Source organism: Labeo rohita, chromosome 2 (assembly GCF_022985175.1).
Source record: "Labeo rohita strain BAU-BD-2019 chromosome 2, IGBB_LRoh.1.0, whole genome shotgun sequence".
NCBI lineage: Eukaryota > Metazoa > Chordata > Actinopteri > Cypriniformes > Cyprinidae > Labeo > Labeo rohita.
The window spans coordinates 34,120,297-34,361,992 of NC_066870.1; the positions used below are offsets into that span (position 1 = coordinate 34,120,297).

General features: G+C 34.0%; 5 protein-coding genes and 1 long non-coding RNA gene across 11 annotated transcripts; 3 read left to right on the forward strand and 3 right to left on the reverse strand.

Annotated features, from left to right (window-relative positions):
- Positions 1–2,900: 2,900 nt before the first annotated feature.
- kcnj9 (potassium inwardly rectifying channel subfamily J member 9) lies at positions 2,901–23,526 on the reverse strand. Of its 3 annotated transcripts, XM_051135497.1 has the most exons (9): positions 23,378–23,526; positions 17,533–17,918; positions 17,043–17,256; positions 14,935–15,136; positions 11,489–11,681; positions 11,146–11,343; positions 10,933–11,063; positions 7,795–8,092; positions 2,901–3,414 (listed from the first exon to the last, which is right to left on the reverse strand). In XM_051135497.1, exons 2-8 carry the CDS (start codon positions 17,825–17,827, stop codon positions 7,817–7,819), a joined length of 1,509 nt encoding a protein of 502 aa, XP_050991454.1. In that variant the 5' UTR covers positions 17,828–17,918; positions 23,378–23,526; the 3' UTR covers positions 2,901–3,414; positions 7,795–7,816. The 3 variants fall into 3 exon arrangements, with proteins under 3 accessions (XP_050991454.1, XP_050991446.1, XP_050991462.1); XM_051135489.1 differs by having other exon boundaries at positions 2,901–8,092; XM_051135505.1 differs by lacking the exons at positions 17,533–17,918; positions 23,378–23,526 and adding an exon at positions 17,334–17,500 and having other exon boundaries at positions 2,901–8,092.
- Positions 23,527–23,686: 160 nt separating this feature from the next.
- LOC127181034 (uncharacterized) lies at positions 23,687–32,555 on the forward strand. The gene is made up of 4 exons (XR_007829722.1): positions 23,687–23,810; positions 28,717–28,781; positions 28,908–28,991; positions 29,735–32,555. It is a non-coding gene; the product is annotated as an uncharacterized LOC127181034 (long non-coding RNA).
- A 4,500-nt stretch (positions 32,556–37,055) lies between these two features.
- cdc34b (cell division cycle 34 homolog (S. cerevisiae) b) lies at positions 37,056–49,751 on the reverse strand. Its single transcript, XM_051136430.1, has 5 exons — positions 49,031–49,751; positions 44,587–44,673; positions 42,854–42,951; positions 40,662–40,796; positions 37,056–38,790 (listed from the first exon to the last, which is right to left on the reverse strand). The coding sequence occupies exons 1-5, from the start codon at positions 49,214–49,216 to the stop codon at positions 38,577–38,579; spliced, it is 720 nt and encodes a 239-aa protein (XP_050992387.1). The 5' UTR covers positions 49,217–49,751; the 3' UTR covers positions 37,056–38,576.
- Positions 49,752–52,325: 2,574 nt separating this feature from the next.
- Positions 52,326–58,702, forward strand: abhd17aa (abhydrolase domain containing 17A, depalmitoylase a). The gene is made up of 5 exons (XM_051122251.1): positions 52,326–52,513; positions 53,600–54,091; positions 55,956–56,150; positions 56,240–56,419; positions 58,158–58,702. The coding sequence occupies exons 2-5, from the start codon at positions 53,625–53,627 to the stop codon at positions 58,375–58,377; spliced, it is 1,062 nt and encodes a 353-aa protein (XP_050978208.1). The 5' UTR covers positions 52,326–52,513; positions 53,600–53,624; the 3' UTR covers positions 58,378–58,702.
- An 11,583-nt stretch (positions 58,703–70,285) lies between these two features.
- sema6ba (sema domain, transmembrane domain (TM), and cytoplasmic domain, (semaphorin) 6Ba) lies at positions 70,286–221,980 on the forward strand. Of its 4 annotated transcripts, none has more exons than XM_051134614.1 (18): positions 70,286–70,999; positions 108,030–108,234; positions 152,268–152,391; positions 158,181–158,295; positions 162,610–162,670; positions 162,810–162,872; positions 179,796–179,894; positions 181,857–181,947; positions 182,262–182,381; positions 184,402–184,490; positions 186,505–186,722; positions 199,515–199,646; positions 201,541–201,690; positions 203,072–203,251; positions 207,982–208,122; positions 209,609–209,686; positions 211,277–211,335; positions 217,233–221,980. In XM_051134614.1, exons 3-18 carry the CDS (start codon positions 152,286–152,288, stop codon positions 218,147–218,149), a joined length of 2,619 nt encoding a protein of 872 aa, XP_050990571.1. In that variant the 5' UTR covers positions 70,286–70,999; positions 108,030–108,234; positions 152,268–152,285; the 3' UTR covers positions 218,150–221,980. The 4 variants fall into 4 exon arrangements, with proteins under 4 accessions (XP_050990571.1, XP_050990555.1, XP_050990564.1 ...); XM_051134598.1 differs by lacking the exon at positions 108,030–108,234 and adding an exon at positions 150,663–150,797; XM_051134607.1 differs by lacking the exon at positions 108,030–108,234.
- A 15,130-nt stretch (positions 221,981–237,110) lies between these two features.
- Positions 237,111–240,671, reverse strand: gpr35b (G-protein coupled receptor 35 b). The gene is made up of 2 exons (XM_051126507.1): positions 240,571–240,671; positions 237,111–238,487 (listed from the first exon to the last, which is right to left on the reverse strand). Exons 1-2 carry the CDS (start codon positions 240,571–240,573, stop codon positions 237,609–237,611), a joined length of 882 nt encoding a protein of 293 aa, XP_050982464.1. The 5' UTR covers positions 240,574–240,671; the 3' UTR covers positions 237,111–237,608.
- Positions 240,672–241,696: the final 1,025 nt, after the last annotated feature.

The following is a 241,696-nucleotide window of genomic DNA, read 5'->3' on the forward strand; positions in this document are numbered from 1 at the left end:
AAACTACGCGAAGAACTTAATTCAGAAAAAGAGAGTTAGAAAACCATCAGTGTTACAGAACCCAGAAACAATGCTGTCATATGAAGAACCTATAATCTATCACACATATATATATTTACATACACTTGATTCTTAATACTGTGTTGTTACCTGAATGATCCACAGCATTTTTTTTAGTGATAGTTGTTTATGAGTCGCTTGTTTGTCCTGAACAGTTAAACTACCTGCTGTTCTTCAGAAAAATCCTTCAGGTCCCACAGATTCTTTGGTTTTTCAGCATTTTTGCGTAATCCAACCCTTTGATGACTATGATTTTGAGATTCATCTTTTCACACTGAGGACAACTGAGGGACTCATATGCAACTATTACAGAAGGTTCAAACGCTCACTGATGCTCCAGAAGGAAACACAATGCATTAAGAGACGATCAGGGTAAATCTAACTTATTTTGTCTTCTGGGGAACATGTAAGTATCTTCTGTAGCTTCTGAAGGGCAGTACTTAATGAAAAAATAAGATATTTAGGCAAAATAAGAAAAATGTGCACATCTTCATTCTGTTCAAAAGTTTTCACCCCCCAGCTCTTAATACATTGTTTTTCCTTCTGGAGCATCAGTGAGTGTTTGAACCTTCTGTAATAGTTGCATATGAGTCCCTCAGTTGTCCTCAGTGTGAAAAGATGTATCTCAAAATAATACAGTCATTGTTGGAAAGGGTTCAAATACAAAATGCAAATTTTGTGGGACCTAAAAGATTTTTCTGAAGAACAGCAGTTGTGCGAAATATCTTATTCAGGTCAGTATGAAATAAAAAGTAACATGCATTTTGTATGATCCCTCTTATTTTTTGATTTTTTCAGATTCTGCAAGGTGTATGTTGACTTTACAGTATATATATTGAATGCAAATAAAGAAATTAATAAACTAATATATATATATATATATATAAAGATTTGTTTATATATATGTATATATATAGATATAGATATATACATATAATACATACTAATACGTGTATCTGAAGAATCTGTAATGTCAAGAGCTTTATTTATCTCCAAAGAAGTAGAAAAGAGATCTTTATTAAACTTTTACATTCATGCATTTGGCAGATGCTTTTATCCAAAAATGCACTTACAGTGCATTCAAGGATTACAGATTTACACATTAGGTTCAGACTGACTGTCTTTGCATGCATGTAAATGACTTGCTACCAGAAAGCAGATGACATTATATAATATTCCACATGGACAGACAGAGAGAAAGTCCAAAGTACTGTGCGTTTTGAAACTGCCCATCTGAGCATGGAAATTCTGATGTCTGTCTCTCTTGTGTATATAACACCATACCCATTGTCTGAGGGACCGGCCCACTCTCACACACACAAACACACACACACACCCACACCTCATCACCATGGAACACTGACCCAGAATTCCCGGTGCTCTTGATCAGATCAGCACGGTACGAGCGCTATCCACAATGACACTCCGTAGAGATGCTAGAGGTGAAGGGAGAGAGAGAGAAAGAGCCTGGATGTTGTTCACATGCAAACCTCCCAGCAAGCCCTACATGAGGGGTGTCAATTACAAAGTATAAAAAATAAAATACAAGTCTAAGTTTCTTACATTATACAGTAATAATTAATATTATGCAACTACAGTGTGTTGTCAGAATAAACTCAGCTGCACAAACCATTTAAACAGACCACAAGAGTGTGTTGCACGAGGCCTCTGTAGGGTTTCACAGCCTCATGTTTAAAAAAACTATGTCAGTATTGTAATGAAGAGGAAAGGCAAGGAGGGGCGTATTCAAAAGAAAAGAAAGAGAGCAGTGGAAATGCAAAGGAAGATATAAAACAGAAATGTTCTATGTCCTGCACTGATTTTGAAGTTATGGTGCAATGCGTAAAACAGAACTGAGGTAAATAAATTCTTACTCTTAACTAAAAGGACAATCACACTACTCAAAATATTTCATAATAAGCAACAAATCTAGCATTTTAAACATATTACATTGTTTAAAATGGAACTGAGGAAAATACATCCTTAATGACAGCAGAAAGCACTCCAAATATTTCATAAACAAGGTCAAAGGATGTGCAGAAGTTTGTGAACGGTGGGCGTTTCAATTCTGCTGATCTTCCTGTAGAGTGCTGCGGGCGCAGATTCGGTGTAGGCCTGGCTATAAGCTGTTCAAAGACAACCCCACTGAGCTTTGGGGCTTAATACAGATCTGTAGGTCTGTTACTATGTAGAATAGTGAAATGATGAATCTGTGCACTAAGCCTCACTGCAGCCACTGCCCTCTAGTGGCACTTCCAGGCCTTGCAAGGCAACTAAACTGCAGAGCTGGTCGTATACAGCACATGGAGACTTCATGCGATAACCTTGCGTCTTAAAGGAACAACGCAAACGTCTATTTTTAAATCAACAGTGTGCTATAAATACAGCGAAAGGAAACGGATATGGTGAAACACTGAGGCGAATCGGTGAAATAGAAAGGAGCATAAGGAAGATGACAGAGGACGAAAGAGTCAGAAGGTCAGAGAACAGTCAATACGGTAACATTTACCCACAATCTCCCTGGGTTAAGAAGAGGATGCTTTTGTGCATGTGAACTACCCGTGAATCCCACACAGGAAGTGATGATGAATATATTCAAATATTTAGAATTGGAACTGAAAATAATAATAAAAAAAAAAATGTATCTAATTAGCTCAACAGTTCACGTAATAAAAAAAATTATCAGTATAAGTGAGTTTGGGGTGGGACTGTTTAGCTATTCTGTCCCGCATTTCCGATTGGTGCCACTAGTGGCGCCAAATTACTTGACCTTAGTGTTTTTTTTAAAGAAACAAATAAGTTCATTAAATATTCAGTGTACACATCTTAATCACCAGACATTAGGTTGAATATAGTTTTATTAAGACTTATAATACAGAAATTGTAAAGCTTAAAATCATATACTTTTAAAAATGTCAACAGCAGCAAAAGCAAGAGGAGAAACCTGCATTAAATCAGAGTTTGTGCTTATCGTATGTGCTAAAGACATTCATGTGAGCTACAAATCACATACAAGACAGCACACGCTAAAACACCTGGGGAAAACACACACAGTTTCTCTCAGTCTGTTTCAAACACAAGTTTTAAAGGTGCACACAGTAATTTTTCTTTTATTTAAAAAAAAAAATACACAAATAAATATGTTGGAATTTTTAAAAATAAGGTTGAAGCGGTTTTGTGGACCAACATTATCTTGGTTACCCCTTATTATTGGACACATATGTAACCCTGGACCACAAAACCAGTCATAAGGGTCGATTTCTTGAAATTGAGATTTATGCATAATCTGAAAGCTGAATAAATAAGCTTTCCATTGATGTATGGTTTGTTGATACAAATCTGGAAATCTGGAATCTGAGAAAAAAAAAAAAAAGCAAAATATTTAGAAAATTGCCTAAAGTTCTTGGCAATGCATATTACTAATCAAAAACTCAAATTCGTAAATATTTAAGGTAGGAAATTTACATGATCTTTCCTTATCCTAATGATTTTTGGCATAAAAGAAAAATCTATAATTTTAACCCATGCAATGTATTGTTAGCTATTGCTACAAAAATACTCATGCGACTTATGACTGGTTTTGTGGCCAGGGTCACATATACTGTTCAAAAGTTTAGGCTCGGTAAGATTTTTAAAAAATATTTTTATTCAGCAAGGACACATTCAGTTGATAAAAAATGGCAATAAATATGTTCACAATATCAACAATATAATAAATCAACATTGATAATAATAAGAAATGTTTCTTGAGCAGCAAATTAGCATATTATAATGTTTTCTTGAGGATCATGTGACACTGAAGACTGGAGTAATGATGCTGAAAATTCAGCATTGCATCACAGAAATAAATTACATTTTTAAAAATATATTAAAATAGAAAATTTTAATAATATTTCACATTATTACTGTTTTTTCTGTATTTTTGATCAAATAATTGCAGCCTTGATGAATAGAACAGCCTATTCATCATCCACAAACCTTTGAACTTTTAGAATAATTTTATCTTGGATGTTGGCAAACATTTCTACACTGGCACTGATAACTGAGAACTTTAAAAAAAATATTACTGAGTGGACCTTTAATTCATTCAAACATGAACATTTACCCTTCTGAAGTGAGTATATTGAAATAGAATTGAGTCTTTATGATGATTCATTGAAATCTTTCATTAATATGTCACATAAAGATCCATGTAACATACACCACACACACATTAGTCTACACAAACACACATCAGTGCATCGCTCATGACAGTGCTGTCTACATCACATGTCAATCAGAGGATTTTCAGCATAATTATGTAAAAAGAACATAAAACAGATCCAGGATCAGTCTGGTTTCAGTTGTGTTAGGGATCACTGTTTTAAACCCAAACCATTAAACATTTCCGTTGACCATAGTGTCTAAATAAAAACCACAACTGCATTTTTATGAATTATATCTACAATTCTATGTTAAACTTTTTTGGTATTGAAGAGACCATCCAGAAAAAAAAATATTTTAGTCTTGATATTTCAAAATCTTATTTCTTATTAAAACTCTTGTAAAAAATAACACCTGCAAATGTTCCCTTCAACTCAAATGTTTCAGTGAATGTAAAAAAAGACCCTGTTTACTTGGCAATGTTGCTGTTTATATCTTTTTTCAATGTTATGCTCATTTTGATACTTATTGTATGCATGTGGAAAATATGGAGAATTCATTGGTCTTCCTATTTTTTCAGGCATGTTTTCCTTGAACAGCACACTCTCAAATACAGCATATGGGGAAGAAAAAACTCTTGCAACAAAACCTCTTGACTAACTTAAAGGAGAAGTCCACTTCCAGAACAACAATTTACATATAATGCACTCACCGCCATCCAAGATGTTCATGTCTTTCTTTCTTCAGTTGTAAAGAAATAGAGTTTTTTGAGGAAAACATTGCAGGATTTTTCTCCATGTAATGGACTGATTTGGTGCCCGAGTTTGAACTTCCAAAATACAGTTTAAATGAAAATGATCCCAAATGCGGTTGTAAATGATCCCAGCCGAGAAAGAAGGGTCTTATCTAGCGAAACGAATGGTTATTTTCATAAAAAAAAAAAAATACAATTTAAATACTTTTTAATCTCAAACGCTCGTCTTGTCTTACTCTGCCTGAACTCTGTGTATTCTGGTTCAAGACAATGTCGAAAAACTCTAATCATATTTTCTCTCTCAACTTCAAAAATCATTTCAAAATCATCCTACATCGCTACAGAAGTACCGACCCAGTCTTTGCAAAGTGGACATGCAAAGAAGATCAAACACCCTTAAAGGGGTCATCGGATGCAAAGTTCACTTTTTCATGTTGTTTGAACATTAATGTGTGTTGGCAGTGTATGTACAACATCTACCCTATAATGATAAAAATCCATGCAGTCAGTTAATCTGTAAAAATAATATCCCCTTTTTCAAATCGAGCCATTCTCAGATGCCTGTCGATGTGGCGTGTGGTATAATAATGAACGTAGTGGTCGTCATTTACTCCCGACATCTGAGCCGCTGAAGATGCAGTGGATTACATTTGTTTGTGAATGGAATTCACCTCCCGATCTACATACATCCGTCTATGTTCGCGCAAATCATTCGTGATCCAGCTTCACTTACAGCAGAAGTGAGTATAAGGGTTTTTTAATGAATCTTTGCGATTGCCTTTCCTAATAACGTGTTAGTTAGCAAGTTTAGCGGATAAACATGGCTAAATGCGACTAAAGTAAACAGGCTCTTCACTCCACAAAGAAAAGAGAGGGGCGGGGCGAGCAGAGCTCATTAACATTTAAAGCAACCTCGACCAGAACAGGATGATTTTTGCAGAGCTGATTTTGGCAAGGTAAAAAAGGTGTTATTTACACTACCATTGAGAAATTTTAACCAAAGCATGATATAGACTTTTCATTAAGACCCTAAAGAATCATATCAACTGTTGGAAAATGGGCATCCACTGACCCCTTTAACAAAAATGTAAAACGGCGATATACAACGATTTTGAAGTTGAGGGAGAACATGAGATGGGAGTTTTTCGACATACCCTAACTGAAATGAACCGGAAAAAACAGAGGTCGGGAGGAGGAAGACAAGATGAGCATTCGACATTAAAAAACATGAAAATTGTATTATTTTTATGAAAATAAACGATTGTTTCACTAGATTAGACCGCAACCCCATTTGGGTTTGTTTGAAGCCACATTTAAACTGCATTTTGGAAGTTCAAACTCGAGGCACCATATCAGTCCATTATATGGAAAAAAAATCCTGAAATGTTTTCCTCAAAAAACATAATTTCTTTAAGACTGAAGAAAAAAAGACATGAACATCTTGGATGACAAGGGGGTGAGTACATTATCTGTAAATTGTTGTTCTGGAAGTGAACTTCTCCTTTAACCTTGGTCAACCAGCTTCACCAGTAAGAACACCCAGCTGTTGTTACATCCCTTGTTGCACTGTGTTAGATAATATGTCAAAAATAGCCTGTTGATGTGTTGAAAATATTCACTGACTAATATCTTTCCTTTAATGCCCTCTTTAAAATCTCTCTCTCTTATTTCATCTGCAGTTGCAACTGAGCAATGAGTTATCTGTGTCTATGAACACATTTGAATTCAATAAATAAGAGATACAAGGAACAGCAGTGTGTTTGTATTCAGTCGCACACAGCTGATCAATCACAGGATGATGTTAACTTCTACACTGATTTAATTAGGATGTTAAAAAAAATGTTGCAATGACCTAATAGCATTCAATATCTCTCTTAGATCCACTTACATAATCACATGGATGCAAACCGAATGACTTTCCCAGGATAATTTCTGTTTAGCAGTCATGAGAGTGTGCTAAGTTTACCACCGGCTGACTCTTAAGAAACTAATGCTAAACTCTGCTGTGATGGTGCAAATTGGAATGTAATGTCGCCATAGTAACACGTTCACTTCTTTTTCAGGTACATGTGAAACTAGCCAACGTGACTGTAAACAACTTGCACTGACTTGTTCTAAAAGACTGTTTTAAAAATAGTACCGCTCTGGCTGAACACTTCAGAAAGAAAGGCAGTGAAACGTTAAAGACGGTTAAGTCGACTCAAGTGGTTGGTACTAATACAAATCAGACATGTCAAACCTAGCGAGTTGCCTATCTAGACATTGTGTGTTCAAGGGTTAGTTCACCCAAAAATTTGTTTCATGTTGTTCCAAACCTGAATGTGTTTCTTTCTTCTGTTCAACACAAAAGAAGATATTTTGAAGAATGTTGTTAACCAAATAACTGCTGGTACCCATTGACTTCCATAGTAGGAACCGGCAACTGTTTGATTGCTCACATTCTTGAAAACATCTTTTCTGTTCAGCTGAAGAACAACATGAGGGTGAGTAAATTATGACAGAATTTTCATTTTTGGGTGAACTATCCCTTTAAGACAACACCTTATTTTAATTAGGATGATACCTAAGTAGACGGCAGACTCACTAGAGTTTTAAACCAAGCTGTTGTGTGATTTCAAAGGCAGTGTTTTCATGAAACATCAAAAGTTAAGATCCGACTGAGAACACAGCAAGGAGACACTAGGATTTCCCCCTTGGGGAAAGTATTCTATGCTAGGCATTAGCGACTATACATTTAAAAATCTAACTCGAAGAAGGCGGCTTGGATCGCTGAACAATCCAGTCTAAAGTTAAATTTACAACAACTGTGGGCTCCTTTGAACAACATCCATCCGTACCTTTTTACATTCCTGCATCCTTTTAAGCCTCAGACTCTGATTGGTCAGTGGTCACACTGCCGTTCTGCTCTCCTACAACCGATTGGTCCTGGGTGTTTGTAACTCCGCCCACAGTAAATGTTGGCCCGTCCCCCTCCCTGACAGATTCTGAATCAGTCGACTTCCCCGTTTGCTCAGTCAGATTAGGCCCCTCCCATTTCTCTTCGTCAAGCCGACTGGAGATCGACCAATAGAGATGAGCGTCCAAACGGGCGGCAGCCAATGCCAGCTCTCTCGCAGAACAGGAGGGCGTGTCCACCTTTGAAAGATCACGAATAGCTTTAGTTAGTGTATTTAACGCATTTATCTGAATTCACATTCTGTGAATGACAGCTAAAACAAATAAATCCTGCTCAATTACAAATATACATTTTGTACAATTACACACCCATATATTAAATATAAAAACAAATACATAAAAGTTAGTGCTGGGCAACGATTAATCAATTAAAATAAAAGTTTTTGTGTACATAATATATGTGTGTGTACTGTGTATATTTATTATGCATATATAAAGACACAAATACAGTATGTATTTACATGTATATATTTATATTCATATAATTTATATTTATATAAATATACTTAATATTTAAGTTTTTTCTTAAATATATACATGCATGTGTGTGTATTTATATATACATAATAAATATACACAGAACATACACATATCATGTACACAAAAACTTTTATTTTGGATGCACTAATAAAAATATAAATATTACTTTAAAATTAAAAATTAAACTTATCTAAAATATTTTAAAATAAAAATATTAACAAATGATCAAAACCATTTCTTTCTAAATGTTTTTTAATGGTTTATTGTAGCTTTACATAAAAATATCTCTACAAATTAAATATTAACTACATATAATATAATATATAATATAAAGCTATTTGTTTAAATAAATTAAAACGATTTATTAAATACAATTAAATATTAACTAATTACTTAAAATATTCTATAAATATTAATCACAATATTATTTATTTATTAAATATAACTTAAAATGATTTATTGTAGCTTTATAAAAAAAATACTCTTTGGCTGAAGGATATGATTGTGTGAGTAGTTTTATTTCTTCTGTGCATTTATGACTCATCTAAAACTACAGCAACACTTAACACAGAATCTTTGATCAATTATGCACATAAAATACCATAAGTAAAGAGAGAAATCTCTGATTTTGCTCTATAATAACATCAAATCAGCCTTGCACAGGCAGATGATTGTTACAGAGCCTTTTAACTAGCTAATACAGTGGTTTCAACATTATTTAATTTAAAAACTGTATATTTGTACAGTTTGTTACTTCTTTTTCTTAATTATATTAAGAAGTTTATATTAATACAAATATTTATATGTAAATATTAGTTTAATGAAATCAAATATTACCTGAAAACCTCAATATTATTTCTTTTCTTAATATAACATAAAATGGTTTATTATAGCTTTATACAAAAATGCTGCTTGGCCGAAGGACAGAGAGTGAGAATGTGATTGCGTAAGTAGTTTGATTTCTTCTGGTGATGTACATTCATGACTCATCCAAAACTACTGCAACACCTGAAGCAACCTGAATCAGAATTTTTGATCGATTACGCACATAAAATCCCAAAAGTACAGAGAGAAGTCTCTAGTTCTCCTCTATAATAAAGTGCTGGTCAGCCTTGCACAGACATATGATTATTACATAGCCCTTGAAGCTAATACGCTAATATGGTGGTATCAACATATCTTAGCTAACTGACCAATTTGTAAGGGATCTAGAAGAAAATTATATAAGAAATGATGGAAACTGCTAAATGAAACCCAGATATGGTGATACAGCTACTTACCAAACAAATAAATACATGCAAATAAAACTGATTTAGTAGGGGATAGTTAACCCATTCTGTCCTTAATGACTCACCCTTCCAAACCTATAAGACCGTTCATCTTAAGAGCACAAAGTAAGATATTTTTTATGAAATCCGAGAGCTTGCTGACCCTGCATAGACAGCAACTCAACTCACACGTTCAAGGCCCAGAAAGGCAGTAAAGACATCATTAAAATAGTCCATAATTTTCTGAAGCTCTGAGAATACTTTCTATGTGCAAAGAAAACGAGAATAACGACATTATTAAATAATTTCTTCTCTTCCATGTCAGTCTTTGATGCACGTTCACATTCACAGTTGCGTTGCTGTCTTTGCACGGTCAGAAACCTCTCGGATTTCATCAAAAAATATCTTAAGTTGTGTTCCGAAGATGAACAAAGGTCTTATATGTTTGGAACGACATGAGGGTGCATAATTAATGGCAGAATTTTCATTTTTGGGCGAACTAACCCTTTAAAAATAAAGACTCCGTAACCATAGAGTTTCGGTTCAGTTTTTAAAAGAAGTAGTTCACTTCCAGAACAAAACTTCAAAGATAATGTACTCACCCCCTTGTCATCCAAGATGTTCATGTCTTTTTTTCTTCATTCGTAAAGAAATTATGTTTTTTGAGGAAAACATTTCAGGAATTTAATGTAGCTGACTAATGTTTACAAATGAAACTTTAATTTATGAACTTTAATATTTCTATTTAGCTTTATTTTTATTTACGTTTTAGACATTTTAGTCCTTAATCTTCAAGCTACTTTTTTTCAGCTAGACTGAAAAAAAATTAACTGTCATGAACCGGAAAAAAAACAGTTCAGGCAGAGAAAGACAAGACAAGCGTTTGGCATTAAAAGTATATAAATTGTATTATTTTTATGAAAATAACCAATCGTTTCGCTAGATAAGACCCTTTTTCCTTGGCTGGGATCTTTTACAACCACATTTGGGATCGTCTGAAGCCCATTTAAACTGCATTTTGGAAGTTCAAAATCGGGGCACCATATCGGTCCACTATATGGAGAAAAATGCTGAAATGTTTAACTCAAAAAACAATTTCTTTATAACTGAAGAAAGAAAGACATGAACATCTTGGATGACAAAGGGGTGAGCACATTATATGTCAGTCTTTGTCTTGGAAGTGGACTCCTTTAATAGTGCATACTAAAATATTTGGCCTCAGAACCTTAAACTGACCAATTAGAAATTCCCATTCTATGCCACATTCAGTACCTCAAATGTGTGGTGAAAAGCTCCATAATCCACGTCAAAGAATCCCTCGGCCAGTGACATCATGGGACTAAACCTGTGACCCCATAACACCTCTTCAGCCAGGTAAGAGCTCCTCGCCTGACAGGTCATACCTGTCGATCAGAATATATCTGACGATTACTAAACACAAACGAATACAACACATTTCACATATCTGAGCACTGGCATATGCACCTGTAGCTTCTACCATCCCTTCCAAGATGACCACAATCTCAAAGTCCTCTTTTTCCAGCTGAGATTGTGACATGTCCCAGAATGGAGAGCGGACATCGATCTCGTGAGAGATCACCAGCGGAGACACCAGGAAGAGACGATCGTCCCCCGTCTCGAAACCCACGCTGATATCCGTCTGATCCAGTGGAATAAACTCGCCTAAAGAGAAAGACAACAAAACAACGGTCCTGATTGTCACTGTAGACTATAACCACCAGGTGGTGCCACTTCAACACTTAGTAGGTGTATACAAGGATGCTGATGTTGTAGATGAGGCTTGTAAAGGTGGTGAACGCTGTCTTACCCTCCTGTGTCTGTTTGGATTTGATAAGTTTGGCTCTCATGTTAGCGCCCACAATGTGGGAGGATCTCAAGTCTCCGACACGGAACATCAAACAGAGCTTGTCGTCCCGCAATGAGATGACAGCATTACGAGAGAACACCAACGTCTCTGCACGCTTATTCGGCTGGGAGATCTTCACAAACATACAGCCAACCTAGTGAGAGATGGAGAGAAAGAAAAAAATCTGATTTTTACATTTCCTGAGTGCTGCTCAGTGTTGTTGTAGTATTATTTATAAACTATTATGCACATTTTTTTTCAAATAAAACAAAGATTATTGGAGCATGTTTTCCAAGAAAGTACAATTTTAGTCTTTCTAGTTCAAAATTTCATGTTCAATTCTTTGCAACTATTTGCGAAATTTACTAGAAATTTCTGAGTGAAAATTGTTTCTATACTTTTTTTCAGTGTTTATTCATATATCAAATGAGCTTTTACTTTTATATTTTCAAGCTGTTTTTGTTTTTATTTTTATTTTAGTAATGGGCTCTTATTATTTTGTATTCGTTTTTTGGTAACACTTTACAATAAGGTGTCATTTGTTAACATTAGTTAATGTATTAACTAACAAACGAACAATGAACAAGACATTTATTACACTATTTACTAATCTTTGTTAATGTTAGTTAATAAAAATACAGTCGTTCATTGTTTGTTCATGTTAGTTCACAGTGCATTAAAGGAGAAGTCCACTTCCAGAACAACAATTTACAAATAATTTACTCACCCCCTTGTCATCCAAGATGTTCATGTCTTTCTGACTTCAGTCGTAAAGAAAGTATGGTTTTTGAGGAAAACATTTCAGGATTTTTCTTCATATAATGGACTTCAACTGTGCCCCTGATTTTGAACTTCCAAAATGTAGTTTCAGTGCGGCTTCAAAGGACTTTAAACGATCCCAGCTGAGGAAGAAGGGTCTTATCTAGCGAAACGATCTGTCATTTTTTTCAAAAAATAAAAATTTGTCTCTCGGGGAGTGATTCGTTCAGTCGCGCATACGCAACATCCTATTAGGTTCTGTACTGGAATTAGTTCACCTGTTTCGAGTCTTCGGGTTTTTCGAGTCGTTCGTTCATCTCATGGGGCTGCCACGTGATGAATGAATGATTCGAACCCGAAAACTTGTCAGATAAAAGGTGAGGTGAGCTAATCATAAACTAAAGACCCAGGTAAACAATGAATGAATCTTTTCTGTTTCTTATAGCATTATAGTTTTGTCTTGTTTGTAGTGTGATCAACGTTTGTGTAAGCAGTAGATGTGTTAGGGAAGTGACATGTAACATTTTAATTATATTTTGCTAAAATGAAGGAAATGACTCGAAAAAAGATTCGTTCATTTTGCTGAACGAGACTCAAAGGTCTGAATCAGTAAAATGATCCGAACTTCCCATCACTACTACAAATTACGTCTAAGCTCATCGTCGGTGTACTCCGGCTCAAAACCGTAGGGAATGACAAAACACTCCATCTTATTTTCTCCTACAACTTCAGAATCGTCCAACATCGTTGTAACTTTTTGTTTGTAAACAGAGTTTGACTTACTTGCACTTTCTTAGTCTTTGCGCGTTCGCTTTGTAAACACTGGGTCTGTAGGTCTGTAGTGTGACTTTCCAACGTGATTCAATAGTATGTGAATGCGCATCCCAGAGCCTGTGCTGCACAAGCTTATGTGCTTAAAAAGTAAACACATTTTAATTTTTCGAAAAAATTACCGATCATTTCGCTAGATAAGACCCTTCCTCCTCAGATGGAATCGTTTAGAGCCCTTTGAAGCTGCATTGAAACTACATTTTGGAAGTTCAAAATCGGGGGCACAATTAAGGTCCATTATATAAAGAAAAATCCTGAAATGTTTTCCTCAAAAACCATAGTTTCTTTACAACTGAAAACAGAAAGACATGAACATCTTGGATGACAAGGGGACTTCTCCTTTAAGATTATTATATGCCAGTGTTTATCACCAAATAAAAATGTATACAGATTCAAGTCTTTAACCTTAAATATGAGCAGTAGTAGTGATGCTCACCTTCACAAACCCCACTAATTACAAAGAAAGTGTGACATATGAAGAAACAGGTTTAATGTGTTAATCTGGGTTTGGAAAAGCAGATATAAGAGGACGTGGCATTTAGAGAGTGTGTGTGTGTTGTGTTCAAGTGTGTGTGTGAAACACAGCCCCCCGGGGCAACATTTAAACCAGGACATAGAGATATAAATGAACTCATCATAACCACTAAAATACATCAAAATAGGCCAGAAAAGAGATTAAGAAGGGGGTTGAATTTGGCAGAGTGACAGAACTAGAAAAGGAGAAAAGGAAAGACAGACACGGGAACAGAGGCAGAGGGTACACACATCTGTGCTCCAAAACGCATGACTCATTTGCTCTTGGTTATGGATGATATAACTCAGTAGAGCACAGATCAACAAACGAAAGCCACGTGCAATGAAAAAATACACTGCTTTTCCAGACCCCATCGTACATGGGAATCATGGAGCACTTTCTACAAAAAGGTGGAAATAGTACTTCAAATGTACCTCAGAACAGAAAAAAATATCTGGCCAGTAACCTCAAGAGTGTAATTAAATATTTTATGTGCTTTAATTTTCTATTTATTTAGTAAATAGTAAATACAAAAATCTGAGACAGGCATCCATCTGTGTGATTTTATTATTTTCCGGAAATAAACAAATAAAAAAAATAAAAAAATAAAATGATTTAATTGATAAATAAATAACATAGAATAAATAATAAATAGGGACTTACCAAACATATATATATATAGGGACAAACATTTGAAAATAAATAAATAAATGTAATGGTATAATTATTATAATTATTATTATTATTATTATTATTAACATTATTTTAAAAATAATAAAAAATATATATAAAAAAAGTAAATAAGTAAAAAAAAAATAATACAGTTGTAATATGAAGTTAAAAATATATAATACATTACATGTAATATACGTAATTTTTATTTTTTTTTTAAAGTATATTTATTGACCAATTATACATGGGAATCATGTGGCACTTTCTATAAAAAGAGTGCAAATAGTACCTGAAATGCTTAAAAAATAATTTTAAAGGTAATAAATATCAAGTATTGATATTAAAAATATAATAATAATATTAATATTATAATAATAATATAATTATTAATAAAGAGGTAATATAACATTATTAATAATATAAAAATAACTTAGATGTAATATTTTTGTTGATAATCTTATAATGGTTGGGCTTGATTAATATCGTCAGTATTACAATTTGTATAAAAATATCATTTTTTAGATTTCACAGCAAAAAACATGGGACTTGTGACTCTTAACTGTTTTTTAAAAGTAATTTGATGCCAAAGTGTACTATATTTTTGTGGCATGTAGCCTGTGTTTGATCTTACCATGAATGCATTGACCATAGATCCCAGTATGGCCTGTAGCAGGAGTAACATGGTGCCCACTGGACACTGGTCAGTGATGACACGGTGACCGTAGCCAATGGTCGTCTCCGTTTCAATTGAGAAAAGAAACGCAGAGATGAATCCATTAACATTATTCACACATGGAGTCCACGCCTCGTCCTCCAAATGATCCAGATCACCCCTGCCATAAGAAAGAGGAAGGGAGAGAGCGCTATGGAGATGTTTTGTTTGTGAAAATGCGTCCTTGTCTTTTTTTAAATCACACAGACTTCTTTAGTAAATTGGCTCTTGCATCTTACAGCGCAAAGAGGGCCGCTTGTTCTCAAGTGTCCACCCACACAGATTACTTGTGTTCATATCTAGCGTGGACGAAATTGATAGAGTGTGGACGACACAAATGCACTGCGTCTATGAGCAGAAAACTTGATTGAAAAGTATTCCTCAGGGAAGAAGTGTTATTTTTTTATTTTGCTAATATCAAAAAACATGTAATTAAAAAAAAAAACAAATTACAAAAAGACTGCAAGTAACACATTTAATTAAACATGAAATTTTGAAGTAGAAAAACTGAAATTTTTTGTAAAACTTTTTTTGTTAGTAATTTTAGTTTTAGTAATTTATGCGCATTTGTCATGTCTATCTATCATCTATATATCATCTATCTATCTATCTTTCTTTATTGTGCTTGTTTTAATATTTCTGTTTAGTTTTCATTTATTTTTATTTAAAAGTTACTTTTAGTCATTTTTAGTACCTCAACTACAACTGTTTATTTTTTAATTAATTAATTAATTTATTTATTTATTTTTGCTTTTTAGTCATTTAAATTAATTTTATCACATATATCTACATCTATATCTATCTATGTTTCTTTACTTATTTAAATGTGTTTGGTTGTGTGTGTGTGTGTGTGTGTGTGTGTGTGTATTTTAATAATTTAGTTTTCATTTATTTTTATTTAAATGTTAGTTTTAGTCATTTTAGTACTTCAACTAAAACAATGATTGTTTTTTTTTTCAAATTAGATTTAATTTTTATTTTTTTTGCTTTAGAGTAATTTTAGTTTTACTAATTTTTATTGCTTTTGCCATATATATGTATATCTATTTATTTATTTGTTTATGTGTGTGTGTGTATTTTAATATTTCTAATAAGTTTTCATTTACTTTTATTTTTTTATTTAAATGATAGTTTCAGTCATTTTAGCACTTCAGCTAAAACTACGATTATAGTTTATTTTTCAAATTAGATTTAATTTTTGTTTTTTATAGTAATTTTACTTTTAGTAATTTAATATATTGTATTATATTATATCTTATCTATCTATATTTATTTATTTATTTATTTATTTATTTATTTATTTATTTATGTGTGTGTGTGTGTGTGTGTGTTTTAATATATACTTTATTTAACCCTTTAACTGTCACTCCAATGCACTATTCATGAATAAAAATATTTAGTAATATGATTTTGATGTACATTTTCCGTGGTAATGCAATGTCTGATTTTAAAATGCCTTTCAAAGGATGAATTTTGAGATTTTAAGTTTTGAACTGATATATAATTTATTATGATTTCTATTGCGTGATAGGGAAAAAGGCAACGAAGAAAGTCTTTAGCGACAAAGGTCAGAACTCATGTTATGATGTAGATTTTTTAAGTTGCACTCTTGCCATATATTAATCTGTTACTTTTCCTACATAATTTCTACCACAGAAATATAGTAAAATATCTATTTAGGAGTCTTAGACCAGTGATGTATAGTTTGTCATTATTAGATTAGGATTTATTTGTTTTATGACGAAGTAAACTTAAATGTTAGTTTTAGTTATTTTAGTACTTCAACTACATATATGTACACATACACACACAAACACACGTATATATATACAAACAAAGGTACAACCTACGAATTTACATGCTTCAAAACACATGTATAGATGTTTTATACATATGTATATTATTATAATGTACATCAGTGTCACCAATTTATCCCACATTCTTAATTTACTGAACAAAAAAAGATTATGACTCTTTTTAAAAGGTTAAAAGATATAAAAATGTGTGTTTGTGTGTGTTATTCATACCTGCAGTATGCGATGAGGTACCAAATTGCTCCAAAGAAGAGCCAGGTCACTGCATACGCCATGACAAAAACCAGCAGAGAGCAGCGCCAGTTCAGATCCACCAGAGTGGTGAAGATATCCGTCAGGTAGCGGTACGTCTCGCGCATGTTACCGTGCTGCACATTACAACGGCCGTTCTTCTCCACATAACGCTGTCTCTTACGCTTGTTCCGTCCTGGAGAGAAAGAAAAAAATTAGAGCGAGTAAAAAAAGACACAAAAAGTAGGCAAACACCACCACTGAGCAGCTTACCACAAGCCATTTTAAAAAAGACGACTGACTGAGGTAAAACTGAGTGTGGCGCATCCAAAAACTAATAAAAGGCTAAATTAACAAGTGGAAGAACATTAACATGGTGTTCCAGTAGGTCAGTCTGTTTCATTACAGGTAAGCAGAATGTAATCTTGACAGCCACCGACTCCTACAGCATCTAAAATGATTTGAGTCTTACCCCATCCGAACTTGCCCCTCTCTTGCCCCGCCCCCTGAACTTTCTTCCTAGGCTGATTGGCTTGCGCCTCCCTCGCAGCCATCTTGTCCTGGAAGGACATGTTGTTATTGGATGGTGGCAGAGTGGGCGGGGCTGTCTCCGTAGTTACGACGTGCCCCAGCTCCTCCAATGTGTTCTGTACATCGGTAGGCGGAGCATCCTTTGGGGCCTCCTCCACAGGCTCCTCCCCTTTCTCTGGAACTGGGAGGGACAGGGATTCAGGGCACGAGGAGAAGCCGGTGTTGTCTAGTGCCATTGTGTGTGTGTTATGTGAATTTGTGTAATAAAAATGTTTGAAAGTGCCTTATTCTCAGTTGCAGAGTTTCATTTGTGCCTTCGTCTGATTTCTGCAAAAAAAGACAGTGAGAGAGACACTGATAAAACCAAAAAAAGACCTAATTAACAAGTTTTACCAATGGGCTGAGAGTTTTATAACATCCTCTGATGACATTCTCAGGATTTCAAAGTAATTTGCACCTTGCAAAAATGAAAAAAAAAGCTTTATTTCACTGCTGATTGTTGCTTAACATTAAATACTGCCCCCACTGTGCATTAAAAATCCAATTAACTGCCTGAAATGAACATAAGTAGATTGCGTTGATGACTTCATGCAGTTCAAACTTAAAAAAATAACATTTTACATATCAAACATGCTGTTGATAAAAGCTGTTCAATGCACAGTCAAACATCCGATCTGTTATCAGAAGGGCTCTTAGCTAAACATACAAACCCAAAGAGCAGACTGATATATGGACATCTAACTTGACTTGATTTAGCCTCTGGGATCAACAGCTAAACACATTTTCACAAGAAAGTGATCAGGCAGCTAGAGGATTTAGTTCACTTTGTAGTGCATTTAATCCACAGCTCTGATGCCCACACAAATACAAATGCACCCAGGAACGGGCAACCGTCCATGTGATGCTTAAAGGGGTCATCGGATGCCCATTTTCCACAAGTTGATATGATTCTTTAGGGTCTTAATGAAAAGTCTATAATATACTTTGGTTAAAAATTCTCAATGGTAGTGTAAAACAACACCCTTTTTACCTTGCCAAAATCAGCTCTGCAAAAATCATCCTGTTCTGTTTGAGGCTGCTTTAAATGTTAATGAGCTCTGCTCGCCCCGCCCCTCTCTTCTCTCTGTGGAGTGACGAGCCTGTTTACTTTAGTCACGTTCAACCGCTAAACTTGCTAACTAGCACGTTATTAGGAACGGTGATTACAGAGATTCATAAAAAAAACCCTTATACTCACTTCTGCTGTAAGTGAAGCTGGATCACGAATGATTTGCGTGAACATAAACGCATTTATGTCGATCGGGAGGCGCATTCCCTTCACAAACAAATGTAATCCACTGTATCTTCAGTGGCTCAGATGTCGGGAGTAAATGACGACCACTATGTTCATTATTACATCCAGCAACACAACACCTCAATCGCTCAATCTGAGATATTCTTGTCTAACTTACATCCCTGCTTCCGCATCGAAACAATGGAGGTTGGACTGTTACAGCTGATCTTAGGTAAGACGCTCGTGTCAATCAACTATCGTGGGAGCGGCCTCTGTGGGTGTGACGCCACAACGACAGGCATCTCAGAATGGCTCGATTTGAAAAAGGGGATATTATTTTTACAGATTAATTAAAAACCACTGCATGGATTTGTATCATTATAGGGTAGATTTGTACATACACTGCCAACACACATTAATGTTCAAACAACATGAAAAAGTGAACTTTGCATCCAATGACCCCTTTAACAGGCAGGTCTGAGTTTCCCAAAAGCATTGTAAGCTGATCATAAAACCATTGCCACCAACTGTCTCTAAAAAATGAGTACAATTAAAGGATTGTTTGAGGTTCAAAACAAGTGAAGATCTATGCCAAAGATGCTGCTCATTACCACAGACAATAATTTTGATTTGTTTCATTGTGTTTACTGTAATGTACTTACAATTGAAGTCTATAGTCTGTGAATTTCTGTGAAAGCCCATATTCATTTTTCTCCATAGAAATGTGCTATTTGAGCTATAAAGGTGTCTAAATCATCCTTTTAGCAGTGGGATTACTTATCAAGGGGGATTCCAGTAGATGGATTTTTTACTGTGTATTTCTGGGATATTTCTAATGCAAAAGTCATGAAAAGAGAAAAGTAGATGTAATGTTGAAAACGCAACGATAGTAAGTGATTTTATCTGACCAATCTCATGTTATCAAGCGATATTTTGACAGTTTTCCTTGTGCAACTATCAACTAAAACTATACAAAATGGTTTTGTTACTTGAAATAAAATAAACTCAGGTACTTCCCAAGACATTTTCATTTAGTTTAAACTGATCAACTAAGATAACTAAAAAAAAAGTTAAAAAAATAAAATTACTAAAACTTTAACCAAAATTAAACTGAAACAGAAAATATTAAAATATAAACCAATTCAAAATAATAGTAAAAACCATTATAGTATCTCAGTGATACTAAAATAAAAGCCAATAGAGCTCCTTAGTAAGCAGGGTTATTATAGTTAACTAAACTAAAACCATGAAAACAAACTGTTACTTGAAATAAAATAAATATTAACCAAAATAATAAATAAATATAAATAGATTAAAAAATAAATAAATAATAATCCATATTAAAAAAAAATACATTTCTCATTTTCATTAACTTTAACTTGATGTAATTAACTAAAACTGAAATAAAAAATAAAAACAGAAATGTTAAATTAAATAGAAACCATATAGTTATGTTTAAAAAAATCAAAAACACACCACATAATTACTAAAACTTTAATCAAAATTAAAAAGAAAACATAAAATATAAATAAATTCAGAATAATAATAAAACCATAATAATATCTGTGATGCTAAAATAAATGCCTAGAGTTCCATAGTGAGTAGTTATTATAGTTAACTAAACTAAAACCGTGAAAACAAACACTGTTACTTGAAATAAAATAAATATTAACCTAAATAAATAAATAATAAAATAATTTCATTTCAGCTAGTTTCCAAGTCAACTTTTCTCATTTTCATTAACTTTAACTTCATGTAATAAAATAAGTAAAACTAAAATAAAAATAAAGAAATATTAAATAAAACAAAAACTATAGAAATTATTTAAAAATAAAAAATAACAAAAATGTCAAAAAATACACCACAAAAACACCCTTAATCCAAAATAAAACAAAAACAGAACATTTTAAAATATAAACCAAAATGTATTTTCAAAAAAATAATTAAAACCATAATAGTATCACAGTGATACTAAAATAAACACCCAAAGAGTTCCATGATAAGCAGGGTTATTATAGTTAACTAAACTAATCCCATAAAACAAACACTGTATTTGAAATCAAATAAATAGTAACCAAAATAAAATACAAAAATAAACATTTTATTTCAGCTAGTTTCCAAGACAACATTTCTCATTTTTTAAAACTTTAACTTGATGTAATAAAGTAATTAAAATAAAAGTAGATAAAATAAAAAGTATATAGAAATGTTTAAAAATAAATAAATAAATGAAAATAACAAAAACACACCACACAAAATTACTAAAACTATAAAACAAAAAAGAAAATATAAAAAAAATGAATTGCAAAAATAATAAAAACTCTAATAGTATCTCAGTGACAAATAACACAATAAAAACAATGCTTAATGATTTTGCCTCTGCGGTCATTTACGTAGCATAACTGTGAGTTTAAGCATCCTGACCATCGTAACTGTCTCATCCAAGACCTTGAGTATCTGCTTGTGTTAAGGAAACCTGTTTGAAAACAATGCTTCTGCCTCAGAAATCACACAGTCCATTTAAACTTATAAACAAGCCAAAATGTTCTTTTATAAACAACACAATGTGCACAAAACAAAAGCCTCTATCTATTCAGAAAGATAAACAAAGCCAGCTCCCTGTGTCATCACAGCACTAAAAACCGCCTTCTTGCTTTCACTGCACAGATATCCAACATCCCGCTTCTAGAATCACATATCACATCATTGTTGATTCATCTATAATGGCATATTTCACTGCTGCATCATCTCTACAGTAACGGTAACATCTGTCAGACTGAGTGCGATCCTCTTCGCTGTGTTTACACAGGGTGTTAGGGTGCGAAGTCCGGCGAGACGCTATATTTAGCTCTGATAGTCTGGCAGTAGTAATCACGCCTACCCGAAGATTGATCATGATCTGGCTTCTTGGTCTGGGCCACATTTAGACTCATGAATCTTTCATAGATTGAGTGGATCTTGTGGAGACGTGCTCGTGTGCTCAACACAAAATACTGGAGTAACCTTGCAGAGCCTGAATAGGGGATTGTCAAAAGAGACTGCATATCTCGGACTGCCATATTTCAGGATTTGCAGGGCTCAGCTAGGGCACACAAACACACACACACAGTCATACACGCACAAAGAAATCAATCCTACTTGAATTAGACTGAATGGAAACATGACCTGCATTGTGGACAAACCTGCTGTGTGTGTTTGAATAGTGCACAATAAACAGTAAAATGGTAAACTATTGTTTGATATATACCATGCTACGCCTACATAATTAATATTGCATACTGGTTCTGAAAGTAAAATGGAGAAAAAGTGTGTGTACATCCATGTATTTGTGTTTGTCTCTGTTTTTCGGTCTGTTTGTGTGGGTGGTTTGTTCACAGTCCTGATGGAAAGTGGGATTGTCATGTTTTCTAATTTTGGTCTTTTGGGAGAAAAGAGTGTCAGATGCAACACAAAGCTGCAATCACACACATACATGTTCACACACACACAACCAGTGGTCTATGTTTGTCTGGGAAACCACAGGATCACTGCCTGCTGTTTATATGAATATTACAGCCTTACTGGAATATGAGCTAGTGGAAAAACACAAGTTTTTTTTTTTTTTTTTTTTTTTTTGCAATTGAACGTTTTTAAGTACTATCAGAGAATATCAGTGTGCTACTTGCATATTAAACCTTTTAATTTTTACATTTAAAACAATATTTACACACTGCTTTGGGATAATTATTATTATTGCAAATATTTTTTATTGTAATTCAGTCATTCACAATCTATCACCCCTAATAAATACAGCACGTACTTATATGTGACCACAGACCACAAAACCAGTCATAAAGGTCAATTTTTTGGAAAATGAGTTTTATACATGATCTGAATAAATAAGCTTTCCATTTATTTACGGTTTGTGAGGACAGGATAATATCTGGCCGAGATACAACTATTTGAAAAAATGTAAATATTGAGAAAATCACATTTAAAGTTGTGCAAATTAAGTTCTTAGCAATGCATATTACTAATCAAAAATTAAGTTTTGATATATTTACGGTACAAAATGTACAAACTATCTTCATGGAACATGATCTTTACTTAATATCCTAATGATTTTTGAAATAAAAGAAAAATTGATCATTTTAACCCATACATATTGTTGGCTATTATCAATATGCTACTTATGACTGTGGTCCAGGGTCACATATATTCCACTCTCTTGCTTAAAATACTTTTAACATATTTTTATATATTTTTATAATAATAACAACAATTATGCATTTAATTTTTTAAAAGTTTTCTTATGTATTACTGTTGTTCTCCTTTGTGCAAGCCTATGTTGTTGTTTTTTTAGCTCCAATTAGTATTTAAAACACTTGCAAGCATCATGCAATAACATCAAGCAAGAACCAAAACGTGAAATAAGCACATAATGCATGCACACTGATGATATTTATCTACTAACGAGTCTTGATCAGAAAATAAACATTAACCAGTATACGTAGTACCGTACAACTAAGCCTACCTGCCACTGAGGCGTTCTCCAGCACGTTAACTTCAGCGTTTTGAACACTTGAGATCTTCAACAGCCCTGCGGGTTTGTTAGTCTAGATCTGTCATGTTGGGCTCTTCGATCCGACTCATACCGGCGACGATGATGATGATGCTGATGATGATGTTGGTGATGTTGGTCTACAGCGGGTGGGAACAGCGTCGCAGCATCACTTGAGCATCATTTCACCTCCAGGAAACAAAAGAGAGCCAGCCAATCCACACGGAGCGCGAAGGAACTTGTGAAATATTAATCGAAACGCAATCTCGCGCTGCAGAAGACGGCAATGAATCTCTCTTTCCACCGCGGAGAGTCTGCTGATTAAAATGGAGGCGATCTGACTGTCAGGATGGATGAGAGATTGGAGAGCGAAGCGGCGTCGGCGTGATTCACCGGCTCTGCGCAGGTGTTAGTCTGTGTGTGTGCGTGCGTGTGTCTGAGAGAGAGAGAAAGAGACACAGAGGGGGAGAAGAGGTAGAAAGCGTAGAGAATTGGGCAATTAGAGGTGGGATGGAGATGGGGGAGAGGGGAGGAGAAGAGGGGGTGGAGATGAGGTTAGTGTCATAAAAATATCTCTCACACACATCATAAAAACATGAGCCACTGTAATGATTTACTACTTTAAATATACATAAATATATTTCATGCATTTAATATGTATTTTTTTTTCTCTCGAATTTTTTAATGTAACCAAATTTGTAAAAAATAATATTCAAATGCAATAAGGAATATAGCTGCAAGCACTTAAAGGAGAAGTCCACTTCCAGAACAACAATTTAATAATAATTTACTCACCCCCTTGTCATTCAAGATGTTCATGTCTTTCTTTCTTCAGTTGTAACAAAATTATGTTTTTGAGGAAAACATTTTCAGCATTTTTCTCCATATAATAGACTGCTATGGTGCCCCGAGTTTGAACTTCCAAAATGCAGTTTAAATGCGGCTTCAAACAAACCCAAATGCAGTTGTAAATGATCACAGCCGAGGAAGAAGGGTCTTATCTAGCATAACGATCGGTTATTTTAATAAAAATAATACAATTTATATACTTTTAAATGCCAAACGCTTGTCTTGTCTCACTATGCCTGGACTGTTTTTGTTCCGGTTCATGACACTTAGGGTATGTCGAAAAACTCCCATCTCATGTTCTCCCTTAACTTCGAAATCCTCCTATATGCCTGTTTTACCTTTTTTGTTAAGGGTGTTTGATCTTCTTTGCATCTTCACTTTGCAAAGACTGGGTCGGTACTTCTGCAGCGATGTAGGATGATTTAAAAATGATTTTTGAAGTCAAGGGAGAAAATACGATTGGAGTTTTTTGACATACCCTAACTGTCTTGAGTCAGAATACACAGAGTTCATTGAGAGAAAGGCGAGACGAGCATTTGAGAATAAAAAGTATTTAAATTGTATTTTTTAAATGAAAATAACCGAGCATTTCGCTAGATACGACCGTTCTTCCTCGGCTGGGATCATTTACAACCACATTTGGGATCGTTTGAAGCCGCATTTAAACTGCATTTTGGAAGTTTAAAATCAGGGCACCATATCAGTCCATTATATGGAGAAAAATACAGAAATGTTTTTCTCAAAAAAATAATTTCTTTACGACTGAAGAAAGAAAGACATGAACATCTTGGATGACAAGGGGGTGAGTACATTATATGTGAATCTTTGTTTTGGAAGTGGACTTCTCCTTTAAGGCATTTAAGTACAGTAAGGAAAAAGTAACTGTCTTAACATAGCTGTATAGAAATATGATTTTTATCATTTATGACTGTTATAGTGCCACCTATGGTTGAATATTCATTAAATGTTGCATGCTTGTGTAGAATCTTCTATTGCATATGCTCGACCAGTTTCTTGAGGTTTTGGGTTTTTGTTTAGGATTTATAGGCTTTTGGGTATAATTTAAAAATGACCTTATTGTAGCTTATCAAAGGGTAAAGTTCAATAGTTTTTGGATAATTATGGATCTAGAGAGTCCAGAGAATTGCACTGCAGTGGCTTTGTTGAGATTGAGCGAAAAACCTAGGACTAGTTTGCAAAAGTAGCCTTTTTGAATATTTAATAAACGATTTGATTGACAGCAGTGGTTCTAGAGGCAAAGTTGTCTGAAATATTGCACGTATGCACGAAAAAATGCACAACATACAATCATTTACTTCCCTAAAAAAAAGTGATATCGCCCCCCAATGGCTGATTTCTTTCATATCTCTCTCAGACCTTTGGGGCTGTGAGTCGAACATGTCGACCAAATTTTGTTCCGAACGGCCTCAGTTAACCTTGTCTAACAGGTGCTCAAAATTTGTCAGCCATTTGTGGCCATGTTTTTTGAGATTCGCAAATGTGCTTATAGACACTTGCAGCACTTTGGACCAAGACTGTGACAATCGTTTTTCATGTTGATAGGACAAATGGTTGTGCAGTTCTAGCCATTTTTAGTTTTTTTTCCCTCTTATAGCGCCACTAAGTAGCCAAGTTCCGTGTTTCCCCCCCCCGTTTTTTCCTACCAAAACGCATTTCTGGCCAATCAGCAGTAAGGGGTGTGTCCACTATGATGGGGGAGGTGCCTGTTGCATAGCATGTTCGTTGATTTGGGGGTGGGGCTATCAAAATAGAGGTGTGTTCTTTTTGCATAGGGGCATGTTTGTTTTCCTCGTAAATGCACGACGAGGACTGGCTTGGAAGAGAAGAAATGGTTGAATAAGCTCGATATTTTTTTCCTTTGCATACAAAAAGTATTCTCGTAGCTTCATAAAATTACGGTTGAACCACTGATGTCATATGAACTATTTTAATGAAGTCATTACTACCTTTTTGGGACTTAAATGTGTCAGTTGTGTTGCTGTCTATGCAGGGTCAGAAAGTTCTTGGATTTCATCAAAAATATCTTAATTTGTGTTCTGAAAATGAACAAAGGTCTTACGGGTTTGGAACGACATGAGGGTAAATAATTAATAACAGAATTTTCATTTTTGGGTGAACTATCCCTTTAAATATTAAATAACAGTGCTTGTTAGTTAAAATGTGCTTTAAGTATGCAATTTGATTGGGCTTAATCTGGTAGATTAATTACATGCTGTTGAATAATTTAATGCCAATTTGTCTGCTAGTGTGAATTGCAGCAGTCAGGAAACAGATACTAAATTAGTTAATAATAATTAAAGCTATAAAGCAAAAATATATTATGCACATTGCAAACAGATAGTATAAGGGAATATATCCTGCCCTCTGCTGGCAGATGTGTTTCACATTCTAAACTATGTTCTGAAAACTGTAAGCTGTAAACATAAAATATTCAAATATTAAACATTATGATATTACTATATGTAGTTTGTAGTATTTATAGTTCAACTGTATTGTCACAACCATGTGACATCCAACATTCAGGAAAGTCCTAAACATGTTCAAAAACATGGTAATGGTACCATGGTACTTTATTGTAAGTGAAGTGAGCCCATCATAAAATGGTACACCTGATGGTTTAGTATCTGCAGATTCCATCTTAAGAATTCAAGAGCTACTAAAAATACAACCCTGCTGTCACCATGCCGCCTTTACACAAGACTCTTGAGTAGTTTCAGCATTGCAATTAGTCTGCGGAGAGCTTCCTTTAATGGGGAAACATCTTATAAATGCAAAACTGGTCTCTTTTAGTCTTTTAATGTTACTCATGTGGTCTGATTACCAATCAATCCAATCGACCTAAAAGGTACTAGACTCAGGTGAATATAAAACTAATACTCATTTGTGAGCTTGTCATAAGAAAAGGCCAAAGAAGAATGTCTTTATACAGTGCAGAATGTAGGACAAATGAAAATAGTTTTTATTTTCCTGCTGATGGCAGTTTTGTTTGGTAACACTTCGTACATGTCAGTAGCAGTTAGGAACAGAGAGTCTTCTCTCTCAGCCCTAGAGAAACATATCCTTATAAACATCCTGTTAGAGTTTCTATATTCATAACAATAAGCTATGAGTGTGCCGAAGACAAAATTATGCCGAGCAAAAGTCCTTTTCTTGGCTAAAAATATCAGTTCTGTTTTGTGATAATGACCATCACAGATACCACAGAAGACGATGGTCATGCCTTCACCGAATCTTCCAGAAACCTAAAACAACATGAGAATAAACTCCAGCTCACAGCCTGAACAAGAACACTGACATTAATACTAATCTAGGCAGAATGGCAAGAAAACAGAAACAGATGCTCCTGCGACATCAATGTGCCAAAACCACACATTTACTCAAACTATTAGTTGTACTGATATGCTTTGCCCAGCTAAAATTAGGCATTTTATATTTAAAACAGATTGTGCTGCTAAAATTCAGCCATCGGGTATGCTGGGAATGGAATAATGCATATTTTGCAGTATATGCCTGCTTATGATATTTTGAGTTTGGAGAAATTTAGCATTACATCTCTTGCTCACCAATGGATCCTCTGCAGTGAATGGGTGCCGTCAGAAAGTCCACAATAATCCACAAGTGATCCAAACAACTTCAGTCTATCAATTAACATCTTGTAAAGTGAAAAGCTGCAGGTTTGTAAAAAAAAAAAAAAAATCCATCAAAACATTTTAACTTTAAACTCTTCCATAAAAACACATATTCACCTCCAGTGAAAAAAAAACTCATCCCCTATTCTCCTCCCACATCAAAATCCCCCCCACATAAACTGTTTTCACTTGTAAAATGTGCTTGATTTGTGCATATTTCTCTCCTGATTCAAATAACACGTTTTTACAAACTGTTTGGACTCTCATTTCGACGGCACCCATTCGCTGCAGAGGATCCATTAGTAAGCAAGTGATGCAATGCTAATCTGTTTCTCCAAATCTGTTCAGATGAATAAACAAACTCATCTACATCTTGGATGTCCTGAGGGTGAATAAATGTTCAGTATATTTTCATTTCTATGTGAATGATTGCTTTAATCTGGGTAGAGAACAATGGCATGCAATGCACAGTATACACACTGCACACTTCAGATAGTAGTATGCATTAGTAATGATAGTATGCCATTCTGATCATACCCTTTGTCAAGGTTTTAGACTTAATTTGCTCTTCGAGCACAGTATTATCTGATTTGCAAAGTGATGTGTATCTTTGTGTTTGGAGTGTTTGAGTACTTGAGTTTTTAATTGGCAGTTTTGAAACATCTTGATTAAATGAGTTGTGTGTTTCTTTATTCTGCTAGTGGATCATTTACGTTGATTGAGTTTTGTCTGGGTTTGATTAAGCCGTATTGCTGAAAGCTAATGAGTTGCTTTTATGTTCTGCTCCTGTTTGGCCATCTGGATGCATCTGAGATGAAACAGTCGCAGGCTGAGCTGGGAATGGACATCTCTAATGAGGATAAGAACATCTTAGAAAGGTTGTCCACTGACAGTGTCATATTACATTTCTTTTTGAATAAATACAGTCTATTTTTGGTCTGGGATCTGCACAGAATGTGTTCGTGTTCAATTACCCATCTCTGATTTCCTGGTGTCTTCTTCAGAGAGGGGCTGACAGAGGACTGGAGGGGCTGTTTAATTCTGCCACTGACCTGAAAGAGATCATCAGACAATGAAAACACCTTTCTGTAAATACATGCTTTTTTTTTTTTTTTTGGGGGGGCAAATTAATTAAGACATACTGTATTGTATTACTGGTTTTTGAAAACCTCAGCTGGAAAGCTGACTGAAATTGCCAATAATAAATAAATGTAATTAATTATAAACATATATATATATATATATCTATATCTTTAATATAAATATTGCATTTTTGGCCATTTCAGTAAAAAATGACAGCCAGAAACTTAATGCTTACAAATGTATAATTAATATTGAATTCAATCTTTTTGTCAGCTTGTTTTCATTCAATAGGACAGGTTTTGTATTTCTTTTTGGAAGTGATTGATCATATGCCTCACTGATCAGAAGTTATGCACCTAAATTTTTAAGTAAAAAACATTGATTTTGGATCATTTTGGCCCTGTTCACTGTGCAGTGTATGTGGGATGCATAAAATCAGAACAATGAGGCCTACAATTAATCGGTTCCAAAAACAAATACAAAATCTGTGCTCATTGAAAGAAAACAAGTTGACAAAAAGATTGAATCCTATATTCATAGTTATAAAATACCATAATGGCAGAATTGCATGCAGATTTTTGACCTGGGAACGCTAAATTAGGTAAACGACAGCACAAGGGGTAGTGATGCAATGCATGGCTCAAAATATTTTATGCTTTTAAAATGTCTAATGTTTATACTTATATACTTATATAACAGAAATAGTATCTGGTTCTAAATAGCTGATGTGTCATTTTTGCATTTGCAGCAGGTGCTGGACTTTGGCGACAGGCTTGTCATTCCCAATGAGTACACAGAGGAGAAGACGACCTCAGGGACTTGGTGGAAGCAGCTGGTTGCCAGAGCAACTACAGGACTGGTATGCAGGACAGGAATCTTTTTGGCCGAACTACAGTTTCGTTTTATGCAAGTGCATCATTAGCATTTCTCAATAACAGACTGACTTTCTAGTCTGTTTCAACTGTTGAAGTGATGCTGAAAATATCACATGATATACCAGATATTACTGACTTTTAATAGTTTCATAAGAAATGCACTGCACTGTGATTAATTCGGTTGATGTTGTGACTGGGTTTCAGGTCCATTCTTTCCGATAAAACCAAACAAACAGATGTCCCTGTGGAAATGAAATGTAATCATGTTAAAAATTGCACCAGAATCCACCATGACAGGCAGGATCCTGAATAAATATTTGAGCATAAATGACTCAGTCTTAGTCTGATATAAAAGGATTTCCAGCAAAGAATAACCATAGACAATTGCATATTATGCACTATGTGCATGTGAAAAAATGCTTGGAAACGTCACGATTGAAGACCTACCATTAAACTTGAACTACATTCATTACTTCACCATGGCAACAAGGCAGAAAATAATGTTTTAGAATAAAAAAAATTATTACTAAAAAAAGATTGCATCATCAGCTGTTGGATATATAAAGACATCCAACTTTACCCAGTGTATTTGTGTAGGGAAATATATAGTAAATCTTAACGGCTTGATTGCTTGTATCACATCCAAATGTAAACTATATTATTGCAAAGCTCTAACCTGCAAACATGATTTTCTGTAAAGCTGCTTGAGTTGACATCACTGATATTATATTTTTGCAAGTACAAAGTATAGTTTAACCCTTTTAAAACCAACACATCAACTAGAACCAGCAAAACCAATAGGGAAATGGAGGCATAAAGGCCTTTTATACAGGCTACATCCCCAGCATCCTGGGCATTATTCCATATACAGCCATCGATCTTGGCATTTATGAGGTACATGCACAAAAAGCACTTGCACAATAAGCAAGTGGTATTTTATGGCATCATACCTATAAATAAATATCTTGTAATGGAATTGGCTTACCATTTTATCCTTGGATTGTTTCATTTGTAATCGACTCCATCGGACTGTACTTCCACATCTCTGCCGGTTGCCTTATTGATTCCCTGTAATGTAATACACCTCTGTAATGCTGTCACTAAATCATACAGGAATATATGAGGCTGTGTTTCAGATATTAACACTGACGGCCACTTGAAGGGAAACTCTCAATGAGGATGATTGATTTATAGGTAGCGCCAGTGTTTATCATTGTCATAAACCGTGGTGCTCCTCAACATCACAAATATCACATTAAAAACTACTTAAGTCTCATCAAATGCTCTCCGTGGGATTACAAATAATGCAATGAGCCTATAAATTGCTGTCTGGTTTTAATTAACATTAATAATAAAATGTCACTTGCATACAGTGCGGTATAAACACTCTACTATTAAGTATGCATTTTAGGTGGGAAATGGTTTTGTACTTCTATTCCAATTTTTAGTTAAAATTTCTGAATCTTTGGAAGTCTGACCAAATAATGAATCAAGAATGAGTATACTCCTCTTTATGCATATAATGATATGGCAGAAATAGTATGTTGTATGGCTGAATTCAAAGTTGAGTCAGCAAGTTTTATAAAATATTTCTGAAATAAGTATATCATGCTCACCAAGGCTGTATTTCTTTAATCAAACATACAGTAAAAACAATGATACTGTAAAAAATTATAATAACTCTTATATTTTATTTTAAAATGTAATCATTAGAAATCATTCTAATATACTGATTTGCTGCTCAAGAAACATTTCTGATTATTATCAATGTTTAAAACAATTGTGCCACTTAATATTTAAGTAGAAACAGATCATTTTTTCAGGATTCTTTGATGAAGAGTTCAAAAACAGCATTTATCTGAAACAGAAATCTAACATTAGGAATTAAATTGTATTAATTTAATGAATCCTTGTTGAATAAAAGTATTTATTTTTATGCATGTTATGCATCTAGCTATTTTCAGCTGTACAAAACAGCTTGTTTTGCTGCTTGATATTCCAAATTGGTGTGTCCTAACATGTTGTTAATGCATTATTATTAATTATGAACACACTGGTTAAGTGCAAACAGTTTTACCATTTACTGCACGTTGTTATTCTCTTAATAATGAACCAGAAGTCTGGCCTAGAGGCTTTCTTCCGTATTGAAGAATATAAGGTAGATAGTGATGCTTTAGTAAACACCACGAAAATAGTAGGAGTAGTATGGTAATTAGCTATTCTAAACAATCCCTTAATCAAAGTCAGTAATTTCTTTCCAACTGAGCCTTAAAAACCTATCTTCGCTACACTAAAACACAGTACTAACCCCGGCGTCCGGTTCCTGCTGGCCCGCGGGACATTCTCTAGCATGCGCGGGCAGTTAGCCAGCTCTCCCCGGGCACTGCTGCGCACCCGTATGCAGGCACAAGCTAGCTCTGTGCTCCTTGAGAGAATCCCTATCAGACGCTCTTTATGTCTTAATTGAGGACAAATCTGTTAGCGCAAGGCCAGCGTGCGTGCGTGGGCTCCTCGCTGCTGTCACCCGAGCACAGATGAAATGAATGGAGAGACTTTTAAATGTGCTGAGCTGAGCTGGCAGACGCTGGATGTTGAGATGGTTTGTTTTTACCTCAAAGCAGCTTAAAGTTTTTGTTTGCAGTGTGATTTATTGATTGTAGTGTATTTCGCTAAATGGTATTAAAAAGATGAAGTCATTTTATGTCCATCAGGCGTATTTTCAGGTGAAACTTGCATATTTTGCTGATTATTGCTGCTAAAAAAGATCAATTATTGCCATGTTTTGGGCTGTACTAATTGTTCGGACCAGGAAAAACATTTGGAGTACTATAGACTGCCAAACATTAACAAATCAAGAGGAGTGCAAAAAACTGTCTGAGGATCAAAAGGCATTTGTGGTTGGCCAAAATGAAACAGGATTTCCAGGGCTTTCCAAATCTTGACAACATTCATGTTTGTTCTTATCAGTTCTGGTCATGTAGGTGAAATATTAGGCTAATATCTTAATTAATACTGCTCCTACGTATCTTTAACACCTATAAAGTTTAGTTGTTCAAAAAACTGTCCTTCTCTATATTATTTAGCAGCTTCCACAACGTATTCAGTAGTACATTAACCATGCATTCCATGCTGTTCTTTACATCTTAGTATTGCCAATATGGCCGCGCATCTGGGTAACTGACCAAATTGTGACGTAAGTGCAAACCCTCTATTGTCAAATATTATTACAATTTAAAATAATTTTCTATTTGAATATATTTTAAAATGAAATTTATTTCTGTGATCCAAAGCTGAATTTTCATCAAATCATTCTAAAGTTTAGTTAATTGCATTTAATATAAATTTAAATTATAATACATTTAATTTAATTGCAGTTAACATGCAGTTACGTCTCTGAAAACACTACATTTAGTTTGCACTTATCTGTCCACCTTATTTTTCCTGTAACCCCATGCCGCAACAGCTAAAGTCTGTTTACACTGGACACGACAAAGCGACTGTTGCAAACCATTTGAACTTTGTGTGAGCATGTCATAAATAGAACGTGGTAGCAGTTTACTGTTGGAGATTTGTCGTGTCGCGCCGCATCCAGTGTAGACAGCATCAATGATTATAATGGGTTCTACTGTATTTTATCACGTCACGTCGCACCGCGCCGCTCACGTCCGGTGTAGACACGGTGTAAGAGTGGGTGCAGCCATTTGTACATTGTATTGGTCTGGCTTCCGGTCTCATCTGCGTCTGGCTATTGTTAGCTGTACAAAACAGCTTACCATATTATTTTATTGTATTATCTTAATTATGCACACACTGGTTTGTAGTGCAAACGGTTTTGCTGTTTACAGCACGTTGTTGTTATTCTCGTTATATCCCTATAGCGGCTAATGAATCTAGAAGTCTCACCCATAGGTTTACTTTTGTGTGGAAGAATAAGGTGGATAGCATATGTGAGTAATAATGTTATGAATGATTTATACTGTCTAAAAGTAAACTGAATTGCACCTATTCTTAAACTAAAAGCTGTTTTGTATTTTTCAGCATCCCTGGATAAAGCAGGCCAGCTGTGGCTGAAAGCACTGGTGCAGACCATTTCTTTGGACTGTACTGTGGCATTTGGCCAAACTTCATGCAAGTCACTCCTGCTGTTAGCAGTTGCACAGATACACAAAGACAGGATAAAGAATGTCAAAATAAGGGTCACTGACTGCCTTTGTGTCCCTCTATCCTTAACGTCCTAAAGCTACAAACCAAGGAAAAAAACAGATTCCTCCAAGCACCAGATAATTACAGTGCTTAACCAGAAGTACAACCAAAAAAGTTAACCAAGAGTGTGGAGTTGAGTAAAATCCTGTTTTTCCATAAAACGTACATCCGAAAAGTACAATATTAAAAAGCAAAAAGTAGAAAGAAGATGATATTTTGACAGCTGTAGGGTGTAGGCAAGCAGTTAAAGGTAGCCACTGACTTCAGTAGTATTTTTCCCCAACACCATGGATGTCAATGGCTGATTATTCTCTGTAATGTACCAATATTAGAAACATGCCTCCTTTTTTATTCTTACAGTGTTCGAGCCAAACACTCTTAGCCAGATTACCATGAACCTTTGCTCTGTAAACAGTATCAGCGCTGTAACTGCATCTCACTGGCGCCCCTCATCTCTGTATGTTCATTGTGTAGCCTGTGAGCTCAGATTGTCTGAATAAGCCTAGAGCACAGTGTTTCCAGGCAAACCCTGAATGCCTGTCGAAGGGTTGTCATGGCAACAGAGTCAGGCCAACTGCACTTTGGAATGCCTGGAGACCCTGAACACTTCAGCTGGGCCGAACATCTTATCTGGTAACCAATGTCATATTCAGCTGTGCATTGAAATCAAACCCTCTCATGTCCGCTTACCCTGAAAAATGACAGATCTAACAGGAAAGATAAATAAGAAATGAGATCACTTTAAGATCTCTATAGATTCCCTCACAGCATAGAGATTAATTAGCGAGCAAAGGGAGGACTTTGCTTTTAGATAAAGAACACAGTAAGCTTAAATATCTCCTCTGGAGATTTTTGAAAGATCTTAATGTCTTGCACTGTAGTCAGATTTGCCAAGATACAGTAAAAAATTTCAAAGTAAATTCTTCTTTTTAAAATTCCATTTTAAAGGACTGGTTCACTTCCAGAACAGAAATGTACAGATAATGTACTCACCTCCCTTGTCTTCTCTCTTAAAGAAACATTTCAGGATTCTATGTTGCCCCCAGATTTGAACTTGCAAAATGCAGTTTAAATGCAGCTTCAAATTGCTCTAAACGATCCCAGCCAAGGAAAAAGAGTCTTATATAGCGAAATGATCGGTTATTCATTTATTTAATTACAATTTATATACTTTTTGACCTCAAACGCTTGTCTCATCTAGCTCTGTGTGAACTTGGTCATGACAGTTAGGGTACGTCTAAAAACTCCAGTCTCATTTTCTCCTCCAATTTCAAAATCATCCTACATCGCTGCAGATGTACAAACCCAGAGTTTACAAAGTGAACATGCAAAGAAGTTTAAACACCTTTACAAAAAAAAAAAAAAAGAAAGTAAAAACTGCGATGTAGGATGATTTTGAAGTTGGAGGAGAAAATGAGACGGGAGTTTTTAGATGTACCCTATCTGTCATGACAGGAAAAATAACAGTTTGTACCAGAGGTTTAAAGGAACTCCACAGAACAACAATTTACAAATAATTTAATTTACTATTCAGTCGTGAAGAAATTATGTTTTTTGAGGAAAACATTTCAGCATTTATCCCCATATAATAGACTGATATGGTGCCCCGATTTTGAACTTCCAAAATGCAGTTTAAATGCAGCTTCAAACAAACCCAAATGCGGTTGTAAACGATCCCAGTTGAGAAAGAAGGGTCTTATCTAACGTAACGATCGGTTATTTTAATAAAAATAATACAATTTATATACTTTTTAATGCCAAACGCTCGTCTTGTCTTACTCTGGACTGTTTTTGCTCCTGTTCATGACAGTTAGGGTATGTCGAAAAACTCCCATCTCATGTTCTCCCTCAACTTCAAAAATCTTCCTGTATCGCTGTTTTTCCTTTTTTGTTGAGGGTGTTTGATCTTCTTTGCATGTTCACTTTGCAACGACTGTGTCGGTACTTCTGCAGCAATGTAGGATGATTTTAAAATGATTTTTGAAGTTGAGGGAGAAAATACGATTGGAGTTTTTCGACATACCCTAACTGTCTTGAACCAGAATACTCAGAGTTAAAGGACTGCAAGGCAAGATGAGCGTTTGAGATTAAAAAGTATTTAAATTGTATTTTTTTTAATGTAAATAACCGATTGTTTTGCTAGATAAGACCTTTTTTCCTTGGCTGGGATTGTTTAAAACTACATTTGGGATCATTTGAAGCCGCATTTAAACTGTCTTTTGGAAGTTCAAAATTGGGGGACCATACCAGTCATACCACCATATGAAGAAAAACGCAGAAATGTTTTCCTCAAAAAACAATTTCTTCACGACTTAAAGAAAGACATGAAAATCTTGGATGACAAGGGGGTGAGTACATTACATGTGAATCTTTGTTTTGGAAGTGGACTTCACCTTTAACATTGTCCGTCATTTTGACTGACAGGGTCGAAAAAATTCTGTCATAATCTATTATTACCTGTCATTTTAATTTTTATATTTTAATTAGAATAACACATTTAATTGCTTTAATTTTGTTCACATTTTCATTTTTAATCATGAGCCTACAGGACGCCAGCACAGTGTTTAAAAACAACAAAATACGCTAGGGCTGGGTAAACATTTTTTTTAATAGATTCTCATTCACAATCGATCTTTTGGTCTTTTAGAAAAAAAGAAAGATATGAACATCTTGGATGACAAGGGGGTAAATACATCATCTGTAAATTTTTGTTCTGGAAGTGAACTAATCCTTTATTTAATTGAAACCCCTGAGAACCATTATGCAAAGAAAAGTTTTGTTTGTAAGACTGACTACTTTGCCTATTTAGTTCGATTTAAATGATTTTTAAAGTTTAAATAGAACAAAAAAAAAACCAACACAATTTCAGTCTACTTTAAAATTTCACATTTAATTTGTAACCTGTTGCATCTTAGTAATTATTTGTGAACATTTTCTATCAATTTCTGAGTATCAAATCAGTGTAGTTGATAAAAAAAAAGAAATGAGAAATATTCTAATAAAGATCTTTATTCAGTTTTAAATAGGCCAACAAACCGTAAAAATACATACAGGTCAATAAAATGACAAATCAGCTCCTTGTGTGCATCTCAGCCTCTTGGGATACGGTTGTAAATTGTCCTCAAAACAATATGGAAAACATGGATGACTTGCAGGTGTGAAAAAAAGTACTTTTTGTTGTTGGTAGCTTTATTCTTTTTCCAGATTGGTTGATCCTGAGAGTCAGTCGGTATGAGACGGACACCAGCACTCACTAGCCTCCAGGCAGCGTAAAAGGAAAGTCCAGATCATGATATCACAACGTAGGATGTGCCGTCAATTTATGGAGCGGTAATGCAAAAGAAACGGCACCAAAAAAAAAAAAAAAAAAAAAAAAAAAAAAAAAAAAAAAACATTTAACAGTCCAGAAGTCACCTTATATCCCAAACAAAACAACAAATGCTTCAGTGATGCAAAAAAAAAAAAAAAAAAAAACAACAGATTAAATAAGATTCACTTAGGAGGACAACACAGGAATATCAGCATTGCTTAAAAAAATATTAAAATAAACTCAGCTCAACAGAAAAGACGACACCAACTCGCCAAACTACCCGATTACGTCTGACTATTTTGATTTTCTGATAAGCTCCTATATTGTGGAACAAGAAATACATAATTTCAATAATTTAAAGTGACACTATAAGTTAAATAATGCAGATTTTAAGCACATTGTAGAATTTAGGCCTCAGCATATTTTTGCAATGTTTATATTTTTGCATTGTAAAATGATTTTAATATCATCCTTCCGTCTTTTTGCTTAGGGCTTCTTAATAGTTCTTCCAAAAATGTCATTTACTCCCCCTAATTTGTTCCAAATCTGCATCTTGAAGAATTTACTTCCATTTCTTAAAACATCTTATGTTTCACAGAAGAACGTCAGTTATACACATTTGGAAACAACATAAGAGTGAGTAAATCAAGGCAGAATTGTCATCTTTTGGGTAAACTGTTCCTTTAATGTAATTACTACTCAAATGATGGAGAAATGAAAACCGAAAGCTCACACCTTGCACCTTGCAACGTTTTATTGCTGGGCTGCTCAGATGTGCTTAAAGGCTGAAAAAAAGTGAGCGTCTAAGTGATCATATCTAAGAAAACTCAAAAGATCAGTGACATAATCAGCATTATTCAACACGAAGCCTCATTCAAAGAATCACTCCTTAATTCAGTCAAGCTCAATTGGGTTTTTTTTTGTCCTTTTTTAAGTAACTTTCACAAAGCTATCTGAAAGCGCAAAGCAAAGAAATAATAACATAGTAGATTGGAGAGAAGCCTGAAGGCCAGCACAATTATGACACGGAGGGAAAACAACATAATGCTTAATAAAAAAAAAAAAAAAAAACTCATTTTAGTCCTTTAAGGAAACAAAAATGGCCATCTGAGTGAGTGTAAATGCAGGGCGCATGCCTTAACGTTTCCACTTTCGGGGTGATGCTGATGAAGACGAGGATGAAGGTGACAATGGGAATGTTGTCATGATTCCTCGTTTCCTGAGTCGTCCTCGTCATAGCAACAGTCCTCGCCATCCTCATCCTCCAAGTCCTCATCGTCATAGTAATCGTCGTATAACAGGTCGGACCCCTCGTCCAGCGCAGGGGCGCGTGTGCGAACGCAGTATTCCGCCAGGGTGGTGGGAACTTTGACTCCGTCCCGTTCTGCCTCGGCTTTAGTGGCCAGGACCTGTTTTCTGTAAGAGACATAAACACTTGAAATTAATCTAAAGAAATATTTGGCTTCACATTCGTGACCCTGGACCACAAAACCAGGCGTAAGTAGCACGGGTATATTTGTAGCAATAGCCAAAAACACATTGTATGGGTCAAAATTATCTATTTTTCTTTTATTACAGAACTCATTAGATATTAAATAAAGATCATGTTCCATGAAGATATTTTGTAAATTTCCTACCATAAATGTATCAAAACGTAATTTTTAATTTGTAATATGCATTGCTAAGAACTTCATTTAGACATCTTTAAAGGCGTGTTTCTCAATACTTTCATTTTTTGCACCTTCAGATCACAGATATTCAAATAGTTGTATCTCAGCCAAATATTGTCCTAACAAACCATGCATCAATGGAAAGTTTATGTATTCAGCTTTGAGGTGATTTGTAAATCTCAATTTAAAAAAAAAAATAGACCCTTGCGACTGGTTTTGTGGTCACATTTGTGCTTTTAAATCTTTAGGTTACACTTCAATTGCAAGTACACTACCAGTCAAAAGATTTTTAATGTTTTTAAAGTCTCTTCTACTCAACAAGCCTGCATTTATTTTACCCAAAGTACAGCAAAAACAGTAAAATTGTGAAATATTTTTACTAGTTAAAATAACTCTTTTCTATTTGAATATATTTTAAAATGTAATTTATTCCTGTGACTTCAAAGCTGAATTTTCATCATTCTAATACTCTGATTTGCTGCTCAAAAAAACATTACTATTGTGCTGAAAACAGTGGAGTAGAATGTTTTTCAGGTTTCTTTGATGAACAGAAAGTTCAGAAGACCAACAATGATCTGAAATAGAAATCTTTTGCAGCATAAAAGTCATTATCATCACTTTTGTGCAATTTAAAACATCCTTGCTAAATAAAAGTATTAATTATTATAATTCTATAACCCCCCCTTTTTTTTAAATGGTATAGTGTATAAACCTTTTTATTTCAGATCAATGCTGATCTTTGAATCTTTCTATTCATGAAAGAATCCTGAAAAAAAAAATGTACTCATCTGTTTTAAATATTGATCAAAATAATAAAAATGTTTCTTGAGCAGCAAATCAGCATTATACAATTTCTGAAAGGTCATGTGACACTGAAGACTGGAATAATGATGCTGAAAATGTATCTTTGATCAAAGGACTAAATTACATTTTAAAATATATTCAAATAGAAAATAGTTCTTTTAAATAGTAAAAAATATTTCTGAATTTTACCGTTTTTGATGTACTTTGGATCAAATAAAGGCAGGCTTGGTGAGCAGAAAAAAAACATTCATGTAAACATGTTTTCCATTTGCTTTACTGATATTACAGTTTGTGGTAATCAACAGCATACCATAGATTCTGCCCAAAGAGATTAACTTTGCTTGAAATGCAACTTTATACAGATGAAATTTTAACCATGTAGCTTCCATAAGACTCATCCGTCTTAGGCAGTGGGACATATTGACATTTTATGTCATATTAGTTCTTAATATGAACTCTTGCCCTGAGGTTTCAAGAAGCAAAGGCTGAGAAATAAACAACCAATGTCCTGAAGGAGGAAATCTGATGCAAGTCGAATTTTCCGACTCAGATGGTTGAAAACATGAATTGCAACATATAGACAGATTGCCAAGAGCAGATAAACAGTCGCTCCTGTTTCAGTGACTCATTCGACCACAAGAGGGCACCGCTGATTCAGAAAATAAATCAAAATCTTCACAGAAGGGTTTTCCATTAGCTAAAGTGTTGCTTCACACCAGGCCTTCTGATAAAGCCATTAAAATGTAACCAGATTTAAACACATAAACATTAAGGAGGCATATTCTGTACAGTATTTTTGTACAATTTTGTTACCTAATGATTTCTGCATATTCCCGGTCTTTTCCTTTACTGTCTCTCCATTTGCGGTACATGACGGAGGCGTCCACGTTGGCTGGAGAAAACGTGTTGGGTTCGTTCAGTAGAGAGATGACGCTCAGCAGTATAGTTCTGAAAAACACAAACAGACACTGTGTTATAATGCCATTACCTTAAAGCTCATCAGCCGCAAAGCTGCTTTGTGTTGCATTTTCCTAAAGATTTCAGGAGGTTTTACACAAGAGGATCAGTGTTTATCTATTGCTTACAGCTACGCTGGCACACTCATATTTGCAAAAGGATGCACAGTATTTTCAGTCACCAATTTGGCAAAAAAAACAACAGTGTTCACAGGGAAGGTAATTTATTTTTAAAGCACTGTTTGCATAATCATTCTTATAGCCATTAATTATCAAGTGAGCAAAGTGTTTTGGACATGATGTAGTCCAAAATGCAATTTCAAATATAAAAAAGAAAAGAAAAGAAAAAAAGAAAGAAAGAAAGAAAGAAAAGAAAAATATAAACTAGACCAAAAAAAAAAAAAAAATGAGAACAATTATTATTTTAATAATAATGGCATAATTATTATTTATTATTTATAGTTATGATTTACAGTCTATTCATATATTCATGTGATTTTTTTTTTTTCATTATTTTAGTTTTTAAAAATGGGTAAAAAAAAAAAAAAAGGAAAAGGATTAAAAAAAATAGGTAAAAATAGGTTCTGCAAATAAAGTTTTTTTTTTTTTTTTTTTTTTTAGAACTTTTGACAAATTAATTACTTTACATATATCAATATTAAAAATGTGCTTTCTTTAAAAACACAATCTGGATAGAATAGCTATTGTTACAAAGTACACAGGCATTCTAAATTTTGGGATCAGTAAGATTTTTATTGTTTTTTTTTTTTTTTTTTTTTTTAAAGAAACTAGTTTCTTGTGCTTACCAAGGCTGTCAATTTGATCAAAAATACACAAAAAAAAAGTAATATTGTAATATTGTGAAATAATATTATAGTTTCAAATAAATATATATTTTTTTAATATACTTTAAAATATAATTTATTACTGTGATGTAAAGCTGCATTTTCAGCATAAATACTCCAGTCTTTAGTGTCACATGATCCTTCAGAAATCATTCTAATATGCTGATTATTATCAATGTTGCAAACTGTTGTGCAGCTTAATATTTCTTGGAACCTGTGATACCTCTTACAGGATTATTTGATGAATAAAAGTAGTTAAAATAATAGAATTTATTCAAAACAGAATTTTTACTATTACTTTTTATAAATTTAACACACCTTTTCTAAATACAAATACTAATGTCAAATAAAGAAAGAAAGAAAATTTACTGACCCCCAAATTTTGAACAGTAGTGTATATTGTTACAAAACATTTCTATTTTGAATAAATGTTGTTCTTTTTAAATTTTATTCCTTAAAGAATCATGAAATATTCCATATTCCAAATAGTCTAATATTAAATATTAAACATGAAAATTATTCAAAATCTTTTGAACAATATGTTGTGGTTATTACAAAAACACAGAAACCTTTTTGAAGAACAAAGAGACACATTTTACAAAGAACGATTTTCAGATGTTTTAGTGTCCACAGATCTATTCTGACATATAGTATCAGATTTTTTCTAAATTTGTTTTGCACTCAAAATAATTAATTAAAAGGAACATCTGAGCAGAGGCACGCAGTAGATTTTGACAGTGTACACATGCAACATTCAGTCTGGGGTCAAAACATGCCCATCTCTCTCTGTGTACAGCGACAGGTGCTCTTTAACAACAGAAATGATTAACATGTGCTTCCTGGAAGACACTAGCTCTTCCACAGAAGCACAAAGCCCAGTGAAACAGGATAGCAGACTAACTAGAACACAGATCAGACTCGGGGGAGGAAACACACAAATACCCAGATCTCCACTGAGATGCTTTCCATAAAGGCAAGCAACAGGAAACTCATCAACACAAAACCTGCTTGGCCACTCTTGCTATAATTCTGTTAGTGGGAAAATACAATCACTCTTTGTGACAACGACTGATGAAGATCTAGCCATGGATCCCTGAGGGGAAATTCATTTGAAAACAAACCATTTCTCTATGGAAAGTTGTCAGAATAAGCTGTAAAGTGGACCAGAGTTTAAGGGTCTGGCTGTTAAGAGATTACTTCATACCTGACGTTCTGTGTGGGGTTCCACCTCTCTGAGGGAAGCTCTCCGCTCTGTGGATCATCTACTGGAGGATGCAGAATGGAGATGCACACGTCCCCGTTCTGTGAAAGCACAAAGAGATTCATCAATCACAGGATCGTAATGCTTTCATGAAGCAAAACAAGCATCTGAGTGAACCCCTCGCCTCCACACCACTGCTGTGAGTACTCGAGTCAGAGCAAGATGTGTGAAAGAGAGAAGAGGAGAAACAGCCTGTCAAAAATGAAGGACAGTCTCTGAAGAACAACAACAAAATAAAAAAAAACCCTCTGAAAAGCATCTGATCTCCAATTTGAGGAAATATACTGGTGCATGAGGTAGGCGGTATGACTACAAACTTAAATCAGAATAATGGTATATCAAAATAGTTGTATATAAATTTTTATATAAATACATTAATACGTAGCAAAGCTTTTTTAATAATAATCCAATAACAAAAGCACCAATTAAATGTTTTGCAATTAAAAGATATTTCGTCCTTATTTCGTACTTAATTACTGCCTTTTTTGTCTGTAACTTGAACTCAAACCAAAAAATATATATATATGTTCATAAATTAATACATCTGGTATCAAAACATTATGCAACAATGCAATTCTGCTTTAAAAAAAAAAAAAAAAAAAAAAAAAAAAACAGTATAATAATTATAATAATAACAACAACAACAATAATAATAATAATACATAAAACAATAAATAATAAAAAAAAAAAAATATATATATATATATATATATATATATATATATATATATATATATATTTATTTATTATACACACACTTTTTAAAAATAGTAAAAGTAAAAAGTAAAAATAACTAAAAAAAAAAAATACAGCTAAATACAGTTACACAAAAATAAAAACAACAAGCTCATTATTATTAATTTACATAAATATACACAGCACACACACATATAGTATGTAAAAAACTTTTATTTTGGACGCGATTAATCGTGATTAATTGTTCGACAGCTCCAATTAAAAAATTAACACATATGTGACTGTTTATCAGTTGAATTCAATATTAATGTGACAAAAAAATTACACTGCATGCCACCCATAAACAATATACAGTTCCACTACACTGCTGATGTAACCAAATGAATAAACACCTAAATTAGTAATACTAGTGCTTTAAATGTTTTTAAATTACTTAATTGTCTTAATTGTCTGTTCTTCACACACAAACACTAGAATATCATGCATGATTTGTAGGAGCCAATTTTATGACAGTTTTAATCCTTTATGGATATCAGACAGTCCACCCAGGAGTTCACTGAACAGAAAAAAACAGGGTAAGAAAATAATGACAGACCTGTACAGTGGCTTTTGCAATTGTCATGCTTAGCATTTCAAACCCGCAAAATATAACCTAATGTTTTTTAGGTCACAAACAGGTCTGAACTGCAGGTGAACCACACCTGTCCGATGAGAGTTACAGTTCTTCCTCATTTTTAAGAGTTCAAATAATATACTTCCTTACTTTCCCTACTGGCACAGTGCAGCTATTTATATTCTATTATATCAGGAGCTCATATAATGTGTTGCTTTTCATATCTGTTCAGTGGCCAACAAAGGTTTGTGTTTGCCTGCTGCATTACCACAGAGCTTAACTGAGAAGGAAATAATGAGGAAGTCCAGAACAACAGACAAGCCACATGCCACAGTACACAGCGTGAGAGCTGAAACAATCCTCTTACCTCATAGATGTTGGGGTGCCACATCTTGGTGAGGAATCTGAACGTGGGTGGGGAATAGGGGTAATCGATCGGGAACTTGATGCGAGCCTGCAAAACAAGACAAAAACAATGGTTAGGAGTATCAGGACACAGTTTGACTCATGCATGCTTGTTTATGAAGTATTACAGCTAAATTGATTAAGCTTTCAGCTGCCAAAAAGGCTGTTTTCACACTTGCTTCAATGTTTGTTCTGAACTAAGGTTTGATTTCAACCCCCTCACCCGCTGGTCTCTTTTCACACTGTACTTGTGTTTGTCTGCAACAGATGTAGCACAAGGGATGTGAAAATTCAATCTGCTTTATTTAGAAATGAAAATATGAATATTAATATAAAATATGAATCAGCAGCTATGCATTTACATGTAAAAATCCACTCATACTGTGGAAAAAAATAAATACGTAATATATTATCTGAAAAATATCTAATTTGTATTCAATTTTATATTTTTTACCCACAATTATGGTACCTTTTTACAAACCTATAAATCTGATGAAATTGTTTTCTCAGTTTTATGAATTTTTTAATATTATATTTTAAACACTGTTTACTACACATTTCCCCAAAGCAGCTCCCATTTCCCTAAAGCAAACCATGTTGGGAAACTGCTTTCACAACAACCAAACCCTGACATTAAATGGACTTGGGCCTGCAACAAAAGCTCTAGTGTGAAAGTGTTTTACCATGTTAAAAACGATTCTTCAGATTCTCCCACCCCCCCAAAAAACATTCTAGTGCTGCTTGACAAAACAATCAACATCACAGTGCTGTTGGCCGGTTTGGCACAGAGAGATTTCTTATATACAGAGGCTTTGGAGGATTCTGTCTTGGGGTGAGCACAGGACAGCTGCTCTTAATAGGATTGGAGACGCATCACATTGCAGGAGAACAGTGCAGATGGACAGGAGAGAAAATCTGAGAGAAAACACACAAATGGACCTCGAGATGGAAAACCAGGAAGTGGGACAAATCATTTTTTGGCACGAAAACAACTAGGTTAAACAGCCGTTACGCAAGAGATATGCCCTCCATCTCGATTCAATACAGACCTAATTATTTTCAAGTCTCGTGGCAAAACTGCCCTTGAAACATTTTAGACTGCTACTACTGGAAGTGGACATACTGACTTGTGCATTCGACTACACTAATTTAAATCGCTGTATTGACAAGGATTAGGTCATTGACTCAGTCTAATGTTATTCCAAAACTGTATGACATTTTTCCATTAAACACAAAAATCTCAATCTAAATGGTCTTCTGACCCATTCAATACAAAGTATTACTTAAAGGAGAAGTCCACTTTCAAAACAAAGATTCACATATAATGTACTCACCCCCTTGTCATCCAAGATGTTCATGTCTTTTGTTCTTCAGTCGTAAAGAAATGGTTTTTTTGAGGAAAACATTTCTGCATTTTTCTCCTTGTAATGGACTGGTATGGTGCCCGGATTTTGAACTTCCAAAAGGCAGTTTAAATGCAGCTTCAAACGATCCCAGCTAAATGATTGCTTATTTTAATTTTTTTTTTTTTTAAATACTATTTAAATGCTTTTTAATCTCAAACGCTCATCTTGCCTTTCTCTTCCTGAATTCTGTGTATTCTGGTTCAAGACAGTTAGGGTATGCAAAAAACTCCAATTGTATTTTCTCTCTCAACTTAAAAAAATCATTTCAAAATCATCCTACATCGCTGCAGAAGTACCGACACAGTCTTCGCAAAGTGAACATGCAAAGAAGATCAAACACCCTTAACAAAAAAGGTAAAACAGCAATACAGGATGATTTCGAAGTTGAGGGAGAACATGAGATGGGAGTTTTTCAACGTACCCTAAGTGTCATGAACCGGAACAAAAACAAAGTTCAGGCAGAGTAAGACAAGACGAGCGTTTGACATTAAAAAGTATATAAATTGTATTATTTTTATTAACATAACCGATCGTTACGTTAGATAAGACCCTTCTTTCTCGGCTGGGATCGTTTACAACCGCATTTGGGATCGTTTGAAGGCGCATTTAAACTGCATTTTGGAAGTTCAAAATCGGGGCACAATATCAGTCTGTTATATGGAGAAAAATGTTGAAATGTTTTCCTCAAAAAACATAATTTCTTTACGACTGAAGAAAGAAAGACATGAACATCTTGGATGACAAGGGGGTTAGTAAATTATTTGCAAATTGTTGTTCTGGAAGTGGACTTCTCCTTTAATGCTTTTGAGTACCACAAACAGACAACACCACCATAAAACAGTCCTGCAGACACCAAAGCCATAGCTTTTGTGTAAGGAATGAATTAAAAAATTTGCTTACTTCCAGCATAGCACTCAAATGCAATTTGCTTATATTCAAATACAGTAAGTAAAAGGTGTGACGCCAGGTTTGTCATCAGTGATGCCAAATGGAATTATTATATTCATAAGAGACAATAAGATTCGAGAATTACAGCAAAGGAACAAATTTTTAGTCAAAAATTTCATTCCTCTCACAAAGCCATTGTATGGCTTTTAAAGACTTGAAATACAGCACATACAAAGTTCAAAAGTTTGGGTTTTGTACGATTTTTTAATGTTTCTGAAAAAAGCCTCTTTTCATTCAAGCCTGCATTCATTTGATCAAAAATACAGTAATATTGTGAAATATTATTTCAACTTAAAATAACCATTTTTCATTAAATATATTTTGAAATATAATTTATTCCTGTGATGTAAAGCTGAATTTTTTAGCAGTCATTACTCCAAATTTAAGTGTCACACATGGTCCTTCAGAAATAATTCTGATTTCTTATTACTGTCGATGTCAAAACCACCATTCTTTTTTTTTTTTTTTTTGATTTGATTTGTTGATGAACAAAAAGTTCAAAAGAACACCATTTATTTGAAATAGTCATCTTTGGATATAAATGCCTTTAACTGTCACTTTTGACAAATTTAATGCATCCTTGCTGAATTAATTTCCTAAGACAAAATCTTATTGAAACTTTTGAATAATAGTCATATGAATGACTGCTACAGTGGTTTTGCTCACTCAACAGCATCCATCAGCACTTCCCCTTTTGAGTTCCAAGGAAGAACATCAGTCGTAAAGATTACACCACATGAGGGTAAGTAAATTACATAATATTCATATCTAGCTGAACTGACCTTTCAAAGGAAGCACGTAACCATTTCTAATAAGTTTAGCACGACTGGTATCAGGTTCTCAGCTGACTACGAGATTTTGTAAATGTGCCAGCAGAATACTCAATAACATTGTTGTTCCTGTGAACAGGCAACGTCTGTGAATAATTTCCCCTTTCAAACAAAGCAGCAAGTCTCTGTCATGCAAATACACTCTCCACTGATTTATCCTCAAGCAGGGAGCAGTTACAGGTTTGAGTACCATGCCTTCAGGCTTCGCCAGGCTCGAGAATACAGTTCTGACATTAATCAGGTTTCAACACGAGCTCACATCCTGACACACCAGTGAACAGTGACGCCACTGTATCTGCCAAACCCACTGTATGTGTGTGTGTGAGTGCTCTCGCTGTAAACAAAGGCAAGAAAAGTCATTGACCTACTTCAGATCGCTACACAACAGGCCAGGACCTTTCTTTATAATCTAGAGAGGAACTAACATAAAGATGAATAATTTAATAAAGCTTCTGACATTATTAAGGTCATTAATTATAAACCATTCAGACTGGTGTGAAGGAACAGGTTTATCTGCTCTGATGGAATGGGGTGAGACCTCCTTACAATCATCCTTTATCATCACTACTCTATTTTTATAATCACCATAATAAGGATAAAAGAGGTCAAACGTCATGTCAACAATTAATACCAATTAAATGGCTTCTAATAAATGCCTGGAATGTCATGAATATTATATTTTCAAAAGTCAAAATTGTTTTTTTTTTTTTACACATGCCTGATTTCTGTAGAATTGGAAATTATCTCAAACACTAATTTTTCTAAGTCAATAATGAATAAAAATATAATCATTCAAATGAGTAATGAGCTTAAAAGTGTATTAATAATATGATGAGATCAATTATAATCACATTTAATTGTAATATTAATAATATTCTTTGTACAAAGTTATGGAAATCATCTCATCCTCCATCCATCAGAATCACAATGAGTCAATGAGGAACAAAGAAACCAAACAAATGAGCTCCATTATCTCCAACAAAGACCCCAAAATCACATCAAACCGACGTCTGATGGAAAACACAAGACCTTAGATCATAATCAGACCTTAAATCAATTAAAAACCTTAATTATATCCAAATAGGTCTAAAGAAAACAGATACAGAGGCACATAAAGAGATGGTGCTATCTAGAGCTGGTTCCAGTTCTAAATATAGACCATAGCCATCTGTTCCTAAAAATAACACACATTTACCCCTTACAAATCAACCCCAGTCTTTACCTTGAAATAGCCCCCTTCATAGTGAGTGTTTGGGGGTCCAAAAATCGCCACTTCCCAGTTGTAGAGATCAGCTTCATCCACTAAAGTGATCTTGAAACCCTCCACTGGTTCCTCCTGTAGAGACTTCATCTCCAGCATTAAAGCTTTCTGTGAGCTGGCGACCTGAGCACTGCTCTGCTGGGCCATTTCTGCTTTATTTCTACCCAACTAGACTCAAAAAGTGGGTTTTGTTCCTCAAAAAGGGCGAAAAGTTGACAAGATGTGATGAGGCGATGAAAGCTGCTTTTCTTTCTTTGTCTGGAGTTGCTAGCTTAGCGAGGAAATGACAATGTCCTCAAAAAAAAGAGACTGTTTTCGATCAAATAAAAATTGTTTTAACTATAAAGCATTATAAGTGTTTTTTCGTCGTCCATGAAAGTAAAAAAGGTTGTTTGGTGGTTTCTACGCGGAGTTTTGCCTGTCAGAAAAACAAAAAATCGCGCTCCGGGTTTGTTGTTTTTTTCGTAGCTGAAGGCTAGCCGTGAAAATCCACTTCGACTCAACACTAATCCTCTCTAACGGGAGGTTTTCGTTAAATAAGTAAATTCAGATGTCTGAATGTACAAAAACAAAGTCTACGCTTGAATTGTGTGCCAAGCTGATCCGTCGAGAAGCAAAAATTGGCGTCAACTAGTAAACGTGTAGGAGAGTAGCGAGTTATGAGTCGATGTCCTGGATGCGTCTTTCCTCAATTCCAATGGGGGCGCGGTGCATCATGGGTGCTGTAGTTTTACCCGCACACTTTACACTGTAAACATACTTACATTAACAGACAACATTCCAGTTATTTGACTGATACCAACCACTTTTGTAATAAGTCTGACTAAATAATTAGCTAAATGTGTTATTTCTGCGTATATTAGCCTATTCGTTATATTATTTATATTATTTTCTATAAGCCTATAGGAGAGAGTGGGCCTCTCTGTAACTTCCCTGAAGTCTTGGTTTCAGCTTTTTAATAAAAATGTGTTCTGGTATTGCTGAGCAAAATGTATTAAACACAAGCAGAAAATATGCTTAAATAAACCAAACAAATAAATCTTCATCATCAAGACAACAAATGGGATGAAAACGGGGCATGACATGATTAAATCAGCCTTTAAATCAATCATAGATCTGAATTATTTCAATATATCAGAAATTCAGTTAAGCAACATTGTTGCAGAACTCTGTAATGCAGAAAAGGTGAAAGTAAAGTTTGTTTTATATTTTGGATGAATACTTGAGTTCTCATTGTTTATGATCATAGATCACTCAGGTTTACAAAGAACCTTTTAATTCTTTTCAGGAAATATTTAACTTCCTCTATCAGTATTTAAAAAGAAAATGTTTGTTTATTTGGCTCCAGTGAGTGTCCAGCAATGTCTAATCTAGGTAACAAACTGTCTCTCTCACTCTGATTATATTTACTGGTGGTTTATTATTAATCTCTGTTACATAATCAATCAAATCTACTGGCTTTTGTCCAGAGGTAAGGCAGTAATGATAAAAGTCATCCAAGACCAGCTGCCGCATACATGCATTTATACATGGCGATTAGGGAACTAACAATATTGATCTATTCAATCTAAATCTCATCTGAAGTGAATAAGGCACATTAGATCAATCGTCATTACTCTTATGTTTCTCTTCATGTGGAAGAGCCTGAAGCGACTATCCCTCTGACGTCTCTGCTCCTGATATGCTGTCAGTTATCTGATACAAGTGCAAGATAGCATGGCATCAGGAACTCACTGGATAGTCTGATTGGATAGTCAAAGGACAGTGTGTTAGTCCCTGATGATTAAGCTTTGACGTTAAGGAATTTTATAATAAGTAGGCCGTCCTGTATTACACATCAGTACATTTGTCCGTAACATGATCTATTGTGGGATGCTTTTAATGTACTGTATGATCAAATGTAGTCTTATAAAGAGTAGGTAATCATTAAATCATTCAACTGATTCATTCATACAGCTCATAAATGGGTCACTGTGTCATTGATTATTAATCATTGACTCACTCGATTCATTCAGAACGCAAGTTCATTCAGTAACTAAACACCACTGTATTACTGATTAACAGTGCTGTGCATTGGATTGGATTTATTTTCTTTGGCGAAATAGAGCAAAAGCAAATATTGTATCATAATTACGTAATATAAACTGTATCAATATTTTGTTTGCGAGTGCTCTAATATTAAGAAAAAAAAACCCACCACTCTTATTGGTGTGATATTGCTTATCTACATCAACACACTTGTTGCTGGTAGTGTTTAACTCAAGGGCGCAATGCTGATAAAATGCAATTTCAAGGACTCTGCGGGTCCTGAATCAACCTTATTAAGGCTCAACCAACAACATTTATGGGAATTTTTAGTAGTTATTACCACAATAAACCACTCCTAGGTCACATTACAGAAATGCATCTAAATACACTAAATTTGTCACATTATAAAAATTGCTACTCATAAATATGAGTGCACAGTATAGGAAAAGCCCCATTATTTGCACGTCTCAATTAAACTAAATTAAATCAAACTCTGTCATATCCGGATGTGAATAGATATTTATTTCTGCCACATCTGAAGTTGCATTGAATTTTATAGGTCCTATTAAAATGTAAGTATGTGCTATAGTCTTAGACAGAAATGATCTCACATTAATATTGACATATGTTGTGATATTGTGATTAAAAATCTTATATTAGTATTTTAACAAATGTAGGGCTTAAAAACAAACAGTTCAGTTCTATCTTGGAAATAAAATTTAGAGTAAAGCCACTTTGATTCTATTTCATATCTGGTCATAAATTTATGTATAATGTAGTATCAGTAACAGTAAAGACATATACTAGATAAGGTAGTTATTTGAAATGAGAAAGGCCTATAAAAGAGGCCCAACTTTTTTTTTGTATTGTTTTATTTTCATCATAAATAAAATGTTTAGTGAACTATTGTTTGTTCATTTTCTTCTCACACGTCACAGAATGATTTTGAATTATTTTTTTTGTCCTTGAATGATCTTCAAAAATAAAAACTTTGAATAAACTATTTTATTTGTGATTACAAGATCATAACCATCAGTGCAAAGCCAATAAAACAAATGTTTAATACATATTTAATAACAATATTAAATTAGTTTTATTATTTGTTATATTTATACGTAGGCTATTTAGTATTTTTTTAAATGTGATTATCTTTGAAGTGAACTCTGTTTTGCGTAGTAAACTTTTCCGGTTAAAGGGCTTTTATTGTGAAATGCGGCACATCCGGCGCTGCCTTCGTTTTTTTGCTCGACAGATGAAAACATCAGTGTTGGGTGCTAATGCCGGGCTGATTCCTGCCACAATCAGCAAGATGTTTGTCATCCTACTGCCTGTTTTCAATCAATACGGATCAAACTGTTAGCATTTAATGTATCTGTAGGTAGTCAAAGCCCATTTTGTATTACTATACCCTTTTTGGTAAGTGATGTCTTTGATTATTTGGCCAGAAATCCAGCTAGTGCTAACTGATTAGATATTCATACATATTAGCTGGATTATTCTTTAGAAATACGTTATTTATGATAATGTCAAGAGTAAAATAGTGCATTTTTCTGCATCATTTGGATACATTTGATGTGCAGTTTTAAATACACTTGTGCAATGGATGCCTATTCGTATGATGTGTAAATGGTGTTGTGTATGTTTCGTATTTGTATTATTTAATATTTATTGTACTGTAAATTGTACCATGCAGCGCTGCTAATGCTATCTATCTATCTATCTATCTATCTATCTATCTATCTATCATTTAAATATATTTTATATTTCTCATTTTATTTTATTTTTTTTATTTCATATTTCCATGTAAATTATATTTTTGCCTTCATGCATTGCGGTCCAAAGGTCAGTCTGAGATCACTATTGGATTTTTTTAAATTAAATTAAAATGTTAAGATATCTGAATACATATGTACTTCTGAATAATTACATTAAATCGAAAGTTAAAAGAGATAAGTTAAAATACATAAATTTTACATTTTTTACTTTTTTGTGTTTGTTGACATAATTTCTTAAATGTTCTTTTCTAGGTTAAAATTAAAGTGTTTTTTCTATTTTCTATACACACACACACACACACAAGAAAATGTAGTAATTAATATCACTTCAGGCAAGCTTTTACAGAAGAAGCACATTCCCTATTTTCTTAATATTAAGTCAGCTGCTGTATGCATAGATCATTTTTTTCTAAATTAATATGTGATTAAGTTAAATGTTGAAATCTGATCTGTAATTAAGTTTTGTGATTATATGGGCAGCTCTCCAGACATCATCCTTGCTGTAGTGATGGACCCGCATGCAGCTTTAATTTCTGTGCCCCGTTAAAATGTCTCTAAAGGTTAATCGCACTGTCTTGCAATGACCAAATCAACATTTCCCTTTAATCTAAATGTCAACCCTCCTTAACATTAAATGACATTCTCACTTGGCTGGATTGCTTTGTTGGCATTGGCTTATGTGAATGATGTTGAAATATGATAATTAAACCCATGCAATCTTTCACAGGATCTCTAATTTCCAGCAGAAGAAAATGAACGGCTTATCCATCAGCGAGTTGTGCGGCCTGTTCTGTTGCCCGCCCTGTCCGAGCCGGATTGCAGCGAAGCTGGCCTTCCTGCCCCCGGAACCCACATACGCTCTTCTACCAGACCTGGAGTCCACCTCACCTGTGACCTCTAACCTTGGAGCCTCAGGTTTGCGCTCTCGCTTGGGTGGAGGTGGTGCTGGAGGTGGTGCTGGAGGAGGTGGTGGTGGTGGTGGTGGTGGAGGAGTAGGAGGAGGAGGAGGAGGAGGAGGAGGAGGAGGAGGAGGTGGTGGTGGTGGTGGTGGTGGTTTTGGTGACAGGAGTGGAGAAGGTCGATGGAAGCTGCATCTCTCTGAGCGAGCGGAGTTCCAGTATTCCCAGAGGGAGCTGGACGGAACCGAGGTCTTCCTCACTCACTCCAGCCGTGGCAATAGAGTGGGATGCATGTACATCCGCTGTGCCCCATCCGCAAGGTGAGGAAGGATCAGCTTAAGATGTTAATGTAAAAAGCCTTCTTTAACGGTAGTCTTCTCACCCAGGCCTTTAAATGGTTAGTTCATCCAAAAATGAAATTGTCATTAATTACTCACACTAATGTTTTCTCAAACCTGTAAGACCTTTATTCATCTTAAGAACACAAATTAAGATATTTTTGATGAAATCCGAGAGCTTTCTGATCCTCAATAGACAGCAAGGGTTCTACCACGTTCAAGGTCCAGAAGGGCAGATCAAAGCACATGCATACATCGTGGTGCTCTATCCAAAATGACGACAGGGTGACATGGAGATGCATTGTTGAACAAAGTTGTTGTTTTAATTTTTTTGAGCACAAAAAGCATTCTTGTAGCTTCATAAAATTACGGATGAACCGGCCAGGGACTGGAATTAGCCGTTTTTTCAAATCATCAGCCGTTTTGACGTCACACTTACGGTGACTGATGTATTTGTGCTGTGCCAGATGAGGCTTGCGTATGTGAGAGGGACTCGTGCAGAAATCAAAACAAATGAGAGTAACAGCACTCATAGAAAGTCACAGATGCATAGTGCAGCAGAAAAAAAGATATTTATAATATATGATTTAGGTATGCAACTTTGCATATCCCCAAATATCAACACAATTGCAATGTGACACTGGTTTTATACAATAGTGATCAAATAAACAAGACTTTAAAATTAAGTGACTTACATTTTAGACATAATATTGACTGATCAAAGCCACAGCAGAACAGTAGTGTGTCTACAAGCAATACAGCAGTGTTTCAGTACTGAATGAATCCACATTTTTGAATGAATCAAGTGAGTCAATGATTCAGAAATTCATAAAAGACAGTCAGTTGCCATGTTTCTAAATGTATCACAAATAGGTTGAATGAATGACTAAATGACTCCGTCATTTGCCAATGCCTACTGGTGGTTTGGTTTCATATTTGAAAGTATCATTGCATTTTTCCCAACATCTGCATGTTTAAAACAAAAAATTTAAAATCTTAATCTTATTATTTATGCATTTGAAATGTTGCAGTGTAAATGCATTTACAGAGAATATCTGTAACTTAGTCCAGATTGGGGGAATTGTAATGTTTAATACATTTTTTTTTTAATTAATTTTTTTGTATATGCTGTCAATTATAGTTCTTAGAAAGAAAATTGGAATCGGTAGGGCACACTTACAAAATAAATCGGAATTGGCCAAGAAAATTGCAATTGGTGCATCTCTAGTTTATGGTGCTATTCTGGACCTTGAACATGGTAGGGCGTTTGCTGTCTATGGAGGGTCAGAGAGCTCTTGGATTAATATCAAATATATATAAATATATATATATATATATATATATATATCCAATAATTATCTATATCAAAATATAATGTATATCAAAAATATCTTACTTTGTGTTCCAAAGATGAACGAAGGTCTTACAGGTTTAGAACGACATGAGGGTGAATAATTAAAGACAGAATTTCATTTTTGGTTGAACTATCCCTTTAAAGGCCAATTCATACCAGGAACTATAATGATAAAGATGAAGTTTTAAAGGGATAGTTTGCCCAAAAATGAAAATTCTGTCATTAATTCCTCACCCTCATTTCGTTCCAAACCGTAAGACCTTTGTTCATCTTCAGAGCAGAAGATATTTTTGAGAAAATCTGAGAGCTTTCTGACCCTGCATTGGCAACGATGCAAATACCACGTTCAAGGCCCATAAAGAGGCCTACTTCTTTCAAAATATAGTCCTTAGGCTGATTTAAACTACTTTTATGGTTATTTTGTGACCTTCTTGTGACCCTGTGAGTACAGTTTCCCTGGAAAAAAATCTGTCTCTATTTTGTGCACTACAGGTACACCGTACTCTTCTCACACGGTAACGCTGTGGATCTCGGTCAGATGAGCAGCTTCTACATTGGCCTTGGCACTCGTATCAACTGCAACATCTTCTCTTATGATTATTCTGGTTATGGGGTCAGTACAGGGAAACCCTCAGAGAAGAATCTGTATGCAGACATAGACGCTGCCTGGCACGCTTTGCGCTCAAGGTTTGTCGGAATCCTAGGACCAGAAAGCTTGCAATTCAGGTGTGTTTGGTGTTTATTTCACGTGTGGAATCACTTCTGTGTCGTCTCAGGTATGGCATCAGCCCTGAGAATATAATCCTGTATGGGCAGAGCATTGGTACCGTGCCCACCGTGGATCTGGCGTCCCGCTATGAGTGTGCTGCTGTGGTACTTCACTCGCCCCTCACCTCAGGGATGAGGGTGGCGTTCCCTGACACCAAGAAGACGTACTGCTTTGATGCCTTCCCAAAGTCAGTGAACATTGAAAACCTTTTACTTTGCATGACAAAGATGTGCTTAGCACTGCACTTTAGAATATTAGAATACATTAAACCAGTTGGCCACTCAAGGTCATGCATTAATATGGAACTCAATTGATGTGCGGTTGTGGGTATGCTTATATTATTCATTTTACAAAGTCTTCAAATATGGCTCATCCATTGAGATTTAAAGGGGACATTGGATGCAAAATTCACTTATACATGGTGTTTGCATATAAATGTGTCTTAGCAGTGTGTGGACACAACCAGCCTACAATGATAGAAAATTCATTTACTCCTTTTTTTTAATGCCCAAAAAACCTATACCGTCTCAATTGACCCTTCGCAAAAACCCGCCCACATAGCACTATTGCTATGTCCGACAAGCAATGCTGCTCTCACGCTACATATGATGGTCTCATACAGAAAAAATACAAGGTCTCCGCTTTGAAATGTTGTCATTTTTTTTTTTAAGAAATTCAAACAATAAATACCATTTTGTGGCTCTTTAATGTGTTGTGACAGATCTCTGGATTGCCTTATTAGATCAATTGACAAGTAAACTGATCATCGTCTTTACACTAAAAAAAAATGGCCAGAACAGGACAGAATGGCCAATTCAGCGTTATGATTGGTCAAACCACCTGTCAGTCAAACTTTTGCGAACGGTCAATTATCAAGCCGTTTTGATTTTCGAGCAGTATGACATCATACTGCACAGAATATACAAAAAACTGAAGCGGGGGTGGAGCGAGCAGTAGCTCATTATCATTTAAAGAGACAAGCACCGAAATGGCTCACTGTGAACCGAGCTGTGAACCTTTGACAAGGTGAAAAGTTGTTTTACATGACCACTGAAGAATTTTAACCAAATTTTAGACAGCAGAATAGTTCAGTTGTGGAATCTTCCAGTTTTATTTACACTGGTCTGCTAAATAAAAATATTTTATAACTTCTTCACTAATCAAAGGGATAGTTCACCAAAAAATTATGATTGTCATCATTAATTCACACCCATGTATTTTTTTTTTTTTTTTTTTTTTTTTTTTTTTTTTAATTCTGTTTGCAGTCAGTAAGACTTTTAGAAATTGATATTCAGACTGAAACTATGCATTAAATTGATTAAATAGACAGGAAAAAATCTATATATTGTTACAAAAATACTGTTATTTTGAACTTCCAAAGAATCTTGAGAAATATTTGTTGCAGTTTTCATAAAAATATTAAGCAATGCAACTTTTTTTTTTTTAACATTGAAAATAAGAAATGTTTCTTGAGCATAATATCAGCATATTAAAATTATTTCTGAAGGATCACATAACAGTTTTTTAAAAGTTTCATAATATTAATGTTTTTACTCAATTTTTAATAAAATAAAAGTCTTAAAAGAGCAAAAGAGTGTAAAAAAAAAAAAAAAGCTAATTTTGATGAATCTTCTGATCTGTTCATAACCCAAAGCTACTGTATGATTTTTAGAATACAGTGCTTAGACTGATATAAACTACTTTTATGGTTATTTTCTGACCTTTTTGAATGCTAAAAGCACCAATTCCCTAAGTACAATTGCCTTGAGGGGAAAAAGACAAGTATGTTCTTGCAAATGTCCTTTCAACATCCACAGAAGAAAACAAAATCATACTGATTTTAAACAACATTAGAGAAAGTAAATAGTGGCAGAATTTTGTAGACTGTTTCTTTAACGGCTCGTTGTTGTCTTATTCTCTCTTAGCATTGAGAAGGTGTCTAAAATCACGTCTCCGGTGCTGATCATCCACGGGACGGAGGATGAAGTGATTGATTTCTCTCACGGTCTGGCCCTGTTTGAGCGCTGCCCGAAGGCCGTGGAGCCGTTGTGGGTGGAAGGAGCCGGGCACAACGACATCGAGCTCTACAGCCAGTACCTGGAACGCCTGCGCCGATTCATCAGCCAGGAAGTGGCTGCGCAGTAAACGCACCCTTCATTACGCTCGCGTCAATAAATGGTCGACGTATGTTCAGAACAAACATACAGAATTCGGTTCTGGAGGGTTTGTTCTTCTATACATTTTCAACTCTAATGTTTCTATCAGCCTGGAGCTGAGTTTTCTACTGAGAAGACCCCTCGACTTCACACCGGAAAGATCTGAATGTGTGAGCGTCGGTCTCAGGACCTCAGTTCATCTGAGGCACTCGCTCAAAGTTGATTTGGCTTGTGATTTTTGTGACCAGGACAAATGAAATGTCATTTGAACAGGACTAATGTCTAATATCTCTTTATGAAGCTCTTATCTCGTTGGTGTTTATGTACTTTCTCTTTTGTTAGCTCTCATGGATAAGCATAAGACCGGTGTGTTTTGAAATACAGCATCATCAATTTCAGACAGGAACTCTCTGCTGGACAGATTATGTGTGTGTCTGTGTGTGTGTGTGTGTGTGTGTTAAACCTTTTTTAGACCATCCGCTGTGTGTGTGAATGTGTTTTGATTGAAACCACCTTTTCAGATCAACTTCATCAGGCATCTCGAGATACACTATCAGTCAAAAGTTTGGACACACAGAGTTTGTTTTTCATAATCTTAAAAACCTTTTGATTTGTAGCCAAATATGCATTGTGCCTACTTATAAATTAAAATCTTCATGAATTTTCTCTTTTTAATGGATGTGTCAGGCCAGATAGTGAAGCAACCAGCAAACTTCGATACTGTTCAAAAACCTTCCCAGGATGCTGCTCATGAAGTTGAATGTCCAGAGCTGGAATCTAGACAAAGCTCAAATGTGAGACTGTTTTGAATTAACTTTTATTTTTTCGGTCGATACTTACTTTTCATGACTTCACTATTATTGTGAAATAGAAAATAGTAATGATAAAAGATAAGTCAAAAGTTTACATACACCTTGCAAAATCTGCGAAAAGTTTGCATACACTTGATTCTTAATACTTTGTTGTTATCTGAATGATCCACAGCTGTGATTGTTCATGAGTCCCTTGAAAGTCCTGAACAGTTAAACTGCCTGCTGTTCTTAGAAAGATCCTTCAAGTCCCACAAATTCTGTGGTTTTTCAGCATTTTTGTGTATTTGAACCCTTTCCAACAATGACTGTATGGTTTTAAGATCCATCTTTTCACACTGAGGTCAATTGAGGGACTCGTATGCAACTATTACAGAAGATTCACATGCTCTTTGCTGCTTCAGAAAGGGAAACAATGCATTAAAAGGGGGGAGGGGGTGAAAACTTTTTGAATTTAAAATCAGGGGTTGAAAAAAAGATGAATTTAAATGGGGAAAAAAAAGATATTTAGGTAAAATTAGAAAAATATACACATCTTCATTCTCTTCAAAAGTTTTCACCCCCGAGCTCTTAATGCATTGTGTTTCCTTCTGAAGCATCAGTGAGCATGTATTGTCTTTTATGTAAAATATCATATTCAGGTCAGTACTAAATGAAAAATAACATACATTTTGTATGATCCTTCTTATTTTGGAAAAATAATGAACATTTTGCAGATTCTGCAAGGTGTATGTAAACTTTTGTGTCCAACTGTAGTAGTAGTTTCCAAACTTTTGACATGTAGTGTAGGTCTCTATATGTTTTGTGTCTCCAGATTCTTTATTTTTCTTTTAGCATATTTCCATTTGCTTCCCTGTCATTTAAAAAAAGGAGTTTGGGACCCAAACACTGTTTTTGAGGATCTGGGAAGAGCTGTGCTGATACAATATGGATATATGGAAACACACACTGCTGTTCCAAAGTTTGGGATCAGTATGATTTTAATTTTAAAATGAATATTTTTAGTCAGTAGGGGCACCTTAATTTGATCAAAAGTAACAGTAAAGTCATAATGTTCCAATTTTAAATATATGCTGTTCTTTTGAACATTCTATTCATCAAAGAATCCTGAAAAACCACAAAGATTCCACAATGTCTTTAACACTGATCATTTTAAAAAAATGTTTCTTGAACAAGAAATCATTTTAGAATGTTTTCATCTAAGACTGAAGACTTGGATTGAAAATCAGCTTTGGCATCACAGGAATAAATTCCATTTTAAAATAGAACAGTTAAATTGCAATAATATTTTACAACATTACTGTTTTATAGTATTTTACCTTTATAGAGTAAAAGAAAAAAAATCTTACCAACCCCAAACTTTTGAACAGTTGTGTATCACTTTTTTTTTTCTCACCATATTGCGTTAATCCTTGTAACACTATTATTCATGTGTTCATTAATTGTGCTTATCTGATTAAGAAGAAATAGACTGTCTAAATAAGCAAAAACTCTAAAACCAGAGCTGCTTCTATAAGACAAAAGTGACGTAAAACATGCAGGAGAGATTAAAACTCTTCCCTGGTCCAGTTGATATGATATTGTGATGCATCGATGTATTGAATCACAATGAAGTAGCTGGCATTTCCAGACCCTAAAATGGGGGCTGTATTTGTAAATATTTAGGTTTGTGATCCTTTTTCCCCACTTTGCCCCTACACGCTGAATTGTGGCCAAGGTTAATAGACGTGAGTTTGCCCACTGTGAGCACCTGACCTGAATGACAGGAAATCTCACGCTACACCCGGAACATCACACGTTCTTCCCGCATTCAGTTCTCTTATAGCTCGTGCACGTCGATGTAATGATGCGTAAATGAACTCGACCCCAGACTGACGTTTGACTGTGATTGACAGTTTTCTGAGCCGTCTCAGAACGGGTTCGTGACCTCCATCCACTCCTGACCTCTTGTCTGTGTTTATGTCTGCGAGAGGAAGAACCGTGATGGGTTTTTTAATATTACCGCATGCCAGGTCATCAAATCACATTACCGCCATTTTTGCTATTTTCAATCGCAGTTTGTATATTGGGCTATTTATAGCAGTCGGCTCTCTCGCAAACAGCCTCGCCGTACTAGACATGCTCTTATGTGGTCAATGGATATTCAACATGAACTTCCAGATCTATTTTTATAAGGTTGACAAGTCTTTGCTATAATATGAACAAACCTTTCACTGTTTAAGAGCCATTTTTAAAGGGATAGGTGTGTCTTTGTGGCCTGGACATGTAGATTGTTTTATTTTTTTGGACTTGGAGTGATAGTTCATCCAAAAATGAAAAACTGTATGACGTAATTTCTTCCGTGAATTAGTGAATAACCATTTAGTCCAGCCAAAAATGAAAATTGTCATGTTGTTCCAAGCCTGTATGCTGGTAGCCATTCAGTTTTGGTTCCCATTGGCATCCATTGTATTTTGTGTCCAAAAAATGGAAGTCAGTGGGAACCAAAATGGTTTGGTCATCAACATTCTTCAAAATATCTTTTTATGTTCCAGAAGAAAGAAAGTCATACAATTTTGGAATGATATATGGGTAAGTAAATGACAGAATTTTCATTTTTGGGTGGACTGTCGCTTTAAATTGTGAGGGCCAATCAATTTTAGGGTCTTCAGAGCATCTGGTCACTATATGCTTTCACTTTATCAAAAAGCAGCTCAGAAATTCTTCAACGCAAGACGTCTCAAGAAGTGTTTTTTTTTAACACCATGAGGGAGAGTTTTTATTTTTTGGGTGAACAATTGCTTTAAAATGACATTGCAACCTCTTTAACATGTAGTTTGCTATGCATCCCTTAAGGTCAGTAGTTTTTTATCTTGACGTCTGTAGTTCAAAGGACGGTTTTTAAAACTTTGACATTTTTAAAACCCCAACTCTTGTAAAACAAAGCAGTGTGTACTCAGGAACATTGCAATTTTTTTTTCTTTCGTTTGGCTGACAACACACTGCATATTTGTCCTCAAATGCTGCCAGTAAAACAACATCATAGGAAGCATAGATTGCATTTTTGTCATAGTGAGCATAGCAAACTTTGTGTTAAAGCAGGTAGTGTGCCACTTTCAGCATGCATGTAATAGATAAGATATGAAAAGAAAACGGACTAATTATAGCGTGCAAATTTCAGTGTATATTATATGACTACGAGATTAAATAGTTAGCCTAATATATATATATAAAAAAAGGATGTTAGGATGTTTTTTTTTCACTTGCGTTTTAGAGCTCTAATGAAAAGGGTTAGTATTCACATTTCTGAACAACCTAGCAATAATGTCAAACGTTTGACTGTGAGAGCTGGATGAATTTGTCAGACTCTCACAAAACTCCACATGATGATCATTTGAAGGGTTTACACTTTCAGTGATGCAGCACAACCTTATCTGAGAACTCTAGAATACTCTATGCTGTCTCACAATTTTGTATAGCGATATAAAGCTAATTTGCTGTATTTCTAGTCACACTAAGTCACATATCTGTATTGAGATTTGCAAGAAAATTCCTGTATATTTCCAGGTACACGTCTGTATAAAGAGGTGATGGTGTGTCCCCCTATGATGTAAGATGCTTTGTGTGTGTTGGGTAATGCTTTCTTTTTTTAGCTGGAAGATGTGATGTACTGTGGTTGAGTAATAAAGGAAAGCTGTAAAGTTACAGTGGTATTTTTGACTATTTTTATAGTGATTAGTGGGGATATCAGGAACCATATATATATATATGACCACAAATGAGATGTTCACTAAAGTAGCATATACTTCACAATCACTATCATAATCAGACTTCAAATTTTAAAACAGAAATTTAGCCACTTTTCCATTGGCAACACTCGAAAATACTCAAATATTACCTGATTGACTGAATATTGTCTTTTAACAAGGTTATATTTTACAAAATATAGTAATGTAGCAAGATAAAAACCACTGGTGACTACAACAGTTGTATGTCACATTATTCTGTGCACAAAAATTTACAGTTTGTAGAGTAACTTGTTTATACAGTTTGTAAATGCAGTAATCAAGGCCCATGTACTAATGGGAAGGCCAATTCATTTTAGTGAATCAGTTAATTCAAGAAAAATGAATATGTGGCATTTTATAGCAGTTTTGTAGAAAAATGCTTAGTGAAATACTGTTCTTTTAACATTGATGTTATTTTTGTTCTTTTTATAATTGATATTTTGAATTTGTTATATATAATTTTTCTGTTTTATTTAATTTTGTAGTGTATATAAATTAATATAAAAATATTTAAAAATATATATATAAGAAATAACAATTATTGCCTTGGCATCTAGTTAAATATTTAAGGCTGTTTCTGAAATGGGAAATTAAAATAAAAATAAATTTAATAAATAAATTAAAATAAATATTTATCAAATATATAGTTTCAATTTCTGTTAACTATTATAACCCTGGTTTATTGCAGTGTTTTAGACTTGCTTGTATAATTAGAATGTTTTTTTTTGCTTGTTTGTTTGAATATATTTGGTGTAAATTAATCATTTTTAATTCTATCACTCTAACTTATATTTTGTGCCAGGTAAATGTTAATCTGACTGCCAAAAACTATTTATATAATATAACAGTTACAAAATTTAAGAAGATTGGTGTATTCTGCCACCCCAGCATATAACAGCCAGTTCTATATTTTGCTAGTAACTTATAGCTTAACTATCTCACAAACAGCTCGTGGACAAACTAGTTTTAAAGTCACTTCCCCAGACATTTCAGTGATGTTGACATGTGATTGCATTGATTGACAGGTCGATCTAACATATACAAAAGTTTTGCACAAAGCTAGTATCTTGTTCCTTGTGTGTGCATCTCGGAATAAGATTCTCAAAGACCTTCTAGGAATCAAACACATTTGTGACCCTGGACCACAAAACCAGTCATAAGGGACTTTTTTATTATTGAGATTTATACATCAAAGCTGATGTATTGTTTGTTAGGATAGGACAATATTTGTCAAATATTTGTAAATCTGGAATCAGAGGGTGCAAAAAAATCTAAATATTGAGAAAACTGCCTTTAAAGCTGTCCAAATGAAGTTCTTGGCAATGCATATAACTAATTAAAAATTAAGTTTTGATTTACTTATGGTAAGAAAATTTACAAAATATCTTAATTGAACATGATCTTTACTTAATATCCTAATGATTTTTGGCGTAAAAGAAAAATCAATATTTTTGGCTATTGCAACAAAAATACCCGTGCTACTTAAGACTGGTTTTGTGGTCCAGGGTCACGTTTATGAACGTTCGAGTTACTGCAGTCACCCACGTCAGAATCTGCGTCACTATTTACGTCCACCACTAGATGGCAGAGTCCCTCTGTCTTCAACACACTGCAGCAGCACTGCCGTGCAATGCTCACCTCTCAGCAATTTACACACACCCCACATCCCAGTCAATAAACCTGTTTGTGATTTCAGTGCCATCTCCAGGGATACCGTAATATGTGTCTAATTTTACCCGCTCTGTTGCATTATGTATTAAAATGGTTTGAGACTGTTGAAGATGAAAAGTGGTTAGATTAAATGGCTCCCTTAAAAAATGCTCAAAGCTACATCATAGTTTTTCTGTTGCCTTCAACCATCCCAGCTTGATGTGCACAGTCAACGTTAAGCAAGCTGATCCCCAGAACGTGTAAAACGTGATTTTTGTGAATTATTGTTTTGTTTGTTTGTTCATCCCTACCAGCTCCACAAAGCAACGGTGCCTCAAACAGATGTGAGTTTACATTGATTTGCAGACGCTTTTATCTAAAGCAGCTCCATCAGTAAGATGTTTTTAACCTCAGATTGTTGCTTCCGGCTAAACTATGAGTCCTTTATCATTAATATTGCTTTCTCCAGTGAAAACGTTTTCTTATCTGGATCAGGAGAGAAATTGGGGTTTGCACGCCAGTCAGGGTTTGGCCAGTTACCCGGATGCGCGGCCACGTTGGCGATACTCGGATGTAAGCAACAGCATGGATTGCACGGTTAATGTACTACTGAATACGGTTTTCTGCTAATTTATGCTGTCTAAACATGGAAAAAACGTGTGGAAACTGATAAATCATGTAGAGAAGGACTCAGGAAAGGGCGCAATATTTTGACAAACTATAGTTAATAGGTGGTAGACATTCGTACAAGCAGTATTAGTTAAAATATTAGCCTAATATTTCACCTACCTGACCGGAAATGATAAGAACGAACACAAATGTTGTCAAGATTCTTGTACTGGAAATCTTGGTTCAGTCTGGCCAACCACAGACGCCTATTGTTTTTGCACTCTTTACCTTGATTTGTTATAACTTTTAGGCAGTCTATAGTACCCCAAATGTTTTTTCCAGTCTGACCGATTAGTACAGCCCAAAACATGACAATAATTGACTGTTTTTAGCAGCAATTTTGAGCAAAATATTAGTTTCATAAGGTTCAGTGGAATTGTTTTTGTAAAAAAAGACTATATCCACAGATCAAGCACTGTTAAAAGCCAAAAAAACAAATATGTTGATGGATTTTGATGTTAGAGGGCAACAGACAATGGACTTTTTTATTTACTGGTGGAAGCATTATTATTGATTATTTAAACTGAAGCAGTGGTTTAACGTTAAATTGCTTTAAGATGGATTTGTTTCTTATAAAAATGGATCTCTTCTCTTCACAAGGTGTTAATTGATAGACTGGAGTGGTGTGGATTACTTGTGATGTTTTTATCAGCTGTTTGGACTCTCATTCTGACGGCGCCCATTCACTCCAGAGGTTCCATTGGTGAGCAAATGGCGTCATGGTACATTTCTAAATTTTCAAATGAGATTTGAGAGCTTTGGACAGACTTTTCATTTTAGGTGACCAATTTTATTGACATAAATTGCTACAGTGTTGTGGTCTGGCCTGCTGGCTTCTGTGGTGATTTGGCACATTTCACACAGAGGTTTTCCATTTTGCAGGATTTGTGCTAAAAGCACTGGCGTGATTTGCTACTGACCTGTGTCCAATTTGTAGATGTCAGAATCGGATACTTTTCCCCCGTTCCATATCAAAGCAGCATCTGTTTCAATACTTGCCTAAAAATATCAGCGTAATGGTTTCCTGATGCTCATCTCCTCAGAACAGAAGCAAGGGTGATGAAAACCTGCCTGACAGGAATATTACTAAAAAGTGTTCCCCTCTCTTTCTTTTTTCTCTTTGATCGCAGTTTCTTTGGGGGATATCGGGGGAAAACTGGGCTTTCAGAGTCTTGTTTTCAGGCCTGAAAAAATATTTGCACTGTGCCCTTGCGAAAGGCTTGTTTTTTCTGCTTTTTTCTACAAGTGAAGCTTTGTTTTATTATTTATTTAAGGAGTACATGCACTGAGTGTTAGTAATTTGCTAATTTGTCTGATTTAAGCATTGCTATTTGATGTGAACAACCCTTGAGAAATGCATGCATGTGCTTTTGATCCTGTGGTTCAGTGCGTTTGTAGTCATTTGAGTGCATTTTAAACTTTAATGAGTCACATCGTACTGGCGAATATCAGACTCTGAAACAAAAATCCCACACATCTTGGTGAATCAGCTGAGAATCCATCTGGAAAATCTGTTCAGTGTGTGTGACAAAAAGAGAAAAGCAGTACCATCTATGCTGCTGAGTCACCTAAAGTGTTGAAATGGCACTTACATGCATTCTCTATGGTTTTAGATATGAAATATATAATTAGACTGCTTGGGTTATTTATACATGCACTTCATTTTGTGGACCGCTAGTCCAAAAAACATTTTTTGACTGCAGGTTCAACCTAAATCATGAATATCGGTTATCTTGGCAGCACGGAACGTAAACAATGCCACTGAAACAAATGAAACCTGCATATTTTGCTGATTATTGCTGCTGTAAATGATCAATTATTGTCATGTTTTGGGCTGTACTAATTGGTCGGACTGGGAAAAACATTCACAATCAAGGAGGAGAGTACAAAAAAGTCTGTCTGAGGAACAAAAGGAGTTTGTGGTTGTCCAAACTGAACCAGGGCAAGAATCTTGACAACATCTGTGTTTGTTCTTATCATTTCCGGTCTCGTAGGTGAAATATTAGGCTAATATTTTAATTAATACTGCTCGTATGTATCTTTACCACCTTTTAACTTTAGTTTGTCAAAATATTTCGCCCTTTCCTGCTTACTGAGTCCTTCTCTATATGATTTAGCAGCTTCCACATTTTTTTTCTGTGGTTTAGACAACATAAATTAGCAGAACAACGTATTCAGTAGTACATTAACCATGCAGTCCATGCTATTGTTATTATAATATATTACAAGCTTTGTTTTGGTATGTAACATCATGTAACAACATGTCTTATCCATAATACATATACTTCTGTGTGTTATTTTTAAATAAATTAATACTTTTATTCAAGGAGAATGCATTAAATTGATCAAAAAAGACAGTAAAAACATTTATAATTTTACAAAAGATCCTCAAAAAAAAAATCCCCAAAAATAAATCAAGTGCTTAAATTGTAATAATACTTCACAATATTACTGTTTTTTTTTTCATCTAATAAATGCAGGCCTTTAAATATTTAAAAAAATTAAAATATAAAATTTATTTTCTTTAGAAACAAAATGTTTGTGACTTTAATGTACGTTTTCCAACAGGTTGTTGTAATCCATGTTAAATTACACACTGGTAGGTAAATAGGTCATTGGTGAGCCGGTCTGTGTCATAGCCTGTGTTTAAAGTGAGATCACAATGACAGATTATTGCTCATTAACTGGTTCAGTCTATTGATGTCTATTGTTGCTTCAGCAGGTGCGGCAGTCAAAAAACAAACACAGGTGGTCTAAAGATCTGAGAGGAGCCTTTGTTGTCCATGCGGTGGTGAGAATTCTTGCTTTAAATAAAATGGAATTAAATAATAAAAGTTAGACACATATCCTGGAGTATGTTTAGTCCCTGTGTATTAGTTACATACATCTCCACACATAATAACATGCATAGTTTTTCAAATGTTTTTGCTTATGTAAGGATTCTACATCTGAAGTGTGTAAAACTGCATTTCTTTTTTCTGTGGAGCACAAAGGAAGAAAAACAAAGTGAACCAAACAACATAAGAGCTCACTGACGTCCATTGTACACACTTAAAAATAAAGGCTCCAAAGGGGTGTTTTTGCAGTGCTGGGATAGAAGAACCATTTTTGGTTCCCCAAAGAACCTTTCAGTAAACAGTTCTTAAAAGAACCATTTTTAAGAACATTTGAAAAATCTAAAGAACCATTTCTGCATTTGAAAGGTTCCATGGATGTTCAGTGTTTTTCATGGAACCATCAATGCCAATAAAGAACCGTTATTTTTAAGAGTGAATGGAGAAAAATAAAACACTGCAACTTTTCTCAAAATGTCTTTTATGTTCTACAAAAGAAAGTCATGCAGTTTTGGGACAGCATGAGGGTGAGAAAATGATGAGAGAATTTTAATTTTTGGGTGAACTGTCTCTTTATGATCTATGGATGGATTCAGTCAAGAAGCCCTTTTTCACTCCATAGGATTCTTAAGTTTTCATATGTGACCCTGGACCATAAGGGTCATTTATTCATTTATTCTATTTATTCAAAAGCTGAATAAACAGGCTTTCATTGATGTATGGGTTGTTAGGATATAGGACAATATTTGGCCAAGATACAACTGTTTGAAAACCTGGAATCTGAACAAAAATCTAAATATTGAGAAAATTGTCTTTAAAGTTGTCCAAATGAGGTTCTAAGCAATGCTTGTTACTAATCAAAAATTAAGTTTTGATAAATTTACGGTAGGACAAAATATCTTGGTGGAACATAATCTTAATATCCTAATGATTTTTGTCATAAAAGAAAAATAATTATTACAATGTATTTTTGACTATTTCTACAAATATACCCGTGCTACTTGAGACTGGTTTTGTGGTGCAGGGTCTCATGTGTGTTTTTGTGTGTGTGTGTACTTGTTTTTGCTACATTGTGGGGACCAAATGTCCCCACAAGGATAGTAAAACCTGAAATTTGCGGTCCCCACAATGTCAAAAATTTTGGTCAGTATAAAATCTATAGAAGTCTATGGAAAGTCCCCACAATTCACAAAAACAAACGTGTGTGTGTAATATTACAGGTTCTTTAGATCACTCTATATAGTTGAGAACTAGAAGTACATTTTCATATTGGAGAACAAAAACATTATTTAAAAAAAATCTAATTATAATATTAATTTTTAAGAGCGTAATCATAATTAGCTCCATTTTATAGCAAAAGAAGTCTAAGGAGGGTGCTCTCGAGTAGCTATTAAAAATCATATTGCTTAGAGGTTGGTCTTTCATATCTCAGAAGACTTAATGAAGATGTAAAATACATTTAATTCAAGCACTGAGATGTTTCTCTTGAAACCAAAAAAGACGCAAACCAAATATGTTTGAAATTGAGATTTATACATCATATGAAAGCTGAACAAATACGCTTTCCATTGACGTTTGTGAGGATAGGACAGTATTTGGCTGAGATACAGCTATTTGAAAATCTGGAATCTGAGGGTCCAAAAAATTCTAAATATTGAGAAAATCACCTTTAAGGTTGTCCAAATGAAGTACTTAGCAATGCATATTACTAATCAAAAATTCAGTTTTGATATATTTACGGTAGGAAATTTACTAAATATCTTCATGGAGCATGATCTTTACTTAATATCCTAATGATTTTTGGCATAAAAGAAAAATCGATAATACAATGTGTGTTTTGGGCTATTGCTAAAAATTTACCCGTGCTATAAGACTGGTTTTGTGCTCCAGGGTCACGTATGTCAGTTCATATTGAAATGTGATATTGAAGAGTGCCTTCTGTACAGTTTGAGACACTGTTGAGATCTCCACTAAAATCTCAGAGGATGTGTGAAATTAATAGGGTGTTTTTCTCTGGGGAATATTTCTTCTCTCTATTTGCTATCCATTTAATCTATAGGAGAAACAGTTGAGATATTAATTAGGCCTAGATCTAATTATGCGAGTGTGTACACGTTGCCTAACTGAATGTATGTGTGTGTGTGTGCGTGCGTGTGTGTGAAGGAGAGAGAGAGAAAGAGAGAGAGAGATCCATCCCCCCTCTTGGATGGTTAGGTGCCTCAGTCTGAAGCCCGCGGATGAAGCTGGTGTTTACGCAGCGCTCTCACCGTCTCACCGGTGGATGTAAATATCAGTTTATAGACAGCAGAACGCACAGTCTGATTCATGTGCATCGCCAAAGGAACCACTGGAGAGTCGCTCCGCTCCAGACTGCAGGGGGATGCATGGCGTTATTAACCATCCCCGAAATCATTCAAGGATCCTCAGACATTGATATCTTCATATGCACGTGAACCATCTGCATCTGAAAGGCTTTCAGCGGGCGGACACACACACTGCGCTGTGCGTCTTAACGCAGGACTGCTCTTTTGGACCCGTGCCACGGTTGTCTGTCTCCGTCCGATCACCCAACCACACCTACCCGTTATATCCTCGCCGAATTACAGCATTGGCGCCCGCACACCGGATCCCGACAGATCCCGTCGCGAAAGGGACATTGTGTCTGCGTGAGCGGGTAGAAGAACGCGGATCCACTGCGCTATAAACGCCCGGTGCGCACCGGACCCGCTCAAAGACGCCCGTGTCGGACCGATATGTCAGCCCGGTGCCTGTGATCGCTTGGGAGGAAAGGCAGGTGAAATTATCAGCTTTGTCCCGCATCCTGCGCCAAGAAGGAACGCATCACCTTGAGGATTTAAACGCACCGACATCCAACTTACTAGGTGAGTCGGTCAATCATCTTAACGATTTAACGCACATCAAAGTCAGAATTTAACTTTTTTTTTAAAAAATTATTGTTAAGTAATTTAGTTCCCAAAGGCGTGATTTCATCACAAACACTTAATATTAGCTCTGCGGATGTGCTGAAACCGTAATTACTGGCCTAAAATATTAGGAATGACCAGTAAATATGCGTCTTTTGCCTCTAAATATATGGAGTTCTTTGTCACTCATCCATGCATTTTTTTGTCTTGATCTCTTGTTAATTTCTGACCATGATGCACATTTGATCTTGTAGAAGGTTCATCAAGTCAATACATCCACCCTAGTCATAAAATCCTGGAGGAATATCTATGAAACAGCATTAAGGTTTTTATCCAAACTTAATGGGATCCAGTAAGAATCCTTTAGGAATCAAACCCAAGGATAAACTAAAATTCCTCCAGGATTTTTTGGGATTAAACATGTCTGTTGTATATGAGCGCTCTACTTATTGTAATGGAATAACGTCTTGCTATTGGGTGGTTGAAGGAAATCACATGGAAGCTAAGAGGTTGTGAAAGATTTTCCTTACATTCCTTTTTATAAAGGCATTGGTTCTGTTGGCGATGTAAAAATCCTTTTAGTAACCATCGGTTTCTGAAAGATTTTGGTTAATCAAGTAATATTTAGTTAATTTATATATATATATATATATACACACTAGTCAAGGAGAAATATATAGTGGATATATATATTGGAATATTGTCATTCGAAACCAGTCTTAATAGGATCCAACAGGCTTTCCGGGATTTTTTTAAAATTCTTAGAGTCTTTATTGATATTGTGTAATCTTTTTCAGAGCTTTATATGTCTTGTACTGGAATGATGTTTTGCTGCTGGACATTCAAAGGAAATCACATGGATTTGTTCTGATTCTATAGGTGGTTTGGAAAATCTAGTGTTTCATTTTTGATGAAAATTCCAATTGGAATCCTTTAGATTTGCTTTGAAATCATTATGAAATTCTGTTCACATCCCTTTAGGAATTCTAACCAGGTGTAGCTGGTTGATAATGCTTTTTTCATCTCGTTCAGGGCTTGTTGGCTGTTGGCTTTCAGTAGCATGTCTCGTAGTTCATGCATGCATGATCCATATCTTGCAAAACTGTTTAGTTTGTAATTTGCTCACGTGCAGGGGTGAGCGATCGGATGCGGTGTGGCTTTCATTGGTTCGTCATTCTATTGTTGTGAACGCATACATGCACACTCCAGGCCCGCTGATGCTTCATAATTCTGCGGCTCTTGCCGGTAATAAACAAACCTCTCCAGTGCCAGGCTTATGTAAAGCACGTTTCGCATGTCAACAGAGTTTCTGAAGACAAAAGCTTTCATGTATTGGCTTGGAGGATAGGGGATCATTTCACCATGTGCTTTGGGATATACATGCATGACTGAAATGCAATCACCACCTGAATTTGGCTTTTGTCCCCTGCGCTCTACATGTGATGATTGTTGAGTTTGTTGCTCTAGTAGTTTTGCATTATTTATAAGCAATTGGTTAAGATGAACTGCTTATCTTGTTTCCAAGGTAAACCAGCCAATTTAAAGGTAAACTTAACTAGGAACGAACTTTAAAATGCTTTTATGGTGGTACAATGGTACAGTGAGGCTGTCAGAAGGTGATACCATGGTATACAATGGAAATGTATGACTACCCTCACAAAATTTTTAATGGATTTAAAAAAATAAAAATTATGACAAATGGTGTCAAGTTTTTTTATTTTTGGGGCTAAAGGTACAGTCCATGAACATCAGTTAATGTTCATTTTATTTATTTTTTATTTAATTTAACATTTTATTTTATTATTTTATTTCATTTATTAAAACTAAATAAATAAATGTTACAAGCAATGCCAGTTTCAAAAATATTTATTTTTTTATTTATTAAAAAAAATTAATAAAATTAATTAATAAATAAAATGTATTATTATGATTTGTTTTCTAAATAAATAAATGTCATGAGCAATCCCAGAGTCAAAGATATTTATTTTATTATTATATTTATTTTTTATTATTTTATTTCATCAGGAACAACACACTTTAATAACCTGACTATATTTAAATTATTATTATTATTATTATTACTATTACTATTATAAATAAATAAATGTCATGAGCAATCCCAGGGTCAGAAATAATTTAATTTAATTTTATTTTATTTTCAGAAACCACACACTTTAATAACATGACTATATGTAAATTATTATTATGATTTTTTTTTTTTTTTTTACTAAATAAATAAATGTCATGAGCAATCCCAGGGTCAGAAATATTTTATTTATTATTATTTAGTTTTTTTTATTATATCATGTGTTATTATTATTTTATTTTTTTAGTACTGCAAAAAGGACTAAAGCAGCTACATATAATATACTCATGATGGCTGAAACGGTAAACCGACACATCTCAAGAATGACAGAATTGTCCTACACCAAGATGTTGTAAAAAACTAGCTTGCCTGCAACTGCCTGTTGTTGTGTATTTTTTGCTGACGTGCCGTCTTTGCCCTCTTAGGCGCTGCATGATTTATTTATATTATTTATTTATTTTTACCCATAGGTTCCTTGACTTTGAAATATAAATCATATGTAAGGACAGTCTGGAGACGTGCAGGAGAGAACACAATGTTTAGATAGTCGATAACATCTACAGATAACAGTGGAAACATACGCTAGCTGCATGTTGTACAGATGACTTGAGCTGAAATGTTTGTGTTTACAGTGCACAATAAATAACAAAAAGATTAATGCGTTATGTTGCTTGTCTGTGCAAAACTCTTCACCACGATGCTAATGTGTTCTGGGCGGTTGCCAAAGTGTTGTTTCTTTTAAAATGTCCAATATTAATTGTACTAATTCCAAATTATGTTACATTTTTTCTATTAAAACAACAAAAAGGCTTTTGCATTGTAGAATAGAGTTTGTGTAAGTGCATTTATTCAGCAACCAATTGCAAACAAGATTTGCAAGATTCATGGTCGGATGGATCTGTCGGATGGATCTGTTATGCCTAAATAATCAAGAGAAGCTGTAATAGAGTAAAGTATTCAGCCCTAATTGAAGATCTAATTTATATCAATATGCATAACAAAGTTGTTTTTTTTTTGTTTTTTTTACCCAGACTTAGGTTTTTTTTTCTAGGGTTTACTCTCTGTAGTGGTGAGTGGAAGCTACAACAAATATAATTTTTCTTCTTTTCTTCTTAATTCCTGTTCCCTGCTTTCCTCTCATTGTTAATGCCAGGGTAGTACAGTTTTGTAAATGTACATTCATTTTAGTGCTGTCAAACGATTAATCGCATCCAAAATAAAACATTTTGTTTACAAAATATATATGTGTGTACTGTATGTATGTATGTATGTATATATGTGTGTGTATATATATATATATATATATATATATATATATATATATATATATATATATATATGTATGTATGTATGTATATATATATATATATATATATATGTGTATGTGTGTGTGTGTGTGTGTGTGTGTATATATATATTTGTATAAATATATATATAAATATATAAATATATATATACATATATATATATATATAATTTTTTTGTATGCAATTAATCATTTGACAGCCCGAATAATACACATATACAGTATATATTTTGAAAATATTTACATGTATTTACGTGTATATATTTATATTCATATAATTGATATTATATATAAATATATTTAATATATAAACATATTTTTCTTAAATATATACATGCATGTACACATACTCAAATGTTTTGAAATTGAGATTTATATATCATTTGAAAACTAAATAAATAGCTTTCCACTGATGTATGGTTTATTAAGATAGGACAATATTTGGCCGAGATGCAACTATTTGAAAATCTGGAGTTTGAGGGTGCAAAAAAATCAAAATATTGAGAAAATCGCCTTTAGAGTTGTGCAAATGAAGTTCTTAACAATGCATATTACTAATCAAAAATTAAGTTTTGATATATTTACGGTAGGAAATTTATAAAATATCTTCATGGTACAGGATCTTTACGTAATATCCTAATGATTTTTGGCATAAAAGAAAAATCGATAATTTTGACCCATACAATGTATTTTTGGCTATTGCTACAAATATGCTACTTAAGAATCCAGGGTCACATATATTACGTAAACAAAACTTATTTTGGATGCGATTAATCGCAACTAATTGTTTGATAGTGTTACTTAATTTCTATTTAAATGAAAATGACTAGATTTGCTTATGTTTATAACTGTGGAAATGCGCCACCGCAGTCTGTGAAAAGAGTCCATAGAGAGAAAAGGAGTGAACGATAAAACCCAGAGAGAAGTTGGATGTGGTCTATATATACTTGTGAATCCAATTATGCATTTGTTGCTTGCCGATTGCGAGATGCTTTGTTAGAATGATTGTTATTCACAAAACTGGAAACGATAACAAGATTTTCCGAAAAAATGCTTCCTTTTCCAAGATCAGCTGGCTGCGGTCTGCAGCAGACAGACTGAATGAGCGTGTGTGTGTTTATATGTGTGTGTGCAAAAGAAAGACATAAAGATACATGGAGTGAGCCAGAATTGCTTGAGAAGGATTGATGGTGCATTTGTGTAAGAGTTGTGTCAGTGTCTGTGTGTTTGTTGGACAGAAAGGCAGGGTAAACAGAGCAACAGAGCAGGTCTCGATGTGTGTGAGAGTAAGACACACATACACACACAGAAAGTGAGACAGGGCTTGACTCTCTCCGACTGACTAGCTGTGAATAGCCCCCCTGTTATCTCTGCAGTGCACACAGACAGCAGCGCAGCAGGCCAGCCAGGCAGGTGCTGCACAAAAATAGCAGGTGTCTGTTCGGGTTAATACACATAGTCCCCCCTTCCCGTCTCTCCCGGGGGCCGAGCACCCATAGCTAGGGTGCGGCAGCACAGAGGAGGCCCTCCTCCTCCTCCTCATGCACCGCAAGCACGAGTGACCAAGGGTGACGTCTCGCCTGTTGTCCGCAACTTGTTGCGTGTGACGACCGGCCTTGTCCGCTTTCGTGGTCCACAGACCGAAGGATTGCTCTCGTCTTTCAACAATAAGGGAGGATTTAGAGCTCAAGGTGTTTTTTGGATGTGTGCGCATCTGTGTGTGTGTGTAACTCAGCCGGAGGATGTATTTTTATTGCTCAGACGTTGCTCTTTCATCACTCAGGAGACTTAATTGAGTTCTCAGTTGTGTGCCATTTAGGTTTCAAGTAGTTTTGTGAAAGAAGACCCAATAAAAGTAGACAAATGAGATGTGCTTTATTATTCATTGAGCTGTTATAGCTAAGATAATTTCATTTTAGAAGAATTTTATGTTTTTTATTGTTTAATGATTTCTTTTGAAACTTTATATGTGACCCGGGACCACAACTTTTTTTTTTGAAATTAAGATTTATACTTCATTTGAAAGATGAATAAAAAAGATGAATGGTTTGTTAGAATAGGACAATATTTGGCTGAGATACAATTATTTGAAAATCTGGAATCTGAGGGTGCAAAAAAATCTAAATATTGAGAAAATTGCCTTTAAAGTTGTCCAAATAAAGTTCTTAGCAATGCATATTACTTGCAATGCATAAAACTTATGTTTTGAAACATTTACGGTAGGAAATTCACAAAATATGTATTTTTTTATATCTATTTTTTTTTGTTGTTGTTGAAAAAAAGTATTACCTGAATGTGGAATCTGTCAGACGGCAGATGCTGTGCAAGCGCTCAGTACAGTAGGACATAGCGGTGAATCAGAGGTAAAAAATTATATAAATACTGTTCTGTTTCATTTCGTGTCTTAGGACATCAGTGTATCGTCACAAGTTGCAGGGTTTAATTTGGTTTTGTTTGTGTATGTTTTTTTTTTTAGTTTAGTCAACTTGAAGTTTACTTAATGTTAATTTAAGTGACAACTGGAATATTTTAGTTGACTAAACTAAAAATTTTGAGTCAGCAGGGTAACAAATTACGGTAGGAAATTCACAAAATATCTTCGTAGAGCTTTTCATATCTTCATGAGCTTTCCTCAATATCCTAATGATTTAAAAAAAAATAAATAATTTTGACCCATACAGTGTATTTTTGGCTATTGCTACAAATATTACATTACATTTTGGCAAAATCACACTGAAAAAATAATGTAGGAATAATATTCACTCATTTTACGATTAATTACAAAACAGAAGTAATACATTAAATTAAACATGAAATTTGGAAATAGAATTACTGAAGCAGTATTTTCTTATAAAACAAACTCCAATTATCTTTGTTGTTTTATATATAACTCATTTTTATAAAAAAATGTTTTTATATAAAAATAATTTTTGCCAGTGTCTAATATGTTACTACTTGCACATTTTGAAAATTTTTTGTCATTTTAAATCTGTTAATTATTGAAAGGTAAAGAACCATCATCCTAGTCAAAATGTTAAGCTTTTTTTCTGGACTGCACAGATTTTTAAGTAAATAGACTAGGTTTTATTATGCTTTTAAGTCATGTATTTTTTGTTGTTGTTGTTGTTGCTGTTGTTGTTGAAAAAAGGTATTACCTGAATGTGGAATCTGGCGCGTGACATTTTTTTCAGTGTGTTAACAAAAACAAACTAGAGTTAAAATGCATTTGTTAAAGCAGTCAAGTCATTTTAGTTTGCTTCTAGAAGATTTTCAGCTCTTTTTGGTGACTCATGTTTCACTGGACTTGCAAATGCAATGCGCACCGGGTGAGCTTACATATGAAGTCTGTTATGTGATGCAAACTTAATGTATTACACAGAAAAAAATGGTGTAGGATTTACTTTGAAACTATTTTTACTCACAAACTTCTTGTAGATTTCACAAATAATAACAAAGAAATAGCTAGTAACACACTGAATGTGAAAATTTAAAGTAGAACTTTAAAAATAGTATTTTTTGTAAAGCGATGTTCAGTAATCTGTTTTATTTACAACTTTCAAATTTTTTTTGACGTTTTAGTTTTTTTACAAATGTAAAAATGTTTTTGTGATAAAGTATTGTGTAAGGAACCATGGGAAAAAATGTTGACAGTCCTTTTCAAAATCATATTTTCTGTGACCGGGAATGGGAGTTGTTGGAGTTTTATTTATTTCACCTGGAAACTGCAGTGAATTGTGCGTAGGTGTCTTTTTTTTTTTTTTTCTTAAGTTTTGCAGAAATGTAGATAGAGTCATATTGTAGACAGAGGCATATTCTCAATTCTTTCCTGGAGAAGTAAACAAGATATTAAAGAGATGTCATATGTGAGTAGATTCTTGCTTTTGAAAACTTCAGTATTGCAGTTTGAAGTCTCTATTTGCTTTCCATTTAATCTCATAGCTGTCTTTTGCTAGCAGTAGCAATATTAAAGGCATGTTTTTATTTTTTATTGCAATTCATAACTTTCTCCCTCTGAACGCTTCGGTATTTTTCAGTTTAAAAAAAAAGTAAAACTGTTTTCTGTTCAAACGCTAGTTATATTTTAGAAACTCTTGCTTTCGAATCCAATATGTTTTCGGTGTCAGAGGCCAAGAATGGACTGATATTAAATCATTAAGTATTGACAGACTGGAGTCACAGGGAGAGATACAGAATTATGGGAGTGCATCAAACACATTTAGAGAAAATTCATTTGACAGTCTATTGATCCTCAAAGACTTTGTTCTCTCTACTTCCTAGAGATATCGCAATTGGTTAACTGCAAGGCAGTGTTATTTTCCCTGAGAAGAAGTTAGGCACGTAAAATATCCCCCATTGTTCGCACAGCTTTGAATTCTTCTTCCAAATTCACACTACATGTGCTCTTGTGTCCAGTGAGGCGCTTCACATCCAATTGATGTTCTTAAAACAGTATCCTACTTGCCAGCACAGTTGAGAGGGCTTCAATTATCTCTACGTGCCGTTTGAAAGTTCACATGGGTCACCTTGAGTCATCTGTGCCGCTAACAACGAGCTGAATGTGAGCTAACAAGCTCCGCAGACACAGATAATTCAAGCCAGTCACCGAGTAAAACCGCGATATCATAACAACAGAGTGCACAGGAATCCACAGAACTGGCTGTTAGCAGTTTCCTGACAGGAAATGAAAGATGGTAGTTCATTTTTGAACAAATTAGGCTTGTGAATGACAAAATGGGTGAGAAAAGCTTGGCCAGTATGGTTAACTACACCTTTGGATCTGCTGTGAACATTACTGGATAATTAAGTCTAATGCCTGCTGGCTTTATTTGGTTTCTTGTAGAGGTGGGCGGTTTGACCAAAAATCTGTATGACTGTTTTTTTGGGGTTTTTTAGGATTCCACTGGTTTTCCCTTACTGTGTCTTTATATGAATCAGAATTCATATGTATCAGAATCTAACCACAATCCAAACAAACATGCTACATATAGCATGAACAGTTTTGATGTAAATTAGATTATATATTATATATTATGTATATTGCCTATATGTATATAGTTTCTGGCTTGTACAAGATGAGTCATTAGCTAGTTTGGTGACTGATGTTGTCATTGCAAAAACATTTTCTTTTTCAGTGTTTTGTGGTAAAAGCAAGATCCTTAAACTCTGATTTCTAAACTTAACATTTTACACATAAAGATATTTTGAAAAGTGCAAATGCAAATAATTGTTATTATTATTATTATTTTGTCTATATATTGCAATCAATGTTTTCCAAAGTTTTTTGAACACTAAATATGTTTTAAAATATCTTTTTGTATGTTCTATGATCCTTCAGAAATTATTCTAATATGCTGATTTGCTGCTCAAGAATCATTTTTAGCAATATTTAAAACAGTTATGCTGCCTAATATGTTTGAAACATTACAAATGCCTTTACTGACTGTTTTGATAAATGTAACATCTCCTTGCTGAATAAAATAATCAAATTCTTAAAAAAACAGTAGTAGTAAGTCTTTTTTGCCTATACATTGCAAGTCAATGTTTTTCAAAGTTTTTTGAACTTGACTAAATGTTTTAAAATATCTTTAATATCTTTAATCTTGAAGCAAATCTCTGTAACTTAATGCAAGAAATATATGACGAAGATCGTTTATTTTGACAGAATAATAATACACAAAATTCTGCTCACCAAAGATGCATTAATTTGACAAAAAATACAGTAATATTGTAAAATATTATTAGAATTTAAAATAACTGTTTTCTATTTGAATATGTTTTAAAATTTAATTTATTCCTTTGTTGCAATGTTGAATTTTCAGCATCATTACTCCAAGCTTCAGTGTCACATGATCCTTCAGAAATTATTCTAATATGCTGATTTGCTACTCAAGAAACATTTTTAGCAATGTTGAAAACAATTGCACTGCCTAATATTTTTTTCAATTTTTTTGAAACATTACAAATGCCTTTACTGACTGTTTTGATAAATTTAACATCACCTTGCTGAATAAAATAATCAAATTCTTAAAAAAAAACAGTAGTAGTAAGTCTTTTTTTGCCTATACATTGCAAGTCAATGTTTTCCAAAGTTTTTTGAACACTAAATATGTTTTAAAATATCTTTATGTTCATAAAAGAATTTTGAAACTATATGAAGGAGAGTAAATAATGACAGCATTTTGTTATTTTGTTATTTTGGGACAAACTATTTTTAAAAGAATATATAAATGTACTTGAGAAGCAAATCTCTGTAGCATAATGCAAAAATATAGGAAAAATATCATTAATTTTGACAGAATAATAATACAGAATTCTGCTCCCCAAATCTGCATTAATTTGGCAAAAAATACAGTAATATTGTGAAATATTATTAGAATTTAAAATAACTGTTCTCTATTTGAATATGTTTTAAAATGTAATTTATTCCTTTGATGCAATCATTACTCCAAGCTTCACTGTCACATGATCCTTCAGAATTTATTCTAATATTCTGATTTGCTGCTCAAGAAACATTTTTAGCAATATTGAAATATAGATTTTTTTTTTCAGAGTTTTTTGAAACATTACAAAAGCCTTTCTGACTGTTTTGATAAATGTAACATCTCCTTGCTGAATAAATTAATCAAATTCTTAAAAAAAAAAAAAAACAGTGGTAGTAAGTAGTTTCCTAAAGAAAATGTATTTTATTACTTTATTTTAGTTTTCATCTTGATCTAAGCATAGGGTTTACTACATATGCTGTTTACTAATGGTGCGAGAAAAGCATTTTCTGAGAACACATCTTAATATGTCTTGAATTAAGTTTATGTATTTATTTTTTTCAAGATGTGTGGGTTTATGACAGGCTATTAACACAGGAGATAAGAGGAAGCTCTTGAAATGTATCATGTTGTGATGTGTATTCCCCAAAGCCTCACCGCATAAAAGAGTGCATGCAGGTCTGTGAAATCAAATAGACACAACTGGTCATAAGGGGCTCATTTAAAAGCAGTTAGCCACCAATTAGCTCTTAAATTTCATCAGCGGTTAAACACACAATGTTCCAGAATTAGCCTCCCAAAACTCTCGCAATCTCTTTATTTGTACTTTAGATAACCTTGGCTTTATGCAACCCTGTAGGTCTGTGTTTTTCATTGTTTGTTTGCAGAACCCACAATAATCTACATTTAGCACATCCTAGCATTATGTACTGTCATTTAGGAACATTACATTCTGACCAGTGAGGGTTTTGCAGCACTCTCATAATGTTTTGTGGTGAACAAGGAGACCGTAACAGCCTGTGTAAGTCTCACCTCCCTCTTATTGGAATATAAATTCATGCCGTGCGGCTGGCGGGCGTTGGATAAACAAATAAAATGCTGTTAAAAGTAACCGAGTGCTAGCAGTGATGCGAAACAGAATATTACTCCCTCGCCCGACTTCCCAGCATGGCTCTATTGACATCGGTGTGTCCAAAACCGCAGGTTTCAAATTGTGTTTTTGGGGTTTCACCTATCAGGACGTTTCTTGGCTGTTTATATATGACTGTTCATACTGTGTGTGGCATTTCTGGATGGATTTCACCGCTAAAAAGTGAAATGGAATGATTTTAGTCTATCTTATACATATTGGAATTTGCATTCATGCGGTTTATTGAAATGCGTGGCAGGGAGTTTGTTTAGGGTGATGCTGACTGTAGATACATGGAATAGGACAAAAACAAGGCGTCCCAAAGGAAAACGTTATTCTCCAAGGTTTTTATCGCATAGATTAAGAGAATGAATGAATAAACTAAGAAATAATCAAACAAACAAATAAACACATAAACTGACAAAGAAAACAAATATGTATTTTTTAAAAAAAAATAGGGATTTTAGGCATAAAAACGTAATGTAAAAATGGTTGTTTTCAAAGGGGTCCAAACAAGTATCACGATCATTACAAAAAAGCAAAACAGAAAAAAAGACAATTATGAACATATAAACAAATAGACAACAAACGCATTTAATCTGAAAACATTAATAAAGACTTTGTAAGTGTGGAACTACAAAAATCATAGCTCTAGATGGATAGACAGATATATAAATAAATAAATTCTATTTCTAAATAATTTCCAGTAAATACTTGTCAATTTTTGGATGTAAAATTATTAATGTTTTATTTAAAACGAATAAACGAATAAATACATATTTTCTGTTTCTAAGGAATTTCTAGTACATATACATTTTTAGATGTAAAAAATGTATATATTTTTTATTATACAATTGTTTTATTTAAAATAAATAAATAAGGAAAGAAATATTTTCTGTTTGGAATTTCTAGTACATACTTATCCATTTTTAGATGTACAAATTATATATATACATATCGATTTTTATTAATGTTTTATATAAAATTAATAAACAAATAAATAAATATTTTCTGTTTCTAAGAAATTTCTAGTACATACTTATCAATTTTTACATGGAAAATTATATATACGTATGTACATACCTTTTTTTAGTTTTTTAATAAAATAAATAAATAAATATAAATAAATATTTTCTGTTTGTAAGGAATTTCTAGTACATATCCATTTTAGATGTAAACATTATATATATGTACATATAGATTTTTATTAATGTTTTATATAAAATAAATAAATAAATAAATAAATAAATAAATATTTTCTGTTTCTAAGAAATTTCTAGTAGATACTTATAAATTTTACATGCAAAATTATATGCACATATGTACATACAAATTTTTATAAATGTTTTTTATAAAACAAATAAATAAATATAAATAAATATTTTCTGTTTGTAAGGAAATTTTAGTACATATGAAGTTTTAGATGTAAAAATTATATATATGTGTGTACATTTACATTTTTATTAATGTTTTATTTAAAATAAATACATGTTTTCTGTTTGTAAGGAATTTCTAGTACATACTTATTGAATTTTAGATGCAAAAATGATATATACTTATGTACATATAAATTTTATTAATAAATATTTTCTGTTTCTAAGGAATTTCTGTTGAAACTCCAGAGGAGAAACATTTAATTAATGGGTTCTTTTTCTCAGGAGAAAAAAATCTACAGTGCTGAAAGACTTTGGCAGTAGTCTCCAGTTACTTTCTGTTATTCTCATTTCTATCTAGGAAATGCAATTTATGATTTTTATTTCATGTGGGGCATCAGAATGTTTAAATGTAAGCCTGGGACAGTGTTCAATGACAGTATGCTATAATATGATGTTTTAATATTAAACATGGCACATGATTGTTTTCTCTGTCAAATACTGTGAAGTTCTTAAAAATTCAGAGTTGTTTTCCCCGCAGTGGCTCGTGATCTGTTAATGCACGCTGAGAGCAGCTCCATCACCCAGTTATGACATGGACATGCGGAATGCTGGATGTCCTACCATGCTATTGTACGCCTTTTAGAAAGCGGGTAATGCCCCTTTGAAAAGCGCCTGCAATGTGGCAGTATCTGCGAAGAAGTAGATCACACAAGCTCGGCTGGAGAGGGGCATCAATCCCCTGACCTGCTCCCCGAGACACCAGACATGCAGGCGGCGGGGGGTTATTCTTCAGAGCGCACATGGCAGAGGAAAAGAAAGAGGCGAAAACTAACTCGGGTCGCTTTGATTCCAGTGTCAGTTCTGAAGCCATAACTTGATTAATGAGAGTTGGCTGAATGGGCCTTTGAAAAGAAACGTCTTGAAATTCATCTTCGCGTTGTCAGATGTCGCAGGAACGTTTAGCTTCGTGACCCCCCCAGTGAGGAAGAATAAAGTGAGAGGAATTAAGACTTTCAGAAGTGTGTGATGTTGTTTAAGTGGCGAGGAATGCAGGAACATCTCTTAGGGAAAGAGCACGATGTGATTTCGGAGAAGATGATTGCCAAAATAACTGTCTACCTTTCTCTCGCTCACAGTCTTTTTGTTCTCTTTTTTTCTTGGGTGTTTAGCATTGCTTCATTCTTTTCTTTTCTCCCTGTGGTGCATGATGGGAAATCTGTCAGGAGCAGTCAACTCTGCAAACAGACGGCTTGCAATTTATTCTCATTTTAAATGGCAAAACCAACACCGTAGGACAAAGCAGGCGCATCCATAACATTCAGTCTCTTGTAAACAGCAGGCATCAGAGCGTATACATAAACTGCTATTTGATATTTTAAGAGGTCATATGGTACATTTAATTATTTTTTTTTAATTTACCTGAGGTCAACTTATTAGCAAAGTTAAAGTTAAATGGCAAAAACATGCATAATATATATAATATACAGTGCTGTTCAGAAGTTTCTGCTCACCAAGGCTTCATTTATTTGATTAAAAATACAGTAAAATCTGTAAAATTGTGAAATATTATTGCAATTTAAAATAACTGTTCTCCAGTTGAATATATTTTAAAATGTAATTTATTCCTGTGATGCAAAGCTACATTTTCAGCATCATTACTCCAGTCTTCAGTGTCACATGATCCTTCAGTGTTGAAACCAGGTTTTCTCCTTATTTTTTTGAAACTGTGGTCTGTTTACATATGACTGCTCAAACCAAATAAATACAGTTGAAATCAAAAGTTTACATACACCTTTCAGAATCTGCAAAATGTTAATTATTTTACCAAAATAAGAGGAATCATACAAAATGCATGCCACTGAGGACAACTGAGGGACTCATATGCAACTAATACAGAAGGTTCAAACGCTCACTGATGCTACAGAATGAAACGATGCATTAAGAGCCGGGCGGTGAAAACTTTTTGAATTTGAAGATCAGGTTAAATTTAACTTATTTTGTCTTCTGGGAAACATGCAAGTACCTTCTGAAGGGCAGTACTAAATGGAAAAAAAAGATATTTTGGCAAAATAAGAAAAATGTACACATCTTCATTCTGTTCAAAAGTTTTCACCCCCGGCTCTTAATGCATTGTTTTTCCTTTTGAAGCATGAGTGAGTGTTTGAACCTTCTGTAATAGTTGCATATGAGTCTCTCAGTTGTCCTCAGTGTGAAAAGATGGATCTCAAAATCATACAGTCATTGTTGGAAAGGGTTCAAATACACAAAAATGCTGAAAAACCAAAGAATTTGTGGGACCTGAAGGTTTTCTCTGGAGAACAGCAGGCAGTTTAACTGTTCAGGACAAACAAGGGACTCATGAACAGCTATCACTAAACAAAAAACACAGCTGTGGATCATTCAGATAACAACACAGTATTAAGAATGTAAACTTAAGTGTATGTAAACTTCTGAATATAGGGTCATTTTTATGAATTCAACTATAATTTTCTCTTGTGGACTGTATGTAAACGTCTTTTATGTGAAATATCTTATTCAGGTCAGTACTAAATAAAAAATAACATGCATAAAATAAGTAACACTTTGCAGATTCTGCAAGGTGTATGTAAACTTTTGACTTAAACTGTATATATATATACACATTATATATATATATATAATATATAGATAGATAGATATTACATAAATTGATTTTTTTTTTTTTTTTATCTGTTCATTTTTAAACAAGGTCAGCACAACGCGGTCCATATTCATCTGAAAATCACAGAAGAGATAGACTTAACCTTGGAATTGCTAGATGGTTTTGCAGCAATCTAACACGTATCTCACAGGAGACTTAGTGAATATCAAACCTCCATCTAATTGAAAGAGAAATGTCATTGAAAGACCCCATATAGACCCATTCATTTCATCTAAACCAAATTCATTATAAGAAAAGCCATTTATATGATTAAATCAGGCTTTTTGTGCAATCTGGTCCGCTACCCGCCTCTTGATACTTTTTATTATAGCCTTGATGGGAAAAATGCAGCCTGTCTTCAACACATCACTTGTTGTGAGGCATCTTAGGCCACATGAACTGCTAATTATGCGTGTTTGATCATTTATCGATTAATATTTTATACAAATCACTTTCATCATCCAGCTGCATTTACAGCATATAAACTTTCCCTGAATTTAAAGGAATTATTCACACCAAAATTAAATTTTACTCACTTTCAGGCCATCCAAGATGTAGATGAGTTTGTTTCTTCATCGGAGCAGATTTGGAGAAATGTAGCATTGCATCACTTACTCGCCAATGGATCCTCTGCAGTGAATTGGTGCCGTCAGAATGAGAGTCCAAACAGCTGATAAAAACATTGCAATAATCCACAAAATATCCACACCACTCCAATCCATCAATTAACATCTTGTGAAGCCAAAATTTGTAGAAACAAATCTATCATTAAAGGGGTCATCGGATGCAAAGTTCACTTTTACATGTTGTTTGAACATTAATGTATGTTGGCAGTGTATGTACAAATCTACCCTATAATGATAAAAAATTCATACAGTGGTTTTTAATTAATCTGTAAAAATAATATTCCATTTTTAAAATCGAGCCATTCTCAGATGCCTGTTGGTGTGCCTGATCTACATATATCCGTCTATGTTCGTGTGAATCATTTATGATTCAGCTTCACTTACAGAGGAAGTGAGTATAAGGGTTTTTTTATGAATCTTTGTGATCGCTTTTCCTAATAATGTGCTAGTTAGCAAGTTTAGCAGCTAAATGCGGCTAAAGTAAACAGACTCGTCTCTCCACAGAGAGCAGAGAGGGACGGGGTGAGCAGAGCTCATTTGCATTTAAAGCAGCCTTGACCAGAATGAGATGGTTTTTGCAGAGCTTATTTTGGCAAGGTAAAAAGGGTGTTGTTTTACACTACCATTGAGAATTTTTAACCAAAGTATATTATAGACTTTTCATTAAGACCCTGAAGAATCATATCAACTTGTGGAAAATGGGCATCCAATCAAATTAATTTTAAGCCAAATTATGAGTCCGAAATCCATAATAACGCTTCCTCCAGGAAAAAAAAAAAAAGTGCATCCATTGTTGTCTTCTCACATAAAAATGCACCAACAGATTTGTTTTGGACTGTTTTCACTTGTAAACTGTGCTTGATCTGTGCATATTTTGCTCCTGATTTAGCCAAAATGACTTTTTCACTGGTGTATAAAGTAAAAAATGTCTTAATGATGGATTTGTTTCTTACAAATATGAAGAATATTGCTTCAGAAGATGGTACTTGATAGACTGGAGTGGTGTGGATTACTTGTGGATTATTGTGATGTTTTTATCAGATGTTTGGACTCTAATTTTGACGGCACCCATTCATTATCCATTGGTGAGCAATTGAGGTAATGCTACATTTCTCCAAATTTGATAAAGAAACAAACTCATCTAGATCTTGGATGGCTTAAGGGTGATTACATTTTCAGCAAACTTTCATTTTTGGGTGAACTATTCCTTTAGTAGTAATGTTTGCTAGAGTATCACTATTACTTAAAATTGAATTGAGCCAGTAAGAAACCACTGAAAATAATACCTAAACACACCCTATAATCAGGTAATTGACTTTTGCATTAAAAAATATACATAATATTTCCATAACCCTCTCCACCCAAGCTGCCATTTGATTTGCCGGTAATGTGTTTGCTGGACTGTTTTCACTTGTAAACAGTGCTTGATCTGTGCATATTTCGCTCCTGATTCAGCCAAAATGACTTTTTCACTGCAGAAAGCATGTGTGTAAAGTTAAAAATGTCTTAACGATGTATGCGTTTTTTTTTTTTTTTTTTTTTTTTTTTTACAAATATGCAGTTTTTGCTTTGGAAGATGTTAATAGATGGACTGGAGTGGAGTGGATAACTTTTTATTAGCTGTTTGTATTCTGACGGCACCCATTCACTATCCATTGGTGAGCAATTGATGTAATGCTACATTTCTCCAAATTTGATGAAGAAACAAACTCATCTACGTCTTGAATGGCTGAGGGTGATTACATTTTCAGCATACTTTCATTTTTGGACAAACTATTCTTTTTATAGTATATAATGTTTGCTATAGTATCACTATTACTTAAAATTTAATTGATCCAGTAAGAAACCACCAAAAATAACACCTAAACTCACCCTAGAATCAGGAAATTGACTTTTGCATTAAAAAATATATAATATTCCCATAACCCCCTCCACCCAAGCTGCCATTTGATTGGCCGGTAATGTGTTTGCTATGTGCTCATTAATCATTTTCATGGGTCTGATGTGTTTTAATGTGCAGGTGGTTTGTAATCAGAGCATTTAATCAAGTCTCTCTCGCTCTCTCTGTGTGTTTTTGAAGCTGTAATGCTAGTGCCCACTGCATTGATTCGGCCTCCGTTCTGGTTACCAATTCATTTTGCCGATGGCAGGTCCCCTGGGGTTTGAAACCGCATCTACTCTGGTCATCAGTCTCCCCCCTCGAGCCCTGCGGTCTATGCTAATGTCAGCCCATTGAAGCCGGGGGCCTTGGAGAATTGCATAAGCTGACATCTGTACATTAACCTCTGATTTGAATTTCCTGTCCTGTCTTTTTGACGAGTGATGAGGTGTCGGCTATGTCTCATTACATCGCTTCATTCTTCATGTTGGGAATCAGTACAAATTTAGACACTGGCGTACAAACACTGGTGTACTTGATTGCACAGTTACAAGGTCGTGCAGCAAACTGCTGGTATCATTTGTTTTGTGCATCGTGTAGCTTCATTCTAGCTGGTAAAAATACAGTGCCATTCTGAAGCGTGCTTTTGACCCATTTTTGTTGACCTTTTTTATATAAATGTTAAGAATATCTTGTATTAGAAGTGTTATTTATCATTCATACTTATTTTTATAATTTTGTTTCATTTTAATGTTTATTTTTTAATGTTTGTTTTAAAGAAAAAATAGAATAATAAAAAAAAAAAACTAATTACAATGTACATATATAAATAAGGTGAAGTAATTTCTGTGATTCACTGGTTAAGTATAATAACGATAAAAAATCTTTATTGAATTATTACATTTTTATTTATATATGTAGATTTAAAATGTTTTATATGAAATAAATACATCAGATAAATACATAAGATATTGTAAAAAAATATAAACTTTCATATAAAAAGACTGAACTTTTATATTGACAGACTGAAGTAGAACTTATCAGAAGTTATATGGTTTTTAATTTTTTTTTAATGAATGTAAAACTTCAAACAAAAAAAAAAACTAATGTTATAAAAATGTATTTAAAACCTAAAATGTATCAAATAGTTTTCTTTTATTATTGTTTAATACAATTATTATGCTTTTTCACAAAAATATTTCAAATATATTTTATTACTAGTTACTAACATTTTTGTGGTAAAGAGTAATTTTAATCAACAATAAATGGGAAAAACATTTACATGAATAAAAATGCAACAAAGATGAGTTCATTTCAAACATTTCCAGTGAGTTAATACAGTAAGCAACAAATGAAAGCTTTTTTATGGCACGTTGTGGGTATTTTTTGTGTGTTTTTTGTTAGATAAAAATATCTTACCAATGGGACAAAGCACTCCCTGCGTATTTACCACTAAACTAGGCAGCGAATTGCGCCCCAGCACTCTCTCGAAAGGTCCAGCGCTCATGCATGGACGCATTAGCAGGAATCTGTTAGGAGTCAGGCTTTTTCCAGCACGTCTGCGTGTGCCAGCGAGCCGTAGCTTAACCTCAGCCTCTATCTTCCAGCCCTTTGCAAAGAGCAGCAGCGGCACGTTTGTTGATAACAGTGCCTTTTTCAGCACTGCTGACCTCACGAAGTTTCCCCGGCCCAGACATCATTCTCTCTCTCTTTCTTTCCCGTTCTTTGGCTTTGCTTCTTTTTAACCTTTAAACGGATGCTGAGGCTGCTGCTGCTGTTGATTTGTGCTGTAAATGGAGCGTTTCAGACGCCACTGTTTGCGGTGCAATGACAAATGCGTCCTCTATTCTCACCTCCAGAATTCAGCAGATTTTCCTTTCACACAGGAGTCTATAAATGCATTCGAGAAAGTCATCAATCATTTTTACTCGTCGAGAGAATTGGAACAAAACATGAAAGCGTTATTGCCGGTTTAATGTGTTTTATTACTCAATTTGATTGTAAGCTAGTGTTGCTGTTAAAAATGAGTGGCTTTGTGCGTTTTTACACTGTTATTGTTGTTGTTAATGTGCCATTGTGATTTTTCCTGCACAATGCTGTTCACATTACTAGCGTGAATCATTCTTCTTTGTTTACACCGTGACTTGGTGTTGCATTTATAAAAACTAAACACTTGGAAAATATAATTATGAACTTCTATAACTTTCTAGTGTCAGACAGAGAATTACATCAGCACATTATCTGCTGGTTATGATGTTTTATGGGTTAAGAAGCAACTATTAGTGCAATAGTCTTGCTCCTCTGTATGGTGTGTTTTAAATGTGATATATGTGATTCAGCTATTTATATGTGATTTGTATATGCAGTATACACTAAGCCCAAGTAAAAGTCCCCTTAAGGTGACAAAAAGTCTATCGTATCGTATCATATCATAACGTACTTGACAACACATATTTCCAAATGCCAGTCCAGTGTTCAGAAATATTGTCTGCCCCTAAAAAAAAATAAAATGACCTAAAAGAAAATGTATTTATTTATTTGTTCGTTCATTCATTAATTCATTCTTTTTTCCCCTTGATTTTTCACATTTTTATTTATTTATTTACAGTATTTATTAAAAATACAGTAAAATTAACTGTTTTCTATTTTAATATATTTTTTATGTTTTTTTTTTTATTTAAAAGTGTGCATAAAAAAACTAAATATTTAATCTTGTTTTAGTGTTCAATATATTAAATGACTTCTTTAAATGGAAAATATTTATTTATTTATTTATTTATTTTCTTTCTTTCTTGATTTTTCACATTTTTATTTATTTTTATTCTGGTGAATTTGGTTAATATTTATTAACACTGAAATGTTATTACAATTTAAATAAACTTTTCTATTTTAATATAAGTGTTTTTATTCAAAAGTGTACATAAAAAACAAAATATTTAATGTTTTTTTAATGTTAAATGTATTATGACATTTAAATTGAAAATATTGTTTTGTTTGTTTGTTTGTTTGTTTATTTTCTTGATTTTTCACATTTTTATTTATTTTTATTCAGGATGGATTTAGTTACAATATAATACTGTGAAATGTTATTAATTTAAATGAACTGTTTTCTATTTCTATTTTAATTTATTTTTTTAATTCAAAAGTGTGCATAACAAATATGTAATCTTAAAAATATGTAATCTTTTTAGTGTTCAAACGTGTATTAAATGACCTCTTTAAATGGGAAATATTTACTTGTTTATTCATTAATTTATTTCTTTTTACACACATACATGTATTTATTAATTCATTTGTAGTTTATGTATTTGTCTTTATTTTACACTGTTTATTTAGTACTGAACTATTTATATATTTATATATTTATTGTTGTAAAATAAAAATTTATTTAATATAGCAATTTTTTAATTATTAATACAATTGTATTAATTTATAGTTATTAATTAGAAAGTAATGATTAATTATTTATAATTATATATTTTTAAATTAATGAATTTATTAGTGTATTGTTAGTTACATATCAATTTCCGTTATCACAATTAGATTTTTCAGCTGTACCTTTAATACTTCTAAGTTACTGGTGTTTTCTTTGCATTTGTCTTCTTTGCATCGATCAAATATAGCGTAGTTACATTTTCCCATGCTTCATTTATAGTTGGTTTACATATGTTGAACTCTTACTTTAAAAGAGCAAGGAAAGTTGTGTTTTCCATGAAGTGACCTCTTTCAAATCGGTCTCTGAATCAAATGAGTTTGAGGAAACTTTCAGGTCATTTTCAGAACATTATGCAGGAAAAATGTCAGCTTGTGGATCTACAGATTGTTCCCATCATCTGTAATGCTGTATTACAGCTCGCGCTCCTCTTAAACAGGATATGATGGATTTGTTTACAGTGGTGTCTGGCTGTGATAAGACTGCAGTCAGTCTCAGTTATCCTGGCATTCACTCTCTATGTGTGTCGATGATCTCAGCTCCTTCTAGCTTTCCTTCATCTCCGGATCCTGACAGATCCTTTGAATGTCACTCTGTCTGTGGTTTATGTTTCTGAAGAAGCAATCAGAGAAGTTAATTTGTTTTTTTGTTTTCTTGCCAAATGTTTTGGTTGTTTTTTTGTTAACCAAAGACTGAATGTTTATCTTTCTATCAGATTAAAGCGCATTACACCCCTGACAGTCAGAGCAGGGAATGTTTTTCATGAAACAGACGTCTTTAAGACCTTTTCACTCTTCTTGAAATAGACATGTTTATCTGACTGCTTTAACTAAGTCTAGATGAATGCAGCCTTTATGCAAGAGTAATGGATGAAGTTTATTGATCCCAAAGGGGAAATTCATAGACAGTCTAACTACACTCATTTCTGCTTCGAGAGTCTGGAACGACATGGATATTCCCAGCAAATCTAAGAACAACCTCAGAAAGTTACCACGTATGTTTTTAATATATGGATTTGGCATTAAAAAAAAAAAAAAAAAAAAAATATATATATATATATATATATATGTATATATGTATGTATGTATGTTGTTTTTTCCTCCACTATTTTTACTTATATTACAAAAAAAAAAGGTTCCTTGCTTACCCGGGATGGATTTATTCTTTATTTATTCAAAAATACAGTAAAAACAGTAATACTGTGTTTCTATTTAATTTCTGTTTAATATATGTTATTTATTTAAAAGTGTACAAAAATGTACTTTTATAATAACTTTGGCAGCTGAATCCCTTTGACATAAAATATTGACATGCAGGTAAACATTTTTGATGTTCAAGTGTTGTGTTGTTTTTATATTAAAATTACATTATGATTTAATTAAATTAATAGCTTTTCATCCCCAAAAAGTCTGCATTTCTGTAGTAAAACCCAGTTTGGGAAATCATGACATAATATTTATAATTTTATTTTATTTTATTTTATTTTATTCTGTTTTATTTTATTTTATTCTTTTTTTTTATTGTTACATACCACACTTTTTATGTTTACTAGTATAAAATTAAAAAAAGTATATAATATATATAAAACTTATTAAATTAAAAAATATATATTGTATAATTAATAACTATATAAAGTAACTGTTAATTATTTATTAATTATATTTATAAATCTTTTAATTAATGAATTTATTAGTCTATTGTATTTATTAGTGTCACTTTTTTTTCTCTCTATAATAGTGACTAATACTTTCTTATAAGTTGCTGGTATTTTAATTATCTTCTTTGCATTGATCCAATATAGTGTAGTTACATTTTCCCATGCTTCATTTATAGTTATTTTCCCCTTACTTTAGAGCAAGAAAATTTGTGTTGAATAGAATAAAATAGAAATTTTCACCTAATTCAACATAAAAATTTCTTTAGAGTTCTTCTATAGTCTGGTGTAAAAAACATTTTATTGTATTTTTTTAAACATTGTATATTTTATTGTATATTTATATAAAAAAATATTTTTAGATAAAACATTTTACATAAAATACATTTATAAATAAACAAAAAATGCAAAAAAAAACTTTAAAACATTTTAAGTATTATCAGTTAGCTGTCATTTCAGCTAATTTAAAATATATTCTTGTATAAATTAAAAAATGTTGAAGCTGAAATTGGTTAAATTATTCAAATCCAATCTGTGGTAAACAAGTTCTGAATAATCTAAAAGCAATCAAAAACTCATCAGAATACATTATCTGTCTCATAGATTGTAACTACAATCTTCATTGTGTAATTTGTAATCAGTAATAAAGTACAAGTTGTAAGTAATCCACCCAGTTCTGTTTGTATGTTTTATATATGGGTAGTTTTGGATGAACGGATGGATGAAAGGACGGACAGATTGATGGAGTGCACTGTGGATGATGGAGGGATGGACTGCCAGATTGATGAATGGATAGTTGAATGAACAGATAAACCTCATTACGTCAGTGCGGTAAACACGCAGGTGCCAGTAAAAGCAGCGTGTGTCTGGTCTCGGGGCTGGAGGGAGGTGATTGCTAAATGCAGTTCACCATCTGCTTCCTCCTTATTCTCCTGGCAAACTGCTGCGGCTGTGTGAAACTTCAGAATATCAAAAGCATTTAGCACCTAGTACTTCCTGTTTATTTTCTGCGTTTACAGTGTGAAATACTCATTGTAAATGCGATATTGTGCGCAGCCAATATTTATGAAGTGTTGCGAAGTCACTTCCACCTACCATTGTCAAAATTAAAGCGGATTTTCCGCACTCTGAACGGACAGCTGTAAAAATCAATGGTACTTGTTATAGGCAAGAAATATTTTTTCCTTCTCGCTTTAAAGGTGGAAACCTAATATGAACATCAGCCTATAAGCCATAAATGACAGCAGGGACACGCATTCGGTCCCCTCGCATGTTTTAAAGACCTCCTGTGGGGACTAGTCACCTTCACAGTGGAACACACTGGCTAAATTTAGCCTCATTAAACAGGATTAAACACACAGAAATGTCAGCATCTGAGGAGCGTTTTGTCCATAATGCTTTTCAGCCGCACCAGAGGACGCTGGTTACAATGCGGATGGACAATTAAGAATAGTTCAGCTAAAAATGAACATTTGCTGAAAGGTTACTCACTTTCAGGCCATCCAAGATGTAGATGAGTTTGTTTCTTCATCAAATGCAGCCATACATCACTTGCTCACCAATGGGTCCTTTGCAGCGAACGGGTGCCGTCAGAATGAGAGTCCAAATAGCTGATAAAAACATCACAATAATCCACACCACTCCAGTCCATCAATTAACATCTTGTGAAGTGAAGAGCTGCATGTTTGTAAGAAACAAATCCATCATTAAGATATTATTTTTCTTCCATTTTACTTAGGACAGTGGAGACAAGACAGGAAGTGAGTGGGAGAGGGGGGGTTGGGATCGGGAAAGAGGTCTACGAGGTGAGATTCGATCTCGGGACACCCGAGGCGCAACTGCACCATATGTCGGTGTGCTGCCCACAAGGCTATTGGCGTTGACAAGATTTTTTTTAACATGTGCTTTCTCCAGTGAAAAAGTGATGTTTTTACACTGTAAAAAGTTGTTTCAACTTACAGTAAGTCTTCGTGCTGCCTTACAATTTTAAGTTTAGTCAAAATGAAACGTTAAGTTGTACTACATGAAAACGTGGATATTTGAGTTGAGTGAACTTAAAACTTTACTCTAAAGCAACGACTTGAAGTTTAAGACGTCTTATTGCATATATATGCAGCTTTTGACTTCACATGACATTAATTGATGGATTAGAGTGGATTTCTTGTGGATTATTGTGATGTTTTTATCAGCTGTTTGGACTCTCATTCTGACGGCACCCATTCACTGCAGAGGATCTGTTGGGGAGCAAGTGATGTATTGCTGCATTTCTGAAATCTGATGAAGAAACAAATTCATCTGCATCTTGGATGGCCTGAAAGTGTGTAACCTTTCAACAAATGTTAATTTTTAGGTGAACTATTTAACTTTAAACTGTTGCTCATGGCCAAAATATGAGTCTATAATCCATAATAACACAAAGTCCATCCACTGTTGTCCTCTCACATCAAAATCCACCAACATATTTGTTTAAAACTGTTTTTGCTTGTAAATGGTGCTTGATATGTGCATACTTCTCACCTGATTCAGACTTTTTCACTGGAGAAAACAGTATTATGGATGGAGAAAGCAACGGTTTGAAGTTAAAAACGTCTTATTGATGGATTTGTTTTTTTCAAATATGCAGCTTTTGACTTCACATGACATTAATTGATGGATTGGAGTGGATTTCTTGTGGATTGTTGTGATGTTTTTATCAGCTGTTTGGACTCTCATTCTGACGGCACCCATTCACTGTAGAGGATCTGTTGGGGAGCAAGTGATGTATTGCTTCATTTCTCAAATCTGATGAAGAAACAAACTCATCTACATTTTGGATGGCCTGAAAGTGTGTAAACTTTCAGCGAATGTTTATTTTTAGGTGAACAGTTTAACTTTAAACTGTTGCTTATCACCAAAGTATGAGTTTAGAATCTATAATAACAAAGTCCATCCCCTGTTGTCCTCTCACATCAAAATCCAACAACATATTTGTTTAGAACTGTTTTGCTTGTAAACAGAGCTTGATATGTGCATATTTCTCACCTGATTCAGACTTTTTCACTGGAGAAAACAGTATTATGGATGGAGGAAGCAACATTTTGAAGTTAAAAACGTCTTAATAATGGGTTTGTTTCTTAAAATATGCAGCTTTTTGCATTTCAAGATATTAATTGATGGACTGGAGTGGTGTGGATTACTTGTGGATTATTGTGATGTTTTTATCAGCTGTTTGGACTTTGATTCTGACGGCACCCATTCACTGCAAAGGATTCATCAGTGAGCAAGTTTGTAATGCAAAATTTCTCCAAATCTGTTCTGGTGAAGAAACAAGCTCATCTACATCTTGGATGGCCTAATGGTCAGCAAACTGTCATTTTTTTAGTGAGCTATTCCTTTAAAGGTCTATCTCAGTTGTTCCTTCAATTTCATGCCTTCTGCAACATGGGTGTCTCTCCATAGTTTTTGCTTTGATTAGCTTTTTCTGTGTGAGGGATTATGGGCGGATTAAGTTGAGCGCTTCAAACGGTGGCGTGCGGCTCGGAGAGCATATGTGTGCTGCTGCTGAGAAGAAGAGAGAGAGCGAGAGAAAGCTGGCAAGGTGTCAGACTGTAAATGCCAGCTTGTTCATAATATCTGTTTGGGGGAAGGCTGTTTTAGTTGGAGCATGCACAGACAGCCTCTCTTTGATGATTTTTTTGTCACATTCATAAACGGGCTACAGTTTCCCAGGCCTTCGTGTTCATTAAAAAGCCGTTTCATTTAGGTCCGTGAAGGTTTTCATTCATCCCGGCTGTCGTAGAAATGTCGCACAACTGATGCAGTCACTTTAAAGTCAATCTATCATAGAACAACAACATTTTTCATTTTCTTTTAAAATAAAACTATGTGTAGATGTACTTTCAGAACTCAAAACACCCAAAACACCCCTCCCAGACCAGAAAGAGGTTTGAAAGTTGCAAAATCGTATTATTTTAAAAAACTTTATAGTTGTGGCATGATGTATGATGACAGCCTAATAACATTTTCTACTTTATTTTTGTCAGATTTAAACTTTCATAATCTTTATTTCCCTTTTTATTTATTACAGACACTTATGTTCAAAGTTTGGGGTCATTTTCAACAAAAATAATAAATAGCTCTTTTCAACATTGATAATAATAATAATAATAATAATAAATGTTTCTTGAGCATCAAATCAGCATATGAGAATGATTTCTGAAGGATCATGTGACATGGAGTAATGATGCTGAAAATTCAGCATTGCATCACAGAAATAAATTACATTTTAAAATATATTTAAATAGAAAACAATTATTTAAAATTGTAATAATATTTCCAAATATTACTGATTTTACTGTATTTTTTACCAAATAAATTGAGACTTAAAAAGAGACGTCTTTTAAAAAACACAGAAAATCAACATTGAAAACTTTTTTTTTTTAACAAAATAATTATTATTTTTTATTTATTTATTTACTTTTACAGACTTTTTTTTGCACTAGAGCAAATTTCCTTCAAATGAGTACCTTATTATAGAATAGAACCATCTTGAATTCCCTGTTTTCTATACACAAATTTATCAAATCATGCTTTTTTGGTGTTCTTCTTGTCCTTTTTTGGGCTCGACAGCTCACTAGGGACATCGTTCAAAGATCTGTTTAAAAATTTGTGAAATTCTCATTTTTGTTCCACAAAAATTACCAGGTTTAAAAGGTTAGTTTACTCAAAAATGAAAATTCTGTCATTAATTATTCACCCTTATGTTAAGCTTTGTTCATCTTCGGAGCACAAATTAAGATATTTTTGATGAAATCCAAGAACTTTCTGACCCTGCATGTGACATCAGTGGTTTAACCTTAATTTTAGAGAAGAAATTGTTGACTAAAGTCGTCATTTTTGGTCTTGGCGCAAAACAAAATCTCTTGTTGCTTCATAAAATTACGGTTGAACCACTGATGTCACATGGACATTTTATCAATGTCCTTACTGCCTTTCTGGACCTTGAACGTCGTAGTTGCATTGCTGTCTATGCAGCATCAGAAAGCTCTCGGAATTTATCAAAAATATCTTAATCTGTGTTCCGAAGATGAAAGGTCTTACGGATTTGGAATGATATTGGGGGAATAATTAAAGACAGAATCTTCATTTTTGCGTGAGTACAACATGCGAGCGTGCAAATAATCTTTAATTTAAGGTTTTAAAATGGTTATAGATGGTTGCTACAGCCATGTGTAATGAACTCCTGGGGAAAACTCTAAAACGATACAGAAATGTAGATTATTTGTCTTTAAATTAAATTGCAAATATGCATTTTAAGGTAATTTTCCCTTTCTAGGCCTAAAACAGGTTTAAGAAAGTCCATGTATTTCAATACCACTGGGTGCATTCTAGCAAACACACACAGCAGCGCTGCATCCATTAACCAGAGCTGCTGTTTAATAGATGCTTGCAACTTATAAGTTGTAGGAACTCAGAGCTGGGAAACAAGTTGAGGTTATGACTCTCCAGTGGGACTGTGGCAGGCGGGAGAGAGTCATTATCAGGCGGTGAGTGAAATACACTTCTATTCTCTCGCATCGACTTTGAATGAGTCTCGCTGTGAAGTTTAGTCGAGCGACTCACTTCATTTCCAGCTCCTTACGCTGAGACATTTGCGACTAGGCTAGAGCGGTGCCCGGAGACCGCGAGATGGAAATGGGTCTGCGGATGTCGGAGCGGTTGTGACGGTGAAAAGGAGCAGTTTAGCGGTTAGCTGATAGGCTCCGGAGACGAACGGTCCCTGGGCCGCAAGGAAAGCGGCAGAGCATCGCGCCGTTGCCTGGAGACGGACCGGCTTTCCGCAGGCGGTTTGAGCTCAGATCAGCTGCTGATGCTTTGCCTCTCTGAGGATTTTGAGGTCATGAAAGTGTGAGACAGAGATGCAAGCACAAGAGACACTGTGCTTTATGAGTAAAATGTCACCATGCATACGCCTGTCAGCAGGGTTGGAGTCCAGTGCATTTCAATCCCAGGCCATCAAGATGTTGAACTGAGTCAGTGCAAGCATTGAAATATTAGTAAATTTCAATCAAACAGTTCTCTGATGTTGACCTTCATGTCTGTTTAAATGTAACTTCGAGTGTTATGAAAGGAGTGATGACTCAGTCTATAGTGGGCTGGAAGCAGAGATCGTTTAGACAGAAAAAATGACTTCTGGTTTTGTTTTGATACAAACAGGAATTTTTTTTTTAATATTTTGTGTGTCAGTGCTTAAGTGCTACATTAAAATAATAAGGAAAATTTAGAGAAGTCATAACGTTTTTAGAATAATCTCTTAGTAAGACTTTTATGAGAATAAAGTCATAACATTGCAGGATTAATGTAGTAACATTTTGTTAAAAAACTAGGAGATTGATTTCATAGCATTACGTGATTAAATTAGTAGGGAAAGTAACATCAAATTCATGTGGTGGAGAACAGCAAAGTCAGACAATTAATCAAAACATTAATATTTTATTTTTGTAATGCTGTGAGTTTATTCTCAAAACTAGATTTTTGATTTCTTTTTATTTTAATGTGATGCTTAAACACTGTCATAATTTTCTGGATGCCGTTTACATAAAAAAATATTTTAATATTTTCTGAAGAAAAGTGATTTTAAGCTGCTTACACATGCAGAACGTGCCTGCAATGCAAATTAATATTTTTATAGAACAAGGACACATTTAATTGATCAAAAGAGGCAGTAAAATAATATATGATTCTACAAAAAATTGTATTGCACATAAATGCTGGATCTTTTTTTGGATTAAGATATTTATCAAAAAATGTAACACATTGTTTTCAACAATGATAATAATCATAAATGTTTCTTAAGCATCAAATCAGCATATTAGAATGATTTCTGAAGGATCATGTGACACTGAAGACTGGAGTAATGATGCTGAAAATTCAGCATTGCATCACAGGAATATATTTCATTTTAAACTATACTAAAATAGAAACCATCTATTTTAAATTGTAATAATATTTCACAATTTTACTGTTTTTACTGTATTTTTTATCAAATAAATGCACCTTTGATGAGCATAAAGGCTTCCTTCAAATAAATGCAGATTTTTTTATTCATCAAAAAAATGTAACACGTTTTCAACATTGATAATAATAAATTAATTAACATAAATGTTTCTTGAGCATTAAATCAGCATATTAGAATGATTTCTGAAGAATCACGTGACATTGAAGACTGGAGTAATGATGCTGAAAATTCAGCTTTGCATCACAGGAATAAATTACATTTTAAACTATATTAAAATAGAAATGATTTTACTGTATTTTTATCGAATAAATGCACCGTTGATGAGCATAAAGGCTTCTTTCAAAACATTAGACAAACAAAACATTTACCCCAGTCTTTTGAACAGAAGTGTAGTTTAAGTTAAAATTAACAAAGTTAATGCAGCACTTCTGTTTCTCCACCAACTCACTTTTAAAGCTGCGCTAGTCAGATAAACTGAGACATGCACGCTAGTTGTGAGCTATTAGTATTTTAAAGCACCATGTTGATTTCCAGCCATCCGGAACGCCAGACAACTGAGAGCTCGGCGGTTAATTAAGTGATTTTAAGCTGTAAGATGCCAATCAGTGAGTCAGACGGTAACGATTTATTCATCAGAGGGAGCATCAGCAGGAGATATTCTCAGGCTTTGAGTCGTACGTAAGACTGTAAAGCTTGGAGAACTTTTGGATGGCGTTTGATTGTGTGTAGGAGCCCAGACTCATCTTTTATGTCTGTTGCTCTTACGTTTAGGAGACTTTTGCATTATTCTGTTTGTTATAAAGAATTTTCAAATGTTAGCCTGATGAAAATTTTGGTTATCATTATACTTCCAAGTCAGCTTGTAAAATGTTTTAGCTGGCATATAATAGCATACAGATGACCTCAAAGCAATGAAATTTTGATTTAATGAAGTTTTTAAATTGTAAGTGTGATGACACTCTTATGTTTGTTCTTATATTGTTTGAGCTGCAATTAGAGAGCTGTTTGAATGCTCTCACCTGTCAGATCTGCTCTCTCCAAGGTGGGTCGCTTCTCACCAGCCCCCGAAATTAGCCTGAGAACATTGCATATGATTATAGGTTCCATAGCTTACATTAATACTCTTGCATCTCTCGTTCTCGGCTCGTCTCTGGCTGTCTCTTTCTCGCTGCTCTCCCGCTGTGATTGTGTATTCATAAGCACAGCTCTCTGTTCATTCGTAATAACACGCTGATCCAAACAGATCAGGAAAAAATGGGCAGAGTGCAAGGAAAACAGCTGTTATGTTTCTAACACTCAAAATCCATATGTCAACAAACAAACAAAGTGTTCGTTTAAATGTTTAAACTTTGCGATCTGTCAATTGGAAACTTTCACAGTTTGATGAGATATTGTGAACGGAGGCTTTATTTACTGTCAGTTGTGAGTTTCACAGTTTTCTATTTTTTGTTTACTTTTTTAAAGGGATTTTTTGTTTAATATTTTAATCATTAGAATTTAAAGTTACACCATCTTTACACTGTGAGCGAGCGTCACAGCTCGATGCATCGGAACAATAATTGAGAAAGTTACATGGCAGTGTTGCCAATTTTCCATTGTGGAATAAAAAATAAAAAAGGTAATTGTGTCTTTTTATCTCACAATTCTCAGCTTATATTTTGCAATTCTTCAACTCTTACTCATAAACTCAGAATTGTGAGAAAAAAGTCAGAATTGCAAAATATAAATAATTCTCACTTTTGCCTCACAATTCCAAGTTTATATCTCACAATTCTGAGTTTATATCTTTAATTCTGACATTTTTCTTACAGTTATGAGTTTACATCTCAGAATTATGTTGTTTTTTTCTGCCATGGAATAAAATAAAAAAAATAGGTCATTGCAACTTTTCATCTAAATCCTGACGGGTTTTTTTTTTTTTTTTTTTTTTTTTTTTTTTGCAATTGTGAATTAATATCTTAGAATTCTGACTCTTCACATGTATATCTTGCAATTTTTTAATTCAGAATTGTGAGGGGAAAAAGTCAGAATTGCAAAATATGAACTCAGAATTCTATTTTTTTTCTCACAATTCCGTGTTTACATCTCATAATTATGTTTTTTTCTGCCACGGAATAAAAAAAAAGTCATTACGGCTTTTTAATCTTAATTCTGATTTTTTTTTTTTTTTTTTTTTTTTTTTTTTTTTTACAATTTATAGTTAATATCTCAGATTTTTATGTTTATATACCACAAATCTGAGTATATCTATATCTATATCTTGCAATTCTGTCTTTTTTCTTAGAATTCTAAGTTTGCATCTCATGTTTTTTTTTTTCTGCCACAGAAATAAAAAATAAAATTGTGAATTGATATCTCAGAATTCTGACTGAGTTTATATCTCCCAATTCTTACTTTTTTCCTCAGAATTGTGGGAAAAAGCATGAATTGTGAGTTATAAAGTCAGAATTGAGAAATAAATAAACTTTTTTTTATCCTGTGGTGGAAACAAGCTTAGACTGGATATTAAAGGGGTAGTTCACCCAAAAATGTAAATTCTGTCATTGATTGCTCACCCTCATGTCGTTCCAAACCAGTAAGACCTTTGTTCATCTTCAAAACACAAATTAAGATATTTTTTATTACATATGAAAGCTTACTGACACTGCATAGACAGCAACGTCTATGCAGTCCAGAAGGGTAGTAAGGTCACAACATAACGTCATAACATTATAGCTGAACCACTGATGTCACATGGACTATTTAATCGATGTACTTACACGCTTTCTAGGTCTTGACTGTGGTAGTTGCATTGTAGCAGTTCTTATGCATTCAGTTTAGTTCTTTGTGCTTGTGTAGCCCAGTGATGTGGATTAAGAGAGATCAGAATGAAGCCTGCCAAGGATACCTTTAAATGGATAACATTTGCCAAATGGCTACGTGTTACAGCTCAGAGCTATGAATTTGAGGATAGATATGCAAATGGGGTAATTAAGAGCGCAAATGTTATGTTAATAAAAAGTTAAGTGTTCTCATTGGCCCTCTGGAGGCCTCAGGGGTCCTGCCATCATTGTATCAGAGAGCTTCACGCACACAGCTGGACTGGAATGGAAGGTACAGGCAGAACTCTGATGCTCAGAGCTAAATCTGTTAAAAGCAACATGCGTGTGGAATAATTTGGACCTTAAATTTGAAGTGTGTAATTTCTGAAGTGGCACCAAACTGAATTGCAAAAAAAAAAAAAATTAATAATTTACAGCTGAAAAAGGAAGTTAAAGTTACTGCCGCTGTGTTAGGGTAATCTTGGAATGTCATGCGGTTACTAAAGTAAGATTTTTTTTTTTTAGCATGTTGCTATGTGGTTGCTAAGGTGTTCTGTTTTTTTTTTTAAACATGTTACTATGTGGTTACTAAGGTCAGCACTTTTTTTTAGGTGAGTTCTAGGTAGGGAGTTCTGTATGGTAGGGCATTCCTAAAAACTCTTCTGAGTAAACTCTTCCTCTTTTAGCATGTTGCTAAGGGGTTACTGGGTGGTCTGAGTGTTTTAGCACTTCACAGGGTGTGTTGCAGTGCATTATATATGGTTGTTAGGGTGTTGCTATGTGGTTACTAAAGTGTTCTGACATTTTTTAGAATGTTGTTATGACATTATGTTGCTATGGGGTTATTAGGGTGTTCTGGGTGTTTTTAGCACCTTTCAAGGTGAGTTTTAGCGAGTTAGAAATGGTTATTAGGGTGTTGCTATGTGGTTACTAAAGTGTTCTGACATTTTTAGCATGTAGCTATTATGTTACTAAAATATTTTGTTTTTTAGTATTTTGCTGTGGGTTTGCTTGGGTGTTCTGAGTGTTTTAGCACTTATTTTTCTAGGTTGAGTTCTAGAGAGTTATATACATGTGTGTATATATATATATATATATATATATATATATACACACATTACTTAGGTATTCTGTTGCTAGGGTGTTCTAAGTGTTTTAGAGAGTTACATATGGTTGTTAGGGTGTTGCTATGTGGTTACTAAAGTGTTCTGACATTTTTAGCCTGTTGCTATGACACTACCAAGGAATTCTGTCTTTTAGTACGTTGCTGGGTGGTTGCTAGGGTGTTCTGGGTGTTTTTAGCACTTTTCAAGGTGAGTTCTAGAGAGTTGCAGATGGTTGTTAGGGTGTTGCTATGTGGTTACTAAAGTGTTCTGACATTTTTAACATGTTGCTATGACATTTTAAAATATTCTGTTCCTTTAGTGTGTTGCTATGGGGTTGCTAGGGTGTTCTGAGTGTTTTTAGCACTGAGTTATATATGGTTGTTAGGGTGTTGCTATGTGGCTTATAAAGTGTTCGGACATTTTTAGCATGTTGCTATGACATTACTTAGGTATTCTGTTGCCAGGGTGGTCTGAGTGTTTTTAGCACTTTTCAAGATGAGTTATAGCAAGTTACATATGGTTGTTAGGGTGTTGCTATGTGGTTACTAAAGTGTTCGGACATTTTTAGCATGTTGTTATGACATTACTTGGGTATTCTGTTGCTAGGGTGGTCTGAGTGTTTTTAGCACTTTTCAAGGTGAGTTATAGCAAGTTACATATGGTTGTTAGGGTGTTGCTATGTGGTTACTAAAGTGTTCGGACATTTTTAGCATGTTGTTATGACATTACTTGGGTATTCTGTTGCTAGGGTGGTCTGAGTGTTTTTAGCACTTTTCAAGGTGAGTTATAGCAAGTTACATATGGTTGTTAGGGTGTTGCTATGTTGTTACTAAAGTGTTCTGACGTTTTTAGCATGTTGCTATGACATTACTAAAGTATTCCATTTTTTAGTGTGTTGCTATGGGGTTACTAGGGTGTTTTAAGTGTTTTTAGCACTTTTCAGTGTGAGTTCTAGAGAGTTACATATGGTTATTAGGGTGTTGCTATGTGGTTACTAAAGTGTTCTGAAATTTTTAGCCTGTTGCTATGACACTACTAAGGAATTCTGTCTTTTAGTACGTTGCTGGGTGGTTGCTAGGGTGTTTTAAGTGTTTTTAGCACTTTTCAGTGTGAGTTCTAGAGAGTTACATATGGTTGTTAGGGTGTTGCTATGTGGTTACTAAAGTGTTCTGAAATTTTTAGCCTGTTGCTATGACACTACTAAGGAATTCTGTCTTTTAGTATGTTGCTGGGTGGTTGCTAGGGTGTTCTGGGTGTTTTTAGCACTTTTCAAGGTGAGTTCTAGAGAGTTGCAGATGGTTGTTAGGGTGCTGCTATGTGGTTACTAAAGTGTTCTGACATTTTTAACATGTTGTTATGACATTTTAAAATATTCTGTTCTTTTAGTGGGTTGCTAGGGTGTTCTGAGTGTTTTTAGCACTGAGTTATATATGGTTGTTAGGGTGTTGCTATGTCGTTACTAAAGTGTTCTGACGTTTTTAGCATCTTGTTATGACACTACTAAGAAATTCTCTTTTTTAGTACGTTGCTAGGTGGTTGCTAGGGTGTTCGGGGTGCTTTTAGCACTTTTTTTTTGGACAGTACCACGTTACTGTTGTTTGTTATTTGACAAGTCAATCTTTAAATACTGTAGTAGTTATTTTTGCACATTAAATAAAATTTCCTGTTTTTTTTTCCTGTTATTTTGACATGACATCAGCTTTAATTAAAAGAAGAGATGACAGCATCTCCCAGAGTTTCAAATGTGTTAAATTTAGTGTGAGATAAAAAAAAAAAGGGTTGCAACTTCCTGATTGTTGTTAATTCATAATTTATTCAACACCTTCATTGAGATTTTTTTTTAAGTTTGCAAGTTTGAGTATCAGGTGGTATTGCTCTTATTATCACTTTAATTCACTGTCAGTTGTGTCACATCTGTCAGAATGTCTCACCTTTTGAATCAAACTTGATATCTTCCTTCGGCTTAATTAGTCTGTCGGCACCTTTCTTTTTCTTTCCTTTCTAGTTTTAGACTTCGTCCATCTCTATCTATCTGTCATTCTACTGTATGTATGAGTATTTGTCTCATTGGTCTTTCTACAGAGCTCATTTCATCACTCAATATTGTGTTTTGATGGAATATCACAGTGTTGTGGTCTCTGTGACATGGGCGGAATATTGCGAGGCCTTTACTGTGCTGCGGAAATGTGTTTCTCCCACTTTGGAATGACATTATTGTGACATTGTCGTGCTGTTGGGGAGACTGATCTTATGGCACACTGTCAGTTTTTTCTGATGGCTGATTCTGATGATTTGCTGTCAACGTTGAAAGACAAAGTGCAAGAGTGTCTTATCTTTTGATGGCGACTGGGTTGGGAACAGGCCGAATTGACATAAAGGAACATTATGTCAGGGAAGGTCTCAGATTGTCAGATGCGCTGTAATTGCAAAAGCATTTTTAAAATGACAAGCTCCAGTATGATTGGCTGTTTCTTTTTTTATGCAGAGTCAGGGTGCACAGGTCTTTATCAAATTTGTATTAATTGATGCATGCAATTGTTCAGAAGTAAGTTTTTACAAAATATTAAGCACCATTCAGTTCAGCATATTAGAATGATTTCTATAAGATCATGTGATACTGAGGACTGAAGTAATGATGCTAACAATTCAGCTTTGCATCACAGAAATAAATTACATTTTAAAATATATTCAAATATAAAATGGTTATTTTAGATTGAAATAATATTTCACAATATTGCTGTTTTTACTGTATTTTGTCAAATTAAATGGTTCATGCATGTGTTTTGAGTTAAGCATGTTGCTGGGATGTTCTAGGTGTTTTTAGCATATTGCTATATGGTTGCTAGGGTGTTTTTTTTAGCATGCATTGGTGAACATTTCAGAAGAAAAACTAGTCTTTGCCAATCTTGTGAGGATTAGGGTAAGTTTTGTTTGAGATACTTTTGTTTGAGTAGCAAATAAACATAATATCCTTGTGCATACTAGTAAATCCCGCTTTGCTTTTAGAGTTATATTTGAGTTCAGATTTAACATCCCAAAAGGAAAACACGTCATCGGAAAACTAAATCCAATGTGTGGGAGAAAATGAACGAATGACTGGGTGATAACCTAAAAAGTACAATTATTTCGTATTGGATTTACAAAACTGTTAAAGGGATAGTTTACCCAGAAACCCATATGCAAATGTAATGTATGTACAGTAGATTGATGTAGGTTGATTTAACTTAAAAATGTTAAGGCAGCTGCCTAACCTAAGTTTTTGAGTTGAAACTGGTGAAAACTTTTTACAGTGTAGAAATCCTATAAGTTTTGACGGTAGCCATTGACTTCCATAATATGAAAAAAAAAAAAAAAAAACCTATGGAAGTCAATGGCTACCGTTAACTGCTTGGTTACCCACATTCATTAAAATATCGAAAGAAAAGAAAATCATGCAGGTCGGAACAACTTGGGGTTGAGTAAGTGATGACAGAACTATCCCTTTAATTGCCACACACTCACTTCACATGTCAATCAAATGGTCTCTTCCTGTTAAGTGGGAAGTTCTTGGCCACAATAAGCTGCAGTGTGGACTAGACTTGCTGATATGTCAGAGGTATCTGTGATGGCGTTCTAGTAAGAATTCTGAACTGGTTTTATTTGCGGTGTTCCATAGAGATAAAGAAGGTGAGAGGAGGAGAGAATACAATGAGATACTCCGAGAAGGCTACAGATACTGAGCTCTCCTGCCCCCCGACAGCGATCCCATTCCAGCAGCCGTGAAAAGAGCGTCCAGACCCAGCTACACACTCGCCATACCAAGCAGTTCTGTCCTGCGAAACCGCCCCGGGAGAGGAGGAGAGCTGGAGAGAGGTGAAGGGGTGGGTTTGCGCAGCCATGTTGAGCTGTTCGTCGGCCCCTTTAATTACACAGAAGGAGAAAGAGAGCAGAAAATCACCTGATCGCCCTGCCGTCTGCCAGCCAATCTAATGGAGATGTACCCTGCTCATTAGCATATAAATTGGCCAGAAAATTGAAAAGTGCATTACGACATTTAGCTTCCACCCCAATAAAAAAAAAAAAATCCAGTATTGCCTTAAGTCTCTTTACAGAAAAATGGGCAGAAAGACAAGCTCTTAAGGAAAGAGCATATTATCCAATAAGGCTGTCTATGTGATAAAATAAAGATGTGATTCATTCATCAGCTGGTAATGCAGTGTGTGTGGGTATGTTCTGAATAGCTTTCTATTTTAGCAGCATATTTATACCATTGCATAGTATGAATATTTTTATATGCATGGAATAAAATGATGACCTATTACAATTGTCAAAATGTGCAGTAAACAAGTAGATTATAATGATTGGAATATTGTATCCCAGGATGCAATGCGCTCAACTTGATTTTGAAGTGTTCTGTTATTACTTTTCCAAGTGATCTGACTTACAATCAGTGCTGGGAAAAAGTTACTTTTATTTATTTAAATTAATGCATTACAACATTGTGTTACTCCATAAAAAATTAGCTAATTAATTGCGTTATGTTAATTATGTAACTTTTGCGTTACCTTTTGTCATCTATGGGCTTGCTCATTTGTTTTTTAAAAACAAAAAATTATATTTTTAGCAAATGTAAAAGTGTGAATAATAAACCTCTAAAAGGAAGTGCCTGACTCCCAGTTTCCCTCAACACAGTGACAGATTAATTATTTTATAAATAAACACCTTGTGAACAATTTGTACGTTTTTTACGAGGTGGCTAATTCGTACGAATTTGTATGACCTTACTCGTATGATTTTGTATGATTTATCTAGATCCCAGCGTCCGGTGGGTTTAGGGGCGGGGTTAGAGTAGGTAATTTGTGCAAATTCATATGAATTTGGGAACTTGTAAAATATGTACGATTTAGCAAAAATCTTATGAATTCGCATAAGTGAGGTTGGACTAATTTGCATGAATTAGACACCTCGTAAAATATGTTCGAAATGGGAAAACAAAGTAACTTGCATTACTTACTTGAAAAAGTACCTGAAAAGTAACAAAAAGTTACTTTTTGATATTTTATTGCAAATTTTAAAGTAATCTGATTATGTAATTTGCGTAACTTTCTTTCATCTACCGATCTATCTATCAATCTATGTCGATCTATAATTTCTTTATTATTCGTTATATATTATTATTCATTGATATATTATCATATGCGACTACTAAAATTTTGGTTGACCAAGCCTCTTCTCATCGACTAACGCTTAGTCGACTATTAGGGGGCAGCCTTTGAGGATTTGAATATTTCACCTACCTGACCGGAAATGATAAGAAAAAACAAATGTTGTCAAGATTCTTGCCCTGGAAATCCTGGTTCAGTTTGGCCAGCCACAAACGCATTTTGTTCCCCAGACAGTTTTTTGCACTCTTCTCCTTGATTTGTTATAACTTTTGGCAGTCTGTAGTACTTCCACTATATGTTTTTTCCTGGTCGAACCGATTAGTGCAGCCCAAAACATAACAATAATTGACCATTTTCAGCAGCAAAATATGCTAGTTTTCTTCGGTTCAGTGGCGTTGTTTACATTCAGTGCCACCAATATGGTTGATGGTTGATGACGACTGATGGCATGTCGTGAAAACACTCTGTAGTAGTTTAAATGGTAAACCGGTTTGAATTATGCCAACCGTATAAATTAAAAAAACGCCTTTAAAAAAAGTGCCTAAGCAACTTACACAGCGTCATTTATTGAGAGGAGATCCTTGTTAACTGCATACACTTCTAACTAATAGTTGGAAAACTTTTAGAACTATTAATAACACACAACTAATTCTTTAACTGGGCTAATAAACTAACAGTAAACATGCTGTTAACAGAAGCCAGAGATGCTGAAGGCCAGTACATAGAGGAGAAAATACAGTAGCAGGCAGGTCAAACTTACTGTTCATGGTGTGCGAAATGTAGGAAGAAAATCCTAAATACTAAACTGGGCGGGAGGGTTTCATATGAATGTATCTCTGAGGGGAACTGACTGTCTTCAGAGGAGTTTAGATGCTATTTTCTTTTCATTTTACCTCCATATAATGCATATTAAAGTAGTATTTTAAAGCGCAGCTCTGCTTCGTTTACAGCGGAAATTAAGGAAATGCTGTATCGCTGCTGTTCCATAAGCGCCACCTGCTGTCAGAGAGCGAATTTGCGTCTCATTCAGCCCGTTTGCTGTTTGTTTCATTTTAGAGATGTTCTATGTTGCCTGAACACAAAGCTAAGGTCAGACCATTCTAATTTTGTTTTGAAATTTTGAAATTATACAATCTAATTTAGATCAAAAACTGCTCATGTGGTACAGCTGTTTAATGCATTCTGATTCATATAAAGGCGCAGTAAGGGTCTTTTTTGGTCACAGCACAGATTTTTGGTCAAACCGCCCAGCACTTTTAAATAGGATGAAGAATTGCATTTTGAATTTAAATAGATAGCACGACAGACTGCACACTATGCAGTGTGCTAGTATCACAAGGGTAGCTGATGTCTCCGCAGAGTCAGTTTATCTAAAGCCCCATGTGTTCAGACAAACTAACAGAAACACTATTACAGCAGCTCAGAGCTCGGAAAGGGTCCTGGGTTTGTGTTTGCCACAAATCAATATGAAGAATTAGGAGTATGATGAATGGGCCCAGAACACAAAGTCAAGAAGCCACATAGCGCATGTGTGTGGGAGTGCGGTTTCTGTGTGCGTGTGTGTGTTTGATTAAGGTGAAGGTGACCTAGATTATTGCGCAGCTTTAGTCCCTCTTGTTTTATTCAATGGCTTTAACCTCTCATCTGAATATATATGGAGAAAGAGGTAGACTGAGTGAGTGAATATTTATGTTGGTGTGTGTTTGTGATGACAGTTTGCAGGTGAGAGGGAATGCAGGATGGGAGAGCACAGTTAGCAGTAAGAAATGATTGTGTGTGTGCGTGTGTGTGTGTGTGTGGGGCGGCGCTGGCGTTCTTGAGGTGTCCTTAGCTGTCGCAGTCGTAAGGCATGACTGTGGAATACTGATTTCCCGTACCATCCCTGTCTCTATCCCTCTCTTCCTCTCTCTCTGCCACTCATCTGTCTGATTGCATCGCAGCTGGAGTGTGTGCTGTCCACCCTCTTAAATACAGCTGTGATCCAGGTGAATAGAGATGCATTCAAACTGACTGTAGCGCAAATGTTTCTCTGCTGTGAATAGTGGTCCATGTGGCCGGCAACCATCAGGCTGGTGGTGCTTACAGGATGTAACAAGTCCTGTCTCTGAGATGCATCCATGTGCCTTTCTAGGTGAAATCCCAATTAATAGAAAGAAAAGTATGTACTTTGGACTATGTAGTAAGACATTTTGCTAGTACTTGGTAATGACAAAACAATGTACTTATGTAGTGCAAGCGATTGGATATCGGATATTTGCATATAAGTATTAAACATGCATACTTTGAAAACATTCTTTGACATAATATTTTCAGTGTACTAACGTTGCATTTGATTTAAATGTGCTTGTGTGACTTCAATTTGCACCCTATTGCACTTTTTCAAGTAGAAATCCAACTAGAATGTAGTGTAGCATATTATTTGGGATGCATATTATATTCTACTTTATGTATTATTTTTTGCATATTCTATATATATATATATATATATATGTGTGTGTGTAATGTGTGTGTGTGTGTGTATGTGTAGTATGCAATTATTATTTATCTATTGTTATTATTATTATGGTTATTATAATTTGCATTGATTCAGCTGATCTATCCTAAATTATTATGTCCTACATATTATTATATATGCATAATCCATAAATTTATAATATGCAAATTGTAATTCAGTTGAGTTGTCTATCCTGCTTTATAATATTTTATTTTTACGTATTCATACATATATAGCATGCAATTATTTATTTATTTATTTATTTATATTATCATTATTATTATTATTATATACATTGATAATATAGTATGCACATTCAGCTGAACTATCTACATAATAATAATAATAATAATATGAATATGAATAATAATCATTATTATCATTAAAAATATAATTAAAAATATAAGTAATAATTGTAAAAATAATAATAATAATAATTTATCTATTATCATATTTATTATTATTATTATTATTATATGCATTGATTCAGCTGAACTATCTATCCTTCTTTATTTATTATTTTTATGTATTTATAGATATATAGTATGCTATTATTATTATTTTTATTATTATTATTATTATTATTATTATATGCACTGATAATATAGTACGCACATTCTGATTCAGCTGAACTGTCTATCCTGCACAATATATATGTATATATATATATATATATATATAATTATTATAATTATTATTATTATTATATGCATTGTTAATATTTGCACATTTTGAGTTAAATTTTAAGTTAAATCAGCTTAAAACTACTACTAAGTCATTTCAACTACAATAAAAGGAGTTAAAATGACTTTTAAGTTGCTAAACTTAAGTTTTTAAGTTGAAACTGGTGAAAACCTTTTACAGTGTATGCAAATTCTGATTCAGCTGTATTATCTATCTCATATATGATTCATTCTTTCTGAAACATTTTGTATGAAGTATTTTGTTTGTGAAATACATTAATTTGTAATTAAATATGAAAGTAATACTTCCAAAGTATTCTTTTTTTCTGTTTTCTTGGGGAAACAAAGCAATTTCCCAAAAGCCAAAAGACACAAAAACAGTGTGTTTTCATCACTGATAAAGAAAATGAAAATGTGCTTTGCCTTGTGTGAAATCCAAATGCCAATGCATCAATCATAAAAGCGCAAAATAATAGAAAAAGTGTTTTAGCTCAGATAAGTGTGATGCTATAAAGTAAGGCGAGGAGCTCTAAAAGAAGCAGCTAAATTGAGTTATATTTTATTTGTGTCAGTGCTAACCTTAAGTATTTACCTTTTGCACGTAACCCGTCTCACTGTTTACACAACAGACAGATGAATGATGCCTCAAATCATGCAGCTTGTTCAGACGAGGTGTGCTATTACTTTTCTAAGCAATTAAACTTTCCCGGTGAGATGATCGAACACCCTAGCAACTGCAGAGCAATGCTCGGCAATAACTCACAACACTTTAGAAACATGCAGGCATGCATGTTTGTTGTTTGTTTGCACTCCCTGTCTTCTGTCTAATAACACGTTTAATCTACAAGCCAATTAATACACAAATCACCTCACTTGCCTGCTTCTGTTTCGTATGACGGCGTATTCTCATCTGTCTCTGTAGATAAATAGAGCGCTGAACCCAATAGCGTAATTTCAGCGTTGAATTTCACATGATTTCCCTAATCACCAGAACTGAAGAGCACTATAGACACCACTGCTTCTGTCTAACAGCTTTTATTGTTGTTAAAGACAGGCCTTATATTTTATTACGCCTGTCGTACAGCACAATATTGCCCACGATTCCCTGTAGGAGAGAGTTAATCCACTAACTGCTCACTCACTGTGTCTGGAAACGGAAACAGAAATCACTGCAGGGAACAATGAAGCAGTACACGCACACACACACACACATATGCGCGCACAAACAAACAACCGCGGTTCTTAACTAGGCAGTTAATCTGACAAGACTGTCAGGATGACACATGCAGAGAGAAAGAGAGAGAAATGTCTTTGTTAAGAGGCAGAAAAACACATCTATCGGCACTTTGTGAATGCCTGTTGCACAGCTGATCGGTTCACAGTTTGTCTCACTTTGTGATTGTAATGTGTGGAATATATATGTTGTGTCATTTTAAGTAGGACAATTGGCCTGAAAAGTGTAAATGCTGTTATAAAAATTATGTTTTGGTTGGTCAGCCTGACACAGCAACATTGATTCAGCCAATGGCGCGAGTTTAGGGCCGAGCTTGTGTTTGATGGCCAATAGCGGACAGGGAAAGTATTAGGGAAACCTGCTGCAGCGTTGCCAAATCTGCCGTTTTTTTTCCGCGGAACTGGGCTGCTTTAACACTGTTGACGTGGGTTGTTTTTGATGTGCGCGGATTGAAGCCACCCCAGTAACATCATATTTAGCCTCTGAAATAAGAATTTAGCAGGGGAACCCTGACAAAAAAACGTGTATTTCATCCCCTGGAATGTGATTTTTAAGGGGGACCGTTTAATGTGGGTGGGTTTTGTTGTGAAAACCATTTTTTTTGACCAGTTACTTTTGGTGATGTATAAATCACACACTTCCTCTTTTAAAATACAAGCTGAAAAGATGTTTCTTGACACTTGAGGGTAAGTTGGACAATTTTCAACCTGCGTTGTATTGTTGCAGTGTCAATAGTGTAAGTAAATGAGCTGTGTATTATTTTTCTGTGTTACCCACACTAATACATCCCCATTTATTTGTCAGCAAAAGTCTGGCAGATAATGCATTTTTCATATCTTTTGGCAGCTCCAGTGCTTTTGTGAAAACTACTGATCACATTTTTGTTTTTCTGCTAGCAGACAGTCTAATCGAGCCCAGTGCATTATGGGTGTTGAACTTTTTGTACGTTTTTCACCATAGTTTTCTCTAGTCGTGTGATACTAAATAGACAGCTGTGAAATATCTTTTTGAAAGGGGAAAAGGAACCAATGAACATAAGCAAAAGTTTAATTTCTATTTTTTAATTTTTTATTTAGATCTTTATTTTTTTGACCAGTTACATGATGCTTATTTTTTATATTTTTATTCAAATATGCATTCATTATTATTATTTTTTTTTTTTATAATTTAAAATGCAAATAATGTCTACAACAACATGTCTGAATAACAAGTCTTCTATAATGAGTGTTAAATTGATTAACTTTTGTATTTGTATTTCAATTTAATTTAGATTTTGAATTTTATTTTATTTTATTTTATTTTATTTTATTTTATTTTATTTTATTTTATTTTATTTTATTTTATTTTTAAGCTTTAAAATGTCATGTGGTGCAGCTCCCCAGAACCTCCATGGTGTTTATGAATGAATAATTCTGGAGCTTTGACAGCTCCAGGGTTTTTGTAAAAAAAATACAGATCACATTATTGTTTCTCTGCTAGCAGATAGTCTAATTGAGCGCAGTGCATTATGGGTGTTGAACTTTTCCTACCTTTTTCACCAGAGTTTTCTCTAGTCGTGTAACACTGCATAGACAGCCAAGTTTTATTAAAGTTGCCAGCTGTGAAGTACCTTTTTAAATTAAGTTTAAACTGTCTTATGGAGGGAAGAAAAAGGGAAAAGGAACCAATGAACATTCTAAAAGGGGTTAATTTGGGATTAAAGTTTTTTTTTTCTTTTTAAATTTGTATTTTTTGACCAATTACATGATGTTTTTTTTGTCTTTTTATTCAAAAATACATTTATGTATTTTTGACATGTTTTAATACATTTGAAATGCAAATAATGTCTACAACAGCATGACTAACAGGTCTTCTATAATGAGTTTGTATACTTTTGTATTTTTATTAAATTTTAATTTAGTTATTTTATTTTATTTTATTAGTTTTTTTAAATATGTTAAACTGCATTTTCCCTTGATTTCAAAAGGTTTTTTTTTTTTTTTTTTTTTTTTTTTTTTTTTTTTGCCTTTTCTTATCATGGAAATTCAATGTCTTTTACTATGCTCTACTAAATAGAGGTGGGATTGGGACATGAGAAAAAGGATTATTATACTATTAGTACTTGTCGTATTTATTTGTTTGTTTTAGTTACACACTCACTGATTGGAGGATACAGTGGAGTTCAGCCAATCAGGCGCTTGCTCATTTAACTAATACAAATCAGTTTCACTACTGTGGCAAATGAGAAGCCCAGCATCAGTGATCGATTTCACGCGTATGTGTTTGATCGTCTGATAAGCAAATGATCATTAAGCATCTCCGTGTAACGTAATTAAATCTCAGCGCAGCCTCCCATGTACCCGTTCGGCTGGATATCTATCTCGCTTAAGTACGGTTTGCTGTAATTGCTTTTTAACAGACGCAATATGAAGTGCGTGGCAACACGCTTCATTAATGAGTTGGTTAAGAGTGTTTTTAAATGGTTATCCCCAGTCAACGTTTATGATATGATTTGATTTGACTTCCCTCGCGGTTGCCGTGGGGGTCTTGTCGTGAGATAATGAGTTGACGGTTGCCACGGTTTCGGCAGGCATCAGGGATCGTCAAGGATTGCGTGGCCTCAGGAGTGGAACAGGAAGAAACCATCAACGTCTCAGCGGCCTTCAAATGTAATTATGCAGAAGTGTAATTATTTGGTTGCAAGGAGGGGAGGAGTGAAAAAAATGTGATTGTTTAGAAATTTGACTTGTTGAGGAGAAAGGAAATACCAAATGTGGAAGGAGAGGATTCTTTTTGATGGCTGATTAGTGTTTGTGTGTGTTCTGGACTGAACTTAAACTAAATCTGAATCTAATTAAAGAGTCATTGTAGTCACTGCTATATCTGCGTCCAAAAACTTTGTTGCTTTTTTGTCCTATCAGGCAGTGACTTTGCAGGCAGCATTTTTGCACAAAGATACTTCCAGAAGCTGATTTCAGAACAGCTTCTAAGGCAGCATAATAGTTTAATGATCTTCAACAAAAAAAAATAAATAAAAAATAGAGAGAGAGCTTTGGTGGTTGCTGGATTATTGCTTATTGGCCATAAGGGTCAAAAGAGCTCATCTTCAAGTCTATATGATATTATTTTCCTAGATATGACTTGGGACTTTCCTTCGAATTCTTATGGTGCGTTCACACCAAAAGCGAATTTGATTACGTTAATATAAGAGATTACATACAAAGTCAATGTAAAGACCCAAATAGACGCAAATTCACACCTGGCAACGCTAATGACACAAATTGGGTGTCGTGATTCCCGCAAATGCGTGATGCATGAAAACTTTCAACTCGAGCTGAAAATTTGCATGATGTGTTGTCACACAAGACAATTAGCGAAGGACTTATTGACACGTCCAGTTGGACATGTCTGGTTGTATCAGAAAATGGAGGAAAGCATTATTTTATTTGCGCAAGTGACACAAAAAACATCCTGCGAGTCAACTGTATAACATGATGAGAAAATTTGCTCACCAAATGCTAACTGATTTATTCGCGCAAGTAGATTACAAAGTCAATGCAAAGACACAAATAGACACAAATTCGGACTTAGCGACATAAAAGACGCAAATTGGGTGACACTGTTGCCATGAATGTGTGATATCGCATCTGCCAGGAAAGTTGAAAATTTTCAACTCAAGCGGAAAATTTGCCACGCAAGCCAATCAGCAAAGAACTTATTGACATGTCTAGTTTGACACATCTGGTTGTATCAGAAAATGGAGGAAACTATTATACAATGATTTCATTTGCTCGAATGACACGAAAAACTTCCCGCGAGTAATTTAGAGCGATAACCTGATGATAATATTCGCTTCATGAGTAGAGTACATACAAAGTCAATGCAGAGATGCGAACAGACATGAATTTGCACTGGCCATTGTGAATGAACTAAATTGGGTGACGTGTTTGCCACAAATGCACAGTATTCACCTCTATCACATCTTCTATGCAAGTGAAAAAATCGAGTGGAAAATGTTCATGACGTTTTGTCGCGCAAGCCAATCAGGAAAGAGCTTATTGACACATACAATTTTTTTAGCCTGATTTTTCTGTCCACCAGGCAAAAATCATAAGTAATAGACCATCACTTCTCAACAAGCTGCACATATTGAAATATCTTTCATGTCCTTAGCACAAATGTTGAGGAAACAGTTAAAATAAAGTTTAATACTTAGGGGAAAAAAATGGTGTAGAAACAATTTCCAACCAAAAATTGCTAGTAAATTTAATAAATAATTACAAGGAAACAGCAAGAAACAGACTGAATTAAACATGAAATTTAGATGCATATATATATATATATATATATATATTTGAAACCAGGCTTAGAAGAACATTCAGTTTGCACTGAAATAAATGAAAATATTACAATAAAAATATGATATGATCAGCCAAATTAGACCAAATAAATGCATAAATAAGACACTGATATTGACTGATTCAGCATATTGTCCTTAATATGTTAAAAGTTCAGGCAGTATGGTTGCAGTTATCTCTTCTATCAGGTAAACAGATTTTGTGCAAAAAGAGAACCTCAGATATCACAGATTTTCAAAACATTGGCAACGTTCAGTCCCACACTGAAGCTGTCCTTCACACCATTACCTTCTCAGCCCATTGGCTGGTGTATGCGAACACATATATGTGTCAAACAAAAGTCAAATATTTGATCACACATATGCTCTCAGTGGGTGAGAATGAGACTGGCGGCGATATATTTCTCTCTTTCTCCAGCCCTGTTGAACATCGCTTACTGTTTCCACGGCAACAGAAGTGGAGGGGAAAAATCAGTAGGGAGAGCAGGGTAGTCGTGTTGAAAATTTTCAGCGCTTTTTTCATACTTATTATGTGTGTGTGTGTGTGTGTGTGTGTGTGTGTGTGTGTGTGTGTGTGTGTGCATGTGTGAAAGAAAGAGGAAAAAGGGCTCTGATACCTGCGCTTGATGCTTTCCAAAATATCCTTTTTATTATACTAATAAACACAAATCCCCATGTAACGGTTAGAGATCAGGATGTAATATCTCACTCGGGGCAGTTATTTGCATATTCTGGTTTAGTGTCTTGCGAATGCAGCAAAACAGAGAGCAGAAAACGGCATTCGAGCCAAATTGAAAGTCGTTGATAGACTTAAGCAATTAAGCAGGACATTAATTGCCTGCAAGCGATCGATGACATTGAACTATCCTTTCATACGTCTCTCGCATCTGACAGAGATAGAAAAAGATCCAAAAAGCATGCACAACCTCTTTTTCATCCCCGCCCCCAAGTCATTGTTCTATTTCCAAATGTAATTTCATCAGCTGTCCCCATCATATAGTGGGAAATTTGCGAGTGCCGCCCGTCGTGGTGTCAGAACACATTTCTGGGGGTTCAGCTGGACATTTTAGCAGCGAGATCACTTGAACCTGCCTACTCACCGTACGATCGGACCTATCTGTTGCCAGCTCACAGGCTCAACAACATGCGGGAGGCCTTCAAACTGTGGCAGGGCATCTGTGAAACAATGACTCTATAATGAACTCCACTTCTGCTGGGAAATGGGTTTGACTGCATCCCAGCATGCAGTAGTACAAGTTTGTGTATGTGTGTGTGTGTGTGTTAATGTGGAGCCACGTGTCAGGATTGGTAAAAACGTGAGTTTAAATAGGTCATGAACTGCCTTTTTTGCCTTTACTGTTTTCTGAAGTCCATTTATACTGTTAGCAAGATTTTTACATTAAAAAACATTGTAATTTATAAGTAGCAGGCTATTTTCTGTCCTATTTTTAACCACCCTCATCAGAACGCTCTGTTTGAATATGCCTGGTGGATTGTAGACTTGAAAGTAAATGCTAACAATGCAACAATACAGTTAGTCCAGTACGTACCTCGGTTTTTAACCACGGTTTTCGGTTCGGTTCTGATATCTTGCCACTTCAGTGTTTTTTGTTTGTTTTTTTTGCAAGAAATTAACAAAATACTCCCGTAAACCTCTGTACACTGGAAAAAGTGTGGTTTAATATACACTACCGTTCAAAAGTTTGGGGTCAGTACATTTTTATTGTTTCTTTTTTTTTTTAAGAAATTAATACTTTTATTCACCAAGGATGTATTAAGTTAATAATTAAAAGTTTATTAAAAGTTAATAATAAATAATTTACATTGTTATAAAATATTTATATTTTGAATAAACACTGTACTTTTTAAACTTATTCATGAAAGAATCCTGAAAAAAAAAAAAAAAAAAAATCACAGGTTCCAAAAAATATTTGGCAGCACAACTGTTGATATTATCCAACATTGATCATTCTAATAATAAATCCGCATATTAGAATGATTTCTGAAGGATCATGTGACACTTAAGACTGGAGTAACAGCTGATAAAAATTCAGCTTTTCATCACAGGAATAAATTCTATTTTAAAGTATGTTAAAATAAAAAACATTATTTTATATTGTAAAAACATTTTGCAATATTACTGTTTTTTTTCTATATTTTTAATCAAATAAATGCAGCCTTGATGAGCATAAGAGACTTCTTTAAAGACTATTACAAGTCTTACTGACCCCAAACTTTTGAACGGTAGTGTATGTCTGATTAATTTTTCTTTTGGGAGAGGTATTATTTTTTCGATTTTTACGCAAAATAGAATGTTACATGTTACGTCCCTAACACATCTACTGCTTACACAAACGTTGATCACACTACAAACAAGACAAAACTATAGTGCTATTAGAAATAGAAAAGATTAATTCATTGTTTACCTGGGTCTTTAGTCTAGGACTAGCTCACCTCACCTCTTATCTGACAAGTTTTCGGGTTTGAGTCATTTATTCATCACGTGACAGCATCATAATCTCAACCAATTCAATCTGAGCCGGAAAGAGAATTGATTAGTTCATCTCTCGAGTCTTCGGGTTTGAGCCCCATAAAATGAACGAATGACTCGAAAAACCCGAAGACTCGAAACAGGTGAACTAATTCCAGTACAGAATCTAATATGATGTTGCGCATGCACGACTGAGCGAACCACTCCCCCGAGACGATTCGTTTTTCCCGAGTCACATTAAAGACTCCTTCAAAATGAACGAATCGTTCAAGAATGACCCATCACTAACGGATAAAGGCATCGCTATTGCTGTAACTGGATAAAAACAAGAAATAACGTTAAACATTTTGAATGATGAAATGTAAGGACAATAAACACTCATCTGCAATAATGTATGGTTTATCTTTGTTCTTCAAGCCATCTCGTGTATTTTCATAAGCCATTGTTAATAGAATATGAGTATAGAATTTATTGTCTGCCTCATTCTGTGATAAGAATCCACATCAGATCACATAAAGAAGTTATTTCAAACACTCGACTGATGTTGTGAATTAAAAACAAGTTATAATGTTTTTTATAACTTTTGTTTTTATAACTCTTTTGTTGGACAACAGGTTTAGAAAGGCTTATCATTGCATGTCATTAGAATGGAAGATGCTCTGCGTGTGTTGCTTTTTCAAATATAAGCAGGGAAGCGTTTCCTCATTTCAGCACGTGAAATCGCGGGCACACACAGCAAATTCTGAGAGAAACAAGGAAGTTATTTAAATGCAAAACCGAAAAAAACGCAATTCACAAGCGCGTATTGAACCGTGGATGACGTACTGAATGGTTCGATATTATATTGAGAATTGTGACATCCCTAGTAAACGGCAATTGATTAGATAACAATTGTGTATGTTTGACAGCCTACATCCTTCATAGACGGACACTGATGTGATTTAGCTCAAAAAACACTTATATATATACTCAGTACATATCAAACGATCTGAAATAACAGACAAAGCAATAGCGGGGCTAAGCAGGCAGTGATGTAGACTCAGTGGGCGGGGCTAAAGAGGCATTACTTCAACTCATTAGTAGAGACTCCAAGACCTGAAATTGGTTTGTCAGACAAAGGAGAGATGCAAAAGGTGCAGTGTTGGGGGGCCTCCTGGAACGTGGTTGGGAGCCACTGGTGTAGAAGCAGGTATTGATTATCTTCTGTGAAAGCGGTGTTTAGCTACACTATTGCATCATAAAGTGGCACCTTCCACAAACTTTTGTTTTGGCAGACTGGCTTCCATATAAACTGTTTTTAGACTAATGAGAAAGTTTGGAGTTCTGAATCTTACAGGATTTTTTTATAGTACATTGACCTCTATCAACTCAGGGCCAGTGGCTTTGGATAAAGGTCCCAGAGACCTACCGGTGACCCGAGTTCGGTGGAGTTTGTATCTCCGGCCCCAGGGGGGCTAGGGGCGCGGGGGCAGTTGTGTCGGCGAGCGGAGGGGGAGCTTTTTTTGAGATCCATCGTTGGTCCGTTTTCAAGCTCGGGTCGAACATCCACCCTCCTCAATGTGGATTTCTGAGCAGGGGAGGGTGCGCCGTGGCCGGCTAGAAGGAGCAGGTCTGAGGTAGGTGGATGAAACCAGTTTTTCGCATACATCTTGACTGGGTAGAGGTCCCCGGAGCTGAAACTTGGGTCGTCGGTAGGGCTCTCAGGGGCCTTCCAAGCACGACTGCCCCACACTTCTAGTTATAGGGGTCTAAAGGAAAAAGTTCGGGGGGCTGTATCGTGGCCACCCAGGGGGCTGTCGACTCGGGGCCGGTGGTGTACGGTAGGGCCTTTAATATTAGGGATGTGACAGTATCAAATCTTTGTAAGGCTTCAGGAGACACAGAAGATTTACAAGAGTCATATGGTCTACTTTTTTATTGTCGAAGCTTAAAAATGATGGTCTATATCCACTTTTGTTGTATGGGGAAAAAAGCAGTGTGAACATTCTGCTATAACTTTGTTGTTAGCTTCAAAAATAATGACACATAAATTTCAACAGTATGTCAAATTGTACTTAGGTTTTTTTTAAAGATGCCATTGTAGGTCAAATGTCAGGTCTAAATATGATCAATTTCTCATCCAAGACTAAATGATGTGATCTATGGCATCCACATTTGATTTTATACCTCTATTCTCTTGCTGCACGTCAGCAATTGTTTCATTTCCTTTGATTGTTCTTTCTCCAGTGGAACTGTATAGAGAAAAAACATCTGAGACAAAGTTGATACTTATATAAAATAACTGAAGAAAGGGGAAACTGCAAGAGTATTTGACATGGTCAGAATAACACAGACTGTCCAACTGTTAGCAGAAGAGTATGTGCCTCAGACACTGCGGCAATCTCTCTCTCTATCTCTCTCACGCACTCTCTCTCTCCCTCACACACACACAGACATCTTATCTTATAGCTGCCCTCCGGCAAAGTACACCAGGAACAGAGTCGTCCAGCTCTGTCGTTCCTCTCTTCCCCTGCCTGTTTTGTGCACATTCATGCTTTCAGCTTCGACTGCAGCCATTTCTGTACAGTCTGTCAGTGTTGTGTTTTTCTTGCAGCTAAGCTGTGTGGAAAATATTTGTTGTGTTGAATTCTCCACTGGTTTTGCTTGAGGACTCAGATTTTACATGTGGAAAATCAGTGTTTTAAAGCTCTGCTTTAAAAACCTGAGGTTTTTCTGAAGCTGATACATTCTTAAACATCTGCAGGTTGATATTAGCTTACGGTCGTTGCACATTTACATAGTATTATAAATTGTTAGAGCTACAATGTGGTGGTGAATTTTCTGTGCTCAAAACATAAAAAAAAAAAAAAAAAAGACCAAAAATATGCACTGCAGTTCAAAAAGTTTGCCATCTGTTGCATTTTTTACGTTTTGAAATTATACTCTTATACTCACCAAGGCTGCATTTATTTAATGAAAAATACAGTAAAAATAGTAGAAATATTATTGCAATTTAAATAACCATTTTCTATTTTAATATATTTTTAATGCAATTTAATTCTGTGATGCAAAGCTGAATTTTCAGCATCATTACTCAAGACTTCAGTGTCACACGATCCTTCAGAAATAATTCTAATATGCTGATTTGCAGTGATGAAAACAGTTGTTCTACATCATATTTTTGTTATAAAACGTGATTTTTAGGACTCTGAAAAATAAAAAGTTCACTTTGAAATACAAATTGTTTGTACCATTATAAATATCTTTGATGTGTCATTTTTTATCAGTTGATTGCATCCTTGCTTAAAAAAATTTAATTAGCGTGCATAAATATTGAATGGTAAAAATTGCGTTTAGGATCAGTGCTGAATGGACCACAGGTGCAACTCAACTCAACTGAAAGAACAACAAGCACAAAACACAGAAAATGAGTGAATAAATAATAACGCAGGAGCTTCCACGTATTGATCACTTGAGATGAACAAAACAGCAGCCAATATACGTTCAGAAAGAAACAAAGGAGCTGTTGAGTTTATTCACAATGAAGCGGTGAAGCAAGTGTCAGGATGTGTGAAGTGCATGATGTAAACACTGTAAACGAGGAAAATGTGTACTTGACTAACAAGATACAGTAACGATTATCTGAAAACACTTACCACGTTCAGCTGAAGTGCTTCTGGTGAGTGAGAACTGCAGAAAATCATTTTCTTAAGCATTTTTTTGTGCTCATTAACTTATTATTTTATGAGCATTACAAAATTTGTTTGTTTGATTCATGCCTAAATCAAAAAAAAAAAAAGAAAGGAAAACATTCCTAATTTAGCATAAAAGCTATTCTCAATTTATAGCAGTCAGTTTTCCACTCCTGTTTACAAAGTACCAGACTGATACATTGAGCCTCATTTATAGCCTCATTTTACATTAACAAATGTGTAAATCATTGTGACGGTTTACTTGGTTTATATAATGGTTTATGAACTTTTTACACTCAAAGTCATTCTGTTTTGTTACATGAATGAAACCCCATGAGCACTGAATCTTTAAAAGATATACAAGAGTTTTATTAGTAAGGAAAAATCGTAAGAATCTTATTCTAGAAAACAAGTCTAAGGACTAATCAAACACTGATTAAATCTTTTCTTTAATCAAGTAAAATAAATATCTATTAACATGATTCATATTTGTTTTCAGAGTTAAATTTGACATCATGTTTACCAGTATTTTATTAGAAGCAAAACATTGCAAAAATCTCATGCTTAACAAGTATATTTGTCTTGTTTTCCAGTTACAATATCTAAATATCAAACAAGACACATTTACATGCATAAGACAATGTTTTCAGAAAATGTATCATTACAGTGTATTTTGTCTTACCGCACAGGCAGATTTTAAGTATAAACAAGTTAAAAACAAGTGAAAAAACAAGACAAAATGCACTTAAATTTAAGATAGAGTCCATGGAAACAAGCCTTAATGGCACATGCAGTGCTGCATGAATAAATATATCTTGTTTCGTGGATTTTTAGATGATATTTCCTAGAAAACAAGTCTAAGAAGGACTAATCAAAAACTGATTATGTATTTTTTTTAATCAAGTAAAAGAAATGTCGATTAACATGATTCATATTTATTCTCTGTGTTAAATTTGACATGTTTACCAGTATTTTATTAAAAGCAAATCACTGCAAAAACTCTTATTCTTAACAAGTATATTTGTCTTGTTTTGCAGTCACAATGTCTAAAAATCATTTAAACGAGACACCTTTACATGCATAAGTCATGGTTTTCAGAAAATGTATCATTACAGTGTATTTTGTCTTACCGCACAGGCAGATTTGAAGTATAAACAAGTTAAAAACAAGTGAAAAAACAAGACAAAATGCACTTAAATTTAAGATAGAATCTATGAAAACAAGCCTTAATGGATCATGCAGTGCTGCATGAATAAATATATCTTGTTTTGTGGATTTTTAGATGATATTAGACAGAAAACAAGTCTAAAAAAAGGACTAATCAGAAACTGATTAAATCATTTTTTTCAATCAAGTAAAAGAGATATGAATTAACATGACTCATATTTGTTCTCAGGGTTATATTTGTTATCATATTAACCAGTATTTCATTAGAAGCAAAATATTGCAAAAATCTTATTCTTAACAAATATATTTGTCTTGTCTTTATCTAAAGGACACATTTACATGCATAAGACAATGTTTTCAGAAAATGTATTGTTACAGTGTATTTTGTCTTATTGCACAGCCAGATTTGAAATATAAACAAGAATTTGAAAACAAGAAAAAAACAAGACAAGACAGAGTCCATGAAAACAAACCTTAATGGCTCATGCAGTGCTGCATAAATAAATGTAATAATCAAAAACTCATTTAATCATTTCTTCAGTTAAGTAAGAAACATATCCATTAACATGACTCATATTTGCTCTCAGAGTTACATTTGATGTCATACCATTTTGTTAGGAGCAAAACATTGCAAGAATATTATTCTGCAAAAAAGTATGTTTATATTATTTTCCAGCTAAAATATCTAAAAATCCTTTAAACAAGACACATTTCTGTGTGTAAGATATTGTGAGACTTGCTTTCAGATAATATATCTTTATACAAGTGTATTTCGACTTATCACACAGGCTTTTACACAAATTGCAATTGAAAAAATGAGACAAAATGCACTTAAATTTAAGATAGAGTCTATGGAAATAAGCCCTACTAGCTCATGCAGTGCTGCATGAATAAATGTGCCTTGTTTCATGGATTTTTAGGTTATTTCCTCTAAAAACAAATACTTTTTTAAGTTAAGTAAGAGTTTATGTTTGCTCTCAGAGTTACATTTGATTTGATACTTACCAGTATTTTGTTAGAAGAAAAACATTGCAAGATTATTATTCTTTAAAAAAGCATGTTTGTCTTATTTTCTTTCCTATTCACACATGTACATGCATAAGACATTGTAAGACTTCAGTGTTTAGGTAATATATCATTATAAAGTGTATTGTCTTACGGCACAGGCAGATTGCGAGTATAAACAAGTTAAAAACAAGTGAAAAAACAAGACGACAAAATGCACTTATATTTAAGATAGAGTCTTTGGAAGCAAGCTTTAATGACTCATGCAGTGCTGCATGAATAAATATATCTTGTTTCATGGATTTTTAGATTATTTTTGCCGGAAAACAAGTCTAAAAAGGACTAATCAAAAACTCATTAAATCATTTCTTCAGTTAAGTAAAAGACAGTGTATTTTGTCTTATCTTACAGGCTTTTACGCAAATAACAACTAAAAAATGAGACAAAATGCACTTACATTTAATATAGTGTCTGTGGAAATAAGCCTTACTGGCTCATGCAGTGCTGCATGAATAAATACATCTTGTTTTATGGATTTTTAGATCATTTTTGCTAGAAAACAAGTCTGAAATGGACAAATCTAAAACTCATTTTAAGAGAAATATCCATTAACATTTTTGCTCTCAGAGTTACATTTAATGTCATATTTACCAATATTTAATTAGAGGTAAATATTGCAAAATCATATTCTTAACAAGTATGTTTGTCTTATTTTCCAGATAAAATATCTTTAATCAATACACATTTACATGCATAGGATATTGTGAGACTTGTTTTCAGATAATATATCTTTATACATCTGTTTTTCGTCTTGTCTCACAAGCATTTACATAAGTAACAATTGAAAAAATATGATAAAATGCACTTAAATTTAAGATAGAGTTTGTAGAAACAAGCCTTAATGGCTTATGCAGTGCTGCATGAATAAATGTGTCTTGTTTCATGGATTTTTAAGGTTATTTATTTGAGGTTATTCATTAACATGAATCATATTTATTCTCAGACTTACATTTGATGTCATATTTACCAGTACTTTGCTAGAAGCAAAACATTGCGAGAATATTATTCTTAAAAAAGGCATGTTTGTTTTATTTTCCAGTTAAAATATCTAAAAATCCTTTAAACAAGACTCAGTTACTTCTAAAATAAGACAAAATGCACTTAAATTTAAGACAACAAAGTCTACTTGTGTAGAAGCAAGTCTAAATATTTCATGCATGAGTAAATGAATCTTTTTTCAGATCATTTCTTCAGTTAAGTAAGAGACATATCCATTAACATGACTCATATTTGTTCTCAGAATTATTTTTGATGTCATATTTACTCATATCGACTGTGACTGTGAAGAATAGGATGCGGTGTCAATAGTGCTGAGGCCTCGTCCAGGACAAGCTTCCCGCACACTGGGCATTTCAGGGAACCTCGGCCTTTACTGTTTGCAGGGACACTGACACAGCTGTTGATTTTGTTGTCGTTGTTCCGGCGTGATTCGGTGAAGTGCCCTGTGTATATTGTGCTGAGCTGCACTAATAGTCCTTGCAGTTTTGAGCTGAGAGGATTACAACAACACTGCGGTCTTCCTGTGCCATGATCGTAAATCAACAGGCATTAGGCCACAGTAGACAGACTTGTGCATGCGCGTGTCTGAGAGAAAGCGAGAGAAAGAGCCAAAGTCTACACGGCCAATCCATCTGCAGCATTTAGCCACCCTCCTTCTCTCTCTTCCTCTGCTTATTGCATTAAAGCAGTGACACACGGTCAACTAACGGTCTATGGCTTTCATTGGGACCTGAGGGGGACGTTTCAGCACGACACGAGCCTCTGCATTTATCACATTAAGGTGTCTGAGTGGAAAACTAAGTTTAAAGTTTGTTATAAGGTTATAGGGAATGGCCTCCTCCCAGCAACAATTATTCACTGAAGAGAAACTTTTACGAAACTAGCATTTTACACGGAAATTGAACTAAGAATGAAATTCAATAAAAATCATTACGTGTGCCAAAGGGAGATAGTGAGAGATTTGTGGGGTTTTTCCTAAGTTCCAGGCTAAAACTGAAATATATATTAAATCTGTGTGTAATTTCTATAAAACTAGTATACGTTTCATGAAGAAATCTAACTTTTCTTGTCTGTATACAACTTATCGCCATTGTTCTCGCTTTGGTGTTGCTGTGCAGTTTTTTATAGTTTCAATTTCTAATTATAGTTTTCTGAAATATGTACAGTATGTATGTATATTTATTTATTTGCCTTTTTTTTCTTTCAGTTTAGTTGTTTTCTAGAATATTTCATTTTTTAACTTAGCTTTTTACTTTTTGCATTTTTAAATAAATCTTTACATTTTTTTTCTAGTTTCAGTTTAGTTGTTTTCTGGAATATTTCTGGAGTTTTTAACTTAAATTTCTACTATTGCATTTTCAATTAATTTCTCTGTTTTTTTTTTGTTGTTTTTTTTTTGTTTTGTTTTGGTTTTTTTTCCCCAGTTTTTTTTAGTTTTCTGGTGTTCTTAGTTATTGTAATTTCTATGTTTTAAAGGAAAGCATGTATCATTTTAAAGATTTAAAAATGCTTTTTGAATCATAAATGACACTTTCAGAGATGTTCCCTAAGGTTTTTAGTCAGATTTAGCTTGCTAAATCATTGCTAAGTCATTTTCTGTCTTTTTATAGTTTCAGTTTAGTTATTGTTGTCTAGAAAATTGTTTGTAATTTATTTACAAAATAAACTTTTTTTTTAAAAACTTTTTCACTTTTTATTTATTTTTAGTTTTTTTTTTCCCAATTTTAAGCTTATTTAAATATTTCTGTTTTTTGTTTGTTTGCATTTTTATTTATTTTTACTTTAAGTTTAGCTATTGTTTTCTAGAATATTTAATTTTTAACTGAGCCTTTTTTGCATTTTTAAATACAGTTTCCCATTTTTTTCTAGTTTCAGTTGAGTTATTTTCTGGAATATTTCTGGATTTAATTTTTCTACTTTTGCATTTTCAGTCAATTTCTCCATTTTTTTTTACTTTCATTATAGTTTTCTGGTGAATTTATTTATTAATTTCATTTCAGTGTTCTCCAGGAAAACTTTTATCATTTTAGATTAAAAAAATACTATTTTTAGATGTAAAAATATTTTTTGAATCATAATTGACACTTTCAGATGTTCCTTAACTTTAAGATTAGTTAAGGTTTTTTTGTTTGTTAGTTTGCATTTTTATTTATTTTTTACTTTCAGTTTAGCTATTGTTTTTTTTTTTTTTTTTTTTTTTTTTTTTTAGAATATTTCATTTTTAATTTAGTTTTTTTTTTTTTTTTCATTTTTTAAATGCATTTTCCATTTTTTTATAGTTCAGTTTAGTTTAGTTTAGTGGACTTTTTTACTTATTTTTTTCTACTTCTGCACTTTAAAATGATTAAAAAATGCTTTTTGAATCATAATTGACATTTTCAAATGTTCCCTAAGGTTTTTAGTCAGATTTAGCTCACCTCTGAGAATTGTTGTTAATTCAGTTTATCAGTAAATGATGGAGGCAAGTCTTCTTTATGGCTAATTAATTTATAAATCAAATTCATCTGGGACTTTTTCATTTGCATTTTCATTTTCAGTCGTTTGCTGTCTTGGGTTGAAAAAAAGTCATTACCATTAGGCAAATTTCCATTCACATGTTTTTTATGCAAATGTCAGCATACAGCAACTTGCATAACGTTTGAGACCTAGTGTTTGCTAACTTATAGTTGTTTCTGGAAAAGGAGAATGTGTTTTAATACTGAAAAATTTAGAAATGCAATACAACTTCGAGGTTGCGTACATACGCTAAAAAAAAAACTTTAGGAAAGTGTTTGTAAGTGGATTTTTAATTGGGTGAATTTGCAGAGAGTGCCTGAGAAATGCATTAGCATGTGATAGATCACAGTTTAATCTTCCTTTCTTGGACAGCTTGTGATTTGAGTTGTGCACGCAGTGTAATGTTTATTAAAGAATATTTATTTGAAGTCTCTCCCACCATCTAAAAGCACACAGCGTTTATCTAGAGAACGTGCGACGAGACTCCATCCCGCTCTTCCTCTCGCACTCAGCTTGCGCTCTGGTAATTAGCCTCCGCTCATTAATTATTAAACGAAAAGTCACAGATCTGAACCCGTCTCATTATTTAAACATCACACTCACGACGACATTTTCTGATGACACATAAATAGGCAATGGAAAAAATCAACAGGGAGCTTTTAAAATAGAGACTGACAACTCGCAGTATATACTCCTGTGTGTGTGATTGTGTGTCACACACTAACAGATCTGAAGACTCCAGTGCACATGAAGTCTGTATATACAAGTTCAACACAAGTACAAACGCAAAACTTTAAGCTTGTTCTCCATGGTGACGGCACATTCGTGCCAAAGATAGATTGCCTTTCATCAGCGCGTCTAAATGTGATCTTGACTGATCACGTTTTTTATTTATTATATCTCATATTCATTTGCGTTTTATGTGCGTGTGCATATTTACAGCCTGCTCTAGATTTTAAGCTGTCATAAATGCAAATGTTGCTGCACTAATGCAGAGTCTTGGCTTCAGAATGATAAAATAAGCAGGGAGTATTACATTAGGGTTGTGAATAGTACATCTGTACCTGCACAGCACAAGTCATGTGGTTAATTGAGTTTCTGTGGCTATATTTGAAATCTGATACCAATATATTACTGCATGCTATTTTTAAAAATAGCATGTGAAAACATCATCAAGTAACCTTTATTTATATAGCGCTTTTTAGAGATTGTGTCAAAGCAACTTTACAGTATTAAACAGGAAAATAAAGTGTCAATAATACAATAAGATAATAGTAAACACTCAAGTTTTCAGTTGAAGTCAGTTCAAATAGTATTTGTACAATAATGTTAATTAATCTTGCTTGAAATTAAGTTTCCCCAACTAAGCCAGAGGCAACACTGGCAAGGAACCAGTTTCAGGAATCAGTGACAGAAATGGAGAAAAAAAAAACCTAGGGAGAAACCAATAGTATTTTCATCATATTTCATTCCGATTTAGTTTAGTTTTTTGTTTTGAAATGATGCTTTTTAGTTTCGTTGGTTAATCTTTACATTATGGGAGCATTATAGTTGCTTGTTAGCATGCATATTACTAACATATTAGCTGTTTTTTAGTACTTATAAAGCATATATTAATCCATCACAATATTGTAGATCCCAATATACATAACACTGCTACTAATACAACTATAAATATCAATAAGCAGGAGTTTATTAAGGGAAAACTCTTGGTTAAAAGTGAATATGTGTTCCTTAAAGAAGTCCACTTCCAGAACAAAAATTTACATATAATGTACTCACTCCTTGTCATCCAGGATGTTCATGTCTTTCTTTAGCCATAAAGAAATGACGTTTTTTGAGGGAAACATTTCAGGATTTTTCCATATAATGGCCTGATATGGTGCCCCGAGTTTGAACTTCCAAAATGCAGTTTAAATGCTGCTTCAAAGGATCCCAAATGCAGTTGTAAACGATCCCAGCCGAGGAATAAGGGTCTTATCTAGCAAAACAATTGGTTATTTTCATAAAAATGATAAAATTTGTAATGTCAAACGCTTGTCTTGTCTCACTCTGCCTGAACTGTTTTTGTTCCGGTTCATGACAGTTAGGGTATGTCGAAAAACTCCCATCTCATGTTCTCCCTCAACTTCAAAATTGTCCTATATCACTGTTTTACCTTTTTTGTTAAGGGTGTTTGATCTTCTTTGCATGTTCACTTGCAAAGATGTGTCGGTACTTCTGCAGCGATGTAGGGTGATTTTGAAATGATTTTTGAAGTTGAGGGAGAAAATATGATTGGAGTTTTTCGACATACCCTAACTGTCTTGAACCAGAATGCACAGAGTTCAGGGAGAGCAAGACAAAACGAGCGTTTGAGATTAAAAAGTATTTAAATTATATTATTTTTATGAAAATAACCGATCATTTTGCTAGATAAGACCCTTCTTCCTCGGCTGGGATCGTTTAAAGCTGCATTTAAACTGCATTTTGGAAGTTCAAAATCGGGGCACCATATCAGTCCATTATATGGTGAAAAATCCTGAAATGTTTAACTCAAAACATAATTTCTTCACAGCTGATGAAAAAAAAAAAGACATGAACATCTTGGATGACAAGGGGGTGAGTACACTATCTGTATAATAAGTAAAATAAATCTGTAAAGTTCTGTAAAGTTCTGGAAGTGAACTACTCCTTTAATCCTAAGTGTTACTGCACCCTGCTAAAAAAGCAATAGATTTACAAAGCATTTGTTTTATACTAGGTGTAGTCAAAGACTATAGAATACCCAAGACTTGACACTCGTATAGTTTGAATGGGGAAAGATGCAACGCTCATTATAGCTGCAAAGCCCCGCCTTCTTAATGAAAGAGCCAATCGTTGACTAGTAAAGTCAGCATGTCACTGCAGCTGCCGTTACAAGTCCCAGTTGCTATAGGAACAGTACTGCGTATGCGCACTGGCTGATCTCGCCTGAAAAATAATTTCATTGGTGATTTAAAATATGAAATTTAATCGTAAGCTTGGTGAACAGTTTTGGAGAATTTGATGTTTCCCCATTCAAAAAGATAGGAGCTGCACTTGCCTGCCTGAGAGGCGTTTCAAAAATGGTCACCCAGAGAAATTACTTGCCTTAAAGGGAATCTGTTATCATATTTACTGACATATCACTCAAGACTTACTGGTATAAAAATTGTAATTAAACTTTATTTGGAGTACTCCTTGTGCACAATGCATATTTGTTGATATTAAGCCTAAAATGTGTTTTAATCTCACTATTGATGAGGACTGTATGATCTTTAAATAATATCGGCCTTTAAATGCAAGATATTTAAAGTGTACCAATCATATATACTTCAGTATATCTTTAGTTGTACTTCAGCACAATTAAAATGCATTAAGTACAAAATTAGTTTTTCCAGTTTAGCAGACTTTAACTATACTATAGTTTATTATACTAAAAGTACAATTGCAGGTTATTTTTAGTACGTACATAATATGTAAATGTATTTGTAGTATACTTAGCATGAAATAAATGTATTTTATAGTATGTTTAATTTTCACTAGGGTATAGTTTGTCTCGTATATGTATATTTAGTTTTTTAGGTTCAGTTTGTCTAAAGTAACTTTTTGCACTTTATGCAAACATAAATAACAAACTCTGACTTTCCCAAAGGGAGTTTTAGTCAGATTTAGCTTTATTTTTTTATTATTGTCAATCATTATTTAGTAAATGGAAACCCCACAAAACTACCAATTCTGAAGCTAAAAATCTGAAAAATAGTAGCATAACACTTCTGAATAAATAAAGAAGGTAACTAGAAGTTTTTAATCTCACAATTCCACTTTTTTTTTTAATTTTGAGTTTACATTTTACAGTTTTTTCCCTGCCACAACAATAAAAATTAAAAAGGTAATTGCAACTTTTTCTTGCATTTGCAAGTTTATTAATTTATTTCTTAGTTCTGACTTTTTGTCTTAGAATTGTGAATTTATAACTTACAAATTGCACAGTTTTCTCAGAATTGATAGAAAAAAATTTAGAATTGTGAGATATAAACTCAAAATTGTGTGATAAGAAGCTGCACCTTTTTATTTTAACTTTTTTATCACAGAAATTGGCTTTTTCATGCTGTTTTTTCATGCAGTGTGAATGGAAACTTGTAAGCAATAATTACATTTTTCTAACAGATTACAAAGAACTTAATTTTATTTAAAAAGTGCCATCTTTAAAAGTGAAGAAGACCGTTTTCCATGCATACAAATTATTTGTGTACAATATTATGTGGTATGGTAGTATTCGACCATAACTCTTCTTTTCTCTTTCTGTTTCTTCCTTTCTTCATTTCAGTCTGCAAATCCATCAGGCTTTTTCAGCTTTCTTTTGAGATGCTAAACAAGTAAAATAATGAGAGAAGGATTGAATCTCTTGTCGTTGAAGAGGAATAAATCTGAACAGGAATTTGATTGAAGGCTTGTCAGAATGAGCTGTTTCCATCTTATTGACTGGCTAATTTTTATTTGCAGGGATTAGAGGTCTAGACAAAAATTGCTTTCTGATTGCTTTATCCATTGTGATTGCCTTTGGGTAAGAATAGAGCTAGCTGCTTTACGGTTCGCACTCCCAATGCGATATAGGCCACCTTTTGTAAATTTGTGTTGCGTGAGATAGCAGATCGTGCTTCCTTGTTGCCATAACGCCCAAAAGGTAGCTATATATTTTTATAGCTGCTCCACTTCTGCAATAAAAAAATACAGAAATACACACTACACACACACACACACACTTAAATAACATAGATTTGTAAAAAAAAAAAAAAAAAGTGTATATATATATATATATATATATATATATAAAATTATACATATATATAAATCTGTTTTGAAGCGTTCATTGATCTAGACAGTTGTATTTACACTCTTAAACACCTAATATGACGTTAGCCGTTTTGTTGTGATGTTCGGTATTAATAAAAGTTAGTTAGCAGCGGTGGCTAACGCAGACAGCTTCTGTCCCCCGGGCCTTCTGCCACCCCTTATAAAACATCCCTCTCATAAAGCAGCCCCATAAACTGGTTTATTATCCTGGTCTCCACAGCAGAGCACATTACTGCACACGCACTGCTAGCAGCTCCTCCAGCTGGAGCGGGAAATTGAAGTTTTTAACCCAGTGCAACCTTGTTTCCTGCAGTTATAATAGTTGGGTTTCTTGATGGGGCGGGTGCAGAGTTCTTTGAATTTTTTGCGCAAGCAGCTTCAAAATTGTTATCCGCACTTCATTTCTCACTTCCATATCTGTGCACAACCTGTCAAGGTCATTGATGGAAAAATGATATGTACTATTCCCTTGCAAAAACCGCAGTACCACATCAATATCAGTGTTATTTTAGTATTATTTCTAGACTATTATAGTATGCAATAATGTTTCAAATTGACTTTTATTTTTACATTTTCAGCTTACATTTTTATTTTTATTTTTTTTATGCGTTTTTTTGTGCTTTTTTAACAAATATTTTAATTTTCCTTTAATTTATGTTTTATTTTGGTTTTAGTAAGTTTAGTGTATCAATATCAGTGTTATTTTAGTATTATTTATAGACTATTATAGTATGCAATAATGTTTTAAATTAACTTTTATTTTTACATTTTCAGCTTACTTTTAAATTTTAGTTTTTATTATGGTTTTTTGTTTTAAACAAATATTTCTGTTTATCTTAAATTTATGTTTTATTTTGGTTTTAGTAAGTTTAGTACATAAACTAAATTTAATTATATATATATATAAAATATTATATAATATTAAGTAGTGTTATATTATATTATATTATATTACATATATATATATAATATAATGTATAAATAATTAAAATATAATACAAATTAAAAATATATAAAAAAATATATAACAAATAAAAAGCATATCTTTTCTTATTTCTTATTCTTATTAATTACAGCTATATATATATATATATATATATATATATATATATATATATATATACTGTTTAAATTACAACTATATTAAAATTTTAATATAAAATAATTAACTATATATTTAGTAATTTGGTACTTAAGCTTAATCATTCAAATTATTTCAGTTAGTTTCAACATTTCTTACTTTATTTTCTGATTGAAGCTTCATGTCAATTACAGAAACTATTTTTAATAAAATAAAATATGTGCAGTATATATAAGCTAAATATGTATATATTATATATATATTTTTTTGTAATTTTACGTGCTTCAACTTATTTAACTTATTTCAGTTAGTTGCAATATTTCTTAATTTATTATCCAATTCAAGCTTCATTTCAATTACCGAAAACTGTTTTTAATAGTTTTAGTTATCAATAACAAAGCTGAATATCAGATATTAGTGACATTTTAATGATTTCATGGTATCCTTTGGAGAATACCACAGTAAATACAATGTTCATGTATTTTTCTCATCAAAATATATTATAGCAACTATAGTTTCTGCCAAAATATCATTACTTTATCATTATTACAGTACATCCTTCCTTAGTTTATGACAAGAACTGTAAAAATGACTGCATTTTGATGGAAACTGTGGTATGTTTACTATGGTATATTTTTGTGACCGGTATATTTTTAAGTCCTACACTATTGAATTTCATGTGCTATGCAACATTATCCTGATTTGGTTGCATAATTGGTAAGCAGGGTTTTGTTTTCCTGAAATAAAACACTGTACATTTACGCAATGTGCACATTGTTTGCACAATGCTATGAAACAGTGAGATTGATCAGACTTAAAATAGGCCGTTTTTTCTTTTGTTTTTACATAAGATGCAGCTACAACAGCTTCTGTGTTGGATCAATGTAAGCGGTTTAAGTATCATCTAAATCTGTAGCATTGATATCCTGTGTCTCGCTCTCTCTTATTCATCAGCCTGTGCCCCTGTGCCCTCAAAAACCAGCTGACTCGATCAAAACGTCCATGATTCATTTCCTTACTGTCTGTCCCACAAGACCTTGTGCCGAGTGGGCTGTAAACCCACGTCGCAGTGACATACAGCGTTCGGGTGGTGCTGCGTTCAACTGCATTGCTAAATTTATAATAACACGGGTCAAGCTGGAAGTTAGCACGCTGGAAGGAGCACTGGATGACATCCCATCCCACAGAGGACTCCGAAACCCATTAAAATGATGTTTCAGCCCTATGTGTCTCTCAGGAAATTGCTAAAGCCTTACAAGTGTCTTTAAAGCAGCTACAAACTCGTATTTCCTGGCCCAATCCCCGTCTCTTTCATTCGCTATTCCATTAGTTATATTGTGCGTCTTAGTGTGATGGGTGGGAGTGCAGTGATTTAGTCGAGATCAAAGGCTGAACGCCGCAGAGATTAAAACCTAGCGGTTCTTTTTAGGCTAAATGCGGTCTGCTAAGAATCACCGGGGAGCCCTGACTAGCGCAAATGCTAATGCTAACCTTCACAGATTAATCAATAAACATTCTAATGAGAATGTTAAATCAATGTGTTTTAGTAAGTCATGTAAGGAGAGAGTCTGGGGTCTAATTAGAGCCGTGTGAGGACGGAGAATGTAGTCTTTAACTGAATCCTGATCTGAGTGTGTACTAGGATACTGGAAACTGCCTACTGCTGTTTGAAGCCAGATCTGTTGCTTTATCACTCTATCTGCCGTTCTGTCGTGGTATTTATCTGTCTGTTTGTCTGTCTGCATGGTTCTATCATGCTACCTAACGTTCTATCATTCTGCTGTTCTATATCTATCTATCTATCTATCTATTTATCTATCTATCTATCATTCTGTCGTTCTATCGATCTATCGTTCTGTCACTCTGTCATTCTGTCTATCTATCTATCGTTCTGTCATTCTAACGATCTATCGTGCTGTCACTCTGTCGTTCTGTCTATGTATGTATCTTTCTATCTATCTATCTATAATCCCTCTATCTATCGTTCTGTTGTTCTGTCATTCTGTCATGTTGTCTATCTGTCTATCGTTCTGTCATTCTATCGATCTATCATTCTGTCACTCTGTCATTCTATCTATCTATCATTCTATCATTCTGTTCTGTCGTTCTGTCATTCTGTCATTCTGTCATGTTGTCTATCTATCTGTCGTTCTGACATTCTATCAATCTGTCGTTCTGTCACTCTGTTGATCTATCTATCTATCTATCTATCTATCTATCTATCTATCTATCTATCTATCTATCTATCTATCTGTCATTCTATCATTCTATCTATCTATCTATCTATCGTTCTATCTATCTATCATTCTATCGTTCTGTTGTTCTGTCGCTCTGTCATTCTATCTATCTATCTATCTATCTATCTATCTATCTATCTATCTATCTATCTATCGTTCTGTCGTTCTATCGTTGTGTTGTTCTGTCGTTCTATCTATCTATCTATCTATCTATCTATCTATCTATCCATCTGTCTATCTATCTGTCTGTCTATCTATCTATCTATCTATCTATCTATCTATCTATCTATCTATCTATCTATCTATCTATCTATCTATCTATCCATCGTTCTGTCATTCTATCGTTCTGTCGCTCTGTCGTTCTATCTATCTATCTATCTATCTATCTATCTATCCATCTGTCTATCTATCTATCTATCTATCTATCTATCTATCTATCTATCTATCTATCTATCTAATCTATCTATCTATCCATCTGTCTATCTATCTATCTATCTATCTATCTATCTATCTATCTATCTATCTATCAATCAATCAATCAATCAATCAATCAATCAATCAATCAATCAATCAATCAATCAATCAATCTATCTATCTATCTATCTATCTATCTATCTATCTATCTATCTATCTATCTATCTATCTATTATTTTACCATTTTATCATTCTGTTGTTCTGTTATTCTTTCTGTCTGTCTTTTATTCCACCTAGCTTGCTTTTCTTGATTTTATTTTATTTTTTTTTTTTTTTGATGTGCACAATACAAAAATAGTATATGCAGCTGGTCTGTGCATTTGCAGTCATGATTAATACCCTCAATGTGTTTATCATGAAGTTTGCGGTAGTCACCATGCTGTGAATGTTTTCAAGTTTATTGTGTTCTTCTCACATATGCGCTACATAAAATGACAGGCTGGTTATTACGATGTGCTTTGGGAGTCCGATATTACATAAAGTATATTAAAGAAGCTTACATAAGACACTGTGATTTAGATTATGAGCTGTGCCATAATATGACTTCATACATCATATCTGTGCCACATTAATGCTGGAATAGAGACTTGGGTTTGTCCTCTTGAATATAGAGGAGCATTCATTTAGATGAAGAGTTATGAATCATAACAGATGTGAGAAAGTAGTTGTCTGCTGGGATCTTTATAAAGACTGACGCAAATCACAAAATATTTAGCGTGTGTATGACCATAAAATGTGTGTCAATGTGTGTCTGTGTGTGAAAGTTACAACTCGACGTGGTTTTAATGGATTCCAACAGCAGTCAGAAGCTAAAGGTGAAACGCTGTGTTGTTGTATACGTTTGGTGTATGCTAATGAGGAAAACACTATTTGCATGTGTGTACGTGAGAGAGAGACAGCACGTTCGGCAGGAAAACTGATGAGTTTGCTACTGCCTTTTTCCCTTCGTTTGACAAGGTGCCTCATTAGTGTCTTTCTGTATGAAAACATGCACAATGATTTACACATGCACACATTTATTTCACTTAAAAACTACTGAGGAGTTAACATGGTACTGGATGCTACATCCTGTTTAAGGTTAGGGGTTTGTTCAAATGACTAACCTAAAGTATGGCACCCTTGCTTTAGCAAGCACCATAAAAACATGTTAAAAGCACTGCATTCTTTTGTGTTTTCTGAGAAATGTACAGCAGTTCCTCATGCTTTTCCCTTCTCCGTCCATCCATCCATTCTTCCATCTGTGTTTATCGATGTAGCACTCTGCATGACTCACCGTATTCAACTCTAATTTGAGTGAGTCCCGTTGGACTCCAGCTGGAGGTGACAGACCTGTGTTAGAGAGAATTCTAATGCGCTCATCACAATCAGCACATCATATACACTGTTTCAAATTCTGAACACTGATGATTCATATTGGAAAATATATTACGGAATAAATCTGCCTCTAAACACCCATAATGAATCCAAGGACACATTTAGAGGGTTATTCCAAATAAAAGTGTAAATGAAATTTAAATGCTGCTGTGGAAAGAAAGATGTTCAGCCATTTTATGTCAAGAATATTCTTTAAAAGTTTTTTATGTTTAAGGATAAATGAAGGAGAGGTTTGAATTATGTGAATGATCACACAATTGTAGTTTCGGGTGAACTCCCTAGTAAAACAGTAATAGATTTAAAATGCATTTAATTTATACTAAGTATAGTTCAAGTCTATTAACATTTTTAATGACATATCACTTGAGACTTACTGATATAAAAATTGTAATTAAACCTTATTTGGAGTACTACTTGTGTACAATGCCCATTTCTTAATATTGAGTCTAAAATATGTTTTAATGTCACTAATGAGGATTCTATGATCTTTAAATAATATCGGTCTTTAAAGCAAAATATTTAAAGTGTAAATAAAGTGTTTAGCTTTAGTTGGACTTGAGCACTAGTTCCACAAAATTAAAGTGCATTAAGTACAAAATTAGTTGTTCAAATTTAGCAGACTTTAAATATACCAGTTTAGTATACTAAAAGTACAATTGCAGGGTATTTTTATTAAGTACATAACATATAAATGTATTTGTAGTATACTAAGCATGAAATACATGCATTTTAAATACATTTTAGTATATTTATTTTTCACTAGGGCTACTTTACAGTTCTACTGTAGTTTTCAGTTTTCTATCTCTTGATATTGTTTTTTGTTTAGTTACCTTGCAGTTAATTATTGTGACATATTATTACAATTTAAAATTACTGTTTTCTATTTAAATACATTTTAAAATGTAATTTATTTCTGTGATGCAACACTGACTTTTCAGCATCCATTATTCCAGTCAAGTGTCACATGATCCTTCAGAAATCATGCTAATATGATTTTGCTCTTAAGAAACATTTCTTAAGATCAACACTGAAAACCTTTGTGTTGCTTCGTATTGTATTTTTTTCCCATTTTTCTTGATGAATAGAAGGTTCAAAAGAACAGTGTTTATTTGAAATAGAAATCCTTTGTTACATTTTACATTTTTTAATTTATTTTTTAAAAAACTTTTCTGAAAGCTGAATAAATTTCCATGAATGTATGGTTTGTTACAACAGGAACAATATTTGGCTGAGATACAACTATTTGAGCATCTGCAATCTGAGAGAAATCTGAGAAATCAAAATATTGTGAAAATCACCTTTAAAGTTGTCCAAATGTTCTTAGCAATGCATATTACTAATCAAAAGTTTTGATATATTTATGGTTAAAATTAACTAAATGTTTTTATGGAACATGATCTTTACTTAATATCCTAATGATTTTTGGCATAAAAGAAAAATAATTTTGACCCATACCATGTATCATTGGCTATTGATACAAATATATGCATGCTACTTATGACTGGTTTTGTGGTCCAAGGTCACATTTTTGATCAATTGAAAGCTCCCTTGCAGAATAAAAGTATTACTTTTTTTAAATCTTACTTCTAATTATAGATTCTTTAACATTCTATAATTAGTACTCTAGTATATAAATGTTAATCTAAATATTTTAATACTATTACTGTGTTTAAGTGTACTATAAACATATGAGGTTATAATGATTTAGATTACATTTTTACATTACATTACAAGCCAATTATATTATAATTAAATTTTACAGGTTATACCAATAAGGTTAAACCAATTACACCATTGTTAAATCTAAAGTGATAAATCAATATCAAAGTACTAAGAGAGTGATAAAATGGCCAATATAACATCACTGCCTGTTTCCATCAGCAATATTTCATCCATGCATGACATGCATCTCATGGTTCACAGAGAGGCCTCAATCGTTCTGATACTCCACTGGTTGGAACATATACACATCTCCTATCAGCAAAGATATCCATCTTTAAATATACAGATTAAAATATGTTGTATAATGTAACAGAGCAGAGCAGCAACATTGTGTATTCCTGTCTCTCATTTTCTGCTCCTCATTTGCCATATCTCACCAGGTCATCTTCACTCCATGCATTATTCCTTCATTAAAATAACAAGAATGAGGCCCTCTGCTTCTCTCTCCTGTCGTTCTCCATCAAACACAGAGCTGCGGTTGTTTCCACAACGTTAAACTTCACCTACCACAGACCATGTAAAGAGGTCACCGGCGGAGAGGCTGGAAGCTCGCCGAGAGATAGCACAGACCCTGCTGCGATATGACATCCTGTGTGTATTTATGGAGGCCCGAAAGCAAGCCTCAAGAGACTCGATAGGAAAATATCGAGGTCTCCTGGTTTGTGTTTGAACGCCATCCGACTGTCGGCGGATTGTTTGCGGACAGCGGGGTGTCGCTGTGCCAGTCGCCGCGGTTTGTTTTATTTGTCTGACAAATGTTGAGGTTCGACTCTTTGACCTTCGAGACGTATTTTGGGAGATTTCAGACTTTTGCTATGTAAGCGGCGTAAGAAGGAGGTCTTTGTGATTATCAACAGGGCGTTGATAAAAACATATTTGGTCTTTGCCATTTTTTCAGGTGTTTATTTGGTTTTGGAGTGTAGAGATAAAGTTATCCAATACATCAGATTAATCTGGTGATCTTGAGTGGGCGTGCTAATGTGGTTGAACTGTTTGGACAGAACGGTCAACAATGTTTATCTGTGTACCCCCTAAAATGTCTCGCCTAGGCTATCTTCAGATGTTATCATGTGTTATAGGACACAAAATATAGAACAGTAGTATCGTGAGATTTTAATAGCTCTGTTCCAAAAAATGCCTACATAGACCTTAGGCGTCATACTGAATGAAAACAAGGCTGTGAGGGATAGATTTACTTTTTACGATGGCGTTCCATGGCACTCAAAACCAGTGAGACCTTATATTCACCCTGAAAAACAAATTAAGATATTTCTGAGAGGTTTCTGGCCTTGCATAGACAGCAATCCAACTACCATGTTCGCTGTAAAAAAACAGTTTGTTGAGTCAACTTAAAATAATTTGTTACTTCGCTGCCTTAAAATTTTAAGTTCAGTCAACCCAAAGTTGTGCTAAGTGACAACTTAATATTTGAGTTGATTGAACTTAAAATTTTAAGCCAGCTAAACAAAACTGGCTTTTAAGTTTAACAAACCAAATTTGTAGTTTAGTCAACCCAAATATCTAAATTGTCACTTAGTACAACTCAACATTTCAAGCTAAATAAACTTATTTGAGTTGAATTTAAAATGTTAAGGCCGCAGGGTAACAAATTATTTTAAGTTTACTCAACAAATGTGTTTTTTTTTTTGTTTATTGTTTTGTTTGTTTTTTGCAGTGTTCAAGGCCCAGAAAGATAAGGACAGTAAGGACATCATTAAAATAGTCCATGTGACATGGTTCAACCATAATGTTATGAAGCTACAAGAATGATTTTGTGCTCAAAGAAAACAAAAAGACTTTATTCAGCAGTTTCTTAAATATGGTGCTACTCTGATAAACATCTATAGGTCATTGTCTTCTAAGGCAGCGTATTAAATTAAATAAAACCTTGAAAGTGAAAAATTTGGAGCACTCTAGGGTACTTGACGTGAGCACTTTAAAGGGAGCACAGCGTTAGTGTCTCATATGTGGCCTAGCAACGTACACTAGGTCAGTGGGTTTTTTTTTTAAGATTTAAATTTAAGTTTCCATCTAATTGAGTTAATTACAGAATTAACTGAATTAAAATGAATTACATTCATGAATCCAAAAAACTTAATATGTTTTAATCAGTACAATTAAGGAAATGGGAAAGCAGCTTCATTTGCTGTGGCATTTAATGAACTAATTTTCTGCTTTGAAAAATTAAGCATATTTAAATATTGATTTTTTTTTTATTGTGCATTACTGTTACTTAGTTATACAGTTGAGGTCAAAAGTTTACATAGACCTTGCAGAATCTGCAAAATGTTAATTATTTTACCAAAATAAGAGGGATCATACAAAATGCATGTTATTTTTTATTTAGTACTGACCTGAATAAGATATTTCACATAAAAGATGTTTGCATATAGTCTACAAGAGAAACTAATAGTTGAATTTATAAAAATGACCCTGTTCAAAAGTTTACATACACTTGATTCTTAATACTGTGTTGTTACCTGAATGATCCACAGCTGTGTTTTTTTAGTTAGTGATAGTCCTAAACAGTTAAACTGCCCACTGTTCTTCAGAAAAATCCTTCAGATCCCAAATTCTTTGGTTTTTCAGCATTTTTGTGTATTTGAACCCTTTCCAGCAATGACTGCATAATTTTGAAATCCATCTTTTCACACTGAGGACAACTGAGGGACTCATATGCAACTATTACAGAAGGTTCAAAGCTCACTGCTGCTCCAGGAGGAAAAACAATGCATTAATTGTCAGGGGTGAAAACTTTTGAACAGAATGAAAATGTGTACATTTTTGTTATTTTGCCTAAATATCTTCTTTTTTTCTTTTGGTACTGCCTTTCAGAAGATACTTACATGTTTCCCAGAAGACAAAATAAGTTAAATTTACCCTGATCTTCAAATTCCAAAAGTTTTCACCCCCGTCTCTAAAAGCATTGTGTTTCCTTCTGAAGCATCAGTGAGCGTTTGAACCATCTGTAATAGTTGCATATGAGTCCCTCAGTTGTTCTTAGTGTGTCTTATTCAGGTCAGTACTAAATAAAAAAATTTGCATTTTGTATGATTTTGCAGGTTCTGCAAGGTGTATGTGAACTTTTGACCTCAGCTATCTCACATACATGCAGTATACATATATAAAGACTAGGACCATTTTTATATTATGTGTTTTGTGGTTCATTTCCAGGTTACTTTGACCAGATGCAGTGAATCTCAAGGCACTTGTGGGTTAGACGTTTCTCACCATAGTGGACAATAGGTAGGCTTAGCCTCAGTGACATTCCAGTCATTGTTTTCTGTAAATGTCTTGGACGTCATTTGCTCAGGACAGACATCTGTGAGGGATTTCCATCCGCTGTGTCTCTGACCGCTGTTTAAAGCGTTTCATTTTAACGGCTGTTAGCGCCGTCAGCCTGCCAACAAAGACTTGGACCGTTCCTGTGTTATTCAGGCCTTGTTGCTTGAGTGTGTGAGAGAGGAAGGAAGCAAGCGAGTTTGTGAGCTCTGTGTGTGTGTTCCATTAATAAGAAACAATTGAGGTGGTATCACTGCCTATTAGGTTTAATTTAGAGCTATCACAAAACTTAATGTGTCTGTGGCTCGGTCACGACCTCCTTAAACCAAATTACAAACGCCTTCTCTACTAGAGACGTGTCCTCTGCTGTAAAACCCTATGGGAGGATACCTATCCTGACCTTTGACCTTTCCTTTGGGCACAGGGGTTCATGCGGGAGTGGGTCGGGGGGATGAAGGAGATTAGAGAGCGAGGGAAGGAGAGAGAGCAGTTTTGAAGGCTCGAGACAATGAATGGTTTCTTTATGAAGCTCTGTGTGCCCACCAGTCCTTTTGTCCTTTTAGTGCCCCTTATAAACAGCCTGTAAATACACACACACACATACCATTTTGTTGAATACGATTTTGTTTTTCAACTTAGGGGTCAGAACATGGAAAACAGATTTCCTGGCTCTTTTGAAGTAAAATAGTTTGATGTACCATTCAAAAGTTTAGGATCAGTACGATTTTCTTTTAAAGAAATGTATACTTTTATTTAAGGATGCATTAAATTGATCAAAAGTAACTGCAAAGACATTTATAATTTTTTATTACATTTAAAATAATTTAATGGTTTCATGGTTTCCACAAAAATAATAACTTTTTTTAAATTTTAAATTGATAATAATAAATGTTTCCTAAACGATTTCTGAAGGATCATATGACACTGAAGACTAGAGTAATAGCTATAGAAAATCCACATTTGCATCCCTTGAAAAATTACATTTTAAAATATATTAAAATGGAAAGCAGCTCTATTTAATTGTAAATAATATTTCACATTATTATTATTTTTACTGTATTTTTTATCAGATAAATGCAGCCTTTGTGAACATAAGTCCAGTCCAGCCAGACCAAATTATGCTGCAACTACAGCTCTTTTATAAATCTTCATGGATGTAATGGCAGATCACACTGCAGACTGTTTTGTGATCCTGTCACGATATAATGAAGTCTTTGCAAATGACTAATGCTGAAGAGCTGTGACATGTAAACTGCTACTAGACTTAACTGCTATACTGCAAACTGAAAGTTGCATTGTTTCTCATTTAAAATGCAAAAGAATTTGGCCAGTCACAAGAGAAGTCATTTACATAGATAAGGTAGCAAACCAGTTAATTTAAGTGTTAGAAAGAGCATGTAGAACCTTGAATAAAATGTTAAGTGGGAGAAATGTAGCATTACATTACTTGCTCACAAATGAATCCTTTGCAGTGAATGGGTGCCGTCAGAATGAGAGTCCAAACAGCTGATAAAAACACCACAATAATCCACAAGTAATTCACACCACTCCACTGCATCAGTAAAAAAGTTAACTTCCAGAACAACAACTTACAGATAATTTGCTTACCCCTTGTCATACAAGATGTTTGCGTCTTCCTTCCTTCAGTCGTTCTTCAGTCAAATTCTGTTTCTTCAGGAAAAAAATGCAGGAATTATCTCCATGTAATGGACTTCAGTGGTGCCCCCAAGTTTCAACTTCCAAAATCCAGTTTAAATGCAGCTTCAAATGGCTCTGAAAGATCCCAGCCGAGTAAGAAGGGTCTTATCTAGCAAAATGATTGGTCATTTAAGGAACAAATTGACAATTTACATACTTTTTAACCTCAAACGCTCGTCTTGTCTAAGTCTGCATGAGCTCTGTTTTTTTCCGGTTCAATACGGTCAATACAGTTAGGGAATGTCGAAAAACTCCCATCTCATTTTCTTCCCCAACTTCAAAATCGTCCTAGATGATTAAGTACCGACCCAGTGTTTACAAGGTGAACATGCAAAGAAGATCAAATGTTCTTGAAAAAAAAGGTAATACAGCGATGTAGGACGATTCAAGAAGAAAAGAACTTTTTTTTACATGCCCTAACTGTATTGACCCGGACAAGATGAACATTTGAGGTTGAAAAGTATAGAAATTGTCAGTTTGTTTAGAAAATGACAGATAGTTTCGCTAGATAAGACCCTTCTTCCTCGAATGGGATCAATTAGAGCCCTTTGAAGCTGCACTGAAACTGCATTTTGGAAATTCAAACTTGGGGGCACCAAGAAACAAAATTTCTTATCGACTGAAGAAAGAAAGACATAAACATCTTGGATGACAAGGGGGTAGGTAAATTACCTGTAAATTATTGTTCTGGAAGTGAACTTCTCCTTTAACATCCTGTGCAGTGAAAAGCTGTGTGTTTGTTAAAAACAAATCCATCATTAAGACGTTTTAACTTTAAACCATCTTTTTGTGCCAAAATACCAGTCTGTAATCCATAATAATGATTCTTTGAGTGAATACGTCCGTCCTCTCACATCAGAATTTATCAGCAAATGAGTTAAAAGCTGTTTTGGCTTGTAAACAGTGCTTGATCTGTGCATATTTCTCTCCTGATTCAGACGAGACAACTTTTTCACTAGATAAAAGCAATATTGTGGATAGATGAATTGGCCGGAAGCAGGGGTTTGAAGTCTTAATGATGGGTTTAATTCTTACAAACATGCAGCTTTTGGCTTCAGAAGATGTTAACTGATGGACTGGAGTGGTGTGGATTACTTGCAAATTATTGTGATGTTTTTGTCAGCTGTTTGGACTCTCATTCTGACGGCATCCATTCACTACAGAGGATCTATTGGTGAGCAAGTGATGTAATGCTAAATTTCTCCAAATCTGTTTACATACTGGATGCCCTGAGGGTGCCTACATTTTCATTTGTGGTGGACTGTTCTGTTTTATCGCTTAGAAAAGTAATAGCGCATATCACTTAAACAAGCTGCACAGTTTGAGGCATCATTCATGACCGTAGCGCAAACAACGCACTAACGACACTGAAGTTTACTACCTAGGTTTTCGTGATATGTTCAGATCCCTAGTCTCAATTGTGAGGAGCAGTAATCGTGATGTTTGTCTTTGCAGCAGCACTGGACTGTATATAAAAATCTTGCACAATGTGGCCTCTTTAAAGTAATGTGTTTGACAGTGTTGTTTTATGTGTGTGGTGGAAAAACTTTGTGTCTGCGTGCGCGCGGTGTGCTAATGGACTAATAGAGTCGCTCGTCTCTTTCTAATGCCATTGAGATCCATTTCTGCCTTATGAATTTAAAACCTCAAAAGGCCACTATTAATTTCAGAAGTTTTCACCAAAGGCATTTAAAGTTCTTTCAATTAGTTTTTCATCTCTTTTATTTCCGTCATCCTGAGGGATGTCTTAATTACATTATTCATTGTTTCATCTCATTTGAGTGGTAATACATGTATTGTTGGAGGCCCGTGGAAAGCAGATGAAGGAATAATTGAGAAAGGTCTCAAACGAATCCTCTGTCATTAAAACGCTTCAGATTTTTAGGTTTTAATGATGAAATTTATCATTGCTTTGGTGTCTTTTAGACTATAGCTTTTGGTGGCATGTCCATGGACTTACTGAGTGATATTTTTGCACAAATAATGAACACAAAGAACTGCAAACTCCAATCAGATTGGCTGGCCTTTTATAGTAGGTATAGTAGAAAGTAAATGAGGCATCCTTGAATGGATTATTATTCCCTGCACTAAATATGCAAAGGATTTATGAACTTTTATCCAGCAAGGGCCAGGGTTATTATAGTAAATTAAAACTAAAACTGTAATATATATATATATATACATATATATATATACTATTGTTATTTGAAATAAAGTAAACTTAAAAAAAATGAAAAAAAAAACTTGAAATGGAAAACTTAAAAACTCAAATAAAATAATATTAATAATAAAAATATAAAAATGACAGAAACACAAGAACAAAATTACTAAAACTAAATTTAAAATGAAAACCAAATATATAAATATAAAACTTAATTTAAAATATAACTAATAAAAATAACAGAAATGCAAAAACCAAATTACTAAAACTAAATTTAAAATGAAAACAGGAAATATATAAATATAAAACTTAATTCAACATATAACTAATAACTAATAAAATGACAGAAACACAAAAACCAAAATTCTAAACCTAAATTTAAAATGAAAACAGGAAATATATAAATATAAAACTTAATTCAAAATACAACTAATAACTAATAAAAATGACAGAAACACAAGAATAAAATTAATAAAACTAAATTTAAAATGAAAACAGGAAATATATAAATAAAAAACTTAATTCAAAATACAACTAATAACTAATAAAAATGACAGAAACACAAGAATAAAATTAATACAACTAAATTTAAAATGAAAACATGAAATATATAAATATAAAAATTCAAAATACAACTAATAACTAATAAAAATGACAGAAACACAAAAACAAGATTACTAAAATTAAATTTAAAATGAAAACATGAAATATATAAATATAAAACTTAATCATAAACTTAATTCAAAATATAACTAATAACTAATAAAATGACAGAACAAAAAATTAAAACAGGAAATTATAATTATAAAAATTCAAAATATTAATCACCACGTTAGAATGATTTCTGAAGGATCATGTGACACTGAAGACTGGAGTAATGATGCTGAAAATTCAGCTTTTATATATATATATAAAAATTTAACTATTGTTATTTGAAAAAGTAAACTTCAAAATATGAAAAAAAAACTTGAAATGGAAGACTTACAAACTCAAATAAAATAATATTAATAATAAAAATAAAAAAATAACAGAAACAAAAACAAAATTACTAAAACTAAATTTAAAATGAAAACAGGAAATTTCTAATTATAAAAATTCAAAATATTAATCACCACGTTACAATGATTTCTGAAGGATCATGTGACACTAAAGACTGGAGTAATGATGCTGAAAATTCAGCTTTGCATCAGAAGAATAAATTACATTTTAAAATATATTCACACGAAAAGCAGATATTTTACATTATAATAATATTTCACAACATTACTGATTTTACTGTATTTTTAATCAAATCAGTGCAGCCTTGATGAGCATAAAACGTACAAACCCCTAAATCATCGGTAATGTATTCTAAACACATTTTCCATTGATTTCTTCATCGTGCCCTCTTGATTTGAATCTTTCTACACCATCAACATGATTCTCATTGATATTCATCAACCAGTAAAAAAATAAACTAGATTTGCTTTATACCGATAGTCAAAGATCAGGTTGTTAGAGACTGTTGAGATTACGTGATGAATGTAGCTTGACCGTGGTTCACCCTGTCTCATGTGTGTTTGTGTCAGTAATATACTGCAGTAGGGAGGCTTGACACGCTCTCATAAATTACCCAATTACAGCAATCACGCCGAGCGAAAAAAGAAAAGGACAGATGATAAAGGAGTGTGGAAAAGAAAAGAGCAGATGGTGGCATCATTCTCATCCTCCTGCTAAAGCCACCGGCCACTCCTTCCTCCACAGACTCAATGAAAAAGGTGCTGAAGATGAATTGTGTTGTGAGTGTCTTTGAATGTGTGTGTGTGTGTGGTCTCGGGTCTCTTTTTGGTAATTGAGGGTTGTCCGTGAAAGAGAAGCCCTCACGACTCTCATCTGGTTTCTGTCTGAAGGAAGAACTGATTGTCGGAGATGAAAGCTTTTGTTAAACAGTTTTATGCCCCACTTACACTCACCCGTAGACGGATGCTTTCCTAACACCCGTTAAAAATCGTGCAAGTCTGTTTTGCTTTACAGACAGGTATTGTGGTTTTTCAAAGTAGTCTGTTCCTCATAAAGTGTACAAATAAATGTCAAATGTTAAATTATAAACCGCTTCTGTTTTGCCTCACGCTCATATGGAGTCGTCTGTGCATTTCGTTTCATTTTCTTAAGAAGTAATTAAAGGCACGAGGCATGTCTAACACTCGAGACGTCTAATGCTCCTTTGTATCATTAATCATTTTTGCCCGTATCTTTTCAGAGACTGTTTGTTTTAGTGTGAAAGTACAGTTTTTAGCTTTAAATAAATAAATAAATAAATACATAATAAAAAAATCCAAAAATATATATTAATTTTATTTATTTATTGTGATTTTTTTTTTAGATATTAGTCTGTAAAGTGTATGAGCTAGAAAATAAGTTGCTCTAAGGTCTTTGGATAAATGAGCTCAATTTTATTTATATGCCGTTGTATTTTTTATTAATATTTTAAATTAGTTTTATTTTTATGTTTAAAATTTTGAGTTTAATTTTATTTAATTCTATTTAGTTTAATATTTAGTGTTTTTTTTTTTTATGTATTTATTTCCAGTGTAGTGGTTTCATTAAATTTTTTGAGTGAATTTTTTTAATAGCATTTTTTATTATTTTTTTAAAATACATTTATATATAACTTTATGTAATATAAATGAATATTTATTTCAGTTTAGTTTTAGTTCAGTTTAAATTTTTTGTTTATTTCCAGTTAGTAACACTGATACATATATGTATGTGTATATATATATATATATATATATATATATATATGGGGTTTTTTTACATTTTACATTTATATATACATTTATATGAAATAAATTAAAAATTTATATTTATTTTAGTTTAGCTTTAGTTAAGTTGTAATTTGTATATATTTCTAGTAAGTAATAATTTTAGTGTTTTAATTGAATTTTTTTTAAATGAATATGTATTTTTTATAACATTTTATATATACATTTCAGTTTGGCTTTAATTTTTATTTAATTTAATTAAATAGTTTATATTATTTTTGACATATATGATATATATTTTTTTTTTCAATTTAAAATGCACATATAGGTTTATTTATATGATATTGTAATTTTTGAATTTTCTGAACACAATTCTGCACTAGAAGGGAGTTGCCAATGAATGTAGCAGATCACTAGTACTGTAGTGTGTTCTTTTCACCGTTTTTCAAAGTTAACATTATTTCTCTCCTCCTGCCTTCACAGCTCTGGTGTGTCGCTGCCATGGCGACCCTGACCCCCTGCTTCTTACGGATCTTTGCTGTTCTCCAATTGGCCGCCTGCTCGTTTCCAGAGGAACCTGGCCCTTTAATCTCCGCCCCTGCTGAGGGTAAGAACACGCCCCCTCACCAATTACAGTGTACCAGTTAAGCAACATCAGCAGGTTATTTTCCAGTTAGACATAAATGGCACGTTTATAATCTTTCATGCATATACCTTTAGAGCATTATAGCACAATCAGCAGTTACTATTTTTGGCTCATGAGTGAGTTTTGAGAAAATGCACATCAGTTGAATTCAAAACAGTGCCAAGTTTTCATGGTCATAAACATAAAACAAAATATCAAGTTACAATGATTTTACCAATGATTTGTTTAGCTAAAGAAGCTACATATATGATACCACTGCTGTTATGTTGATAAAATAAATACCATTCTTTGTTGTTTTTAGTTTAAGTTACCAAATTGTCTGTGGGGTTTTTATCAGGGTTTTTTTTGTATTATTTTTATTTACTATTATTGTATTTATTAATTATTTTATTTTATTTTATTTTATTTTATTTTATTTTATTTATTAATTAATTATATTATATTACTTAAAATTGTACTGCAGAACATGCAGAAAATGTACTGGTAATGTAATAGAGATTTTATGGAATGCATACCTGCATTATTATTGTTAACAACAAGTAAAATTAAAAATAGTAAATTTAATTTGTTAATTTAAAATTTTTAATTTAAATAAATCTGAGTTAAAATAGAATATACATTATAAAAAAAACTTTAAAAGTAAAAATTAGACATTTTGCTTAAAACTTGTTTGGCAGCTAATTTAAATTAAACCTTAAGTTAATAATAAAATAAATGTAATTTGAAATGATAGAAATATTATTATATTATATTATATTATATTATATTATATTATATTATATTATATTATATTATATTATATTATATTAAAAACTGAAAATGTACTGGTAATTTTATGGACATTTTATGGAACACATACCAGCATTATTATTGTTAACAAAAAGTAAAATTAAAACTATTAAAATAAAAAATATATACATTATTAAAAACTTAAACTTTAAAAGTAAAATTAGACAATTTGTTTAAAACTTAAGCTAATTTAAGCTAGAACTCAAGATTTAAGTTAAGTTAATAATAAGTAAAATTACTAAAATTAATAAAACCAAAACTTAAATATAAATGTGATTTAGAATTATAAAAATGTATTTTTATATATAAATTATATTTTTATATTAAAAATGTAATTTGTTAATTTAAAAAATTGTTAATTAAAATAAATTTGAATTAAAATAAAATATGCATTATTTAAAACTTAAACTTTAAAAGTAAAAATTAGACATTTTGCTTAAAATTAAAATTTGGCAGCTAATTTAAGTTAAGTTTTAAGTTAAAGTAGCTTAAAGTACTAAAATTAATAAAACTAAAACTAAAATAAATGTAATTTAATTTAGAATGATAAAAAAGTATTTTTATATATAAATTATATTAAATATTTCTAATATTATATTATATTATATTTACTTCTGTCATAATTTACTCACCCGCATGCATACGACTTTTTTTTTTCCTCTGTGGGACACAAAGATATTTTGAAAATTTTCTGGTAATCAACCCATCCCATTGGTTATAGTATGTGACTGTAGTATTAGTATTTTTTGTCCAAATAAGAAAATCAGTGGGGACCAGAAACCGGTTGTTTTGGTTTGGCATTCTTCAAAATATCTTTTGTGTTCCGCACAAGAAAGTCAGTCATACAGGTTTCCTTTTTGTTGTTGTTGTACTGTCCCTTTAAATGTGGTAAAATCACTGTAAAGCCTGCTTTCTTGTGGTTATGTTATAGCTTTTACACTGTATGTTGCACTTCCGTTCTTTTCAAGCCATTTCCAGGCTGTTCTTTTAAATGTACATATGGTTGACATATGATGTAGACATGTCGCACTATTTGTAAATAGTTTTGCACATTAGCACTCATGGATGGATGAAATACACCATATGGCTGTGATCATTTTAAAAGCCTTTTAACATAATGATGTTGGAACAACCGAGACACAAACTCTCTCTGTGTGCTTGTGTATACGAGGACCCGTATTCCCTATAGATCCCACAAAGCAGAATCAGTGATATTGATGAACAACCACTCATGCGTCTCTAATGATTCAGTAGAGACCAGAGGTTAAAAGTCATGCAGCACAATGTAGCTGGTGTTTATGTGGGTCAAATTTAGTCCCCACAAGGATAGTAAAACCTGAAAGCACCTACGCTGTGAGGTCCTGCCACTGTTCAAGAAAATGGCTTAGTAAACATACTAAATAATGTCTTAATGAGAACGTAAAACAGCAGAAAGGTTTATATGAGGGGAGATTTAGAGGTACAGCAAAGATTATCTCAGTGTAAAAACAACAGAAGTCAGTGAAGAACAAAACAAACATGGTGGCGCTTGTGTGTGTGTGTGAATCAAAATGAAATAATGTGACCTTTTTAAGCATTTTCCACACTTAATTGCTGTTTCCAAAGCAGAAAACCATTTAAACCCTTGTGAAATGTGTCCAAACAACTAGAGGCAAGGAACAAGCCTGCAACAACAACAGTATCTCTATCCTTCTCTCCTTATTGCAGTGGAATTAATTACTAGCAGGAACTGTAAGAAATATCATTAGCATTTGCAGTAAATATGTGGGTGTCCTCAGGCTTCTCAGTCCTCAGACGCAGAGTGCAGATCCATCTGCGGTTGGAGGACACGTTCCTGTTTGTGTTTTTCAGTGGTAATCTGTTTTCTAATTGTGTTTAACCTCTTTCCACAGCGTTCGGGAAAGCAATTTTCCTTATCTGAAATGTGTGAACGTTTTCTGAACCGTTTTATGCGGGAGGGTCACAATATAAAACTTATCAGCTCATGAATATTAATTATATGACAGGACTCCAAACTGATTGTCAGGGCAGGTTATATTAGTAGGTGCCAAAGTAGGATTAGCACTTACTGTGTGTGTCATTTTAGCATTATTTATGTGTAGGGCTCTGTGAAATCCGCTTTATTTTTTCCCAAATTCCGTTTTATTTTTTTCCAAATTCCATTTTTCCGTTTTAATTTTTCTGGATACTGTTTTATTTTTTTTTAAATGGTAAATTAAATTTTCTTTCAATTAAATTTTGTCTAATTAATTAAAATCATGAAACACATACAATTTCACATCAATTTAATAAAGGTTTAACAAAAATGACATGTTTAGGGCCCTATGAAGTGTTTTTTCTCACTATATATTATTGTTATCAAATTCTGTGTTTTAGCATGTCTAATTATTTGAATGCATACTTAAAAGAGAAGTCCACTTCCAGAACAACAATTTACAAATAATTTACTCACCCACTTGTCATCCAAGATGTTCATGTCTTTCTGTCTTCGGTCGTAAAGAAATTATGTTTTTTTGAGGAAAACATTTCAGGATTTTTCTCCATATAATGGACTTGATTGGTGCCCTGATTTTGAACTTCCAAAATGAAGTTTAAATGTGGCTTCAAAAAACTCTAAACGATCCCAGCCGAGGAAGAAGGGTCTTATCTAGCGAAACGATTGTTCATTTTTTTTGAAAAATAAACATTTGTATACTTTTTAAGCACAAAAGCTTATGTAGCACAGGCTCTGGGATGCACGTCAACGATGCTACGAATTAGTAATGCGTCGTTCTTGAGCGATTCTTTCATTTTGAACGAATCTTTAATGTGACTCGGGAAGAACGAGCCGTCTCGGGGAGTGATTTGTTCAGTCGTGCATGCGCAACATCCTATTGGCTAATATTAAAATTCTATACTATTTTATATGAATTAAACAAAAAATAAAATTCACCCTTAGCATTTGACAAGTGATGGATATTCATTTTAAAATTCCCTAAAAAATGACGTAAACGGTGTTATTAAATTACACTTAAAAATGTAATTATATTCATTATACTCAACATGGCAGAGTAGCCATTCCGTTAGGGCGGTCACAAACAATTATTTTGGTAATCCAGTGTTATTATCAGTATGCTGATATGTTTGCAACATATTGATATGTCAACATGTTAGAAACAGTTAAATATGCCTAATATTTTTTTGCAACCTGTGGTGCTTTTTTAGGATTCTCCTTGATGAGTAAGAAGTGTAAAAGAACAGCATTTATTCAAAATAGAAATATTTTCTAACAAAATAAATCTTTACTACCACATTTTTATCAATTTAACACATCCTTGCTGGATAAAAAAAAAGAATTTACTTTTTTTTATTTTTATTTTATTGTATTTTTTTTTTTTTACTTTTTTCATGAAAGAATCCTATAAAAAGTATCACAGGTCACAAATGCTGCATTACAGAAATAAATTTGATTTTAAAGTATGTTTAAAAAAAGAAAAACATTATTTTAAATTGTGTGTGGAAGAGACTTCTTTAAAAAAAAAAAAATCCTTTAAACGTCGTACTTATCCCAAACTTTTGAATTGCAGTGTATATTTTTATATTCTAATTTCATTGTATTTTTATTTTAGTTTTTTAAATTAGTTTTTTAATTAATTAATTTTAGTACTTTAACTTATTACTAACTTACCAACTAAAATTTTCACTTTTAAAGTTTAAGTTTTTAATAATGTATATTTAATTTTAATTCAGATTCATTTCAATTAACATTTTTTAATGAACAAATTAACTTTTAGTTTAGTAGAAAAGTTAATTTAGTAAAAAACATTTAAGTAGAAAAAGTGATATTTTTCAAGAATACCTTGGCTAATCTTTTTAATATAATGAAAGTAAATGGCTTTTAAGTTTGAAAATGACAAAAAAGCACTATAAGAGTACATGTCTTAAGTGGCACGAGTATTTGTAGCAATAGCCAAAAATATATTGTATGGGTCAAAATGATCGATTTTTCTTTTATGCCAAAAATCATTAGGATATTAAGTAAAGATCATGTTCCATGAAGATATTTTGTAAATTTCCTACCGTAAATATATCAAAACTTAATTTTTGATTAGCAATATGCATTGCTAAGAACTTAATTTGCACAACTTTAAAGGCGATTTTCTCAGTATTTTGTTTTTTTGCACCCTCAGATTCCAGATTTTCCAATAGTTGTATCTCAGCCAAATATTGTCCTATCCTAACAAACCATTCATCAATGGAAAGCTTATTTATTTAGTTTTCAAATGACGTATGAATCTCACATGAATGTTCACATGTGAACAAATCATTCTTTTCATTGAATTGGTTATGTTTTTCAGTGAATCAGTTCAAAAAACAGTCTGAATGATTCATTCATGAATTGAACTGATTCAGTTTTGGAGTTCAACTCAGTGATTCAATGATCCAGTCTAAGTGGTTAACAGTTCACTGTAATGTATTGTTAGTAAGTAATGCTGCATATTCCTGTTTCACATAGAAAATCTATCATATGATTTAGTATATAGCACACAAGTTGTGTATGCCAAGCATATGATGCTTTTATGATGCTTTTGTGTCTTTTTTGAAGCCTGAATCTTTATTGTAATTGCTTTGAAAAGAGCAGGCAAAATATTTTAGACAAAACAAAGTCACAGGTTTGAAACAGGGTGTGTAAATATGACAGATTTGTTATTTTTGGCTGAACTTTCGCTTTAAGACAGCTTGTTTTTGGACTCAAGTGAAGACACAATGATGTATGTCTTTGTCCTTTCATCATGTCTCGGAGGTCCTCTGTCTTTAACTCTTCTGGGAAAATGATGGACACATTCCTGCCTGTGGTTTAGTGTCTGTTTCATCCATCTATACTTCATATTTTTCTTTTTTGTTTCTTCCATCTCAACTAGTCATTTGTCCACATTTTGACTTTCCTCTCTTCAGATTGTATCTGTTTCTTTATTTTTTAGTGGTGAGGCGATATCCGGTGTTTGTGGGACGAGCGCATCGCTCTTACACCCGTCAGGAGCCGCTGTATATTCAGACTGTCCTGAAAGTCAACCGTACACTCTATATCGGAGCCAGGTAATATGTCAACAATTCAATAATGCATGCTTCAAATTCTAAGAGCAAACTGTAAGAGCAAGCAAAATAAAGACTGTATTATGTTCATTTTGCATATTGCTGCACATACTGTACTAAGGAGGAAGTGAAAATAATTTTTTGTGATAATCGTTGTTATTTTAGTATTATTATATATTATTATGAATTTTTAAATAAATTTTTGCATTTGTAAAAACAATAATTTTTTTGTATTTTATTTAATAAAACCTATAATATTTAATTTAATAAAATTGTATTTTTATATTATTTAAATTTAATTTTCTAAATATTAAATAATATTTGTATGTTATTTTTCAGTATTTTAAATATTAAATAATATTTTATTTTACATCAAATGTTTTATTTTTATGTTTTCATTTTAAGTTTAATTTTTAGTCATTTTGTTATGTTTTTGTCAGTTTATTAGTATAATTTAGATATTATTATTTATATATTATTTTTATGAATTTTTAAGTTAGTAAAAACTAATATTTTTACATTTTTATTTAATAAAAACTATAATATTAAATTTAATAAAATTTGTATTTTATATTATTTTATTTTAATATAAAATATTATATGTTATTGTCTAAATATTTAAAATATTAAATAATATTTTATTTTATATAAAATGTTTTATTTTTAAACTTTATTTTTTCATTTTAATTTTAAGTTTAATTTTTAGTCATTTTGTTGTGTGTTTTTGTTAGTTTGTTAGTATAATTTATTTATTATTATTTATATATTATTATGTTTTTTTGTGGTAATCGTTGTTATTTTAGTATTATTATATATTATTATGTTTTTTTAATTAATTTTTAAGTTTGTAAAAACTATATTTTTTGTATTTTATTTAATAAAACCTATAATATTTAATTTAATAAAATAGTATTTTTATATTATTTTAATTTAATATTCTAAATATTAGATAATATTTGTGTGTTATATTTTAGATATTAAATATTGTATTTTATATGAAATGTTTTATTTTTATATTTTCATTTTAATTTTAAGTTTAATATTCAATCATTTAGTTATGTTTTTTTTTCTTCAGTTTAGTAGTATAATTTATATATTATTATTTATATATTATTATGTTTTTTAGGAATTTTTAAGTTAGTAAAAACTAATATTTTTACATCTTTATTTAATAAAAACTAAAATATTAAATTTAATAAAAGTTGTATTTTATATTATTTTATTTTAATATTCTAAATATTAAATAATATTTATATATTATTTTCTAAATATTTAAAATATTAAATAATATTTTATTTTATATAAAATATTTTATTTTTATATTTTTATTTTTCATTTTCATTTTAAGTTTAATTTTTACATTTTGATTTTGTTACCTGCTTTTGTCAGTTCATTATTATTTTATTGTTATTATTATTTTATTAGTATTTTTATACTTTTTGTTCATGATTTTATTTTTAGTTTTAGTTCATTTTGACTTTCTGTTTATTTCCAGTTAATAATGTTAATGCCATGGCAACATTTCAAATCTTATATTTTTAGATGTTATGATATTTCAACGTTATGTCAATTAACCAAAATGTTTTTGATAGTTTTACTGTAATTAACTATAATAACCCTTTTAAATCCCCAAGATGTTAATTTGATCTTTAATGCCTCCCACTCTATTCACGCAGCAACATCTCCATATTTGGTTTTAGATTATGAATTAATATGACATGACTATAATATCCTCTCTGTTATTAAAAGCTTTCTATTTCACCAGACCATCTCGGAACCTAATTGGCCTTAAGCGGAAATGACAGGTTACACAATGAGAAAATGTCATTACGTTTCAAAGCTCTGACATGAACACCCCGTCCTTATAGCTCAACACAATCAGTCCGTATAACAGCGTGTTCTTTCCACGCAGTCACAGTGTGCGTGTGGATGTTTTGACGGGAAATCTGTGTCCAGTTTGACTGGTGTTACATTTAGTTACATCTTTGAAATCCGGCACACGGACAGGCCTTCAAAGGATTTGGAATCCCGAGGGAGTTCACATGTGGTCCTGGTTAGGCGGCGGTTGAAAGTTAAACCCCCGTCCGCTGACCTTTAACCATTACGCAGTCGAGCCGCTTAAACGCTTGCTTTCTCTGAAGCTAGAGAACAGATATAGTCTATCTTGAGTTTCTCTTATGCATTCGGGAAAGTTGAAACTCCTATAAATGGGTTACTGTCACCACAGAACATCTCCAGAGCTGGGAACTCAGATATAGACTGTTTTCATAGACAGGTTGATGGATTTGTTTGATCAAATCCCTTTAGTGCTTTACTGTATTAGGTGCTGAAATATATCTTCACACACTTTCTGTCTTGTCTAGGTTAGTCACATGATTGAGGCTGTAATTTGATTTGCATACTTCTAATACTCTCTATGCTACACTATGTACTTCAGTGACAGTGGGAAATTATTCTTATGTAATAAGACAATAATCAGACTGCTGCAACATTATAAAATTGTGTTGTAACAGCTTACAATGAGGTTTCATTTGTTAACAGTTAATATGAACTAATGAAGAACATTTATTTCTTTTAAACCATTTATTAATCTCGGTCAATTATATTTTTTTTTACATTTACTAATTTTAAAAAATCAAAAGTTGTCTGTTAACATTAGTTAACGCAGTGTGAACTAACGTGAACAAACAATGAACAGCTGTATTTTTGTTAACTAACATTAACAAAGGTTAATAAGTTCTGTGAAATATAGTGCTCATAGTTAGTTCATGTTAACTAATACATTAACAAATGTTAACAAATGAGACTTTATTGTAAAGTGGTAAGTTATTGCTTACCTGACTGTGTTATTTTAATACTATTTATATACTGTTTAATATTTATTAATATTATTATTATTGTTAAAAAAAGCGTATGTTTTTATATTTTCATTTTATATACTATACTATATATTTATTTTTAAATTTTAAGTTAGTAATTTTATGTGCTATTGTCATTTTTTACATTTCTTTGTAGCTTTCATATATATTTATTTCAGTTTTTTTTCAGTAGGCTAATTTTAGTATGTCTAAGTATTAAGTTAAATAAATATATGTATTATATATTACATATATTACGTATTTTGATTCAGTTATATATATATAGATAGATAGATAGATAGATAGATAGATAGATAGATAGATTTTTATTTATTTATTTATTTTTTTTTTTTTTACAGAAATGTTTGTAGTATTCAGATTTTTGCTCCTTTTTTAAGCATAAACCTAATTTATTTTTGGTAGATTTGTACTCAAACCAAGAAATTGTTATTGTAAACAGAATATATTTCATAAAATATGAGATATATTTACTGAAAACAACTCTCTACACAAATTTGCTTCTCCAGTAAATGCATTTTTTTGTAAATAAATAAATAAAAATAATATAATTACAGCATTTTGGGCAAATTGTGCAGCCCTACAAACAAGCATAGCAAAACAACGCTCTACACAAATTTGCTTCTGCAGTAAATGCATTTTTAGTAAATAAATAAATAAATAAATATTTAACATAAATAAATAAATGATAAGAATATAATCACAACATTTTGGCCAAATTGTGCAGCCAATTTTAGTAATTTTATGTGCTATTGTCATTTTTTACATTTCTTTGTAGCTTTCATATATATTTATTCCAGTTTTAGTAGGCTAATTTTAGTATGTCTATGTATTATTAAGTTAAATAAATATTATATGTATTACATATTATATATTACATATTTTGTGTGTGTGTGTATATATATATATATATATATATTTTTTTTTTTTTACAGAAATGTTTTTAGTATTCAGATTTTTGCACGTTGTTTTTCTTTTTGCAATAAAAAAAGAAAATAAATTATATATATTTGTATTTTTATTAGCATATTATATCTGAGTTTGCATAATGACATAATGCTTTTAGCCACAGGAGATTTGAAAAACTAAAAAAAAAAAAAAAAAAGAAAAAGAGAAGTGTTGCCTTAGTAAGAACTGAAATATAGTAAGTTCTATAATTCGTAAAATAAAAACTTAAAACTTAATTTGTAAAAAAAAATAAATAAATAAAAATTGAATAAATCTAATAAAAATGACAAAACATAAAATTATAATAAAAAATAAAAAATAACTAAATATTATGCAGTAGTATTTATATTACTACTAAAATTATACATGTTTGTTGTGCAGTGCACACTCTATAGTATAAAAGTTAGCATTATAATGTTAAATTAAGGCCCATTTTCATTGCTTCTGCTAATGCTGGTGTGGTGTGTGTGTGTGTGTGTGTGTGTTGGTGCAGAGATGACCTTTATCGAGTGGAACTGGACCATGTATCTGGAGATGAAATGTTCTACAGCAAGGTGAGACCTTGTACTGCTGTCTCTCTTTCTCTCTCTCTCTCTCACACACACACACACACACATATAATTGCAGGTATGAACACTTTGCTTATTTTCCCTTGAATGTAGGTAATGATTTCACTCCCTTGTTGTCTTGCAGAAAAGGACATGGGAATCCAATAAGAATGACATCCGCATCTGTCGAATGAAGGGCAAACACGAGGTGAGCGTTCAATGCCAAATAGCACAAAGTTTTTCACATTTCACGGCCCTTTTAGCACCGTCTTAGCGGGGAAATTCATTCACAGCACTTTGAGTGATTTACTGTCGCCGGGAGCTCGATGTTTCAAACCTGTGGCAGAGCTGGATACAGTTTCATACAAATAAATTCTCCCGGAGAGTAAATGTAGAGTATAAGGATTTGGCTTATTTCTGCAGTTTCACAAGGAAACATCACTCTAGCTTCTCAGCGGGTGCTTTTAACGTTATTGCGGACAATTACTTACAGCCTTGGGTAGTTATTGGATGTGGATTGTGCTGTTTTTAGCTTGTGTTTTTAATATCTGTGATTTTTAGCTTATTAATTTAACTGGCAAATAACTTTTATCAAGTATGCTACCTTTTCTACAGCTAATGTATGCAACTTGATGTCTAAACAGCAATCAAACACTAATGCAATTAATACAACATGTTATTTTACAGTTACATTCAGGAATTTAGCAGATGCTTTTATTTAAAGTGTCTTACAATAGAGAACAACAGAGCCAACAATATTCATATTATACAACGTCAGCTTTATTTGAAAAATGAATTTAAAAATGTTTTCTTTGCTAATTCAACACATCCGTAAATCAATAAATATCATCCAAAAATAACCACAGCTCTGAAATGAGATGTTTTAGAGGTTTCTCAAATCATTTGCTGCTCTTTAGCATGCCGTATTTCAATGCAGTCCACATTAATCTGTGCTTTTATATCAGTGAGCAATTTCAGTTATGCATTTTAATTCATTCCTAGGCAAGTTAATGAGGCTCTTTGTAGAATTTTTTCTTAATGCAATTACCATAGTGATACTGTTCACGGAAAGCTGGTGGTAGATGTAATTTTATTGAAAGGCAGTAGTTGTGTACTTTTCGCTACAGCAGGTTGTGTGTATCACCATTGGAAACAGTTTGGGCTTTTTTTGAGCACATTTGGACCTGACAGCTCCTGCAGCACTTCACTTATGTTCTGCTCAATAATGAGCCGTCTACATGCTGGTTTGGTAAAAACAGGTGATACTTTAGCATTGCATAATGAATTAATAACTAAATCTAAATAGAAATAAAAAATAATAAAAATGACAAAATTGCAAAAATACAATAAATATTGAAAATAACAATTAAAATTAAATCTAAATAAAATTTAAATGGCAAATTAAACAGCTGTACAAACAAGCATAGTATATATATACACCATAGTATAGCTTTTTTATTTTTATATATTTTAAATGCTAATTGCTATTCAGAAAAAAATATGTTTCTATATATATTAATATATATATATTAATATGAGAAGTGTTGTTTTTGCTGAAACTGAAATATAACAAGTTAATGTTAAATTTGTACAATTTTCAGTGTCTAAAATATGTAAAATGAAAACTGAAATTAATAACTAAATCTAAATAGAAATAAAAAAGTATATATAAAATCACAAAAAACAACAAAAATGAAAACTAAAAATTGTAAAAAAAAAAAAAAAAAATTAAATCAAATTTTACGTGGCAGTTGCCATTTTTATCAGAAAAAATACAATTATGTTTTCCCCAAAGCGATTAGTGATTTTTCTCTTTAAGAAAAAAGAAATATATATTACATAAAATTCCAATTACAATTCTAAATAGAAATATTGTTACAAATGACACAATCTCATAAAATTCCAATAACAATTTTATTACAAATAAGCATAGCAATCTTTTTTTCCTTTTTTTTAAATCACAAATTTATCAGGAAAAAAAAGCATTTATATGTTTTCCCCAAAGCAATCAGTGATTTTTTTTTTCCTTTTTTAAAAATATGTATTTTGATATAATAAATGTCTTTGCAAAAACTGAAATATAATAAGTTTAATGTTTAAATACTGAAAATTGTAAAATGAAAACTGAAATTAATAATTAAATCTAAATAAAAAATAAAAAATAATAAAAATGACAAACTCACATAAAATTACAAACAAAATTGAAAATATAAACATAAAAAATAATCTAAATATTATTAGATACTATAATAGTACTTATAATAGTACTAAAATTATGCCAGATTGTACAGCTCTCCAAACAAGCACAGCAAACGTAGTGCTTTTTTTATTTCTCACATTTTAAATGGCAATTGAAAAAAAAAATTCTCCCAAGCAATTAGTGATTGTTTTTTTTTTTTTTTTAATTATTATTATATTTAAATTAGCATAATGATATCATGCTTTTAGCCACAGATAGTTTGATTAGCACTTTTTTTATTAGTCTTTAAATCAGCACTTCTTTAGCCATATGGTTTCAGACATCTTTGGACTTTGTGTCAGTTCTTGCGCTGTTTTTTTCAGCGTCCCACCACGAGTGTTGCATTTTTAAGACCACATGAAGTGAAAAATACTTCAGCCTTTGAAAGCACATCTCAAGTTTCATGTGTTCTGCGACTTAGCTAGTAGATTTTAAAAATTAGTATTTTTTCACAACCCTTGAACCACCCTGTCCAAATAATTCTCCAGAACTCTTTGTTCAATATTCTCTTGAACTTTTTTGAGATTTGAGATTTTGCGAAAGCCTATTTTGCAAGCCGCGGTCGTTTCTCACGTCTGAATGGCAGACTCGACTGCGTCTCTCTTTGATGTTTTTGTGATAAATCTGTTCTTATTCTTCAGTTCAGAGGCTAATTACCCTCTGCCTTCTGCCCACCTTCATAATGTAAGAGTCGTGCTTTCCCGCTCTTTCGCAAACCAGGCCGTTTTAATAGATGTGTATGACTGCAGGGAAGAGAACTTCAAGGGACTGAGTGTCAAACCTGGACAAGGATTATTGTTTGGCAAGAGGGAGCTTACAAATTAGACCTGTCTGCCACCCACCCACATGTTCGCAGAAATCTGAAACATCAAACACGCACCTGTGAATCTCTGCCTCCGGCAAGTTCTGCAACAGGCTCTCATGCGCTCTCCTCCTTGCTTTCTTTTTCTTGCTCTTTCCGTGTTGTTCTTGTTTTATGATCGCTAATTACCACATACAACTATAAACCGGGTTTTCACAGCATTTGCCTCTAATTGTATGAGATCGACAGAATATTAGCGCAGACGGACCAGAAATAAGTCCGTTTGAGACACGCGTCCAATTAGCCGTCCTTCTGTCAGAGATCTGACCGCACACCTCCACACATCGCTGATGGCAGACCTAAAACTGACACTGCTGATCCACGAGCCGGGTTTTTGCACTTCACATGCTCTGGAATAAGATTAGATGGACTTTAGAAAGTGCTGTCAGATGAAGTGTGTTTGATCTGATGTAGCATGTGTTCCTGCAGTAATTGTGCTCTTGCTGCTTGATTTAAGCTGACATGATTTCATAATGAAGGAGGAAATTCAATATCCTTATTCTCCCAAACACACACACACACTAACAGTTGGGACCTGCAAAATAGTATTTCGTTCATGTGAACAGAACTGTTGTTGAAGCTAAGATGACTAAAAACTAATTTTGTTCATTGAAATAAAGCTAAAAGAATAATTAAATATCAAATGTATATATAAATTATACTTCTATAAAACAAAAATGAGAAATGAAAAGTAATGAACTGAAGTTGAAGTACTAAAATTACCAAAATGACAACTGAAATAAATCCATTAAATCTAAATAAAAATATTTAATAAAAGAAACTAATAAAAATAACAAAAGTCACATAACAAATTTACTAAAACTGAAATATTAGATAATATAAAAAAAATACTTAAATGTAATTACTCAACTTAATACCTGAAACTTATACTTAATTATGTCATTAACTGAAATATAATGAAGTATATGTTGAAGCTGAAATGCTCAAACATGAAATACTAGATTTAAAAACTAAATTAAATATAAATATAAATATTTTTAAAGACTAGAGGACTGTGTGTTTAACTGTGACATATGAAACTTTTTTATTTATTTATTTGTAAATGGAAACATTTATAAAACCTTTAGGCAAAATATTTTTTTAAAAATATTAAAACATTTTCATTGATATTTTAAATTATTATATAATATTATTAAACTCATATTATATAGGTAAAAATATAATATAATATAATATAATAATGTAGGCTCTTATCTGGGTTGATATAAAATATAAAATATAACCATTGTATATGTTGTTTGAATAAAGTTGCATATATAAAGAAAATATATATTGTTGACATATATAGTTGCTACACATGAATACAATATTTAAAAAAATCATTGTATTGATATTATTAACATATGTACATGTACACATACAAATTTTACCATAAAATAAAAACTAACATAAATTAAATAGAAGTATTTTTTTTTAATATTAACAATGACAAAATAATATAATAGAATGACTTTTAAGTAAAATTTAAATGAAAAGTGAAATATTAGATGAAAAATGAAAATGGGAAATGTTGCCTTTGTAGTTAACAGAAATATTAAAAGATTATGTGCTAAAATTACTCAAATGAAAACAAAAATAAATAAGTAAATAAATAAATTAATATTTATTAAGTAAATAATAAGTAAATAATACAAAATCACAATAAATTACAAAAATATTTTTTTACTGAACAGATTAATAGATTTAATAGAGTAATTAAATTTAAACAGAAATTTTTTTTAAATAAAAATGACAAAAATCACTACATTTCTAAAACTAAAATTGCTATAGAAAAGTTGAAAATATAAATAATACTAAAATAACGCTGAAACAGAAAGTTTTTCCTAAAGGGAGTTTGAGGAAAAAGATGAGAGAGCTTTATAATTCCTTGAGAAAGGTAACGTTAGCATTCCCATTCATCTCGATGGCAGTTGCTCAGCTAGTGCAGAACTCCAGCGTAGCGTGTGATTTGAAATGTGCAATTTTTGCTCAAAGGTAGTCGATTGTGCCGTAATGTTGTTTTGAGCCTGTCATTAGAGCCGTAACTGTCATGCAACTCTCTGGTTTGACCAAAACACTGTATAACAGCTGTATATTAAAACGCCATTCTGATATGATGTATTGATTTGTGCAGCATTTTGCTCTCTGTATGAACAGATAAACAACTTAAAACTGCAAAGTAATTGCACCGCATTTGCTGTAAAAGTGTCCAGTTCCAAACAGTTTACACATGAGCGTTAGCGGTAGTGCATTAAATCACAATAACATCTTCAGAGGTGGATAAATGGATCATTCATAATTCATATGAAGACGCTGGAGTTGAATTACTGCGTTTGGCTGTCACTCGTGCTGCTTTGATTGGCCTTTATGAAGTGCAAGATAAACAGATTTCTACAGCAGTAACACACTGACTACAACAAGATCACATCTGCCTATTGTTACGAATCTGGTCGGTGAGCTGCGGACCGCTCACCACCAGATGTCGCTCTCCCTCTGTTTACACACTCTGACTGTTGCACTACACCCCGGACTCCATTCCCCATCAGCCATTGCACTACACCCCCGTCCAATCAGAGACAGTATAAAAGCCCCGATCTTTCTGTCACTCACCGCCGAGTATTGTACTGTGTTTATCTGGTCATACGAAGCGTTTCTCTGTGTTCACCCCGTGTCGTGTCTTTCTGTTATTCTGGCTCCTCGTCTGGTTTGTCTCGACCCCCCGCCTGTTTATCGACTACTCTCTGCCTAGCCCTTATACACCTGTCTGCTCCTGTCTGACCACGCCTGCCTTGACCATGTCTCTGTCCAAATCCTTCAATAAAAGCGTGCAAATGGATCCGCTTGTCTCTCGTCTCACTCCCAACGTTACAGAATACTCGGCCACAACAGGATCCAGCAGCTTTTCCTCGGACATTCAGGTATGGACTTTGGACTATTGTGTGTGGGCGCGTCGCTTACTGTGGGGGTCGCGAAGGAGGAACGCGACAACTCGGTAATGGCGGCCGCGCACCCCGCTCATATAATGACGGCCGCGCCGGAGCGCGACGCCACAGATCCGCTGGCCGCTTGGCTCACTCGGGGAAATGCGGCCACGCTGGAGCGCGCCCGAGCCATGACGACGGCAATGGATCGCATTGCTCAAATGGCGGCGAACGTAATGGATAGCATCGCTCTAATGGCGGCGACAGCTGTGCCCGTTCACAAAATGGCGGCCGCGTCGGAGCGCGTCCACACAATGGCGGCAACGGCGGAGCCCGTTCACAAGATGGCGGCGATCACAGAGCTCCGTCACGTCACAGCTGCCATACAAGAGCCGTTTAAAGGTACAGTTACATTCCCTGAGTCAAGTCAAGTTGCAACTGTGTTTCCTGAGTCAAGCCATGTTGTTCCTGAGTCAAGCCATGTTGTTCCTGAGTCAAGCCATGTTGTTCCTGAGTCAAGCCATGTTGTTCCTGAGTCAAGCCATGTTGTTCCTGAGTCAAGCCATGTTGTTCCTGAGTCAAGCCATGTTGTTCCTGAGTCAAGCCATGTTGTTCCTGAGTCAAGCCATGTTGTTCCTGAGTCAAACCAAGCTGGAGCTGTGTCAAACCAAGCTGGAGCTGTGTTTCCTGTCTCAAGCCAAGTTACAGAGCCACCGCACAAGATGGCCGCCACGCCAGAGCCACCGCACAAGATGGCCGCCACGCCAGAGCCACCGCACAAGATGGCCGCCTCGCCAGAGCCACCGCACAAGATGGCCGCCACGTCAGAGCCGGCTAAAGCCCCGTCAGCCAAGCCACAGCCTGCTCAGGCCATCTCAGTCAAGCCACAGCCTGGTCACGTCATGTTTTCTGCTCCTGAGTCGGCACCCATCATGGCCGGTCTTCCCGAAGCGGTTTCAGAGTCAAGTCACGCCCCGCCTGACGGCCCAGAGTCAAGTCACGCCCCGCCTGACGGCCCAGACTCAAGTCACGCCCCGTCTGGTCCCAAGTCTGCTCCAGAGGTCCCGTCTGGTCCCAAGTCTGCTCCAGAGCTCCCGTCAGTTGGAGAAGCCGCGCCAATGCCTCCTGAGGTGTCAGCCGTGGCTGTGGATCCTCCCTTGGAGGTGGCGCCCCCCTACAAACTCTCTGCTTCTTCCCTCATTCTGTCTGCCTCCTCTGTCACTGTTCTCCCCAGGTCCCAGTCTATTATGCGGGTTCCTGCTCAGCCCTGGTGGGCTCTGGCGCCTCCTGTTCCGCCCTGGAGGGCCTCGGCGCCTCCTGTTCCGCCCTGGAGGGCCTCGGCGCCTCCTGTTCCGCCCTGGAGGGCCTCGGCGCCTCCTGTTCCGCCCTGGAGGGCCTCGGCGCCTCCTGCTCTGCCTCCGGTTCCGTCCTGGAAGGTCCCGGTGTCTCCTGCTCTGCCTCCGGCTCCGCCCTGGAGGGCTCCTGCGCCTCCTGCTCTGCCTCCGGCTCCGCCCTGGAGGGCTCCTGCGCCTCCTGCTCTGCCCTGGAGGGCTCCGGTGCCTCCTGTTCCGCCTCCGGCGGCGCCCTGGAGGGTCCCTGTGCCTCCTGCACCGCCTCCGGCTCCACCCTGGTGGGCTCCTGCTCTGTCGGTCCTGCCCCAGTCACCTGGTCCTCTGCACGGACCTGGCCCTCCAGCCCTTGCCCTGTCTCACCCCCGCCCCACCGCTCCGCTGGAATATGGTTCGTTTGTAGCGTCTGGAAGCCGCTCTTTGGGAGGGGGCTATGTTACGAATCTGGTCGGTGAGCTGCGGACCGCTCACCACCAGATGTCGCTCTCCCTCTGTTTACACACTCTGACTGTTGCACTACACCCCGGACTCCATTCCCCATCAGCCATTGCACTACACCCCCGTCCAATCAGAGACAGTATAAAAGCCCCGATCTTTCTGTCACTCACCGCCGAGTATTGTACTGTGTTTATCTGGTCATACGAAGCGTTTCTCTGTGTTCACCCCGTGTCGTGTCTTTCTGTTATTCTGGCTCCTCGTCTGGTTTGTCTCGACCCCCCGCCTGTTTATCGACTACTCTCTGCCTAGCCCTTATACACCTGTCTGCTCCTGTCTGACCACGCCTGCCTTGACCATGTCTCTGTCCAAATCCTTCAATAAAAGCGTGCAAATGGATCCGCTTGTCTCTCGTCTCACTCCCAACGTTACACCTATAGGGAGTATAGAATTGTGTGTGTGAGATGTAATAGATACACTCACATCCTCTCGAGTTTCTGTTCTCTCTCCACGAGTTCCAATTGTCGTTTTTATTGGCTTGAAGGGCACTGCAGGAAGAGAACTTCATTTGTGGGCTCGTTCTGAATGAAAATGAGCAACGGGATCCCTTCATGAACTATTCACTGAGTATCTTTTTGCTTGGCGCTGAAGAAAATTTTATTGCTCTGATATTGCCGTTTTATAGCTAAAAGCACTTGAGCAGGTTTGTCTCAGATGTTTCTTCTAAAATGTCTTAGCAGAAATAAAATTGGCACAGTGAGATAATTGTTAGGAGCTATTAAACTGCAGGAAAAAGTATGTGAACCCTTTGGGGGTTTTTTTGCATGCATTGAAATTTAATCTGAATTTCAGCTTGCAGTCGCAGCAATCTGAACACAATGCTGTGTAATAATTCACATTTACTGTTTTTACACACTTTAAATTGCACTTTTCATTTTTAATATCATGTCATTTATTATTTCTGTCTTGCATATGTTTCTTCATGCATCTTAGTGGGACTAGAGGACTAGATATTTAACCATGACATGAAATAATAGTAATAGAATTTTTTTTTTTTTAATGAATGAAGACTATTATTAAATCTTTAGGGGAAAAATAACAAAAAGAGAAATTACACACATGTGTATATACATATATATATATATATATACATACAGTGCTGCCTAAAAGCTTGTGAACCATTTAGAATTGTCTACATTTCTGCGTAAATATGACCAAAAAGTTAATGAGATTTTCAGAGAACCAAATCAAACAAATGAGATTAAAAGATAAAGTTTGTTTATTTTATTTATTGAGAAAAATGGTCTAGAGTTAAATATTTGTGAGTTGCAAAAGTATGTGAACCCTAGGATTAGTAGTTAATTTTAAAGTGAAATTAGAGTCCATTTGTTCAGATGTGTTATCAATCAATACAATGACTATCAGGTGCCACTGTTTCAATTAAGGAACAGGAATCCATTAAAGTCTGATCATGTTTGTGGAAGTGAATCATGGCATGATCTCAGTCTCAAACTGACTTATTTCTGGTCCGTCTGTGCTAATATTCTGTCGATCTCATACAATTCGAGGCAAATGCTGTAAAAAACCTGGTTTATAGATCTCTGAGAACCTCAGAAAAAGAGTTGTCGTTGCTCATTCGGCTAGAAAAGGTTACAAAAGCATCTCTAAACAGTTTGGACTCCACAAATCCATAGTCAGACAGATTGTTTACAAATGGAGGAAATTCAAGACCACTATTACCCTCCACAGGACTCCAAAGCAAGACTTGTAATAGTTTGCAAGGTTGCAAAGGACCTCAGGGTAACTTTTAACCACATAAAGGCCTTTCTCACATTGGTTAATATTAGTGTTCATTATCGAACATCAGGAGAACACTGAACAACTAGAGTATTAATGGCAGAGTTACAAGGAGAAAGGCACAACTCTCAAAAAAAAAAAACTGCTGTCGGTCTGCAGTTTGCTAAAGATCATGTGTCAAGTCAGAGGGCTACTGGAGAAATGTTTTGTGGACGGATGAGACACTTCATTCCAGCATAAGAACCTTATTCCTTCTGTGAAACATGGTGATGGTGGTATCATGGTTTGGACCTGCTCTGCTGCATCTGAGTAGGGCGACTTGCCATCATTGATGTCAGGACATCTGTCCAAGAACTGAATCTTTGAAGAAAGTGGCTCATGCAGCAAGACAACGACCACAAGCACACAAGTCATTCTACCAAAAAATGATTAAAGAAGAAGAAGGTTAATGATTTGGAATGCCTGAGTCAAAGTCCAGACCTTAATCCAATTGAAATGTTGTGGAAGGACCTGAAGCAAACAGTTTATAGGAGGAAACCGGGTTCCCAGGGTTCAGGTGTTTCTGTACTGAAGAATGGGCTAAAATTCCTACAAGCTGTTGTGTAGGACTGTTCAGCAGTTACATATTGTTCAATTGTTGACATATATATTGTTGCTACACATGATACAATATAAAAAAAACATTATATTGTTATTATTAACATATGTGATCCTGTACCACAAAACCAGACTTAAGTCGCTGGGGTATATTTGTAGCAATAGCCAAAAATACATTGTATGGGTCAAAATTATTGATTTTTTATTTTATGCCAAAAATCATTAGGATATTAAGTAAAGATCGTGTTCCATGAAAATATTTTGTTGATTTCCTACTGTAAATCTATTAAAACTTAATTTTTGATTAGTAATATGCATTGCTAAGTACTTCATTTGCACAACTTTCAAGGCGATTTTCTCAATATTTCGATTTTTTTTCACCCTCAGATTCCAGATATTTAAATAATTGTATCTCGGCCAAATATTTTCCTATCATAACAAACCATACAACAATGGAAAGTTTATTTATTCAGCTTTCAGGTGATGTATTAATCTCAGTTTTGAAAAATTGACCCTTATGACTGGTTTTGTGGTGCAGGGTCAGATGTGTACCATAGGAGCTTTTATATATGTTATAAACTTATATCTTCATCTACCCAGAGAATGAATGTGTGAAAATGATATATCATCTTAAAGGTAACATAAGGCAAATATTACAGCATATTACAGCATAACAGAAAACTTGCATGAATATTGGTTTATGCATGTAAATATCATTCTATATCTTCCAATAACGCTCTGTAGTTTTCATTCTGGGGGGAAAACATAATTTTATGAAATAAAATGATTGAAAGATAAACAAATAAATATTCCTCAAAAGCCTGATGATCATATTTCATATGATTACTCATATTTTAACATGAATTTTCTCAAATTAGCCATTGTGTATGTAACCTTAAGTGGCTTTAGTCCAGTAAGTGAAATATTACCAACAATATAAAAGTTATTATTCCATTTACTATATAAAAATCAGTACAGATTTCACAATAAAAAGGCACGTTAACCATGAACTAAAGGTGGATGTTTTTACAATTATACTAAAAGGCTTTTTACTTGCTAAAAAGCCGAAACTATCAATCAGGCGACAGAGACGTTTTTAAAATGTAGGAATCTCTATATGGTTAAGTACTGAATGTGCAGTCATCTGACAGCGAGCGATTTGGGTGCAGAAAGAAGCGAAAAGCGATTGGAGTAGGAGGAACGGGAGCGATAGGAGACATGCAGAGAGAGAACAAGGAGCGGTGGAGAGTGAGGAAGGTGAGAAGAAAGAGGGGAGAGGAAGAGAGTGAGGGAGAAGTCAGACTTTGATCAGAGTAGAAAGGAGTCTGCCGGGGTACGGGATCGTATACTGCCTTGTCACGCGCTCTAATCTGAAGGATAAATCTTGACACTTTCTTGATGGTGTTTCACAGAGACCTGAACCACATGTGCTCTTCCCCAAAGCGAAACCTGCTTTTTACACCTCTGACGGGCGTATACGGATCGACCCGCTCGCAAACCTGCATCTCTGATGAATTCAATTTTACAGTTTATGAAGCGGAACGTAAGATCTCCCCACCCCTGCAGAGAGTTTACGGCGCACTGACACAGCTGGGATGCTCTGTTCACGTTCAGCGGGATGTTTATGATGGACCTGTGAGTCCGTATGGGAATGGTTGGGGTTCAAGACAAAACAACGTCAATATTGAGCTTTGTTTTTCTTAATAAATGTCCTCAGTCTTATTTAGTCTTTATTGTACTAAAGAAAAAAAATGACTATCAAAAAATCTATAATTTTGTAATGACATCGGGTACTAGATTTTTTATTTTAAGTGTTGTTTGTCTGTGCAAAACTTTGACTAAAAGGCCGTCTGGGTGGCTTTACATATATAACGTGCTATAATGTTCTAGCTAGGGGTGTGTGAAACTTTTTTTGTGCACGATAATACCGTAATTGTTGTTTTAACGTTATGCGAGCTGACATTATCAAGTCGAGATGTCACTCATTTTGCAAAAACAAACAACAAAGAGTCCAAAAGCATTCACTGCTTGATGACACTTATTAGAATGCAGTTAAAATGCCCCTATAAGCAAAAAAATCCCTGTATGGATTTGTGTTATTTATATTTATGAGATATGATCTAGTTTTAGACACAGTATTGTGTGTTTTGCCAACGAAAATAGTTTCAACCAAAGCTGGAGCAGAACATTTGTGTGTCTCATAACAACACACAGTAGGTTTTGTTCCTGAATGAATCTATTTTTATAAATAGATTTTTAAATCTATTAGTCAATGATTCAATAATCCATTCATTAAGACCATGAATCAGCTGCTGTGAATGAATGATTCAATGAATCACACTTTGATCACTCATTAAGCGACTTGCCGCCATGTACTGGCGCTTAAAATCACCAATAAAAACACATATCAAGATATAATTTTTTGTCAATTTGTGCAGAAAAAAACTAAAATAATTTGCATGATAAATCTGAATTTATCTTCTACCAACAATCCAACAGCTGCTACCACAACTGAAGAAACATTAAGGGTTTCTTTTTCTTATTTTGTGCTTAACATTATCTTAACATTATCCTGGTATGTTAGTGTTATTAATAAATATTACAGCAATGTTGAATTTTTTTTTTTTTTTTTTAATATTATTATTATTTTTTGTTAGGTCCGATGTTTCCTTTCAGGCATTATTGCCTGAGTAGATGTGTCTGTCATGTCTTTTCAGATATATTTAATCTCCTGAATTTTAACATTTTTAGCACCATTTTTAAACTTTTAGTCAAGCAGTAATATATTCATAATGTCTAAAATCAGGGATTAAAAACAAATTGGTCCTGAGCAAACACAGTAAGCTATTTATTTTATTTTATTTGTTTATGATGGGCTATATCATTTTATCTTTTTATTTATTTATTTACTTTTGTTACAGTTCCAGAATTACCAGTTAGAAAGAAATAATTACTGCTTCATTTTTTTTAAATGGTTTTTATTTTATTTTATTTTATTTTATTTTATTTTTTTATCAGCTATTTGTCTAAAAGCTATTGGTCTAAAAACAAATCGGTCCTGAGAAAAAATGGCGGGCTATATCGTTTTATTTTATTTTATTTTATTTTATTTTATTTTATTTATTTTTGTAACAGTTCCAGAATTACCAGTTAGAACGAAATAATTACTGCTCCATTTATTCAATGGTATTATTTTATTTTTTATTTTATTTTATTTTATTTTATTTTATTTTATTTTATTTTATTTTATTTTATTTTATTTTATTTTCAGAATTACCCGTTAGAACTAAATTATTACTGCTCAGTTTATTCAGTGGTATTTATTCAAAATGCTATTTATCTGAAATCAGAGATAAAACCAGAGCAAACCTGAGCAAACTATTTATTTATTTATTTATTTATTTATTTATTTTTGTTACAGTTCCAGAATTACCATTTAGAAGAAATACGAACAAAAATGCTATTTGTCTATTTTAATTTTTATTTTATTAGTCAACAGCAAACGTTAATGCTAGAGACATTCACGCCGCTATAATTCTCTCATCCATTTGACACTAAACTATATTATATATAATTACACTGCTTTTTTTTTTTTTTTTTACAGGTATCATTATTGTGATTTTTGTTTTTCTTTCTTAAGAATATTTTAGACTGCAGCTTGAAATGAAAGAATTCTTGATATTTTTTTGAAATCACTTACTACTCCTAATTCACCAGACAAAAACCTCTCAACAAAAAATGAGCAATAGTTTCTAGTTTCCTTCTGCAAAACAGCAATAGTTGTCTTAGCAAGCACCAATAATATCATTGCCTTACATTACAATCCAATCAAGAACATGAAATCAAGACATCCTGTGAGACAGTACATTATTCAGAGCTAAATATTCAGTTGCACTTGAAAATGTCACATCACAGAAATTTAATGTTTTTTTTTCAACACACTTTTCTGCCTGGGTTCAGTTTTAGGGTGAAGATCAGCCGTATTATTTTCTAATTGGTGGGTAATTATGGGCAAATTGTTGCCTAATTTTGCCTCCGTTATTTGCATTGTATCCTGATGATCACCAAGAAAAACACACAGAGGGAAAAAACTGACTTTGTTGATATGGTAATGTTAGAGCAAACTTCAACACATCCTTCACAGCATCCAGATGGAAATACTCATGATAATAAGAGGTGAAAGGTTGCGTCATTTTATATGCTCTCACTCACACGCACACACTTCAGCTTATCAAAAATGAAAAGATCCCTGTCCTATCTCCTATTCAGACACATGCACAAATGCACACACACGCTGTAAGTTGATCTATCACTAGGGAGTGTGTGTTTAACGCTGCGAGCAGCTTGAATGCATTTGTAACAACATCTCTTGTGCAAACACACGCACACAGAGTACGGTGGACCTGCATCTGTAACAACACGTAGACCCTCGGCAGTCCTGCTAATCACCTCAAAGAGCCTGACCTCAGTGTCGGCCCCCTCGGGTTTCAGCTCCACCAGGAGGCCCAGTCGAACTCAATGGGCAGAGCGGTGAATGGGTCCTACGGTGGAGCTGCGTGATGGGGCCCACATGCAGAGGTTTCAGCAAAATACACAAAACCACTTCAAAACGTTCCATTGATGTCCGTCAGGGAACAAAGGCATTCCTGACGCATGAGTGTTCGCAGCTGGCTATCCAGTAGCTTTTAGGACTGCTTTTGTAGCTGGACCCACGTCGTGATGCATTCATACTTCCTGTTTCTGTGCTGCTACACAAAAACGTGCAGCAACATTGTGCAAATCTAGTTCAAATACAATGTGAAAAACTGGAGAATTTTATGTTTTAGGGTGGTGTTCGCAGTGTGGGCTCTGAGGCGGAGCTGCAAGCTGGGACCTACTTATCTGGTGTCTGTCTTCCAAAACAAACACAGCTCTCAAAATAATGATGTCTGGGGGAAAATGACTTGTGAAGCTGTGTCAATATTTACAGCCTTATTCTTTTGCCCATCTTGCCCTAGTCTTTCATGTCTGACCCAACACACACACACAAACACACATGCACACACTGCTTTTGTATTTTCTCTCTCTCCTTTACTCAGATTTAATTAGGATTCAAATGACTTTGTTAAATGACATAAAAGTCAAATGCTGCCAAGTCATTGCGATTCAAAGAGGATCAGCCCGGCAAAACAAATACACAGAGTTTGATATGATCACCGCTGTTTCTGCACAATAATTAATAAGAATAGTCATTTCTATAGTGTTCTTGCATATTGAGATAACATAATTATACAAACTCATATTCTCTCTTTCTCTCATTGCTAATCCTAAAATGGTTTGTTTATTTTCAGGTTTAAATTACCCCAGATTTTCAGTGTGCTTTCAAACTTTTGCCCCCTGCTGTATTAGTAATACGAATAGAATGACATCAAGGCAGTAGACAAAAATAATAATAATTTAATTTAATTGTTATTTAATTTTTAATTAAATTTTTAATTTTATTTTATTTTTAAATTTAATTTAATTTACTTTTTATTTATTTCTTTATTTTTTTCATGAACCCTGTTATATTAGTTATATTAATAGATTGACAACAGGGCACTGGGCAGCAAAAAATGTGAAGAAATATTATTTTATCATATATTATTATTGTATTGTATTTTCATTATATTTTATGTTATTTTATTTATACATTGACCCTGCTTTATTAGTAATATTAATAGAATGAAAGTAGACAGTGCAGTAGACAAAAAAATGTTAACAAATATTATTTATTATTTATTTTTTAATTAATTTAATTTAATTTAAATTAATTTAATTTAATTTAATTTAATTTAATTTAATTTAATTTAATTTTATTTTATTTTTATTTTATGTTATTTTATTTATCCATGGACCCTGCTATGTTTAGTAATATTAATAGAATGACAACAGGGCGGTAGACAAAAATGTTAAGAAATATTTTTATTTTATTTTATTTTATTTTATTTTATTTTATTTTATTTTATTTTATTTTATTTTATTTTATTTTATTTTATTTTATTTTATCCATGGACCCTGCTATATTAGTAATAATAATAGAATGGCAACAGGGCAGTAGACAAAAGATGTTAAGAAATATTTATTTTATTTTTTTTATTTTATTTTATTTTATTTTATTTTATTTTATTTTATTTTATTTTATTTTATTTTATTTTATTTTATTTTATTTTATTTTATCCATGGACCCTGCTATATTAGTAATAATAATAGAATGGCAACAGGGCAGTAGACAAAAGATGTTAAGAAATATTTATTTTATTTTTTTTATTTTATTTTATTTTATTATTTTATTTTATTTTATTTTATTTTATTTTATTTTATTTTATTTTATTTTATTTTATTTTATTTTATTTTATCCATGGACTCTGCTATATTAGTAATAATAATAGAATGGCAACAGGGCAGTAGACAAAAGATGTTAAGAAATATTTATTTTATTTTATTATTTTATTTTATTTTATTTTACTTTATTTTATTATTTTATTTTATTTTATTTTATCCATGGACTCTGCCATATTAGTAATATTAATAGAATGACAACAGGGCAGTAGGCAAAAAATGTTAAGAATTTTTATTTTATTTTATTTTATTTTATTTTATTTTATTTTATTTTATTTTATTTTATTTTATTTTATTTTATGTTATTGCATGGTACTTCGGGCATGTATCATGTTACTTTAAAGTACCTCACAAAATACTACAGCGAAAATACTGTCCTATAAGAATAGTAATCATTCACTACTATGGTCAAATACTGACAATGAAATACTGAATACCAAAATATATCTGATGCAACTTCTGTACTGTTTTGTGAAGTCTGTAAATGGAGATGAACAGTAAATGAATCTGACAAGAAGAATGAATATATAATAGTGTAAAACAAGAGTCTCTTTCTCTCTGTTTCTTTCAGGAGGAGTGTCGTAATTATATTAAGGTGCTGTTGAGCCATGATGGAGGGCTGTTTGTGTGTGGTACAAACGCTTTCAACCCGCTGTGTGCCAATTACACGGTGAGTTCCTCAATGCCAGCAGACTTCACCGTCTCCCCTGTGTTTACCCTCAGCAAACATGTAGAGCGTGTAAAGCGCAATACTACACAAACAACACAATGTACAATTCACTTCATATTCAACAGCATCTCATTTTTTTGTTTATTTATTTTTTGTAGCAAAACAAACATTTAGATAAATAATGCTGTATATCACTGTTCTTGATTAAGTTTACAACATGTTGCCCACCTCACAGTTTTATTACTAAACAAAAAATTCTCCTACAGTCCAGTCATTAAGAAAAGCTTTGTGAGTCAGTTCCACTAAATCATTAGAAAGAATTGGTTCAGTTAAACTCATATGCATGTTTACAATGGATTAACAATAATGAAAGTGGATCGGCATTGATGACAGGGTAATTGACTTAATGATTAAAACTCAATAAATGGATGCACATAATTACATTGGAAGCTTATGAGGAGATGATGCTCATTTGAATTGAACTGAAGTGTAAATGCATATGTACATTGTTTTTGGATGGATCTTTTAGGGACATGACTGAATTATATTTCACCCTAAATTTGAAGGGAAAAAATAAGAAATTATTTTGCATTAAGAAAATGAAACATTAAAATGGAAGCCTATTTCTGCCATGGAATTAAATAATAATAATAATAATAATAATAAGGTAACTGCGGCTTTTTATCTTTATATTTAATTTATACTCAATTTTTATACAAAATTGTTATAATTAATGGTTGTAACTTAACAATTTTCAGAGAAAACAGTTGAATTGCTAGATATATATTAGCAATTTGAAAAAAGGTTAGACTTGCAAAAAAATAAACTCTTTTTCTCACAATTCCAAGTTTACATCTCACAATTCTTACTTTTTTCTCTGAATTCCAAGTTGCATCTCACAGTTCTGTTTTTTTCCCACAGAATAAAAAATAAAAACATAGCTGTAATTATTGTATTTGTGACTTTTTTTTGTGTATTTATATCTCACAATTCTGAGCTTATGTATCACAGTCCTGACTTTATATCTTGCAATTCTGACTTTTTCTCAGAATTTATGCAATAAAAAGTGATACCATTTTATTTTATTTTATTTTATTTTATTTTATTTTATTTTATTTTATTTTATTTTATTTTATTTTATTTTATTTTATTTTTTTATTCTGTGGCAGAAATGTGCTTCTATACAATAATAACCGAAAATATAGTTTTTTTTCCAGTGTCCAGTTAGTGATATGGTATGTAATTCTTCATCTTCTTAATGCAAAATGTATTTTCTTTATTTCTTTTTTTTTTTTCTTTAGATTTTGTGGCTTTCTTAAAAATAAAACAATGAATGTTTGACAATATAAATATGTTGTTTTCTTTTTTTCTTTTTTCATCTGTTTTTTCCTTAATTTTTATCTTCCTTAAAGAAATAGGCTTGGGCATAATATGCCACAGAAAATATTTGTATGTATGTATATATGTATTTATTTATGTATTTATGGGGGGTTTTAGAATGGAAAAATATTTAAACATTTCTAATGCACTAACAGTTTTTTTTTTTCTTTTTTAGATTTTGCTGTGATTTTTTTTTTTTTTTTTTTTTTTTTTTTGTGAGCAGATTTTCAGGCCACATCTCACATTTTGTGGTTAAATCTTAAAATGTTTGTTTTTACAGTGCATTTCAACATCAGAGTTGAATTGTTTCTTCATATAAAATTGAGAAAGCCTTTCTGGAGACGGTTTGGTATGTTGTTTTAGTTGTGAGATAAATCGTCACGTACTACTGTTGTGTTTGAAGGCAGCATCTCTCTCACACATGCACACGCTCACTAACACTCTCTGCTGTTGCTGGAAGCGTGTAGAAATGATAGCAGCACTTGTGAATGTGTTTGGAGATATGTGTGGCTTATAACAGCTATCATCCTTTCAGAGAATGTCATATCCTCTATGTGTGTGTGTGTGTGTGTGTTTGTTCAGAGAGACACTCTGGAATTGGTCGGCGAGCCCATCAGTGGAATGGCCCGATGTCCTTACGACCCCAAACACGCTAATGTGGCTCTGTTTGCAGGTAAGCTGCGGGTTATTTTTTGGCCATGTAATGACTCTACCTCCTATTATTCACATCATGTGCTGATTTGTTTAGCACTTTTTAATCTGTGATAATAAGAGCCGTACACCCAGTGGATACACGGCATAATAATATTTAATATCGCCTCATTTATAGCTGTTTTATTTGCCTCCGTAAATGTGTTTACCACCTCTTGTTAACATCGTTAAGCTCAAGGACTTTCCGTTCGAACACTTCGCCACATATATCATCGTGGCACTATGTCGATGCTCACTTCTGGTTATTGAACGCTGACCTTTGGCCTTTGACCTTAGAAGGCAGCTTGTTTACGGGGACAGTGACTGACTTCCTGGCCATCGATGCTGTCATTTACCGCAGTTTGGGAGAGAGTCCGGCTCTGCGCACAATCAAGCATGATTCCAAATGGTTCAGAGGTACTGTTTCATATATAAAATAAAACAATGCATGTTTGGCAGTATAAATGCATTATTTTTATTTGTCATCTGTTTTGTTCTTGAATTTATTTTATCTTAATGGAATGTTCTCGGGTATTTGTGGTACTTGTGGAATTTTATTCTTTCTCTTTTTTGTTTTTTTATAAAAGTACTCTCAATGCATTAAGAACTTGTTTTTTTTTTTTGTTTGTTTTTCCCAATGCTTTAATCGGCTTGTTTTCAATTTGGGGTTAGCAAAATGCATACATACATACGTTTATTCCGCAAGACTTTAATAAATTTACCAAAAGTGACAGTAAAGACATTCATAATGTTGCAAGAAATAAATAAATAAATAAATAAATAAATGCTGTTATTTTGGACTTTCTATTTATCAAAGATCAAAGATAAATTAGAGTGACGGTTAGGATACGTCTAAAAACTCCCGTCTTATTTTCTCAACTTTAAAATCGTCCTACATTGTTGGTTTTGTCTTTTTTTGTAAAGGGTGTTTGATCTTCTTTGCATGTTCACTTTGTAAACTCTGGGTTGGTACTTCTGCAGTGATGTAGGACAATTTTGAAGCTGGAGGAGAAAATGAAATGGGAGTTTTTAGACGTACCCTAACTGTCATGACCGGAAAAAACTGTTCACACAGAGCTATAGACAAGACGAGCATTTGAGGTTAAAAAGTATATAAATTGTAATTTAGTTTTAGAAAATAACTGATCGTTTCGCTAGATAAGACCCTTATTCCTCAGATGGGATTGTTTAGAGCCCTTTGAAGTTTCATTTAAACTGCATTTGGGAAGTTCAAATATGGGGGCACCATAGAAGTCCATTGCATGGAGAGAAATCCTAAAAATGTTTTTCTCAAAAAACATAATTTCTTTTACGACTGAAGAAAGAAAGATGACAAGGGGTTGAGTACATTATCTGTAAATTTTTGTTCTGGAAGTGAACTAGTCCTTTAAGCCTAGTCCCAGACTAAAATGTAAGTCTGAGCTGTTTCAACTGAAAAAAAAAAAATCTTAAAATATATCAGTGCCTTTGTTTTATCTCCAGATGTACACCAGTAATGTTTTTTCTATAGCCTAATCCTGGCTTAGTCTAAAAACCAGTCTGTGAAACCAGGCCCAAGTTTGTATATTTTAAGCATTATTTTTAGTGATACAGGAACCGATTCAACAAGGGATGGGTCAAACTTATCTTCTGTTCATCATATCACATAAACCGTCAACAGAGCAAAAGTTGCACTTAACCTGGATTATTCCTTTAAAGTTGTTTCAGGAAATGTTTAGTCAAATGGATTGCATTCGTTTCGCTTTGCAATCTACCTGTCAGCCTGAAGTGGGGTTTGTTTTGTGGATTTTAAAATAGTTTCAGGAAGCAGTTCACAGCACTGAATTCTGAGTGTGATTTCACAGCAGACACACCGACAGCGCTAACAAAACCAAATGAGGTTTTTTTTTATTTATTCATTTATTTTTTTTTTTTACCTGAGTTGTTTTCCACAAATATGCCAGACCTTGTAACCACGGGAAACTGCACGAAGCTCTCGGAGCCTCATTCAGACGAGAATAGGTGGATGTGTGTGTTTAATTTGATCTTTCTGTTTGAACTTTGAATGCTGGAGAGCTATGAGTTGAATATCTCCATAAAAGAATCATTGAGGGAGTGAGGCCGACATCCCGTTTGGAGCCACAAAGGCCTGGGTCTGCTTTATAAAACGCATACTGCTCAAGGAGAGCGAGGCCAAGACCTCCGAATGTCCTCTCTTCACTCTCTTTGCTTTATTTAAGAGGACATGCATGTTTTATGAGGACTATCTCTGCCTCATTCAGTTCTCTCGCTGTATATCGCTTTCTCTCCCTGCCTCCCTCTGGGACTGTGCATATGTTGTTTGTTCAGATGAAATGTCTTTATAATGACTGATGAGTGTTTGCTTATTCGAGCTGCAATTTCTCCATAGGATGCCCTCAGACTGTAAAATTAAAGCCTGCGTTTGTGTGTCTTACAGAGCCTTATTTTGTGAGCGCTGTCGAATGGGGGCCTCATATCTACTTCTTCTTCAGGGAGATGGCCATGGAGTTTAACTACCTGGAGAAGGTAAGAACGAAATTCAGGGGTTGGTGAAATTAGTTGTTTTTGAAAAAAGTCTCTTATGCTCACCAAGGCTGCAATTATTCAATTAAAAATACAGTAGAAAGTGTAATATTGTGAAATAGTACAATTTTAAAAGAACTGTTTTCTGTTTTAATATTATTCCAGTGATGCAAAGCTTCAGAAATCATTCTAATATGCTAATTTGCTGCTCTAGAAATATTTATAATTATCAGTGTTGAAAACATTTGTGCTGCTTCATATTTTTGTAGACTTTTTAAAGAATAGAAAGTTGTGAGGAACAGCATTTATTTGAAAAATACATTATAAATGTCTTTAATGTCACTTTTGATCAATTTAGTGCATCCTTGCCGAATAAAAGTATTAATTTCTTTAAAAAATGACTGACCTCAACAGTCCACCCTTGCCATTTATTGAAACTAAGTTGCTTAATTAGTAATTCATAATTAATAACATCATAAATCATAACTAGCACATTGATATATAACTGTCGATGAATAGCTGTCTGTTTATAGTGACTAAGTATTCTGGAGCTTGATAGTTCACCACCCACTACTCAAAGGTCAGCCAATCAAAACAGAGCTAATTTACATATTAAAGTTACAGTACAGTAAAAGTCCATTAGCAGAGACATTTTTAATTTTTAATTGAATAGTTTACCTAAAAATTAAAATTAGCTGCAAATGTGTTCACCCTCAGGCCAACCACCATATAGATGAGCTTGTTTCTTTGTCAAAACTTAAATTTAACATTGCATCACTTGCTACCCAATGGATCCTCTGCAGTGAAAGTGTGCCGTCAGAGCCCAAACAGCAAATAAAAAGATCAAAATTATCCACAATTAATCTACAGCACTCCAGTCCATTAATTAACATCTTGTGAAGCGAAAATCTGTGTTTGTAAGAAACAAATCCATTATTAAGACGTTTTTAACTTCAGTAGGAGAAATCATTCTAATATGCTCATTTGCTGCTCTAGAAATATTTATTATTATCAGTGTTGAAAAAAATTGTGCCGCTTCCAATTTTGTAGATTTTTTGATGAGGACAAAGTTGTGAGGAACAGCATTTAATTGAAAAATAACTAATTAATAAATGTCTTTAATGTCACTTTTGATCAATTTAGCGCATCCTTGCTGAATAAAAGTATTAATTTCTTTAAAAAATGACTGACCTCAACAGTCCACCCTTGCCATTTATTAAAACTAAGTTGTTTAATTTGTAATTCTTAATTAAAAATGTCATAAATCATAACTTGCACATTGATATATAACTGTCAGTGAATAGCTGTCTATGGCGATAAAGTATTCTGGAGCTTGATAGTGCACCGCCCACTACTCAGAGGTCAGCCAATCAAAACAGAGCTAATTTACATATTAAAGGTACAGTATAGTAAAAGTTCGATAGCCAACCACCATGTAGATGAGTTTGTTTCTTCATCAGAACAGATTTGGAGAAATTTAGCATTGCATCATTTGCTCACCAATAGATCCTCTGCAGCGAATGGGTGCCGTCAGAATGAGAGTTCAAACAGCTGATAAAAACATCACAATGACCCACAAGTAATCCACACCACTCCAGTCCATCAATTAACATCTTGTGAAGCAAAAAGCTGTGTGTTTATAAGAAACAAATCCATCATTAAGACATTTTTAACTTCAATACCAGTCCTCTATCTATAATGTTTCTTTCTCCAGTTCCTTTAAGTGAAAGAAAAGAGGAAAATGGTCCAGTGAAACTAAATTATGACAGCTTTTGGCACAATAAGCCTTGACCAACTTTATAATTGGACTGTTTAAACAAAATAAAATGCAGTCGAGCAGAACATGGCCCCTTTAAGTTTTTACACAATTGTCAAACGACTGAATTCTCACGATTGAAGTGTGAGGTTGAAAAGCAGTTCTCCAGTGAATAGTCACTTTGATTCTGGCTCTGAATAGAGGCTGTGTGGAATAAAAACTGAACTGTTTTCTTTGTGAATATGTGTGTGTGTGCATTAGGTGATGGTGTCTCGCGTGGCACGTGTGTGTAAAGGTGATTTGGGCGGCTCTCAGCGGGTGTTGGAGCGCCAGTGGACGTCGTTTCTGAAAGCGCGTCTGAACTGCTCAATCCCGGGAGACTCGCACTTCTACTTCAACCTGCTGCAGTCCACCAGCCCCATCATACGCATGCAGGGCAGGGACGTCATCCTGGGGGTCTTCTCAACACCCTCCAACAGGTACACACACTCATGCTGGATGAATCCTAAAGAGGACTGTGTGATCATTTGCATTATAGTGGAGCAATCTGTGTGTGTGAATGATGAATGCCAATGAGACAGTAATGTGAATCAACAGCGCAGATGCAAATAAGGACAAACCTTTGTGAAGGTTATTTCCTCAAATCATATGGGCACCATTTATTGTCCTATCAGTTTCCATTCCCAGATCTGTCTGGTTGCTAATAACACAGTAAGGTACTGTAAAAGTAAATTTCTCAAGAACTTACCTGATTCACATTATTTTATTTTTATTTTAATTATTCACATTATTACTTTATTTTATTTTATTTGTAATATCATAAATAATATCATAATATTTATTTTAATTATAATACTGCATTTATTTTAAAATATAATTTATTACATTTATTTTATATATATATAATTTTAAATATATATAAAATATAAAATATATTTTCAATATATCTTTCAATATATATATTTCAATATATATTTTCAATAGTGATATTATAATATATATAAATAGAATATATAAATATATAAATGTGTATATATAACATATATTTTATATATCTAAAATATTATATATCATTTTATATATATATTTTATATATATAATTATATATGTATATATAATTTTAAATATATATAAAATATAAAATGTATTTTCAATAGTGTTATTATTATAATATATATAAATAGAATATATAAATATATAAATGTGTTTATTTATGATATTATTTTCTTAGTTCCATGACAATTAAGCATATTTTGCCCACCAAATTCTCATAATTATAATGAAATCAATTCTAATTACAGTAATTAAAATAACAAAAATTAATGATGAAGCATATTTTATTTTATATTTATATTTTATTTTAATTACAATGTTACATTTTTTAAATATCATAAATATATTTGTTATTTATTGTCATTATAATAATTATATAATTATATAATTATATAAATATAATTAATTAATAAATGTATTTATTTATGATATTATGGTTTTATTTTCTTAGTTTCATGACCATTAAGCATATTTTCCCCACCAATTCTCATAGTTTCAATGAAAAAAAAAATACAGTAATTAAAATAATAACAAATAATGATGTTATATTTTTTTATTTTATATTCATTTTTATTTTAATTACACTATTTCATTTATTTTTAAATATCATAAATATATTTGTTATTTATTTTCATTACAATAATGATATAATTCGAATATATGTATGTATTTATTTATGATAGTATTTTCTTAGTTTCATGACAATTAAGCAGATTTTCCCCACCAAATTCTCATAATTATAATTATTCTAGTTACAGTCATAAACATCAGTCAAACACAGTCAAAAGACAAATAATAACTGATATTTTATTTTATTTTATTTTATTTTTTTTATTTTATTTTATTTTATTTTATTTTATTTTATTTTATTTATTTATTTTATTTTATTTTATTTTATTTATTTATTTATTATTATTTTTTTAATTTTATTGTTTGCTGTATGACATTATTTTAATGACAGTTAAGTATATGTGATCAAATTCTCATAATTAAATTGAAAAAATCTAATTGTAAGTACAGTAATGAAAAGACATAGAATAATATATGTTGATGCCTTTAAAATATGTACTGGTTCAAATTTAATTGATATAGTAGGATTTTTTTTTGTACTACATCTTAATGTAATATGAATCTCATGAGAATCACTATTTAGTATAACGAGAATTTCACAAAAACTAATAAAACATCTGCACATGTATTGTTATGAGAATGAGATTTTTTCATAGTAAGTTGATGAGGGAGAAAGTTTCTAACTGTCATTGAAATAAAGTCTTAAAATAGACTCGTTTTTCTTTAAGTAAAATATAATTTCCTTTTGGGTTGGTGGTGAAATATGATCTGGGCATGTTTTTGTGACATTCACCACGTAAATGTGTAAAGATTACGAAACGTAACTAAATTGAGGGGAAATGGAAAACGGTTCTACACGCGCACGTACGCGCGTTCCTCTGTGATTTAGCTTCTTATTAGTCTGTTTTGAACCCGAGCAGCACGAATGAATCCAATTTCAAGGCAATTTGGATTTTGTTCTTTTGATATTCTGCCTAAAAGGCCTGTTTTTTCTTCTCCAGAAGAAAGACAATGTGAGGAGTCGAGAGAGTTTGATCGTCTCAGGAGAAAGATTGTTTGAAATTCTGCTATCAGAGATGTTAAGAAACGCCATAAACACATTTTAACAGTGGGTAAAACACTGATCTGCTTTCCTCAGGGTTGTAAATGGCCAGCTCACATTGTGCTGTAGTTTACAGTAGCAGTTGTGACATCTGTCAAAATGTGCGAAGAGCGAGTCAGAGTAAGAGACCGAGTGCTGGAAACAACTGTATGCATTTAGAGAAAAGTGCTTCTGGGAAGCCTTTACAGAAATGTACCATAGTAGTGGCTTTGGACACTGTTATGATGGTAATACCATGGTATCCTATGAGGTACTTTACAGTGCCATTTATATTTCTGCATTTGACAGACACTTTTATCTCAAGCAACTTGTACCACGGTGCCCTACAGTTTAAAAGGTTATTTATTTATTTGTTTGTTTGTTTATTAAATGTTATTAATGAATGTACTGTATTAGCTATTCTATTAATTAACACTTCTAGTTACCAAGGATGCATTCAGTTAATTAAAAGGGCTAGGAAAAGACATTTATAATTTGACAAAATTTTTCTATTTCAAATAAATATTTTATTTAACTTACTAATTTATTTGTATTATTTATTTATGTTATTAATTAACACTTTTGTTTGTCAAGGATGCATTCAGTTAATTAAAAGTGCTAGGAAAAGACATTTATAATTTTACAAAATATTAAAATAAATACTGTTCTTTTGAACTTTATATTCAAATTTTTGTTTTTACTTTATATTCATAAAAGCATCCTGAAAAAAAATTGCATGGTGATTTATATTTCTGCATTTGACAGACATTTTTATCTAAAGCGACTTGTACTATGGTACGCTAAAGTTTAAAAGGTTTCTATTTTTTTTTTTTTTGCTTTTATTAATTTTATTTAACTTATAGTTTGTTTTATTATTTATGAATTTATTTTTATTTATTTATTTTATTAATTTATTATTTTTTTAATTTTCATTATTTTTATTAACACTTTTATTTAGACATTTATAATTTTACAAAACATTCCTATTTCAAATAAATGCTGTTCTTTTGAACTTTATATTCACAGTTTCGATTTTATATTCAACATTTTTTTTACTTTATATTCATAAAAGCGTTTTTATCTAAAGCAACTTGTATCATGGTACACTACAGTTCAAAAGATTTTTATTTATTTGTTTATTTGTTTAATGTTGGTAATTTTATTTATTAATCTATTTATTAGTGTTTATTAATTTATTTTTATTTATTTTATTAATTTATTTTTTATTTCATTTATTAATTTATTCTTATTTATTTTATTTTATTTATTTTTTTTATTAATAATTTAAATATAAATTTTATTAATTAACACTTTTATTTATCAAGGATGCATTCAATTAATTAAAAGTGACAGAAAAAGACATTTTCAATTTTACTAAATATTTCTATTTTAAATAAAACTTTCTATTTTTTTTTTTTTTTTTTTTTTCTGTATTTTGTATCAAATAAATGCACCCTTGGTGAGCATAAGAGACATCTTTCAAAAACATCTAAAACAGTTTGTATATTAATATGACGTTCAAAAGGTACGGTAGTAACAAACAAGTACTATGGTATTACCATCCCTAAAGTACCGCCACAAGCTGAATTTGCACAGGAAGGTAATAGATGAAACACTCTCACTGGAGGTTTATACACTGACATTTTATATCTCTGTGGGAACTGAAATTCCTGCGAGCAAATAGTGGCATAACATTTCAAAATGGGTGCCAGATACTCCATGATTGACACATGCAGTAAATGTAAAATGTCTCTTTGTCGTATCACAAAGCGATTTGGCTGCGGCACGGCATACCTGGGAGTACCTCAGAAGAAATGATCACTGGAACAAGCTAAAAAACTAAAGATTTGACGTTGAAACCCGCATTGAATTGAGCTTTGGCGCAGCACGTCTCCAGAAACAACAGGGCTTTTTTGTCACAAGCTTGAAATAACTCCCAACAGAGAATAGACATTTACATACTGTAGACCCAAAATAAAGGACTACGGAGACAAAGAGAGGAAGAGAGATGGCAGAAGATACTGTAGAACAACCAGCCGATAATCTGAGCTCATGGGTTTATGAAAGACAATGAATCGTTTTCTTCTGTGCCGAGCTAAATGGATAAACAGTCAAGCACGTCATAAAACCAGCCCAAATGTTGTTCCATCAGCTCTTTGTGTCAGTCCCGAGAGCTCGTAACACACTGTAAGAGCCCTCACTAGTCTTCCCGTCTCCGCGGGTAAGCACGCGACGAGTATGATATACTGCAGTCCATCAGGCAGATGATGAGGGCCGTTTTCACTAGATTACCTCTCATTGTGTTCGTATGATTAGAATAAAAATGAGCTCCGTCATCAGCTTCCAGGGGGATGTTTTTGGTGTTGTATCTGCTCTGCTAGATGTGGTCATTTTTTCACTACAGGAAAGAGCAAATTATAGGACATCCGTTGAGAAAGGAAGGAGAATTAGATGAATGAGGAGTTGTCGTGAAATGGAACGTTTTTACCCTTTTGGGCACAAAAATATGTTTTCTGAAATATGCACTTGTTTAAAGGTGTATTGTGAATGAAGGATGACCCAATAAGCCACGAGTGGCTTATTAATAATACTAATACTAAATAATAATAATAATAATAATAATACTAAATAATAATAATAATAATAATTATAATAAATAAATAAATAAAGATTGGGTTACTTCTGAATAATAATAATAATAATAATAATAATAATAGTAATAAATGATTGGGTTACCCTTGAATAATAATAATAATAATAAATAATTGGGTTACTGTATAATAATAATAATAAATAATTGGGTTGATGATTGTTGAATGATGATAATAATAATTGTTGAATGACAATGATAATAATAATAAATAATTGGGGTACTGTTTAATAATAATAATAATAATAATGGTAATAATGAACTGTAACGGTTACTGTTGAATAATTAATTGGGTCGCTGTTGAATAATAATAATAATAATAATAATAAATAATTGGGGTACTGTTTAATAATAATAATAATAATAATAATGGTAATAATGAACTGTAACGGTTATTGTTGAATAATTAATTGGGTCGCTGTTGAATAATAATAATAATAAATAAGTGGGTTACTGTATAATAGCAATAGTAATAAATTAAGAAATAATTGAGTTACTGTTTAATAATAATAACAATAATAATAATATTGAATAATTGGGTTACTGTTGAATAATTAATTGGGTTACTGTGTAATTATAAAAATAGTAGTAATAATAAATATTTTAGTTACTGTTGAATAATAATAATAATAATAATAATACATAAGTTACTTTTTGATAATAATAATAATAATGAATAATTGGGTTACTGTTAATAATAATAATAATAATAATAATAATAATAATAATAATATCAACAGTAACCCAATTAGTTATTAATAATAATATTAACAATAACCAGATTAACCAGGTTACTTTATAATAATAATAATAATAAATAATTGGGTTACTGTATAATAATAATAATAATAATTTGGTTATATAACCATATGTATATTATATTTTATATATATAATATTTTATTATATATATAACTATGCATAGGCTATTGTAAAAAAAAAAAAAAAAAATAAATAAATATTTAAATAATTGAGTTGATGATTGTTGAATGATGATAATAACAATAATTGTTGAATGATGATAATAATAAATAATTGGGTCACTGTTTAATAATAGTAATAATAGTAATGCATAATTTGTTTACTGTTGAATAATTAATTGGGTTACTGTTGAATGATAAGTATAGTAATAATAATAAATATTTTAGTTACTGTTGAATAATAATAATATAATAATTAAAATAATCAACAGTAACCCAGTTATTATTACCAGTTATTATTATTATTATTATTATTATTATTAATCATCATCATCATCATCAGTAACCCAATTAGTTATTATTAGTATTATTATATATGTAATATAATGTATAATCGCGCATGGGATAATAAATAATAAAAAAAGGTTTATTACTATTATTGTTATTATTTCTAGTAAACATTCTCTGATTTCTGTATTAATATTTTGTATGTACATGCAAAGCTGGCAAGTAATATACTTAATTAGCTTAACTTAAGTTGTTTACTGTTGCCAAGCTTTCTGTTTTGGTAATTTATTTTTGAAATATCTTACCTTAAATACCATAAATGCTTCATTTTTCGCAGTAGTTTCGCAGTAACCTCTGAAGGGAGAGTTATTGTGTTCTGTGGTCTGGCTCTAGAGTTATGGCTGAGCTTCTATGCCAAAGTACAAACAGCATGAAGCCCCTCCTGCTTTCCGGCATGTCCATTTTTCTCGTTTAGTCCTCATTTCTCAGCCCCCCGCCGTGTCCTGTCTCAAATGGGCGCGAGAGGCTTTGCCGCAGAGCTTTGTGTGATGAGGTGATCTTGGCCCGTTCACCTCAAGCCCACTGGGCTGGGCAGTTACACAGGCACGCCGCCAGAAAGCCTTTAAAGTAGTGGACGATAGGTGACCGGGGCCGAGTGCCAGAGAGAACAGGGTGAAAGTAGAGCTCGTTTGTCTAGCTTGAGGTTTACAAGGCTGTACATCACTGTATCTGACAGCTCATTGGCTGGATTAGAGTTGGAGGCCACAAACTTCTGACAGCTTATTGGCTTAAGAGGTGTTCTCAAAATGGCTCCTATTCAGACGGACGTCTGCCCGTCTCATTTTTTGCGATGGCAACCCACATACAAACAGTTTTTCAAAGCAAAGTTTGGGGTTTCGTTAGTGTTTTTTTTTTTTTTTTTTTTTTTTAGTCTCCTATGCTTCATAGTCTCCTATGCTTACAAGGCTGCATTTATTCAATCAAATTACAGTAAAAATAGTAATATTGTGAAATATTATATTATATGATTTCTATTTGAATATATTTTAAAATGCTGCTCAATAAATATTTCTGATTATTAGCAATTTCGGAAACAGTTGTGCTACATTTTTTTTTCTTTTTTTTTCTTTTCTTTTCTTTTCTTTTCTTTTCTTTTATTTTACTTTACTTTACTTTACATTATTTGTTCCAGAAAGCCTCGATTCGAAAAATTTGAAAAACTTGGGGAAAAAAATTTAAATATAGTAATAAATAATAATAATAATATACAAATCTTTTGAAACATTATAAATGTATTTAATGTAACTTTTAATCAATTTAATGGATACTTGATGTATGTTTTATATATATAACATAAATTGATGTGAACTGAATTGGCTTGGTTCTTTTTCAAAATGTCTTCTTTTATGTCCCCCAGAAGAAATATAGTTATATAGGCTTGGAATAAAATAAAATAAAAAACAATAAAATACAATAAAATACAATAAAGTAAAATAAAATAAAATAAAATAAAATATGAAATTTGAAATCTGAAGAGATGAAAATAAAAGCTAATTCAAAAATATAATAGTATGTAAAAATACTAAAATGAAACTATAATGCAGATAAAATAGCCACCAAAAATGAGTTAAATGGTAAATTCTTAAAAGATTTTTAGAATAAAAAATATTCATCCTTGATGACTAAAAGTATTAAATTATTATACATATATGTACATATATCTTCTTTTATGTCCCAGAGAAGAAATATAGTCATATAGATTTGAGAAAAAATAAAATAAAATAATAAAATTAAATTAAATTAAATAAACAAATAAATAAATAAATAAACATAAATACATAAAATACATAAAATATAAATATGAAATGAAAAAATGGAAGATATGAAAATAAAAGTTAATTCTAAAAAGCAGCAAATACTATAATAGTATGTAAAAATACTAAAACAACACTGTAATACAGATAACATAGCATGCAAAAAAGTTTGAGTTAAATGGTAAATTCTTCTTTTTTTTTTATTAAAAAAAAATATTAATTAAATTAAATTATTTTTTTAAAAAAGTCGATGGAAATCTAAAAGGTTTGGTTACCTACATTTCTATTTTAAAAATATAAATATCTTTTTTTTTGGCCTTGCAATTACAGTCAGTGCGATCCAGTAATGTTTTTGTTCAAAATAATAATCAAAAAATCTTCTCTTGTGTTCTGCAGAAGAAAGTAGGTCATGAAGGTTAAAAACGACACGCGGGAGAGTAAATGAAGATAGAATTTTCATTTTTGGTTAAACTATCCTTTTAATTATGAGTAATAATTAGCAAACCCTACTAATGAAGTGTCAAAACATTGTGTTATTCTTTTAATCACCTTCATTTTTTAGTCACCTGCTGAGATACAAAAAGAGGTGTCAGTGCCCTAATGACACGTGTAAAACATTATTGTTTTTCCCTTATTCTTTTTAAATAGTTGAGGTAATTATAAGGTTATGCGTCTCAGTAAAGGAGACAGAGAGCAAGATGCCATCCAGTGACATCTCTGTTAATTTGGTGTAATCTTTGGCACAGATGTCCTCCATAAGGGCGGCAGGCGGCGGGCTCAGGCCCGTCTCCAAATCAGTCCATTAACACCAAACCCACTGCGTCGTTTCTGTCCATCAATCTGCGTGCATTTTCCAAATTTTCCAAATGAGGCACTTCATTCCCAAAGCCCTTCAATTACCAATAGCCCATATTTAACAGATCAGGCCCTGTATTTTCCGTGTATCTATTAGTGAGGGATATTAGAGCGGAATTGAGCAGAATGATTAGAGTTGAATGAGCAGACCTCATCATATCTGAATGCGATGATTGCTCTGGAGCTGTCTTATCTGCTTTAGTTTTATTTAGTCACCATGTGGAAGGTGTAAGGACTCATTTGCACTCTCATTGCGAACAGGATAATGTAGCTATTGTCTCAAATTCAAGCTTGCGTCAAAATTATTTTCCTTAAATTATTCCATTGGGTTGAGTAACATTTTCTTTTCGCTGTCTGAGTGAAAAACACAGCTTGTTTGGGTAAATAATGTAAATAATCTAAACCTAGTGAACTTCTTTGCTCTATAGTCGTTGATCCAAACCTCTATGACTTTGTTTTTTGTTGGACACAACAGAATATTTTGAAGAATGCTGGTAAACCAGCACTTCCGGTTCCCACTGAATTCCACTTTATTTTTATCCATATAATGGAAGTCAATGGGAATTGAAAATGTTTAGTTGCAAACACTGATCAAATAAAAATTTTTTCTGTTCCAATAAAGAGATAAAGGACATTTTATTGAATTTTATTAGTTAGAAACTATAATAAGTAGTAGTTAAAGTACTAAAACTAAAATAATAAAATAAAAAATGTATGAAAATCTAATTAAAATATGAAAATAAAAGCTAATTTAAAACAGTAATAAATACTATAATAGTATATAAAAATACTAAAATAACACTGTAATACAGATAAAATAGCATGCAAAAATATTGAGTTAAATGGTACATTTTTAAAGTTTTTACATTCAGAAATATTCATCCTTGATGACTAAAAGTATTAAAAAAAAAGTCAATGAAAATATAATGGTTTGGTTACCAATATTCTTCAAAGTCTCTTCTTTTATGTCCCAGAGAAGAAATATAGTCAAATAGATTTAATAAAATAAAATAAAATAAAATAAAATAAATGTTAGATGAAAAACTAAAAACTTTGCGAAAGCACATCATAATAAATACTATAATAATATGTAAAAATGCTAAACTGACACTGCGCTCTGATAAAATAGCATGCAAAAATATTGAGTAAAATGATCAATTTTTAAACTTTTTATTTAAAAAAAAAAAAAAAAAGAAAGAAATAAACCAACACTTCCCACTGAATTCTATTGTATTTTTGTCACTGTAGTGGCAAACATTCATCAAAATATTTTTTTTATGTTCCAAAGAAGAAATGAATTTTGGTAATAAAGCTGAAATAAAATAAAACTTGAATATTATTGAAAAACTTAGACTTAAAATAGCTTAAGTCAGAAACTATAGCTAATGAGTAGTAGTAAAAGTACTAAAACTGAAAAAAAAAAAAAAAAAAAAAAAAAAAAAATTATATATATATATAATTTAGATTTTAGATAAATATAATTATTTTTTATATAAATATAACATATTTTTGTTAAATATTCGCAAACATATGTGTATTTATATATACTTTATATATACATAATAACTATACACAGTACACACGTATATTATGTGAACACAAACTTTTATTTTGGATGTGATTCATCACAATTAATTATTTGACAGCTCTTAAATATTATTCAAAAATAGTGAGTAAAATTATCAATGCTTAATTACTCTTCTTATTGATGCTTATCAGTAGCTTCCAATCAATAAAGTACCACAAATCATGGTTTTCAGGTTATTATAATTCACCAGGAAACAAAATTTTGTTTAAAAGCAATCTCTATCCTGAAAAAGCAACTGCATTAGGCTGCACTGTGAGCTCTTTTGATGTTGAAATATTCAGTGGATTTACCAAAGTGGATTTGCAAGGTTTGTTGCATTGAGTCTATAAAAGTTTGTTTTGCTTGAGGCTCTTTTTGAGTTTTGTTGGAGGTGCGGGGACTTGGTTTTGCCACAGTACTGTCATTTAAGATAAAGGACGGTGAGCTTTGGTTCATCTTCGGCCCAGCATTGGCTCAGTTTTGGCCAAATGTTGTCCAGCGTTGGCTCAGCAGGCCTGCTGTCAGGTGAGGGGCGCAGACAAGCCCTCTCCATCCAGCTCCAGCGGGACACCAGACAGAACTCGCCAATTCTGTCAACGTGGTCCAAGCACACATGTTCTGAGAGCAGCTGATGGGACCATGTGTGACCGCAAATGCAGGCCAACAGCCTGCTCCTGTTTTACACTCCACAAACATCACAAGAATCATTAACCCGTTATTAATATTTGCACATATTTGGGCTGTTGTTGTCCCAACATCCTGGAGGAAAATGTTGTGGATTTTGCAAAAGAATAGTAAGATGAAAACTGAAATTGAGAACAAGTGAAAACCGATATATTTATTTATTTCATTTATACATTAAATCTAAACAATTTTTCCAAAAAAATTTTTTTAAATAAACTTTAAACTTACAAATTAGTGCATAGTTGGTGATATCTAACAATGATTAACATATTTTTAAAAGTATAAAAGAATGTTCAGAAATTAAAATTTGAGATTATGTTTAGATAATTTTACTTAAAATACAATTGAAAATGTTTTATTTGCACTACCTTTCAATACGTTTGGAGTTCATCAGATTTTTTTTGTTGTTGTTGTTGCTGTTGTAGTTTTTGAGAGAAATCGTTTATTCTCACCTAAAGTTGCATTTATCTAAAACACAGTAATATTGAAATAATGAAATAGTGAAATAGTGAAATAATATTGCAATTTAAAATAACTCTTTTATATAATAACATATTATAAAATGTAATTTATTCCTGTGATGCAAAGCTGAATTTTCAGCATCATTACTCCAGTCTTAAGATCCTTCACAAATTATTCTAATATGATCATCCTAATATGCATATATTGGTTATTATTAAACAAATTATTTTTTTCAGTATTATCTGATGAATAAAAATAAGATGTATTATTAATAAAAAAACAGTTAAAGCAAAAAGAACAGCATTTATTTTATTTTTAAAATGATAAATGTCTTCGCTGTCACTTTTGATCAATTTAATGCCTCCTCGCTGAATAAAAATGTATTTTTTACTCTCCCAAAACCTTAGAACAATTGTGTATAAGTATTCATTTTTGTGTGTGTGCATCTAAGCACACCAGAATTGATAATTTCATATTTTGCATATAAGACAGAATACTATTGTGTTCACAATAAGCCTTCGATAAGATTTGTTGTCTTGTTGTGGCTAAAAGCTGAAATCTGGACCGATAAGAGGATCCAAGTTTCCTCAACAGTCCATCTGACCTCCTACCGTTTGGAAGTGGAGGAGTGAGAGAGACAAGCTGCCCTGGAACACATGGTGAACACCTGCAGACCAGAACACACACCATCAGGCTGTACACTTGCCCATCCAGGCAGTTCATTTTACAGTTTCCGTGTGTGTCTGACTGATCTATGATTTCCTTTTTGTTTCATGTGCATCAAGCTGTAATATTTTGCTTTTTTCTCTCAGTTTATAGCTTTTAAAAAGAAGAATTCAGCCAAAAAATAAAACTGTCATCATTTATTTATCCTTGTGTCTTTCCGAAGAGGTATTTCTTTCTTTCATGAAGCACAGAAAATGTTTTTCATATATATATTTTTTTTTTTTTACATACAATGACCAAAATGCATCTCAAAAAGACTAAATAGCAGTCCATGTGTGTGCTGTATTGTTGTATGTATAGTAAAGCCAATAGCTGTATCCTTGTTGAGTCACTTGAATTTGCTCTTGAGTTTTTATCAATCTGATGTGAGTGGCTGTGGAGACACTCTCTAATGAGATGCAGCAGAGGCAGATTGGTCGATTAGTCTGTCAGCTCCAGAAAAGCGAATAGTCTTGTTGTGACATGTCACTTTGGCTTAGGGTAACAGCGTGTGTGTGCTTTGTGAAAATGTGTCAGACTGTGAGTTTGTGTGTGTGTGTGTTTGAGGTGTGGATTGGATCAGTGATGTGTCTTGACCCTCTTACCACTCTGTGTCTACCCAGCATCCCCGGCTCGGCGGTGTGTGCGTTTGACATGCAGCAGCTGGCACGTGTGTTTGAGGGCAGATTCAAGGAGCAGAAATCACCAGAATCCATATGGACACCTGTACCTGATGAACTAGTACCTAAACCCAGGTATCTATCTGTCTGTATGTCTATCTATCTATCCATCATTGTATCATTGTATCATTCTACCTATGCATTTATCCATCCATCATTCTATCATTCTACTGATCTATCCATCCATCATTCTACATCCATCCATTATTCTATCATTCTACTGATCCATTCATTGATCATTCCATCTTTCTACCCTCCATCCATCCATCCATCCATCCATGCATCCATCCATCATTCTACCATCCATCCATTATTCTATCATTCTGCTGATCCATCCATCCATCCATCCATCATTCTGTCATTCTACCATCCATCCATTATTCTGTCATTTTACTGATCCATCCATCGTTCCATCCATCCATCTATCCATCCATTTATCCATCCATCCAGTTATTCATCCATCCATCATTCTACCCATTTATCCATCCATCCATCCATCCATCCATGCATCATTCTATCATCCATCCATTATTCTATCATTCTACTGATCCATCCATCCATCCATCCATCCATCCATCCACCCATCATTCTATTATTCTACCCATCCATCCATCCATCCATCCATCCATAATTCTATCATTCTACTGATCTATCATCCATCATTCTACATCCATCCATTATTCTATCATTCTACTGATCCATTCATTGATCATTCCATCTTTCTACCCATCCATCATCCATCCATCCATCATTCTACCATCCATCCATTATTCTATCATTCTGCTGATCCATCCATTCATCGTTCCATCTTTCTACTCATCCATCCATCCATCCATCCATCCATCCATCCATCCATCCATCCATTCATCTATCCATCCATCCATCATTCTATCATTCTACCACCCATCCATCATTCTGTCATTTTACTGATCCATCCATCGTTCCATCCATCCATCCATCCATCCATCCATCCATTTATTCATCCATCCATCCATCCATCCATCCATCATTCTATCATTCTACCCATTTATCCATCCATCCATGCATCATTCTATCATCCACCCATCATTCTATCATTCTACCCATCCATCCATCCATCCATCCATCCATAATTCTATCATTCTACTGATCTATCCATCCATCATTCTACCATCCATCCATTACTGTCATTCTACTAATCCATCCAGTCATCGTTCCATCTTTCTACCCATCCATACATACATCCATCTATTCATCCATCCATCCATCCACTCACCCATCATTCTATCATTCTACCCATCCATCCATCATTCTATCATTCTACCCATCCATCTATCCATCCATTTTTCTATCATTCTACCAGTCCAGCCATCCATCTACCAATCCATCCATCCTTCTATCTTTCCACCATCCATTCATCCATCCATCCATCCATCCATCGTTCTACTGATCTGCCATCCATCAATTTTCTATCATTTTACTGGACGATGGAAGGATAGATTAATGGACTGACAGATGAATGATCTTTCATTCTATCATTCTACCAATCCATCCATCCTTCCATCCATCATCCTATCTGTCTACCCATCCATCCATCATTCTATCATTCTACTGATCTATCCATCCATCATTCCATCATTCTACCCGTTTATCTATCCATCCATCCAGTTTCTATCATTCTACCAATCCATCCATCCTTCTATCATTCTACCAAACTATCAATCCATTCATCCATTAATCCATCCATCCATCGTTCTGTCTACCCATCTGTCCATCCATCCATCTATTTTTATGCCTTTCTTCCTATCTGTCCATCCATTTATCCATCCATCCATCCATCATTCTATCATTCTACTGATCTATCAGTTGCTCTTTCATTCTACTGATCGACTGCTAGATAGCTAGCTGCCGCCTTCTGGCTTGTAGCTTGAAATGTGAAGCGTTAGTACAGCATCACTATATCGGTAATGTGGTTCTTTTACTTTCCTAGGCCTGGAGGTTGTGCTGTCCAGGGATCGAGATTCAGCTCCTCCAACACCCTTCCCGATGAAGTGCTGAATTTCATCAAAACTCATCCTCTGATGGACGAAGCAGTTCCTTTGCTTGGACACAGACCCTGGATAGTCAAGACTATGGTCCGGTAAGATGCGAACACCTACTCAACACAAGTATTCTGGAAAAAATATCAATAAACCCCAAGATGCTTGTTATATGAAATGTGCTGCCGAGAGTTGAAAAGGTGAAATGTAATTCTCAAGGCCTGCTAAAAGCCATGTTGCTTAACCTGAAATTGGCTGAAATATCAGTAATCAAAGCCTGAACTCTGCTGTGGTATGGCTAATGTTAGCAGCACCTACACTCAGAGGACATCATTCTGTGAGCATTGCTATTAAGAGCGTTCCTACAGTGTCTCTCAAGGTTAGTGGGGGAAAAAACCCTTAGTTAAAATATAAATCTGAACTCCAGAAGTGCTTCTGCAGAGAATAAATTGCCTGAGGCCTTCAGACTCGAAGCAAAGCTTCTCTGGAGGGAGGAAAAATATAGCTATAAATCATCTCGCTTTTAAAAATTTGATTGAAATGGCCACTGGGTTCCTTCACGATAACTACAAGTAAATTGACACAAAAGAGAGTGGTACTTTAGTGTACATTTGATTCATCTTCAATAACCATTTTGCCTGTTATTGAACATGAATCAGTAATTCACTAATGTTTATTTATTTTAAATAAACATTAGTGAATTACTCAGTGACTTGAAGAAAAATAGTCAGCTCAGGTTTTTCACGATTACAACAAAGTACACACAAAGTAAACGTTAGTGTGAGCCATCAGAGACACTGGTGAAACTCCTCTGTGCTTGCTGACTTTAATCCAAATAAGCCTTTTTACACCTAATCTTCTCAAGTCTCAAAAGAGAGAGTATTTACAAATCTTATCTCTTACATCCCATTTTAATTATTTCTTAAGCTGTATTAGGAATAATACACCAAGAATGGTTTAAAACAGATAGCGGCAGCACTAAAATCTGATTTGTGTTTGAAGCTATTGTAAAATAAATGACAAACTGTGACCATCAGCTGAATTTAACAAATCAAAATGAACCCTATTTGCTTTCCTAATGTTCCAGCGCACGATTCATCACCGAATGCTGTTCTAAAGAAAATATGTCTTTGCAAAGGGTATTCAAATTGTGATAACTTGATTTAGCTCTCAAAGGACCGTTTTATTCTTCAGAATTGTAACTAGGCCGTGTGGGTGGGTAAAATATACATAGTTACGTTTATTTCTTATTCAGTATTCTGTTTCTCGTGGAACTATATCACATTATGCTTGCAAAATGGCTTTCAAATGCAGTTTCATGTTGATTTTAAATCAAGATTTTATTTGGCTACTGTAAACGTACACGTTTACAGTTAATATAGCCTATTCTTGGCTGAAAATTTGTCATATTTTATCATACTGATGTTGCAACAGTTTCATAAAAGCCAATAAGCTTGTGCGTATGTTTTCCTCACTTTTAAGGTACCAGTTGAACACTATGGTGGTGGACACTGAGGCAGGCCCACACCGCAATCGGACCGTGGTCTTCCTCGGATCCACCAGGGGAACCGTCCTCAAGTTCCTCATCACACCCAGCCCGGAGAACCCGTACTCCAACACCAATACCTTTCTGGAAGAGCTGGAGGGCTACAACCCAGAAAGGTGAAGGACTTCTTAGCGTGAAACCAGTTTAAGGCAACTAACATGCAAAACCATAGTTTTTTTCAGGCACTGGTCAGTTTTTGATCTGTTTTGTGTCTTCTCTCAAGAGTAGTGGAAAGGAAAAATCCAAATCCAAGATACACATTTAAGTGTTTATTTTATTACACTTTATCTATTTGCATGTGTAGATTGCAATTACAAAGGCTGTTTTCTCAAAACCGCTGCTTCAGTAGCATGTATATGCAGCAGACTTTACAGAGAAGTTGTTAAAGGGGTCATCGGATGCTAAGTTCACTTTTACGTGTTGTTTGAACATTAATGTGTGTTGGCAGTGTATGTACAAATCTACCCTATAATGATAAAAAGTCCATGCAGTGGTTTTTAATTAATCTGTAAAAATAATATCCCCTTTTTCAAATCGAGCCATTCTCAGATGCCGGTCGTTGTGGCGTCACACCCACAGAGGCCGCTCCCACGATAGTTGATTGACATGAGCGTCTTACCTAAGATCAGCTGTAACAGTCCAACCTCCATTGTTTCGATGCGGGAGCAGGGATGTAAGTTAGACAAGAGTATCTCCGATTGATTGATTGAGGTGTTGTGTTGCTGGATGTAATAATGAACATAGTGGTCGTCATTTACTCCTGACATCTGAGCCGCTGAAGATGCAGTAGATTATGTTTGTTTGTTTGTGACGTTCGTTTGTTTTTTTTAATGAATCTTTGCGATCGCCTTTCCTAATAATGTGCTAGTTAGCAAGTTTAGCGGCTAAATGCGGCTATAGTAAACAGGCTCGTCACTCCACAGAGAGAAGAGAGGGGTGGGGCGAGCAGAGCTCATTTGCATTTAAAGCAGCCTTGACCAGAATTAGATGATTTTTGCAGAGCTGATTTTGGCAAGGTAAAAAGGGTGTTGTTTTACACTACCATTGAGAATTTTTAACCAAAGTATATTAGACTTTTCATTAAGACCCTAAAGAATCATATCAACTTGTGGAAAATGGGCATCCGATGACCCCTTTAAAGGTGATTTGGTTCAGAAACGTTTTTTATTATGCTTCATTAATGTCTCTTCACATCCTGATAGCAATCACTGAGTTAAGAGGTTTAAATGTATTTAAGTATTTATATCGTCTGTGTAAGGCATAGGGACATAAAATATTCGTTCAATTATATTCCTCAGCCCGAGGAATACGATAGGCTGTCCTGCAGGCCTGTCAATATAAGCATTTGCATACCCTGTTCAAGCAAACATGATATGTCATCAGTGCGTTACATTACGCTATTGCAGACCGAGCGAGAATGGAGGGCTTTATAATAGTAATATTATGCACTTTCTACTGCAATGTTTTCTCACCGGTGAATGAGACATGAAGTAATCCGACAGTGTTGCATCATTGCATCTTTCATTGTGTCGCTGGTTAACCTTCTGGTTAACCTTGCGTGTTCATGTGTTTTGTAGGAGGCGTGGCTTTGGAGAGTGATGTGCAGGGATCTTATGTTGTTAAAGCTAGCTTGCTATTGCTAGACTCCAACATTACACTTAACATACTTTGATGAATTTTGATAAATGAAATTTTTTTTTTTTTACCCAATTACCTGTAGTGTACACTATTGAATGTGATGACCCAAGAGAGATATACCAATGCTACCCTAAAAAGATGAAAGCATCTTAGTAGACAGTATGTTATGTAGTCATTGGATTCAGACATACTTTAATGACTTCTTGCTTTCCTGATAAGGCAGCTTGTTGCAGGATTCAGGCACGAAGTAAACCTTTGAAAAGTCAGGAGCGGAGATCAGGTTGTTTTGGTCCCTGGCATCCTTTAATCTGTTTCCAGACTTAATTTATTTCCAAAAATCCTTCTTTTTTTATCTAACAGTTCCCCGCAGTTGTTTACTGTTGTTGACGTTTAGCCCTGTATTAAAAACTTTACCGCTGTCAGAGAGTAAAAGATATTCAGTATCAAATGCAATTGAAGAATAAATCCACACTTTCTATCCACAAACAAACACGCAGCACCTCTGAAAATGTCCTCAAAAGCAAAAGGAGGCAAAATGATTCAATAGGGTTTCTGATTACTGTGTGTGTGTGAGAGAGCATGGCACTCTGATGGATGAAAACATGGCTGGGGTTTTGAAGATGAAAGGCAATACCTGTCTGGAGGAAGAACAGTAAGGTTCAGAGAGATGCATGCTGGGAGATGAAGGCAAGTTGTGTGGCTGTTGAGATAAGGTTCTCAGCAGGACATAGCACTCGCTATGAAACACACACACACACACACACACACCTGAAACAAAGAGATCAGTGTGTCTGCTTGACCTTCTGTCTGGCCTCAGGTGTTCTCTGGATGACATCCAAAACACACAACTTCCTGTAATACGTCTCATTTGTCTTCCAGCTATTTATCAGTGTTTAGATTACATGCCTGATATCTGTAGACCTGCTGTTGAAGAGTTTCTCTGAGATGCCGGTGTTGTAATTTAATCAGAGATGTTGCAGTAATTTAATGCCTTATTAGCAGCTTGACAGTTAATGTGTGTTGGAAACAGACCAACTCTGACTGAATCTCTTTTAGTGTGTATTTTTTTGGGCTGTTTGCCACTTTTTTATAGTCAGAGACAGTAGAAAGAGGAAAAGGAGATTTTTGGAGAGAAAGAAAGAGTGAGGAAATTGGATCGAGAACAAAGTTGGACACATTTCGAAGTTTAAGAATTTGCTCGTTTCAGTTCACATGTTGAAGTCTGAATTGGCTACACCCCATAGGATGTTGAAGTTAAATGACAGGAAGTAGAAAAATTAAGTCTTGGTTCATAAATTTACCATTCAATTTTATCGTTCATTCGTTTATTCATTCTTTTTCTTTAAGCAAAGATACATTACATTGATTTAAAGTGACAGTAAAGACATTTACATGGTTACACAAAAGTTCTGTTTCAAATAAATGCTGTTCTGATCATCAAGCATTATCAAAACTGATAATAATCAAATCAAAGAAATGTTTCTTGAGCAGAAAACAGCATATTAGAATGATTTCTGAAGGATCGTGACACTGAAGACTGGAGTAATGATGCTGAAAATTGCCAGCCATCACAGGAATAAATTACATTTTAAAGTGTATTCAAATAGAAAACAGTTCTTTTAAATTGAAATAATATTTGAGAATATTACTTTTGCCAGAATATTAATGCAGCCCTGGTGAGCATAAGTGATTACTTTTAAAAGCATTTTAAACTGTAGTGTAAGTCAAATAAAAGGTCAAAGGTCAAAAGTTGACATACACCTTGCAGAATCTGCAAAATGTTAATTATTTTACCAGGGATCATACAATATGCATGTTATTTTTTATTTAGTACTGACCTGAATAAGATATTTCAAATAAAAGACGTTTACATATAGTCCACAAGAGAAAATAATGGTTGAATTTATAAAAATGTTACCTGAATGATCCACAGCTGGTTTTTTTTTAGTGATAGTTGTTGATGAGTCCCTTGTTTGTCTTGAACAGTTAAACTGCCCACTGTTCTTCAGAAAAATCTTTCAGGTCCCACAAATTCTTTGGTTTTTCAGCATTTTTGTGTATTTGAACCCTTTCCATCAATGACTGTATGATGCTGAGATCCATCTTTTCACACTGAGGACAACTGAGGGACTCATATGCAACTATTACACAAGGTTAAAACGCTCACTGATGCTTCAGAAGGAAAAACGATGCATTAAGAGCCAAGGGGTGAAAACTTTTGAACAGAATGAAACTGTACATTTTTCCTATTTTGCCTGAATATCATATTTTTTCATTTAGTATTGCCCTTCAGAAGCTACAGAAGATACTTACATGTTTCCCAGAAGACAAAATAAGTTACATTTACCCTGATCTTCAAATTCAGCGCTTAATGCATCGTGTTTCCTTTTGAAGCATCAGTGAGCATTTGAACCTTCTGTAATAGTTGCATATGAGTCCCTCAGTTGTTCTCAGTTTCACTTTCCAAACTAATAGTCTTTTGGAAAATCTCTTCAGGTTTCTTTGTTTTGCTCATTCATTTTTAATTCTGAACCCTTTTTTCTACTGTATATTTTAAGGCTATATGTAAATGACATATGTGACCCTGGACCACAAAACCAGTCATAATGGTCAGTCAGAAAGCTGGATAAATAAGCTTTCAATTGAAGCATAGTTTGTTAGGATAGGACAATATTTGGCTGAGATACAACTATTTGAAAATCTAGAATCTGAGGATGCAAAAAAATCGCCTTTACAGTTGTCCAAATGAAGTTCATTAATTAATTAAACATCATTTTTTTATATATTTACGGTAGGAAATCTGCAAAATATCTTCATGGAACATGATCTTTACTTAATATCCTAATGATTTTTGGCATAAAAGAAAACTTGATAATTTTGATCAATACAGTGTTGGCTATTGCTACAAACATACCCGTGCTACTTATAACTGATTTTGTGGTCCATGGTCACATATGAAGTATGTAAGTTCTATATGTAAATAACCTGTGAAGTGATTGGCTAATCTCTCCGCATGTGTAATGAGTTAGAATGTCTCCGCCCCGTTTCTGAGTGTGGGTGGTCACACTGTATGTCAATGCGTTCATGACTCATGCAGACGTTGATGTAAAGTTGGGTTTTAATGAGTGTGTGTATCCGTGTTCTAGGAAATGTTTAGTTGTAAAAGTGCACAAGGGCTTGTATTGATGACTTCAGTGTGTGTGTGTAGGTGCGGCGATGACTCTGTGCAGGCGAGGCAGCCTCTTTCTCTCACCCTGGACAAACCCAGTCACACACTCCTGCTGGCCTTCCACTCCTGCGTGGTGAGAGTGCCTGTCGCACGCTGCCAACTGCACTCCAGATGCATGAAGTAAGAACACACACACACACCCCTTCAGTGATTAAACACACTCTCATTCACACACGCTCTCGTTTTCCATCTTAAAGTAAATTGTGCCACCCAAACGCACACTGCTTCATCAGCGGCTTTGAAATGACTGTGACCCAGCTTTTACAATTTCCTTCAGACACACACACACTTACACGCTACTTCTGGCCCGTCTCCCGTACGGCACATTTGGAACGGTCTCTTCCTGTGAAGCAGTAAAACTCTGGTGTAATTCAGCCGTGATTAATGGTAGAGGCTTTGATTGAGTCTGCTGACGCTCTCTCTCGTCTTGCGGGATGCAGTACAGCGCAGTCCTACCATCTGCACCGATTCAAGGCTCTCCAATCCACTTTTTACGTCTGCAGCACCATGTGCCGCTCAAATGACTCTTGCACCAGCAGCCTGTGTTGCCATGGGTGGTATACTGAAAAAAAAAACAGTGTATGGTTTACTTATATACTCAGAAATTGCTAAACTAAAACTGAAAAACTGGAAATAGCTAGTCGATTTCACAAACAGTTTCAAATAAATAGCAAATAACACATTGAATTTAACATGAAACTTTGATGTAGAAAGACTGAAATAGTAAACATGCTCCAGTTTTTATATAAAAGTAGCTAATTTGCAAGTAACACTGAATTAAATGTGTAATTCTGAAGACTGAAATTGTATTTTCTTGAAAAATATTCTCCAATAATCATTGTTTTATTTGCAACTACAAAAAAAAATCATTTTTTACATTGTTCACAACTTTAAAACCTTTTTCCTCCATGCACAAGCTCACATAAATAGATGCTAAACAAAGAATACAGTACTAAATGTCAATGCATTGTGAAATAATATCAATTTAAATGTCAAATCATAATTGTGAAATGATAATTTTGTATAAGGCTTAAATAAAATAATTAAAATAATTAATTAAAATTAAATACATTTATTGTTGTTCAGAATGTAAATCTAGCCACTTTTATTTATTTATTTATTTTATTTTGCAGCATATTTAATTTGAATATATGCCAAATTTAGATATAATGATTTGTGTAATATATATAATGATTCAATTTAATATATATATAATGACTCAATTTAATTTACTATTTATTTTATTATATTATTTTGGTATTCCTATGAAAAATTAAAATTGTATCTGTGTGTGTGTGTGTGTGTGTATATATATATATATATATATATATATACATACATATATATGTGTGTGTGTGTGTGTTCTGCCTTTAGAGAAGTGACCTTGAAGTGCTGGAGAGACAGATATGAGAAAATATGAGACTGCAGCTGAATGTCTGAGTCATGTCTGTCTCTCTCTCTGTTTCAGTCTCTGTAAATCTCTATAAATCATGATTTCTGTTCTCCAGTTTTGTTTCCTGTATTCATTATAGAGGAGGTCGCTATTGTCCTCTGTAATAACACTGACAAACATTGTGTGTGTGTGTGTGTGTGTGTGTCTGTGTAGAAACTGCATTGCGTCCAGAGATCCATACTGCGGCTGGACCAGAGGAAGCACCTGCTCACTCCTCAGGCCAGGCACCAGGTTAGACAGAAAACCAGAAATATGCTCTACACAAATATAAATGCTGCCCTATTGTACTTCACATGCCTCCAAGCTTGAACTCAAGAGGGCGATAGTTACCCTTAATTTTCGCAATTAAAGGTGAAGCACAATTTCTACGGCACTACTGGCACGAGATAGAAATGTTCTTATACACGTTTCCTAAACAGTCTGCTCTCCTGCCATTGGTCAGTTAAACATATAGTCTTGCCCACAAACTCATGCCATTAATTAAGCTAATGTTGATGTGTTAACCCAAATAACAGGGAAGAAATTCCCAGAAATTTGGCTATATTCTGGCAAATTTCCATTAAAGTTTTGAACAAATGTTCTTTCAGTAACGTTAATAGAATCTTCATTCAGTTATCTTGTCTTTAACAATGTTCTTAAAACGTTACCACAAAAACGTAACTTATACATCAGTCAAGGAAAATTGTTAATGTTGATACTTCAAAACTAACATACCCATAATGATTGAAAACTGATAAAATGGAATTGTTCCCTTAACATTTGCATAACAAAGAAAAATAGTGTTTAAACATTTAAAAAACTGGATGTTTTGAAAGTTTCGAGAACATTCCGAAATAACAATTAGAGAACATTCCAAAAACATTTTCAGGACTTAAAAGGTTAGTTCACCCAAAAATGAAAATTCTGTTGTTAATTACTCACCCTCATGTCGTTCCAAACCCATACGATCGTCGACTGTCATTTTTGGGTGAACTGTCTCTTTAATTGGAAAACAAATGTTCTTAGAACATATTAGCAGGGAATGTTAGGGAATATTTAGGGAATGCATTCCCGCAATAGGGAATGTTTTAGTAGTTCTACAGTGTTTTCATATTTGCATATTCCAAAAAAAGTACTTTGATATGTGACCCTGGACCACAAAACTAGTCTTAAGGGTCAATTTTTTAAAATCAAGATAATAAGCTGAATAAATAAGCTTTCCATTGATGTATGGTTTGCTAGGACAACATTTGGCCGAGATACAACAATCTGAAAAACTGGAATCTGAGGGTGCAAAAAAAAATCAAAATACTGAAAAAATCGCCTTTAAAGTTGTCCAAATGAAGTTCTTAGCAATGTATATTACTAATCAAACATTAAGTTTTAATATATTTGCGATAGGAAATTTACAAAATATCTTAATGGAATATGGTCTTTATATAATATCCTAATGATTTTTGGCATAAAAGAAAAATCGATAATTTTGACCCATACAATGTGTTGTTGGCTATTTCTACAAATATACCCATGCTACTTACAAATAGTTTTGTGGTCCAGGGTCACATATAAAAAGATATACTGTTTACTCATAAACCAGATGTATTATTATTCAGGTAGCTTTGCTTAGCAAAATTTTTGTCTGCCATTGACCTGAAAAAGAAAACCAACAGTCGAATGTATTTGGAGTTGTGTTCGGACACATTTCTAAATGCAATGACGCATGAAATTGCATTTGCATAACTAGTAGCGTTTGCATACACTTACTTGCATAGAATGTATGTTGTGTATCTAATCGGTGAATTTGCTGTTTATGTTCAAATCCGATTTCCTCCTGTTTTGCAGATTACCTTTCGTGCAGGACGTTGAATATGGAAACACCTCACATCTCGGAGACTGCGACGGTGAGTTTGTGAGCCTGTTTGGGAAGTGACCTTTAGCTTCCCGGTCTACCTTCAGCGCATGTCTCGTTCCTCAAGAGAATTCTCCAGCAGCTCTTCGACAATACAGAAAAGATCCAGTCTGGTCTGGTTGGAAAGTTTTGCTTAAGCAGTCAAAGTCACGAGAAAGTCGCAGGTCGCATTGGGAGAGATGGAGGAAGATAATGAGAGAGAAACAGAGCCTTGAGTCCTTTCTTTTTAGAAATTAATTGACTTCTTTAAAGTACGTGGCGTCCGTGTGCGAGTTAGCGACAGTGTTTACATTGTTAAAAAGACAAAGGATGGTTTATATTTCCAAACAATCAGAAGCTTAGATTCGCTTTCCGCTCGTAATGGCATTTCGCGAATCTGGCAGGATGTGAAACACTCTCTGTCAATCTCTCCAGTTTTCATGGCTCAGAATGCATAAATTTGTTCCAAAGTTCAGATTTAGCAGAATGTCTAGCAGCAGTGAAGTTCTCAAGTCTCATTTTTAAGAGCTCTCGAACATAACAGACTGCCACGGAGGTTCAGGCAGTAGAGGTTATATAGTATATCACTGCAGCCGTATAGATTCAGTCACAAAGGAGAGTAAGAGCAAGAGAGCACAGAATGAAATAGAATAAAGTTCAATGGCTTAGTAAGTTTGTACTTTCAAGGAATCTGTTTCTGTGTGGTAATTTTAGTTTCAGGACAAAAATGGAGATCTGTAGCACAATACGGGTGCCTTGTTTGGATTGACACAGTTTGATTAAGGAAAAGAATGATGGCCTCATTCTCTGACTTATTATAGTGACGTCCTGAACTTTTTAGGAGATACAAATGAATTTTGAAAGTGTATTTGGGTTGATGTGCCGTACAAACAGATCTGCAGTCAACAACTTGCTCAGTCAGCTTAAAACAGTGGTTCTCAACCTTTTTGACTCCACATTGTCCAAAAGGTATTTCTAAAACTGACAGCTTTTTCTGCTGTAATTATGACAAAGCTGCTTTTTTTTCTTTTTTATTAACGTGAAAAAATTTATTTACATGACATTGATATGTTGAACTAATTACCTCTGTAATTCAGTTTGTGATTTCTGAAGTTTCATGAACTGTATGGTCTTCAGTAAAACAACAAACTACTGATAATAAATTATTAATAATAATTGGTTATTGGTTAAACTGTATGGGGTAAGTTGTCACAATAGAAACCGGCCATTAAAATCTATTTTAGGCTTTTTGGCTAATTTTTTATCAGTTAAGAAAGTAAACAAAACTGTATATAGTATGAAACAATTTTCTATTTAAAATATATTGAATTGGAATATATATAATATTGTTTTAGATAATTTAATGTATGTATGTATATATATACATATATATATATATATATATATATATATATATATATAAAATATACAAATTATATATATATATATATATATATAATTTGTATATTTGTTATGTTATTGTAGTATTATTTATAATTATTTATTGAGTATACTATTATAATATTTATAAATATTTTGAATTAGCTTCATTTTTGTTTGCCTTTTTTATTTTAAGTTCATTAGTTACGTGATTTTGTCATTTTTATAATAATTATTCTAAATATTTAATTATATAATTAAACATAATATATATATATATATATATATATATATATATATATATATCTGATATATATATAATTTTAGTATTATATATATAATTAAATATGATATATATATATATATATATATATATATATATTTGGTATGTTATTTTAGTATTATTTATTCAGTGTACTATTATAGTATTTATTAATATTTTGAATATTTTGTCATTTTTATATGAATTATTATTAATATTTAATAATATATATATATTTTTGTCTCTTTAGCCTTAGTTTTTTAGTATTTTTGCCTGTTTTAATTTTAGTTGGTGTTTCAACTTAAACTTATTTGAGTTAGTTGCCAAAAGAACATTTCTAATTTTTCTAATATGTTTACTGTCTAATACAGAAATGGTTATAGTTTACCTTAACCACCCTACCCAGCAAGGTCCACCAGACCAGATCTAAACCAGTATTATCAAGCATACACAAGCCTGAAATGTTGATCTTTGCATTAGGAATAATTCTATTTTGTGAATTATCAAAGACAATACACGGTATTCAACCCTCTTATGTCTGCTGTTATATGTGCAATACCGCTCACTAGTCACAGTGTTATAGTAAATGCTTATATGAATGTACCAGGAGAGTCAGACTTCTAAACCTCAGAAAACCTGTACGATGTGTAAGTCCTAATATGCAGTGAGAGTGTGTTTACTCACTATACATTAACATTCAACATAAAGCTGGAGGCTGAAAGATGTATTTACAGAAAGAGGAAAGGGAGGGACGGAATTAACATGGAGAGCAAAATTAACCCAACGTCAAGAGGCAAATGAGAGCTAATTAAAGAGATCCTTGAAAAGAAATTTAGACACATTCATAATATAATGAGCCCATAGAAATGCGTCTGTAAAATGGCCGCCGTCTGGCCGGTCTAATATGATTTGGTTTTGGAATATATGAACCAGAGTCGCAGGCTCATTAAACTCAGCACTCCTGCTGAAACAGCTCGAGTCTGCCGGTCAGCCGTCCCTCTCGTCTACATCAAACGCCTGTCTTCTTCTGTCCTCGCTCTCTCCATCCATCACACAGCAGTCCGGTCATATTTTAAAGAGCATGAGACGAGTGAAACACTGAATGCCAAAAAAAGATCAGAACAGAGGGAAAAAAACAGAGCTTGTTTGAAATCACTCTGTTTGATGCTGCTGGAGTTTGACAGAAGAAGGCAAGTACATAAAAAATAGCCGTATAGTTTGTGTTAATGTTCATTTTAGATGACATTTTAAAGCTATTTAAGTTATCCAGCCAAGTACAGTGAGTTGCTTTCTCTTTGTCTTGTCAGTATTGCTGAAATAAACTAATTTACTGTAAAAAGTCCCTTATGCTCACCAAGACTGTATTTGTTTTTAAATTAAAAATACAGTAAAACAGTGGTATTTTTTGAAATATTATTACAATTTTTCTATTTTAATATATTTTAAAATTTAATTTATTCCTGTAATGGCAAAGCTGAATATTTTCATTTACATTTTTATTTACTATCACTTTTTATCAATTTAATGCATCATTGCTGAAAATAAAAGTATTTATTTCATTAAAAAATACTATTTAAATATGCTACAGACACCGAAAAGACAAAGATATCAGAAGAAACTGTCAACGGTCAGTAGGTTTCTGTCTCTTTCACTTGAAATGATTGCTACACCCTTGGGGACACACACATTACAAGCAATCTTGTAGAAGTATTTTAGTCTTTAGAAAAGGAAACAAAATATTAAGAAAAGGGTTCAATTGTTGAGTGTGTTGTGTGCAGCAGACTCCTGCTGTTACAATGAGCAAATGCAATGAGAGCTGCGATTCCCAGCTGAGACTAGAACAGTTTAATGGCAAAAAACAGAACAAGAATGAGAGAGAGAGTGCATGAAGAAGAGATCAGAAAATTGGGGTTTGCATGTGTATGCCTATGTGTCAGTGTCATTTCCAGTGCGTGTAGGGGAATAGAAATGTGCTCTCTGATTTTTTCACATTTTGGACACTACTACGATGGCAGTACCGTAGTACTCTTTGAATGGCTGCACACAGTATTCATTTATAAACTGAAAGAATGAGCCACCAAACATTGAACAGTTCGCCCAAAAATGATCATTTACTCCCCTTCATGTCATTCCAAAATGGTTTGTGTCCTTTTGCGGCCTACAGTAGAAGGAAAATCATTTGGACTGACATGTGGGCGAGTAAATGATGACAGAATTTTCCTATTTGGGTGAACTATTCTTTTAAAAGTCCTCTTACTGTCAAGACATTTACTAGTTTGGATACTGGGGTAGACGCAGAGTCTGACAGCTTCTCATTTCTGAGACGGCTAACAGCCCACACATAAACGGCACGGCTAGAGGAGAGATAGTCAGCGAGAAGAAAGCAAGAGAGGAGATAATAGAGTAGACTGAGAAAATAGAGGTTAAAACCAAGGACATCTCACAGGGAACAGCAGAAGAAAGACTACAACAAATGCTGTTAAAAGAGAGAAAGAGAAAGGCCAGGATTACACAAATGCCAATTCCAAGAAAAACGATTAGAAAGCAGTGTATGAAAAGCATGAGTCATCGACTCTAAAAACTGCTGCGTTCTTTGAATTTGCAGAATGATCTCTTTAGACTATTTAGATTTGTATCTACTCACATTTTCAGTACAAATCTCAGGTGCACAGGTTGCTTATGGTCAGTGATTGACAGCAGTTTTTGCATGGTCACGGTTCTTGAGGCAGGACTTCTAAAGGATTAGTTCACTTCCGGAATAAAAACTTTCTGATCATTTACTCTCCCCATGTCATCCAAGATGTTCATGTCTGTCTTTGTTCAGCCAAAAAGAAATTTGGTTTTCGAAGAAAACATTCCAGGATTTTTCTCCATATAGTGGACAACAGGTTGAAGGTCCAAATTGCAGTTTTAATGCAGCTCCCACACGATCCCAAGTCACATGATGGAAGTAAGGCTGAAGAATAAGGGTCTCATCTAGTGAAACGATCAGTCATTTTCTAAAAATAAAGTAAACATTTATACACTTTTTAACCACAAATGCTTGTCTTGCACTAGCTCGACTTGTAGTCATGCACGTAGGTGTAAGTACGGACCCAGTGTTTACAAAGCGAATGTGCGAAAAAAGTCACATGCCCTTTACCAAAAAAGGTAAAAGAACAATGTCGGACTCTGTCTTTTTGAACTGGAGTACACAGATGAAGAACAAACCATGCATGACCTGACGTGTAACGGAGGTCAGCGATAGATGCTGTGCAGGTAAATCTCACTCCCCTGATCTCAAGAGGCGCAATAGCGACTGATGTTAGTAGCTGCAGTCTTTAGCCTCCCTGTTAGTGAGCCTGCCTCCCATGCCGGAGACCCAGGTTCGAGTACCGCTTGGAGCAGGTGCGAGTAGGACCTGGGGGGGTTGTGTTGGTGCCGTGACCTGGATGGGAGTGAGGTTTAGGGAGGTGAGTGAAACAGAGGCCTGCGGTAGGTGTTCTGCAGGTAAACCTCACTCCCCTGATCTCAAGAGGTGCACTAGTGACTGATGGTAGTGGCTGCAGTCTTGAGCCTGCCTCCCATGCCAGAGACGCGGGTTCGAGTACCGCTCGGAGCGGATGCTAGTAGGACCAGGTGGGGTTACACATGCATCACAGGAAAGTATATTGATTTTTATATTTTTTAGAAAATGGCTTATCGTTTCACTAGATAAAACCATTTTTCCTCAACTGGGATTGTGTAGAGCCCTTTGAAACTGCAATTTGGACCTTAAACCCGTTGGCTCCCATTGAAGTCCACTATATGGAAAAAATCCTGGAATGTTTTCCCAAAAACATTTGTTTTCTACTGAAGACAGACATGAACATCTTGGATGACATTGGAGTAAGGAAATTATCAGGACATTTTTATTCTGGAAGTGAACTAATCCCTTAAGTGCAAGGTTTCTAAGGTCATATTCCATCTCTGAAAGGCCACGGCCTTAGTCTACTGAATCACACACTATATCTAGTTTGCTGAATTAGGAGAGACTGTAGTCTACAGTCTCTTGTTTTCTGATCGATTGCTGGGGCTGTAATGTACAGAAACTCAATAGATCAATTGGGCACCGCTTCATAAGTCATGAGGAGCTTCTTTGATGCTTTTGTAAGCCATTCAAGTGTCAATGTTTAAATGATTAGTCCTCCCGAGCATAATCGTGTCAATACAGTGTTTTTTAACTGCGTTTAAGTTTTAAACATTTTGCTGTTATTGGATTGTAACATATTTTACTCTCTTTCTTGCAGGTTTGCTACGTGAGAGTTTTATGGATGAGCCTGAAAGTCTTGTTACGTTGAATCTGTTGGTGGTCGCAGCAGTCTCCGCTTTCTCCACTGGGGCAGCGCTCTCAGGCCTGGCAGTGTGCTGGATCATGGGCCAAAAACATCGTCACCGTTCGCACAGCAACACTCCTTCAACCACTAGTCAGCGGAAGAGCGAGAAGGAACGTTGCATGATGGGACAAAGCAGGAGCGGCTCCGTGATGAGCGTATCCCGGCACAGCGGCACAGACCGGCCACGCTCGCAGGGAGAAACGCTCTTCGTCATGCCCAATGGTTGGGTTAAAGCAGGCGACTTGGATCCAGGTCTACTCCCCACGCCCGAGCAAACTCCCCTGCAGCAGAAACGCGGGCTACGCCTGTCTGATTCTGGATCCAGTTGGGACCAAAGCCAGACCTTCTTGAGCTCAGTGGGTACCCAGTGTCCACCTCCACCGTCCACCTTGTTTCTCAGCTCTAAACTTCTGCAAGGAACTGGCCGACGCCATGAGGAAGCCATCGAGACCGGCATTGACCGCCAACGCTACGTCTCTCTCTCCAAGTACCGGGATCAGGGAATACGCCCAGGCACGCTTCTTCGCAAGTCGGCAGGCGAATACAACTACCCTATGACTCCTCAAGACTCCCCTGATCGGCGGAGAGTGGTGTCAGCACCCAGCACCCAGATAGAGTACAGCGGGGAGCCTCTTCGCTGGACCCACGAAGGCTACATCTTCAGCAGTCACGGAATACCTCCAACGGGCCACCACTACACCCCGGCCTCGCAGCATCCTGCAGGACTGACCCGCTCCGTGCTCCACGGGTCCCGGGGGCTCATTGACCTGGCGGACTTCAGCCACCTGCTCGGGAAGGGAGGGAGCGATCGGACACCGACAGGCCAGTGAAAAGCGAAGAACAAGGATGCGAACAAGAATGCGAGGAGATTGTAGAAACGTGAGCGGTTGAAACCTCATGTGGACTGCGGAGCGCAACCTGGCCAGCCATAAGAGCTCTCTCTCTCTGTCTTTTTTACTACTCTCAACGGCTTGTCATCCTTTTCCTCATTTGTCTGGAACTGCTTGAATGAGGATGAGCCAAATGGACCTCACTGACTACGAGAAAAGCAGCCATTCCAGCTGGAAACACCTCTTTCTTCTTTCTATTTATCACTCACAATCACACAGATGTGTAGACAGAGATGCTTTGTCCCTTGCTGACTATGAGTGCAACTCACCAAACTGTAGCCATCTTGAAGACTATCTATTGCTGAATCTGTTCAGACCTAGACTCTCTTTAGCAGGTTACCCTTTCAGCAGATTTGTACGTTTGATATAACAACTGCATTTCATTTGGGAATTGGGACAGTTGTTCACTTCAAATACGAGCAAGAACCCAACAGTTCCTTGGAGTAATGACTCAGTGGTCAACGGTGGTTGTTGTTTCTGGCCGATACCAAACTCAAAACAAAATGCTGTGATTACTGGCGTACAGGACACCCCATTTACAGCAGTGTAATTGCTGTAGGAGCTTATTTGCAGAGATCAACTGGTGGAAGGGAAAGATTTGGAATGAAACTTCATTCTAGAACATTTACTACGGAATTGCTTCTCTCTCTTTTTTTTTTTACATCAGAGTGATTACTGATTGTTTTAGAAGAATTCTAACTTCTTGTAGCCCATCAAATTTATATTTTCTTCACAACGCTCATAGAAGTGTTGTAGTACTCGGGTCTGGACAAGATCAGACTTAGTTTCAAGTCCAAGTGCATATTTTTTTTTGGCTATTTGAGACCAGCTTGTTCAAGTCCGAGTCCAAATACTCTATTAATTACAGACAAGACTCAAGTAGTACAACACTGGTTTACGGAACAATGAATTTAACCTATTTTAGCATATTAAATGGGAAAAAGGAGAACCAAATTACAAAGGCAGCCATAGTACCCAAAATAACAACACTGTCTGTTTCCATCAGCAACACTTTTTCCATTCTAAACGCTTGTGTGTGGCATCACTACAGGTGGGCGGGGCCCCGTCTCACTGTTCACTTTGCAAGACACTTTGCAGTATGCCATTTTCTCTGATGCATCGCTTTGACCAAAATGTACGAATAGAAAATGCAAGATTTTTCCGTTGTATGCTTGGAAATCTTTTGTGTTTTTGACTTTGTGTTTGTGTCGAGCGAGCTGAGGCCTTTACCTCAGTATTACCTCAGCCTTGAATTCAGACTTTACAAGAGAGAGACAGAGAGAGAGAGAAAACTTTGGTCGGATGAGTTTCATGGCCTCAACCACATGAATTTCTGTGTTCTGTGTAGCTCTGTGAGTTTTATCAGAGAAACGAAGCTCTCTGAGAACTTCTGAACACGCTGGATTCCGAGTCTTTTTTGTCTTTTCGTTTCATTTCTTTCTTTTTTGTACAGTGAATTTTTTACACAGTATGTAAAATGTAACATGGAACAGAGAACTGGTAAATACACCTGCTGTTTTCTAAAAGACACAATTAGAGACAGAGAAAGACTCTGTCTTGAGGACCTTTGGACTCTTCTTCTCGAAGATGCCGTTTAACCGTTTCTCCTGGACTCTGAAGGAGGGCAAACGAGAATGGAAACCCAGGAGGAATCACAATGCGAGAACTAAAAGGACTACAGAATTGAGACATCATGTGACTTGAAGCCAGTTATGTTATTGGTTGCGTGTTTGTCTGTGAAGTAACCAATCACTTTGCTTGTCATGTCCATCATAATACATTTTGCCTCCTTATTTGCATTGGTTTTTAGACTTGGACATGCTTTTGAAAGTTTTTCATCATCAAGGGATCATGGATTGCATGTTTCCAGTCATGTAAACTGTCAAAGTGAAAACCCTGTGTCCTTAAGTCATTGTGACCTTATATCAGAAAACTACTAGAGTATTATAACCAAATGTACACAGAAACACTCTCTGGCTCTGTTCCAAACCCTAGCCAGGAAATTCTAAAGCAGTTTCATTCAAGATGTGAGATAGAGTTTACATTTATGCATTTGGCAGATACTTTTATCCAAAGCGACTTGCATTGCAATTAAGGTATATCAATTCATCCATTCCCTGGGAATCGAACCCCTGTGAATTTTAAACAGTAATATTATGAATAAACAATTAACTTAACAGCTTGCAACAGTTAGAAAGGTAACTGAGTTCAGTCTTTTTTAAAATTAAGTAATGAAAAATGTACTGTTTTTGATCTTATTAAAGTTAGCGAAGTAACATGCTATCATCAGACTAGTGAAATTAACTTAAAGGCGAAGTCCAGTTCCAGAACAAAAATTGACAGATAATGTACTCACCCCTTGTCATCCAAGATGTTCATGTCTTTCATTCTTCAGCCGTAAAGAAATTATGCTTTTTGAGGAGAACATTTCTGGATTTTTCTCCATATAATGGACTGATATGGTGCCCCGATTTTGAACTTCCAAAATGCAGTTTAAATGCGGCTTCAAGCGATCCCAAATGCAGATTCTGTACATACAAATAAAAACGAATGAGAAGCAGAGCCTACTTTTTTCCATTGCGGCTGAGAGGAGAACATCACTTGAGCTCTATGTCTTCTTTCCTATTGGCTGTCGCTCCCGAAAGTCGCTTTTCATTTGCATATAGCTGAACTTTGTCGCATCACTGAATGGCCCATCCAGTCGCTGTAGCTTGATGTCGCTCTTGTCGCTGGAAATCACCATCTCTCCATTGAAATGAATGGGACTGTGTCGCTTTGTTGCTGTCTGTCGCTTGTGGTGTGAACGGGGATTCACGGTATGTCGAAAAATTCCCATCTCATGTTCTCCCTCAACTTCAAAATCGTCTTATATCGCTGTTTTACCTTTTTTTGTTGAGGGTGTTTGATCTTCTTTGAATGTTCACTTTGCAAAGACTGGGTCGGTACTTCTGCAGCGATGTAGGATGATTTTGAAATGATTTTTGAAGTTGAGGGAGAAAATACGATTGGAGTTTTTCGACATACCCTAACCGTCTTGAGTCAGAATACACAGAGTTCAGGGAGAGCAAGACAAGACGAGCATTTGAGATTAAGAAGTAATTAAATTGTATTTTTTTTAATGAAAATAACCAATCGTTTCGATAGATAAGACCCTTTTTTTTCACAGCTGGGATCCTTTACAACCTTTTTGTTCTGGAAGTGAACTTCTCTTTTAATTTTAATGAGTCTCCTTAGGTACTGTTGCTGTCCAAAAAGTCTCAACTTCAGCTGCCTCTCTAGGCTTCGGAAAATACCCTCTTTCTCACCAGCTTCCTCTTTCCGCATGACCCGCACTCAACTGTCCATCTCCGCATAGCCTAGCTTTGTTATTAAACGTCTAATAGCATCAGTCTGTGAGATATTGAAAGCAGATGTCTGATTAGATGACTTGCCACACACACTTGAGTACACAGGAATGCACTTAATAATGGTTCTCATGCACCTGCAAGATGCCTCTTATTAAAAGCACGTGCTACTCGCATCACATAAGCATAGTCCTCTATCCTAGAGAACACGTATACGCCATTGCCGATGCTCTCAGAAAACACACACGCTCCTGCAGTTGTGGGCTACGGTCGGTTGAACATTGATTAGCTCATAAATCCAGCTGAAAGGAGAGTCATGCTTGATTGCGCTGTGTGTGTGTGCGTCACTGTGTTTATGTGTTTAAATTACTGTGTGTATGTATTTCATTCTCCTCTCTTCAGCATTGAAGATACACCAGGCAGGAAATAGGATCCAGAACAGAGGAAATACATCCCGGTAGGCAGGAAATGCAAGGATATAGACGCTTACCTGTAGGTCAAGTAATCAAATGGAGGAAGTAGCAAATGCGCTGTATGCTAATGCATTAACCATATGTGAAGAAACTTTCAGCAGTTTTCAAAAGAAACAAGTGTTTGCCAACAGAAAATGGAAATGCTAAGTTTGATAATAAGCTATGAAGACGCCAAAACAAGTGTTTCTTCAAAGTGTGACTTGTCGCATGCTATTTGTGTGATTGATACCTCAAATCGAGCAGCTTATTGAGGTGTGCTTTTACTTTTCTAAGTGATCAGAGTTTAGTGCCTGGTGGATGATAAAACACGTTCTACTTCTGAAAGAGAAAATTTAGACTAGTAAACAACCACATAGTAACAAGTTAGTACAACACCACTTCTGTTTTCTTTAGAAAATGTTAAGTCTAGTTCCCAATTCCTGATTATTTAATCTCAAACATACACATGCCTTCAATGAAAACATATGTGTCCACAAATTAACTTGGAAATTCAGTGCCTAAAGTGAATTTTCTTTCTAGAATGAAGTCCCTTGGTGTAAATTAAAATGGCTTTGAATGTCCACAATATTTTCCTTTTGTTCTAATGATTTCTGGTGTTTTTTTTAATGCTTTACTGCTCGAAGTGATGTTGAGTGACATTGACTTTTTCACACAGTGCGATTTGTGTTAATTCTGGTCTATTATTGTCAAAGGGAAGTGTTGAATGTGCTGTGAATGTATTCACATAATTTTTCCCAGAAGCACTTGCTATCATAACCCAGTGTTTTTATCTGCATTCATGCTGCAACAAGCACAATATTGTACAATAATCAAGGCCAATAATGTGTGTATGACACGTCCACAAGCTTTTTCATTAGCTTTTTGTTTGTTGTTGGTTGTCACAGACTTTGCAAATGATGATTCTTGGTCTTTTTGTAAGAAAGCATATATGGCGACACAGATTTGCCTTCGACACGAAGGGCTGTGTGTGAGACTGAATCAGTGTTACGTTGAGTTGTTTACCTAGACTCAGCTGCTCTGTACATAGCTCAAATCCTGATTTCCACCACTCCGCTGGCGATGATGTAATGTCCCTGTGTATAGAAGTCCAGGGGTGGTATCCAGTGAAAATTGTTTTGTTCGTTTGTTGGTTTTTAAATAATCTCACATGTATAGAAGTACACATACACACCCAGTTTCACACATGAACACACACACGACTCAGTACTGGAGCACACACTTATTTTCAAACGTAAATCAACATGGAGATTTTATCATTCTAATAAACACATTTGATTGTTTGACCTTCGTCTCTGTTACATGTGTCATCCGTATTAAAGATATGATGCCACGTTCTAAGTAAAAAAGGTACAAAAGCTATCACTAAGGTAATAACGTTTTAAAATGTACACTTTTGTATCTTATTTATCCCTAAAGGGTGCATTTTAGTACCTTAAAGATATATATTTGAACCTAAAATATACATATTAGTACCTAAATGCTACAAAATAGTACCTTTTGAAAAGATAAAGACCCAGTGACAGCTTTTGTACCTTTTGCAGTAAAGCTCACTGTAGAGTTAGGTGTCAGTTGGCCAAGATATTATCTTGTTAATTATAAAACAGACTATTACTTGACATATAGGTTATAGGTTAACAGCCGTATAGGTTAGCTACTAACCTCAGTATCCGTTAGAGACTATGCCTACCAGTAGAAGGTTAGCATGTAATGAATTATCTTTACAAAATAACATTTTAATAAAAAAGGGCCTATATTAATAATTGTTTAATCAAAGTAGTACATCACAGTATGCCATGCAAAATAAAATACATTTTCATTGTCCTCCTTATGTATGTCTCAATTTAAATAAACTATTTAACTGACAATTTTAAAAGATGGAAATCATATTAGATCATTGTATTTCACATCAAATTTTCTTATATATATATATATATATATATATATATATATATATATATATATATATATATATATATGCTCCTGAAAGTGTCAAAAACAATGACTAAAATAACGCACCATTAATTTAATATAGGAACAAATTTCAAATAATTTTACTACATTGGTCCAAACAGATGTTGCCATTTCTATCTCGTCTCAATGTATTTCTAAATCAAAACAGGCCATTTTTAGTTATTTTTAACAAAACAAAACATGTTTTCTTCACACATTGTTGTAATTAGTAATTAGAGTTTTAGGATTATAGGATGTTCCATATTATCATTTTCCATCCTGTTAGTCTTTTGTATGATGCCTTTAACCAAAAACAGCTCCTCAATGGCATCATCCTTCAGGAAGTGACATCATTTTGGAGGGAAAACAACAGTGCAAACACTAGTAAGTATTAGCCATGGATTTGATTGCATCCATTCACGCCTTGTGGTTTTACTTTTTTGTCTTATTCCATTCTGCTCACAAAACTATCAAGTTTGGTATCAAAGATGGTTAAAATATATAATGCATAGTTATTTTTTGACGTCATTATGTACTGTAATCAATCTGTCGGTCCCTCGCTGGCTACATTTAACTGTTCGTTAGTCACCCTGTTGTTAAAATGTGAGACTAAAGAATATATTTAACTAATATTTTCTATACACGATCATCAAGTGTTATGGTCGTTGTTTCCTTCATTTGCGCGGCACCGTCCAGTAGATGGCGTTTCACTGAACCCACATTGAAATTTCACACAGCATCTCTCTGTTGCTATGGAGAACCATGTCACCATAGCAACATCTGTGCAGTCTGAAGACTAGAGTGATGTTGTTTTGAAGGATCATTACTTGGAAGTTAATTAGACACATCACCATATCAATTACATCAGGCATTTAGCATCAATGCGGTTTATTTGACTCATTCGAGTCTTTTGCTTCTTACTGGGGTTAAAAAATAAAAATAAGTCAAAGGTGTAATAGTTCGTAACACAAACGTTACATTGTATGTACAATCTGATCTGTAGTTTTGTTTTTTGTTTTTTTAATTACTCAATCCATCATCTTTTAAAACACCACAGTACACTGACAATACTTTGATGAAGGTAGGCTACTTCATACAATACACATAGTACTAATAATATGGATGATGTTTGTGGGTGCTTACTATCTAGACCTGATGAGGTATTTAATACTAGCATTTTTCAGTTCATGTGATAATAAAGATTTGCTATACAAGCTGCCACGTGCCAAATGCGTTTGCTGTCTACGAGACTGCAGAGACAACGCATGTGACAAATACACTAGCTGACCACTAGAGGGCAGTTTAACATTACATGACATCTCATGCAAACTTTGCTCAGACTGAAGACCTGCTAAATGGAGGAACTCTGTAAAAATAGCAGATTAATTATTTATTTCTTTTTTTCATTCGTTATTAATTATTGATATGTGTATACTATATTCATAGTTTAAATATTTTTAACAAAATGAATTAATAAGTAGGCATATAATATACAAATAATATAATATAAAATGTATACATTAAAATATATATAATTAAATGATTTATTATTGACAATTGTGTACTATATAAAGGTATAAATATTTTCTGTTTAATAAAATAAACACATTGAAATATAATAATATTAACAAATACTGTATAAAATAATATAAATATAACAAAATGTATAAATTAAAATATAAAGTAGTTTTTACATCGCGTCATTAGTCGGCCATATGCGAAACTCGCATATTTTGAAGATTGGAAATGGTCAGTTATTGTCATGTTTTGGGCTGTGCTAATCGGTCAGACTGGGAAAATCATTTGGAGTACTATAAACTGCCAAAAGTTATAACAAACCAAGTAGAAGAGTGCAAAAAAACTGTCTGAGGAACAAAAAGCATTTGTGGTTGGCCAAACTGAACCAGGTGGATTTCCAGGACAAGAATGTTGACAACATTCGTGTTTCATTTCCGGTCTGGTAGGTGAAATATTAGGCTAATATCCTCATTAATACTGCTCGTACGTTTCTTTACCACCTATTAACTTTAGTTTGTCAAACAATTGCGCCCTTTTCTGCTAACTAAGTCCTTCTCTAAATGATTTAGCAGCTTTCACACATTTTTCCCTGTGGTTTAGAAAGCATAAATTAGCAGCACAACGTATTCAGTAGTACATTCCCAGCAAACATGCCCGTTTGGGGCCCGCGTGGGCCCACTGCGGGCAAATAATCTAACCCGCGCGGGCAGCCGGCTGTGGGCCCCGATACCGTTGTGAAATGCGGGGCTGTAGGCTGGGTGGGGGCACCTGTGAATGGCCATTGTGGCCTTAACAAATAACAAAATTAGTTTGCTTTTACTTTGTACCTGCAAAATGCCATAATATTACTATTAATGCATATGCAGAATAACTGCATGCTGAAAGTTGAAGCAATAAATTAAGAGTCATAAATTTCAAATACTTTCATTTATTCACAGCCACGTTAAAAACATAAAATAAAAATATAGCTGCAAAGATCATTTAAGTGTTTGTTCAAAATGAGATTTGTCATATGAATGAAGATATGTGAATATATTAATTTTTTTTTTTGGCAATTTGAGACTATTTACCATAGAAATCTAGTGTTTTTGAAGCTTATAGCGCCACCTATGGTCTGATCTCCATGAAATGTTGCATGCTTGTTAAGAGTCATCTGCCACATGTTCTTACCAATTTTTGGAAAGTTTTGAGTTTTTCTTTAGGTTTTATAGGCTTTTGGGTATATGTGGCCACACCCCTTTTGTAAATGACCCCGTTATAGCTAACCAAAGGACAAAATTCAATTTTTTTTTGATAATTATTAATCTAGGGAGTCCAGAGAATATTACTGCAGTGGTCTGTTCAAGATTGAGTTAAAAACCAAGGAATAGTTCGCAAAAGTAGGTTTTTAACATATTTGTGAATATTTAATGAACGACTTGAATGACAGCAATGGTTCTTGAGTTAAAGTTGTTCATCATGAGGAGATCTATCAAATGATATAAAGATCTAGTGTTTGTGTGAATATATGAGCATTTATTTAGCCATTTGAAGCCATTTACCATACAGAGTGTGTGTTTTTGAAGCCTTTTTAACTGTTATAGCGCCACCTATCGTCCGATCTTCACGAAACTTTCCATGCTAGTTAAGAGTCATCTGACACATGTTCTCACCAATTTTTGTAAAGTTTTGAGTTTTCATTTAGGTTTTATAGGCTTTTGGGTATATGTGGCCACACCCCTTTTGTAAATGACCCTGTTACAGCTAACCGAATGACAAAATTCAACATTTTTTTGATAATTATTGATCTAGAGAGTTCAGAGAATATTACTGCAGTGGTTTGATCGAGATTGAGCGATAAACCTAGGACTAGTTCGCAAAAGTAGGTTTTTAACATATTTGTGAATAATTAGTGAACAGTTTGATTGACAGCAATGGTTCTTGAGGCAAATTTGTTCATCATGAGGAGATCTATCAAATGATATGAAGATCTAGTGTTTGTGTAAATATAAGTGCATATATTTAGCCGTTTGAAGCCATTTACCATACACAGCTTGTGTTTTTGAAGCCTTTTTAACTGTTATAGCGCCACCTATGGTCCGATCTTCACGAAACTTTGCATGCTTATTAAGAGTCATCTGTCACATGTTCTCACCACTTTTCGTAAAGTTTTGAGTTTTTGTTTAGGTTTTATAAGCTTTTGGGTATTTTTGGCCACGCCCCTTTTCTAAATGATCCCGTTATGGCTAACCAAATGACAAAATTTCACATTTTTTTGATAATTATTGATCTAGAGAGTCCAGAGAATTGTGCTGCAGTGGTCTGATCGAGATTGAGCAAAAAACCTAGGACTAGTTCGCAAAAGTAGGTTTTTCACATAATTGTGAATAATTAATGAACGATTTGATTGACAGCAATGGTTCTTGAGGCAAAGTTGTTCATCATGAGGAGATCTATCCAATGATGTGCATATTGTGTGGATGTGTGAAACACCACGTGATTACAGAGCCATAAAACTCGTTAGCGCCAACTAGTGGCCGATTTCTTTCAAAATTCTTACAGACCTTTAGGGCCATGAGTCAAACATGGCCAGTGAGTTTCGTTCCGATCGGCCTCCGTTAACCTTGTCTAATAGGTGCTCAAACTTCGTTGGTCGATGGCGGCCATATTTTTTGAGATACGCCAATGTCCTTATAGACCCTTATGGCACATTGGACAGAGACACTGCATACCAATTTTCAGGTTGATTGGACTGACGTTTGCGAAGTTATAGTCATTTTTATGTTTTTTCAGGCTTATAGCGCCACCAAGTGGCAAAGCTGTGCAATTTTTTTTTATTTGACCAAAGATTGAGCTTATACACATGTGTACCGAGTTTGGTGAAGATATCTCATTTGGTTCATGAGTTATAGCCATTTTAGTAAAAATGGCCCCCCACCTGACAAACTTTTTGGGGTCCCTTCGCCACGATCAGTCGAAATTTCAACTTTTTTTTGATAATTATTGATATTCACTGTCCAGAGAACATTTCTGCACTGGTTTGGTTCCGATCGGGTGAAAAACCTAGGACTAGTTCGCAAGAGTAGGTTTCGGATACAACGCCATTTTGCGGATAAACGGCACGTCGTACGAAAAATCTGCACCAGTGCACTTTTGTGCGTCTTGACCCAAGGATCGCAACGATGTTAAAAATTTGAGGCTACGACAAAAATTGTACAAGCTAGGGCCAAAAATGTAAAAAAGTTAGTTTTTTGCGCTGTAGGCCGCGCGAGACACGTTCTTTACGTTCTGGCCAAATTTCAGGAGGCCTTACGGTTTGGTCTGCACGATCAGGCGGAGAAAAATAATAATAAAAAGTCTTTAACAATAGAATGTTCATCTAATAAATAAATAATGGGAGCATTATTTATTCTACGTTCTGGCCAAAGTTTTTTCACATCCTTGCTGAATAAAAATAATTTCTTAAGTCTCTTTAGGCCTTAAACGGTTTGTAAAAGTTTTTATCAATTTAACGCATCCTTGCTGAATAAAAATAATTTCTTAAACATTTAAAATGTAAAAATATATTTCTTAGATTTAAAAAAAAAAATAATAAAATACTGACCCCAAACTACTGAACAGTGAAATGTATTAAATAATTTTATAGGACAGAGCAATGATCATTACTAAATCAGAACATTAAGTAGATTATAAATCAGTTCCCTAAGGGGCAACAGTAGAGCTCTGCCTGATCGCTGTTCTTCTGATCCTTCCACCATCCCAGGTGTCTTATACTGCGGAGGCATTTTAATAGATGTTTCCATTTCAGATGCTGTGTCCAGCCTACTTTTTGTTCCATCATCTAAGTGAGAAAGAAAAGAACAATTAAAATGTAAATATATATATATATATATATATATATATATAAAAACCTAAATAATACAACATTGTCTCAGTGTTTTTTGTCAATACTACGAAAGTCAATGGCATCCACTGTTGTTTTCATTGTACAGACAAAAACAGTTGAAATGTTCTTCTAAATCTTTTTTTTTTAAACAACAACAGAGTAAATGATGACAGAACTTTAATTTTTGGAGGAAAGTGCACTTTAAGAAATTACTAATGACTTTAACTTGATGCATGAATGTGCAGCTTTAAAGGAACCATATGTAGGATTGTGGCCAAAACTGGTACTGCAATCACTTTCAAAATACTGTAGAATGGCGTATCCCCTCCCCCTACCCCCTGACTCGAGGTTGCCAGCTAAGCTGCAGGATTCCGCAGGAACGTAGGCTGCTACAAGGAGCTTCCAATGGCAAGTGACGAGTCCTACACAATAAGTTTTTTTTTTCTGCTGTTACTTATGTTTATGCTTCACGAGAGATGTTTTGCGAAGTAATTATGTGTCGCAAAAATTTACTAAAGGCGATTAGCCAAATATTTCGTAAAGATGTACTGTAATACCACATTTCATTCGGAACATAGATTGTTTTCATACCATGCTAGTGATGCGATATAAAGCTTTTTATGAACGCATTTAGCACGGGCGACCGTGGAAAATCCACTGTGTACGGAAGCACGGGGCTTTTAGCCTATACCAACAAAATTCTTCTCCGTTTTCAGCCGTCTCCACCTGTCAAAGGCATCTCCTATACAAATACGACTCAAACGAGGGGACTTTGTCACGACGTACTTCGGATTCATAATGAGGTCTTTTAGGTTTCGTAACTTTATACATGTTTTATCCGACACGTTCGTAGCTGCAGCTGTAACGAGAGCAGAGCTGTCAACCCGGATGACGAAACTCTACTGACTTCGTGATTGGTAGATAGCTGGAGGGTGGCGCCTCTGACCAAAACACAACATGACAACATCAACATCAGTTGAGGGCTGCAACTTTCACTTTTAAATGACAATATCCTGGCCGGACCACTGTTGTCAGTGATATAAGTATCTGAAATGAACATGATTTCTTAATGTTTAGTGACATGTCAGGGCCATTTTATGATTAACTGAAATAAATTTCTTACATACAGTTTAAACAAGTGACACACTTGTAATCAAATTTACCACTAAAACGGGTGTAATTTAATTCCTATTTATTAATTCACAACCATTTTGACGAATTTTAATAGAAAATTAAGAAATGAACCAAGAAATTTAAAATCTTACCTTACCTGATTGAGTAGAGCCTGGGCGGTACCAGAGGAAGCCTGAATGACCGCTCATTAACTATGCAGAGTTCCAGCAGTTCGAGTTCTCATTGGCTAGAATTAATCACGTGCTGAAGAGCTGACGCGCCATTTAATGTATTATATCATTAAATATTTATTTTTCCTTTTAGAAATATTTAGTAAAAGATTACGTCACTAATCAATACCAGCAATAAAAATGAATAAATTAACAATTCAATGATCTGATTATTCACATGGTTTAATTGTCTCAAATAAATTAATTTCATTTAATGATTGTATATATACATATATTATCAGGGTCTTTTTCAATCAATATACTGCATACAGTAATGTGTAATTTCGAAGAGGAAGAGTAGGAGGTGAAAGAGGAAGAGGAGAAGAAGAAGGAGGAGGATGACGACAACAACATGGAAGAGAAATAGGAAGGGCAAGAAAACAAGCTCATATATTTTATCAGGCATGCAAGAGGATTTTATCCCCACTGCCTGTCCAGGGCCAATTTGGTCTGTGATGTTGAGGAGGTTTTTTGGCCTGTCCCAGACCAAAGACAGGATGCTGGGGCAGAATAACTATTTTTGTTGTTGTTTGCTGTTTTGTGCTATACTCTACACTACAATACATTAATGATTACAGTTTTTCTTAGTTGTTTACACACAATTACTTGTACTTGAGACACAATGACTACAACATGTAACTGATGCACCAACCCCTGAACCAATTCTGCTAAACTACAAGCACAATTCCTGCTTTACACTCAAATTGCAGGTTTAAAACACACTTTTTTCAAAACACTACACACAATTCTCTGCATTTGGCACAATTTTCATGAAGAAAATCTCTTGTTTTCACAAGGAACACACTGTCATTCAAAATTGTAAAGTCAGTTGCCCTACTTTGCATACTAACTCATCACATGGGTAAACACCTGTCACACATAATTGCAATTTAGAAATCAGAGCTTTATAAAAGGGCAACAGGTGAGCGCTTCTGTTTTGGAGCAATGGATGCCAACGGTGGAGACAGAGGCAGAGCCAGAGGAGTGAGAGTAAGAGGAGGAGGACGGGGAGGACGAGGACGAGGACGAGGACGAGGAAGGCCAAGGAACAAAATCTCTGATGAGATCAAAGCTACTTTGGTTGACCATGTGGTCAACCATGGTCTAACAATGAGGGAGGCTGGGCAAAGAGTACAGCCAAATTTGAGCAGGTACACTGTAGCATCCATCATCCGGACTTTCCAAAATGAGAATAGGTAAGAAATCTCACTGTACTCAATGAGTACATTACTGTAGTACAGTATTGCCTGTGGACTGTTCTGTAGACTGTGAAAATACTGTAAAGTATGTTTTAAGTATTTGGGAAATGTATTCCTACTTTGTATTCCTACACAGTAGGCCTATTTACAGTATTTTACAGTATACTATTTGTATTGCAGAACTGAAAGATTACCAACACAAGGTGGTCGGGAACGTCTTCTGTCTCCTGAACAGGAGACTGAAATCATGACTTAGTCATGTTGTCAATCTAACAGTGTATTCTATTAGCATTACCTGATGTAAACTATAGCAATCGTTTGCATGACAGTTACTGTATTGAAATGCAGAAGGCTGCAATTCTTATGTGTGTCATATATCCATTTCAAAAGTACAAATGTACACATTACTGTATGTGAGATATTGATTGAAAGAGACTGGATAGGACAAAAGAAAAAAGAAAAGAAAAAACACAGAGTCACTGTGATAGACAAGAAAAAGAAATATCCCTGATAGTACACGTTCAGTTTGCTCACATGGGCTAGCCCACAGGGGGCCCACGGCGGGTTTAATGTGGGCAAGCCCGCTATGGGCCCACATGGGCTAGCCCATAGGGGTCCCACAGCGGGTTTAGTGTGAGCTTGCTCTGCCCGCACTGTCCCACAGTAAACCCACAGCGGGCCCGCGCGGGCATGTTTGCTGTTGGCAATCCATGCCAACCCATTCTCACTCCCGAGGCGTCAAAAACTGCAGAACGGTCAAGCGCCTCTAGCGCGTCACTATGAAGACGTCAACGGCGCCCCCTCGGCGTCACTATATCGACGAACTGGGACCTACATTGATTTCAATGGGGAACTTTTGGCGTCAGAACACAGACGCGAAGGACATGAGATGATCGCTATGAAATCACGTTCAGGAAGTCTCATTCAGCACACATCGCGATATTTGCCATCAGTTTAAGTGTGCTGCAGGTTGGGTGAGTAGTCGTAAATACACTGTCTTAATGTTTGTTTTAAAATGTATCCTGTCTTCTTTATTAATCAGATTAGCGCCGTATGTTTATTCGCTTAATTATATCCGTCTTTGCATTTCATTGCGTTTAACTAATCGAACACACCTGCTAACTGGAGCCATTAACCTCTGTCACGTGACGTCAAAGACCTTCCCATCAGTTTTATATTTATATCAGGTTCAAAGATGTAAGTTGTATTTGTAGTAAAATCATAGTAACCACAACACTTACAACAGTTGTTGCAAGTTGTACTGTGATATTTTAAGTTAAAACACAGTAAACATGATTCTTTCCATGCTTTTACCTCAGTAACTGCAGTTTTACTGATATTTGACGTTAAAACGTATTAAACATGACACTTACCATGTTTTTACTTCAGTAACTGTAGTTGTACTGTGATATTTTAAGTTAAAACACAGTAAACATGACGCTTACCATGTTTTTACTCCAGTAACTGTAGTTGTACTGTGATATTTTAAGTTAAAACACCGTAAACATGACACTTACCATGTTTTACCACATTAACTACAGTTTCACTGTGAAATTTTAAGTGAAAACAGTAAACATGATATTTACCATGTTTTTACTACAGTAACTGTAGTTTTACTGTGAAATTTGAAGTTAAAACACAGTAAACGGGACACTTGCCATGTTTTTACCACGGTAACTGTAGTTGTACTGTGATATTTGAATTTAAAACAGAGTAAACATGCCGCTTGCCATGTTTTTGCCACAGTAAATGCAGTTTTGCTGTGAAATTTGAAGTTAAAACAGGGTGAACAGGACAATTACCATGTTTTTACCACGGTAACTGTAGTTGTACTGTGATATTTGAAGTTAAAACAGAGTAACAGGACACTTACCATGTTTTTACCACAGTAACTGCACTTTTGCTGTGGCAGTTTCAGTAAAAAAGCACAATAACCACAACACTTATTATGCTTTTACTACAGTATCTTTAGTTTGACTGTGATATGTATAGTAATAGCACAGTAATCATCAAACTTACTATGGTTTTACCACTGTAAAGCTAGTTTTGTTGTGCTTTTACGACAGATACCACAGTAATCACTACAATTACTATTCCATGCTTGTACCTTTTAATGTAAAAAAAAAAAAAAAAGAAAAAATTTTGCACACAGCTCATTATTAACATTCTCTATATAATTGTTTTTTCTTTCCCTTTTTTTTTTAGCTGAGGAGACCTAAAGGAAGCCGTCAGTCCAGTCTTGTTTGTGGAGAGGTCTTCATTTCATTTCTTTCATTTTCTCTGTTTCTAAATGAAGACCTCTCAACAAACAAGACTGGACTGACGGCTTCATTTAGGTCTCCTCAGCTAAAAAAAAAAAGGGAAAGAAAAAACAATTATATAGAGAATGTTAATAATGATCTGTGAGCAACATTTTTTTTTTTTTTTTTTTACATTAAAAGGTACAAGCATGGAATAGTAATTGTAGTGATTACTGTGGTATCTGTCGTAAAAGCACATCAAAACTAGCATTACAGTGGTAAAACCATAGTAAGTTTGATGATTACTGTGCTATTACTATACATATAACAGTCAAACTAAAGATACTGCAGTAAAAGCATAATAAGTGTTGTGGTTATTGTGCTTTTTTACTGAAACTGCCACAGCAAAAGTGCAGTTACTGTGGTAAAAACATGGTAAGTGTCCTGTTACTCTGTTTTAACTTCAAATATCACAGTACAACTACAGTTACCGTGGTAAAAACATGGTAATTGTCCTGTTCACTCTGTTTTAACTTCAAATTTCACAGCAAAACTGCATTTACTGTGGCAAAAACATGGCAAGTGGCATGTTTACTCTGTTTTAAATTCAAATATCACAGTACAACTACAGTTACCGTGGTAAAAACATGGCAAGTGTCCCGTTTACTGCGTTTTAACTTCAAATTTCACAGCAAAACTACAGTTACTGTAGTAAAAACATGGTAAATATCACGTTTACTGTTTTCACTTTAAATTTCACAGTGAAACTGTAGTTAATGTGGTAAAACATGGTAAGTATCATGTTTACTTTGTTTTAACTTCATATATCACAGTACAACTACAGTTACTGGAGTTAAAATATGGTAAGTGTCATGTTTAATACGTTTTAACATCAAATATCAGTAAAACTGCATGGAAAAAGCATGGAAAGAATCATGTTTACTGTGTTTTAACTTAAAATATCACAGTACAACTTGCAACAACTGTTGTAAGTGTTGTGGTTACTATGATTTTACTACAAATACAACTTCCATCTTTGAACCTGATATAAATATAAAACTGATGGGAAGGTCTTTGACGTCACGTGACAGAGGTTAATGGCTCCAGTTAGCAGGTGTGTTCGATTAGTTAAACGCAATGAAACGCAAAGACGGATATAATTAAGCGAATAAACATACGGCGCTAACCTGATTAATAAAGAAGACAGGATACATTTTAAAACAAACATTAAGACAGCGTATTTACGACTACTCACCCAACCTGCAGCACACGTAAACTGATGGCAAATATCGCGATGTGTGCTGAATGAGACTTCCTGAACGTGATTTCATAGCGATCATCTCATGTCGCCGTCTGTGGGCAAAAGTTTCCCATTGAAATCAATGTAGGTCCCAGTCTTCATAGTGACGCTAGAGGCGCTTGACCGTTCTGCAGTTTTTGACGCCTCGGGAGTGAGAATGGCTGTCCATGCTGTTGTTTACGTATATACAGGGGTTGCAACTGAAACACCTGGTTTTAGACCACAATTAGTAAGTTCCTCTTGCAGAACAGTGGCCAGGTCACTACGTGATGCTGGTGTAGGAAAACGTTTCCTGACTCTCTCCTCCAAAACACCCCAAAGTGGCTCAATAATATTCAGATCTGGTGACTGTGCAGGCCATGGGAAATGCTCAACTTCACTTTCATGTTTATCAAACCATCTGTCAAGAGTCTTGCTGTGTGTATCGGTTCATTATCATACTGATACACGCCACTAGAATGTTTGAACCAATGGGTGCACATAGTCAACCTTCACACTCTGCTCTTAGTGGTATAATGTGCAATCAGTTAAGGTTGGCCTCTGTATGGCTATATGGCAGTTATCCAGCCTCTGTATGGTTGTTTACATCCAAGTACTGGCATTATGGCCACACATCCGGTTAACTGACCAAACCGTGACGTAAGTGCAAAGTTTTGCAAACCCTCAAAATAAAGATTCACATATAATGTACTCACCCCCTTGTCATCCAAGACGTTCATGTCTTTCTTTCTTCAGTCGTAAAGAAATTGTTTTTTGAGGAAGACATTTCAGCATTTTTCTCCATATAATGGACTGATATGGTGCCCCGATTTTAAACTTCCAAAATGCAGTTTAAATGTGGCTTCAAACGATCGCAAATGTGGTTGTAAACAATCCAAGCCAAGAAAGACGGGTCTTATCTAGCTATTTTAATAAAAATAATATAATTTATATACTTTTTAATGCCAAACACTCATCTTGTCTTACTCTGCCTGGACTGTTTTTGTTCCAGTTCATGACAGTTAGGGTATGTTGAAAAACTCCCATCTCATGTTCTCCCTCAACTTCAAAATCATCCTATTTTTTTACTTTTTTTCTTAAGGGTGTTTGATCTTCTTTGCATATTCACTTTGCAAAGCCTGGGTCGGTACTTCTGCAGCGATGTAGGATGATTTTGAAATGATTTTTGAAGCTGAGGGAGAAAATACGATTGGAGTTTTTCAACATACCCTAACTGTCTTGAATCAGAATACACAGAGTTCAGGGAGAGAAAAGCGAGATGAGCGCTTGAGATTAAAAAGTATTTAACTTCTATTTTTTTTTAATGAAAATAACCGATCGTTTCGCTAGATAAGACCCTTCTTCCTTGGCTGGGATCGTTTGAAGCCAGATTTAAACTGCATTTTCAGAAAGCTCTTGGATTTCATCAAAAATATCTTAATTTGTGTTCCAAAGATGAACGAAGGTCTTACAGGTTTGGAACCACATGAGGGTGAGTAATTAATGACATTTTTTAAATATAATATAATATACTATAATATAATAATTCTTTTTTAATACAATATTATTGAATTCATTTAGGCATATTACTTTTCTTCATTATGAAAATAACTATTGGAACAAAAAATTGCAAAGCAAAGTGCAGAGGATAATCATTTAAACATTTTATTGAAATATATTGCATACAAAAATAAATTTATCTTTTCTGAAAGTAACAGTCAAAATCAGGAATATTCTGTGGTATTTTTATCAGAATCAGAATCAGAATCAGAACAGCTTTATTGCCAAGTATGCTTACGCATACAAGGAATTTGTTTTGGTGTCACAGGCTTCCAGTGCACAGAGACGACAACAACAACACAGAGAAAATAATATAAGTTGAGAATAAAAAAATACACATATGTAAATATAAATAGACAAAAATTGCAATATAAGATTTAAGAAAATAAATTGTATATACATTTTTTTTATATACAGGCCTGCTATGGTACTTGTGCGATTACCCTATTTGTGAACCATAGTAATTTATAATGTAGGCTACTTCAAAGAATACTATTTTATTTCCATCATGATAGTAAATATTGTAACCATGGCAATACTGTTATCTTTTGTAGACCATCCTTTATTATATTGTGTTCCTCACATACAGTATGACAGTAAGCTGCCTCAATGTAATCTAGATCAAGTTTTAACATTCAGTATGAACTATTGTCTTTTTAGGAACTCTTTTAAGCAGGAAGTAATAACCAATAGAATCCAGGCAGCAGTTGGTAATAGCGATCCACTTAGAAACATCAAAAAACACATGCACAAACTCTTTGTCTGGACGTGCTAAATATTGCAACAAAAGACCAATATGAACAGGCGTGAAGCAAACTATGAATGTGAACATGTTTGCAGTGATAACAGCAGCAATGTTTTTCCTTGCCACTCTATCCTCGCCTTGAACACGCTGAAGGGATCTGACCAGGATGTAGATGGTTTGTATGGAGCAAATTATGACGATGAGCACTGGAATAAGATACCCTAAAATCTCTAAAATCAAGAAAAAGTGCATTTCGAGCCTTTTTGTGAATTTTCGGTCATAGCAGCTCTCTAATTTGTCTGTGTAAAGGTCTTTCTGGTTAATAACACAGATCACCGCTATAATTGTCCAGATGAAGAAGCACGCTGAAATGGCAGTCGTCTTACTTTTGGAAGCCAGTGCTTTGGTCAGAAACGGAAACCTGACGGCTATAAATCGGTGAAAGCTGATGGCTGTAATGGTGAAGATGCTGCTGTACATGTTGGAGTATTGGGTGCACATCAGGACTGTACACAATACGCTTGGACTAAACGGGCAAAAGGCATCAAATATCTTGAAAGGTAGGAAAATAATGGCTAGGAAATCGGCAGCCAGTAGATTGAACATGTAGATATGTGTGTTTGTCCAGCGCTTGAGGCGACAGAACATTAACAGAGCCGTGATGTTGAAGAAAAGGCCAACTATGAAGACAGGTGGGTAGGCCACTTGTTCAAACAGACTGATCACTGCTTCTGTTTGGTTCCTCTGTGGACTGCAGTTAAACTAGATGAAAACCAATAATATTGTACAAAGGGTTAGTGGTCATTTAAGTGACAAAGCTGCTTGCAGAGGTTTCACAGTTTTGAAGACATCACAACAACAAGGTTTGAGCACTTAAACTGAGCTTTAAATATCCGAATGTCATCTTTACGCACAAAATATTCAAATGCAGTAGCTTAAATGCTGCAGAATAGCCTATTTTTCTAAACTAACTTTTTGTCGTTATCTTTCCTAGTTTTTGAATTAGATAACAAAATGTCAAACAAATCATGCGGTGTCTTTTCTCACAATTACTGTGCGTTCACACCGCCGCCGGCGAGAGCGTCAAAATTCGCTCTGGGCGCGCTGCCAACAACGCTGTGCAAAGATTCTTTGACGCTCTGACGATCGAACGCTTGGTCTTGTATTTAAAGCGGCCGCAAAGCAAACAAGCATGCCGTTCTTGTGCAGACTGACCACAAGTAGGGTGTAAGTTAACCTCATTAAATATTTTAAACGTGAAAATAAGAAATGTAATTTAATTGTAGTTACATGTTTGCTAACGAAATAAACCAATTAAAAGCCATTTGTGTGGTGTGGCTTTTGTGTTCATGGTTAAGTGCTAGTGTAATTTCAAAATAATAGGAGACATTTACTAGCCTTGGTCTTTAATTAACATTAACATGAATTTGTGTGCAGCCTACATTGCAAACCATCTTGGTTGCAATTGGTCAAATCAGTGTTGTTTTGAGCAAATGAATTGCATTCCCGCTGAAAAACAAGCGTTGGGAACTAATGTGGCCGGAACCAAAGTTTACAGGACTGCGTTCTCTGGAAACCTCTCAAGCGGTGAACTTCTACATTCCGATTGGTTGCCGCCGAGCCGCGTCATAGCTCATTACCATAAAGTTGACCTGACTTCAACTCTCCCCGACGCCCACACCGTCCAAAACGCGCCGCGCCGCTTCTCGCCGCCGGCTCACATTGAAAATGAATGACTTCCGGCCACTTTGACGCTCTCGCCGGCGGCGGTGTGAACGCACAGTTAATCTGATGAGTATGTTTTTAGTTGTAGAGATGGTATCTGGTGGCGGCTTGAAGTCAGTTCTCATGAAGTTAGAAGTGGGTTGTATTTCATCATATTAATGAGCAAGTACCACTGATGTTTCACAACCAGGAAGTGTACAAATACATTTGGATGAACAGTGTATCTATTGTTCGATCATGTAAAGAACATACTTCTTTTTTGTCAGTTATTGTGCTTTGTGCAGAATAAATACCTCAGGGTTTTCTCTAATGCAGTGGATAAGTTTGATATACTTTTTAGGTCACTGTACTGTCTATAGAGTGTAGAGAAAAGTGCAGATAAGCATGTCAAACATGCAGCCAGCTAGCTTTAACACACTGTGGTTTGAAATCAGTCTTGCATCTTTAAATGCGTGGACGGAGACAGGAAGTAACATTCTGAGGTTATAGACAGTTCTGAGGTTATAGACAGGTTTATAATGAATAATAAGTTGATTTTCATGCTTAATATATAATGTTGTTTAATATATAATGTTGTGATGTAAAATAGTGTTATATTATTAGGTAATGCAGTTTAGATGTATGTAACCTATTACTTTAAAGCTCTAAATATGTAATCATAACATGTAAAACGTTTTTAATGCTCTCACAATTATAATAAAAAGTGCCAGTATTCCTGTTACAGTCTGTATGATTACAAATATTACATTTGTAGCGAATGTGTTATGATTTTAGTATTTACTCTTTTTTAAAAAAAAAAAAAAAAAAAAAAAAAAAAAATTATTCTATTACTTATGCATTTTAGCTTGAGGTTTGTTTCTAAAGGTGCTACATAAAAAATGAACATGAACATTAATTATATGTTATTAAAATAACATCAGCTAGATGTTTTAAATAATTGCAAGGAAGTTAATCATAATGACGTCTGTAAACTCTTCCGTAATCCCTTGCATTTAAACTCTTTTACTTTAAAACCATTAGTTGTCACGTTAATAAAACAAGCTTGACTGCTGCTTGAATAATTTCTCTTTCTTTTGTTTTACTTTGAGTTACATTTCCCTGATTGACAAGAGCAACTCACCATGATCTGTAGCTTGTTCTTCTCTCCAAAAAGTCTGTGAGTCTGTCAGCAGTGCTGGTTTGATGCTGTGACCAGCGCTGTTCTAAAGAACTGAAATTGCTAGGCTATCTGTTGCATGATCTGACATTGCGTCTTTCCTCTGCTGATACTGAATGACGTCACATCATTGATGTGGTGGATTCTGATTAAACTTTTGACACTGAAGGTGCAAAGAGGTGTCAAGATAAGACAAGTTACATAATTCCATTTGTGTTAGATATGTGCAAATTCTTACATGGTGTGCCATAAATATAGATGCGTTATAATAGGGTGTTATAATGTTTACTGGAAAAAATGAGTGGCACTTAACCATTTAAAAAAAACCTCTGATGCTTGATTTATATATATATATATATATATATATATATATATATATATATATATATAGTTTAACTTGCTGGATACACGACAATAACTAAAAATAAAACTGAAATAAAAAAAAATAAAAAAAACTAAGTAGACATATTTAAAAAAAAAAATACAAAAGCACACTATAAAAAATACTAAAACTTAACTGAAATTAAAAGGAAAACAGAAAATATAAAAATAAAACCAAATTTAACATATGAATTAAAACTGTAACAGCATCTCAGTGATGCTAAAATAACAGAATCAGGACACTGGCGCCTGCTGGCTTGATGAAGAATGACAGGCAGGTTTATTCATGTCAACCTCAAACACAATACAACTTTGTGTTTTTCTTTTCTACTGTAAATTGGTTCTTTCTTTGGTCTTTCTCAATCTCTCTGCTTTCTTTCTTTATTTGTCCGTGTGCCACATTCTAGTTTGAATGTAGTGAATCAGAGCAGTGTTTTTCCAAACCACTCTTTTTATTCTAGCCCAAAATTGCTTTTCTTCGCATCTTTAGAAAAGTGTGTGGGGAAAAAAGTGGCCAATAATTACAACACAGTCCAAGGTCAGAGTCTGGGGTCTGTGTGATTTCAAAGAGGATGAAAATGGATGACCGATTTCTCTCTTTCAGGAATGGTCTGTACTGAACGGCATCTTTTTTTCATTGATGGAACAACAGCAGAAGTAGGTCAGCTGAACACTTCTGAAGGAGAATCAGGTATGTAAATATTCAAAC

What these genes read in the sequence shown, in the direction of transcription:
- kcnj9 (XM_051135497.1), bottom strand. Translation starts at nt 17,827, where the DNA reads ATGGCACTAGACAACACCGGCTTCTCCTCGTGCCCTGAATCCCTGTCC. An exon ending in ATCCAAACAGACACAGGAGG is followed by an intron (nt 11,344 to 11,488) that starts GTAAGACAGCGT and finishes CTTTCTCTTTAG; the next exon opens with GCGAGTTTATTCCACTGGAT. An exon ending in CTTTTCACCACACATTTGAG is followed by an intron (nt 8,093 to 10,932) that starts GTACTGAATGTG and finishes GATCTTTCAAAG; the next exon opens with GTGGACACGCCCTCCTGTTC.
- cdc34b (XM_051136430.1), bottom strand. Translation starts at nt 49,216, where the DNA reads ATGGCCCAGCAGAGCAGTGCTCAGGTCGCCAGCTCACAGAAAGCTTTA. An exon ending in AACCCCACACAGAACGTCAG is followed by an intron (nt 40,797 to 42,853) that starts GTATGAAGTAAT and finishes TGTGTTTTTCAG; the next exon opens with AACTATACTGCTGAGCGTCA. An exon ending in GAATATGCAGAAATCATTAG is followed by an intron (nt 38,791 to 40,661) that starts GTAACAAAATTG and finishes TGTCTCTTACAG; the next exon opens with AAAACAGGTCCTGGCCACTA.
- abhd17aa (XM_051122251.1), top strand. Translation starts at nt 53,625, where the DNA reads ATGAACGGCTTATCCATCAGCGAGTTGTGCGGCCTGTTCTGTTGCCCG. An exon ending in CGCTGTGCCCCATCCGCAAG is followed by an intron (nt 54,092 to 55,955) that starts GTGAGGAAGGAT and finishes TGTGCACTACAG; the next exon opens with GTACACCGTACTCTTCTCAC. An exon ending in TGCTTTGATGCCTTCCCAAA is followed by an intron (nt 56,420 to 58,157) that starts GTCAGTGAACAT and finishes ATTCTCTCTTAG; the next exon opens with CATTGAGAAGGTGTCTAAAA.
- sema6ba (XM_051134598.1), top strand. An exon ending in CGCTGTGTGCCAATTACACG is followed by an intron (nt 179,895 to 181,856) that starts GTGAGTTCCTCA and finishes GTGTTTGTTCAG; the next exon opens with AGAGACACTCTGGAATTGGT. An exon ending in ACATCTCGGAGACTGCGACG is followed by an intron (nt 211,336 to 217,232) that starts GTGAGTTTGTGA and finishes TCTTTCTTGCAG; the next exon opens with GTTTGCTACGTGAGAGTTTT.